This window comes from Sander vitreus, chromosome 10 (genome assembly GCF_031162955.1).
Source record: "Sander vitreus isolate 19-12246 chromosome 10, sanVit1, whole genome shotgun sequence".
NCBI classification, from domain to species: domain Eukaryota; kingdom Metazoa; phylum Chordata; class Actinopteri; order Perciformes; family Percidae; genus Sander; species Sander vitreus.
In genome coordinates, this window is record NC_135864.1 from 9,692,880 (window position 1) to 9,981,237 (window position 288,358).

Consider the following 288,358-nt stretch of genomic DNA (forward strand, 5'->3'; position numbering starts at 1 on the left):
AAGTGTGTACTCAAACCCTCTTGTTCTTTGAAATTCGACATTGAGACAACCCTAAGCCCTTACGAATTTCGCGAGAACGCGGACCAAAGTCCGTGAGTCTGTGAGTCCGGACTTTGGGATTGGGCAACTTTGTCTAGACATCAAGAAAGAATAACTTTACCCTAAATTAATGTTAACTAGATACAGTAAGGATGAATACATAATGAAAGATCTTTTTGAAGGTTATATGCAGACACTGCAATTGTATAACATTTGTATTGTTTTGAACTGTCCATGCTCAGAATGACACGTATGAAGGTGCAGAGCTTATCCGTAAAATCTTCGGGAATTGTGTGTAGGTGCACATGTTGTATATGCACAGTACTGTAGATATGAAGTTGAGAAATACTTTTGATTAACAGACAGTATGATCCACTTTTGTTGCAGTGCTGTTAATGATTTAATCAGTTACCATCGTAACGAAAATCACTTTGTGACCCAGATTAAGCTGAATTTAGCTGGGTTCCAATGACACCAGAGTGGTGGGTGTCATATGAAGCATAGAGGACAAGAAATGATGGAGAGCCAGGGTTCATAATTTCAGGCTTTGACAAGTGTGAAGCTCATCCCTGTGTGTGTGTGTGTGTGTGTGTGTGTGTGTGTAGTGATGCAATGTGAGTGTATAACCAAGTTCACTTCCACACATATTTACCCTCTCACACTTGCAAAGAAAGACTCTCTGTATAACACACACACACACACACACACACACAGAGTGGGCTGCCATCTGTTCTCACCAGTCAAGCTGTCTTGGCGGCCCCTCAGGCCTGGGACACAATCAATGACTCTCCCTCTTTTTTCCCCTCACACACTCACAGAAGCACTCACCAGCCATGTGCAGGCCAACAGACTGAGAGGTCATAATCACTGGCACTAAACTAAGTCACTATTCTGCTGCTCTCCAGAAAAAAGGGAAACCTGATTATTGAGCATCTTTCTACAATGTGTTCATGATCTGTGCTTCTAAAAAGATGGATATTGTGTGTCAAATAATATAAGCAGGTTAAAAAAAAAATCAATGTATGGATTTAGCCTCCTGTCATAAAATGACAATAATAGTTTTGCCCCCTAGTGTGACGTGTCCTTCGCATACCTGCAAACCAGTCGCTTTATGGCAAAACTCGCCGTTTTGAATGGGAAAATATCATCCACGTGAATTGTGTAGATTTAGGTGCCACGGAAATGCCTGCCCTTCTCTCTGATGCTCCGAAACATGCGTTGGAGGCAACAGAAACATCGCCGCATGTCACGCTAGTTAACACTACACTTGTCAGCAGGTAACGTTAGCCTACCGTTAGCTAGCAACTGGAGTAAACACGGTTAAAATGCTGACAGCTAAACGGTGTAAAAGTTTGTCTGTATTTCACTGTAGAGGAACGTATGACAGTGTGCAGCTTCCCATAAAATGTGTCACCTTTTTCAGTCCTTGTGAGTTTGCAGGTATGCCTTCAAGAAAGTTATATCCCTTTTTGTTTTTGTCACGATCTGTCAAGTGTGTGGCGATGCTTGGACCCAAATGCAGTTTAGAAGTAATTTATTAAAACAAAAAAACAGTCTTACACAAAATGTCCTCCGGAAGGTAGCCAGGCAGGAAACAAACGAAACACAGAATCCAACATACAGAAACAGCACGCAACAAAATACAATGATCCGACAAGAGACGAGGACAGAACAGGAACTAAATACACCAGGTAACGAGGACTAACACTGGACAGGTGAAACAAATCAGGGTCGGGCAGAACAATCAAAAAGGCGGGAAACAAACAAAGACAGGAAGAAAGCTAGACAAAACAGACTACAAAATAAAACAGGAAACAGAACATAACAGAAAAACAAGACTACCACAATAAGACAGACAAATACCAAAACCCTAACAGTTTTGTTGCAGATAAACATGTTTAATCTGATTTTCCCACAGGCGTTTCACTTCTATTTAAAAACTTTTACTATGTTTGCTCTGGAACTTATGCAGCAACATTAGATCTTCCTCATGAGATTTACAAGGCAGAATTTTTGGTGTCCACATTTATTTGTTATTTATTGTTCATTTATGATTAACATTAGATTTATTAAACTGATGAAACCATATGAGACACTTAGCTGTTCTCAGGGACAAACTGTTTTCAGTGTGTGTGTTTTTTTGTTTGTTTTTTTAAGATTTAAACAGTAACTGTTTGAAGAACTAGGTTACTCCATTCAAAGTCTTCTGTTTGTCCTTCACAATGACCATAACCCTTGGCATCACCCAACTCTGTTTACAGGAGAAACGTGACCTTTATTAACTTATTTTCGGAATGATTGCACGAAAAGTGATAGACCACACATGCACACTGCCAACTCTTGTCATCTTTAACAATGGTGTCTTGTAATAGCCATTATCAATTACATCAAATTTTGATAATAGAGATGAGTAATTATTAAAGACAGCTAATAATTAGCAGAGATTTAACAAAAAGTTATGGTGTTGAGGTAATATATCACAAAGTAAATTCTCAGTGCTCCATTTTGTTTTTTGTTACATGAACATAATGAGCGTGCCTGCATGCATGCATGCATGCGTGAAATCAAAAAGTAACCCTGAGTGGTTTTGATGTTATTGTCACATAGAAAAGAGTCCCACGCTCTGTATGACACTCTGCGTGAACCCAGGGACACACACACACACACACACTCACTCATACACACACTCATGCCCTCTTTCAGGCACAGTAATGTGCACACACAAGCTCAAACAGACACTTAGTGCCAGCAGCACATTGAGCTTCAATGGCTAACAGAGTGTTTTGAAGTGTGTTTTTTTGTATTCATGGTAACTCCTGTTGACAATAACAAAAGGCTACAGAACTCTGACACATGTGATTGATTAGCTGGGCAGATTCCCACAGGTCAAAACCACTGCTGTAAAAAGGGATTTAGTGTCTTTTAAATGTGTTGATTTCATCTTTAGAATAATATTTGCTCGACCGCATAAATGTGTTTTGTATTAACAGCATTGTTAACTCTCCAAACAAGATTAGGAATTTTAATTTTAATTAAAGACTACGTCAAAAAGGAAGTCTGTTTTATTGTTTTTTTATTTTGTGTACATTTCCCAATTGGTCCCCTTTGAAAGTTTCAAAGGGATATTGCTATTGCTAGCCTGCAGTTACACCATATACATTTTATTTAGGGCTGTCAGTGTTAACACGTTAATCGCGATGCGATTAAGGGCCGACGCGATGCGATTCATTTTTTTTTAATCGCATGCCAGCATTTACTTTACACTTCACTCGGCTTTGCGTCATGCCTAACAGGCTACTATTTTGACCCTTTGCAGCACCGTTACTTATTATCAAGCTGCCACTTCCTCGTAACACATCCTGTTGCTGCAGGCTGCAGGCATGATGGAGAAAGACAGCAGCAATGAAATCCTGAATGGCGCTTTTTATTTTCCAAAACTCCCGGACGAGTCGTAGACAAGTCGAAAGCCATATGCACGTTGTGTAAAGCCGAATTAAAATATCACCGAAGCACGTCAAGCTTGAGCTACCACCTACGGAGCTAAGCATATAGTTCAGTTAACGTGATGCTACCCGCTAGCATGCTTCTTGCCGACCTGTGGATGAAACCAAATCCCCAAAAATTACTACAGCTCTTGCGAAACGGGTGGCAACTATCTGCAGACCTGTCAGCATCGTAGAGGACTCGGGTCTTAAAGACGTTATACGGTTGACCTGTCTCGTTGCCGTCGAGGGGGACAGTAGTTTTCACGGATACACAGCCTGTATGACACAGGAAAGCAGCCTAACTGGAACTGCTGCAAAGTGCTGTAAACGCTGTCTCGTTAACCGGTGATCACTGGACATCAGTGAGTAATCAGCGTTATTTAGGAGTTACTAAACACTATATTGAGTCTAGTAAGGATAGGGATTTTTAGTTTTTTAGTTAGGTACTTGGAGGAATTGTGCAATAATGACAGATTCACACATTTTTCTTTTGTTTACACTAAATAAACTAAATAAATAATTACAAATCTTAAAACCAAGTTCATAAAGTAACTTTCTTTGCATTCATTTGATTCCCAATCAAGATACACTGGTAAAATTGCTTTCGATTGTTAATATGTACTTAAAAACTGTTCTAAAATGCAAAATAATAGAATTTTAATCATGTGATAAAATATGCGATTAATCGCGATTAACTATAGAACTTCAGCAATTAATCGCGATTAAAAAAAATTAATCATTTGACAGCCCTAATTTTATTGTGTTAGTGGTTCATTAACAATACACACTATAGCTTAAATAAGCTGAGGCAACTGAATTAGAGTTTATTTATTTTTTTATGTTTAATGCCTGTTAGTGTGACATTTTTGATACTGCTGTTAGTAATTACTACCTGACATGTGGCATCAGACAAAATAATGTGCCAATGAGCTGCTGAAAACACCTAGACGGCTAATAAAGCTAGCTAATAAAATAAAAAGTATAGCTAGTTAGCTGAGGTACTAGCTGAATCTAGCAAGTGAGCTGTCTCGTGAGCAAATTAGCTTGCCAGCTCCTTCTTTATCTAGTGAGCGCACTACCTTACTTGCTAACTAGTTAGCTCGCTAGGTAAATTGTATTTTGTGTAATTGCCTTTGGACAGGTTTCAATTTGTCTCAACCTTCCACAACTGGCATATCTACTGCAGACCTGTGAATTTGTGTCAGAAAACACTGGTATAGGTGCCATCATTCATTCAGTGTGCCATGGCACAATACCTTGCTTCTATTATTATTACAATAATAATAATCATGAAATGCACAACCAAGCTTTTTTGCAACAACTACAATGGACTTTTTGTATATCCATATTGAGGTTCGATTCCTAACAAGAAAGAGGGAGAAACACAAAGACAGAAAGAAGAACAGACTGAAAGGGACGGGATTAACCTTGTACCAAAGGGGGGGGGGGGGACCTGAAGAAGGGATATTATGGAGGTCGAATACTCAATAAAGTCTAATTTAATCGCTGGTTTAATGTGTCTCATGATATGTTCAGAGGTGAATTAAGTAGATAGTATAGGCTATATTTAAAGCTTTTATCTGTGATTGCTATAGTGTCCCATCAATGTAACAGTCATAGGATGACAGATTTTTCATGGTGGATCGTGTTGGTTAGCCTGAACTGTACTCGAGCACCAGCATCCAGTGTTGCTCCACACCAATCATTAAATGGAGCTTTAATGACTAAAATAACCAAATACTGAACATAAGAAGAAGACTGAACTTGGTACCAGGGTCTTGTTGTTGATGATCATGTTATCCCAGTGGGCAAACACATTAGCAGCAACATTAACACTCAAACACTCATCATAACCCGATGTAGCAAACCACGTCACGTCTCACATTTCATGAAATTTTCTCAGACCTCTGTGGTCTTGGTAAGACTGGCAACAGGCTAGGTGGAATTTAGAAGAAAATGCAGTATTTCCTATAAATGAGGCCATAGCGGCTCTCTGGGTTGTACTAACTTCTCACTCACCACCTCTGTGGCAGAGACGTGCAACGTGGGAAGCTGTGTGAGTCTCATACAGCTTTCCAAATAAACATGGTTTTTACATAAATCTTCTTTGTTTATTTTCCAGCCCTTCTCTGTAGCCTCTCATTCACAGAGGGAGTCGTGGATATGTTGGTAAAGAGAAGTCAGAATTGTCATTAAAGGCATAAAAAGCTGTGAAAGAAAGCAGACTCATTATAGACACACCGAAGATTTGTTTGTTCAAATCCATACCCCAGTTTCAAGGGCATGAACACAAAATGAAATGTCAGCAGTTGGTAACTTCTGGCCTGGGTATGTATCACGTGTTGAAATAAAACCCTGCATGTGTCTGAAGGTTCCAGTTATGACTGTGACATATCTTCCATGTAGTGTTTAAGACTATTTTTTCCTTCGTGGATCCCTTAATTCATTCTCCCCCCACTCCCTCCATCACCATTGTAATGCACATAACGATTCCTATCATCTTAATCCTCTCTGCCCTTTATGTCATTCTCTTTCTCCCTCTGTCTCTCTTGTGCATGTTATGGCTTTCCCTCCCCACCTCTCATCTTTCCCATTGTCCCTTTTCCCCACCTCCATCACATATCTTATCCTCTTTCTCTATTTCTGTACCACCATCTTCTTGCTCGTTCTCTTTTCAGTTTCTTTCCATCTTCTCTTTCTATCTCTCTGTCTCTCTTTCAACAGTGCTTTTTGTGTTTTCTATAATCCTCTTTCTGGGATGGTTTTAATCTCCACTTTTAAGAGCCAAGTGGCTGTAGGCCTTTTGATGGCCCTCGGATAACTCTTTCTTCATGTGTATGAAAGACGGTCGGCTTGTGTAAGTGTGTCTGAGTGTAAAATTCTGCCGAAAGAGATGTTATATTACTCCTTTAGCACCATGTCACAGTTGGCTTGAAATAATAAATCTAAAATACAGCCTGTCAATTGACTTGTCAGTGTCAAGGTCAGGGCCACATCTCTCGCCCTCATCCTTTTTATTTTTTTTATTATTTTTTGCTCTTTCCATGTGCTGCACACCTCCACGTCATCCTTTAGTTTCGTTTTTCTTTTCTTTTACTGGACCGTGGACTTTTCTTTTATCCCATTCTCTCTCCTTAAGGTCAACGCCAAAAAATACAGTATATATACGGATGACATCCAGAGTTTTATAGTGATAATTAACTGCAGACAGACATATAGATAGGCTCTAAATCTAAATGAGATGATAAAAAAGTGAATCCTGACCTCAAAAACAGTTGAAGTAAACAGAATTACTCAACACACTAACATGATGGTGTATTTAAGCAAGAAATAAAGTTGGAGTGTTGCTTGCTAGTTCAAGTAAAGTTGTGATCCTGTTAACCTGTGTGGTGCTGTAGTGGGTGTTTTTGTTCATTTAATCTGTAGCTCCTGTCTCCCAATGAATCTAGTCCCTTAAAGGTGCTGTAGGTAGGATTGTGTGAGCAGTGATTGACACGCAGTTAGACACCCCCGGCCATGATTGGAGCATCTGAACAGGGAGCGGTGGATTTTTGCAAATCGCACTAAATCCCAAAAAGAGTTAAAGTATAAGTCCTCTGGGAGGCCCGAGTTGGACTCGGTTAACTTGTTCTTATACTGCACTGTAAATGTTATTCTCGTCTTTTATTTGTTTAAAAAAAAATGTAATCGTTTCTAACTGCTCTTTAATGTTTTCTGTAAAGCACTTTGAATTGCCATGTTGCTGAAATGTGCTATACAAATAAAGCTGCCTTGCCTTGCCTTACAGGCTGTAGGTGGTGCCAGAGGAGCCAGATTTTTTTAAAATGACCTGCTTCATATAGTTCTACTGGAACATAGGGTCAGTTTCAGCAAATATGACAGAAAGTTAGTTTTATAAGTCTTACCTACTGCATCTTTAAATAAGAATGGATTTCAGCCAGAAAGTATAAAGAATAAATACATGCTCTCTTGAATGTTTCTCTGTAGTGTCAAAGAAATGTATAGAGGTGGCCAGCCCTTAAGCCTTTATGTTATACAGACACAGACACACTTGTTGGCAGTATCAAGAATTGTGACAGTATCAAAATGGTCAGACAGCTGTATTAAGGCAGTTACACACCAACCAGACGGCCGACCGTTGGCAGAAAAGGCAGAAAAGGCAGTTGGACTGATCAGTCTCCCCAAGTTGGTCAAAAAAGTGCCTCGGAACACACCAAAGCGACGAGACGTAATACGTCTCCATAACAGCTGTATTGTCGCCCAAAAAATGAAAACCGGCAGCTGATTGGAAAAACGCGTCACATGGATCTGGCTGCTGCTTCCGGTGCTTAAATACGATTGTATTGCTTCCGCTAAAGAAAATAGTCCGTTACGTTTCTACGGTTGGAATCCTGTGTCCATAGCAACGTAAACTCTGTAGCTGTTTAATGCAACCCTTCGTCTATTACTCAACACCACAGTATCTCCCCCTCCTGCAGCGAATACATTTCTGGCAAAAGTCACCGGTCCGGGCATGCATTTTATCCCCCCCTAGCCGTATATTTTATGAGTCGGGCTCTATAGCATGCTGCCGTGCTATCGCTATAGGTGGACAAATTACCCAGCTGCTGTTTTAATCACTGCAGGAATTGACACGACATTAGCTGAAGCGTTGTAGTGAGCTAGCGGACTATTGGCTGCTCAAATTCACATTAAACTGAACATTTCCGTTGACGGTGAAGTGAGACACAGTGAATGGGACTTCTTTGGGAATATTTATGTTGATGTTTATGTCCTCATTCATCTTGTTTCCTTTTTGCACAGCCGCTGCAGTTGACACACTTATAACGTTAAACATGTTGCAATGTAAGCTAACTAATTAGCATTGTTGTCCCTACGGCTGAAGTTACTGCATAGCGATCATAGACCGTATATAAAGATGTAGCGATGGCGCTCACCAGATCTGCTGTCATTGCTTGAATTGGAGGACAGAAGCTGATCCACGTTTCCCCACTTTTTGCCACAGCTGATAAATTATCCGGACTTCCTTCAGCGGATTGATATAGCTGTCCTCGAGAGTGAACAGAACTGCGTCCATGGCAAAGCTCTGCTATGCATGGCAATGGTGTGTTATCCTTAGAAATAACAGACCGCAGAATGCCTTAGAATTCAACCAAGCCATGTAATAAATTGTGTTAGTTGTCAGTTGAAGACAGACACTGTCAACATACAGTTTGGGCCGTTATGACTACTGTCCATTACATGCTAATTGATCAACTGTATCATAATAAGCCATCTACAGTTTATTTTTCATAAAAGTAGAAGGTGTTATTTGACAAGGCTGACCCCTAACTCTGTCCTCCTTTTCTGGACCTCATTACTCTCTGTCTACACACACACACACACACACACACACACACACCAGAGTCCAGGCTGGGTTTCTGGACTTCATTAGTTTTCCAATTATCTGCTGTCATCTGTCAACCTTGGTTACTTGGGGCAACCATGACACCACAGCTAATTCTCTGCACTGATTTGTCTCACTGGGAACAGATGGACTTCCTGTTTTCTTTTCAGGGGATAGTCAAAATGATTCCTTACTGTAAACGTTCATGAACGTTTTCTTTTTCTCCTAAAGTTAGAAAACATGACATTAAAAGAAATATAAGACCAACAACATTTTAAGATGTAATGAATAATATATTAACCTTAAATAATAATGTCTACCGTAGCAGGGTGGTTTATGACTTAATGGTTTAAACTTACAAACGTAATTGAGCACTCCATCATTGTAGTATGAATAAGTGGTTGAGGGTTTTACTCATCTTATGACTGCTGATATTCCTACCACAGTTGTTACTGAAGTCTTTTTATAAAAGCATTTTGCCCCCCAGTTCTTTACTGACCAATGATCATGTGTAGTTAAAACTTAAAATGCAAAGTGCTAAAATACACACAATGTGGCATCCAGTACATAACAAGTTAAGATGTTATTCCACTGTAAGTTCAGGAGGGGAAACCTGAGATAATCAAGATGTTGATGTTAGCCTCAGCCAGGACTTCTAGGACTTTCAATCAACATAGTTGAATGCAGTTTAGGAGGTGGTTTATAAGAAAAATAACAACATAGTTGTAAAGGGTGTGTGTATGTTTGCATTTTGATGTTCTTATTCACACACCTAAGTGATTATGTGAATGTGAAAAGTCTTGTGGTTTAATGATAACTTGATGGGGAAAACTGTTTATTGCCATCAGGTTTAAAACTGGATTTTGAGGCGTGGCAAACAGTCACAGACAAGCTCATCCAAACCCACATATACACATGTCAGCCATGAAACTGCTATAAACACATAAATAATCTATACAAACAAGTCATTTATCAGCTGTATATTTTATAAGTCACTGTGTTGCAATATCAGTGTTATAATTTGTTGTATACTGGTTTTGTCTGTTTTGTAAAGAACATAACTTCATGTAATCATTTAGTTTTTTGCTCAGATTAAGTTCTTAGTTAATATTGGTTGCATTTGACTGTTGAGCTCTCATTGCGGTAAACCATAAAGTTTGTTATAATGTCCCTCCCACCACCTGCTTAATGTATATTTAATGAATCACAATTCACAGAATGTAAACTATGATAATACAGAAGTCCCTTTGTATTGAGTCTGAATAATCTGTTTCACACACATGCACAGTCACAAAGTCATACACAAACAAGTGTGAATCCACTTCTTCCGAAGTCTGTGCAATATTTCTTATCCATTGTTAGATATGACATGTACCATATTGGTCCGAATATAAGACAACCCTGATTATAAGACGACTACATCATACAGTTCATTAGCTGTGACAGGGGGCATGGCCAAATGCATAGGGGTTGGGGCAAACCTTTACCAATTAAAAAGGAAGTCTCTGCTGAGTTCATTGATACCTCACATAAGACTACCTTAAACAGGTCACCAGTTATGAAAGGGGGCTTGGCTTAAGCATAGGGGGCGGGCCAAACCATCACAAATGAAGAAGGAACTCTCTGCTGAGTTCAACAATACCTCACACAAGGGTCTACCTTAAATGGTTGAAATGTTATGAAAGTGGGCGTGGCTTAAGCATAGGGGGCGGGCCAAACCATCACCAATGAAAAAGGAACTCTCTGCTGAGTTCAATGACACCTTACACAAGACTCTACCTTAAACCTTTAAATGTTATGAAAGGGGGCGTGGCCTGAGTAAGTGGGCGTGGTTAAAGTATAGGGGGCGGCTCAGTATTACATGTAGACCACACATTCTAAGTTTCATGTAAATTGGATGATGTTTGTCATATAAGGCTGATTTCCTGTTGCCAGCAGGGGGTGCTATGACCAAAAGTCAATATTGGCCTGTATATGTCCTCAGGCCTGGACTCTTGTTGATTGTGGGAAATGTCAAGCAGATATGACAATGTACACTGTAGTTACAGCCACTTTCTTGTTCATCGCTAAACACTCAAAATGGCCGCCACGCCACGCCCACACCGTTTGATGAAAAGTTTTTCTTTTAATAACTTTTCATCTTTGAGGTGTTGACATGGTACAGTCCAAATTTGAAGTCCATCGGATGAAATCTCTAGGAGGAGTTTGTTAAAGTATAGAACCGTGACTTCTAGAACTACTTCCTGTTGCCACTAGGGGGCGCTATGACTTTGAGTCAATTTTGTCCAGTAAATGTCCTCAGAGTTAGAGTCTTATGAATCATGAAAGGTTTCGAGGCAATTGGACAATGTACACTCAAGTTACACCCAGTTCCTGTTTCGATGGCGAAACGCACAAAATGGCCACCCCGCCACGGCCACGCCCTATGACGACATTTTTTTCTTTTAACAAATTTTCATCTTTAATGTCTTAAGATGGCACAGACCAAATTTGAAGTTGATCGGATAAAATCTCTAGGAGGAGTTCATTAAAGTACGACGTGGAAATGGCACTAATTTCGAACTTTCAATTCAAATTGGTGGACTTCCTGTTGGGTTTAGGGTTTGGCTCCAATGACATTTTCTGTGCGTCTTGACATGATAGATATGTGTACCAAGTTTTGTGAGTCTACGTTAAACGTACTGCAGGGGCTCATTTTTTAAAATCTTGTAGGGGGCGCTAGCGAGCCATTTTTGCGCGCCTATTCCCAAAACCCTTAAAATACGTAGATAGACTTGATGTCTACTTTGGTGAGTTTTTGAATATGTTAAGCCCCTCAAAAAGGCAATTCATTTGCCGGGAAAATAATAATTCCTTCAGTTCCAATAGGGTCTTCGCCGCTGTTGGCACTCGGCCCTAATAAAACAAGATAGGCTGTTGTTTTTAACATCCTTTAAATAAAATAATATTTTCAATATCTTTTTAGATGAAAGTGTCACATTTAAAATAACATTAAACATTTCCAAGGCCTTCAGCTAAATGACTTCTCTGGTAATGGGCATCCCATCATTCCGTTTTTCAGTCACGTAATCACACACTCTCAATCTCTTGGAAGCGGCCGCTTTGAGGACCACGGTAAGATTTTCTCTGGCTGTTTGCATTTTTAGACGGTGTATCATCTCCATGACAATGCATCGTTTTACTTCCGTTCTAACTTCCAACTTCCAGGCTTTTTGTAGCTGGATATATCATTTTTTGCATCTAAATATGAATGTGGATAACGTTAGTAATAGTGAAATGCTTGCTAAAGTTGCACTTCTAGTGATGAAAACACATTTTATTTCTCTGATTCACGGCTTTGTTCTAACGCCGCTGGGCTCTCTTTCTCTTCAGTGTCTGGCTTGACCATATAACATTAACGTGCTTTCGGGCAGTCGTTGAGGCTCTGTCTTAAACTCTGCCATTTCGACCAGCTTTTTGTAACATTAAATTAAAATGGACTATGGATCATTTCATTTCTATAGTTTATAGCTGACTTTACCAGCTGACTTCTATATTGGCTGCTGAAACATGTGACGTCCCTTATGTTCTAAAACTAGCCTCTTTGACTTGAACAGCTGAGTGGCAGCGCAACCATCAGCTGGCTTGAGTCCAGCTGAGACTTTGTTTGAGAGGATCGCTGTGTCTCTCCATGTGAGCACCTTTAACATAAAAAAGCCTAGACCACAAATATAAGACAAACCCACTTTTTCAGACGTGTTTCCAGGAAAAAAAAACGTCTTAATTCGGACCAATACGGGTATTTCTGTATTGATTTACACTCTGTTTTTTGTGATGTGTTGTATTTGTGGAGTTTGTATTTAGAGTAGGCTACAAGCCAAGTTTTGGTCATTTGACCTTTGACATAAAGGGAATTCCAGAGCTTATGACTTAAAATAGGGCGCAATGGTGCTTTGTCATGCACGCATGGGTAGTGCACTTCCCACTTGCATTAGAACCAAGTGTGCACAGCCTTTTTTTTCTCCATATTTTAATAGTTTTAAAATGTCTCATTTGCATTATATCAGTTACACAATAATTGGAGGGAATGTGGAGAGACAATCTGAATAGCAATAGCAGAAGTTAACAGCATAAAGTGAAATTACTCTCTCTCTCTCTCTGTCTCTCTCTGTCTCTCTCCCCCCACCCTAGGGCACTGCCATCTGGCCCTGCCACCACTCTGCCAGTCACACACATATAGATAGCGTATACATGCCCATTCCTGGATCTATGTGTCCGTATTGTATTTTCATATGATTCCATCATCTCGACTCTAAAATCGCAAAGGTGCCTTAAAATGCATGTTGCCTCAGGTTAGAATCATTACCAAGAAGCAGTGTATGTCTCCTTTTTTTACATAACCAAATAGTAACAAATGTTCTTTGGCTTAGTTTTTTTTCGCTGTTCCCTCGTTGTTTTGCTTGTCTTCTTCTTGTCCATCCTCTCGTTTTGCCGTTAGCTCTGTCGTTAATCACAGAAGCATGTAAGTGTATCACATTACTGTTTCTCTATCAGCACAAAACAGACCTAATTACGGTGCTGCAGCCCAAATGAGCCATTGTGTGTATCCGTGTGTTCCCATGTGCATGGATCTGAATCATGTAACCAGAGTACATTATTTTTAATGTGTGTCAGTGGCTCCCAAAGCACAGAACCACTGTGTGTGTGTGTGTGTGTGTGTGTGTGTGTGTGTGTGTGTGTGTGTGTGTGTGTGTGTGTGTGTGTGTGTGTGTGTGTGTGTGTGTGTGTTGGCTGTAATCCTAGTGGAAAGGTTGGATAAAAGTTATGACCTTCTCGCCAGACTAGGATTAAGGCTGAATCCCATTTCTCTGTTGTATAAAAAATGTCTACTAAAAAACTAAAAAAAGACACACAAGACCACAAACAAACAAAAAAACTACAGCTATTCTGAAATTCCAGACCACAGTCTGATGCCTGTTGGCCAGTAACCTTTCCCTCCAACCCCATTTCTTTCATTAGTGTCCTGTATCATAACCAACAACAAGGTACAGTGCCAATACAATAATGAATGGCTACAACTTGAACGCAGAAACTTCTGCTCGTTTTCAGCCCGAAAGTGGATCAGTTGCCGGGTTTCCTCAGGCGTCCCTGTGTAATACAGGACAGTAAATGTAAAGCACGTATCGATGTCTCTAAAGCAAGTAGTGTTATGCACTGATATCAAACGAAATTCACTGCTAATGGAGTTTAGTTAAAACTGTAGACATGCATGGAGTCAATTCAAGGCAGAGAAATGCGGGACTGTTGTGCAAATCAGCAATGTAATGTTAGCGTTAGCATTAGCGTAGCAAACTAGCGATTTTTAAAAAGGTTTTAATTAAGAACATGGTTGCAAATATATGTGTACAGGACTGTGTAGAGCACAAAACAAGACTGTCGTAATTTTTACATCAACTCTTTAAGCCGAAAATACTTACATTTATGGGACTCTGGTTGATCTGGTCGCCGTTGTTTCCAGTTGCGCAGTGTATTCTGGGTACCCCTCGGTTTCAAGTAAGCTCGGGACTTTGCTTTGTTTTAAGGGGTTTCTGGTCCTTCCCCTTAGCCCTACCACTCGAGCAACGAATGAGAATTTGGACAGCCCTTACTCTCACGTGAACGCGCAAAACTAAGGGGAAGGGGGAAGGGGTAAGACAGAGAAATGAGATTCAGCCTAAATGAAGCTCAGCGTAAATTCTTTCAGGAAGACTTCTAAACTTCATCCACCTTTCTCTCTTCCTTAAAACTGATCAGCTGTTTCGAGGCCTTCACTTTTCAGTTAAACAAACCAAAATTGGCCATGAATTCCACAAGCCAATCACATAATGGCATCCCTGCTTTAATTCTGTTCTTCTCTCTGCTGCTGTCAGTTGTCATTTCAGGCAAAAGCGTGAAACCCTCCTCCTCCTCTTCCACCTCCAGTCATCGTCACCCACGGCACCCTGGGTCCTCCTTCGGTAGACCGCTCCCGTCGACTCCTTCGGTCCGGTCTTCCGGCTCCTTCACCACCACCACCAGTGTCTAGACTCCATCAGGGGGATATGCCTTACTCATGGCTTCTCTACCCCTTATACAATTATTTGTATAACGATGGAGTCTAATCTCCAAAGCCTCGTACATTTCATATTATGCATATGTGCAAATTAACCTTTGCATATTTGCAAAGAACTCTCCCCTGATTGAAATAGCTTTGAATGTATTTCTCAAGTCTAAGAACAAAACACAATGTTGGTATTGTTGTGCTTCATCACAGGTGATGTCGTCTCACCAGCATCAATTATAGCCTTATTTATGAACTTGCAAGCTTCATAGAGAACTGAAGTGAAACTGGAACTCCTGGTCCTGTTCCAGAAGTAAGAAAACCTACAAACGTATGTGGACACCCAAAATATTATACCCCCCTCTCTCCATCTTCATCTCTTTCTCTAAACTGACGTTACAGCCAACTGTCAATCAGTGGAATAGTGTGAAACCATTGACCGGACTGTGTTCGTATGCATATGACAATTTAAGCGGGGATGGACCCACTGATAAAAAAACTTCTCCATAGTGTAATAAGGGTATCAAACCCTCCACAGGGTATCTTTAACACAACACCATGCCAAAAAAGAAGATAGGGAAGTCGAGAACTCTACATTTTTGAATGCCAAGAAATTAATTGTTTAACTGTGTTAAAATCACAAAAGGTTGTGGCCAAATTATGACACAAACCCTCAAGTTTATGTGCACTGCACTTTTAGACAGTATTACTACATGTTTATCTTTTGTCTCGTGTTTGTATTTATATCATCAAGAGTGTCACCAAATCCAGCAGGATTTGTAGATGCAAATGAGGAAGCTGGGAAAACTAAGACATGTAAAGTGTTACTGAGCTCCTGTTTTGGCCTCTGTCTGTCTACTGCAGGTTGTGTGCATTCACTTTGGGAAAAGGTCAGGCTTACATTTCTTGCCCAGCGGAGGAAAAAGAAAGAGGAGAAGGTTTTTATAACTACAGGACTACCTTTGAAGTTGGCTGATGGATTACAGAGCTGCTGTCAAGGCTCAACTGAAAGCTTTCCATTCATTTCACACTCCTAAGCAGACGAATCTACCCTCAGCCTCATTTGCAATATTTTTTCTAGATTAGTTTGCATGTGTAGTCTATTTACATGTTCCCTGTAGACGTTCTGTCTGTTGGACACTTTGATCACACAGTGTGGCTCCAAGAGAAAAAGGAAAATAAAAAGGATGAAATTCAAAACGAGTATTCCTGTAATTTTCAACAAATCACATAGTTTGAACAAGCCACTGCCTTCATTAAAGAGTGATGAATTTCAAATCTTCTGTCTGACTCCAAACCTCTCCTCCCTCTTCCTCATGCTTATCAGAGCTGCTTTCATGTATTTCATAACAGTTTGGGGTTATTTTCCAGAAGCTGGGACAGCTTGAAGGCTGTTAACTCTTATTTACCAGGAGAAATAGCTCATGACTGATTACTAGTATGATGATTGAGTAGGCTTTAAGCAAACGTCCTCCTAGATTGAAAAATATTTATGTATAATCTAACAGGAATGTGATTCTCTTATCTGGAAAAAAGATAAGTTAAGTTTGAACTGCAAGCTTCCTTTCATCATACAGTGCATTACTAGCTGTCACTATTTGACACATTTTTCAATGCTACTCAGTACGTATTCATAGAAAAATCTTATAAGATCTCGTAATGACACCCGAGCCAGTCCTGATCGCTGACGAAAACCATGAGAAATGGTTGAAAGGTCAAAAAAAAAGGAGATAATTTTGTCACACATGCCAATCTCAAGGAACTATAGGGCTTGAAACATATATTTAAAATGATACAAGCACAATATAAAACATCCAGTTTGTGCAAAACACTCTCTTTAGAGGTAGAAGGATTACTATTTAATCACTACTTAAGCTCAGGTCCATGATGGCAGACTTTAAACTGAAGAAACTACACCAACAGTTATTTGGCAACAAAGATTTGAATAAAAAGAAGCAGGGCATACAGTATTTGTTCACCCCTGCCCTCACTGGAATTTGTATTCTCACTTGTTTATGTGTGTTTGCAGTATGTGTGTAACCTGTGTTTATGGCTAACCTGTTTTCTAAAATAAATCTAACTTGATTCGTGATGGTTTGCTTGCACAATATGTTGCATAACTACAGTTTCTCCATCTCTCCTCTGTCTTTGTTTTCACTCTCACTCATTTTCCCGTCTGTATCTGTTTCTGGCTATTCATTTTGTTAGTGTCTCAGTCACTTTATCGATTTTACTCAGTCCAGTAAGTGTAGCTAAAGCAGTATACATCAGTTTAATCAGCCACAATGTTTTTGCATATAAACCACACTGAAATGATAAATTGCTTATTTGTCAACTAAAATATGTCCTATATAGTATGTCATCATCATTTTACAGTGTCTATCTGCCTGTTATAGACGCATTCTGTACAGTACCTACAAATATACAATCTTGTAAATGATAAAAAATGCAGAACATGTCTTTTTGAAAGAGGGCAAGCTTGTGTTTTCCAAACAGCAGGCATATCTTTTTTTCCCTCTTACCATCAGGCAGTTAAAGTTTCAGCTGGTAGAAAATCACATTCTCAAACTTCTGTTTTTAAATCAAAACAAAACACCGAGCACAGGACATTCCAAACGATCATCAGCACCCATCAAGACACCACATGTTTCCCACAGTTTACTACCAGACGATATGGAGTTTTTTAACTGGAACAAGCTGTCCGGGCATCTTTGTCAGGCTTCTAAAACTCAACTTTATATTAATTATATAGAGTTAATTCATTTAAAATGTGCGCTACTTTGGCTCAGCTACAACTCTGTGTCTGTCCCTCTGCTTTCACCCACCACTGAGTCTGACTTAATGTCCCACCCTCAACACTATCTGACTAGCTTTTATTGTTTATTATGTTGAAAGTTTCTAATTTATTAAAAAATTGAGGTTTTTTAACATTACTGTGAGTTCCCCTAGCCTGCCTATGGTCTCCCAGTGGCTAGAAATGGTGATAGGTGTAAACCAAGCCCTGGGTATCCTGCTCTGCCTTTGAGAAAATGAAAGCTCAGATGGGCAGATCTGGAATCTCCTCCTTCTGACGTCATAAGGAGGAAGGTTACCTCCCCTTTCTCTGCTTTGCCCAGAATTTGGCCCGCCCATGAGAAAGAGAGAGACATCATGGCTTGAAAACAAGCGAAGCATGGCAGTTGGTCAAGGCCACACCGCCACCCTCCACCTTGCCCATCCCCCTCTCTCCTCCTCAATAGCATTAACATACAGACACAGAAATGGCACATCCTAAGGAAAGCTCATTGTGGGACTGGCTCTAGTGGCTGTAATTCTGCACCAAGGCTGAATTTCGGGAAAGAGACTTCAGATACAGTATTAGGGGACCACTGAGGCCTATATAAAAGAGACTTCAGATACAGTATTAGGGGACCACTAAGGCCTATATAAAAGCATCCAAAAAGCAGCATGTCATAGGACCTTTAAAGCATTTGAACAAAGTGTTGTGTCGGAGTTTGTAACATTTCAAAATCTTAAAGCTATAGTGCATAGTTTCTGTCACCCCCATCAGGAATTCTAAGTAATGACAACAAATCTGTTAGTGCATCTACATGATACAAGCCTTCCGTGATCGCACTTCACCCGCACCCCTCCTCCACACAGTTGCTAGTAACCAAGGAGGACACGGAGGATTAAAAAAACATTATGGACTCGCGAAAGTCGCCGGACGACACCAATTTTTAAACACAGCCATACTGAGAAATACAGAGAGAGTTGTATAGAGCTGATAGTCTTAATTAGCTTTGTAACAACTCATGTGGCAATGGCTTGAATGTAATGGACATTCAATATTATAAAGGTTTAAAGCTTTAATTTGGATTTAAAGATTTTCATTTTCACCGTAAATGCATATTGGTTCCAAATCTCGGTTATCGGTTTCATTAAGTACTAATATTCAGTATCAGCCTTGAAAAACCAGTATCAGTCGATCCTTACTTTTAACTTTATTTCGTACATTAATAACTATACATCACAGTACTTGACTAGCTGAGCGAGAGGGCAGACTCCTTACTTGAAAGGGAAATGCTCAATAGGAGCCGCTAAGAAGATAATCTGAACCTTGGCCTGATGTGGCCCTAATATAGATCTAACAATAGCTACACAGAGCCCGTAAGAAAATAATGTCCAGATGCTTTGAAGCAGAACAGTCTGAAGTTAGTATGTTCAGAGACTTTCTGTTGTTACTTGGTAAACCAGAATGTGTCTTTGATTCAGATATTACCTTCATCTAATCTAAAAGGGCATGAAGGCAATGCATCAATGCTTTCATTATTCACCCAAACTCAACATGACGGGCTAAGATAGTAATGTAATTGATTCTCTGTTTTCTCTTTGAATTAGTTCACTCTCTCAACATATTGGTGTATCCAAATACTCCCCACAGCAAAGGTAGATTTGTCCACATGGCAGACATCAAACATACAGCCTCAAAGGCTTTCATCTTTGGGTGAAGAAAACTCTTGCTTCTGTGTTTTTGGATGCTACCACATAGAGTTACCAAAGTCAGAAAGTGTTCGTACATCCATCGATCCCTCTACTTCTGCTTTTAATTTGTATATTGTGAGCACAACACCTGATAATATTCTGACTTCATTAATCCAACTGTGACTGGAGAAGTCAACAGGTCCCTCTCTCCCCATTTTTCTATGGTTAATGCCAGAAGATTAATCTCAAAACATCTGAATATTTTACACCTGGAACATATCAAAGTAAATAATTGTAATGTCATGAACAAATAATTCACATTAAAAAAGAACAAAAGTACCATTGTCGCCACAATTGACTTTTTTGATTGTTCTAGGATTAGTGCCGGGTATTGAACTTCAATATTATAATATTAAAGTTATCATATTTTTGGTACAAAATTCAATTTATCCGTAGCAGAGTATCAAAACTTTCATTTATCACAAGTTGGAATTGATTACCTCTTGTCCATGTGGGGAAATGTAATTGATAAATGATCATTCCTGCTTCAAATCATTATTTAGCAATTCTAGACAGAATTGTATTTAGGCATAGTTCTTGTATGTCTAATTTGTAAATTAATAAAGGATTTATTCCTCAAAGTATTGAAAAAAAGAATACTTATGGAATCAGTACTGCCATTCGGTTACTGTATTTGAAATTATTTTTTTAATTATTAGAAAAGTTTTAATGATATCCATCCCTATGTTTAATGCACTAATAGACAAACACCTGGTACCACTACCTGCAGGCAAGACAAACCACACAAACAAATAAAGACAGGAAATGGCACAAAATAAGAACAAAATAAAGACACCATATCCCAGATGATGAAATGCATGCCACAGTATCATGAGCCAGCTTTTGGTGAGCACTTTGGCGATCCTTATCCACATGCATTCATGTCAAGATGTCTTTACATTACATTTTAATGCAGGAAAGGAGAGATATTAGTACAAAGAGACAAAACTGGGGGGAAAAGAGTAACAGAAAAGCGAAGAATGTCTTAACAGGATAAGAGAGGACAGAAAAATGATAGCAGTATAAAGCAGTATAGGGATATTGTGGTGATGGAGGGGGGATGCGGGGTACAGGAGAGCACAGGCTGAGCAGTGTGCACGTGAGACTGCGTGGGGTGCGCTTAGAGATGATGAACATGCTTGCAGGCAATAATCTATAAGCTGTGTGTGCACGCATGGAAGTGGACTGCATGAGCACGTGAGCCTGATGATCATGCATGCAAAGGCGAGTTCTCCAGAAGCTGATAAATGTGGATGCACGTGAGGTGGACTTTGTGTGTGTGTGTGTGTGTGTGTGTGTGTGTGTGTGTGTGTGTGTGTGTGTGTGTGTGTGTGTGTGTGTGTGTGTGTGTGTGTGTGTAAAGAAAAAAGTAGAAGAGAGGAAAAGATGGAAAAAGGGAGGAAATGAGAGTCCTGCTCTACTTCCTGCTGGAAGGAAATGGGAAAGAGTAAGGCTGTGCCATAAAAAGCTATAAAGATTGATTTGTAATGCACTGTATGCATATGCATATATGTGCCGGAAATACTCCTTCACTTTTTCTACTTTATTGTGTTATAGATTTGATTAAAATGTACTTTGTTGGCCATCAATCTACACACAACAAGCCCTAAGGACAAAGCGAAAACATGTTTTTAGAAATGTTTGCTAATTTATTAAAGGCCTTGCAGAACCACGGTACACACTCGGGTTTAATTCCAGACACTATTTCTTGTTTCCTGAGAAATATAATGACAGGAACAAAGGAATATTTACGTTCTAGGCGTAAACCAAGTAGTCTGATACGTACAAAATTACGTAAGTCTTCTAGAGTTGGATAAATTCAACATAACAAAGTTTGTGCCTCAGAAAACCAAAAACAGTTTTCAGAGGATTCAGGATGGCATCTTTCATGTTGGCCAGTTACTTAGCTGTTTTTATCTATCTCTTAGTTTTTCTAATGTTACCTGAAAAAATGTTGATAAAAACCGGTACAACTTAGCAACAACAAAAAATTTGGCAACAATCCCTAGGGGAAGATATTTAGTGCTGTAACATTCATACCAAGTGATAGTAAATGAAAAGGTGGGTAAAGTATAAGCTCCAGACAGTAATCTGTGTATGCTTCAGAGACATGTCCTCTTGCATAAGACTACTTGGTCCTTTCAGGAAAACCCCCTTTGAAAAATATTACAGTGGATAATATCTCCTGAAGCAAATATTTGTTGTTTGGAATTTTTTACAAATAACCCCAAGCATACAAGCACATGCATGCATGTTAAGTTGCTGGAGCAACTCTGCAGTTCAGTCATCCTCCATGGACTGACTACAATGTAAACTTTCCACCACAGATGGACACACACACATAGGTATAGAAAGCAAAGCTAATAAATTGAAAACGTACTTTACCTCAGTACAGGCCGTTATGTAAAGATGAAATGCCTTGTGGTCAAACCTTCAGCAGCTTCTCTACATGACTGCAAGCTGAAGAATATAAAGGTCGGGCAACTTTTAGATGTGAAATCATTCTGGTTGCACTATACCAACAGTTTATTAAACATTAGTCTCATACTGTAATGCTTAAAAGTAATTCTTTTTTATGTAAAAATAGTTTTTTTTCTATTTTGTCAAACACTTAGTCCATTGTCCCCTGGTCTTACCTGTGATACTGTAATACTGCCCTTTACTTTACTAAAGTTGTTTTAGAGAGGTGCTCAACTGTATGATCATTTTTGGGAGGATATAGTTTGAGTTGCTGTTTAACGTATTCTCATGAAGGGGTCAGTATGTTATCGTACAAAAATGAATGGCTGGCTACCAGCTCCATGACGCCGAGCGGCAGTTGCTAGTTGTTTAAAGGTCCAATGTGTGGGAATTTCTTCCATCTAGCATTGAGATCATATATCGTAATTAACTCTCTTGCGCCACGCAGTTCAAAGTACGTATTACAGCTACGGTAGCCTTCACACTTTTTTCTGATCTCTTGCTCTTTTCAATATCCTTTTTCTTTTTCTGGGCAAAGAAGAAGACTCCTGTTCCTGAAATTTGGATTTTGAATACATGTGGTCCTCCATGTTTCCTTCTTCAAACTTGCCGGGGCCGGGAAGCTACGATACCCACTAGCAGCACCTGTGAGTTTATCATGTGACAGCAAAAACGCAAAAGGCGGAGCAGTATGTCCTATACGCCCATTACCGGCTAACGTATTTCAAGATGGTGCATGAATATGGAGCGTCTACCCCAGTTCATGCGAAGGCAAATGTAAAATTTCAAGCCAATAGGAATACTTGGAATTGATGGTGGTGGTAAATATTCATGAAAAAGGAACGGGAACGTTTGTGAACGGGCGACACAGATTTTGATAATGAACAACTAAAAACATTACACACTGGACCTTTAAAGCCTCTACAGAGCTTCGTGACGCTGGCTACAGACCTCTGTCACAGCGCGGTCATATCAGCGGCAGTTAGTAGATGTGTTTAGCTGCTACAGAGCCCTGCGACGCCAGCTATGATGCTCCGCATGGTGCACAGTCGTATCAGCGGTAGTTGGTGGTTCAATTAACCCAAGAATAGGTGATTTTGACCTGGGCACAGAGCACAGAGCACAGTGAGCTGCCGGTGAGCATTATGCGGCAACAGAAGTTAAGTTTAGGAAAAAGGTTGTGGTTTCGATTGAAACACTCTTAAGGAACATGCATTTCCTGGGTGCAAATCTTTTGTTTTCCCCCGGAAAGCCAACGCTGCTCCCTGGCTTGAAAGCCCTGTACTCCCTCCCTACGCAGCCAGCCGTGTTTTTATACAGCAGCAGTCAATGTGGTGCATACAGCAACAAAAGAAACGAAGGGAATGCCTACTTACAGTGCTTAACTTTTCATATCTTTTTGAGCGTATGGTTCATGAGAACAGGCTGTGCTGTTGTACCAATATATGAATGCACAAGCATTCACAAACATACCTGCAATTATTAAAATTGCGACATCCTTCAGACATTTTTATCAACCTTAATAGCATGTTGCATTCAGAATACTGTATTCTCCACTCCATGCCATGACACATCCTGTTAATTCTTCATATGAGTTTTCACTCTCAAATGTTATTACATTTCCAGTAATCTCTACCTACAAAAGACAAACAAACCCATGTCACATCTATAATGTCACATTTCCTCACACACACTCTGACTGCTGGCTGGATATTTTCCATTGCAAAACAAACATTTTAGTTGCTGTTTGCACGGTCAACGTCATGCAAACAGTGAGTGTGTCTGGTTCTCTCTGAGGATCTTCCTGCACTCTGAGTTTCCATCTTCACTATTGACATTATCATTATAAATGTATATATTTTTTCAGAATATAAGAATTCTATGTTATTTGAATATGAAGACAAAACACTGAATCGTGCTTTAAGTTACCGTTTTTTCATCATGTATTTTGAAGCAGTATTTGTTTGCGTGGTGGCTTCTCTTAGTGTGGCTGCTCCGCACACGTCGTTGATTTTATTCTGCTAAATAAGTATTCATTGTCATTTTTCATCTGGTCACAGATGGCCATAATGAGTTTCAGTAAAGTATGAAATCCTTCAAATTTGAATCTAAACTATTGCTCTGATGTAACATATTTATGAAAACAAATGGATTTTGAACATGCAATGGATTGAATACAATACACTAAAGGTTTCAGACCTCAGCCATATTTTTCCCAACATTCTTTCATTGTAGTACATTTCTGTGACACTGATCATTTTTAGAGCTAGTAAGATGCACGTACTACAGTGAGGCAATTGTCAAGATATAGGGAACTATCAATCTGGTTTGGGCACTTTCAGAAGAAACATTCTTCAAGTTAAAAACACAACAAAGGTTGAGGATAGTAGTTGGCATATTGTTGGCAATTGTGAAACTGTTAAAACAGTGTTGGACAAGTTCAAGGTATAATTATAATTAATTATAATTAATTTGTCTCCAGGGGGGAAAAAAATGTTGGACTCTGCACTGCAGTACCACAATAAATGAATAAATAAACAGCACAGAGTAAAAACACAGGCAATCACAACACGAATGATATAAAACCACCAATCATAAAAAAGATCCAACGTAAGACTAGCAGCATAAAAACATAAAACCAGCAGCTTAATAAACCAAGAGTAGTAAACACAAAACATGCAGCATGAGTCACATCAGTCTTACTTCACACCCACACACAAGAAATGCAATGATAATGATGATAAATGAGAAAAATATCCATAAACAATAGATAAGATAAGATAAACTTTATTGATCCCCAGTGGGGAAATTCAGGTATTGCACAAGAAAGAAATGAGTACAGAGACGTAGATACAAGTACAAAATAAAATAAGGATTAATATATATATATACACAGTATATATATTAAGGTATATACAAATAGTAAAAGAAATTAAAAGCACTATACAAGAGCAATTAAAGGCAAGTTATGAGGTAAGTGACAAGTCATTTTAACTTTGGATGGTATGGTTGAAATATCTTCAGAAAACAACTCCTCCCACAACTTTTTAAAAGAATAGTCATCCGTGTCTGACCTTTTCTGTGACTTTCCCGAAACAGACGATCCAACATTCACACCTACTTCATTTGCCAGCTGTGTGGAGGTGAGAAAGTAAGCTGTGTTTCGAAACTTCTCTCTCAGCCCTCTTTTTCTTTTTTGAACAACCGGTTGCAACACTATTAGTCTTCCAGGAGAGAGTGTCTAAAAAATATGCACTGACATCTCCGTATTTAAATGATATCTAAATCCACACATCACACTTAATGAGCACAAAACAGCTTAATAAAAGGTATACACACAGATAAATGGTTCTTTTGAGAATATAAATTAAAATATTTCTAAATCATTTGAAAAACCAAACATTTCATATTCAAATATGTAAAGTACCAAAAATACTTCAGATATGAGCTCAGGCTGTTAGAGACACAGTATAGAGTATGTGATGTGATTCTCTGTTAGGAAACGCAGCCTCAGATCTCATCATTAAGAGGATTACTTGGGAGTAGAAGAGTGATATCTGGGAGTCACTGTTGAGGAATGTACAGTATGCTAATTAATCCCTCTGTCTTTTATCTCCTCAGGGAACAAGAGGACTTCCAGGACGGGAAATTCCTCCAATATCTTTTTTCTAAATGTTGAAATGAAACCTCATTATTCCTCTGCAAATCCTCTGTGCATAGCTGCAGACAGATTACTGTGGCTCCACTGAACTGAGCACAAGCGGCTATATTTGAAACCATATATTAGCATAGACTATTAGAGTTTTAGGGCTGCAAATTTGATTATTTTTATTATCACTTAATCTGTTATTTTTTCAATTACTCAATTAATTGCTTGGTCTGTACATTTCAAAAAAATTAAACTGTAAAAAAATGTGCCCAATCATATGTCATAAAAATTTCTTATTTTGTCTCGAACCAACACTCCAAAACCTAAATATGTTCAGTTTACTATCACAAAAGACAAATAAATACAGTAAATTGCCATAATTTTGAAACTAAAATAAGTGAATATTATTTAATTGAAAAATAATAACTATAATAATAGTTGCCAATTATTTTCCTGGCAATTAACTAATTTTAAAGAATAACAAGGTGGGTATCCATTAATATGCCATTAATGTATTTGTAATTTAGTAACATTGTTTTTTATTAATATCCAAGCCATTATTACTATATTAGTACTTTCCTTTTAAATTAGTAAAATAAAATACAAAAAACATGTACCGTTTTTAGTCATTTGGTTATTTAACTGAGAAAATAATATTTTCTGAAGAATAACTGCAATTACATATTCAACTGCATGTAACAGCATTATTGATTTTGTATGATAATTAATGGGGCTGCAGCCGACAATAAATCTCTTAAATCATACATGTTGAACTTGACAACTGTAAAAATGTAGACTGATTTAATGTCTTCTCGCTAAAATACCACAAACAATTTACCGATCAAAACAAATCATCACAATCTCAATTCATACAAGAAATAAAATTGGAAGTGAGGACGTGAAATGAACAGCAAAGTAGTCCCCTCCTCATCAAAGAGTCCATTCATGCTGCAGCTCCCTGAGGCAGCTCAGAAAAGCACATCAGGTCCCGTCTGGCTCCAGCAGCCGCCCGGGGTGCCCCGTCCACGGGACAGCAGCCCAGGATGGATTGAGTTGTCTCTTTGCTACCTGGCGACTCCCTTCACCGTTTCTTGTCTCCCCAGAGGCAATTGTGGTGTCAGTGAGATTAGGTAGTGATGCATCTAGTGTGCCTTCTGTTTGGATTCATGGTGCTGTTGCTGAACTCATTATGTGGCCGGCCCAAACACTCAAAAATCCGATCGCACAGAGTGTCACTGCTGGCCTCTGCGGTGTGCTAGTCAAAAAGAGGACTATGTCATGTGTGGAGGTATGTGATGCATCAGATTATCAAATATATTCTCCTCTTATACTCTTGGGTGCAACAGAGTGCATGATGTCCAGAGAAACATGGAAGTATAGTTAGCTGTTTACAGCAGCATCCCTCCCATTCTGATTTCCAAGAATTTTACTGCGCTCTTCTGGCCTCTGCGGGCTGAATCTGGACCATATCTGGTATTTTACATCCCACCCTGCAATACAACTCTTCAATACGAGAATTCTCTGCAGGGTTTGTCTGGTTTAGTCCAAACCACATGCTCATGCTTCCTTCAGTTCCCTGACTGTCAACATGCAAATATGTTGCGAAGATGATGACGAAGATAAGATGGTAAATGGGCGCACTGCCGTGAAACCCACTCAGACTCGGCAGGCAGCTAAAAGTGTGTCATGAAAAACTATGCATGCCCAGTAGGTGTGGACCGATTCTTAAGTACGTCAATCGTTTTACAAAGTTGACGCAGGGGGGAAGAAAGGGATGCTTGTTCAACGTCAGATTGTATTCCGTCAAGCCAGAAGCCACATGAAAGCATCAGAGTGACTCAGAGCTAATAGAGATTCACATTCAGTCATCATAGCAGTCCTGAAGAAGAAACAACAGAGCACTGACTCAACACAGAAGCTGAATCTTTTGTACCTCCTTTTCATTCTTCCGACCTTTTTGTGTTCTTCTTTTCCCTCTAATGAATCATGAACAAGCATGATTATGAACGTCAGCGGTGGCAGAAAGTATGGCATTGTTGTTGACGCTCTTGTGCATCTAATACTGCATTTCATTGGTTTTGATCCCTCCAGTGCTGCCTACTTTCCTCTGTATTCTTTGTGAATCACACATACATGATACCGTGAACCTACAGCGTTCAGCAAAGGAGTAACAGTATTACCAGTATTATTTTATATTAAAATGAATGGGACATGGGCGAGGGAAAGTGTGGAGTTTATTAAACCCAGTAGGAATTATTAAGATTTAATTTTAAATCATTTTTTGCATTTGTTATGAAAAATCTGAAACACGTTATACTGTAAAAGTGGAATTTCTTCCAGGAAACATAGTACCAAGCTAGCAAGAGATAAGCGGGGTAGATAGCATTTCACCATTAGCCGCGTTGAGCAGACCACTCTGTCTTTAGCGGCCCCTGGTCGGTGAAGATTTGAAGATGACATGAAGATTTAGCTTAATTGAGATTAATGAAAGTGAAATTGATTTAATGGAGCAGAGGCTTGTGGCTTTTTTTCCCCCCAAAGTCTCAGGATATTCTTGTTTACAATGAGCATTACAGCCTCACGAAGCCACCAGTGTGGACTCATACTTAGTATTTCCCAAAGTCAGTCAAACAGAGCAGATAGTAAACCTACCTGACACCAGGTTATTAGAACAAGGCCAAATGCTCAGTTTACAGAGTGTGTCTTTCCACACATCCATCTGCGTATGCGTGTCTGTGTGTTACTGCCATCAGCACTTTTAGGCCAGTGGACATCTGCTTGGCCCGTGTTTGCAATCCCAAGTAGCCTGAGCCTAACAGCTACATAATGAGGGTACAAAGCAGCTGGTCTGTGTTGATGTGTGAGTGCGTCCTTGCCTTAAGATGTGGACACAAAGCAGTCATTAGGTGTATTTGTGTGTGTCTTTGTGTGTGTTTAGTAGATAGTCAGGACACAAAGCAGCCTTTATAGACGAAATTGTCCCATTCCCCACTGAGAGGGCTGTCTCAGGACAAGTGTGTATGTGTGTGTGTGTGTGTGTGTGTGTGTGTGTGTGTGTGTGTGTGTGTGTGTGTGTGTGTGTGTGTGTGTGTGTGTAATGTCTGCGCAAACTAGCCATTTGGATGCAGTGTGCAGATGTGTGTTTTAGCTGTTCAAGTGTGTATTCATGCTTACATTTGTGTTGTTGTTTATGTGCATGCTTGGTTGCGTCTGTTGATGTAAGTGTATATATCTGTATGTATTGTGCGTGCGTGCGTGCGTGTGTGTGTGTGTGTGTGTGTGTGTGTTGGTCTTGTGTCTCATTCACAAATAGTTTCCATCGTCGGTTTATAGCAGTTGCTTGGATCGGTCGAGTTTGTGTGCCAGTGAATATGCAAACACACACTCACTCGCTCTTTCGCTCTCGCTCACTCTCTCTCGCTCTTTCTCTTTATTTTTCTCTTACCCATTCACTTACACACACACACACACACACACTCACAGCTCAGGCTGAAGGTGACTGTGTTTTTATGCCAAAGTACAAATCTTAGCACAGCAAGTGGTATTTGATTTGTTGCTAAAGCAGAGTTATGAATAATTGTGTGTACGTGTGCATGTAGTTATGTCTGTATCTTTGTACAACTGTGTGTGTGTGTGTGTGTGTGTGTGTGTGTGTGTGTGTGTGTGTGTGTGTGTGTGTGTGTGTGTGTGTGTGTGTGTGTGTGTGTCTTTGATATTCAAATTCAGCTCCTTGCTCTGGGTCAGTGGGAGGTGAGTCCTTGTGAGTTGTGTCTCTTTCGTAACATCCTTCAGCTCCTGCAGTTCAGTCCCGATGCACCGACTTTCTTTCACAGTGGTTAATTAGCACATTTAATTAATGCGATATCTTATAGTTGAGGGTCATTGATGTTTTACAAATTGTCACCCAACAGTACCCAGACTGTTCAAATGTAGTTATTTGAGTTTGTGTGAATGAAAAGACGTGAATAATCTGTTTCTTATCTGTCAGTGCAGGTTTTAGCTGCAGTAGCATTGTTTTCATTGTGACGCTCCCTCTCTTTTCACATCTGCAGGTCGTTGTCTCATTGAGTTCAGAGTTGACGTTGTAAGCAGCTGGATGACGGAGTTAATCACTTGTTGCCATGAGAGTTGAGAAGCTGTCTTTGGTCTATCACAATAACACAAGTCTCAGATGTCAGTGTGTGTATTTGCATCCTTCCATGAGCGAGTCTGCTTACCTGTGTATTCATGCTTTGTCTTGTGTTTACAAACATGTGCGTTGCTGAGTGACATCAATCTGAAAGGTGACTCATATACCTTAAGGTCACTGTGGTCAGAGTTAACCGGGACAAACTAAATAATTAACCTGCCTCATCAATACCTTATGAACACAATGTAAAGCTGCCTCATGTCACTTGTCCACAGAGCTCAAACATCTAGAGGAGACAAATCAACAGAGGAAAATCTGAAAAATAGTTATTTTCTCTCTTAAATTCAAGAAATCAAATTTCCATTTCATATTGATCTGTTTCCCATGATGCTACTTAAATTAGATACATGTTCTGCTCCAAGCAAGATTTCTACTTAACACCCCTTTCCCTAACACCACTATGGTCATGTGTAATTCAAATAGTGGTCTTATGTGTCAGGACATCAAATCTTTACTTGTGACGTAAATGACTCCATTTGACTCTATGCCAACCCCTCGATGTATATCCTCAAGCTCCAGAACGAGCCGCCTTTCTGTGCGTGAGATCTCTGGGCTATCCCTTTACATGATATGTGAATTATTCAGAAGTCTGGCCACGTTACCATGGGTGTGCACCTTGTCTCATGCCAGCATTAGCTTGGTGACCTATATCATGTTCTCAGCTTTTATGTTAACGATGAAAATTAATATGTCGCTGTTGTTCACCTACCACCCGCATAATCACTGAAGATGTTGGTTGAGATGAGCTATTTTGTCTCTTCTCCTAATGTTGCAACATGTACATACCTCCTACATGTTTGTGTACCTAAGGCCTCTTGATTCCCTGTCATGATAATGGTTTTCAGTGGAATAACTGGGAACAATAGACTGACAGCCAGTCAGCTGAAAGCATCTCTTTGTTTTTTGAAAGTCAGAAAAGTAACAAATGGTTGGAGATTTCCAAGGTGACGCCTGACCATGAATGACAGTATGAAGGCAATGGACCATGCAAAACATAATCTGCCAGTGGGGGGATTTCGATTTTCTAGATTACCATTCTTCCAATTGACCCACTTGGCGGATTTATAACTGTGGACCCAAAGAAGTGCAGTGTTGAGTGCAAGCTCTTGAGATCTACGAGACATATTTATTAGTAGTTTGTTATGTACATTACACACTTTGTAGTGTATTGAGAGGGAATAAATGCTTTTGTTCCCAGAAATAGCCTGGTCCTAAATAGATATCTGTCAGCAAACAACGTGTATACTCTTTCATTGCAAGGGGACACAACTACGTCATGGTAGGTGTATTGCTCAGGATCCAAGGAGGCGCAGTGTCGAGTTTGAAGTTGTTTGGATGAGCGGTTCTTGAGAAAGCTGGAAGCTGCAATACTGGAGGTTTTGAACGTGTACTGCACTGGTCTTTTAAAAGACATGATGATTGAAATTCTCAGACATTTTCACAATTCAATTTTCGATAGTCCTATTTTAAAAGTTATACATCAGAGTTTTAAAAATACAATCATGATCACGTCAAACTCCATGTTGAAGAATTTCTCATACAACGTTAGAACAATGTTATTGCACAAAATATTTGTTTACCTCTATAAAGAAGAGAATAAAAGTCTTCATGTTTGGAAATGCAGTGTATCGTATGTACATTTAAAATAATACAGAATATTCAAGTATTAAAAGATAATCAGCCAAGGTTTTATTCTTATATAACTATGAATGATATGGGACCTTTTTATTAACCATTGTGAAGAACGCTGACACAGCTGCTGTTTTGACATTTCACTGTGTGACACCTCCTGGTTTTTACTCACTGACTCACAGAGAAAACAAAATGATTTTGTTTGATTTTATATGATTGAAAATTACCTCAGCAGAATTACTTTCTAACGAGCAATAATGACAGTGTTTGGGTGAATTGTGGACTTGGCACAGTTGAGAACAGTTGAGCCAAAGACAGACACATGTGATTGTCTTGGAAAGGAAAACATATGACAATTATTGATTGGAAACTTGAGACACTAATTGTGGACTGTGTTGTTGAGGACAAATGAAAATTCTCTAGTCACAGTCTAGTTGGAATATTTTAAAAGTAAGGAGAGAAGATATTCTCAAAAAGATGAGAAAGATGCAATGCTTATTGTCAACTCTATGTAGGGCGAAGGTTTATATCCATGTATTTATGCATGTTGGAGAGGAACAGTAATTATTTTGAAACAGATTAATTCAGAGACAAGACCAAATAGACTTCATTTTAAGCAAATGGAATAATGAACATCTTAGTGCTAAGGGTACACAAGGACATTTTGTTGTGTTTGGCGTTTTTGATATTCTGTTGCTTGAACAATAAAGGAGGCATGTTCTGTTTAATAGTGTTTTCATACCTATTGGCACCAGTAGAGGTTATTAAAAGCCATTGATCACTTAATGCCCCTTTTTAAAATGTTCTCATCTGGCAACCTGACATGGAGAAGTGAACAGGGAAGATGTAAAAACAGAATAGGTGATTAAAAAAAAAAAGTCATGTTCCTGTTAGTTAGAAGACATGTTTTAAAAAAACCTTTCTGTCATCATTCGAGAGAACTGAAGGATGACCAAAAAACGAAATCTGTCAATACCTGTCACGCATCAATATTTTTGGAAAATTAGCCTACCAACACGTCTAAAGCTCACTAATTATACACATCTCATCTGTTTTAAACTGTAAAAAACAACTATTTCTTGACAGGGTGCAGTGACTTCTAGGATAGCTGTTTTCCTGTTTCCAGTCTTTGTGTTATGCTAAATGAAAGTTAACTGGCTGCTGTCTGGAGCTTCATATTTACTCTACAGACATGAGAGTTATCATAGTCTATATCCTTGACGTTCCACTTCCGGGATTGCCTTGGACTTCCTTTGTGTTGGCATTTTAAACTCCGGTGGATTTATGAGGACTATGGTTAACGGCTCCTCAGCTATCTGCAGGGTAAATCCAGACAGCTAGCTAGACTATCTGTCCAATCTGAGTTTTCTGAACATACATGTTTCACCCAAACAAGTTCCTTCCCGAGGCTATTTTGCAGCGGCACCGCAGCTTTTCACGGTACTTAGCGCCTCCCAAGACGAGAGTAATTGGTTTAAAGAAATGCCAATAAACCAGAGCACGTTTTTCTCCCATCCCGGAATGCTGTGTGGACTAGCCAGACCCTCCTATGTAGCACTGTGGAGGAAGGTCTTCTTTTGTTTCTTTACACATCTTTACAAGCTCTGAAAAGTTCTTTATACAAAACACATTTGTTTGCATGAAATGTCTTGTCCATGTGTTTTGGAGAGCAACATGGTTCAAGTTAGGACAGCACAGGTTTCTGAGTCTAACACTGGGCTTTTTATTGCACAGGGATAACATCTATCCTGCATCTGTTCACTGAAATCTTCCATCTGCCATGGCAACAACAGAGAGGATCAGGATAGAGAGGGAGAGACGGGGAGAAGGAACACAAAGGTAGACAAAAGATTAAAAAAGTTAAAAAATAAAGTGTATGTGGATGCTGGAAAGACAAATTGATACACACCACATTTCAAAATGAAAGTGTTTTTATAGTGTTTCTATGAATCTGCATGCACAGATCGGAGAATTACTATTACTAATATGTATGCCTTTAACTGTGGGATTACTTTGATGCTTAAAATTGGCCATATTTCAAAATTTGTATAACAAATTGTAAAAGAAAATCCCAAAAAGGCCCTTTACAGTACTTTCATCAGCCATAGTGAAGTGTCAAAAGAATATGTTGTTAAGTGTTATTATGTATGATGAATGAGATTAAATGGAATAAACTATATATTCCATGTATCTTTTAATGTGCACTTTTAATTAATAGACTGGATTGCATATTCAGACACGGTGAGGTCTGCAGAATCATGAGGTATCATAGAGTTTCTGAAGAAAAAAATATGATTCATTATGCAAAGATTGTAGGCTTAGTTTAATCTTATCAGCTGAGCCACCACCACCACCACCACCACCACCTATCCAGAACCCAAACATCCTTGTTTCCTGAAGCAAACAGTGTGGCGTCATTGTCGCATCACAGGTACTAGGTCAAGAAACATAATACTGTAAAGTTTGTATTCTCTATTCATCAGAGGCAGAAAGGCTTTTCTTTTTTATGTTTTACAACTCCTTAAGTAACAAAAACAGGTTGTTTTAGCTGCAGCTGTGCTTGCAGCTGAGTGTAATTCAAACTTCTGGGTGAATCACAGCTCTGCTCTCATGGGCTGTACTTTCTCACAAACAGATTATATTTCCACCTTTGGCTGTGTTCCGATCACATTCCTATATTATATTAGCGCATGCTGTGTGTGTGTGTGTGTGTGTGTGTGTGTGTGTGTGTGTGTGTGTGTGTGTGTGTGTGTGTGTGTGTGTGTGTGTGTGTGTGTGTGTGTGTGTGTGTACACTTTGTATGAACTTGTTTTACCTTTTCCAGATAAGACTTTCTGATTCATATGATATTGTACTACCAGGGCTGGGTGCACTAAACTTGGCTAAGACTTAAAGGGGAACATACATTTATCTATACTGTACATACCAATATAAACTTAGCACAAAAAGTGAGGAAATTTGTGTTTGGTAGATTATTTCTCTGTGTGTGGAAAGCCTGTTTAGTTCCCTTTCAAATGGTGCTCCATTTGTAAGGAACATGCATTAGTGGGATGAGCAGCAGTGCTGAGTATGTGGGTTGCGCCTATGAAAGATTTGCCAAATCTTCTCTGCCAATGCCAAACAGCTTATTCTGCCATTGACTCGTTTGATGTTTGGTGGATTGGATGATTGAAGTTTGAAGAAACAAGACATATTGGCAATTTAACAATGTATTCATTTCACAAACAGGAGCCTCAGTAGCGTGTGGAAGAACCATACACAGCCACAACAGCCTGGCACCTCCTCCTCATGCTGGTCACCAGCCTGGTCACACACTGCTGTGGGATGGGATCCCATTCTTCAACCAGCATTTGTCGCAAGTCAGCCAACGTGGTTGTGTTGGTCACTCTGGCACGAACGGCAGCTGATCCCACAAGTGTTCAATGGTGTTGAGGTCAGGACTGCTGGGAGGCCATTCCATCCTCTCCACTCCCACATTCTGGAGGTAGTCTCTGACAAACCCCGCCCTGTGGGGGCGAGCGTTGTCATCTTGGAGGATAGAGTTTGGTCCCAGACTGTGGAGATATGGGATTGCCACTGGTTGCAGAATCTCATCTCTATACCTTTCTGCATTGAGATTGCCTCCAGTGATGACAAGCCACATTTTTCCAGTGAGGGAGATGCTGCCCCACACCATCACACTGCCTCCACCAAAAGGTGTTACTCTATCGGTGCAGCAATCAGCATAGCGTTCTCCGCATCTTCTCCACACTTTGACCCTTACGATCCAACTGCCGTAGGCAGAATCTGGACTCATCACTGAACATAACGTTCCTCCACATGTTCAGGTTGTAGTGCACGTGTTGCCGACACCAGCGTAAACGGGCCTGACGGTGAAGGGCAATGGCAGAGAAGATTTGGCAAATTTTTTCATGGGCGCAACCCACATACTCAGCGCTGCTGCTCATCCCACAAATGCATGTTCCTTACAAATGGGGCACCATTTGAAAGAGAAGCTAAACAGGCTTTCCAACGGTATAAGATTTATTGCCAAAAAGCATTGTTACCACAGAGAAATAATCTACTAAACACAATTTTCCTTACTTTTTGTGCTAAATTTATATTTATACATTTATCCATACTGTACATACTAATATATATATATATATATATATATATATATATATATATATATATATATATATATGTATATATATATATAGATCAGTTTTTTAGTCATGGGGAGTACTGCTCCACCTGTGAAAACAGCTGCAAATAATGTGGCTCTAGAGGAGCTTTGTTAAATCTGAGAAAATAAACCCTAATGACGGCATTATCTTAGTTTGGACTTGGAGCCAAATCTGCCTTTATAAAATTAAGACACAGTGTTTGAAAGATGTGGGTATTTACCAGACAGGAAGGGTCTAACAAGAGGCACTATCAAATTGCATTATGGGAAATGTAGGATCCAGAATCTTTGGAGATTGACCTATACTAGGCACTAAAAGTCAGTATATCCCAGCCTCTGTTGCATCAGTGTTAAGAACTCTGTTTAATTCAGCAGAACCCATGAGCCTTGTAGAATAACAGCAACTTTGAGTCGTGAGTGACAAAAAGCATAAAAAACATAAGTTCATTGCATGTCACATTGTGCTAGAGCGGTCTAATAAAGTAAGTATTAGTGGCAATCTGTGTCAGACTGTAAGGTATACTTTTTGAGGCATGTCAGACGGTCTAATGAACTCATGGTGAATGGTCACTATGGTGTAATTAGAAATAAAACATACAAGCAGATGTGTCATCCATCTGTAGAAAAACAATGGACAAGCTTTGGCCATAGCATTGACACTTTAATACATCGGCCAGTGGCCAGCAAAAAGAAGGCAATGCAAAATGCAGATTCTAAAAAGTGATTTTGAGGTAACTATGTTTTTAGCTTTCCACTAGGTCACCAGTGTGTTCTGCATCATTTCATGTTGTATTTTGACCACATTTCTCTCATGATTATCAACTTTTGTCTGGGATGCCCCAAAGCTGCAGTTGCTAAAACTCTTCCCCCTCTCAGTGCTCACTCCACAACATTGTTACTAAACCACAAATAGAGCTTTGGGCAGTTGTGATGGTTACAAAGGAAAACCAGTTCTAAGTTCTGAAATAGCCTGGGGGCAGGGTGGATTACTTTTTTTAACTTTTTTTTTTTTTGCAACTGTCTAACTCACATTTGGCTATAGTCTAATTCTATTGACCAGTCTAACATACTGTACTTGGAATCAGGTCACACTTAGAAGTAGATTCAGCTCAGTTCAGCCCACAATGCAATAGCTCTGTTAAATTAACGAAATGTCACTCTTCATCTACAGCTCATGTAAGGATTGATGATGTTTCTGTTTTGATTGCATCAAGGTTAAAAGACTTGTTTCTTTTCTTTATTTGTGTTTTTTTGTTGCAAGTCCCTCTGGAAGTTTTACGAGTCCTGTCAGAAACCTTGAACACATCAAGGCTGAAGAAATTCCAGATCAGCTGCATGCCAAAAGGCAATTTTACATTGTGTGTGTGTGTGTGTGTGTGTGTGTGTGTGTGTGTGTGTGTGTGTGTGTGTGTGTGTGTGTGTGTGTGTGTGTGTGTGTGTGTGTGTGGGAGAGTTGCACACAAATACTCTCTCAATGTGACCGCCTGACAGACTTTACGTTTTTGTTCTGTACCAGAGCCAGAAAAGTATAGCCAAATGCACAGAAAGTAGTCACATGAATGGCAGCAATTGTTGATAAGATTGACGTAGCTGTACATGCCCATGATAAACAGAAATTCTGAAATCAGCATATGTCTTTAAACATAGTGATAAATGTCAGCTAAACTGCTCCAAGTAACCTGCGCCACAACTTCTGTGTTAACTGAAAATGACTTCAGTAGGAGGGATATGTAAGTTGTTATTAGAAATCGACTAACATGAACATGTCAGGCCCAATGAGTAAAGTGAAACAAAATTGCAATTCAAGTTACTGATAAAGGATCTACACATGGCAAAATGAAGATTTGTATTTGTGTTATGGGTTGTAATAAACACTGCAGTCTCTTGGTGATTGGGAGCACTTTATATGTTGTTTTGCAATTCGCTATACAAATTTAGATCAAAGATCATTTTTAAAAAAGGATCTTTGCACACCATGTTATCATCAATGCTAAGCAGCTGTTTATAAACATGTTATTTAGTCCTGTTCCCACTGCCCTATTGTTGCCTGTGCTCCCATCAGCTGTATCCATCGTAACCTAGATGTGAGTGGACTGAGCAGTCAGTTTTTAGAATATGGCCATAATAGGTTTTAAAAAAAATAAAATAAAATAAAAAAAAAAAAGACAAAAGCCAGGATCCATGTCATGAAATACCTCAAAATACGACAACTCCTGGGAATGAACATATACTGCTTTCATGGTGAATATGATGATGGTATGGTTGTTTTTCCTGTTGACCTAACATCCCTATCATCAGGGACCTTTATACACATTAACACAGAAATGGGAGTATGGTGTCTTTGACATCTAAAGGGTTGCATAACAGGATTTGCCATCATCTATATAGGCAGTTCATTCTTTAAGGAATAGTTTAACATTTTTGGAAATACTCATATTTGCTTTCCTTGCTTAGACGATGTTCTTTGAATTGAACAAACAACATATAACATGTTTATTAGTGAGCTTTAGAGGTGCTGGTAGGAAGATGTTGGTACATTTGAACAGAGCCAGGCAAGCTGTTAGGTAACTGGCTACTAGTTGTACCCTCATATTTAATTGACAGACATGAGAGTAGTATTTATCTTCTCACCTAACTCTCTGCAAGAAAGTGAATACGCGTATTTCCCAAAATCTCAAACTATTCCTTTAATTGATTGATGATTTATTCTTATTCAGTCAAGTCTTTATTTTAGAGGTCTCCGTGTTTTTCTTTAAATCCATTCATTTTTTTCAATCCACTCTGTTATGCTAGGTTTCTGTTGTTTCTCCGTGGTGAGCTCTCATGTACCTCCAGCCCCGTGGACATTATGTGCACTCACATACTTTTCTACGGAGATATATGTCAAAACACATCGACAGTGAGAGTCTCTGCTAAGCACTAATGGCTTGTCTGTTTATGTGGTGACTGAAGTGGATATAGCGGATTTCCAGTAGGAATCTGTATATACACACACATACAGTACGTGCTCTCTGCCTTTCTATAATACTATTTACTGTCTGGAGACCTAGTTAAAGTTGTGAATTTATGAATGTATTTCTTTTGTAAAAGACATGCAAATCCAAACAAGCTACTACTGATGCTATGCTTGTCTTCTCTGTTCTTTTCATGTCCCAGCACAAGTGTAGCCTGTGTATAATGTTCATTCAGACTCAGGACTATATAAGGAAGGATAGTCTCTTTCAGTTTAAGCATTATTTCAACAAAATAATTTTATTTTAAGGTTTCTATGGAGGTCGTTAAATACATAATCCAGGTTTTTTATGGAAGGCCTCACAAAGTGCTGATGACTTCCACATTACTTTGAATAGAAATGTAATATTACATGAAAGTCTAGTATTTTAGACGTCTATAGGTACAAAGTACATTAGTTATGTAATAGTGTAAGGGTGTGTTCAAACTGTATGCAAAGTAAATTATAGAGACTGCACAATTGCATATGTCAGTGCAAACACGCAAGTTGACACAAACATATGTGAATTCACATTAGACAGGGCAATTTAGCTGAAGATGCCATAGCGCCATTTGAAAATGGTTCAACATTTCAGGAACAGGAGGAATTTAATAAAAAAGAGCTGGAGTCAGACACACTCCGTGCACACGTTTGGTGTGTATGTCAGCTTGTTACAGCTAACATCTGAAGTCCAATGGTCAAATTTGCAGGAGTAAAGTGAGGGCAACATTTTCTTCAGTCTGAACTTGCCTTAATAGTGTAGTAGTTATTGTCATTTCTTGCCTATATAAAAGCACTCAAATTAACTTAAAATTCATATTGTACAGATCTCAAATCTCAATATGCAAAATTATGATGACTTAAAAGGTAATCAGAAATGGCCACAAGAGGAAGAAAAATTGCACCCTGGAAGAAAAAAGGCAAAGATCCAACCTCCAGTCAAAACCATCCAGCCACCACTTATCCTGATGGCTGTAAAGTTCAGAACAGCATGATGTGAACATAACATTTTAAACAGCAATTACATCCCTGCCCAGGGCAGTTAGCCTCACCCTCCACCCCACCTCAGTCACCTGAGAGGAATTATCCTCTCATACCTGTGTGCCTCTCTGCCTGTACGGACCTGTCTGTCTGTCCATTTTCCTGTGTGTCAGCTGGCTGCTCAGCAACTCACACAGACCTACACACACATTTTGACATCCACAGAAACAATTAGGGTAAACTGTCCATACAGGAATATTCTGTTTTTACTGGTTTATTCATTCCTTCCTTCTGACAAAACATAGCTGCTGCATTGCATCCCATTATTACCAGCAGTTACGTCATAGCATCTGCACAGCTGTCTGTATTATGCAGTGTCCCTACATGTCTGCATTGCCTAAACACAGAGAGAGTATAATTATGTCCTGCAATTACCTTAAGTACCTGCCTATACCTCTCTGTCTACAGATCTGTCTCCCAGCTGACCTGTCTGCATGTAAATCTTAAAGTAAAAGAAGGTACCTGAAGGAAACCCAACACACCCATACAAATAAGTAAAATGCAAATAGATATTTGTATAGTGAAATTCTGAAAATCTTTTAAATACAATCTTTCATTACAAACTTATATTGTATAATTTTAAATGTTTCCCTGGTTTTTGTTAAGGCTTCATTTGACTATTTAAAGTCAGTTAATCAAGGGTTTCATTTATTGTACTAATGTAGCTGGTTGAAGCTGTGGTACTTGAAGCAATTGATAAAGCCCCATGATTTATGTTAATACTGTGCTACCAAAGTTTGCTACTATCACTTCTCAACACCCACTCCCCTAATCTAAACCCCCAAACTACCTTCAGAAGTGAGGATTATCTAAAATGAGTCAGTCACACAGTGGACAGACAGTAATAACATGTCGACCCCCTGAGGTCCAGGCCTCAGTGTCCTCAGAGAGAGGAAATCCATATTTAATGAGAAGAGAGAAGAATTCATATTTAGAGATTTAGAAGTCTTGGTTCAGTTTAGCCTATTTTATCATGATCCTGTATTGTTTAATTCTTATGAAAGTGTTGTTAATTCATATGTAATGTGCAACTGTTGCTGGGTTGGGCAATTTTGGAATTAACTACTTAAGCAAACTGTACATACAGTATGTTTTAAATGGATTATTCATTTCATTCTATTATTTTCATATTTAAAAAATGAAGAAGAAATCATGTCTTTTTTTAATTTGAACTATTCCAGAATGCAGATCATTGCCTACAGTATGTATACGTCAACGTTAATATCACATTTCAAAGCAGACGTACGTTTTCCATCATTCAAACCGACCACAGATTTGTTTCAATTGAGATTCGATTCAACATTTAACATCAAGAAGTATCACAGTGTTCAAAAGAAAGATATATGTCTCATTTCAGAACACTGTGCCCCAACAGGATTTTAATAAATCAGTAGAAATCTGTTGGATTGCTTTGTGGCACAAAAGAGGAAGCAAGAGGAAGGCCAAGATTTTAACGTTTCTGTCAGTAACCGAGACATCACCTCCAACATGTTAGTAAATCTTCGACTAAAGTCATAACATCTTTGACATAATGTACAAGCTGCTGATATGTCCTCAGTGATTATTCAAACATATCATATCACACCTATAATGTGGGGGCCATAGTGAGCTGTTTTGAAGCAGTTGTATGCAGAGACAATTTATGCACTGATGGTTATAATCAACCCAAAAGATTTTTGTGTGTTTTATTTACAGACTGCAGCTTGTATTTATTCATATATCCAGACACTCTGTCTGGCTGCCAATACACATCTCTCACAAATATACTCACTGTCGATGCGACTTAGAGTGTGTGAAACTTCTAAGGAAGCAAGCAGAGAAGTGAAACATCCCAGTCAGTCTGATACAAATGGCCAACAAATGGCAACAGAAACCAAGCCTTAACATTGACAATTACATGATCTATCTTGGATGTCTTGTAAGAAAAAAAATATCGTAACAATACCCACTTTTATCTAAATTTTTTGTTAATATTTTTAAAGTTTAATATCAAATTCAAATGGACACATGTGGAACATAATGGATTGCTGTAGACAGGGGTACTTGAGTTCATCTGATGGACCTGTGAGGGAAAATTTGACAGAAAAAACGTTTGAGAACAGCTGCTTTAGGGATTTCCAGATGTCATTACCATTATTATCTCAATGTCCTGAATGACGTTCTGGTTAGTAATCATATAATAAATGTTTCCAAACCTTTCCCTGAACCAGCACCATTTTTGACTGATTAAAAATGACAAATGTTGTCATTTTCATCATCATTTCAAGACAGATTCCTTTTGGCTGAAATCCTCTGTATCGGTGTCTTTCTTTCCTTTGGTAGATTATGTGAGGCTGAAGCGATCTAATGGATGAAGACAACAGACGTCTGACTGATTAACAGTCACTTCAGCTGAAGACTGGAACAGACAGCTCACTGATGTGAGATGTCTTATCCTGCAGATCAAAATGACTCGAGATGGATTCGCACAGCATCAGTGTCCTGCAGGGGTCATGACCGTCTTAATCCGTCACAGTTTGCTGTAAATGGTAGCTGGCGTCATGTCCTACTGTCGTTTACTGTATAATCAGAGGACCAAGGGAAGGATTGGCAAATATTTGACCACTACAGGATTCTCCGTGTCCAGGCAGAAAACATTTGTGGCTTCTTTGGGTTAAATCTCAGATTTCTTGATGCTAAATTCAAGATAGATTCACAGTTGATTTGCTCACTGCTCAGGCTGCACATGTACGGTGGCCGACAGGGGCAAACGCCCTGCGACTTAAGAAAACACACCCAAATAGACCAAACACAAGCAAATTAAGAAAACAACTTCATTAATTTGACAACACATGTGCAGCATTCAGCAAACGGGCTGCAAATAAAAAACGATGCAAAAAGAAAAGCTTCACAGCTTGATCTTCGACCCCACGGGGAGAGAGCGCTCTGCCTTTCTATTAGAGTCGGGTATGGCTGCAGCCTGGAGAACTCCATAGACTGTATATGAAATTCATATTATTATTATTAATAACATAATATAATAATAATATACAGTCTATGCTCCCGTCTCATGCCCTCCCGGCTGGTGCCGTCCCCAAGCTTTGGCTTTTCAAAATAAAAGCTTGCGTCTGGTCCGCTATGTGTTTGTACTTTGGTGTGTTGGATGTTTGTGAACTAAACAGTACGGCAATCATGCTAATGAATACAATAACTTTTTCAGCAGATGTCTCAGTTACAACACGTTGGAGTTAGCAAAGCAGTTTTGTGTTTATATGTGCGAACGGGATTTATTCAGTTTGATAAATCCCACAGTAAATTGGCTGGTTTACTAAACAGGGAGGGACTATAAATCCAGTCTGCTTTTTGTATTTCAAGAGCAAATTGCTCCACAATATGAATACAGATTGATTACTTATTTTGTTGGTAACCGTTGTTGTATAATCACAATATTACACTTGAGGAGGCCTATACTTCAGTAATGCGCCTTTCAGACCTCGAAATTAAACCCTCTCATGTAATATGGCTTAAACAAACGTCAACGTTAAACGCTGATGCAGTTTTAAATGTTTTATTACCACGAGTTTGCAGACGTCTCTGCTGATTGAGTATCACCTGTGACCTGAGCCGAGACACACCCACCAAACGAGAGAAAACATATCTCAAACACAGACTTAATATTTACAGTCTATGCAGTCTCTCTCTCTCTCTCTCTCTCTCTCACACTCTCTCTCTCCCTCTTTCCCCGTGGGGTCGAAAATCAAGCTGTTCCACTAGCTGCTCCTTCTACAGGTCTGGAGAACTTCCGTTGTGTAATCTGGATGCTGCGTTTTTTTGTTGTTTTGTTTTGTTGTTGTTTTTTTTGCCCCTGTCGGCCACCGTACACATGTAAACTGCAAATTAGGCAGCAGTTTACAGATGTTCATGCTCGTACTCACAAACAATGATCTGCAAGCATGCACAAACTGTATACACACACACATACAACCATACACACAAAGGTCCACAGTGCAGACAGACATTTCATGGCCGCTGGTTTGAGTGATGACAGCAGCTGATTGCATCAGTGTTCAGGGCACGGAGGTTAACACAAACGCGCACATAGAGAGAGAGGGCAGAGTGAACACCCACAAACACACACAAATCCCTCATGATGCAGGATGGTGATGAATCCTGTTTAATCCTGTGGTCAGAGCGTCCCAGGTGGGTGGGGTTAGACCTTCTTAGGGCTGTCTCTTATAGGCCAATGGCTCTAACAAAGTTCTAACAAATGGCAACCAAGGATGTGTTTATTTTCTCGAGAGAAAAAGAATTCCATTGTAGTATAATCTACTTTTTTCTCTTTCAGTAAATTCCCATAGTATATTTGCTTGTCTTGAAACTATACACAATAGGCTACTCTTCATGTGCCCTAATAGCCCTAGAAAATAATCAGAGAAAATTACATTCTGCTTCGCATTGTGGTGTTCGTTGTATCTGTTTTGTTATTTGAATTTTTCAGGACACTGCAGAGTGTATCATCGCACAGTTTAGCACTTTGCTAACTTAGAAATGGATTAAATGATTAAATTGTGTGGCTCTCCTAGACTTTTCCAAGTGTTGTCAGACCGAATAGATCAAATTCTGATCATTTCGCGGGGGTTGTGTCGCTTCAAAATATGTAGCTAAACCACTGATTTACAGACGTCTCTTTCACCATGTAAGTCTATAGGACAAAGTATTTTTTGGCAAGGGGGCTGAACACATTTCCTGCCACTGTTTGACCACTATGTTCAATTTGCTTAAAGGGGAACTATGCAGTTTTTTTAGCTTAATTTACCTTAACTGAACAGCTTCGGAGTCATTGGAATGGTTATATGACTTTGTTCGAGTTGAATGGTGATTGTCTCTATTCCCCCTAGCGTCTGTGAGCTGAAAAACCACCCTTGCAACTTTCGGCCGGCGAGTCGCCGGCCTCAGCGTCAGGAAGTATCGCATGATATCAGGTCTCGCGATGTAATGAATTGCTTCATGGCACTGCCAAAGCCCGTCTACGGAAAGCCGTTCCACTATTCAGCCCCATTGTACCGAATTTGGTTGCAGTTCCACCAGAGTTCCACTGGGGGTGATCGCGGTCCAGTGTTAAATGAATGGGACTCTATGGAGCTAGACGGCTAAATTTGTCTCTTTCGCCTGATTGTCGTTGAGAAATCTCAGATTTGATTGTAGTTTTTGCAAGTTCAACATGGATTATAGGTCAAAAGTTGAATGAACGAGTACTTGTGTCCTTTCGATTTCTTACAGGTTGAGTCGATGTTACCCATAACACGCTAGCATTCTGCTAATGAATGCTGATTGGTCAGTGAAGGACTGATTACGATCGGAGATCCCGCTTGACGGCATCCAAAGCAGAACCAGAATGTCAGAGTGAATATTTCGGCGTGGTCTTTAAAACATTAGCAAACCTCTTTCTAGCACATGTATTAACAGGGAGAGCCTAACCTGTCAGCTGTGTTGTCGATGCTTCGAGAGAACAAAGGAAGCGACTCAGAGTTTGCCGTAAAGCAGTATATCTGGCCGTATATGTGTATGACGTCATTTACATTTTAAAAGGCTTTTTAGAACAAAAAAGCACCCAGCAGTGTGTATTTTCTTAGCCTCCCCTATCGAATGCAACATTCAAATTACTAGACAAAAAATGATATCCTGAGAAAAGTGGATTTTGAGGGGTATAGCTCCATGGAGTCCCATTCATTCTGCACTGGCCTGTGAGCGCCCCCTATATGGAACTCTGGTGGAACTGCAACCAGTTCAGAAGCCTGAAGTAACGAGAGAGTGGAACTTCTTCCCTTATTAGAAATTCTTTGGCACTGCACACATACGCCCATTCAGGAACCAGCTAACAAGGTAGCGATGGAGTTTTTCACACTATCGTCATGGCTGAGCTGGCAAAAAAAGAAGCAGAAAGCTTTGTTGGAGGAACAGAGAAAGAGGAAACGGCAGACTGACCGAGCGAGGAGTCAGACACAAGTAAACATCTGAGCTGCCAAATATCTATTCCAAAGCTGTAGGGGGAGCTCTATAGAGAAACCTGCGAGCAGAAAGCGAGAAAACAGCGAAGAAATGGCGCATAGCGCCCCATTAAAAGCACTGCGCCAAGCCAAGAGTAGCGCATCCCCCTAGTTGTCTCCACCATACCCATAGGAAAATACTGGCACGGCCAGCACAAAGAGCTATTACCGCAGATCGTGTTTAGGTGGCTTTAGCCTATAGCCTGTGTTTTACGTGTTCTCTGATGAGCCAATCGGAAATTAGGCTATTTTTCTACGTGGCCATGGGCCATGGCAACCCCGCAAAGTGAGCAGTGAACTCAGATATAAAACAGTCGTTTTATAGCCTATTGGTGAACTACTCGATGACATATTGTAGACTCATTATTACTCTGTGAAGCATTTACGTCTCAATTAAATGTTGACCCACATAATTGTAGGTAGGCTACACACAAACGACATCACAGAATCGTATTGTTTATTAAATCCTGTTGTAAACGCTCAACATTTAAACACTGCGCAACCGTTGCCAATCCTCTCATGATGACGTGATTCTACTCCCCGCTAAAGGACAGAAGCTGAACGGCTACACGGCTACAAGCTACATTGGGATGTCAACATAAACTGGCCAACACCGTCTACCAAATCAGACGTCACTCCACCCTCGTTTTGAAGGACAAAATGTGTATTTCTATTTTTTTTCCTTCCTTCCCTCCCTCCCTTTCCATGTTCTCCACTTCTCCCTAGCAGGCCACAAGTGTTTGATTCGCTGTCTGGCCGTGCATATTAATGAGAAGAGGACAGCGGGCTGCTTTTTAAAAGAGCTGCTGGCTGCCTCTCCACAGCAAGCGAGAGAGAGAGAGAGACCTAAACGACTGATTGGAGGTTCATCCAAGCGCTCAGGACGCACAGAGTTGCACAATCAGCGCTAGACTCAAAGAGACTCCAAAAACAGAAAACCCTCAGCGGCTCCTTCAGTTTTGCCATCCAAACAGTCACTGCAAGTGGATTTTATTTGCACCTCGAAAGATTTTTTTTTCCCAGTGTGTTTTCGAGAGCTTGGATTTTTAGGAGCTGGTTTTAGAGAACTTTTTTATTTGTTAAAACATGCATCGGTGCACAGCGGTGCTACTTTTGTTAGTGGTGGCCGTATACGTCTTGAGCACAGAAGGTAAACTTAAATAATTTCTGTTTGTTCATTTTTAGTTTGTAATTTTTGAAAATGTTGCATTGAAGTGATGGTAATGTAACCGAATAACAAATATACAGTATGTTTTTGACGCCTTATTTGCTTTGTTATGTGTGCATGAAGGGAATTAAGTGTAAAATCAGTCTTTCCATCCAGAGTTTGAAACGTGAGTAGGCTAGAGTTGATGCCAAAGATCCCCACATCTCCAGCACAGGTTGTGAAAAGAACAGCTTAGTTAAAGTGTCTCAAGAACAGCTTAGTTAAAGTGTCTCAGTGGTGTTCTTTGCCTGCATACGTATGCTCAAAAAATGACTCTGTTGGCATTACAAATATGAAACCCGCTGCGTGCATTTTACTGTTAATCTGATCCCAAAACATTTAATTTATCACTTTTTTCATAACCTTATTTTATTCATAAATATTAAGAACCAACTAAAACTCGAGTGTGATGATGAATACAACTGTGGTGTAAAAATCTGATCTCATCATGAGCCCTTAAGTTAGCATTCACAAACATTTTTACACCCTGAACACCACTCTTGGACTCTGTTTGTCTGGCAGTGCAAGTGAAGTGAGTGAGTGAGTGAAGCTCACAATATGTAGCTGAAATAATTTAAGTCCGATACTCATTGGGCAATGAGGAGGAGGGATTGGGGAATGAAGCAATGAAATGCCTTTGTTGTGAATAACAGATTGAAGTAGGAACACATTCTACAGCACAAATCTAAAAGTTTAATTGTACCCAGTGGAAGACTTGTTTCTGCAAATGACAACTTTTTAGGAAAAACTTTGTCTGTATTTGCCAGGGGCATTCTTAGTCTTTATTAGCGCTTTGAAAATCACATATTGCTTACATGCACTTACATAGCATCATAGTTTGGGACAAAAAGAGGGGAACCCATCAACTTACATTCAGCTATCAACGTTGCTTACATTTTTAGATACAATGTTTTATTATTGCCATCACCTAGATGGCAGGATATACATGAGTAAACAGGTACATGTCTTTAGACAGGAGACCCCATCTCTTCCCATACACTTAAGTGTTGAATCCATTTACCCCCATCAAAACCCCCATCCCACCATATACATGAATACATTAACCTCAGAGCTTTTGTTGTCCGGTGTGTCTGTGCTGAATGCTGGTACCACTATAGGGCTCGAGATAGATTTAGTGGCCGGCAGAGAGGACGGATAGCAGATGATGGATGAAGGAAACCTTGGACTATCCAGGTCATCACCTCCCACTGCAAATATACAACCCAGCAAAACTCAATTTCCTCTGCCTTTTTTCTGCAGCGTAAAGTCACAGCTACTAGAAAACTGGACCTCAAGAAGATGTTGGACTGAAACCAATAATAAATGTATAAAGTGTGACTGCATGTTGCCTGAAGTGTAGGCATCCATCCTTAATGGGGTTAGGTTAGCCTGATAGAAAAGCAGCAAAAAAATAAATAAATTCTGTTAAAGCCACAGGCTCTTTCCTTTCAGTGTGGATTCATAAAATCTTCTGAGCTGCATTGGTTGAAATAGTAAATCAGTTACTTTTGCTGACATGCAAACATTAGTTTCTGAAGTGTCACACAACCTAGGTTGAGGAGAAATTAAGCCCCGCCACCCCCCCTCACACACACACACACACACCATTTTTTATTTTTTTGTTTTGAGTTATAATTTATTTATTCTTATTTTCAACATATACTGTATTCTACAAGTACATTAATTAAGGAGTTGACTGAAAGAAACAGTGTTTGTAAAGCATTTGATGTTTCACCAGACTAAAATATTGGCTCTGATAATCCGCCCGCATCAGTGTGTGATTTAAAGATTGAGGAGCCACTTTGCTGTCAAATGTCACAAATAATTAACTTCTCTTTCACTTCAGTGTTCAGTGACTGAGACTAAGACTTTAATAATCTGTCACACAACACGATCAGTTTCCATTATTTTGAAATCCCCAGCATTACAAGTTCATTATGTTACTTTTGATGATGTTTGCATGTGTTTGGTTTCTCGACAGCCTACAAGTGCAGGTGCACCAGAAAAGGGCCAAAGATACGATACAAGGATGTGCAGAAGCTGGAGATCAAACCCAAACACCCGTTCTGCCAGGAGAAGATGATATTGTGAGTGAGACTTTCATTGTCTTTCTGTTTCTTTTCATTCTTTTTTCCCCGCTGCTAGGTATCTTCATTGTATGTCCAGTTCTGCCCTTTCATTACTGGCTTTCTACCTCTTTTTCCTTTCCTTCTTTTTTCGCCTATTTCCTCTTTATCCTTCTCATCCTTTGTATGCTTATTTTCCTTGATCCCTTCACCTTTTCCTACCCATCTTTTCCTCTCTTTTCATATACCCATTTGTCTTTTTTTCCTCTCCTTCCCTTTCTCCTCCCTGTATTGGAATGCACTGCAATATCACAGTATTTGTACCTGCTTCACATACTGATAAACGACCGTGACGTTTCCCTGACCATAAACATATTTGGCCGCCGTACAGGTATAATCAAAACATCCTGCCGTCTGTGCTTTAAGCACTTAGGAGGATTTACAGTGTGATGATTAACTGATGATTTAATGGCACCATGTAGGCAGGAATGAGACATTATTTATTAGAATGGAAAGGTGGAGAGAAAAGAAACGCCACTTTCCAGAACTTTCAAACACTTTCTACATGACAATAATAAAGGGTTCAGTTAGATGTTCTACACGTGTGCATGTGCAACATCTTAGGCTACATTTACACTGCTACGTTTTGGTTTTTAAGCGGAGTTTTGAGCCAAAAGCGATCTCTGTGCACACAAGAGTTTTTAGCTCCAGTAGAAGAACTAATTTTAACTAACACGCCCAAAACCGATTGTCTCATGAACATTTTCGTATACTGGGCATGCGTGCGGGGTGAACAGTTAGCAGCATGTAGAATCCGCCCATTGCTGGTAGTTGCCATGGTACCGTTAAGTAGCTTAGTCTCACGTCTCAACGTTGGCGTCAGTGTCGTGTTGCCAAAGGTCTTCGTTTGCAGCCGTTGAGACTGCAACATAACCCCGGAGATTCCAAACCAAAACGTAGCAGTATAAATGTGGCCTTATGTTGTGTGCAATGTATGCATCATATGCACATTCATCTTTATTACATAACATCATACACAAAATAACAAAGATATTTGTATATAAACAATGTACGTTTACCTATCATCCCAACAGTATTATATTTCTATTATAACATCCCAAACTGGAGTGTCAGTTACAGTTGTAGCTTGCTTTGTGAATTACAGTCTGTTTGATCTGTCCACCTACTCTCTCCCTCTCTGCTATGTGACCTTTGACCCATAAAATCACAGCTTGAGCAAACAGACAGCTATTATGTTCAATTTGAGCCATCGTGGAATGCAGCATGATAACTAGGCCTCTTCCTCTAAAAGGGTCCAAACACACTCAAAGTATCCTGTGGCGCCCAGATAGCCAAACGACTTTGAATAAATAAACTTTAACATTATATATACAGTATGTCGTTTTTTTATGATCTTGGGTTAACTCCTGGAGACGAAGTCTCAGCAGCTAGAAATGTGAGCCATGATTTGCGTGTGGAATTCATTTGAAGTTTCATGTCAAAGCTACATGAAGGGACAGCAGATGGGGATGGGGATGTTATGTCAGCCTCCCTGGAGTCCGTTTTGTGTTCAAGGCACAATCTCTGCTGCCACCTGCTGGCACATAACATTATCACACAGACAACATAGTGTGGATAACAGCTGTGAGAAAATGATAATGTGGATGTGACATATGGCATTTTAGGGACAGAAATGCAAGTCAGTGCCATGTAAATCATTACATTTTAGGGTTAAGCCTTGGTTTACGATTAAGGTTGAGGTTAGGCGTATAGAGGTTGTAATACCTTTTAGACAAGTCTCCAATGAATGAATGAATGCATGAATGTAGTCCCCTTAAGAGGTGTGTGTGTGTGTGTGTGTGTGTGTGTGTGTGTGTGTGTGTGTGTGTGTTCGTGTGTGTGTGTTCGTGTGTGTGTGTGTTCGTGTTCATGTGTGTGTGTTCGTGTTCGTGTGTGTGTTCGTGTTCCTCTTCGCCACCTCCAAACCCGGCTGGCTCTGAAGGCCAATCAAAACAGACGTAAATTGTGGCCGGATATAAAAGCCATGCCAAAGCAAAGGACTGTGTGTGTGTCTGTGAGTGTGTGTGTGTGTGTGTGTGCCTGTGTTGGGAAGTAGACTAATCAGATTGCATGGATTGAGCCTATACATTTTAGTATTGTCAATTGATAGAAAATGAATCTGAAGCAATTATATTAACAGATTTATCATTATGAACTATTTTTGGATTGGGGATTGTAGGTGAATAAAGCAAGCAATATGAAGATGCCGCTCTGGGAAGTTTTAATGTGCAGTTTTCACCATTTATTTGTTTTACATTTTATTGTGAAATGATTATCACAAAAATAATAGACAAATGAATTTATAATGAATACAAATCGTTGGCTGGAGCCCAAGTATTGTTTTCAAAGTTGTTAAACTATTATTAAGGTAAACAACCTTTAAAGTGACATAAGTTGATATAAAGGTTGAATCTTGTACAGAAGTCAGAACATTTAACCATGTTTCCAGCTAATTACAATAGCTCACGTTACTGTATTGTGTGAACAGTTAACTTTAGTTAATATTTGATGTGGCATTTTCTTTTGTGGGGTGCAAATGTTCCACCAAAACAAGTTCCTTCCTGAGACCATTTTGCAGAGGCACAGTCGCTGCATCCAGAACTTAGTGCTGCCTAAAACGATTGTGATTGGTTTAAATAAATGCAAACAACCCAGAGCCTTTTTTCTCCTATCCTAGAATGTATCTGTGGTGTAGCCAGAGCTTACTCCACAGCACTGTGGAGATTGGTCTGGCAATGTGAGACTAAATCATGAGTAATAAGTTTAATTATCAAGCGTGTTTGTGTGAGTGCAAAACAACACTCTTGAGAAGTGCTAGAATTGGTCTAGTTCAGCTCTGAGGTCTGTTTCTGTGTAAGTGTGTGTTACCCAGCCACACAGCCATTATTTAAGGCTGCTCTATTAGCATGGAATGGGGGCCACCAGCCACTGGTGCCCAGTGAAAAACGAGCCTCAGCGGGCTCCGGAAAGCCACAGAAAGAGAGAGCATAGGAGAGAAATGAGCGAGAGACTCCCCCTCTGGGCTTTGTTGTAGCCGTTTGGCTTACGGCGCTCAATTTGGCATTCTGAGCGACCACTCCTAAACCCCACATATAAGCTCGGAGCCACAAAATGTCCCTGTTTTCTCCTTTTTCTTTTCTTCCTCTCCATTTTCTCTTCCTTCTTTTAGTCATTCAGTCTTTGATCTACGTTAGCAATTTTATATCTTTTTTCACCCGCTTTTTAATTCCTATTACTCGTTATTTTTCTTATTGGTGCCCTTTATCAGGTTTTTTTTCTGTTTTTCTTGCTGCCTCTTGTCTTCTCCCTGTGTTGTTATGCCTCTCTCAGTTGTATTCAGATCCTTAACTTAAGTAAAAGTAGTAATGCCACACTATAAAAATACTGTATTACAAATAAAAGCCATGAATTCCAAATTTTACCTGAGTATTTTAGCAGTTTTTATATTCTCTTTAATGGATGTTTTTAATTGTTTTTAACTGCTCTTCAATTTTTTATGTAAAGCACTTTGCATTGCCTTGTTGCTGAAATGTGCTATACAAATGAAGCTGCCTTGCCTTTTCCCTTTTGCTCTTTGAGCTCTCTCGCATCCTTTCCTTCCCCCCCCTGTGCTTATGAAACATTTTGCTTACCATGTTAGAGCCAGTAGCTGCACTTCAGCTGCCCAGGTGAATGATAATGAGGAGGAACTAAAGCTCATATTAACACAGTAATTAGGTTCAATCCCACCTCTGCTGAGCAGCCATGGATAAACTTTCAGGGTGTGTGTTTATAACTACAGCATTGCTGATAAGAGTCCATTGGCATGCACCTTCATGTTCTCTCTGTCAACCACACACTCAGAGCTCAGTTCTTCCATAACAAGGCATGTACAGCAGCCCCTCAATAGCCACACAAAATGACAACTGAATGAGCAGGAAAATAGATGGTAAACTCGTCAACCTAAATCCTTATACCTAATGAATGCAGTGTTTTTATTGAGAGTCAAGTCTTTTCTCTTCCAGTAAACTTATTTAGCATTCATGGTTTGGCGAACCTTTGAGTGTGTCCCTGGATGGAGAGGCCCCATGGCATGCTGGGTGTTTTTCCCACATTTCCCTTGTTTGGCCTGAATATGCCACATGCAGGCAGACTGTCTCTACCGTTGCCTTAAGCAGAGAGTTACAGACAGACCAATTGATTCAATGAGCTTAGATGTCACATTTTTTAGTGGCAGCTCCATAATATTACTACATTGCCAAGTAACTGGCCACCCTGTGCAAGCTGATCTTTTGAATTGTGAGGGCATTTAACTGTGGAAATGTTATTGAGGGCAGTTTAGAATTGCAGCTCAAATTTGGGGCAAAAACATGTCAAAGGTGCTACAACTTGATTGTCTCTATTCAAGTTACTCAGACGGGCTTTCAGAGAGTTTTAAATACCCCTAGCATTTTTACTTTATTCAGTTCTTTTAAAGTTCATACAAAAACCTTTCACTTTAAGTTGGCTCCTGTAGTTGTTCTCAACCTTCTCTTAAAACTATTGAAGATAACATGGTTGTCTATTTCTCCAAACATATTGTGCAGCCTAATTAAACCATTTAAACCACAAATGACTGCACTCTAAATGTCAAATGTGTATTATATTAATCTGTACATTTTCTTCTCTAAATACGTCTACAGTAGCAAGCAGATTCTGATGTCACTGTATTATGAGTGAATATGTGACATTTTGGCCTGCTATTGTGTTATTTAGAGAACATTGGTGTTATTAACGTGTTGCTGTGAAACTTGTTTAAAAGATGGCTAACATGAAGCAACAGGACCTATCTTGATATACTGTACAAACTTCAATTTAAGTGCCATGGAAGTGCATAATATTATGAATGGGTTTTTTTATTCTTATATTTTGATTTGACTTTCTAACATCTCCGGGGTTTGTTTGTTTGTGTTGTTTTTGTTTTGTCTCCTCTTCTTTGCTCGCCCTCTCAGTGTGACGATGGAGAACGTGGCTCGGTTCAAAGGGCAGGAGTATTGTCTCCATCCTAAACTTCAGAGCACCAAGAATCTGGTCAAATGGTTCCGTATCTGGAAGGACAAGCACAGGTAATAATCTTCTAATTCCTCAGAAGGCTATGCCCAAGATGACAAGAGGAAAATAATAAGAACATTTTCATAGGCTTTAGACAAAAGAGTGAATGAGTGGTATTGTCTGAATATTCTCATAAATGTTGTTGTGGCTGTTCTAGTTAGCTCTAGTCAGCATGCAGTCTGCAAAATAACCTAATCATGCTACAGATGAAAACATTATTATTTAAAGCAGCTATAATCAATACTTACAATGGATCAAATAACTGTGTCTGAAATGTAAAAGGTGTCACTCTTTTAGTTTAGTTTAGTGACAAAAGCACAAAAAGCTTTCACCCGACTGTGCAGTTCCCCTCAGCCCTTCAGAGCTTTTCTAGTGTCTTTTTTTTAGCGACTGGCTGGTGAACATAGTGGATCATTTATCAGCTAAATCGTTAAATAATTCTCTCACAGGTCAGTAGAGACCAAAAACACAGCTGAAGGGGGAGTGGATTTTAAAGGCAACTTTTTGCTAACACATTCATCGTATCAACTTAAAACCATACCAATGTTGTTTTCACAGCTTGTTTCTGCTGCCCGTATACAGCCTGAGTTTATGTAATAGACACATTTAGTAAGACACACTAAAAGGCTCCTAATTGATGTTAGCAACCTATATGTATTCTTTCCTATTACATTTTCATATCCCTTACTGCTCCTCTAAGCACAACCGTAATGCACACACCACACAACCTGCCTCTGTTATCGCTGACTCTGAGTAGTAGACCATGTCCAAGCACAGTGGCCTCTCTGTGAAGCTTTATTGATTTGTTTTGTTCCAATTTCTACTCTCACCTTCCATCGGTCAGAGTCAGCCACAGACAAAAAGCTCTGTGAAGATGGCAGAGATTCAGTATTTTGCTGAGTACAAGAGAACATTTCCACAGGGACTCTGTGGGTCAAATCTATGTCCTTCCACTTACATTATATCCACAAGGCCAACAAATGAAATACAAGAAACTGCGACTAAAGAAAAACACCTGGTGGAGGAGGCTAATGATGCTTGCAGAAGGCAGCTAAATGTGTCAATCTTGAATAAATGTTTGAAATCACAGAAAAAATTAACCCGATTTTTTTTATTTTTTTTTATTTCTTTTTCAGGGTGTATGAAGCCTAAAACTTCAGCTACCCAGCACACGTGGATCAAGTGAGACAAAAAAAAAGCAACAATACCACCGGGACTGTTTTTGCGAAGTACAAGATATAATCTACAATCAAACTGTAGTTCTTCCCTCTTCTGCCTGAGATCTGTCGAGCACATTACGAGATATTTTTAGTTCATATATATATAAGCTGGTGGGCTCGTTTTAGTCGGCCATCACTGTAGTTACAGTCAGTCATCACCTCAGTCTTTACAACTGTAGTTATACTTGTCAGATAGTGGACGAGACACCACCATCTGTGTTCAAACAGTTGTAGGTTTGTTCAGTTGTTATTTAAAGGGACTTCTCTTTTGCTGTTAGGCTTCTTTCAAAGTGAAGAATGTGTATTTTTGAAGAAATTGGCAAACCTTCCTTTGAAAAATACAGGGTGGTTGTTTCAGTTGTTAAGATTGTCACTACTCTGTATTCAGTATGACAGGTACAACATTTGTACAAAGTCAACATTTAGAATCTGATTACATGTGTTTAAAAGGTTGTAGTCAAAATGTAGTGATACAATTTCTCAATGAAGCTGATACTGTACTTGTAGAGGAGAGGCAGTCAGTGTGCGATTACATATAATACAGAAGTTGCTATTGTTCAGATAGAGGAGATCTACCACTGTGTGTATGTTTACCATGTTCATGCTAGTCATATGTATCAAACAAGCACATTACTCTGCAGCACCTATTTTGTAAAATATGATCGAATTAATTGGCAGGGTGTAGTTTCAGCAGTTATTAAAGAATACAAATAGTTAATGTTGTGCCATTCCTATGTACAGTACAGTCTGTGGACTGGAGTTAATTAAAAAACAAGATTATAAAATACACTAAGAAAGCAAGACTGTCTGCAGTTTACATCAACATAGCTCTATCTGTTATATATTTTCACTGGTTGAAAGATTTGTTAGTCTAACCTCTTGGAATAATTGTGTAATTAGGCAATATCTCATACAGACTGCCTACATAAGCACTGAATTGTGCTTCTTGTGATAGCATCCTTAAAGAATAAGGCTAGTGATGTTCTCGATTTTTGTTAATGTTTATATACATCCCATGAAAATATTGAAAATCAACAATGTGTTACTTCCCGAATTCCCAAAGCTGTCTGTGGCACCCAGCCCTAAACTCCCTAAAACATATGGGTACTGTAGTTCTTAGCAAGCCCCACTCAAACAGGAGTTAGGGGTGCATTGAATTTGTTGGGGACTATTTTCTGCTGCGGATTAACACACTAGGTGCTCAACTGAGTATTTACTGTGGCACAACACTGAATCCAAATAAATGACAGTGACTATTTTTATGGTAATAAAGAACCATATCACCCAGTACAACAGTGAGGATCATTGATGTGTTTTTAATATTTTGTTGACAACAATAGTACAGAGGGGAGAAAAAAAATAAAAAAAATAAAAATAAAAAAAAATATATATATATATATATTGGATACACAATAGGTAAGTAGGATTGATTCATTGTTGTTGTTGTTTTTTCATGGGATTTGTTAACAATAACAAAAATACTCAAAATAATCAAAAATATTAACTGTGTCATTGTTTTATGGAAATAAGCTTTGGACCAGTGCATGAGATTTCACATTTTTAAACTTGAAAGGGGACAAATTGCCTGAAAACTTTAGCAGTCTAAATCACACTTAATGTCCACAAACAAAACAACATTCAAATAGCATATATTTAAATATATGTAGGCATTTCATTTTTGCTAATGATAATTGTACTGTCTCCTACAATCCTACGTGGGTGATGATACTCTGCTCTTTTATGATCTTATCTCTCCTCAAGTAGATCTCCTGAACAATGCTGTCAAATGTGTTATTATTCTGTATGCTGTGGATACACTTGGTAATAACGACTGTTGGGTGTTGTTTTGTTGCTACCAAACAGAAATCTCACACACATATGTCTGCATTTACACAAAAACACATTTCCTTTATCTTTTGAAGAATGTGCATTACTCTTGTTTTATATCTTATATAAAAAAATATATATAAATAAGCATTTTGTAAATGGACCAGTATAGCCTATATGTTTGTGAGAGCGAATTTACCTTAAGATGTTATAGTGTTGTGTATATTGTATAACTGCATTACAGTTGTTTTTGCTATTTAAATCTTTGGTTTGGTAACAGATATTGGGAGGGTGAGTGTTTGGACCGGCCCACCAAACACAGTTAAACATTCCATTGAGTGTAAAACAATAAACACAGCAATAAAGTATCTATAGAGCAGGTTGTGTTTGCATTTGATTCACTGGATTAACTTTTCTAATGGAAAATGTGTAAAGAGGAAGGAAACTAGAGCGCTTTCAAATTAAAGCGCGAGATGTGAGATAAGCAGCCCACCAGGTGGCGGTATATACCATATGATGTTTATCAGGTGAAGCACTGCAGACGGTAATATAATGGATGTTAACGATACAGGAATAGTTTACCTGTAAATATTTTAGAGGATGGGGTTTGGACACATACATTATTGTGCATACTTGCATGTACAGAAAGACATTAATTACAACAATATCTTTATTTAAAAGATACATTTATCAAATGTTGAGTCATAGATTGGTACACACGACAATGGTTTGACAAAAATATTAAAAGTATATAAATTGGTACATGAAAAATAAAAGTGTATGCCAATATTATAAATAACTTGAATGTATCTGATTATGTCTACACAAAACCAGTGCCAGTTGGGATGACAGGGGCCTCTGATGTGGGTGTACTACATGGAGACTTGATAACGCTCATCAGGTATAACAATATACCAATGTAATAAAGGTATAAGCAGAGCAAATGACCCCTGATCCTTTATATACATAATGTATCTAGAACGGCAGTAGCCTAACATTCAAAGCTAAAAGCATTTACTGTTAAGAACTGTCACTTTCAGGATATTATTGATACATTTACCTTACTACCTCAATGAGCAAACTCTATCTTGCTGATAAATACGTGAGATGCAGATGAAAGCTTCTAAAGAAGCAGGTTAGGGGACATTATGATTACAGATTGCATAAAGTGGAAACACTCAAGTAAAGAACAGTAATATAGTCTACTTAGTAACGTTTACCAGTGCTGTTGGGAAGCTTTTGAATTTCACCAAGGGATTAACAAAGTCTTATATCATAATCAATTTGTTTTATTATATTTTGTATCTGAATCTGCAAAGTAACTTAAGGTATCAAATAAATATTAATGGAGTAAAAAGTACAACATTTGCCTCTGTAGTGTAGTGGAAGTAAAAAAAAAAATGGAAATACTCAGGCCCAGAGCCATGTCTTTCTCTGTCACTCTGCGTATGCCCATACTATACTACTTCTATGTTCTCTACATAACCTGTGGCATAGACACTGTGTTGGTTAAACTTTCAATAATAGAGACAAAAAATGAAGCACAGATAAATGAAAGACACAGCTTTGTTTGTATGTTTTAAGTCAGCTGTCTCTGCCTGTCTGCGTCTGCAAGGAGGGGTCAGTATTTTTGGCAACTGTTTCTCGCTGGCGAATTTGCCTTTTCCCATGATGGCGAAGGCATGTCCTTCGTTGGCTGGATTGGTTAGGTTTTAGACATGAGAAGTGGAATTGGTTAGGGTTTGTGTAAGAATACCAGAGTAGGCTAAGCCAATCAGAGGCAGAGTAGGGTGGGACATGCCTTCGCCGTCCGATGAAACCATGGGTGTATTATGTATAGGGTCCGGTCCGGGAACACCCAGGAGTCATTGAGGGAGTTTCGGGGTGTCCCCAGCTCCCTGGAATGTCACTGTAACTCTATCATAAGTAACACAATGACAGAATGTATAATTATTTTGGTGATGTGTTTCATACACTTTATGTAATACAATATCTATAAGCAAAAATCCTACCAGATGGGGGCCCCTGGGAATATATATATATATATATATATATATATATATATATATATATATATATATATATATATATATATATATATATTTTAATGGGGATCAGTGGTCTAATTTGTGTCAGTTTAGGGTTCCTTGACATTAAAAAGTTAAGGAACCACTGATGTAGGATACGCAAATTCGCCTCTCACTGTGTTCACAGTGAGAGAGGCGGGGTCAGTGTTTGGCAGGTTCGTCCCTTGAGGGTGTGTGTGTGTGTGTGTGTGTGCGAGAGAGAGACTCGCTAAGCAACGACCTGCAAGCGGGCATCGGAGCCAGTCTAAGCAAAAAACAGGAACCACATTATTTTCGAGTATCTTTGCAATGTCTCCAACGATAATTCTACAGCGTCTGCTTTGATTTCATCGAAGTTGCTGTCTCTCCAGACGTCGGCTACAAAAACGAAACAAGAAATTAATGTATCCTGCTCCGCGTTCCTGTTTGTTTTGACCTGGTAAGGTACCCCTGAGCGACTGATTAGCTCGCCTTGCTAACAGCGCTTCTTCTGGTTCACTCAGCATCTTAGTAGCTACATGCTAACCAGCTAAAGCTAACTGTGTCGGACGCTTTCTGTCATCTGTTAATTAAGTATTGCTTGCATGTGGTTTCTAAATGTATCTGCCGCAGTTGTATCTTTATTTGGAGGCTAACATGTAAGTGCATAGTGGGTGTTAAACCGTGTGTTGCTTTATATGTGTTTTTTGGGAGCTAACTGCTAGCGACGGAGGCAGTTCCATCACATCTGTGGTTCCTTCGCAGGCACAGCGAGCTAACTCGGAGACAGAAAACGAAAATCTGACATACATAATTCAATATTTTAGAGGGTTTGGATGCCACTAGCAAAACTGAATAACTCCTCTTGTTTTCAGTTTTGCAGACACGTTGTAACGTTTTACAGTAGATTTGTGTATTTGCCTCTGCATCAAGAATGTGAGATGCAACGGGCAATTCAGTCACCCTGGTTTTGACGGTTTTTGTACACAACCGTGTACAGAAACGTTACATCCTGTTGTTTCGGGTGTCTAGAGTTCTTGTTTTTTTTAACTGTAGCCGGTAGTTTCGTTTTCTGTTCAGACTGTTTCTGGAAAGCTTCACAATTTACACAGATGCTCCAGCAACTCGGTTATATTAAGCTGTCTCTGTGCAGGAATGTTCTAGTGTTTTCTGGCACAGTGTTGGCTATTAATCTATTTTGTCTGTGCTGTTTCCTGGTGAATATGTTTGTATGTGTAATAATTAATTCAGAAACGTTGTTTTAAGGAATCGACGGGCTGACTTTCATTTCTCTGAAATCATTTGTACATTGCATAATCGTATCCGGCCATTACCCTGAATAAGAACGGATTTTCCGTATAGTGTGCTATACTAGGCATACGTTTGTAGTACAAACGGGTGTAGGTTAGGGTACTGGGTGCATACTTGCATTATTGTGCATACATGCCAACAATTTAATTCACACACACATATATATATATATCACTGATTTCATTTTGCAAAATTGTAGAGCTGAAGCATTAATCAATTAGTCGATCATGGAAAAATGTATCTGCAGCTTTTTGGATGGTCATTAATTGTTTAAATTACAGTCCCCCAGGTTCCAGCTTTTTATTTGTGAGGCGTTTCTGCTTTTCTTTGTCATATTTGATAGTCCTTTGATCATTTTTGGACTGTTATTGGACAAAACAAGCTATAAGGAGACATCATATATAGAGTCAGACAAAACGATTATTCCTTTAATGTTGACAAAATTCGATTATCAAAATAATTGTTACTTTCAGTCCTACAATATGCCAATATCAACAAACCTAATGATGATGACTGCAGTTTTGTATAATAATAACTTCATTTATAGTGCATATATCAAATCAGAAATAAAAACCGATTGAAACGTAAAGTGGATTTTACAAATAATATTAAAAGTTGTATAAAGGGGTAGAAAAAGATATATAGTAACATATAATACTAACATAAAGGAAGTTATTTATGTACTATTAACTGTCCTGGCAGTATGTTAGTGCTACAGCAGCCTCTGATGCTTCTGCACTACATGCTTATTAGATAATGCGTCTTTGTGACATTTAGCTTTAACAATATACTAATGTACTGTATGCATACACAGAGGTGGAGGCATGTATTTAAATAATGTAAAGAAGTAATACTGCAGTTACCAGGAAATTTCACTTAAGATTCACTCATTGTGAAGAATTGTCTCTTTTTGTCTCTTTTGTTTTTAGGTTCCTGACTTTAGTATCTCAGCAACAACCCAAACAACTTGACTTTAACCTGCAGCTTATTTGTGGAACATGCATGGTCTATGGTCTTATCTGAAGGGCTTATGCTAAACCTGTACTATAGCTCAGTAAAGTTGAACCTGTTGGCAAAACACAACTAGGTTATTGTGTAAGATACAGCAGATATGTCTATAGACAGAGTGGAGTAAAGGTCAACTCTGCAGTGATGCTGATGTTGGAAAAATGTTAGTAAAACTGTTGTTGAGTCAGCTGCTGTAATACATGTTGGAATGATGATGTATTACACTCAGTTAAACATATGCAGTCTAAAAACATCAGTCCAGCAATAAATCCTTCACAAAGGTTATAGTCTTTTTATTTTATTGTAACTGTTTTAGAGAGGTGTTGATTCAACTTTATGGTCATTTTGGAGGTTATAGTTTGTGATGCTGGTGAGTTGTGTAATTCTGAGATGTATTTTTAATATTTGGTCCTCTATATTAATTAGATATTAGAAACACTTATTTCTGTACCATTTAGCAGCACCACAAACATAACATTCATAAACGATTCACCACAGGGCTGTGGTATGTTTCAGCTACAGGGTTGCAAGCAACTAACTATTTGTTTTATAATGGATTAATCTGACAGTTAATTGGGGGCGTTCAGATAGCTGAACGTCTAAGTCGCACAAACTATAACGTCCCCGATCCTTAAAAAAATAAAATAATAATTTCCTAAATATTTTCAAGACCAAATTGACATATTCAAGTTGTTTGTTTTGTCTGACCAAGAAATTAAACCTCAAAGGTATTCGGTTTACTGTCACATAACAAAGAAAAGCAGCAAATCCTCCCTTTTGAGAAGTCGTAAACCGGCAAATATTTGGCATTTTTGCTTGAAGAATTACTGAAAAGATTAACTGATTATTAAAATAGATCGACTTGTTGACCGTCTAATCATTTAAGCTTTAGCTAGGTGGTTGATTAACCTCGCAACTCAGTCAGTATATTATTATTTTTTTGACTAACTTGACTTCCCAGACTAATTCATATTTCAACCCCCTAGATACAGATTCACTGCCCAGTCTGGGTCCCGAAACCTAATTTGAAAACATTGTTATAGAGCTAAAATATTATGTTGAAGCCACACATTTGAAAACGATCGGATTGTAAATGTGGAGTTAACTCAGTGAAGATACTAATAAAATGCAACCTCAGTGAGACACTTGAGGCATTGCCATGATTAGCATTCATTCTCATTAGTTGTACCTTAGCCAAACCTGTAGCCTTTTATGTGAAGGATCTCACGTATGCATGTAGCAGTGGTGTCAAAACTCTCCAACCTCCTGCTGTGCGAGATAAGACTGCGTATGTAAGACAACCCATAGTTTTTATATGGAAGGAAATCACGCGCACACACAGCAGTCACAGCAGTGTCATAACCACGCAGCCGCCTGCAGTGTGGGATTGTTGTTGCCAGGTCAGTGAGTGGTTGTTTTAGACTCTGTGGACGGAAGCCAAGCTAAACCAAATGTGGTCCAAATCTCTCTAAAGCTGGACCCACATTGCCAGAAATTCACCAGATTTGAGCCGTCTGCAATGTTTCATAACCTCACTTTTTATTGGTTAAAATATAATTAGCGTTTATGATTAAGCATTTAATTATTGCTATTTTGCAGCATAACATACAGTGGACCAAATAATAAGATGACAGTAATTTTAAGGAGTAATCAAAGCAGTGCAATTGTATAGAATTGCAACGATGCAGGCTACAAAGGAAAAGAGACATCTTATTATCTAAAAAGAAGCCTTGGAGCATTATCTTCTGGTGTACATTAAGCCAAAATAAGCTGAAAGTGGTGTCACCGGCACTGACCTGGCCCAAAGATTGTGTAAATGGAGATAGTCCATCAGGCAGCTGAAATAACAAAGGCTTCTACAGGAGAAAAAAAATCTTGTATTCATGTGTCTTTATCTTTCCCCATGAATATCAGGCCCACAAGAGCATTTTACTTTCAGATCCTGGACTATGCTAGCCTGACAAGCCAGACCCACTATCAAAATCTGGCTCTGGGAACTCACCAATGGCAGGGCTCAATCCGAGGGGTGGGATAAACGGTTGTCTTTCAAATTCCCTCTGGATTCATAGCCAACCAGAGCAACGCTAGTTGATAGATTAAACTTTTGCCGTATCCGGTCGGCAAAACTCTGAACACATCTTCGTTTTTTAAGTATGACTTCAGTGCTTAACTCCAAGTCTTCCAGAGTTGCGGCCAAAGCCAATTCGAAAGACCGCTGTTCGCCAGCAGCAGCAGCCATCTTCTTTGTTTTCAAGTAGCAGGGAATTCACAGAACCATCACAACTCTGCCGTCCTTATGTTAAGCCCGCCTACCGACTCTATACACGATGTGTATGCCCTGACCAGAATTTGGTTTTTCCAGGTTCGCAAGCCAACTAAGAGTTGCTAGACTGACCCTGGCTGCAAATTACATTTGCTGCCGCTAGGGTGCGTCTAGATTTCTAGGCTAGGACTATGCATGTTCATTTGAACATATTAAGAAATAGGAAGACTAAAAGATCTTTGATCGATGTAATATTCCCTATGCCATAGAAATGTAGAAAATAATAAATGTGACTTGCTGACACTAATAAAAAATGTTTTTCCTCATAAATCACATATTTGCCTTGCATTTGATTGTAAGCACAAAACATTGCAAAAGAGAATTTGATAAGTGGATACACTAGGCTAAGACCTTTTATCTGAAACCTGTAGAACATTTTAACCACAGTGTCGAGACTGGAATTGTCACAAACACGATGCATTTCAGAAAATAGAAATCTTACCTTGGTTTGATACAAAAAATTGTTTGGCAGCCGGTAAAGATTTTTCTTTTGGGCATTATTGGATTTACAGGCTTTGGCATCAATTTAAGAAATTTCCTTGATTTGTCAATTCATTGGATTACCCAAAACAAACTTGCCATCTGTTTATTTTATCCATAAATTGTTTTTCATTAAACATATTTTCCTCTTTGACAGAAGGATGTCACTAGGTAATGGAAGGGGATTTGGTGAGACAAGCTATCAATTTAGCTGAATCAGACAGAAAAGCATAATCTTTATTACGTTTATAAATTGCTGTATCATTTTTTGTGCTACACCGCACCAAACAAAGGCTTGAGAAGCAGAAGGCCTTATCTTGAGGCAGATTGAGAAATCCTGTGCTGAGCGGCTGGCTGGGTTGAAGTAATCTGGGAACATGTTCTCAGTAGGTTTAATGGCAGTGCTCTTAAATGAAATTGCTAAAATGATTAATATTACCAAATTGTCATTTGTGTCCATTAATTAAGAAATATTCCCACTGAGAGATGGCCAAAGCCACGTGTAAAGATTTTTTAGTTTAATCGGCAACAACTAAAAATCTCTCATCGATTCAGCTCTCATCAGCTTCAGTTTTATTTTATAGATATTTATAAAATAATAGAAGACACATTTGGGTCAGTCAGTCTACCAGCCAAACCGACATCACTGTCTAGATACTGAGTGATCCATGCTCACCTTGTTAAGTAGACTGATACTGTTTAAATACATGAGCTAATTGATTAATTCAACCTTGACCTCAGAGTTGAGCTTTCCTGGCTTGGACTTGGCAGTGTAGTGCTGCTTGGCTTAGGTTGAAGAATAAAGTAATAAGGTCTGTTTCCTGGCAGCAGACCCAGTGACCAAAACTAGCTAACACTGCTCTAGAGTCATGTTAGACCTGGGGCTGCTCCCTAAAAGCCGACGATTTAAGTCAACAGTTGAGAAGACACCCATAGTCGACTGACTTTAATTTTGTCGGTCAAATCACTGCACTTTTAGCTGTGTCACTGTACACAGAGCAGTCTAAGAGTAACAGCATGGCAGGATGTTAACTTTACAAACCAAGTCACGTCTCAAAATAACCCAACCTTAAAACTAGCTAAAAGAATAGTAATAGAACCAGAAGCACATGACAAATTAATTTATCGAAGACACCTCTAGCCCACGCTTTTATTTCCGGAGTCATTGGTTGGTTAGAAGAGCAGACTCTGAAAATCTCTATTGGTGAACAACACTGGTGAGACAGAGAGTTGTTGCTTACCTAATAAAGTATTGCCTTTCTTGGAGCTATGCTCAATTGGTCATCTCTAGCTTTTGGATAGAACTGAATTTTGATACTAGGGCACTTCATACCGGCGCATTTGAATGATCTAGAGTAAGAGTACATGTTACAGCTTAAATATAATAGTTTTATCTGCAGCAAGCTTTAAATTCTTGTTTCAAAATAGTGATTAATGATACTGATGATGTTTAAATGGCCTTTTAGCAGAAAATTAGGAATAAAAACAATTTGCTTATTGGCTGAGCAAGACTGCCCAGTTGTACATTTTCTTTGAGGTTTTTGCCATTTAAGGTGGACTTTGCTCATGTAGTTTGTTCCTTTAGTGTGAGAGAGTGAAGGAAATCTAAGTAGTACATCATAAACAAAAAATCTACTCTACTGTATGTTCCTCACACGACGCTGACTCAGATATTTTCTAGAGCTTTTACAGTTTAAGTTGCATGTGGAAAATAATGCATTTGACCCCTTGGCGATTGAGCAGTAAATCAGCGTATTGATCTCATTTGTCTGCCCTTGTCTGAAATGATAATAATATAATAATAATAATAATAATAATAATAAGTTTATTTGATATAGCACCTTTTACAGACAAAGTCACAAGTGAGTCACATGATAAACACTTGTAAAAAAAATACAGTAAGATCCAACAGAAAATAAGCAAGGAAAAAATAATTGAAAGACCAATGAAAATCATTTAAAAGATTAAAACCTAGAACCCAAAGTTACAAACATGTCTCAAAAGTGAATTTGAACAAGTGAGTCTTCAGCTGCTTTTTAAAAGCTTCAACAAAGACTGCAGAACGTAAGACAGTAGGAAGGACATTCCACAGGTTTGGAGCCACCGCTTCAAAGTCACGGTCACCTTTAGTTTTTAAGCGAGTGCGTGGGACCACCAGTAATCCCTGGTTAGAAGACCTGAGGAACCTGTTAGTAGTGTACGGATGGAGCAGGTCCGAGATATAAACGGGTGCCTGACCATGCAAAGCTTTATAAGTCAGAACTAGAACTTTAAATTGGATCCTGAACTTGATCGGAAGCCAATGTAATGAGTATAAAATTGGAGTGATGTGCAACATCCTGCTGGACCTGGTCAACAGCCTTGCAGCAGAGTTCTGGACCAGTTGTAGACGGTCCTGGGACGACTTGCTGAGACAGGTGAAAATGGAGTTGCAGTAATCAAGCCGGGATGATATAAAACCATGAATAATCACCTCAAGCTCAGAATGTGAAACAAGAGCTCTAAATTTGGCAGTGTTTCTTAATTGAAAGAAACGATCAAAATATATGTTATGATCAAATATAACACCAAGATTTCTCAGTTTGGACTGTACCGCTGAAGAAAGCGACCCAAAAAGCTGAATAACCTTGGAAGCTGTAGTGTCCAGAGCAGCAGTAAGGACTTCGGTCTTATCTTCATTAAGCTGTAGGGAGTTGTTTGCCAGCCAGTCCTTGATAGAAGTCAAACATTTAAGCAATTCTAACACTTTGTCAGTCTCTTCCGGGTTAAAAGAGACATACAGCTGGATGTTATCTGCATAGAAGTGATAATGGATAGCTCCAAATTGGCTAATTATATGTCCCAGGGGTAGCATATATACAATGCAAATAAAATCGTACCTAACACAGAACCCTGAGGCACCCCACAGGAAAGGGCAGCAGTTTCTGAACAATAGGGACCAAGTGACAGAAAAAATTCTATCTGAAAGATAGGAGGTGAACCAATCCAGGGTGCTCCCTGAGATACCAACCCAGTGCTTAAGTCTTTCAAGCAAGATGTTGTGATCCACTGTATCAAAAGCTTCCCTAAGTTCCAGCAGCACTAAAACCGAGCAGTCACCCATGTCGGAGGAAATTAATAAGTCGTTCGACACTCTAAGAAGAGCGGTTTCTGATGAGTTTTTCTGACTGAAGCCAGATTGAAATTTGTCTAAAATGTTGTGTGTATTCAAGACAGCAGTAAGCTGTTTCGCAACAACTTTTTCTAAAATTTTGGAAATAAAAGGCATCTTGGAAGTGGGCCATAATTTGCGGGAATTTATGTATCCAGGTTGGTTTTCTTCAGTAGTGGCTGAACAACTGCATATTTAAAATACGACAGGACACAACCAGATTGCAGAGAGCTGTTGAGTATAGAAAGACCCCAAGTACTCCCAGACCCAAGAACATTTTTAAACAAGGAAGTTGGTATAATATCTACTGGGCTCGAGGAAGATTTCATACTGCTAACCAGATCAGTGAGTTCTTGTAGCGAGATCGGAGCAAAACAGTACAGTACAAGATTGGTGGCCAGATTGAGTGAACCGAATATGGAGTAGTAGAGGGGATAATGCCATTTCTGACAACACTAATTTTATTTACAAAGAAATAGAGAAAGTCACTGCAGTCCTTATTTGAAAACACTGGCACTTCAGCAGGAGCAGGATTGATAATATTGTTGATGGTTTCAAAAAGGACTTTAGGGTTACGTTTACTGGAAGAATTAAGGTTAGCAAAGTAAGACGTCCTCGCCTCCTTAACCATGTTGTTGATTTCAGTCAATAGGTCTTTGTGATACAGCCGGTGAACATGAAGCTTGGAGGATTTTCACTGTTGTTCCGCCCTCTGACATGTATGCCGGAAGCGAATGAAGTCATTTAGCCATGGGTATGAGTTGTCGGAGGAAACATGTCGCATTTTACTTGCAACCACTTTATCCAAAACTAATGAGCAATATGTGTTGAAGAAGTGGACCAGGCAATTAATATCAGCATGAGAAGACAGCATTGCGCTTTGGTCAAAAGCTGCGGAAAACTTCTCAGCTGAGAAGCGATTTAAAATGCGAGAACAGCTTACATGTTTACTGGGCAGTAACTCTAAATTAAAAGACAGGTTGAACAAAACACAGTCATGGTCAGTAATCTGCAGTTCCTCAGAGCAAACAGAGTCAAGATTAAGACCAAGTGTAAAAACAAGGTCCAAAGTATGACCCCTGACGTGTGTGGAACCAGACACATGTTGGATAAAATTAAAAGACTCAGTGACATTAACAAAATCAGCAGCAAAAGTGCAAGACATGTCATCGACGTGAATATTAAAATCTCTAATCATAACCACTTTATCCAACCTAATAGACGATCAAAAATCACTGAATTCAAACAAAAAAGAACTGTTTGAACCAGGGGGTCGGTAAATTAAAATTAAAACGGATTAGAACTACCAACAAATGGACCCAGTACCGCCTTGTTTCGTTGTCCTAAAAAACACTCATCAATAGCCTAAAGGCCAACGATCTTAGTCATAAAAATAAGGTACAATTCTATTAAATGAGCATTAAAAAACTTGTTTAACATAAAACAGTAACCTGTCACTTCATATGCTGTGTGAGACAATCCTTCAATCTGCACTGTCAGTCTGCATGGTCACTGTTTGCATGCTCTTCTGTCTGCTCATTTGTCCGCTACTCTCACAGCTGGTGTTTTGATCTATTGTTTACACACAGGCACAGATGGAAATGACAAGACTAGTACTATCCTGTGTAAGCTATTTGTTCTGTGTTAATTGAGTCTCATTCAATATAATAGCACAAAAACAGTTTATTCAACGATATTTAACAGGCTCGGGATTTCCTCATTTATACGCTGTACTGTCGTTCTTCATCGCACCGTCACTGCTTTCATAAAGCTGTCAGCCATGTACAGAATATAAAGACAATCGATAGAGAGGGATCTTTTATTTAATGCAGCAAAGGCAGAAACATACTGGCTGGTATTTTCGTAAGCAGCGGTCTGGAAATTTCCATCAGTGTGAGACAGAGCAAGAGAGAGGTGATGTAGATCAATACTAAATCAATAAGGCTCAATGTCATTGTTTCAGAAGAGGCGGTGCCCAGTGACTCTGGCAAGCTCTGCTAAGGCTGTAAGTTGTACTCCCACTGTTGCCTGCACAGAGCTGCACTTGTTTCCACTGTAGGCGTTCAAGCATTTTGCAGTGTCACAACCCCTTAGGCCTCAAACTTTTTTCAATAATGTACCCCCCTTTGAAATGTTTTTTAGCCAAGTACCCCCTGACGAGTGCAAAGCATTTTGGGTAGAAAAAAAAGGCTGTATAAAGAGGTACATTATAGCTCTGCACCATTAGTGTTTGATTTATTCAACAAGCTTGTAACTGAAACACACTTAAATGTTATTTCATATGTTTAGAATCCATAACAAAATTAATTTTATGAATTATGCATGACCGATATATTTGAAATTAACATTTCAAAAAGGAATCTCACGTACCCCCTGCAGTACTCCAAAGTACCCCTAGGGGTACACGGACCCCCATTTGAGAAACACTGCCTTAGGCCATCAAATAATGGATCTTATTTTACTGTTTCCCTTTTTAGAGCACTTGTATGGCATTTCAGGCCAGTGGAGAGTGACATGAAACTATGATAACCCGGAGTGTAGTGAACCAGGCTTGAGACTAGTAGATCACCAGTTCAGAGAATATCCCTCCTCCTTCAGCAAATGCTATCAAGCAGGTCACTTAACCCTGGCAGCAGAAGCGCACAGTGGCAATTAACCGCTAGCTACAGAAGGCTGTGGTTGCACTGTAACTATTTTTTATGAATACAGTATAGGTTAAAAAATAGAGCTGACTGGCTGTCCAAAAGCCAAACATATTCAAGTTATGGACATAGAAAACAAAGAAAAGCAGGAAATGAATCTCTACCTTTTGAAAACCAGGATATGGCATGAAAAATAACAAATAATTATTGATTCAATCGAAATCATTATTAAAACGGTTGTCTATTCTTTTTCTGTAAATCAACTAATTATTTCAGCTCTATATCAAATATGGTAGGCTGGATTGCACATGGAACAAGCTTTAGCTCTATTTATCCTCTCGGGCAGGCATATTCATCAGATCCTCAGGCTTCAAAGGAAATCCACTTGAAGAAAATTCAAAAGAAGCACTAGGCCTATGTGAGTGCAGTCAATTTACCATTACACAGTATGATATATAAAAATAAGTCTGTAAATATCTCATTATTTTTGTTTGACATTCCCTACACCTTAAAAATAAAAGAAATGGGAAGATTCTGCTGGTTTGGTCAGAGTTAGAGATAACAAGGCCTGAAAAAGCCTATGTCCCCTGAAGATGGTGCTTATTAATTTATCACTGACAGGGCTTGCCTGGGAGGAGCAGCTAAACTAGTCTAGGTCAGTGAGCTGCTGCTCTTGATTCAAGGGCAAACACTGGCTTTACTGCCTCTGTTGTATTTCTCCTGCTCTGCCTCTCTTTACCTCACACTTTTTTTTCCTGTCACTTCCTTTCTCCCCGCTGCTTTCTATCCTCTAATCTTCCTCTGCCATTCTCTTTCTGATACTATTTTATTCTGCATAACGCTGCCTCTCCTCTTTTTATTTTTCCTTTCATCCTTCTACATCCACACCCCCCAGCCTGACTTGACCTGCTGCTATCTGCCTGTAAGACACAGAACTATGATTTCAAAACTGTAAGCAAATGCTGACCCACTATATCCTACGAAACCTGGAGGGTATCAAAAGTAAAACTTTAATTTGTGCGCTCAAATTAATAATTTATTGATCACTAATTAGTAGCTTGTTATCTTGTGGAAACAGTACAGATAGACAAGTAAATAGACACCCTGGCATGGAGAGAAGCATTGTACTGTAAGTAAACTGAAATCGCAAACAAAAAAAAGGTGGCTAGTGTGCACATCCAACCCTGGTTGTGTACAGGTACAGGACAAAACGCAGCAAAAAGGACATTTGTGTTTCACATACAAGGTGTTTTTTATGTTCACATGGATTTTTGCAAGGTCAATTTTTTCAACATTGCATCAGTAAATACTTCTGGGAGCCTGGCAATTTCTGTGTGCACAACCTCTCATGCGTCTTAAGTAAACTGAAGCATGGGTAAATAGGTAGACAGACAGGCAAGTGTTGACAGCCAGACAAAGAGGCAGATAGGCTTAGATTAAGAGATAGCACATGTTAAATTATGTACTCAGCTTTGCAATTCATTAGACGGGTCTGGTTAAGTAGAGTTCAGAATATTCAAATTACCCTTGTCTTGCACCTGCTTACTGCATTGCCATGATTCTGAGTTGGATTATTCATAGTACCTGAAAATCCAGTAGGCCTCAACAAATATAACATAGCACATTTGGCCTGAAACTTGGCCTTGGTTTCCAACTAAACAACCTTATTTTCTTTCTTTTTTATATTGTTGCATATTACATAATAATACAATAATAATACTGGTCTCTTGACTTGTACCATGTTTTCTCCAGAGTGAGCATTAGTTGGTACAAAAGAATACGAGTCAGGATCCCAAAGCTTTTGGGTAAAAGTGCTTTTTGGAGAAACTGCATGTGTGGGGAATCACCCAGCAAGAGCTTCAATGCATGAATAAGACTGACGTCTGAATGCTGACCTGCACATTTTTGCAGATCAATCTACATTATGGATGCTTATAAAAAAAGATGTAAGAGCCATTAGACACTGTTAGACACTCTGTTAGAAAAACAGATAAAAATGAGTACAGTACATTAGGAAATAGTTAATGCTACATATAATGAGGTAAACATATTATTGGCCATTATCTTAAAAGAGCAACTTAAACTTACTATCCTAACATTATTGGCTATACATTGTGTATTACTCTTACTGCCACAAGACAAACTATGTATTTATACGCTTTAAACCACAGTCTTTCATATGCAATGTTTTATTCTTTGAACGCCAATATATGAGTGTTTTGTATATACAGTAGACCGATCTAGCAGTGTGAACTCTTTGTGTGCTGCTTGCAACCCTTCAGATCAACATAAAACAAACTTGATATTAAGCAGGTTATTGATGGACTTCCTATTACTCATCTTCTTGCAGTTAACCAGCCAAACATCCTGGGTGGCTAACTGACCTAATGTTAGCTGAAAATTAACATCATTCCCATAAGGTTTCAAGTTCTAAGGTTTCAAGATAAATGCTCAAAGAATGGCATCGAAGGTGTTTCATATATCCTTAACGGCCTGAATATAAGACAACCTTTCTTTTCCAACACTTGTTTTTGGAAAAAGTATTTTTGAAGACACAACACACTAGTCTTGTTGGGAGTAGATTTATCATCATTTTTTTCTCATAAAATTGGAAAATGAAATTCTTCCATTTGAGCAGAATGTGAATCCCACATTTGTGCAGCTTGTCTCTCAGTCACATACTCCGTCAGGCTCTTGCAAGCGGTCAAAATGTTATTGTGTCCAGCAGTTAGCATTTTTTTTTAGACTTTTCCTTTTAAGCTCCTCATTATCCGCGATAGTGGTAATACTTGGCTGCTACCCAGATGAGTTGATTCAGTCCACGGTTCGTTTCTGAACTCGACATTGGGAGAGGTTTTCGCTTGTCATGAATGCATTTCCTTCGTGGCAGCAAAACACGAAACTCTTTGTTTAGGGATGCTTTACTCAAAAGGACGCACTATGTATGGATTTGAAGACACTCGCTACCATAGCAACAATAAGGCTACAAACAACCCATACCAACCCAAATAATATCTGATGTTGTGAATATGTAATTGTCTAGTCCTTGAATATAATACTACACCATAATTCATATTCGGGTCAATATATTTATCAGGTCCTTGTTTTTCTTGGCATGTTTGTATTTGGGACACAGTGTGACATATTTTCATTCTGTTTGTGACATAGCTGATAAGAATCTCAGTCACATGCTTAGTGATTGGTTGAAGAGACTTGTATCTGTTTGTCTCCTTGCAGATACAGTCCACACTAAGACCTCTATACGCGGTTTGTTTTTAAGGTGTGTACTTGTTTGGATGGGACTGGTTAAACCGGTGGGTACAAGGAAGTTATCCGTTGGGCCAAGGTCATAGGATGTATCTCTTGAGTAGTAAGTCTGTTGAGTTTGCTTACTTCAAATTTTAAAACAAGCAGAAAAACACCTCCAACTGATTCCTTCCCTCTGGCCTGAATCACTGTATTTGTCTACTGCGTTGGGTTATTGGGTCCATTCTTCACACATACAGTGGGGCAAAAAAGTATTTAGTCAGCCACCAATTGTGCAAGTTCTCCCACTTAAAAAGATGAGAGAGGCCTGTAATTTTCATCATAGGTACACTTCAACTATGAGAGACAACATGAGAAAAAAAAATCCAGAAAATCACATTGTAAGATTTTTAATGAATTTATTTGCAAATTATGCTGGAAAATAAGTATTTGGTCAATAACAAAAGTTCATCTCAATACTTTGTTATATACTCTTTGTTGGCAATGACAGAGGTCAAACGTTTTCTGTAAGACTTTCTGTAAGGTTTTCACACACTGTTGCTGGTATTTTGGCCCATTCCTCCATGCAGATCTCCTCTAGAGCAGTGATGTTTTGGGGCTGTCGCTGGGCAACACGGACTTTCAACTCCCTCCAAAGATTTTCTATGGGTTGAGATCTGGAGACTGGCTAGGCCACTCCAGGACCTTGAAATGCTTCTTACGAAGCCACTCCTTCGTTGCTCGGGCGGTGTGTTTGGGATCATTGTCATGCTGAAAGACCCAGCCACGTTTCATCCTCAATGCCCTTGCTGATGGAAGCAGGTTTTCACTCAAAATCTCACGATACATGGCCCCATTCATTCTTTCCTTTACACAGATCAGTCGTCCTGGTCCCTTTGCAGAAAAACAGCCCCGAAGCATGATGTTTCCACCCCCATGCTTCCCAGTAGGTATGGTGTTCTTTGGATGCAACTCCGCATTCTTTCCCCTCCAAACACGACGAGTTGAGTTTTTACCAAAAAGTTCTATTTTGGTTTCATCTGACCATATGACATTCTCCCAATCCTCTTCTGGATCATCCAAATGCTCTCTAGCAAACTCCAGACGGGCCTGGACATGTACTGGCTTAAGCAGGGGGACACGTCTGGCACTGCAGGATTTGAGTCCCTGGCGGCGTAGTGTGTTACTGATAGCTGGTAGCCTTTGTTACTTTGGTCCCAGCTCTCTGCAGGTCATTCACTAGGTCCCCCCGTGTGGTTCTGGGATTTTTGCTCACCGTTCTTGTGATCATTTTGACCCCACGGGATGAGATCTTGCGTGGAGCCCCGGATCGAGGGAGATTATTAGTATGTCTTCCATTTTCTTATAATTTCTCCCACAGTTGATTTCTTCACACCAAGCTGCTTACCTATTGCAGATTCAGTCTTCCCAGCCTGGTGTAGGTCTACAATTTTGTTTCTGGTGTCCTTTGACAGCTCTTTGGTCTTGGCCATAGTGGAGTTTGGAGTGTGACTGTTTGAGGTTGTGGACAGGTGTCTTTTATACTGATAACAAGTTCAAACAGGTGCCATTAATACAGTTAACGAGTGGAGGACAGAGGAGCCTCTTAAAGAAGAAGTTACAGGTCTGTGAGAGCCAGAAATGTTGCTTGTTTGTAGGTGACCAAATACTTATTTTCCCGAGGAATTTGCAAATAAATTCATTAAAAATCCTACAATGTGATTTTCTGGATTTATTTTTCTCATTTTGTCTCTCATAGTTGAAGTGTACCTATGATGAAACTTACAGGCCTCTCTCATCTTTTTAAGTGGGAGAACTTGCACACTTGGTGGCTGACTAAATACTTTTTTGCCCCACTGTATGTGTGAAGAATGGACCCAATAACCCAACGCAGTAGACAAATACAGTGATTCAGGCCAGAGGGAAGGGATCAGTTGGAGGTGTTTTTCTGCTTGTTTTAAGATTTGAAGTAAACAAACTCAACAGACTTACTACTCAAGAGATCTGTTTGTGAATTAAAAAATGTTTACTCTTTGGTTTTTAATTTTTGCAACTTATATTGTATAGACTTTGATACACTCTTTTTAGCTATGTTTTACCCCTGAGGGATGTAGGCTGACGCAGAAATCTGATGGATCTTAACTTCTGAAGAGGATTCCTGCTGTCCGACCTTTCTCTCTGTCATGTTCCACTTCCCTGATTTTGGTTGACCATGACATTTTGGCTGGTGCTGATAAACTATGCAGAGTTTGACTGCTTTGATCTTTTTTTATTATTTTGGGGGGTTTTCACAACATGATGCAAGATGAAATTTGCTTTCATTTATTTAGAACCTTTTGTAAATATTTAATAATTTTGTTTTGGTCATTCACTGTGTTTTGATGGTACTGAGGCTATTTGGCAGATCACAGATGAATCATAACAGGGGTTTTGTTCTCGTATGTGATGCATGTAAAACTGCCTTTATAGAATATGACTGTACTCTTGTATTTGTTGAGGCATAGAGTTTTGCTTACTTCTGCAATGGCTATTTCAATAATTATTATTACACTTATCAGAAAATGGATCTTTCAGTTGAAATTGTATTATTTAGGATATGGGGGGATGTTTTTGTCCATATTCTTGCACCAGTTTTCAGTGAAGAGTCTGGTCATCTTGTCTTCCCTAAATATTCCTGCTGCGTTCCCATGTGTTCTGTTGCTGTGTGTTTAATATTCGGTTTAACTCACTCAAAAATATCTGAACCAGCTGTCAGTAAATGTCTCCCTAAAGCCTACTTCACAGTGTCAAACAGTATTGCAGGTATTGAACCTGTCACCTTTCTTTTAAAAGACATTTGCTTTAACTGCTGCCACTCTGCAGAGCGCTGTTCAAGCTTCATCTCTGGATGTGTGCAGGTGGCGCTTTTAGGGCGTTTTCACACCTGTAGTTCGTTTGCTTTGGTCCGAATCAGTTGGTGAGTTGGTAAACTTGGAGCGATTTGCCCTCGGTCGGTTTGGTTTGGTTTCACACCTGGAAAAGGCCAAGCGTACCAAAATGCGTCATTACAAATCAGGCAAGAACGTCCTGCCCTCTTATTGGTCGGATATGTCTGGGGGCGGGAGCAAGAAAGTACATACAGGAAGAAGGTCCTGTGTTTTGGTCTAGTGGTCAAACAAGCTCATTTCATTAAAACTATCAGACATTGTTTGGCTAAAGACATTACTACATCTGCTCTGGTCACGAGACTTCGCTCTGCTCTGCCGGCGTCTGTCTCCAATTTTAGCGGCAGCTGGTTTGACCACAGAGATACGAGGGGCGGACGGCAAGCTTGACTGCAGTCTATTTCTGTGATAGAAACACTGCAAGCTGCTACAGTTTGCTGCTCTGCTGCATCGCAGATTGCTAAACACACCTGACTACAGGAGACATTAGCTCAGACTTGCGGAGTACATATAGTTGGTGCGATTCGAGTACGGATCACGTTCTCACCACAAACGAACCGCTCCAGAGTTCGATTGAAAGCGTACCTAGAACACCTCTTCAGGCAGGTCTTGGTACGCTTGTTTGGTCCGCTTTTGGTGCGCACCAGAGTTCGATTGCCACGTTCTCACCTGCCCAAACGAACCGCATCAGCAGGGCAAACGAACTCTAGGTCAATTCAACCAAACTAAAGGCTGTCGGTGTGAAAACGCCCTCAGAAGCCAACTGAAATCTGATATACAGTAGGCTTTTTAAATGTACTGCTGCCACCACTATGGTAGAGTACTGTGAATCAAGATCAAGATCAAGAACGAAGGTACAGATTTCCATATAGGTCTCGTGCATACCATACATTGTGTTCTCTTTTCTCCAGGTTTTTAAGTTTATCTTCGTCCGTTCGGTCTCTTAAAAGTTCAAAGACATTTTTTACTCATAGTATAAAAATATTAACTTAATCTTAACTTTTATTGTGGTTGGCTACCACAGAATGTAAAAAGTTTTAATTAGTAGATTCATGAGTTTGAACATTTAAGTTAACAGATGCCAAAACAATGTATAGCGGTTTATAATACGATGAGGAAGGATTTCTCTGGAAAGTTAATTTAGTTTTGACGATTGCAATGTAAACAGTAGAATTATCCGTTTCACATTACAAAGTAATCCACCAGAAATGAATGAGGTTTGCTGACCCTTTTTCACACGGCTGTCTTAACATGGCTTGGTTATTGTGTCTCCCCTTTTATACTTTTCTCTGTGTTCTCATATTCTCTCCGTTGGCCTTTTTTTCCCCTTCTGGTCCTAGTTTTTTTCTTTCTCACTTACTTTTTCTTTCTCTTGTTTCTCTGTTTCTCTGTTTCCCTTCTAACAATGTGCCTCATTGTTAAGGAGGAGGTTGTCAAGCATGATATCTGAGATTAAGACACACATACAGACAGAAAGAAACACAGAGCCATTCTAGACTGTTCCATTACTGACCAAATCCTCACTACAGAGGCCTTTTTAGGGTCAGTTTTCATGGCAGACAAGCCACTGGTATGGGAACATTGAGTTACCTAATCTCTGAGTGTCATTGTCCTCATCTGTCTGTTACAGCTCAATGTTGAGCCTGGCAGTAACAGGACCACCCTCGCTTAAAAGTTGTATGCACTATGGTATCGTGCTATTTAGCTCCTCAAAATTGTGGTCGTCAAAAATAATCATTTTACAACAATCAACATTTTGCAGTAGTTACGATTTTTCATATCCATTCAGTTAGCTGAGAACAACACTCTGGTTTGTGATACCTCCTTTGGTTTCAATACCTCAATTTTGGCCCTGACCCAATACAAGAATTTCAGCTCCAATAGTGGGATTTTCTCTAACTTTTAAAGAGGCTTAGCACCTAGCAGTTCAGTTGGTTTTGGAAAGAATAGAGGCTGAAGAATGCCTTTAGAGGACTCAGCAATCTTTATGAGCAAACAAAAGACTCCTGACACCCCCATTTAATAAACATAAGTAATAAGAAAACCTGTCCAGCTCTCCAGCCAACAACAAATAAATAGTTTTAATGTTAAATACGCTGTCAAGAGTTCAGTAATACGGGAAAATCGATTTTGTACAGAAATAAACAAACCGATATCAAAAGATGTTTGGGTTTTACTATTTATTAATAATAATAATAATAATAACCACTTTTTTGACAGAAAATACTATCCCAAAAAGACACATCAATCAAAACTTCCTAGGTATTGACTAAAAGGATTTACCGTATTAATGGCTTTAGAAAAACATTTATTTGGAAAAGGTAAAAGAAAGTTGCCTGTGTCACTGAGAAGTGCAGTTTAAAATTCTGCAATTGTTTAGTTCATGAGTTCATACATGCTTTTATCCCTGGTAGATTAAAGTCAATTAACAAAATGTCAGCAAATAACAGCAATATCTGTTCAATCTACTGTGAAACTATACTAAACTATATTGTGGGTACCCAGGTAGTGCCAGTGGACTGACTAGTGGAGGTAGCAATGACTGTCATACACTGTTTGTTAGCCCTGATTAATGTGACCAAAAGGAAGCTCCCTTAGCTATGTACGCTATGACTCGGCTATGACAGCTTCCTCCATATTGGCAGACCGCTCTATCCTGCCTACTCCTGGCATATTGTCTGTGTACCAGTGAGTCATACAATTTATAGGTCAACCTCTTAAAGTACTGTGTAGCTTGCAGGTGGAAGCAAAGTGAAGCTTAGTCTAATAGTTTTGGATCGACTGAAAAATGTGGAGGGGGCTAGACCAGGGCCATTTAAGGCAGAAACTCAGTGCTGCCTGTGCTATAGAAAGATTAAAAGATTTGATTTTTGTTAATGTTTGTTTATTTGTTCTATGTAGCTCAATAGCTTCTGCATTGCACCAATACTGCTCAGGTTTCAGTCCTATATAGAGCTATTCATTATAGAATTGTATTGATTTATTAGTAACCTTGTACATCTGGTTGGAATTATGTGTAATGCATTAAATAAAGAGCCACTATGTGATCTTGTTTCTATGTGAAAAATCACCTGTTTTTAAAGAGCCTTTGGCACATCTGCCATTGAGCTGAATACCAAAGAAACATGGCAATGCTGTAATTCTGAATCATCGCTTTCCCACTAAACACAGTAACATTTCTGTACTTAAAAGGTCACGACACAGATTTAGGTTTTACAATAACCTAAAATGTTAAAAGCCAAAGTTAATTTTAGTATCAGAATTAAAGTCATTTCTGACCGTGGAATTTTTTTTCCCTGCCATTTTCTTACCAAATAAAAATGTTGGACTGAATGAATGGCAAATTATTTATAATTTTGCTCCTTGATTATTCCCTTGTACCTAAAATAGTTAAAACAGCTTTTTCCTAGTATCTGATAAGTTTGAAACATTGCTCAGACTGCAGTTTCGAGTTTTACAGCTTTCATACCATGGCACAGGATTTTATTTCCACGTTGTAGTTGCCAAAGTTCATAAAAATGGTTGTTGATGGACGCCTGGGTAGCTCACCTGGTAGAGCGTGCGCCCATATACAGAGACTTGGTCCTTGACGCAGCGACCGCAGGTTCGGTTCCGACCTGCATGTCATTCCCCCTCTCTCTCCCCTTTTATGTCTAAAAGCTGTCCTGTCAGAAATAAAGGCCTAAAAAATGGCAAAAAAATAGAGAGAAAAAAATGTTTGTTGGCTAGAATTGTTACGTGATTATAATTACTGATTGGCTGATTTATTGGATGTTTTTTGAGGAGCTCTGGGCACGGTTAGGATTTTCTGATCTAACTCTTAGTTCATAGATAGCTGCTTTTAACAGGTTAGAGCAAACCCTACATATCAAGGCTCAACCCTATGCATGTGTTCAAATGAAAGATCATGGTTTATTTCCAGCAGGTGTATTTTTCCTTCTTCCTCACTCCCTCTCATTCTCTCTTGTGTCTTTCTGACTCCATAACACTCTCAAAAAACAGAACTGTGTTTTTTAATATTTTACCACACGGCCATAGTCCTATATATATATATATATATATATATATATATATATATATATATATATATATATATATATATATATATATATATATATATATATATAAAGCTAAGTCGACAGGCACAGTTTTTCTCTTCATGCACACTTCGACACACCAACACACATTCACCATTTCGGGGGGGGGATTGTCGCCTGACTCTGTCTTTCACTGGTTGAAGCCTGAAAATATTGTAAACAAAGTAATAACATAACTAATTACACTGGTCGGACTGTTCAGCTCTGTTTCAGACTGATACCTCCGGTTCAGGCTGGTCCTCATCCTCAACACGTGCCTTTTCCAGTCGCGGAAAATACTTTTCAATACTCATCTGGATTGCAACAGCAAACATTCAGTGTAAGAGTAAAAAATGACATAACGAGAAAATGAAAGCTCAGATGGGCCGATCTGGAATCTTGCTCCTTATGAGGTCATAAGGAGCAAGGCTACCTCCCCTTTCTCTGCTTTGCCCCCCCAGAGAATTTGGCCCACCCATGAGAACGAGAGAGACATCATGGCTTGCAAACCAGCGAAGCATGGCAGTTCGTCAAGGCCACACCCCCACCCTCCACCTTGCACCCCCCCTCTCCTCCTCAATAGCATTTAAAGCTACAGACACAGAAATGGCACATCCTAAGGAAAGCTCATTGTGGGACTGGCTCTAGTGGCTGTAATTCTGCACCAAGGCTGAATTTCATGAAAGAGACTTCAGATACAGTATTAGGGGACCACTGAGGCCTATATAAAAGCATCCAAAAAGCAGCATGTCATGGGACCTTTAAACACACTGGCTACTCTGTAGTCCAAGATGAAGGAACGTTTGTGTGACTGCTGCACAGAAGAAGTACTAGTATATGGCATGGAAGTCATTATCTGTGGTACCCACATTATGTTGCAGTGAATGTCTGTTGAATGTCTGTGTTGGCACGGCCCATGCATCTTTTATTGATTTGTGTGTATAGCAAGATTTTTAAAGTTAAGTTTAAAAAAGGCATACATTGTCTTTTATGTCACCTTACTGATTATGGCAACCTAACCCATCGAATTGTAAGAATTTCATAAGAACCAGAATGATTAAGCAGAAAGTAATACAATCTAAGTGATAAGTTATATATGAAATGGTTGTTGCTGCTACAAACATATGCATCTCTTCTTATGCAACATACTATCTTCCCTAGCAAACACTTGACAGCAGGTGTTGAGAACAGAAAATGTAAAAGCTATTGATACGGCGCAGCTTGTAACATTGCATTACATTACAATAGAGAGTACTGTAGCTATTCAGATGTTTGTAAACATACCAGGGATTGTTACTTAACAGATTCGATCTTTTTCTCTCTCCCCGCCTCTGTCTTCACCCTTTCTTTTTTGTTCTTTTCTTATGTTCCTCCCTCCTCTTCCTTTTCTCTCTCTGTCTCTCCTTAGTGTAGCTAGAAGAGAATCCTGCAACAGGGATTAGCGGTCCGTCAATGAGGAACTACCGGCTCATCTTCTGCCACAACCTGAAGCAGCCATAGATGGTTTGGTGGTTCACTGGCTAGGGGAGGAGAGGACACACACTTTCACTGCTACACGGTGAGTAAACACACACACATGCAGGCACATCCATTGCCGGAGGAAGGAATGGACCCACTTCACTTTGATTCGATTGATTGTGACATCCGATATATCCAAGGCTTATTAACTAAACTTGGCAACAAAATACTAACTGATTCAGCACATTAGTTCTTGTAGTTCTTGTAAGGGAAAACATTGCAAGAACAGTCACTTTCGTCATAATGCGGAACATCAGCACATCTCCACTCTGAATATCACGTAAGAATAAATCATATCATGCACACTGACTTAGACAATTTACTTACTAAAGCTTAATGTGAAAACAAAAACGTCCTCGAATTCCTTACTAGGTCTTCCGTCGTGTCATCTTTTATAACAAGCTGACCTTAAATACAACAAACTGATTTTAAACTGGTTGAGTAGTGAGAGGAGCAACAAACAGCTGACCACGTTGAATCTGTTGTTATTGTCATTAGTGATAACACTTTTATATCTTTAAAAGACCAATATTAATTGACATATACTGTAAGCTTAATTGAAACAAAACCAGTTTTCTGATAAACATTTGGTGATTTTCCTCCTCCCCCGATGAGTACACTGAACACCATCTGCCATTGTTTGCACTCACCAAACAACCATCATCAAAGTCAAACTTTGATCAGACATGATTGTTGCACATTCATGCTTGCCTTGCATTGATTTCCACCTCTTTGTCCTCAGGTAGGGCTGCAACAACGGATCGATAAAATTAGATTATTAAAAAAAGTTGTCAACGAATTTCATTATCGATTCGTTGTGTCGTGCAACTATTACGCCACTCAGTCGCAGAGATAAAAAAAAAAATATTTGCGGAGCAGCGGAGCGCGAGAGAAAAGAAAAAAGAGCAGAGCGGGGGTAGAGGAAATACGGAGAGAGACCGGAGAGACCCGTAACGTTGTTCTGAAACACATGGCGGAGGCAGAGAAATCAGTACGACCTAAGTCATCCAAGGTGTGGGAGCATTTCACACTAAATAAATCGAAAACGTGTTAATGGCAAGATAAGCAAAAGCGACATGGCATGGCACAGGCGCACCACGGTGATGATTCAGCACCTAAAACGTAAACATGTTGGAGTCCTTAATGAGGAGGAAGGGAGTTCAACAGCAGGGTAAAGTCACTACAGAATCCTACTTTTGTGTTCCGCTTTTGAAGTGAGGAACGTAACGTCCCTCCAGTAGCTCTTCTGGTGCTGGTGTGGTATTTACTGCGTTATCCAGCTTGACAAGCATGACAAGCTAGCGTTAGCTCGTTAATAACAGTAGTAAAGCAGGCAAGACTAAAGACATGTTTTTATTCACTTGCCTTTTCTGGCCCATTCATTTTTCAATCTATTGTCATGTATATATTCTGTGCTTTGTCCCATATCAGTTATTGTTGACAAATATATTTGTGTGTGTTGTACTTTTTAATTTCATTTTAAAGTTATTTTATAGCACTTGGTCATCTTAAGCTGTGTTTAAATGTGGTGTACAAATGAACTTAACTTGCACTTACTACAATGATGGTAATAATTTAATGAATAAGCTTCAAGTGTGTGTGTGTGTGTGTGTGTGTGTGTGTGTGTGTGTTGTCTGTATCTGCTCTTTGGGTTACTTACCTTTACACAACTATTAACTAAAACAACAAGTATGTATTGAGTTGATGTAAATTAATGTTTTTTGTTTTTTTTATCCGATTAATCGAAAAAAAAATAATCGACAGATTAATCGATTATTAAAATAATCGTTAGTTGCAGCCCTAGACTCAGGCTTTCGCAGCATCACATTTGCATGGGAATGTTAGAGGACATGACAGATACTGAATCATGTTAATGTAATGTAAAACATCCCCTGTGGGAGTAAGTAAGAAGTTGATACAATACTACTTGATACAGGGGGAAATCCTGGGGTGCTAATTTAGTCATCCTTTCATTTAGCACAGGACAGACAGGACACCTGCTTCATAATCCCTGTCTGACAGCAACACCACCACTCAGATACTTTACCTAAATCTGTCTCCCTCTCTTCTTGCTATGGCTCCCCAAATGTAGGGCTACATGGAACCTACATTTTGTTTAGATCATTTTGTCCACCCACCGTGGTAGTGAATACGAACATGTCATAAGGGCTCGTTATAAAAAGTCTTTTGACCCACTTGGTCTAAATTTACTGTTTGGTCATATACAGTATATATTCAGTGGTCATTGGACTCTCCACCTCCACCTGTTATTCCTCCCCCTTTAAGGATCAAATCTGAACACTTTTAGATGCAATCCTCCCCCCCACCCCTCTTCTTTCTTGGTTAAATGTAAGGAGGGGAGGTTTGTAAACATGACTGAAGATGATTTACCAAGGCTCTTATTTTGTAAATCATTCTGTCTCACTTTTTTTTTTTTTGTCTGATCTCCCTCCTTCTGGGTTTCTTTTTTTCCTAAAGACGTGAGGGCCTTGGCGGGGTTGTGGTGAGGAGGAGAAGGCAATGAGGAAGAGCGTGTCTCCGTTGCCAGGCAACGAGGGCGGTAGCTCAGCCAGCACCACACGTGTTTTTGGCGTTCCTTTGGAGGAGGTGACGCGCACACACACAATCAGTGGCCATGAGGTTCCTGCACTGGTGAAACACATTGTCGACTACATCGAGGAGCATGGTGAGTGATATACACACACACACACACACACACACACACACACACACACACACACACATAAACGCAGTGATGCTTAAACCCCAAAATCAAGCCACTTCTTTTGCTACCATTCATTCAAATTCAGCAGTACTTTTACAGTTACAGTTACTTTTGGGCTACATATCTTTTGTTTTAAATCATTTCATATTCAATATGTGATTGTTTCAATCAAATCAATATTTACAAACCTAAAATATCAACGAATGCTGATGACGCCAATGAAGCAATTTCAGTACATTATAATGCCTGATGACCCAAAAAAATCTGTCATCAAATATATTCGCTTGACTCATACACACCCACATGTTTGTGGTGATGCATTTGTTTGCAGAAATCGACTAAATGTCTTCGAGTGTTGTAATCTTCTTCCGCTTTATTTCTTAAATATAACCAAAGATTCAACAGTAAAGGAATTGTTGATTTAATGGAAAATGTTAACTGTAAAGTCTACAAAATGCTCAAAATGAAAGCAAAAAGCATCGAACATATACAATAATGTACCAAATACTGAATGAATCACAATCTTTAACATTCTTATGACGTTCTTGTATATCACTGTTAACATGCACCTACGTCCCCCTCCAGGTATTAAGAGCTTACATTCTTTTGTATTTGCCCTCGGTTTAACTTACTGTATTATAGTAACACTGGATTATGTTTCATTCATCTCAGCTTTTGTTAAAAGCGAAAATATGTAACTTTTGAATGAAAAAAAAAAGACAATTTCTCTCATTCAAACAAAACGTAATTTATTCTTTAAAACCTTATATTCAGTAAAGTAACACCTTCATGGAATTTTTCCTTTTTTAATGGAAATGCAGAACCATAGAGACATTTCACATGATTTAAGATTGAAATGGGAAAGCAGGAATAAGACTACCAATACCAGTTTCAGCCCAGTTGAATTCCACTATTTGTTATCACTTCTAAGTACATACTTCTGAGCGCTCAGTTACATCTGATTGCTTTCTGTAATGTTTCAGTATCCCAAGCACGCCCTGCTGCTGTAGACTGCTTTGCATCTCGATAAACCCAAAATATGTCGTTAGTGGAGATCCAGTTTATGTGATAAGATGAACTCTGAATGCACTGGCAGACAGATCCACAGACCGCTTCCTTCTTCATTACATAACCGCTCTGTCAAATACAGCTGAACTTGTGAAAACAGAAGAGCTTAACAGTGAAGAGGGGAACCTACCAACGTCCTGGCCCTAGGCTTTTCTTTTTTTCTGATATTTCTCTATAAGCCTTGTGGGGCAGGAACTTCAGTCTTATGTCAATGACTTTATAAGAGCAGGTTGGCAGTTTATACAGTCCCTCCAGAAAAACGTGATTATGTGATCGCATAATTCAATGCATAATCAGCCAAAGTCCGCATATTTATGCGGGGGCCGCATTTTTTCAAATACGCCGGACTTTCGCCGCATAATTTGCCGATTTCCGCGCAAAATATTTTATAATTTTGTTGCAAAAAAGTCACATATATCTTAGCAGAAAGTTGAAAAATGTTGCGTTTACTTCACACAAGAGCAGCCATTTTCCCCTGTTGCCATGGGAACGTTATGAAGTGACGTAATTACGCGACGGGAACATCATCGAAAAGCTGCAAACCCCGCGATGAAGCCACGATGAAACCTTAGTTTTTGCAAGTTCCCGCAATTTCATCGCATAAAATTGCATAAATATCTCACATTTTTTAAGAAAACGTGCCGCATAATCAAGGATTTTTGCCCGCAACAATCACAAAAAAACTCCGCATTTTTCTGGAAGGACTGTATATACATCTTGCTCTGAAGGATGAGAGGGATCAAAAAAAAAAAAAAAGATGGAATAAAATTAAAATGTTTAAACTAACCAGCCACAGACAGAATGTATCTGCATTTGGTTGGTAATGGTACTGGCTACAGTACATAACAATCTCAGTTCCAGTTTTGTGTTACAGAACACGTATAGCCCTCAGCCAGACACCTAACCAGTCAATCCTCTTTGTGTTGGTGTTTGGTGTTTTAAGCCCACAATGTCGTCGGCACAAGGATTAGGCAATGGTTAGGTGCCTTGAAGTCAACGGTCGTAGCACTGCCTTGAAGTCGACGTTGGGGGCTTTGTGTTACACCATTGAGCCTTTGTGTTAAGGATGCATTGTTGGTGTGAACCCTGAAGAAATAGATAAATTAAGACATTTATATTTGTTAAACTTGTTTCCCTATGTCTCATCATCTGTGGTCTGTGCAAATTTGCATAAGCATGTAAAGATTCATTTGTAGAATTTATTTAGTTTGTGTCTTACAGTAGAAGCAATTTGATGGCTGTAAAAAGCTCCCCCATAAAATGAAGGAACTGTTGAAAAGTCATTAAATCGTTAAAATAATAAATAAATATTAAAATAAATATTAAATAAAGGAATCAATTAATGTTCAGATTTAAAGATTAAGAGAAAGGACAGCAGTACTCTGGACGTACTGGATTTATCTACATACTATAGAAAGTAATACAAGTGTGTTGGATAGGTTTTTTTAATTAGGCCTGGGGGTTTGTGAAACCTAATCAGCACATCAAGAAAGAATGTCGAACACGTATGACAAGTTAAACAATGGAAAAAGCTTCCTTTTCTTATTCCTTTCTTAGTCTTCTGTTGTGGAGTGTGGAGATAGTCACAAAGATATTTTCTTGCAAAACCTGTCAAGTCAGTGAATATTTTTTTTGAACTATTGGAATGAAGCTTCACCTCAATTCCCCTCAATTGACCAGTGAAGCCGGTTGGTGGTTTGTGTGACCCAGGGGCCGCTCGACCACATGAGGTTATGTAATAAGTCTTTTAATCCTCTCGGGCCTCTGCTGGCGCATTAATTAGAGTGGTGCTGCCTGTCCAGAAGTTATTCAGCCAGCGAAAAAGGCCTTAATCTCTCTTATTTGATTTGTGTGTGATGTCTGAGGTTTTAGTAGGAGCATGGTGTTGCAAATATGTAGTAAAAAGGCAATCTGATGTAAAACAGAGATAAGAAATGGAAAGCACTTCAAGGTGTGTGTCGACCGAAGCTGTGGCATCTGTGACAGATTTAATCGCTCATACAATACAAAAAACAGGGGCCGACTGCTTTGGTACACCTTGAACATCTTTAGAAATAGTGTTAAATAGGGCTTATCTATTTTTTTTATTTAATCATTGATCAACAATATGGTGAGGACAACAGCTACTGTATGTGCATGAAATTGTGATGTGAAAAGGTGTTTTATTTGTTTTATTTTGGTGCTCTGATTGTGGGCCCGTTCTGAGCTGGTTTTAAAATCTGATCTGGGTGATCGGATCCCAAGCGGACAGCTCTAAGTACAGGTGATTTTGTTCATTTTAATTATGTAAAGGAGAGAAAACTTAATATTAAAAGAAATGTTGTAAAACTGGCTCAAGCCCTGACAGGACTGACAGATGCTAGGGGTGGAACGGTACACAGAAGTCACGGTTCGGTTCATACCTCTGTTCAGACATCACGGTTTGGTACGAGTTCGGTACAATGGAGAGAAAAGCAAAACAAAACTGCAGAAGGCATTTTTATTAACACATTGTCCAGTGTTTCCCACAGATTGGGGAGGGGGGGGGGGTCCTCAGAGTAAAAAATGACATAACATTATTTATTATGCGCATATTTGATTCACAGCTGCTATATAGTGTTTTGACCTTGACAACCCAACTGCATTTTACCACAAACTTGCGACTAGTTAACTTTCTAAAGCAGGCGCAATCGCTTGTTTGCTAAGACTCGGGTCGGTGATTGTGAATGTGTGACTGTGTAAAGGTGTTCACGAGATAGATACCAACCTTTAGTGAACTTGTGAATTTCGCCAGCCGTCTTCTCTCCTTTTATGGAGACAGACGCTGTGTGCACGGTGGGCTCAATGGTGTTTTAAGCCTCCAATGTCACCTTACAGGCAGCTAACCCTCACCTTAACACTAACATAACTTCTTTGACATAACCATTGCCGCGCTGCCTGGAAGGCGACATTGGGGGCTAAAAACACCAAACACCGCACGGTGGGAGGAGCTGTGTGTGTGTGTATGTGAGCGAGACACAAGTGACACAGAGACGGAGGAGAGCAGGGAAAGTAAATGCAGAACGTCTTTTAAATAGCGTTTTAAAAAAAATTAATTATAACGACATGCAATGTGCGGCGGCCGGTGTTGATAGTGAGGCGCACCGCCACACATTAGTTTATGTGTGGGAAACACTGATGTCTCAGGCTGTACCACCTAGTGTCATACAGTCTCTCCCCTGAGCTAGCTGCAACAGCCTGAAGTGTGTAAAGTAAGATGTAAACAATAAATACCCCAAATTTTCTCCAGACTCCATCTGTAACTTGTAAACAAAATAAGACAATCAGCTATAAAACAGAAAATACAGCTTCTCTGTTCTCTGCAAAGACGAACTAAATTACCTGATTAATGCAACTTTCTCACGACGTCTCCCAGCCATTTTTCACAGCAGAAAGCTGCTCCCTGCCTGGCTAAAGCTAATATAGTTAGCCTAAAAGAAACAAGGCATCTGTCCCAACTAACGTTACAGGTTGGAGCCGCGACGCTGGAAAAGTACCACTAATCTACAACAGCAGTCTTATCCACCACTCTCTTGCCTGTACTACTGTAACTGACTGGTCCTCTAACTCTTGTGGGTCGCCACCACTCGCCATACTCGTCCTTAGTGCTGCTATCTCTGACTCATTAAAACTGCATACGTAGGCAGAGATCGGCTACATAGGCAGCGCGCCAATCAGCTTCAGAGCTAAAGCGGGGCTACAGATTGGGTGTCCCTAAAGAACCCGCGTATCTAACCGTAGTTCCACATTACCTTAGTTCCACATTACATTACATTAATTAATTTGCACGCAAGTTTTATTTATTTTTATACTGTGTATTCTCCGTGTAAATTCATGGCCCGTACCATTTCGGTTCAATACGAATACATGTCCCGTTCCACCCCTAGCGGATGCTATCGGTTTATCCTTTTAATCACAAACACTCAACACTGACAGGAATGATAACAGTCAGTGTGGTCATGCCTGTTTTTTCACATGATAAGGGAGGAGTTCACATACCCAAATGCATTTGTAAACACACACAGACGCACAGCTCCCTGTACGTATATTCTTATGTTGACCATATGTAAGCTGGGTATTCTATTCAAATCCACATTTCTAGACCAAATAAGTTAACGGTTTATCCTGCAGCCCCCAGTACTCCATAATATCAACCACATCAGTCATTATTTGAAAGGTATTTATTTGAAAGTCCAGATGAACTACACCAATGAAAAAGCCACTCCAATTTGTAAATATTGGAAGACTGTTGTTGTTAGAGCCCTGACACACCAAGCCGACGGCCAGAAACTAGTGGCGACGAATGGTCAGCAGCAGAGAAATTATGACACATTATGAGCACTCCAGATGTAATAAGAGTTCTAAAAATCACACTTGTTCATAGCTTTCTTTTTTGGCTTTACTGGAGGTTAGGTGGTTTAAAAGCAAGGATGTTGGCTGGATAACCAAACCAAGCTCAGAAAATATAAAAATATAGAAATTGAATAATGATATACAGTATGTATTTAAGGTAAGTAACTATTGCTGTATGTGTCACCAGGTCATCTGGACCTGGAGGGGCTCTTCCTTGTTAATGGCAATGCAGAGCGTGTGGATTGGCTGCGCCAGCGTTACGACAGTGGTGAGGAGGTGGAGCTAGAGAAAGAGGCGGACCTGGCGTCAGTGGTCAGTTTGCTCCGACTTTTCCTGCAGGAGCTTCCTGAGCCGGTTATCCCAACAGCGATACAGGGGCACATTCTACAGCTACATCAAGGTGTGTGACAGGGACTGCTTCTCCCACTTCTCATGCAATTTCTCCAGTCACTCACTCACCCCACCCTCTTTCTCTTTGTTATCCACTTTGAAACCAACATCTGATATTTTCTTATTTTGCTCTATTTTGAAGTCAGTGCATGATGTTAGTTTTGCTTGTAGCAACATTTTTTGCCACCCATTTGTACTTCTATCTACTCCCCCTGAATCCTGGTGTGAAGTGTGACGGTCTTACAAATGTACTGCTTAGTGCCTAAGATTACCTAATATTAAGGCACCAAAAGAGAGGCGACCATAAATATGAAACGCAAACTATTGTCTCTTATTTCTGGATTTTTATCTAAGTTGATTTTGCGAAACCAGTTATGACTGTGGTCTTGCAGACTTTAGTTATCTGAGCTGTGAGTACACAGTGCGATGGTATGATGGTTAAATGAAGAAGAAACTGGCAACAGTAGATGCTTTCATAACACTAGGCGGTTAGAAGTATTGCAAGTACCTACAGTAAATGGTGTATTACGTCTGTCTTAAAACAGTACTGACATAATGCACATGTATTGAAAACAATGTAATGACCAATAATGCTTTCAATGTATGTATATGGGCATGTGAGTATTGCATAGAGATAAAGATAAAAAAAAATGTGAACCTCCATTTAAATGGCAATGGTTGTTTGTTTATATTGTCCTCTTGTTATTCAGAACAATAGCACTACTATACTACTACATTTTCCTCTCTAATGCCATCTCCTGTTTCACCTCATTTCATCTCTCCCAAAGGATTGTACATTAATCTTATCGGTGTCTGCATATTTTCTTGAGTGAAGAATTTCTAAGGTCAACTGTGAAGGAACACAAAGGACTTAAAAACCCATAATTCAGTCCACAGTATTTCCAAATACAGTAATGAAAAGGAGCGTTGTAGCAACATTGAGTGCAGCATGAAGAAAGCGTACAAGTTCTAATAGTAATGATGACTATAAAGAGCCTTTTCCAGTAAAAGTAATTACATTATGTACGATATGTACAATGTTCAAACTCACATGTAATCATAACCGGTGTCCTACTCTTAAACATCCCCAGATTACAGCAATGAAGAGGATTTGTGCAGAAACTTGAAGTACCTGCTGCAGCAGCTTCCCCAGCTGAACTACGGCCTGCTGCGTTTCCTGTGTCGCTTCCTGGCCAGCGTGGCTTCACTTCAGCAGGAGAGTTGGAACATTGGGACACTGGCCGCTGTCTTCGGACCAGACATCTTCCAGTAAGATGCCTGCATAGGACATGTTTAATAATTGTGGTTAATAATCGCGATCATTGTACCTTTGCAAAACAATCTGAGCTGTCAGATACTGAGCTAAGGGCAACCAAGTGCATGTTTTTCTGCCTGACAAGTATTTATTTAAAAGTTCCAGACAGGTTATACAGGTTTTTTGATTGTTTGCATTTCTATTCCTGCGCATAGAGCAGTAGAAGGTGTGGATCTGCCAGTATATTATGTATTTAAATGTCTTGTGTCAAAACTGTAAAGTTATTTGGTTGCAAATCTTTACTGGGAGTCCAAATTGACCCATATCATCAAATAAGCATTCAAACACAGGCACTTATTCATGCATTTATTCAGCTGTTGTAATCATTTTACACCCCATGCGAAGCAGTGTACAACCAACACAACACACTCGTCTTTTGTTTGCAGTCTGTCAACAGAAGGAGAGGACCTTCGAGACCAGGAGTCTGTCAGCAGAGTTCTGGCAGAGCTGTTGGACAACCAGGATGGCCTGTTTGACTCCGAGGACGACGACGTCTCCACCACCAACGACTACAGCTCCATCAATGAACAGGTACTGCCCATCACCTTTGTTTCTAACTTCTTCATGTTCTGTGTCCATCACTCCATCTCTTTTGTACGATGATTATTGATATCACTTCAATATTTTATATTGTATAAAATATGATTACAAATCAACAAAATGAGTTGGCTGTATGTTGATATGCTCAAACATCTTGGATTGAGGTTTTTAGTTTATAAATCATTACTTGTAATTGTTGGCGTCACCAGTAAAGAATGCAAGAAACGCTCAAAATGTTAAAGAGATTACAAGCATTGCTTCACAGTTCTACTACAAGTGGCTTTGTGGATTTCATTGATACTACTTTGTAAATCTTACACAACCTCTGGCCTTCGGCTCCACTGAACAGGGATTAAATTACTACATTCTATCAAGAAATAAAAAACTCTTCCAGTGAAGAAAACCACAGGGAATCCATTCAGGCTGATAATTATTAATTGGCCGCAGTGGGTCAGGCAGCAACTTGTGTTGTATGGGAATGTAAGTACTCACTTCCTCAAACTATTATTGTACAATACATAGAATTACTGAACAGAAAGTTCTCCATTAACAAAATATCTTCAGAAGAATCTAGCCGCACCCAAACACACACACATACTGTACACAGAGCATTGAATAAATTCTGAGGTGTGCTAAGGGGTCAGTGTCGAGATCAGAGTATGAATGCTAAGAGCATATACCAAAAAAAAAAAATGTCTCTCTGCTTTTTGGCTGTGTTGAACTATGAATACCATTTGTTGTCTTACATTGGACACACAAAACGTGACTAGCAGACTAAACAAGGCATTTCCCCTGTTGCCCAGCAACAAAGCATTACTACTGTGCCCACAGAAAAGGGAATGGCATAGTTAACATTTAATTTTACAGTGGCCTGATTACAGTGTGTTATTGTATGATAACATATACACAAACACAATAATTAACCTTGATCGCTATCTCATGTTGCCTTTCTGCTGTAATTCCTGTCACATTTAAGAGAACATTCTCCAACACAGCAGGGACATTATAAATAGCATGTTTAAATGTTGAAGTTAAAGGCCACAAACGGTCATCATGAAAGTCCGGCTAGGAGAGAAACAGCAACTACAGTATCTACACCTGTTCAGTTACTTTTAACGGCCTTCTTTAGATTTTTGGTTCCTTTCTTCTTTCTCCACTGATTCACTCCTTTCTGTATTTCTTCTTTGTTGTAGTGTCTCTATTTTAGTGTGTTCTTAAGTAACGTCATAACGAAACGTAGCTCCAATTTTGCTTGCCATGTAATCTTAAAGTCATTATCTCTCATGTCATTGCCATATTTAAGAAAAAACATCAACACTCTACCAAAAAGGTATGGGTTGTAAAAGAAAGATAATTAGATTAAGATTAGTCTTATTATTTCATTTTTATTTTACAGTTTCTTAAACTTTTTTTATTTTTTTTATTGCGTGACGGGTCAGATGAATGAGAATAAAGAATATAACATTACCAAAAGACATAATAAGAGAGAGCAGAAGAAGAAGGAGCAGCAGGGACAGTGTGATAAATCTGTAAAGACAAATCATCGGTGCACTGATCCCTGTGTCTTATGTAAGAGAAAGGAGGGGGGGGGGGAGTGGGTGGTTCAGAGAGGTAGAGGGAGAAAAAGCAGCCAGGAAAATGGGGGTGAAAAGGTGAGAGTGCAGAGAGAGAAGAGGAAGAATGAAGGGAGAGATGGCGAGGGAGGAGAAGGATAAGAAAAGAAGCTGGTGATGATGTAACCAGGCAACTCACACCTACAGCCCCTGCACTACACTGGGGATGGCTCTCTGTGCGAACAAACCCTCATGACACACACACACACACACACACACACACACACACACCTGCTTTCACACAGGAGACACATGCTTCTGGTAACAGAGGTTAGTTAGAACAATTGAAATAAACTGCGGAAATAAGGGAGAAGGCACATTTTAAGACATGGAAAAAAAAATAGAAGGGTAGAAGCACATGAAAGATTAAACTCAATGAGGTACACTGAGATGTGCTAAACTGGATTTTGGCTTATTTATTGGCAAATCAGTTACTGTAAATTATTGTTTAGGTGAGAGCAAGGCTGTGCTGAGGTGTGTTGTTGCTATGATGATACCAGTGTTTGTTTGTTTGTTTTGATTCAGTGTTTAAAGCCCTTTCTGCTAGGGTATCTGGCTCAAAGTAGTGAAAAATAACAAGAATCGAAACTTATTCACATTGTTTAAGAATATAAAATGTCCTCATATCCGTGCGTTCAGTACTGAGATAGTCCTTGGGATTTTTGTCGTAGCTTGGACAATGGCTGCACTCTTTGAGAGTCAGTTTTGATTCCTCAGCACATTAGTTCTTGCACACTAGGCAGAAAATATACTAGTTATAAACCACAACCACATTGCATTCGGTAGCATTAGAAAGCACATACAGTCATAATCGAAAAAGCAACACTTCTCTAGCCTGCTAGATTAGTCTAGTCTTATTTTTCCAAGTCTCTTTTGTGTCACCTTAGCAGATATATGAATGATGATGTGTCCTATTACTTAGCTTCTGCCAACGTAGTCAAGTGCTCCTGGAGCTGAGCCATGTTTGAGATGCCACAGTGAATGTATAGCTGGACTATGGATATTAATTAGAACTGGGTCAATGGGGTAATGTTACAAACACTAGAGGTTGTCATAATGTTCAGCAGCAGGGGACAGCCACTATGGTTGGAACATACACACTGATTTAATTCTGTGACACAATGATAAGCTGTTAAGCAATAACTTACTTAATTTGGAACATGGAGTTATTCAAGGAGGTGGTGATGGCCTAGTTGGACAGTAAAGGAGATTAGACATGTAGTATGAACACACACACACCTACACCACCTACACACACTCACCTTTTTTTCTTTTACACATCAAGTGTTTAGAAATACTGTATGCAGCTGCAGCCGCACTGTTGATTTATTTACTTTGACTGCATTTTAGGAGTGGTTGGACAGAATATGAATGCCTGTAAATCAGTTTCTAACACATTGGGAGGTAAGGATGAGAGAAAGATCACACAGCCCATTAACTGCAGGAATGTTAGGCCAGAGGGCTTATCTCCAGTGGTACCGCTGGAAGTAAACAGTACAGTGACACAAGAATGAGCCAGAACACACAGAGAGGAGATTACATAGGACAGTTTGGACCTTTGTTCTAACAGCTTTTTTTTCCTCCAATTTCTCTCGCTTGAATGCTAAAATGTTTATTTTAAAATACTCCTAATTTGGAGGCCTCACTGTTTGATATGAGACAAGTGAATATGAGCATGGCATGGGTGCACGGCTGCTTGACTGAATGTCTGACAACCAAAACTACAGCAGGACAGCTTCTTCACATCATCCAGCATATGTCCCAGGTCCAGTCTTTCAGTGAACAAATCAATATATTAATCACAGTGACTCAATTTTAAAAATTGGCAGTGACTGCATTGCTTCTTCTGTATTTCTGTATATCTTGTGCACAGAACTGGGCCACGTAACAAAGGCCAAGGCTGAGACGTTGTGTTTTTAATGTAAACAACAAAGGAAATAAAAAATTAAACCCTACACTTATACATACACAATTAATGAATAGTCCTGCAGCACTTAGATCCTTCCCATGTACAGTTTGTTTTAAAAGGGGGAAAAAAAAACTAGCAGCAATAGCGTTAAAAAATGAAAAATATGAAAATTATATTTTTTACATAAAATCTAAAAGACCATGCAACTTATGTTTTCCAAATGAGAAAAAGCGGTTTGTCTTATTGATATTTGTATTAATGTCAAACATGGTAAAACCTGTGAAACACCAGTAGCATCCACATTTTGTATAAATGCATTGGCTGAATTGATGTTTAATAATCTAACATCAGAATGAAGAGGGCATACAAAAGAGCCTTGAAAACAGTTTGAGACTTGTAATGTCAGTCGTCATTGTTCTGTGTTCTTGGCCCATTAACAGTTCAACTAATGATGTCAGTGGGGCTTGTTGTTCTCTCCGTTTTCTATCTCGAAACTCTGGACCGGAACGCTAAACCAGGGCCAAGGCCAAGACCTTTTGTTCCAGGGCGCTCTCCGTGCCGTCCTTTCACCCACTCGGACACACAAACAAACACAGTCCATACAAAGTTGTACTTTTGTATCAAAAGCCTACATAATACGCATACTTATTCTTTTTTTTAAACTCTGATTTGGGATTTAACATGATTACACGTTTTCCACAGTCTTAAATTAAGTGATAATATTTTCAACTCTACTGTATGAATGACCATTCCAAGTCACCCTGATGGTGGATTTAACTACTCTTCTGCTCTAATATTGTTACATCACCTTAAAGCCTTTCTGATAACTAACTCAGCAGGGCCTCAATCATATTCACACTATTTTAATGACTGACTGCCTATAGCTCAGGGGACAGTTATAAATTAAAGTGTCATTGTTCATTATGTCAACTCCTGCATTTGAAAGTATGCCCAAGTATGACTTCTATATTTAAGGTGATCTCTAGACTCATTTTTTCTATCTCACAGATCAGCGTCCGTGATAAAATATTCTCTTTGTAGATGGTATATAATCCAACTTTATATTCATGGCATTGCCCATTCATATTACTGGAGAATAACTTGAATAGCTGAATGAATTTTACATGATGATGTAGTATTTTAAGGTCCTTAGGTCCCACAATCCAAAACATTTTATTCTGCCCATGAAATCATGCAGAAAGAACACTGATCTGGATGTTGATAAAAGGAAGCTGTTTGTCTGTCTTTATATTATTTTTAGTTTGATATATATCAAATATATATCAGATGGCGGCCTATAGCTCACCTGGTAGAGCGTGTACCCCCTATAGACTCAGTCCTTGCCAGTGGCCCGGGTTCGAATCCAACCTGAGGCCCTTTGCTGCATGTCATCCCCCTCTCTTTCCTGTCTTTCTTTAGCTGTTCTAAATAAAGGAAAGCCCTAAAAACATTTTTCTTAAAGAATTACACCAGGTATGTTGCGGTTATGATACTCTTCTAAAACTCACACTAAGAGGAGTCTTGTGAGTCATCTTCCATAATCTGTACATGTGACACTTCAAGAATTTCCTGATAGCCAATCGGATCTCTTGTAACAGAGGGGTTGTCATAGCAACGACACAGTGACAGCAGCAGATGGGGTTGCTGTTGAGCTGGAGTGAAGAAGAGAGGCAGATGAAAGAGAATAGAGACAAGGACAGTCATACGGAGGAGAAGTCCTGTGGTGACGGATCTAGTTCATGACCTTTTAACCCAGGTTGCCTCCAGGGTCAATAGGGGGGGGTCCTATTGATTTTTAAACACTTGTTGCAAAAAAACAGCAAATAAAAAGGCTTTTGTGACTGAGGTTTAGCTTGAATCATTAGTGTGTTATATCAGTTAATGATATTGCAGAATAAAAATGGAGAGGAGCTATTTATCATTGGTAAACTACTGCCCAAGGATTTCTTTTGTGTCTCGTTCACATGCTGTCAACTGTCGGTATTATGATGAGTTATTTCTGTCTGCATATTTACTTCCCTTCCCTTCTCGCTCCAGCATCTACCTCCCTCCTTTCCTTCCCCCTCCTCCCTCTCTGGTTTACAGTCAGATTAATTACATTCTGCGCTCTTATCACTCCCTCCTTCTCTTCCCTCTGGCTCTCTCTATCTTTCTCTGGTAATAATTTCACTTGATATATGGAGGTTTTAACTTCAGTTGTAGTAACTGTTTCCGTTTCAGTATTTTTAAGTATTTTAAAATAAGCAAAAGCAGCATTTGAAGCAGCAACTTTCTTCCTTTTTCCATCGTCTTTTCTCCACGCAACACAGTTTGTGTTCCATAGATGCAAAAATCAATAGACACATGTAAACAACACACATTTAAATCGGGCTAAATATATGTCATAAAAACTAATGTAAATGTAAAGTTTTCAAGCAGTGTAATAGGTTTAACAGTGTATCATGGTGGGCCTACTTTGCCTTATTACATTATTTGTAGGCAAGGCAAGGCAGCTTTATTTGTATAGCACATTTCAGCAACAGGGCAATTCAAAGTGCTTTACAGAAAACATTAAAGAGCAGTTAGAAAACGATTAAAAAAACAACTTAAAACATTAAAGTTGTTTAAATATAATATTAAATATTAAAATTGTAATGTGACATTGGTAAATTCCTAAGTCAACATGAAAGTGAGCTATCACTAAGCCCTACTTTAAACCCTCCATCTTCTCTTTCTTGTCCACTCTCTCCGTGTCCTTCCAAGAAAATGTTTTTCTTTATTTATTTTAATTTTTTTTCTCTCTGCTTACCGCTGTGTCCGTGGTTTCTATGCGTTACTCATTAGCTTCATCTATATTTAGAAGTCTTAAAGAACAAAGTGTAATTAGTTGTTCTTGTCATGCACTAGGGATTGACTGATTATCAGCTGCAACTTGCTGATGCGCATTCAACCCACGTTGGACCCGTTCATATGAGACAGCCGTTTGTCACTGTTATAAGAGAATTCAGTCTGCAGTGTAGTTCATACACTTCACTGATAAACCAGATAATTGTACAGTAACATTGGGCTTCATGATCAAAGAAAGTTTTTGCATCACGTCTACACTTCTGTCCATACTCGCAGCCCCGCCCCTCCTCTCTTTCTTGATGGATGCACTAAAGAGAAGGTCTAAAAGTTAGAAAAGATTTAAATTTTTACTGAAAATGTATATCGCTTATAGGTTGACACTGATGTTACAAATCTACTGCATAGGAAAACGTTGGTACCAAAATGATTAAAGAAATCTTCACTATGACCTTTTGTCTTTGTGAACATAATTTTACTCTTTTTAATTCATAAAGTCCTGGAACAGATACTATTATCCTCTAAACTAGCCTTCCTAATGAGGCTTTTAACAGTCCCTCCAGAAAAACGTGATTATGCGATCGCATAATTCAATGCATAATCAGCCAAAGTCCGCATATTTATGCGGGGGCCGCATTTTTTCAAATACGCCGCACTTTCACCGCATGAATTGCCGATTTCCGCGCATAAAATTGCATAAATATCCCGCATATTCCATCGCATTTTTTAAGAAAACGTGCTGCATAATCAAGGATTTTTGCCCGCAACAATCACAAACACATTTTTCTGGAAGGACTGTTTTAATGTCAGTTTGACTGTAGGGCACATACATTTTTAATATTTGCTCCTAATCCAGTGCTAATCAAACATTCTCTAACCTTGAGTTTTCAAAGGAAAAAGAAAATGCCCATATTTTAATTATTTTAACCGGCATAGTTTATATTTACTTTTGGCTTGTGAGAACTGCAGAGAATACAACAGCAGTTATTATCTGAGCCTTTTTACCCCACTTAAAATCATATATAATTGTGGGAATCTTGTAGTTCAGATCAACTCCCAAAAAATAACAATTTCAGATAATATAGACAAAAACAATAGGGTCCACGCAGCTTCGCTGCTCGGCCCCTAATTAGTAACTGTGGTCATCTCTGGCCGTAGTTCCGCTCACAGTTGAGTAGGCGGTCCTTTATGTGACACAGGACACATTCCTGTTTTCACTGCTATAGGAACGTGGACATATAGACCTAGACCACCTCCGAATGCGGTTTTAGTGATCAGATCTCAATGCGTCCGGTGAGTGTTTTCACCTGTACTTAGAGCTGTCCACTTGATGGGATTTTACTACCAGGTGGAAACGGAGTATCTGGCCGTTAACCTTTTCTCCTATGACTAACATTGTCTCCACATGCTATTTCATCTCAATAAATGAATTATTTTTAGTGGTAACCTTTTGTGTCATCTTTATTTCTGTCTTCAGATCACAGAGCTGTTAGACGATGAGAAATGCGAGGCCGAATGTGAAGAGCTGCCTCAGGACGGAGAGGAGGGTCCTGCCTCCTCTGACTCACCACAACACACACACACTGATGAAAGCCCCACAGCCAGGTGAGATGCATGACTACTTTATCTTATATTATTAGATAAGCCGGATAATTTGATTTTTTGGGGGGCTGGGTGATCACTAAGTGAGGAAGACATGCAACCGAGGTCCCAAACTGGACTTTAAAACCAGGACATTGCAGTTACACGGTATTTAGTTGATTATCTGCTGCTTTTCTCACTCTGATTTACACCGATTTTGTTTGGTGTGTCATGGACGAGTTACGATAACGTCCCATCACTGTCTTGTGGCATTCACATAATATCTCTAAACTTCAAGAGTTTTCCTACGTTTAGAGGTTCTTTACTTAATGTTGAATTTTGATTATTTTAAAACACTTTTTCAGTAGCTTAGCTCAGCGCTGTAGTTACAGAGTATCTTCCTCTATAGTGTATCCTACTAAAGTCAATAAAACAAAATTATTAAAAGATTAATGGTTATTTTCAGACATTCATCACTGGCTAGTGGAAGACAAATGTAAGTGACTTACAATTGGTATTTCTTGGCACAGATGAGCTCAGGCTAGTAGGTAGGGTTACCCTGCTTTCTTAGTACTTGGACAGGGTTATTAGAAAGACTATAAATAAGCTCTAAATAACCTTGTTGACTGGTGTCACCTCAACTGATGAAATATATAGCTTCTATATGTATTTATTAGTGTATACTCACTACATGTTCTGTGACTTTTGTCAAGTATAAATACAGTAACTTCCAGAAGATGCTTCAAGTAGTGACAGGCAATCTGACAACATATGAGTAGTCTACGATGTTTTCTATGTGTATTAGTTGATGTGTGTTAAGATAATGTTAAAATGAATGTAATCTCTAAACAGCATTCCAGATTCAAATTATGATACACTTGTACACTTCACAATTGTTAAAAAAAAAAAAGGGTTCCACACTTGAGTCATCTGTTCTGTCTTTAACATCATAGTCGGGGACCAATGTACTGAGAATACAATCATCCAAAATGTTTGTTAATTCGTTTTCATGGTCCCGGTCACAGCTATTTCCATTTGATCGCACTAAAAGATGCAGAGCTTGTGTTCTGACCTGTTGATGTTTTGTAGCTAGTGACCAACCAGAAGGCAAAGGTCTGACACACACATGCAGATGCTCACGTACGCAGGATAATAAGGCCAGACTGAAAAACCAAAGTTCAATCCCCCTGCAGGAACATGAAGATCTTCCTCAGGTTCTTTTGATCTGCTGGTCTCCTTTTAAGTTGTTTACTGAGCACTAGACCCTGACTACTGTATATAGACACCTACACATTTACACTTAAAAGGAACAGTGAGGGTGTATCAGTTAGACGTGCACAAAGGAGTTGGAAACTGAGATGATACTGATGAGAAACACTTGAAGAGTTGCTCACATTTTATCGGAGTGTAGAGAAACTCAAAAAGGTTTTAACCCTGGTACGGGAAGCATAGTTTAAGTCATACTGCTAATGTGTGTTTTAATCTTGTTTGAATCAAACTATCACTTTATTTAGCTTCAGTTAAGAACACATAACATCACAGTATTTTGACTAAGCCAGGGGCGTGCTGTGCAGATGAACTCATGTCAGGACAGAACACAAGGAAGTGAGTAAGTAAAGATTTATTTATAGAGCGTGTTTCAAAACAGAAGTTGCAAAGTGCTTCACAATTAAAGCTATAGCGTGGAATATCAAAGAGGCAGGACAAGAACAAACACAAGACAACATTAACAAAAGATAAAAAACCGAGAGAATATTAGTGAGTTTTGAGAAGTAAAAAAAAAAAGAAAGTCAAATAAATTTAATGATCTGATAGTGAGAGGTAAAAAGGTTTTACTTTGAGATGAAAACAGCCAGATTCCTCGCTCGAAGTGTGTACACTTCAAGTTATTCAAAATGAATTAAGACAGAGTTACCATAATAATTATAATGCAAATGGACTTGTTAGCTCCCAAATTACAGATTCATTATGTGAAAACAAATAACCTCAACTCTTCGAGCAGCTTTACGGTCGAACACTTATGACAAATATGACAAAAAAACAAAATTCTTTTTTTATTATTTAAATTTGCATGGATATCCGTGTCCAGATTCCACAGTGGTTTATGTGTCCAATTACAAATGAAGCTGAATGAAGATAAAGACAAAGCTGTGTGTGTGTGTGTGTGTGTTAGAGTGCTGATCGGGCCGCATTTTTCTGTGCGAGCCCGGCCCGCGTCCAACAGAGCAGTAACCCAACCTGACCAGAGCCCGACAGGCATTAAGATATTTATGTCCAAGCCCGACACAGTTAAAATCACATTTTTTTCTCATACTAATGACACATGTACGTTTGTTTGTGTGGAAAGCCCGCAACTGTAGGAAGGCTTTCGGAAATGTCAACAGATGAACGCATCAGTGCACACGGAGCAACAAGCGCACGTTAATGAGCTGTTTAACACACACACACACACACACACACACACACACACATACACACTGAGCTCTCTTAAAGGAGCCGCAGCACCATTTTACAACAAATGCCTTATCGCGCTGATGTGACCGAGCCTGAATCGAACATCATTTCTAAATATCTGTATCTGCGTGCGTGTGTGTGTGTGTTAGGGTCATGCTGCTAGTCATGCCTCACTGGCCTTTAAGATGATTACAGGCAGTAATCCATAATCCACATACACACACATACAGTTTCTTACACCATATACAAGCCTAAATCATGCCCACATGACTGAGGGGGTGTTAGGTGCAGCAAATTATTTAAATAAAACGATGCTGGCCTGACTTTTTTTTATCTTGAGTCCCATGTGATTGTTTAATTTAGGATTACTTCTCTTTTAGCTGTGGTTAGCCTGCAGCCATCATCCCTGTGACTTTGTCTAACCTGTGTCTGGTCTGGGGGATTATTGCTGTATTTGTAGACCCCGGAGTCGACAGCCAAGATCACAAAGCCATTTATATAATGTATGCCGAGAGCTTAAAGAATACATTTCTTTTAACTGCTAAAAATATTGAGCACTCTTGATTTTTAAGCATTTAGTTTCATTGCTCATCTGACCTAAAATGAAAGAATATGTATACTTGCTGCATTTTATGTGGAAAACCCATTTGTTTTACTTCTGGCTCCACATGTAACAAACCTCAGACGTGCACCTAAAGCTCAGTCATTCCAGCACAACTGGAAGATAATAGAGAGATAATCAGTTATAAAACAAAACAAAAAACCTTTTGTTTTACTGATTGATTACTATTCTGATCCTATATCAACTAACCTGACAGATTGTTTGGGTTATAACATTTCAGAAAATGGTGAAAAAGGCCCATCAGGATTTCCTGAGGCCAAGTTGAAATATTCAAACAGCTTCTTTGTCTGACCAACAATCCAACAGATAATCAGTTTACTATCATAAAAAACTAAGAAAACCTGCAAAAGTTACATTCAAGATTTGGGAACCTGTGAATTTTGGGCATTTTATTTTTAAAAATGACTTTAATGAACTAATTTATTGTTGCAGATACATTTTTTTTAATTATTATTATTGTTACAGCTCTACAGTATTTATGTAAAAAAAAAAAAAAATAGTTGAAGATAATTTGCTTTGTTTGTGTGAGGAAAATGTCACATTTTCCAAACCCACAGTTTCAAGAATTTCAAGAGACTAGAATAGTGCGCGTTAAAAATGTGCCTGTTTGGAACGGGCCGATTGCTTGGCCACTTGATATGCCACTTGATATGCAACTCCACTTTATAGCCTGCTACTGACTTACTGATTTACCTGACAGAGAACGTTGAAGATTCAGAATGTAATCACAAAATATCACAATGAAAATGTGGAGTAACCAGACATTAGCGTCATGGACTCATGGCAGTGCGCTACCCACCTGGCCCGGTATGAGAGCTGATCAGCTCCTATGCGTTCATCAACCACCAGAACCGGACTGTTTGTGTGTGTGTGTGTGTGCGTGTGTGTGCGTGTGCCCAGAGAGAGAGACGGTGTTGTCTCATGTCGTATGATTGTTAACCAGCAGAAGTGTTAATTTCCATACAGGTTTAGTGGCTTGAAGGTTAACGGTGAAGTAGGGGATTTGATTCATGGGGGTATTTTGGCGACGGTAATGTTATTAGCGTTGTAAGTTAGCGGTAGACTTAATTTACCCGACCCAGGGTGAGTCTGATGAAAACTGATGTGTCTGCCCGGTTTTGCTCTGAGATTTTCTCGCATTGCACAGCGCTGTGAACGAACAATCTCAGAGATTACGTTATATTCTGCCTGTGTTTAGAAGTGGGGAATGTAGGCTACAGCTCACAGCAACTTAATACTATATAGCGTTGGCAAATGGCTTTTTGTTGAGTTTCCTCCTAGCGAAATAATAGACAACATTGGCGTGGGGCCTTTTTTTCACCAAGCTTATTCCACACAAAAGTCGCAATTTTTTTTTCTCCAGCTATCTGCTCGTGCTCCAGGAAAGTGAAGAAAAGTTAGTTTGGTATATCCAGCAATCATGTAGTTAAATTTGCCACCAACCACGCCCCCAAACATGGACACACGCATACATACGTACAGATACGTCTCGCTTTATTAAATAGGTTTAAAGTACTGTCTTGAAAAATTTGATGATTAAGTGTACAAGTGCATTTTTTACTCAAAACTCCATGACTGTTTTGAGAATAGCTCAGTGTTTCATGTGTACGTCAGAGATTCTCTGACACATAACTGGTTGTGTCAGCTCTGAAACAGAGGGAAAGTTCCCATCTAGTGACTCAACATTAACTGTAGCTGAGTTGTTTGCCTAGCACTTGACAGACAAGTCTGTCCTCTGTGGCGGTTGCAGTGCTAGCTTAATAGACTCTGACAGCCAACACACACACAGACACACTTTATATGCTGACAGCCTCTGCTCATTTCAAATCTATATATAATCCCTGGTATTTGTCTTCTGATCTCTCCGCTTCCCCTGTTTCTACGTCTGTCCTCCTCCACTCTGCTTATATCCTCTCTCTCTGTGGAAAGTATTTTTCTTGAGGCCACTGAAATATCCTGGCAGGCTGAGAAAGAGGACTCTTGGGATGCACTCCTGGCCCCGGTGAGAAAGAGCAGAAGCAAGAGGGATGGATTAATGAAGGGAACAGAAAATCATAGGGCAGAGAAGGGCCGCGAGGGAGCAAGGAGAGGGTGGGAAAATTGGAAAGTGTCCCTACTTGTGAACGACTTATTGGTTTTAAGACCTCCGGAAAGGAAAGGTCAACCCAGAAGATTGCATTTAAACACATTATAAAACACTTGACTTCAATTTTGTCCTCGAGTAAGAGCCTTCCAGCATTCATTCTTGCTAGTCATTTCTCACAATTACAAGCATCACACCATCCTGGCATGAGTGACGTATGTGCCATCTCGTGTTGCAGATATCCAGTATTGCACTTCCTTCTCGATGAATCCCATTATGAGATTTTTCTTCCTGTTATTTTTATGTGGCTTTGGAAATTATTTATATCCCACTGTGACACTACACAGTGCTGGAGAGCTCTGCTGTTTCTATTTGTAGCAAATATATGTGCACTATTCTCCTCTAGGTCAAGTACATTTGCTTTTTTCATGGGGAGCACCTTATGATTCATGCACATGTAGACAGACACCCACTTATCTTCATAAAGGCTACACGACAAAAACAATAATTTACGTTTATTACATGTCACACAGTAAGAGATCTGCGTCAGACTGTACAATATTAATTTGAGGCATGTTAGATTGTGTGATGAATGCATAGTGAATAATAGCGGTACAATGTAAACAGAAAAGTTAAGGTGGTGGGGTTTGCTGGGGGGAGGGAGGAGGGGACGGGGTGTTGCCATCTGATGTACGCTATAACAGTGTTACTCGCATGGCTCCCATTATCCTCCGTGACACGCTCTCTTCCACGTTGCCTGACAACTCTTCTCCAAAACAAACCCATAGCTTCACTCACTCAAAGCAGATAGTATGCGTGAAATTAAAACAGGACACGTAATTTCACTGTGTGCAGTGTTTAACTACGCTAACTAACCGTAATAGCATGTAATGATGAAAAAAAAACAGACAACGGCTGTGTCTCAAAGACCGGGCAACAGCCGGGACGTTGAGAATCCACGCGCGAGAGGTGATGGATAGTTCCAGTCACTTCGTCATGTATTCACTTTGTTGAAACGAGAAGAAAGCCTCACTGATCTGAAGATCAGGACAGAGATACATATATAAATGCTCTCTGCCTGCCATATGCCAACGGTAAGTCCACTCACCCCGTCTCTGCCCGGGCGTGCCCCAGCTGCCTGCACATTCATTGACAAACTCCCACAAACGACGACGCACGCAACGGTGAAATGGCGATTTATCCCTTTTGAATGTGAATAAACAACATACTGTATTGCTCATCAAAACCACTGAAAACTGTAAAAAAAATCGAACCCAAAGTCCAATTATTGTGGACGCTAGCTGACATTAAACGTTTCTGCTTCACATTTTCAGTAGGGCAGCGGAGCGGCTGTGGGTTGACTCTCCACGGTTCTCATGGGCTTTATAAGTCCTAACGTGAAAAAGCTTAACGTGGTTTAATGTACCTAAACAACGATCAGTGATCACCAAATTTCTCTCTCATATTGCTCCTCATAACTACTGAAAACTGTCAAGAAATCTAACCCAAAGTCCAATTATTATGGACGTTATCTGACATTAAGCGTTTCTGCTTCATTAGATGTAGTTAAGGCGGCAGGCGTGTGTTGCTTAGGCGGCCGCCTTAACTGCAAAGTGCTGCGGGAAACCCTGTCATCAGCCCATGTCATCCATCTGCGACAGTCTTATGTTTTGAAAATGCAGCAAAGCAATAAACAAGCTTTGATAGTATTACTGACACTTGTAGCTCACTTCCGTTGCCAAATTTAAACACTTTTCCATAATGTAGGTAGTTCTGTGAACCCAGAAAGTGATTCATTAAGATTTCGGATTAAGATTTGAAATATTTTCTGAAACTCGAGCAAGTCAGCACAAACCCCACAGCACTGGCTGAAAGGATACTGGGCTTTTGGTTGGTTCTTGTGTTATAAATTGTTACCTTTTGATAGCTCATCTCATTTTGTTGTGACACTGAATGCAGGGATAGTTTAACTTCTACTTCATAGTACATACTGTATGTCAGCATTGTTACGGTTGGATATATTAAGAAGTCCTCCCTCTCTTTCCTTCTGTTTGTCTCACGTCATTCCCTCCATTTCCTGCCTTCCTCACCCTTCACTTCCAGATTGTGTCGAGGCCTGGACTCTTGCATTGGGCACAATGTGTAACACGATATACTAACTGACCTAGATAGCGCCACTCACCACGTGTACTATCAGTTCTCACCGACAGTTCTTGTACAGCTGTCCTATCTGGCTTTCTAAGGAGCACTAGCGTCCCTAAACCATCACAGAAAAAGATTTTATTTTGATTGTCAGCCCACACGCTGCTGCTGAATCCTCCTTGTGTCAACACGTTGCCACTGTAGTTTCTTTGTGTTAGTCACAGAAGATAAAGTTAAAGTTTGAGATTAGGGTTTGGCCATACTAATAAAAGTACCAGGAAGGACAAATCAAAGCCAAATCTAGTTGATGATTACCAACTAAAGTTGCATATCATTTATTCTTTTTTTCCTTGAGGAATTTCTGGAATGTCGCGTTTAGAAAGGTCTCACCCACATTCAAAATAATTTTAAATAAAACTTAAAGGACGTCAGGGAATGTTTTTTAAAAATCAGTAACTCACTCAAACACACATACCACATTTTACTTAATTTCACTTATTTGTTGTATTGCATTGTAATTTCTAATGTACTATGGTTATACAAACCCTAATTCCAATGTTCCAATTCCAAGTTGGGACATTGTGTAAAACATAAATAAAAACAGAATACAATGATTTGCAAATCCTTTTCAACTTATTTTCAATTGAATACACTACAAAGACAAGATATTTAATGTTCAAACTGATAAACTTTATTGTTTTTCAGCAAATATTCACTTATTTTTAATTTGATGCCTGCAACACGTTCCAAAAAAAGCTGGGACAGGGGCATGTTTACCACTGTGTTACATCACTTTTCCTTTTAACAACACTCAATAAGTGTTTATGAACTGAGAACACTAATTGTTGAAGCTTTGTAGGTGTACTTCTTTCCCATTCTTGCTTGATGTACGACTTCAGTTGCACAATAGTCTGGGGTCTCCATTGTTGTATTTTGCGCTTCATAATGCACCCAACATTTTCAACGGGAGACAGGTCTGGACTCCAGGCAGGCCAGTCTAATACCCGCACTCTTTTACTACGAAGCCACACTGTTGTAACACGTGCTGCTTAGCATTGTCTTGCTGAAATAAGCAGGGACCTCCCTGAAAAAGACGTTGCTTGGATGGAAGCATATGTTGCTCCAAAACCTGTATGTACCTTTCAGCATTAATGGTGCCTTCACAGATGTGCAAGTTACCCATGCCATGGGCACTAACACACCCCCATACTATCACAGAGGCTGGCTTTTTGTTGGACTCGTCAGACCACAGCACACTTTTCCACTTTGCATCAGTCCATCTCAGATGAGCTCGGGCCCAGAGAAGTCGGCAGGTTTCTGGGTATTGTTGATATATGGCTTTCGCTTTGCATGGTAGAGTTTTAACTTGAACTTGCAGTGCCACCTGAGGGATCAAAATTCCTTACAATTGTACATTGAGAAACATTCTCAAACTATTGGACTATTTGCTTACACAGTTGTTCACAATGTGGTGAATCTCACCCCATCCTTGCCTTTTGGGGATGCTCCTTTTATACCCAATCATTACACTCACCTGTTTCCAATTAGCCGGTTCACCTGTGGGATATTCCAAACAGGTGTTTTTTTTTGTTGTTTTTTTTTGCATTCCTCAACTTTCCCAGTCTTTTGTTGCCCCTGTCCCAGCTTTTTTGGAATGTGTTGCAGGCATCAAATTCAAAATGAGTGAATATTTGCACAAAAAAAACGCAAAGTTTATCAGTTTGAACATTAAATATCTTGTCTTTGTAGTGTATTCAATTGAATATAGTAGAGGTCGACCGATTAATCGGCCGGACGATTTTTGGCATTTTTTTACATAATCGGCATTGGCCAATATCCCAGTATATCAAGCCGATTAATAGGCAGGCGCATCTGCGGGCAGCCTAGTGTTAAAAACATGAATAGGAAAATGAAAAACATTTTTTACAGCTCACCCAGACTAGCTGCCTCCAGCCCCTCCCCTCGTGAAGTCTTGCGCCGTGTGTCTGGCACAGTCACTTCAGGCTCAGACGCTACCGTTAGTAGTAGCATATTGCTGGTGTTCTTGCCTTGGGATTAACTGTACTGGAGCTAACCACTAACGGAGCTAACCGCTAACGGAGCTAATCGTTGCTAACAGAGCCTTCAGTTCTCCGTGCCTGTATCCATTAACTGCATCTGTGGACTTGAGCACAAATAAAACCCTTAATGTTATTAAATTGGCTGGACGAGTTTTAAATTACAACCAAGAGTTGTTTGAATGACAGAAATCTGCTCAGATAAGATCCTAATGAGTGCAACAGGACATGTAACAATAGGGTCCCCAAAACACAGATAAAACACTTCAACAAATGAACAATGATCTAACAAACAAGGTGAACAAGAACTGACTTTAGATAGCCCTAGTCTTATGTGATTCAACAGGAATTAGGAGGAAATAGTGTTGAGATTAATAATAACATGTCACTTTCTGTGAAGCTTGCAGATTTGTATTCTCAGAAGTTTAATAAAAGCTGCTAAGTGCACTAAACTTTATTTTTTCATTGAAAAGTTTATTTGACAAAGTTTATTTTCTTCTTACCTGTTTCATTTATTTAATATATTTTTCATACATTATTTATACAATATACAGTATGTTTTTACATTATACATTTTTAATTGAAGTATACAAGTGTAGATTGGTGAAGTGTTCAATACATATTTTTGTTGAGAAATTCTGTGTGTATTAGTATTACATTTTATCTTTCAAATAGAGGTTTAAAAACAAGCACATATCGGCCAAATATCGGCCAAAATAAATCGGCAGCATTTATCGGCCATCGGCTGATCCTGATTTCTAAAGATCGGCATCGGCCAGAGAAAACCCATATTGGTCAACCTCTAGAATATAGGTTGAAAAGGATTTGCAAATCATTGTATTCTGTTTTTATTTACGTTTTACACAACATTCCAACTTTATTGGAATTGAGGTTTGTACAAAATACTCGTTTCCGATTGGTTGGCAGGTGTCAAAAATGGTCTAACCGAATGCCTCATAGATTCAGTCGGTGGTTGAAACACTGTTAAAAATTAGTGCATTGAATTGCAGTTATCCATAGCAAATAGGGCTGCAACTAACAGTTTGTTTCTGTTTGTTCTGTTGATTATTGTTTAATAAAGAAATAGTCAAGAAATGCCCACCACAAGTCCAAGATAAAATCTGTAAAATGGATCAGTAGTTCATAGCCCAAACATATTTAATTTAAAATTATATGAAATGGGTAAAAGCAGCACATCCTCACATTATAGCCACTGGGACTTGCAAAATGTTCTGTTTGATAAATAAACAAAAAATCACTTTTAAAAATTGTTGGGCGATACTTTTTTTAATCAAATTAATTAATCAACTAATCATTTCAGCTAAATTAGCTGCAGTTCTTCACAGTAAAGCTTACACTTATGGGTAAAACAGACCTAACATTTATTTAACCTGCCTACAAATAAACAGTACAGTATATCAGGATGCCTTATTACGTATTATTGCCAAACTAACTTACTGTTTGATCTTTCAAAGACAAAACAATCAGTAGCACATTGTATCTGGCTCCCACTGTGACACCAAGCTTTCAAAAATGGAAAATACTGTAGTTATAGGTTGCACAAAATGGTGTTATTTTTTAAGTGTAGTCATTTTTCTTGGTATGTTTTGCTTAAACAAGAGCCACATTGTCTTGAATTGAAGTACCACTAAATCGTGCTGGGAGTAAGAGCCATTGTGTGGTTATTTTCCTTTTGTACAGTATTGGCTTATTCTTGTGTATAATATTGACTTTTACTCAACACTTGTGTGTTATTCAAATATTCTTTCAACATGATGTATTATTCCTGACTTCAGGTTTAGGCATTTGGACTGGTTGTTTAGTGGGCACCATGCCACTGAGGGTCCTGCGCAAAGACTCTTTAACTGCACTTAACAAATCTTGTCTAGTGTCCTACAGTGAGATGCCAAATATCTCTGAAAGCCATGACTTGCATCTTAAAATGGAATTCTGCTATAATATCTTCTGATAAAACAAGATGTCCGTGAAGGTTCTCAGTCATCCAGGTTATTATGTTCTGAGCAGCACCTCTGAAACAGCTTGTAACAGAGTTAAAAGGTTAATTTGATTTAGATTGGAACAACTCATCAAGTATTCTCAGGTTATTCTGTTTGGGTTCTTTGTCTTTATCACTTCTCTTTGTGATATCGCTTTGTTAAACTATTTTATCAAAGCCCTTTTTGATCGCCTTCCCTTTCTAGTTCTTGGTAAAACCTTGTATCATCTCCAGCATGATATCGTTTTTTTTACTTTGATTTGAAGAAAGTTGACCTGATGTCTAATCCTGTTGGAAACACACTTGCTGACTCACAGAGAAACCTTATGAGGACAAAAGGAACTATACTAGTTTCCTTGGGAGTGACACAGATATAACTGTGAAACGCATATTTGAAATACATTAATTAATTTGAATACCCCTCTCACTATTTTCTGTATTGCTTTTTCTCTGTTGCTGTTTTACTTTCTCCTTCTTTCCTACTCTTTTGTTTGTGTTCATATCTTCCACTCCTGTGTTCTTTCATACTCTGCTCAGGTCTTTAGGTATCACTGTCACTCGTCTCAATAATTTGTTAAATGTAGTGATGCCTTTATTTGTCTGAGAAAAGGCTCATAGGGGGTGATATAAAAGACACAGATGTGTGTTTCTGTGATTATGTGCATCTTGCACGTGTGTGCGCGTGTGTGTGAGCGTGTGTGCGCATACCATTAAACAGACCACTAGTCCGGCTTGAGTCCATAGTCACCACTGAGTGGACCAGAAAAATCAATCCTCCCTCCCCCTTTCTGCCTCGTGATTGGCTCGCAGAAGTCCTTCTCTTTTTACGATTGGCTCCCAACTTCAGCCCCTCCCATCTCATTGGTGCTCCTGGAGGTTGTTGCCTGGTTACATCAGAAGCTCATATATTTGAGCAGGGCTGTGGATGATTACTGCAGCACTTTTACAGACAGTGCAGACTGAGACAACCTCACACACACTCATTTAAGAACGCACACAACGGTTCAGAGGACGGGACAGAATGCACCCAGGCGATACTCTGCTGCTAGACCTGCTGGTACTGTCGCTGACACCTCAAAGTGCTCTACTGGGATAACCACCTACTGGATACAAGGCTGACCTACAGACTGACCCGATTTTGACAGAGAAGAAATCTGAAGGAGAGACCAAGCTTCCCAGCTGGTTACTGCTCCTACAGGAGATGTGTCAAGTGGTTAACAGGCAAAAACAAGAAGGAGACAGAAATCGTGCTGAGTTTGGTTCAAAGTCAAGCCGACTTCTCTGCAGGGTTTGAAAAATAAAAAACAGACTGGACTTTTATAACCTAAGCTGACTGCACTGGGCAGAAACGGTCTACCAGACATATGAGGCAGCCCTGAAACACCTACAGGCTGATTAAAAAAACTGAGACAAAACAAAAAGGACAGAACACAGTGAGAGAAAACACAGCTGGGAAAATGAGAATGGCCTGTGACATTCTGCTGCAGAGGTAAACATCAGGGTTATGTAACTTCTCTAGTCTGACTTGAATAAATGATTGGATGAATGGACGAACTGGAGGGTAAAAGAGGAAAAAGGGCAGGAAATTGGATGAATTAAGTGGATTAATTAACAAAAGAATTAGAAGTGGAAAGTTAGAAGAATGAATCGGCTTGTGAATGAATTACTGGAAACCTTCATGTTAAGTGATATAATACCTTTTTATTATGAATGGAGGGAAATGAGATTAGATTGTGTTTTCTTGCTCATTGTTTTGTTACCAAGCAGAGATGAAAGAGAATAGAGAGACAAGAGGAAGTCTGTGTCTTTTCTTGCACAGGAATAGAAACTGAGCAGATGAAGAGAAAGGGATCATGGCATTACTTAATAGCTGATATTGTGTTATTCAATCGAAGTATAAAAAAAGGAGGAGCGTCTGGCGGGGGATGTGTCAGCCTTTTGCTATGTGGAGGGGCAGAAATGGCACTTGTCCCCTTTTAATAAGTATTCCCTCAATCAAACATACCGTTTTTATTATATCTAAGGCATGAAAGTAGGTGCACTCATGATTGGAGTAAGTCACAGTTGTTGGCAGTTTCTTAAGAAGCTCTTAGCAATTAATTTGAAAAACATAAAATATTTCTTACTCCACTATTGCTGAAACGATTGGTCAATGAATTGACAGAAAATGAGTTGCAACATTTAATTTTAAGAAACAATTATTCATTAAAGTCATTTATCAAGGAAATATGGCAATTTTTTCAAATGTACACTACAGGTCAAAAGTTTGGGGTCACTTAGAAATTTCCATTCCACTCCATTATAGACAGAATACCAGCTGAGATCAGTTGCATTGTTTTTTTAACTAGGGCAGCAGTTTTCAGATTACATTATGTGCTTACATAATTGCAAAAGGGTTCTCCAATGTTTTCTCAGTTAGCCTTTTAAAATGATATCAGATTAGTAAACAGAATGTGCCTTTGGAACATTGGATGAATGGTTGCTGATAATGGGCAATGTATATATTGCATTAAAGATCAGCCACTTCTTTCTACAACAGTGGAGAAACCTTTTGCAATTATGTAAACACATAATGCAATATGAAATCTGCTGACCTTATTAAAAAAAACAATGCAACTGATCTCAGCTGGTATTCTGTCTATAATGGAGTGCAATGGAAATGTCTAAGTGACCCCACACTTTTGACCGGTAGTGTAAGTATTTATTTACGGCTGCAAATAATGATTATTTATGACGATTACTCTGCTGCAAGTCCAAGGTCAAGTCTCAGTGTGTCTGATGTTCAATTTACTTTGCTATAAAGCAGAGACAAACAGAAAATCCTCACACTGGAGAAGCTGGAACCAGAAGATATTTGGTGTTTTTGCTTGAAAAATGACTGAAATATTTAATAGGTGAAGAGTAAAGTTCTGGGATCTCATTTATAAACGTGGCGTACACACAAAACAGGGCTGAAAATGTGATTTATAAAAAACAAACGGACAGAACAGACGGCAGAATGTGCGGTCCTCCACGCATACGCACATTTTGGAGACAATGGGAATTGGCGACGCAGATTGTGAGGTGGTGAACTGAAGTCAGACTGCAGAAAGTAAATGTGGGAGATTACTCGTAATATTTTCAAGTATTGATACCTCACGCACGTTCTTTCACTTCATATCATCCACGTTATTATGAAGATTAAATCTAGCAGTGTTATTTGCACTGAGTGATACTTGTTACATAAATACCTTGTAAAATCCAACTCAAATCTTAAATAACAATTTGTTAGGATAACATCAAGTACTCTAGCATTAGATAACGGCAGAACACAGGTAAATAATTAAATATCTGTTTTTAATACTGTGCATATATCATCAAATGTCAAAGTCTGGAAATACAGCCGTTAAGCTCTCGCGTAATTGTTATGTCCTTGTTATCGGTCCAAACTTTAATACTGTATGAAGAAAAGTGTGTTTGCCTATTAGACTTTCGTCTTTAAATTGTATCTCGGGGGTGGGGGATACCACTAGTTGATTTTGTGATTTTGGCAAGGTGTTAACAATCACAAATTATTGTAAACATATAAATACTGCGGTGACAACCGTGCGTAATGCTTCACGATGGCACTGCTGGCACTGCAGGAGGACTACGGTAATGGAAGAATCAGGAGAGAAAGAGGCTTCAGGGACCATGACGATGACTGGCTAATATTCCGATTTAAATTCCCTAAAGCTGTGCTCTTGGATCTATGTACTGAATTTGGTCCAGTAGAGAAGGCAACGCGCCGGAACCGTGCCATCCCGGTCCAAATACAGGTCCTCGCCACTCTAAATAGTCAATGCAAAGCACCTCATGAATGCCTGATCAGCATTCATGAGGTGCTTTGCATTGACTATTTATGGTTAAAAATGGGCGTGTACAGGGCGGGATAAGAGGCTGATTCACGTAAGCACACTTGTGGGTAATCTGTGATTTATAAAAGGAGCATTGCTTAAAGATGTGCGTACGCATAATTTTATAAACCTGATTTTTTTTTTTTTTTGGCATACGCCATTTTTGGCTTGTGGCCGTACGTACACTTTTAGTAAGGATCCTACACACAGTTTTATAAATGAGACCCCTGGTGATTCAGCTATTTCTGTGTTTTATCTCCTTGTTTTTGTAATTCACATACAAATTGAATATCTTTTTGGACTCTTGGTTGGACACCACCTTTTTGTCTCAGAAATTGTGCAACTTTTCACGATTTTTTTAACATTTAATTTTTGGCCATTTATTGTCCCAAGTAAAAAGCAGCTGATGGAAACAAACAAATGATCAGAAAACCAAACGCATATCTTGAGTCTTTGACTTCATCAGTGTTTGAGTTGTTTGAATGGCCCTGACATGAAGCCCTTTAAATGTTTACTGTTCAGAGGCAGCAAGAAGAGCTGTTGTGAGATATATGATGATGATTAGGATTCTGTGTGTATGTTTAAAGTATATTACTAGCCAAAGTAAAATATGTCGTCTTGTGCATGCTGAGAGATATATATATAAATTATATGTGTGTGTGTGTGTGTGTGTGTGTGTGTGTGGTAGGAATTTGCGTGGGTGTGGGTGGATGCGTAGACTGCAGCAATTTGTAGTCCCTCTCAGCCAGAACCAGACAAAGTCAGGTTTGCTGACAACAGCACCTCTAAAATCACAACTAACCTCGAACTCACCTTACACACTATCCATCACACACAAACACAGTTACTTCCACATAGAAACACTTAAGCAGTAAAAGATACTTGCAGGCTTTTTCTTTCTCTCTATTACACACACACACACACACACACACACACTATCGTTTTCTTTATATCGAGCCACCAGAATAATTGTTATAAATAATGTACCACAATGTGACACCCTTCATCAGCCATTTTCCTTGTTACCATCTCCACTGACGACACAAAGTTCCTGTTGCAATTTTATTTTGTTAATTCATTTAAATTCTCAGATGTCTCAGTCTTATTCAGTTGAGACGAGTCAGCTGATACCACAGCACAGCCTTATACAGCCTATACAGTATATGTGATATGTAGTATATAGTACATACGTTTAGGTCAGTTGCGTAATTTTTTACAACAAAAATTACCTTGGCCAAATGCTGAGAGGCAGCAGAGACTGGACTGAACCATGCATTTTTTTCCAACTGTTTACAAAATAAGAACTTTACCTTGGAACAGAGTATTAAAAAATAAGCAGGAAGGAATTTCTACATTTTGCTGCAGTAGATCAACAGCAGGGTCAGGGCTAACTATGACTCTGCTAATATTTGAAGGTCACAAACTTTCTGGAGATATAAAATGCTAGATTATGATATGAGGTCTAATATTCTTTACTTCTAAAAGTGAGAGAAGATTGTCCATCCATCCATCTTCGTCTATCCATCTTTGCCCGCTTATCTGGTATCGCGTCGCGGGGGGAGCAGCTCCAGCAGGGGACCCCAAACTTCCCTTTCCCGAGCCACATTAACCAGCTCCGACTGGGGGATCCCGAGGCGTTCCCAGGCCAGGTTGGAGATATAATCCCTCCACCTAGTCCTGGATCTTCCCTGAGGCCTCCTCCCAGCTGGACGTGCCTGGAACACCTCCCTAGCGAGGCGCCCAGGGGACATCCTTACCAGATGCCCGAACCACCTCAACTGGCTCCTTTCGACGCGAAGGAGCAACGGCTCTACTCCGAGCTCCTCACGGATGACTGTGCTTCTCATCCTATCTCTAAGGGAGACGCCAGCCACCCTCCTGAGGAAACCCATTTCGGCCGCTTGTACCCTGGATCTTGTTCTTTCGGTCATGACCCAGCCTTCATGACCATAGTGAGGGTAGGAACGAAAACTGACCGGTAGATCGAGAGCTTTGCCTTCTGGCTCAGCTCTCTTTTCGTCACAACGGTGCGATAAATTGAATGTAATACCGCACCCACTGCGCCAATTCTCCGACCAGTCTCCCACTCCATTGTCCCCTCACTCGAGAACAAGACCCCAAGGTATTTAAACTCCTTCACTTGGGGTAAGGACTCATTCCCTACCTGGAGAAGGCACTCCGTCGGTTTCCTGCTGAGAACCATGGCCTCAGATCCAGTGAGTGCTGAAGGTCACAGGCCGATGATGCCATCAGGACCACATCATCTGCAAAAAGCAGCAATGAGATCCCCAGCCCACCGAACTGCAACCCCTCCCCACCCCGACTACGCCTCGATATCCTGTCCATAAATACAACAAACAGGATTGGTGACAAAGCGCAGCCCTGGCGGAGGCCAACCCTCACCTGAAACGAGTCCGACTTACTGCCGAGAACCCGGACACAGCTCTCGCTTTGGTCGTACAGAGATTACTCCCGCAGCACCTCCCACAGTATCTCCCGGGGGACCAGGTCATACGCCTTTTCCAGATCCACAAAACACATGTAGAGAGTGAAGATCTGATCCGTTGTTCCATGACCAGGACGGAATCCGCATTGTACCTCTTCACCCCAAGGTTCGACTATTGGCCAAACCCTCTTTTCCAGCACTTTGGAATAGACTTTACCAGGGAGGCTGAGAAGTGTGATACCCCTATAATTGGCACACACCCTCTGGTGTGTGCCAATTATGTTGAAGAGGCGTGTCAACCAAGACAACCCCTCCACACCCAGAGCTTTAAGCATTTCTGGACGGATCTCATCAATCCCTGGGGCTTTGCCACTGTGGAGTTGTTTAACTACCTCAGTGACTTCCACCAGGGAAATTGACGACAATCCCCCATCATCCTCCAGCTCTGCCTCTACCATAGAGGGTGTATTGGCTGGATTTAGGAGTTCCTCAAAGTGCTCCTTCCACCGCCCTATTACCTCCTCAGTTGAGGTCAACAGTGTCCCATCCTTAATGTACACAGCTTGGATGGTTCTCCGCTTCCCCCTCCTGAGGTGGTGAACGGTTTTCCAGAAGCGCCTTGGTGCCGACCTAAAGTCCTTCTCCATGTCTTCTCCAAACTTCTCCCACACCCGCAGTCCCGGAAAGACTCCTTCTTCAGTCGGACAGCTTCCCTGACCACCGGTGTCCACCACGGTGTTCGTGGGTTACCACCCCTTGAGGCACCTAAGACCCTCCTCGCCGCAGCTTTAGCAATGGAAACTTTGAACATTGTCCACTCAGGTTCAATGCCCCCAGCCTCCACAGTGATGCACGAAAAGCTCCGCCGGAGGTGTGAGTTGAAAGTCTGCCGGACAGGGGCCTCTTCCAGACGTTCCCAATTTACCCGCACTACCCGTTTGGGCTTACCAGGTCTGTCCAGAGTCTTCCCCCACCCCCTGACCCAACTCACCACCAGATGGTGATCGGTTGACAGCTCCACCCCTCTCTTCACCCGAGTGTCCAAAACATACGGCTTCAGATCAGATGAAACAATTATAAAATCGATCATTGACCTTCGGCCTAGGGTGCTCTGGTACCAGGTACTTATGAGCATCCCTATGTTCGAACATGGTGTTTGTTATAGACAATCCATGACTAGCACAGAAGTCCAACAACAGACAACCACTCTGGTTTAGATCAGGGAGGCCGTTCCTCCCAATCACACCTCTCCATGTATCTCCATCATTGCCCACGTGCGCGTTGAAGTCCCCCAGCAGAACTATGGAGTCCCCCACTGGAGCCCCATACAGGACTCCATTCAAGGTCTCCGAGAAGGCCAAATACTCGGAACTCTTGTTTGGTGCATATTACAGTGCAAACAACAGTCAGAGTTTTCCCCTCCACAACCTGCAGGCGTAGGTGGCGACTCTCTCGTCCACCGGGGTAAACTCCAACGTAGCGGTGCTCAGCCGGGGGCTTGTGAGTATCCCCACACCCGCCCGGTGCCTCACACCCTGGGCAACTCCGGAGAACAAAAGAGTCCAACCCCTATCCAGGAGTATGGTTCCAGAACCGAGACTGTGCATAGAGGTAAGCCCCACCAGATCCAACTGGTAGCGCTCCACCTCCCGCACAAGTACCAGCTCCTTCATCCACAGAGAGGTGACGTTCCACGTCCCCAGAGCCAGCCTCTGCCGCCCGGGTCTGGTCTGTCGAGGCCCCTGACCTTCACCGCCACCCGTGTGGCAGCGCACCCGACCCCAGCGGTTCCTCCCACAGGTGGTGGGCCCATGGGATGGAGAGAGGGATGCCACGTAGCTTTTTCGGGCTGTGCCTGGCCGGGCTCCGTGGCAAACCCGGCCACCAGGCGCTCGCTGACGGGCCCTCCATCTGGGCCCTCCATCTGGGCCCTCCATCTGGGCCTGGCTCCAGACGGGGGCTTCCTCTGGGCAGGATCACTATCTATCTCTTCCTTGTTTACTCATGGGGTTTTTGAACCATTCTTTGTCTGGCCCCTCACCTGAGACCACTTTGCTATGGGAGACCCTACCAGGAGCACAAAGCTTCAGACAACACAGCCCTCAGGTTCATAGGGACACACAAACCTCTCCACCACGATAAGGTGATGGTTCCCGGAGAGGAGAGAAGATTGTGCAGTAAAAAAATGCTCTATTCAGCTATGCACAAATCTCTAATGGTTTCATAACCAGTAAAACATTCAGGGGCAGTAATATGTCACCAGTAAATTGGCAGTAAATGTGCAGATTATGGAGTCCACATAGAGCTATTCTCCCATGTTAAAATAGATAACAAATGATGATTTAGATACTGCAATCCTTCAGGAATGGATCTGTGCTTATATGTCCACCTTTTAAAGGCATTTTATGGTGTTCTTGTATAAAATCGTTGTGTCAATTAATGTAGTTATAAAGCTGTTTTCTCAACAGGATCATAGAAATCATGACATCAAAGACAACTTTAAAATGAACTATAATGTTAACGTGAGAGTGGGGGATTACTGGGTACTGAAATCTCTGGGTACTGCAACGTGAAAAACACAGGTTAGATGGATAAATAGATGCTGTATTATAATATTATGTTAATATTTACTTTATACTTTCTATTAAAATAAAAACACATGTGCATTACTTTCCCTCAGGTGATGCTCACCTTCCTTCTAATGTAGTAATCTGCCACCAGAGAGATGTTTCCTTGCTGTGATCATGCTGAGGACTCTGGTTAGCAGACAGCAGATTAGCCTAATGGGATCTCAGTGAATCTGGCAAGAATTTGTTTTCCTTCGTCACTCACCTCAGATGCCTTTAGGATGTGTTTGATGAAGCAGTTAGGGAAATCATATAATAGTAAACTAATAATGCGTATGTGTTTTAATCTCATTTTAAATTAAATCAAACCAATGAAGATGTGCAGCTCCTAGATATGAGCAGATGAAAAATAGCCTCAGTCGTCACCGCTAAATCAATTTTGTAAACAAGCGGAGCATTTGTTTGTTTCTGAGACGTTATCAAAGACAACGTCACTGTCTACGTAGGTCACTCTAAAAGGTTTTACAGTGTCACTGCACTTTAGCTAGCTGTCACTGCAGCTAGCTAAAAGTGTGTCTCCTTAAGATGTTATCAAGGTCTCATCTCTGTATATCGCTATATTGTTTGTCTGAGCAATGACCAGTGGATAGTTTCTCACTTGAATGTTTTATTAATATATTTTTTAGAAAAACTAATGTTAGTAGAAGTTAATATTCTTATTTTAATAATTTAGAAACAGAATATAAAGGTGCATATTTTACTAAAGTTGTGTTAGAAGATAATTGATGGTGTTTGATATAGTATAATGGACAACAGCACAAAAAGAGACTGATGTGTTGTCCTTTGCAATCTGTCATGTACCTGTACCAAAAGGGCTTTGCAACATACACTGTGCCCTTCTGTCCCTGTGGTGTAGAGCATGTCTGTTAGTATGATAGCTAGTAAAGCAAACTTTCCACCTTAAGACATAATCAAAACCACTTTCTACTACACCAGGGAACTATAATACTCCAATGTCCAATCTGCCCTTCATGGTGTCTCCGGTAGGGAAGAAATGCCCAAAAGGGTCCTATAAAGGGTGTCATGTATGGTCCTTTAGGGCTCAACTGACGATAGAAATAGTATCTCTGCTGCTGCTTAGGGAGTTTGAGGAGGCCAGAAATACCCCAAAGGACACAACAACGATTTTACTTTTAAGAGTTTAGGGGGAAAATAGTAGATATATAGTAGATATTATCTTTGCTACTTAAGGCACATGGAGATTATGTTACGTCTTCAAGGACCCTATCAAGGATCTATTGTTAGTGATGCAGCCACCCCTTAGGGCACGACTCAGCAGGAGAGCCTGAGCCGTCAGATGTTATCAGCGCTTCTAAGGGACAGTTGCTGCTGTAAAGAGCCTGCAGTGTGTATTCCTGTTTAAAGGGCATTTCTCTATGCTGACTAACAGAAGATCTGATGTAATCTCAGTCCAGATAATTATGGACTCAAATGTATTTGTCAGATGTTGGAGAGAGATGGCCAAAATAGATGTTGGCCTTACACAAAGTCAGAAGCTTTTCACATTTCATTACTTCCCTCACACCCACAGTTTTTTGGGCTGCTTTGGCAGGCTTACTGATCTCCACACTTCTCTTTCACACATTCACACTCAAGGTTACAGTGTTAGAAAGGGGAATGTAAAGTTGCTTTTCCATTACATGGTACCTGCTCGACTCGACTCGACTCTACTCGCCTTTTTTGGTTTTCCATTACGAAAAAAAGTACCTGGTACCTGCTAACAGGTACTTTTTTAGTACCACCTCAGTCGAGGTTCCAAGCGAGCTGAGGTGAGCCGAATAGGTGACGTGAAAGCGACAGACGGGTGTCCTGAACAAACCCGCTATTTTTAAATAGTTTAGCCAGCTGTGTTTTTTTTTTTTGCTGCCTCCAGCTTCATTTGAAACTAAAGGTGTCTTATGGCTGTGGCCACAACAACACACCTTCGACATTCTGTGTGTCGCGTTAGGTCACGGCAGTTTTCTGCGGCGCCTCTTGTTTTACAGTTCTGCGGAGGCTCCAGGCAGAGCTTTCGCCATAGCCTACGTACACACACACATGGCCGGCTCAACGCACGCACCAGCGCACAAGTATAAACATCAGGCCACTTACATAGTATACGGCGAAAGCTCTGCGTGGAGCCTCCACAGAACTGTAAAACAAGCTCAAGTGGCCTGATGTTTATACTTGTGCGCTGGTGTTTGCGTCGAGCCGGCATATAACGACCAGCCACAAGCTACTAAAATCTGCAATGGAAAACGGACGCACAGTGTGTCAAGTCGAGTCGAGGCGAGTAGAGTAGAGTCGAGGCGAGTCGAGCAGGTACCATGTAATGGAAAAACGCCATAAGATGCTGGTTAAATTCAAAGCCAGTAAGAATCGAGGGAGCAGAAGGAGATTAAAGGGGAAAGAAACACTGTGGAGAAATGAGAACTTCGGAGAAAGATAAGCGAAGGGTAGAGATGATATAAAAAATATTTTTGTATAAAGCATGATGGGATGGAATGAGAGAAATAAGGTAAAGAGGTAAGCGGGAATAATCATTACAGTGGTATGTAAATAGAAAGAGAAATAATGAGAGGAGGGCAGAAAAGATAGTTGGATGGCAAGAATAGAAACAAGAAGGAAGGGTGAGAATAAAAGATAAGAGACGAGAGAAAGAAGATTAAAGATGGAGGGCATTATCATTTCCTACAGTATGTGCCATTAATAATTCAGTCTGTATCGATCAACCTCATGACTTCTAACGAGAGAGAGAGAGACAGAGAGAGAGAGTCAATATACATCCACATCAAAAGGTTGTGGAACTTCAGCTGTTTTTCTAATGAAATCAGTTTGACCGCCTAAGTCACACACACAGTATATATGAAATGTACCCAAGCACTTGGCATAATGTGAACAACCTTGTGTTGTGTGTGTGTGTGTGTAGGAGTGTTATATAAATCTGGCGTGCCAGTGTATTTGTGAGGCCAGCAGCAGGCTGCTGAATCAACAGACACATCTGAGCCACCTCCCTGTTTCATGCCCCACGCACGCGCACACACACACACACACACACACACACTTCCTTGCTTATGGAGGAACATCGAAGAACAAATATGACTTGACACACACACACACACACACGCGCACACACGCGCACGTACGCATCCTTCTATCTGATCAGCAGGCTCTGTAGCCTAAATAACAATCTGCCCACCCAGAGTGGCGCCAGAGACTGAATTGTCATTTGGCACAAGGGATCTTAGACAACTGCAGTGAGAACATACACTCATCATGCTGACTTGCACACTTTCTTCTTTATTTCATTTGTTTTTCATCTCTACTGCTTTAAACACTCAGCAATTTGTCTCTGGCTCTAAAACACACACACACACACACACACACACACACACACACACACACAGTATGCACATATGTGTTCATGGTTATTGTCGTTCTTCTTCCCTGTTTTGACTCTTACTGCCCGACACCCTCCAAGGTCATTTCATGTCGGTATGGGAAAGGAGTCGAAGAGTACGTGATGTTCTAACCATGCTGTCCTTTTCCTCGCGCTCTCTCTCTCTCTCTCTCTCTCCAGCTCCCACCTCTCCCCTATATCCATTATGCCTGCTGACTCTGCTGAGTAAGTACTCAAACACACACACACTCACCAGCAATCTAGCCACTCGCGATAACATACATAGACACTTCTTTGTGTACACACACTGTAACAACCTACACCAGTGTACACCTAAAATTCCAGCTACACTAAGAAACTTCAAGTCATTTAATGTTCAACTAATTGGGAAAAAAAGCAAGCAAGTAGTTATTATAATTTAAGAGAAGTTAATAGAAAAACTGTAAACATAGGCTAAGACAACCAGTTTAGTTGAAGTTTGAAGAGCAAGAAAAGATCCAACTGCTCAAGAGGCAGATAAAATAACAAGATTTAAAAAAGAAGAAGTGCGGGCAGCACTTAGAAAAGTTGGGAGAAAGGTAAGAGGTTAAGAGGAAGTGATAAGGAGGGAAGAGGAAAGTCGGTCTTGTGTTATGATTATGAAGCTAAACTAAAGCATTTTGCATGGCTCTGTGCTTTTAGAGCCTCAAGGACATGAACTCCCCAATCACATGACAGTCAGGCTTCTGGATGTTCACAGCATGACATGGAAACAGAGTAAGATTATTGTCTATGGTGCTATACATTAATATTAATATACTGACCTGAAGGCTTGATGGCACAAACACAAAATGTCTCAGGGTTTAGGAATAACAGATGACAACGTGAGTAGTCTAATTCATCAATTACAAAAGAGAACAAAATGGCTGCATTTGTTGACATCAAAATATCATTACTTGATGTGCTGATTATTTTCTTACTTATTCGAATAGTGTGTTAGAAAATAGTGAAAAATTCTTCACTATTTCCAAAAATCCCAAGGTGACATGTTTGTTTTGTCCGACCAACACGCTAAAACCCAAAAACATTCAATTTACTATCTCACAGGCCAAAGAAAAGAGGAAAATTCTCACAATTCATAAGCTGAAACTGTTGTAGAATGTTTTGCATTCGACATAGACTAATTGATTATTCAACAAATGTTTTCAGCTCTAATATAATGGCACAACATTTAACTTCAGGTTGGCTTACTTTATATTTTTCAATATGCCAAGAACTGGGTGTTTGGCTTACCTTTGTATTTAAAAAAATTTCCTCTAGATAAACATAAACCGGTGCAAGATTACATTTAAGAAAACAAGGAAACGATAATAAGATAAATAAGCAGTTATTTATAAACAAATGGATGGACAGAATGATAGGTACCACGGAAATTTAAAAAACAAACTATTGTATTAATTTTTTAAATGTTAAATGGTGGATGAGGTCCTCAATTGGTTTGCTCTGGGCTTGTTGACCATGACATTTCAGAAATTAGGCTATAATGAAGAATAATAATACTAGCATACTAATCTTCCTAGCTTGTAAAGGAAAACATGCCACTTGAATTTCATTCTCCAGTAGTTTGACTATCTTCTGGGTGTCATGCGAGTACATTAACTGCTAGCACATTTCCAAACATCCATTAGATAGCGACAAGGGCCTTGGTTGCATAGACCGTCTTGTTTCTCTGAGAGTGTTTAATGTCTTCACTTTCCTCTGGCTACCAGGATGGGTTCAAAAGGGCTCTCCTCTGTAGGGAGGCATGAAAGGTTTTAGACAAAATTCAGACGACAGCAGCAAAAACACACGGTGCTTTTCGTGTGTGTGTGTGTGTGTGTGTGTGTGTGTGTGTGTGTGTGTGTGTGTGCGTGCGCGTGTCTGTGAGAGAGAGAGAAAGGCTGCAAGCATCTTTTACTGATTGAGTGTTTTATGTGAAAGTAACTGTGTTTGTGTGTGATGGATAGTTATTATTAGTGAGCTTCCTACACTTAGAGGTTGAGTTGCTGCTGCAGGCGAAGGTGGGCTTGTGGTCCAGAGAAATGTGTGCACTGTTTGTGTGTGTGTGTGTGTGTGTGTGTGTGTGTGTGTGTGTGTGTGTGTGTGTGTGTGTGTGTGTGTGTGTGTGTGTGTGTGTCCGATATATCCTCAACTCACACACACATGTATTTGACCTCAGCTTAACAATCCTTTGAGTTTTACCTTAAATGGCCATGGATCTAAAGCCCAAACACAGTTTTGTCCTAGCTCCAAGTTCTTGTATATAGTCTCTTGTTTTATACGCCAAACACACCCAGTTTGATTTGGCAAATTTATTATACAGAGTAGAGATGTTTAATAATATAAATGTAAAAAATAGTTTGAGGAACATACAGTAGAAAGTATGATCCATCAGGAGCAGCAGGTGGTGTGGAGGAGTGTGAAGAGAGCGGGGTGTTTTTCCCAGTTTATGTATTTTTCTACCAGGTCTTCAACCTCTACTGCTGTCTCAGCTGGAGGAGAAAACAAAGCTAACAGCCCGCAAGAAGTCAGAGTAAATTAAGGAGGGATACTTTATGATCACACACACACATGCGTGGCAAGCAAGTTAAATAAAATCTCAGTAGAGCCTGTAGATCAACCATCACATGTCAATGTGGAAGAGTTCAGAGTGTGACTGCTGTTGTTACCTTTTATAGGCCGTAATGTCTCCACTCTTCTCCCTCGCTTCTAGTTTAAACATTATTAATCATTTTTAGAACTGGATCAAGTTTTTTGACTCAATAAGGACTTATTAAATAGCCCAGAATGGAAAATAAACCATTTCAGTGATTATTAGGCTCACAGAATGTTTGATTCATTATTCACCTTCAGTATATGTTTTTACATATTGTTCTTACTTTATATACCTCGCTGCCAGAAACATTTCTGTTCTTGGCATGGAGATAAACACATCAGTTTGTCATTTAAAGCTCCAGTTGTTGATTGATTAGTAGAGGTCTTTCTATTCATTAAAATAGGCTGATGAGAGGTAGGATTATGTGATGAGGCTTACATGTGGTTCCAGAGATGAAGGTTTTAACCTGTGCATCATGACTGGGTTACTGCTAAACATTATTCCCCTAATGGGTGAACAATCAACTAAACTTGCTGGATTCACTATAACTAAATAAATATAAAAAGAAAAGAGCACATACATTAATCTCATGTAGAGACGATTCAATTGACAATCATTGTAGAACAGAGAATAGTAGCTTTATTTTACAGTTTACATAAGTTATTGAACTGTTAAAACATTTAGGTGATTAGTTTTTATTCTGATCAGTCAGAGGAAATCGGATTGTTTGAAGGATTATTAAATATAATATAGTATATTTTTTGTTATGAATTATTGTTGGTAAATGTTATAATGCAGGTAGTCTCGCATTGCCAGACCTTCCTCCACAAGCGCTGCAGAGGAGGGTCTGGCTAGTCCACACAGCATTCCGGGATGGGAGAGAAACATGCTCTGGTTTATTGGCATGTCTTTAAACCAATCACAATCGTCATGGGCGGCGCTAAGCTCCGGACAGAGGCACGGCAAAATAGCCTCGGGAAGAAACTTGTTTTGGTGGAACATGTGTACGTTTAAAAGTTGTTTTAGTCGTGCAACAGAAAACTCAGATTGGACAGATAGTCTAGCTAGCTGTCTGGATTTACCCTGCAGAGATCTGAGGAGCAGTTAAACATAGTCCTCATGAATCGACCGGAGTTAAAAATTCCAACACAAAGAAAGCGGAAGGTAACGGATATCCAAAAAGAAGCACATACGGCGGAATTTCCGGCGGCAATGGAGCAATCCCGAAAGTGGAAGGTCGTGGATATAGACTACAATGCAGGTTACAGTTCAAAAGATGCAAAGTACTTGCAGAAAATACAAATTTTATAACATGCATTATTACAGAAGACCGGTGTTACTCGTCATCTGTGTATAATTTATTAATGATCAGTCGTTTTCCAGTACTGCATTCCTATTTAGCAGAAGTGAATAGCTTTTCTTAACTGAATTATACTATATTTAATCTGTTATTTATATATCCGATGCACCACAGGTTGCTAACAAGCTGCTGTATTAGTGCTTTCATCATGGTGATAGCTGTTAGTGAATTGAACTTTGCATAATTAAAGTTTGAAAATTACACTGACGTGAATCAACCACCCTGATACATGCAGGCACTCATATTGAGTCCAAAACAAAAGTTGATTTGGGATTTGATTTTAATATATGAATATGAATGTACCCGGATATTTTTTTTTGGCTGCGCTGTGTTGGTATTTTTTCTGCCATACAGTCCCACCACTCCTGAGAAAACAGATTGTCACAGGATCTTATCCAAAGTAGTTAAGTAAACCCAGTAAGCATTTGCCTTTGGTCCTGTGTAGACACAATCACTGGTAAACTGAGTTGTTATGGTTTACCCTTATTAAGGTTGAACTAAACTCATTCCAGTGGAGGAAACATGGGCTGCGTCATTACTCAGTATTCGCAGTTGATTAGTAACTGCCTTGCCAAAGTTTAAAAGTTTGACTGCCTCAAAGAAAACTGAAATAAAACTTAACACTCTCAGGGTTTGATGTCCACTGGGGTCACCCTGATAAGCTAAATACAGAATTTAAGGTGTCACAAAAATCTGATAAAAACATGAGAAATTATGTGAGGAAAATGCCCTTTTCAGTCAAATGTATGCGTCATCACACAGTAAAAAAAAAAAAAGTGAATACACATAAATCTTGATAAGTAACGCCCCTGTGTTTTTGTGTTTTCCCAGGATAATCCAGCGAACCATCAGGGCTGCAGTGGAGCAGCACTTCTTTGATCTGAAAACCTCCATCGGCCAAGACCTCAGCAACTATGACAGCCAGGGGTGAGAGTGCATACACACACATTAACAATCACACACATACAGTACATAGACAATCATGAAAACCAATTACACTTCAAGTATAAGAACATATTCACATTGATGTTCTGTACAGCTATGCCAAAACTGTGCAGACTGTGCAACTGTTTTTTATTTTTTATTTTCTATATGCCACCTTTTGTTGAATTATTTTAGGGAACCCAACACGTCAAGCCCCTTTTTCTGTCTTTTTTTTAAACTTATTTTGTCGTAGATGTAACACTGTTTTTTTTAGTTTTTTTTTTTACATGTGCTAAATAAATCAAATCAGAAAAATCGAATCCAAACAACCTGTTGCGTTCTGCTTCTTTCCCTCCATGCACCTGTTGGTAGAAACATGCGTTACACAGATTCCTCAAGGGTTGGAAGTGGTATCGGATGACTTTAAAGAACCATATTTGCCGTAGTGAACATTATGTACAAACGCACAAAGCCAGACAGATGGTTCAGGTTACCAGTAAATATGTTGACAGCTATGATGTTAATTAGCAAACTCTACATTGATGGGAGCAGCTGTTCAGTGGTCAGTCACCTCTGAGACAAAACAACATGTCCGGTAGTTTTACACTGTATACTGAAATAGGCGGCTTAATGTTCCCATGCACTTCCACCATAAAGGCACAGTGTCTGTGTTATTTTAAGTTACTATTTTATTAATATTTGTATTTGTTGTTTTCAAGGGTGAGTCCCAATGAGCCTGCAGACCAGGGTTGCCATGGAGACGAGGAGCAACAAACTGACCCTGAGGACAGTCCCTGCGACACAGAAGGGGAGACCCCACTCACGCAGACCGAGAAGCAAATACAACACAGCCAGAAAGACACACAGGTCTGTGGGAAACACACACACAACCAAATGCATACCACACATATACTGTACATCTGCACATACACAATACAATGTTTTAGGTCGCATATCCAATACACATCCGACAAGCAGCACAGAATCATCCATGTCTCACACACACACACACACACACACACACACACACACACACACACACACACACACACACACACACACACACACACACACACACACACAAAGTGGAGATTTCCCTCAAAAATGTTCACAGACAATGCACAGATTCTGACCAGTTGCTGTGTGGGCTGGCAGCATATTTCCCATAGCTAACCTCCTTCCTGTCTCAGTCTGTCCGTTCATTCCAAGGCTGAATGTTTTTGTTTTTTTTTAACCTCAAGGCTGAATGTTTGATATCATCAGCACAGTCCATCTTTGTTCTGATATGGTTGCTACAAAAACTGGAATTCTGCTGGGGTAGCCAGCAGAGACGAAAACAAACATGTTTTACAAATGTACACATAGATTAATGAATATGCTGAGACATAGAGGCAGTGTTTTGTTCTTACTAACTTATAGTCACGAGGGAATGACTCAAGGCTGAAATATACTTGAAAAGAAGTGCTGCTCAGTAACCAGAGAGTTTCTGTGTCCACCTTTTACACCCTCTGTATGCCAGGGGTTCATAGTAGGTTTAAGAATGGATGTAGCTTCAAGTGCACCCAAACTCTTGATTCCACATTGTTCACATTTTGGTGAGAAAAAAATAAGACCGAAATTAGGATCACATTTTCAAATCACAGTTGTACAACTTGAATTGATTACATACAGTGAATGTGTCTTAATTTCAGTGAGAGTCGCATAGCGTTTTAGTGAGCCTTGTCACCGTGGAAATCAAATCCCCTCAATGCTACTACCTCCCCTTAAACTGCCCTTTGGCGTCAGAGCTCTTGTCCCAAGAACCATTTTAGTGTCCAGACGGCAGAGATGACATCATGGCAGTGAGATGTGTCCTGGGACTATTGAGAAATCTGTCACCTCTTGTCAAAGAATGACAACAACACTTGTGTGCCAAACTGCAAAACACACACACACACACACACACACACACACCATTTACTCTCTTTACGTAACAGTTCTAATACCAGTGTGATATGTGCTTCATGTACAACAGGTATACACATTGAGTCATCATCCTGCTCCTCACTACAACTCTGAGTTGTTCCACAGATTTATGTGATAGCCACCACAACTTTTCTTTTCTGACAAACACAACACAGTCCAGTGTGGATATTTAGAGCCTTAAATCAATGATGCTGTAGTTTAAGTGATGACGATTACAGTGAAACTTAAAAGTTCTGGGATGTGAGTTATAAAGGTTAGAAGTTGTGATGGTAAAAGCCCCTTCCCCTTCACTTTGGGATTTTTTTTTTTTGGTTAGCACAAAAACAGCGTGTTTACGAATGCTCAAAGGAAGTGAAACATGATGATGTGTGTAGTTTCTAAGAGGAAGGATTCACCTGTTTATGCCCAATTTCTTTTTGTTTCTATTCATACCCAATAATGTCTCTTGCTCTGCTCAACTAGTTTTGTTTAAGTTTCTGATTTCCATTCATAAAAACAATCAAATTAATCTGCTGTTGCTTTCTCCCAGGATTCATTGGACACTGGCGCTACCCTGGAGGAGAGCTTGGGAATGGACCTGGATGCAGAGGCTGTCAGAGATGCTGAGAACAACATCAACACTGCCAGGTGAGCTGGGTGGATTGTCAGTTTGCCTTTATTAAGTTCAGTTTCACCTTACATCAAGAATACAGTACAAGCACAGTTATCAGAGTGAGAATGAATTATCAAGACCAGAATTTCAAGACATCAATGAACATTTTAGGCATAATTTGGACAAGGTAGATATATGTGTGTATATATGTGTCTATTGCCTCGTTAATCTTAATAATGTAGAGAGACTTGCTTCTTCCCCAGAGAGAAATTAATTTTCTTTAACACGTGCAGGAATGTTGTCTTGCACTGATCACTTGACACCTCACGTTTACAAATCACTTCGACATGCTGTCTCAGCCGGAGCTCATTTTTACGCTAAAACCGACCTTTATTATCCCTGTCTCTCTCTCACTCATAACACATATTAACTAACACTGCATGCTCATGTAGTTTTACACATCATATTGTATCATGCCTTCAGCTTGTGATTGTTAAAGCAACATCAAATATTCTTTTGTACCTTAAATAAATAAAGGTGTAAATAATGTTTCCAATGCCTTTTTAGTGGTTCATCAACTCGTAACAGGGTGAACAACACTTCTGCATTCACTTTGCGGCCCTCTATCGGCTATAACCGCACTATCCAAGTTTGCCAGATCGGGTAGCGGATCTGTAGTTCGAATGACAGCGGTAATGGACAATTCCGCTTCCAACCTGCAGGGGGACCAAGGAGGAAAAGTGCTTTGGTGTTGCGTTAACAAGCACAGTTAATGTACTGTGGTTGATGTGTCACGTAGTATTCAATTGTAAAAATGGTTCAGGTCGGCAATGATTAAATGCTGTTTCACATTTATTCAGGAAAAATGCGTAAAGTTAATCAGCAGGATAAAACGATCAATAGACACGGCATTGATTTTATTTGTAACAACAGTGTCTCAGGAAGACTCCAAATAAGGGTGAAGGATTATGACTAAAATACTTTGGGATTTCCAAATGATCATCACTAAATTGTTCTGGCGAGAGTGCGTCCAAAAATGGTTTGGATTTTGCTCAAAGCCAAAGATTTCTCAGGTCCGTGAGGTGACTTAGTTTGCTTTTAACAGTGTTTGCACATAAAGACTGGTCAGGCAATAGATTTAGTTACATAGCTATAACCAAAAACTTCTGTTCTAGATTTCTGAGCAAAAATATATAAAAGTTATGTCCCCTAAAAATTACAATTTGGGGAAATATTTGTTGAGTATTTTGTTAACTTTACTTTTAGTCATAGTTATCGTTTCAAATTTGTCTCCTGTTTCTTATCTTTGTTTTCAGTCTGGACGATCAACCCTGTGACATCATGGAGCAGACTCAGACTGACACCATAAGCTGTGTAAGTAGCAATAAAATGGAATATATGAGAATAATGGTTTCTGTGTTGATTTTATTTCGAAGGAGCCTTTTTAATTAAATTGAATTACAAGCACAGAGGAGTCATTTTTGGATCTATTAAAAAACATTTGCCAAATTATTACTTCAAGTTTATGTTACAGTATCTGTCTCACTGCTGTACTTCTTTTGTTTGCTTTTAATTAATTTCTCTTTCTTTTATCTTTTGTACCTTTATCTTCAATTATTTTTTATTTTTTTTCCTTCATTCTTTTCCTGATTTGCTTTTTTTAATCTCTCTTTCTCCAGGATTCAAGTTCATGCCGCTGTGATCAGAACGCCAACACCAACAAGACCAACATGAACCACCTGTCGCCATGCCAACCAAACTCTGGCCACAACCCCCACCTCCAACTCTTCCCTGACAACCAATGGGAAGGTAGGAGATATAATGTCAATATAATGTAATTGTAATAGAGAAGGAAACGGCACAGTAAAACAGACCCTTTCAATGGTTTTCTATATTGATGTTCTTTATTTATACATCTACGAAACACTCCATCCAAGCGAAATGTCAGTTATATACATTAATGTTGTTGTCTTTAAAAGCGCTCAAATTTAAAAGTCATTTAATTTTATGATGCCCTTTCTTTTTGAGATTAAATATATATTTGTTTTTAAAAATCATATCTGTTTCCCAAAGAATCTCTTTTGGGAGTTGTCATCCATACTTCTTTTAAATATCTAGTATGACTCAGTGAAAAACTCCATTGACTGAATGAATGTTGAAGAGTGAAGTTGTTATGAATGATTGACCTCACTGCTCCTCGTCTCCACTGTCTCTCTTCCTGTCCCTCCTCCTCCTCCTCCTCCTTCTTTGTCTTCTCTCCGTCCTCCTTCTTGTCCTCCTTCAATCCAAACAGCGTCACCCCCCTCACATCTCCACCTCCCTCCCATAGATTTCTCATGCATGCATCTGCAAAAAGAAGGCCAAGGTAAGTTGTTTCATATCTACCCGCCCATCCACCAGCCTACCTGTCCAGTCTTTCATCCTTTCCTGTTGTCGCTTTGGACACAGTACAGAAAACTTTATTAATATATTCTCACATCTTAAAATGATCTTTTGTAATACTGATTATAAATAAATCCCTGCATGTGAAACACTCTTCTAACACAGCTGGGGAACTCTTTTTCTTGCTCTCATCTTTGCTCTTCCCTCTTGCAACAGGATTATTGGATGGATGGATGGATGGATCAGGACACTTATTCCTGACTCTACCTGGTATTAAAATCCGATCGAAATGTTCCGATCACAAGTGGACAGCTTTAATTACGTGTGTTCCCACCTGGCAGTAGAATGTGCCCTCCAAATGCGTCTTGAGTGACCACTTGTGATCAGATCTAACTTCTTCGCTCTATATACGCAAATAAAACGTGACGTGCGACTTAAGTATAGGAATGTCTGAAGTATTATCTTACATATTTGTGAATTCAGCTACGCTTTATGAAACTAAAAATACTGGCTGCTGCCTTTTCCATGCAACTGTGGGGCACAGAGCTCCGACAGCCGGGGATATACAAACACACCCACACATCACCGACATTATGACAATAACATCCAAAACACACAATTCACTCTGTGGTTTCTGTGACATGAATACTTTAAATGAGTATGTAGTTCCATTCACAGTTTAGTAGGTGGTCCTTAATGTGGCCCAGGACACATACGCATACTCACTGCTATAAAAATGTGGCCATATGTGACCCAGACCATCTCCGAATGTGGTCTGAGTGATCGGATCTCAATGCGTCCTGGGTGCATTCGCACCTGTACTTAGAGCTGTCCACTTGTGATCACATCACTCAAATTTTAATACCAGGTGAAAATGGGGTTTCTGCTCCTCTGTTTCCCACCACTGTCTCGTTATCGTCACAACCCTTCCTTCACCCTCTCCTTTCCCCTGTTTTCCCCTTGACTCAGCTCATTACCATAGCGCTGACAGTCAAGACAGTGTTAATCAGGCAAAGAGTGACTCAGCAGGGTACCAAAGAATATAAATGAATTTTTTGTTAAATGTATCTACTAAACAGCTCCTCCCAGGTGTTTTGTGTGTGCGTATATATATATATATATATATATATATATATATTAGGGCTGTCAGCGCTAACGCGTTAATCGCGATGCGGTTAAGGGCCGATGCGATTAATTTTTTTTAATCGCATGCCAGTATTTATTAATTTATTTTACACTTCACTCGGCTTTGCGTCGTGCCTAACAGGCTACTATTTTGAAGCAGCTTTGCAGCACCGTTACTTATCATCAAGCTGCCACTTCCTCGTAACACATCCTGCTGCTGCAAGCTGCAGGCATGATGGAGAAAGACAGCAGCAATGAAATCGTGAATGACGCTTTTTATTTTCCAAAACTCCCAGACGGCTCGTAGACAAGTCAAAAGCCATATGCATGTTGTGTAAAGCCGAATTAAAATATCACCGAAGCACATCAAGCTTGAGCTACCACCTACGGAGCTAAGCATTGTAGTACAGTTAACGTGATGCTACCCGCTAGCATGCTACCCACTCAGGCAAAGCACTATTTTGGAGAGTGCTACTTGCCGACCTGTGGATGAAACCAAATCCCCAAAAATTACTACAGCTCTTGCGAAACGGGTGGCAACTAACTGCAGACCTGTCAACATCGTAGAGGACTCGGGTCTTAAAGACGTACTACGGTTGGCATGTTCTGACCCGTCTTGTTGCCGTCGAGGGGGACAGCAGCCCCACACACAGCCTATATGACACGGAGAAAGCAGCCACACTGGAACTGCTGCAAGGTGCTGCAAATGCTGTCTCATTAACCGGTGATCACTGGACATCAGTGAGTAATCAACATTATTTAGGAGTTACTAAACACTATATTGAGTCTAGTAAGGATAGGGATTTTTAGTTTTTTAGTTAGGTACTTGGAGGAATTGTGCAATAATGACAGATTCACAAATTTTTCTTTTGTTTACAGTAAATAAATAATTACAAATCTTAAAATCAAGTTCATAAAGTAACTTTCTTTGCATTCATTTGATTCCCAATCAAGATACACTGGTAAAATTGCTTTCGATTGTTAATATGTACTTAAAAACTGTTCTGAAATGCAAAATAATAGAATTTTAATCATGTCATAAAATAAGTAATTAATCGCGATTAACTATAGAAATTCAGCGATTAAAAAAAATTAATCGTTCGACAGCCCTTATATATATATATATATATATATATATATATATATATATGATTGATACCTCTTAATTATTAAATTTGTCTTTTCTGTCCCTCCTTTACTGACTTCTGTTAACTTGCTCTGACTCTCTCCTCTCTTTGTTTCTGTCCTTTCTCCAGACCCCGTCCCCGCTTTCAAATCTTGGCAGGACGACAGCGAGAGTGGAGAGGCGCAGCTCTCCCCGCTGGCTAGTCGCATGCTTCCTCTCCCCCTGCTCCCCCTGGAGGAGGACGGTGAGGAGGACGAGGAGGAGGGAGGGCAGGAAGCCTCCCCCTCCTCTTCCCGCTCACACCCTCACCTCCTGGCACGACGCTTTCTTGATTTCGGAGCGCACGGTGCCCAGCGATTCCTCCAGCAGGACCCGGACGCCATCTCACCAACCAAAGCCCAGAGGTACTATCATATTGTGTTTGTGGGTTTAAACTGTATGTATTTTTGGCAGTTTATTCATCTTCATGTATCCTCTGTCACTCCAGGCCGCGGCGAGCATCAGTTGGCTCCAAAGAGGCGATGAGAGGAGGAGATTCAATGACCCACCAACTCACCAAGAAGCTTCAGCACCTGAAAAAGAAAATCAAGCAGTTTGAAGAGCAATTTGAGAAGGAGAGAAACTATAAGGTACAAATTACTTTGAACAAGTGCTAATCAGAAGAAAAAATAAATATTTATATTTATATATATATATATAAAAATCAATTATATATACAGTGTGTGTGTGTGTATATATATATATATATATATATATATATTTGATTTAGAGATTAACATAAATAATGAACAATGGAAAACCCTATCCAACCAAAAATCCTGCACACTGTCAATCACTCTGATTAAGACATTTCAGTCCCTACACCTCCATCCTCCTGCTCCTCCTCCCTCCTTAAACTCGCTCTGAGGCCTCTCGGTCTTCTCTCCCTATCCCTCTCCTCCTCACTTCATATATGAACTTAATCTGATGAAGGTCAGAGGACCTAAACGTTAAAAATAAAGTGCAAGATTATTTTTAAGACTGTAAGTCTCTGTATGTAAAAACATCAGCCAAGTGCTTAAATTAGTGTTGTAAATTCCACAGTGTTGTCATGACCTTTTCAGTGAAGCTTTGCTCTGTCCTCTCTCTCCTCCTCATCTCTCTGCAGCCCTCTCATGGAGACAGGGCAGCTAATCCTAAAGTCCTCAAATGGATGACCGACCTCACAAAGATCCGCAGGCAGATCAAAGGTAGAACCACTTGCTCTTTTTCCTGTGTGTGTGTGTGTGTGTGCGTGTGTGCATGTGCGCGTGCGTGCGTGCGTGCGTGCGTGCGTGCGTGCGTGTGTGTGTGTGTGTGTCGGGGTTAGAGTATGTGTGCCATCCTGGTCCATGCTGCACAGCTTGACCCTCCCCACTTCTTACCTTTGACCTTTGTAACATCGCATGTATGCTGGTCTAACACACACACACACACACACACACACACACACACACAGACATGCACATGCCGGGGGTTGACGTGACTCACACATGCGTGGCTCCCACCCTTCAGTGTGCTGGTGCGTCCTTGTGAAACCACATTCATTACCTCTGCAGTGAATTCAGTAAGGTGAAACGGTGGATAAGACTTTAACTTATACATAAATAGAATGCATCATTTTGCAAATATCAAAGAATTTGAAAGTTTTTGTCCTTTGATAAACTAGTGTTCCTTGAAACACAGGTATTAGAAAAATGCAAAATGTGACATATCTGATGTATAGAAATAGTTTTCTTCATGTTGACGTGTCTCTTGTGCAGCGTTTCACCAAACTGAACAAACCCCATGACACTCGTCCACCCTCTCAATGTGAGGTGACGGCTCTCCTTGTCGGAGAACACAGTGGCCGAACCATTTCTCTCTCTGTTTCAAATCAAAATTGAAAACAACAATAACGCGAGCACCCGCTCTCCACTTTCCTCCCTCCTCCTATCGCCCAACCTACCGATTGATTGATTGATTGACTGATCGGCCAACCAGGACGCCAGCACCACCTTTTACCCAGAAGCACGCTGAGGCACCAGGCTTTGCTCCATTCATACAGACGCCACCATGCGCCCTCCTTCCCTTCCTCCTTCTCCTCCTCCTCTATCTGCTCACCTCCCCATCACACACTCACCCCCCTGCTCCACCCCTACTCAGGCCTGAGCTCTAGACCGTATCACCTCAGTAAGTACCAACCCCTCAGTAAGTAGACATTACATACATTACTGACAGTCACAATGAGGCGGCATTGTGAGACCATATTGGTTCTTTGTTTTGATGTATTTCCTGTTGAAACCGCATGTTGAGACAAGACATTTTAACTAAAGGTATCTATCAAAGGTGTGAAGTAAAGTGAGGAGGAGAAGGGCAGGTTTTTTTTTATTACAATTTTATTTTATAAATGGGGTTTTATTGATAAACAAATGTATGTTTAGGCGTTGACTATTTGCTGGGTTAAACAAATGTCTGTTTTTATTTTATTGTGACTAAAACTGTACTCTAAAACGTTATACTGCAGGCATTATTCCATTGTAATCGCATAAGGGGAAAGTGCTGTGGGCACAAAAAATATAAATGTTCTGTTATTAATCCTTAAATAATACCAGAACATTTTATGTAGTGTTTATAATGTTTTTACAATGAACGAACACCGCAATTTAAGGACTATCGTGTTTTTTGCAAACCATAGTTTTGTATGCTTTTGCAGAGGGCGAGTTGATTTACTCGAATATGATCATTTCAGAGTAACGTGATGCTTTGTCCTGAGATAATATCCAGCAGGCAGCTGTACGTCTCGGTCTGTAACCATCAGACTGGGGCCTTTAAATGTAATTTGTAATGTTTTTAGAGTCGAACGCTGTAAGAGAAATGTTCAGGTTTGCTCGGTGTGTTCGGGTTTTGACTGGGTGGCTGTTCTTGTTTGGGGTGTGTGTGTGTGTGTCTTGTCTAAGCATGTTTGTCTTTCCTCATATTGTGACTGGCTGACTATTACCACCGCAGCTGTCTGTCAGACTCCTGCATGTCTGATCTTCCAGTGAAAGATGTTTAATGTGCTGTCTGAAGGCTTAAGATTTTCTCTTTCTGTAACCACTTTTCCTGTCCTGGTTCCTTCTTCTGTACTTTACCCTCTCTGTCTCCTCTCCTTTTGTTTCCTTCCTTCATCTCTTTTACTCATCACTGTATTCCTCCTTCCCCAGATGCCAAACACCGTGCAGAGAGTGAGCTTGGCCCCCAGACTCGTCCTCGGAGCAACACCTTACCCAAGAGCTTCGGCTCCACACTGGACCAAGGCGCTTGCGATGCAGCAGGAGAGGTGAAGGGTCAACGTCCCACCATCGAGGAAACACTGGAGATTATCCAGTGCAGGGTCAAAGGGAAGAGGCAGGAGGACGGCTGGCCCGATGACATCAAGGTTAGCAGATCAGGGACTGCATCAATTACTCTTGTTGATTAGCCACTGGATTCATTGAAACAATAATGTAATGTATTTTTGCCCTGCAATGGTGAACAGGACAAGCATTTTAGAGAATAGAAAGATAGATGGAGGGATTTTTTGGGGAGAAACAAGTGACCGATTTTGCCTGGCATTTAGTAATCATTCCTTGCTTCAAAGACCAGACAAAACATGTATTATGTATCCTTTTGGGGGTAATTGGGGTTATGGGAACAAACTGCAACTTAATAAAAAACATTTATAATAATTACTAGAAATTTGAATAATGCAAATACACATCATATAGGCATACTTAGGAGCCCATTTCCAAGAAATGTATGAATGAAAATCAGAGGAAAAGTATATATGAAGTGAGCCAATATGCAGTAGAAATTACTGAGACAACAAATGTATTTGTTAGATTATCATATACAGGATCAAACTTGGACTTTTGGCATAAAACAATAAAAATGTACACATTACAATAAGAATGACTGACTGTTTTTAGCAGTTTACTTGGTTGTATTGCATAAGATATCATATTGTCATCCCACTGATGCACACACAGGGACCTTGGCAGGTCACAGCAGTACATTAGTACATGCCATTTGCACAGGGTGTCACGATCAAAAGTGGTTATATCACTTTTACATGATCAACTGTGTCTGTCTCTGTAGAAGATGACCAAGGAGCAGTTGTCCTGTGAGAAGACGGTCCTTCAGAAGAACCTGCTGCACTATGAGGGCCTGCATGGTCGACCAGTAAGTTACCAGAATATCCTAAATCCTAAAAGCTGTGTTAAAAGACCTGCTTACCCTTGTTTTAACCTGTTTCTCCTTTTCTCTCAGGTGACCAGAGAGGAGCGTCTGGTGGTGAAGCCTCTCTACGACCGCTACAGATTGGTCAAACAGATGCTCACCAGAGTCAGCATCACACCTGTCACAGTACGTACACATAATTACAACATTACATCTATCCCAGTATGTTAGCAACGTGCTCATTAAAGTACGTAAATGTGTTATTATAAAAGTCCGTACAAAAAACATCACAATAATTATTATATCTTGTTCTTTTATTATTAGGTACATCTAGCTAAAAGTACTCCAGTCTAATACAACAATATTTTAGCAAGGTGCACTTGTACATTTGCAAATGCAACAGTCAAACAATATAAGTATACATAAAATACTAACTAAAATTGCACAAAAAAAAAGTCCTCCTTTAACAAAAACAAAAGTTGAATAATACACTATTAGAGACAATATATCATTAGACATTTTTAAAAACCAATTGTTTTCAACAACAAAAAATGCACATCACGTCAGTCTGACATTAATTTAATTTGTAAAAAAGTACATAACATGGATTTTCTGCTTTTGGCCAATTTAAGAAATCGTTGCAAAATAATCACGATACATGCGTGACATTTCTTTTTTCCAGCCCTAATATTAAACTTGCACACACACACACACACACACACACACACACTCACTTCTCCTGCATTAACTCCTCTCTCTCCTCCCCAGGTGTCCCCCTCCAGTAAGAGGCGAACTCAGACCCTCCAGCCAATCATTGAGGGGGAAACCGCTCATTTCTGGGAGGAGATCAAAGAGGAGGAGGAGGACGAGCGGAAAGAAAGAGAAGGAGGAGAAGAAGACGAGAAGGAGGAGGAGAGGGAGGAGGAGGAAGAAGAGGAGGATGAGGAGGAGGGAGAGAGCAGCGGTGGGGAGATGCAGAGCTCTGATGTCATCATGGCCGTCGACTTTGTGACGTCTTCTGACGGATCAATGAGCAGCCAGAAGCAACCCGACCGGCAGAGCGATTGTCCAATGAGAGCCAAAATGGAGGAGGGTTCGGGGAAGCTGGCGCTGGACCTGCGGCTGTCCAGCTCCAACGCCTCGTCCATGTAATAACACACACACACTTTATGTACATCCTCTTATCCTTCCTGTAAAGGAAACACCTGTGTTACAATAATATAAAAACATTACACCAAATAAAATATAAGGCTCTGTGTTTGAAATGATGGATTATCCAGTTTGGGCAGTGTTAAATTGTACGTTTTTTTTTTTTTTTTTACTATATTAATGAATTATCAACCCTTAATTATTCAAATCTCTGATCTTACTTTGCCGACACAAGCAGGAATAATGTGAGACAGAAAGAAAAGAGTCTGTAATCTGGCTGTAAACGTGTCACAGATCTCATAGCCCTCTCTCTCTCTCTCTCACACACACACACACACACACACACACACACACACACACACACACACACACATCTCAGGTTTGCACACCCAGGTCTCTTACCATGATTTCAACAGCTGATCCCTAATGCCACTACAGCTCACTTCCTGCTCACAGCAACCTCACCTCCTTACTTCCTTTTCTCTCTGGACCCAATTCTTAATTTATGGGTCAAGATTCAAACGATGGTTGTTTTGTCATTTTTGAGAACGAATGTGATTTAAAAGAATCTTAGGTCTGCTATCCCCAAGACTTGATTCTTACATTCTCGCTGGGATTTAACTTAACTGTAAAACTCGGCAACTCATGGCAGCATGTGTAACTACGTTCCCATGTATCTCATCATCCTCCAGGCCAGAGCTGCTGGAACAGCTGTGGAAGGCCAGAGCAGAGAAGAAGAAGCTGAGGAAGACCATCCGAGAGTTTGAGGAAGATTTTTATCAGCATAATGGAAGGTAGGGGGAAGACACAGTCGCTCACACGCAAACACAAACAAAATCCAGACTGTCAGCCTAATGAATTCAATGTTATTCATCTCCTGAAAATATATATAATCTGGATATGTTAATGTTGTAACCGACTGAAATCCTCCGTGAAATCCAGTAATGTTTTTTATAGCAGGGTCCCCGCGGGTCCTTAAAAAGTCTTGAAACGTCTTAAATAAAATTTTCGATTTTTAAGGTCTGAAAAAGTCTTGAAATCTGGAATTTACGATAAGCAGGTCTTAAATTTCATGTGGGACCGAGTCCGACTCGTCATCTGTTCTTTTTGTTTTCAACCGCAATTTGACCAGCGCACCATCTGGGGGCAGCACTTTGATCTATGTGGGTACTAGAGGTCGAATGTAGCTACACTTAAGGCCAAAATACTGTGGGTATTTAAACCGTAAGCCGCCACCGCTCGTACACCTTAAATGAGGACATCCACCTAGAGGGGCCAGAATTTAGAAATTACCTGAAGTACCTTAAAGGCTGATAGTTTATACATACACAGTCAACCATGTCAGGGTTGTAAGGCGAATCAGCACTTTGTATAAAAGTTGTCGTGCCCTGTGACCTGTTTTGAGCGTGGCTCTGGTGAGCTGTGCTTCGCCACACCATTCTGTGTCGTGTCGTGCTGAACATTTTCCTTTTTTATTTTTATTTTTTTTCTTCGTGGTAAAGTCTTAAATTTTCCTTTCAGAGGACTTAAAAAAGGTCTTAAAAGTCATTAAAAAATGTGCAGTTATCCTGTATAGGCAATGTTATCCAGTCTGATGTACAAGTTGCACGAAACAGATTTTAATCCACGCTGGGTCAAAATAACGACTGGAAATCAAAATTGTATTGAAAAATTGGAGATAATCACTATGACAGGTTATGATTAGGTTATAGGTTATATTATGGTGACTTAAATCCCTGCTGTAACATGGCAAGAAAGCTGTCAGACTACTTAGTCAAATAATTCTATCTTGCGGACAGTTACAGTTCTGGTATCAGAAATGTCGACTGCTGTAGTCAAAAGCATCACAGAGAATGGCATAGAACTAGGCGAGACAAAGCCGAAATCATTCTGACAGGCTTGTCCTTCAGTCGGTTCTTTCGCTATGAGACACTATGTAGGATGAATGGCAATACCCAATGCCCATTTTCCTGTCGTGCTTTGGCCATTTATTATTCAGCTATTGTGTAGTCTGACCCCAGCCGTAATACTGTCTGAAGAGAACTGATAAATGTTCAGTAAAACGGCCTCGGAAGTAAGCACGTGTCATTTAGAGGACTTATTCTGCTCTGTCTCCCTCCTCTGCCGTAGAAATGTTCAGAAGGAGGACCGGGTTCCGATGCTGGAGGAGTACCGGGAGTACAAGAGGATCAAGGCCAAACTACGCCTGCTGGAAGTTCTTATCAGCAAACAGGATTCCTCCAAATCCATCTAGACCTGCCCTCCTCAGACACCAGCTGTCACTGCACACAACAGCTCTCACCGGTGCTGCGAGGACATCCTGCCCAGGATGTCCCATCAGTCTGTCAGACGTCATGACACCTGGGGAAGGTTTAACAAACACCTCACATTACTGCCCAGGAAGTGGAGACTCATACTTCATGACCTCCACTTGGTGTGCTGCATTTATGTCATGGAGAAAACAGCATTAGAGTGACTTGCTGGTTCAGAGTTACAGTACCATATGTCATAATTTATTTACAGGCCTTCACCAGTGCAGGGACATTTCCAGTTTGAGGGACTTAACCTTCATTTTAACTGAAGAAACCAAAGTAAAGTTATGGTTCTTGGGTCTGAGTTTCTGGTAGTACTTTCCAATGCCGTAGAAACTATTCAACTAGCACCGGCTGGTCAAACACGATCCTCGTGGCTGCAGCTGTGTGGGGATTTCTCTGTGACCAGTACAAAAATGTAATTAGTAAGCAATAAATTAAAAGAACATGATGACTGTGTTGTCTCGTGGCGTTTAAACACTACATCTCAACTGGTTTTTAATACTTAATCGCTCTTATTTGCCAAATCTTTGTGGCGAAAAAGTAAATAACTTTTAGCTGCTTTTTTTTAGTTGCTGAAAAAAAGCCCCATTAGTGACCGATATGCATTGAAGCATTGAAAAAAAATCTTTGAGCAAATTTTAAGCATTTTTGATCACAAAATCAGTTAAATCATTACATTTGTTTGATAAATATATGATTATCAATATGTGACTACAGATATTTATTTGTTTGGTTTTCAAAATTCAGTAATGTGAACACATTGGGTTCTTTTGTCAAAACTCTGAGTTTAATTGTCCACTTTATAGATGACATAAAAGGTGCATTTTTACAGCGATTTTTTTATTTTTTTTTCCCATGACATGAATGCAGCACCACTACCGGTTAAAGTTAAAATCACTCCCGTCAGCCACGACTGCTGCCTCGTCTGACTGCATTTGATCTAAAACACGGCTGAAACATGGAAAAAAAGGAATCATTGTCTTTCTCACCAACTTGACTCAAGACGTTGCACTCGTCTATTGTGTTTGATTTCCTCTTCTTCTAAAAGAGAAAAAGACATTCTGACTTTTTAATTTCAGGAAACTTTCTTTTCTCGATCTTTTTGTTCTTTGTGTTTTTTTTTCCTTCATGCTGAGGAATCTTATCGGACAGCTCGAGGACTGGGATTTTAGACGCTCTTCACTCAAGACACTTGTTCTTTCTTTGGGACGTCCCACTGTGTGAAAAATCCCTCTTTTGCCTCTCTTCATGGAGTCACAGTTTCTTAAAGCAGTCTCCTTGGCGCGAGGCAATCGGTTATTTTATTCTGTCACTAATACTCTGTTTAACGTCCTGGAGGCTTCACACCTTCTGACTGATTTTAAAATTCATTCACAAGTTTAAAAACATGTTTGTGAGTGTATTCTTGTTATAAAAAAAAAAAGTGTATACATACATGTTGGTGAGACACTGCTGTTGACGTTTTTTTCTTGAATGAAAAAGAATATGTGTTGTATTCTGAGGAAAAAAAAAAGGTATTAACTCCCAGTATGACCTTGGAGCTGTGTGTGAAAGACTGATATTCCTTTTCATTTATTTCTATTCTTTAGCATTTTCTTTTTTTTTTTCTATTTTGGCAATATTTGTCAGTAAGATGTACACAAGGTTGGCAACTCTGAACTACGTTTCCCTCTTGGACGAAAAGACGTTGCTTTTAAGTCGTCCCAAAGCGCAAGCGAGTTTTGAAGTCATATGTTTGGGATTTTAATATTTCTGACGGCACTTAAAGGCAGCATTAGACTGAAGATGCTCATAGCAAACAGTCCAATGCAGATTAGGAGATTTTAGGATGTAGATGGATATGGTTGTTGAAAATTCTTCACTGGTTGTGTGACTTTTTTTCTTTGTTTTTCCACTTGTCTCTTCACTTGTTCCGTTTGCTGCATGGAGGTGTGGCAGGTCCTAAGGGGTTAATGGGTGATACGTGCTGAAGAGAGGAGCCAGTATCTGGTCCACGTTGCTGCAGTTTCTTTGAAACCAAAACCATAATGGCTACAGGAAGTGGCAGTATGACCAAGTTTGGTATCAGCGCAGTTAGATGGAGAGTTTTCCTGAATAGCAGCATTCAGCAGTTGCTGTGCAGCTGATGTGACTGTTACTGAGTAACTGATTTATCTCTGGTGGTCCTCTGGTTGAAGTTTTCTCGTAGCTGTATTGTATCGATGAGGTGCCAAAACTGCCAGTTCTGATTTGAATCACAGAGAAGCAACTCAACCAACGTCTTGTGGTTAACTGATCTTTTTCCCCAACCGGTGGGTCAGTGCTAAGGCTCTGATTAGCACTCTAGCATGATGTCCACAATGCTGAGGGAGGGAAGAAGCTTCATTCCTTGGCTATGTTTCTCTTTGGTTGAAATCTGCAGTCCCATTGAAGTTTAATTTCCTGCTGGCAGGTCAAATGAGGGCAGGAGAGGAGAAAAAAGGAGGTTGAGGTTTAATGCATGCCAACGAGCTTGTCCTCGTTTTTCTTCGTAGAGGCCATGTTGTCATGTATCAGACAGAAGTCAAGATGTCACAGTGTGATTTGAAAAGCGGAACGAAGAAACTGTCGCCGAACTTAAGCTCTAGCTGGTGAGTGAGTAAATGATCAGAACCTCCTCGGCTCGTTACTGAGTGAGATGTTTAAGGCCGATAAGACAAAGTAGTGCTTTTCTTTGCTGAATCATTTACCTGCCAGAATCAAAGTTGACTGCAGTCTTTTGTCTGTCAGTGGACGGCAGATCGTGTCGGTTTGAATGAGTCAAGAGTTTTGTGTTTGTGAGTGCTAAGTGGGGGGATGCGCTGTATTTATCAGGACGGTAAAGTTTGTAGGGTTGATGTAAAAAGATGTTATTTGCACAGCATTCACAGAATGCAGCCCTGTGTTTTTTTCATTTGTTAAATCTAAAAATGACGCACTACTTCTATACAAATATAAATATGTACTGTACATAAAAAAATAAAAAATAAAAGAAATTACCGAAGGAATGAATGTCAGAAATGTTTAAATTATTTAAAACATTATGTTTGGCCCCCTTTGGTTCATTATATTTGTGACGCCCTGAGAATGTGTTTTTTTATTATTATAAATATTGCTCTTACTATCATAACCATTATTTTGTGTGATAATGACAATAATAATCCTTTTGTATTTACTCACAAACTGTAAAACCAGCTGTAGAAGTCAGAAGTCTGGCACTGTGTGTGGCTAATCAAACCTGAACCTGCTCGGTTTCCTGATTTATTTTTGTCGCTCTGTGTAATATAAGCTAATATAGAAGCACTACTGTAGTGAGCTTGCATGGCAAAAGAGAACATAATAGTATGAATAACATGATGCATTGTTTATATTATTTGTGCCATGAAGAAGCAGCAATAATAAAAGTTTGCGTGGAGGTTTTACAGTTTCGGGTCATGGGTTATTTTGTGTGGGATCGACTTTGTGTGAATATTTGTGGTACAATATTATTTAATGTTTTTAGTCTAATTGTTTTCACCCCGACGCACATATTGTCACACACACTCTGCTTAAACTGTATTTTTACCACTGTTGTCAGCATAATGTTTATCTTGGCGCTGCTGAAAAACCAAAATAAGAATAAAATTTGAAGGTGAACAGGGATTGAAAAGCCAGTGACAGATGTGTCGTATCTGAAAACATGAAGAAATGATCAGTTTTTATGGTCAAAACAGCAACAGACAAGATATATTTTAACAAGTCTGCAAAGTGATTTGAGTCAAGCGAGTCTTTAAATCTTTAAAATTTAAAGGAGAAATAGTCAGGTTGCTTACAGATGTGATCAGGAAAGTTAGAAATCAGATACTTCATGACATTTCTTTGACCAGAGAGGTTTCTTGCTTCTTTCAGGTCATCTACATGTGATAGATGTGTTTTATCACATCAATATATTGTATGTGCGTATGTATCTATAAATGTTTTCTTACTTTGTGAATGCTTTTATTCAGTTTTTTCTTCATTAACAAAAACGATGAGAAAATACAATTGGTAAACATTTACACATGAAAAATAAAATTTACAAGCTTGCCACATCAGTTCTCTACCTTCTTGAGTCAAATAAAGTTAAACTGTTAAGAGAGACTGTATTCTCTGCCGACCTCCCCTGTGTATTTAAAAGTTAGATATGTAAAAATTAACCAAATTAAATCTGACAACTCAAACAACTGAGCACTCATTTTTTTAAAGATATATTATGGCCATATTTGTTTTAAAAAAATTGGAGAAGAATATTTGCATGATATACATTGATATACATGATATCCAGTCTGGATCAAGGACAGTGGATGTCCCTCACCTTCCGCTCTCTGTGTGTTGCTGTTCTCAAACTCTGTTTCCTTCGGAAAACAACAACATACTACAGCAAGTTACACGCTGAAAAGTTTCGAAGAAAATGTGGATAAAGATTTACAAAGAATATGTTTAAAGCATTTACTAACTGGGACATTTTTGGACCAATTGGTGGGGATTGAGAGCAAATTACGTTTAACCATGTATCCAGCTAATTTAAATAGATCACGTTACTGTATTGTGTGAACAGTTAACTTCAGTTAATATTGTATGTGGTGTTTTCTTTTGCGGGTTGCAAACGTTTCACCAAAACAAGTTCCGTCCTGAGACCATTTTGCAGAGCCACCGTCTCCACCCTGGCGATCAGCACCGGCCAAGATGATTGTGATTGGTTTAGAGAAATGCAAACAACCCAGTGTTTTTGAATGTATGTGTGTGCTGTGGAGATCGGTCTGGCAATGCAAGACTAAGTACAATATGACTTTCTATGACATACTATGACGTTTTATGACATACTATACTATGACGCTTTATGACATACTATACTATGACTTTTCTATGACATTTTGACATACTATAGTATTACTTTTTTGACTTTATGACACACTATACTATGACTTTTTTATAATATAATATACTATTACTTTTTATATTTTATGGCATACTATAGTATGACTTTTTTGACTTTATGACATACTATACTATGACTTTTTTATGATATATTACTTTTTATGATATTTTATGGCATACTAAAGTATGACATTTTGTACTTTTTATGACATACTCTATTATGACTTTCTATGACATACTATACTATGACTATTTATGACATACTATACTATGACTTTTTCTGATATTTTATGGCATACTATAGTATGACTTTTGACTTTTTATGACATAATATATGACATACTATTCTATGACTTTTTATGACGTAGCATACTATAACTTTTTGTGACATTTCATGACATACCAGTCTATAACTTTTATGACATACTATACTGACATTTTTATGACATATACTATGACTATGACACAAATCACACAATCTCCCAAACACACAGCAATTAACTCACAATATCACTGGTTTAGTTCACAACATCCACAGTTTATGATAAAAAATATAACATCTGTGCTTAGTAAGAACATTATTCATCTCAAAAAGCCTCCATAAGATACATCAAATGACAAAAATCTCACTTCAAGGCCAATTTAGTTGCTGTTCTGGATCTTTCAATAGAGTCCTCGCCAGTTTAGACTTAAACTTTTTTTCAAGTCAACATGAATGAGAAGCCCTAAAAGCTGCTAGAATTGTGGAAAGTTTAAACATTAGCAGCTCTGTGGTAATTCAGTAAACTCAATCCGCCGAGGGCAAACATTATCGTTTACAGTCTAAAAAAAATAGCATTTTTCCTACAGTCCAGGTAGCCACCGGTTTCCATTTTATCAACTTAAATGCTATGAGTAGTTTTTATTAGCAGTAATGCCGTGAAGAAAGCATAGATTGCTTAGAAAAACATTTTCCCTCTGGTGGGTTCAGACTGAACATCCAAAGCTGTGCTTGAAATCACCCCTTTACCTGCATTTTTTTTTAAGTGTCAAATTCTCTATATAGTACCGTCAAAAATTCCCACAATGAAACAAAAAAGTAGTGTTCATTGTATTATAAAAAAAAATCTTTTCACCTTTGATGCGACACATCATCATCAATGATAATGATTTTTAAGTGTCCGAAATCTCAATGTATTATTAGTTACTAGAGTAACTATTGAGTGTCTCTAATGTAGGAACGCACCAAACAATCCATGGACTTCCCCTGCATTACTGCAAAATGATTACTCTCAAACATTTGGATTGGTGCTCTGGTAATTTGGAGAACACGGTTAAGAACTTTTTAGTAACAAATGTTTCGCCGTAAATTGGTCTTCATGACGCATTTCAAAATGTTGCTGTTGCACTTACTATAACTGTGAGCTCCAAGTCCATGCATGGAGATTCCCTAAAAAAAAAAATAAAAAATAAAAAAGGTACTGTATCTTAAGCAAGATTGAAGTCATTTTATACTTAAACTAACTTTCTGGAAACACATTCATCAATGTAAATGTACGAGGTGGAACTAATGTAGTACACGACTTGTAAATTGACTAAACATACAAAAAAACAACAGTATGGTCTTTCAAGTATTTTATACACTTTTTTGTCAGAAGGCTTTGAAATGACGTTAGTAATTTCTGGAATATTGCAGGCAGAAGTGAAAGGTTTGGGTGAGAACTCCTTTCATAAAAGCAGCTTCAATAAATCTCTTTTCTCCAAAAGCTATGGCACCAGTCAGTCAGCTAAATAACATAATTTAAAATACACCCATCATCGTCTGAATGAATGTGAGAGAAGAACAAGTGTAACACGTGGCTGAGAAAATGAAATGAGATCCTCACTTTGATGTGAGTAAATGCTATGTAATCGAATGTCCCAAAAACAATAAATAGATAATCTTACACCCTTATCTTTTACATTAGAAATTTTACAGTGCATTTTGACACACTCCCTTAGACAACGAACAATAACAATTCATCATTTTAGTTTGTTACTTACGATAAAAACACTATGATGTGACTCCAGCATTTTCTGATCAGCATAACTGGCACATTTCTTTTCTTTTTTTACAATTTCTGATACAATTATTGGCCTTGAAGTGGTGAATTTAAATGCTTCCATGACTACGATCAGTAATGGAGACAGACAGCTAAGCAACCGTCTGTCTGACAGCAGGTCAGTCAGAAAGTCGGGCAGACGTCCGGCAGGCCGATCGTTGAGTCAGACAGCCAGCCTGCAGGTCTGTATCAGTCAGTGCAAGCAATCAGTGCATCAGTAGTGTGTCGACAACAGACTCAAGTTCTACTGTGTCGAATGAGATCAACTGGCCGGGATCTAAAGCCACAGCAAGTGGTTTTTAACCTCTTAAAAAACAATCTCAAAAATATTAAATACAATAACTGATTTGCATATAAGATGTTTTCTACATTCTTTATCTTGTAGCTCTTTAGGTCCAGGCTTCGGGGTTGAGAACAAATACGCTCTGGCAGCTGTGGCCTTTTGCTGACCACACAACAGCTGGACCTGCTGACGGTCGGCGCAGGAATCAAACAATTTCTTTTCCAAAATCAAGTTGCCATTAGCGGATTTATATTCTAGGAATTGTGGCAAGTCTCATAATTTAAAAAAAAAGGTCTTCCATGGCAGCCCAGGTTTTCAGGATTTTGAAAAATGCTCCTGCAACAGCTAGTCAGTGTCAGTCACAGGTCAGTGTTGCCAAGTCCTGATAATTGCAGTAACATTGTTAACGCTGTAGGTGGTCAGTCTGCCTGCAAACAGCGTTTTTTTGTTTCACAGTCCATCACATGAACGCCACCGTGACACCACTGAGCATCTAAAGCACTTCACTCCGTTTGGCCCATCAAAGTGATTTGAACATCAGCGTCTCATGTCAGCTGATACAACCACTTCTTTCGTGGGCTTGGCAATTGAAAACTCACCAAGACAAAGTTCTTATAATCCCATAACCTGTGGATAATGTTTCTTATCCAGTGTCCTAACAGTGTCCTTTAAAATTCAGGCTCTCACTTATAGAAATGGACATAGCAACAAAATCAGGTTGTGGTTTAGTGCCAAAAAATAACTCCTTAAGATGGATAGTTGATAAAGTAAGCCGAGGATTGAGGGCGTCCTATCCATTTTGACAGTGTTTATCTCAGGCGTTACTTCTCCGGCTGCCTGTTGAGCTTCAGACGTCAGTGCGAGTCTCTGTGAAACTGGCTGCCGATGCAGAGCTGATGCTGTGGGAGGCCCCTGGTCATAATGGCTTGTCAATCACTGCCACTCCTATAGGAGGGAGAAAATGAAAACAGTGAGTGAGAGAAACTACTACAGGAACAGTGAAACTGAAGACTCTGTCATATTTGTTTCCTGTGTTTAGCATGAGCACACTTACCTGCATAGCTGCGTCCATTGCTCATGTTTGTGGGAATAAGGCTCCACTTGTCTGTGGCAGGGTTGTAAAACTCTACAGAGGACAGGTTACAGGAGCCGTCGTCTCCTCCAATCACGTACAGCAGCCCGTTAATGGCACAAATACCTTGAGGAGAGAGTTGTACATATTAAACAACGTTTTTACGAATCCCATTTAATATTTTATCTATTTTGAATCATTAGGGTTATGGCTGTCCTGATAGTTATAATTCAGGTTTTTTTTTTAAATCTTTTATCATTTACAGTAAATCGAGCCCATGTTAAGCAGGGTCATGTCTTGCCTAAATTTTGGTTTTCAGACAGCATTCTGCAAACATCCCATAGGTGCTGTACATGTTTTTACCAACTTGAGATTTTTACACATTATTCAGCTGAAGGTTTTTATTTACAAAACAGGAAAAACAACTGTAGCTTCATGATTTCGTTCAGGTTTTGAAGGGTTTTGTTCTGAGACACCACACTTGTACCCTAAACGTAAACTTATAAACGATTCTGCTTAAATCAATGAGCCTAGTGGACGGCGGCGGACTAGATATATACAGGGGATCATATAAGTGTTGGAAAGTTCATGAAACCACATTTTTTTCAATCCTGCTTGTTTGCATTACATTACATGTCATTTAGCGTACGCTTTTATCCAAACCGACTTGCAATTTCTAGCACTGACAGGACTACCTATGTGCAAAAACTGTCCGTCTGTGGTCGTTATCTGACCTGCGTTTCGTCGGCACATGTTCATGTCACAGACCAGTCTCCAGGTGTTGGTCTGTGGGTCGTACACCTCAACGCTTTTTCTCACCAGAGGACCGTCATGTCCTCCTGCTGCATACAGCTGACCTTTCAACACACCTACCCCTGGACAAAAAATAAAGAAACAATTTAGATTTTTGATTATTATTTTTCTACAAACAAGAGAGTGGGACTTCTCTTCATGTTTTTAAGGTGAGCACTGGGTAATAACTTGTAATAGTTGTGTTCTTTCTAGGATTATTACTTGTACAATCGCAGACCACTGGGTGGTGCTGTTGCTACATAGGACATACTTTGTGCCTGGTAAAGATGTCCATAAATAACAATTTTGCAATAATAAATAAATGCAACAATAATAGTATTAAGATAAAATTACTAATATTTAAAAAAAATAAAAAAAAACTTCATCTAGGGGGAAAGCTGTATTATTTTGCTGCTCCTTGTGTGGATTCTATATGAAGTGTAAAATATAGCGTATGTGAGTGTGTACCTGCTCCACTGCGCCGTGTGCTCATGTCAGCTACGTAGCACCACTGATCAGCGACAGGGTTGTATTCTTCCACTGTACTGAGACACTGACGGGATGCTCCATCATAACCTCCTACTGCATACAACTTTCCTGCAGACGCAGAGACACACACAATCTGAATTTTAGCTTTTCTTTGAAATGACGCATGATGTGTCACTCACACACACACACACACACACACACACACACACACACACACACACACACACACACACACACACACACACACACACACACACACACACACACACACACACACACACACACACACACACACACACACACACACACACACACACACACACACACACACCCCTTACCATCAACCACCCCTACACCCACACTGCTGCGTCTGGTGTTCATGGAGGCAACATACATCCACTCGTTGGTTTTATAATTGTAGGCTTCAACTGTTGACAAACCTGAAGGAGAGAAAAGAACAAAAAGGCAAACAGATTAGGGAACGACATTAATAGGTCAGAATAAGACTATAAGGGTGTTTCATCAGTCTGTAGGTGTAAACATTTTTCATCCAGCTGGTAGACGTGTTAAGAGAAGGGAAGAAAATGGCTGCCATGTCTCTCGTGTTTACTGTTAACACTGTAGGAGGCAGTTGTGCTACTGCAAGCAATTATAATCTGCTCAACCAGATAATGATGCTAAGTCAGATGGGAAAATTATTTTGAAAAAACTGGATAGGGTAACTAAATCAGCACTTTGACATCTGACAAGCAAGTCTTACCTTTTCATCTTCACCTGTTCCAACCTCACCCATTGTTATTGTTTTCTCACACATTTCTTGTTGTATATTTTCAGTCAAAGTTCCTTCTGCAATTAGACCACACCATACAATCTCATAAACATAAAAATATTTTCCCCAGCTTGTTTGCAGCTGTGTGAGGACTGAGGTGTTTCAGTGTGTGTTAGAGGACTTCATAATCAATCATTTGTAATAGTAATGTGGGGAGTGAAAAATTAAAGTGAAATTTATTAGTTGCTCTATGTACTATTAATAGATTGAGATGCTGATATACACCAGTATCTCATAAGACTACTGTATTTTCAGCCTAAATAATGAATCCAATGCAATCAAGGCCCCAACATTAGCAAGTACTGTATGACTACATATTGTAGAATGTAAAACTACTAAGTTTTCATGGTTTCAGTCTCACACAAAATAACAGAAATATAAAGTTATTATTGTTAACCAACAGAATGACTGGACAAGTGATAATTATCAAGAAACTGACCTTTTCACGTTTTTTTTTTTATGTGAACGAATAGGTGAAATGACTGGTGTTAAAAAATTTGAAGCATTTTCTCAGACTTCTTGTACCTTTTCAGGACTTGAAGATTTACAAATGCTTTTTCCAGACCTGCATAGGAGGAACCATCTTTATTTACAGTGGACAAGAAATAAAAGTATAAACCTGCTACTAATAATAATATATAATACAATAATATATATACACAATAACCACCCTGACTCTCTCCACACTCCACCCCTGGCCCTTCATGCCACTGTACTCTCTCTGCTGTAATGCTCTTTTTATTTCTATCTTTATTTTTAATTTAATACATACTGTGTACATATACTTATATTGTTTATACCTATACTTATATTGTTTAATATTCCATTTAGAGAATGTGTGACGTGCACCAACAACACCAAAACACATTCCTTGTATGTGTTAAAAAACGTACTTGGCAATAAAACCCTTTCTGATTCTGATAACTACTTTAGTTGCAACTGTACAGCCCTTTAGTGTGTGTGTGTGTGTGTGTGTGTGTGTGTGTGTGTGTGTGTGTGTGTACCTATACTGCCGTTAAAGCCCCCAACGGCGTACAGTAAATCGCCCAGCACAGCAGCTCCCAGTGTACTGCGTCGCTCCTGCATGCTCGCCACAGCACTCCACTGGTCTCTCACTCCGTCGTACACGTCCACCGTTCGCTCCCGCAGAGAACTGTTGAACCCTCCGACTGCATACACACGGCCTGCCATAGACACCACACCTGGACACACAGACACAACGAAATGGGAAAATGTTATAAGGTGAAAACTTGACCTGCATGAACTTGGTTAAGGATGTCATTATTTTTTTTACTGAAGCTGCTGACTGTTGATACTTAAAGGACCGTACTAGTGGTTGTGTATGTTTAAGCCCACTAGCATATTGTTTATATTTCTTTACATTACACTACATAGCTCAAGTTTTCTAAATAGTTATCTACCTTTCAGACACTCAACAGTTTCAACTTATTTCAGTATAAGAATCAACTTGCAGAGACTTGAATCTTGTGTGACACAAGGACAATCGGGCATCAAGATTTTATTGATACATAAATGAAATCTGATCGGAATGTTGCCTTAACATTAGTATTAGAACATAGTTTGGATTTTTTTGAAGTGGGCTTGTACGAGGTACTTCTCCATAGTCAGTGTATTACCTACAGTAGATGGTGGTCGACACGCTCCCAGTTTGAATAAGCACGCAGGAGCACCAGCACGGAAGCTAAGCAATGTACTGCTGTGGAAGGGGGCAGCAGCAAAACGGATTTTAATCAGCTAAAAAAAAGGCCCGCCTAAAAAAATCATCAGTTTAAGTGTACGCTAGATTTAGAATATTTACCTTGCAGTCAGACTGTCCTTTTCTACGGGGAGCTGAAGCTGTTGTCTATGCTCTCTTCAAAGCCACCACACTCCTTAGGCAAAAACAGTAATTTTACATCGCAGAACATGTAGTTGCTGGTCTGCTGCCTCAATCGGTTGGTTGGTTTGTGTTATTGTGTGACTTTGGTGTTTTAAAGGGTTAGTCAGATTCAGATTCACAACCCCACTTAAAAAAAAATCTGAACTACCATTTTAAGACATTTGACACCTTGCTGACAAATTAATGTAATAAATTGTTGAATTCTATTGATATTAATGTTTTATATTTACTTACAATCACTGCTTGAAAACTGCCTTATATTTTCAATTGATTACGTGATAATAAATAGTACCTTTGTGAAACTCATTCTAAGGTCCAGTTTTAAGAGAGGCTTTGTCCGCTGGCAATTAATCAAAAATGTTTGAAGTTGGATTTGTGGTGTTGTTGTATTATACTGTAAAGTGTTCCTGTTATTGTGTCCACCCCCTGCACCCAACTACATATAAAAACACAGGGACTGCCTGTGTCGGAGAAACTGTTGACACATTTAGAATGTATATCCAACCAGGGGTTATGACAGGTTGAAAGTAGTACAATTGTCAAACTAAACTACAGAGTCAGAGTCACATAGAGTCCTACAAAACACAAACTGACCTGCCCGGCAGCGTCTTGAAGGCAGGTCGGCTACTTGATACCATCGATCTTCCTGGAAGTCGTAACACTCCACGCTGCGGATCGCCTTAGGAGCCTGACCGCCCACCACAATCATCACCTGTACAAGCACACAGTCAGTGTCAGCCATTTGACATACAGTAAGTGTCTTTATAAAAGAAAATACATATCTGATGCAGCTGCTTTCTACAAGTTAGATACACATGGATCTTGTATTAGGGATTCTGTCTTGTTGAGTGGCATGTGACCGTTTGTGTACCTTTGGGATGCTGATAGGAGTTCGTGGTCGGGTCCTGTCTGTCTTGATGAGGTGCCGCTGGTCAGCTGGCAGCAGGTGATACTTCATTGCTTCTATGAGAAAATCTTTACAGGTGTTGTTGTTCTTTATCAAAGCCTCTTCCTCGACAATCTGAAACAGGGACCACATTTCAGGCAAATTTCCTTCACAACATTCAGGGACCAACCTTTATCAACGACTAGTAACATATTTAATGTAGCGAAGGGCAAGAAAGAAAAATGGTGAAGAATGTAGAGAAAGAGCAGAGAATTTATTTTACCTGTACCAGGTAATCCCTGGACAGTAGTGGAAGTCTGACATGCTCCATTAGTTTGGGCATGTACTCCAGACGAGCTGGCTTATCGTGCTTGATCCAGGATATCATCGCCTCAAACACCTACGAGAGAGATGGAGAGCAGAGTCAGACAGCAGTGAGGGACAGAACATGACAGGATAAGGCAGCAATAGAGACAGAAATGCAGACATGGAGGGAATTGTTAAAACGGATTAGGATTTCTTGCTCAAGCATACTTTGAACTTTTGCACATCCCCCTGAAAAATTTGCACACTTCTAAAACTGTTGAGCTCTTTCACTTTAACTACATATTTACATATTTTTTTTCATATTTTTTTTTCATATTTTTGTATTGTACATTTTTCTATTCTGTATCTATGTTTTTTAATTTTTGCAGTACGTGCTTTTATTTTCTCTCACTAAGCACCAATAACCAAAGCAAATTCCTTGTATGTGAACGAATTGGCAATAAACCAGATTCTGATTAAAAAAATACCATGACTTGTCAAGGTCAGTTCTCTGTTAGTTTATTTTAAAAAAAACAACAACATTTGTGTGTGTGTGTTTGTGTAAATGTTAATTTATTGGGGATGCAAGGCCAAAACTGGTTGCGATACTGGAAAGGTTTGGAGAGAGAGGGTTTTCAGACACTGTTCAATGATCTCCCACGCCGACAATTTTGACGATTTAACCAATTGTGCGAAATGCATTATTCTAGCTGTAGATACCAAGTTCTTTCATAGCGAATTACCATTATCGATTGCTTGAACTTGCTCCCAGCAGGACGTCAGCATAACAGAGGTGGCAGACCTTTGATCCTCACGTTTTTCTATAAAAAATCTACTGCTTCAAATTCACTGATTTACACACATTCACACATGATCGTCTCCTGTTGGCCTGTGGAGCAGATCCACTAAAGGCAAACGAGGGAATGAGTGCCGCTCCTTTTATGTACAAAGGGACGACAACGATGGTAGTTGAGGGAAGGAGGCCCGTTACTTGACTACTCCCAACACTTTCTTCTCCTTCATGGTTCAAACTAGCCGACTTCTAAACTCACGGTACCATCATACAGTATAAACTACTTCCACTTCAGTTTTACACAGGCCCCAAAAATAGACAAACATGTATAATGTAATATAATGGAGCAAATAATCAAATGTAAGAACGTGTGGGATGGAGACTGTATTATTTGTGTGTGTTGCACAAAACACAGATACCACTTCGTTTTTGACTATACCACAGCCTTATGCTGAGTAAACATACCATGCATACTGTAAATAGGGGCATCAGAGTGGAAAAAAAACATTAATTTAAGCCTCCAAGTTGTAATTTCGGGTCGTAGATATCAGGACATTGTGTCAACTACATTATGTGTCTACAAAGCAGTGGCAAAATGGCTGCAATGCCACTATCACTTACATCTTATTAAAATGCAATATCATCATTAATACAATCACTTCAGCTAATTAAATAAGGAGCTATACACTGTTTGTTTGTGTGTAGTTTCAGTTAAAGAACCACCACATGTATCTAATGCATTAAACATGTGGTGTTAATTGTTAATGTATCTGGTGTGACTACAAGATTAGCAGTGAGGGTAACTATATTTGAATAATGTCTCCCAAGATGAAATAACAGGAAGTTTTCCAAGTTCTTAACGTCTTCACAGCCTCAAAATGTGCCACAGAAATAAGTCAATGGACACAAAAACTTTCAACAAAAGTTGATCTTTTCCTTCCATTAATGCAAAAAGATGGAATAAATTGTAGCAAATCATTCAATTGTAACTGACTGTGGAAGCCAGTGTAACACTGAACAGTATGACAGTGTGGCTCCCTCTTAAGCTGCTTACACACCAACCAGACGGCCAGCCGTCGGCAGAAAAGGCAGTTGGACTGATCAGTCCCCCCAAGTTGGTCAAAAAAATGCCTCAGAACACACCGAAGAGACGAGACGTAATAAGTCTCCATAACAGCAGGCGGCGCTAATCTGTATTGTCGCCCAAAAATGAAAACCGGCAGCTGATTGGACAAACGCGTCACGTGGGTCTTGTTTCTCCGAAAATTCAAAGACAGACTGTTATGGCGGCTTGGTCAGAATACGATCTCATATTTTACTAAAATAGTACACCAAAACGTGTTTCTGAAAACATTTTAAGCGAGAAATAGGCCATGCAGTTGCTGAATCTGTCTTCATTTCAGATCGACAAAGGTCAGTTTAAAAGATTTTCTTTAGTCTAGTCACGCTCATTCCGCTCCCCTTTTCCGGGTTAGCACTCTACCAATCAGATGGGTCATTTGAGTCTGACTGCCAGCAGTGCCCGCCCCGCCGATTATACATGTCAAATCGGCCAAAATGAAGGACAACGGCCCCTTGGACAGACGACGGCACGGAACACACCGAACAGACCTCGCCAGACTGTCCACCGGCCGATTATCTGCTTTGTGTGTCCGGGCCTTTAGTCTCTTTCACTTTAGTCTTGCATAGCTAGACCTATCTCAGTGTCAGTGCTGGAGTATGGTCTGGCTACACTGCTTATCATTCTGGGATAGGGGGGGAAACCACTCTAATTTTTTTTTTTTTTTTTTTTAAACCAATCACAATCGCCTTAGGCAGCGCTAAGCTCGGATGCAGCCACAGTGCCCTTGCAAAACAGATAGAGACAGCGGAACGGGAGGAGAATGCCATATCTTTCACAGCTCCCACTATACCTAGAATTTCTCAAACTTGTCCCTTTCCTGGTGGACGTTATTTTGCTTTCCTCATAAATGTAATTCTCACATATCTTTTTACCCACAAGGAAAAGGGACAAACTGCTTTTACTAAAAGGGCTGAAGTGTGTGTGTACACCGTGCCGTCTGACCTTTTCCTCTGTGGAAACAGTGAGTTTGTCGCTGGAAATGAGGCTGCACACCTGCTGCAGAGAAAGGCCCAGGAACTCCTCTCCCTGCACCACCTCAATGAAATGCTGCTCTGAGAGACACAAACATGCAGGGTTACACTCACACACAACACAAATTAAATATTGGTCAAAGCTCAAATTTTAACATGTTTTTGCTAAAAGCTTTCAACATCTAACACCCTCATTTAGAACATGACATGTAGCATCTTTCCAAAGCCTTCAGCATTCTTTTGGGCCGTTGAAACTGTTACATAAAAAGTACCACCTAACACACAACACAGTGGCAAAGATGTGTGGCGTTAAGATAGAGAAGCTTACCGGCGTATGCGTGGGACTGGTCGAGAAGCTGTGAGCATGTGTGCACGTCAGCGAAGGCTCTGATACCCAAACAGTTGGTGGGGTGAAGCTGAGACTGCAGGAACTCACAACAAACCTGACGAACATCCATCAGCTGGAGGAGGCTGGCTGCTGGCAGCAGAACCTGCAATGAGGATACACAATATAAAGTCAATTTAAAACTGGTTTTAATTGGTGGAAAAACTTTATTGGAAGGCACTGACTTGGGCATCCACATTCTGGGTCATCTTACGGATTTAAGCATGCCACTAAATGTGTTTTAAATAACATGGAAGAGCCCAATTATTTACCATCCACAGCCAACATTTAGGGACATTTGGTAGCTGTAAGTAAGTTAGGTAATGGATATCTGTTCTTAGTGCAAACAACTTATTACTTCAACAATGATGCTGGTCAGTCAGTTGCTTTATTCATTAATTAACCAGCTACTCAACCAACCTGCCAAGTAGATACTAGTCAGTCCAGCAAGCTGGCCATTAACCTCTGTACATATCACCCTGGTAATTTGTCTTTTGCAAAATTTGTCAAAAATGTATTAAAGCAATTATAGATTGTCTGCGCAAGGAAAGAAGTGAGTTTGCAACCAAAACAAAGCCCTAGATTTGGCTTTGATCTCTGCAAGATGTATTGGCTGAACAACCACTTTTCAAGCAGCTTTGTTCATTTACAAGACCTAAAACACTATCATCATGCAACTGGTCAACAGTGTAATGAAGGGTTAAGAGTCACAATGAGGACACCGATATGCGTTTGCTGCAGTACAACACACCAAATTCAATGTGATGAGATTAAATATTGTGTGAGATATGCTCAGCCATAAAACAATACACGGCGTCTGTGTTGATGAAGGCGAGACAATGAAATACAATCAAGGGAGGCCAGTTTGAGTAACAGATCAAATGAATTTAAGGGCCTATCAGCCACGAAAACACTAGACAGCAGACGGGTTTTACAACTCTGGGAAGTTAACACAGAGATCATTTCAGCTTTTGTTGCTGTGATTGTGAGGTAAACAACAGAAACACAGTACAGCGTTCATGTTACAAAATAACAGACCAGGAATGGGTGCATGGCATGCACATATATTAATAGGCCAATGCAGCGACTCACCAGACAATGTCAGAACGCAACCTACAAGTCTGTTATGCTGTCAGTTAACAAGATTGGCAGGCAGTGTGCTGGTAAAAGCACTATGCTACCAGACAACACTTTGCTACATCCCAACATAAATACTTAAATGAGACAGTTTGTCTGCCTCTACACCTCTCTGTCTACACACTCATTTCATCCTCTGAGTGTGTAGTGTTACTGTCTCCTCTGTTGTCTGTGCATAGCTGACATAAAGCCTTATGTCTTCTAAAAGAGAGCATCATGACCACTGGAACTCTGCTTACAGCAACACACACACACACACACACACATATACACACACAGTGAGTATTGTACAGTGAAAAACATACAATCACACAAACTGAATATTAACCAATAGTCAAAACACACACGTCACACATTCAAGAGTGAGCCAATCAGGCAGGCACGCTGCTAACAGTGGGAGGATTTCCTGCCTCTCTCCATGCACACTTCCTGTGCTAATAATCAGAGGAAGTTTCCCGCCTGCAGCTTGATCCTGCTGCATTTATTCAACCCAGTCCCAGAGCCATGCAGCTACCAAGAGTGAATGCCACTGAGACAAACAAGGCCTTAATCCAGTGCTTTCACAGCAAAGCACAGTTTACAACCATTACCAGCTCTTACATCTCTTGTAATAAACACCTGCCCCCACAGGCAGGTTGGCCAATCTGAAATTTAATGGGAAAACCAAAACAGTTAAATCGATCAGGCATTAGGGGAACAATTTCCACTTTATTGCCTGAAATAATAATACATTTATTCAATTTACTGAAGCAGAAGTCTGTTTTGAAAGGTGCTCTACAAATAATGAAAAAAGTTCCCACCAATTCTGTTGCTGCTGCTGATATATGACATCAACGTTTTAAAGCAAAACCAGAATTGGAAACAAGTTAAAAGCCACCATAACTGAAGAAAAAAGAAAAAACAGGAAACGCTGTTTTCACTGCGCTTCATAAACACTCTAACACACTCTCTCACCTGGACGTTCTCCTCTGTGACCTCTATCTCAGCTGTGTAGATGTAGTCGACCAGCTTTCTCAGGGTCTGTCCATCCACCTCTCTGATCTCCACCTGATGGGCCTTGCTCTCACTCATATCACCTACAAAATACACACACTTAAGCACATGCCAGTACAAACACATCAGATAAGATGCCAAGCAAACAACAGTGTGTGTGTGTGTACCTGTGAACATGGCATAGAAGTAGGGGCTACAGGACGCCAGGACCACCCTGTGAGCCGGCACTTCAACGCTCCCCGCCACCAGCTGGATGTCACACAGCATCGTTTTACTGAAGTGCATGTAGGAAACAGAGTGAGAGAGAAAAAGTATTTGTGAGAACTGCTGAAAATATGCATACAGGAGCCAGGAAAAGAAAGCATCTTTAAAGCTAAGTATGGACAGCACGGCTAGGCAAGGCAAGACTGGCAGAGTACAAATCGTAACCTGTCTCGTCTGACCACAAATGAAAAGAGCTTTAATCTTACTTGTGTTTTTTCCTCGACAATGTTATTGAATGTAGGACTGGGTGATTGCAGTCTTGTATTTGCCTATTTTATTGTGAAATCAATCAATCAATCATCAACCTATGAGCTTCAGTACATTGCATGTGTTGTTTTTCAGCGTTTTAAGTGAAAACAATGACTGTAGCAATTGCCTTAAAACAGCAAGGATGCAAGGCTAGAATAAGCTTAATTGGAAAAATGTCTGCAGCTGCATTGCATCCTAGTCTGTTCAGGCTCTTGTTAGCATACAAACTGGGATATCTTCCAACCTACGTATCTACACTACTTAAGCATTTACTTTTTGATTCTGAAGGTCAGACACGAAAACCTAACAGCAAACCCATCTTTGAGATGTAAAGTTTTCTATTAAACTGAAGCCAAAAAGAAATCTAAAGCAAGCACAAATATATAACTAGAAAAAATTAAAAGGTAGAGATGGCCAGTAATTGCAGAAGTACTTACATTTTCAGACAAGCAGGGTTCAAAATTGACTTTTTCATCCACCAGCCAAATGGCTAGTGCATGTTTACATTTTACCAGCCACTCAATAGATTACCATTGTTTTTTTTTGGCTGGTGAGTGAAGCAATTCTACCAGCAACTTGCATATTTTACCAGCATTTGGTTGGTGGATGGTGCTAATTTTGAACCTGCAGACAAGCCAAGTGAACAAAGGATGACTCTTGTGTAAATACACATTTTCTCTGAATCACAAAGCTCTTACAAAGCCTCTCCACTCACACCAAAAAAATGGAATGCCACAGTAAAATGGCCATAAGTAGACTATACTGGCTTCATTCTTTCCGTAGGGACCAACAACACTGTCAGCAACACACCTCCTCAGGTCGTTCATCAGCTGGAAAGCCTTCCTCATGTGCGTCTGGTTGAAGGTGTGCATCCCTCCATTCACCGTGTCCTCCTCTGAATCTGTGTTGCAGTTTGGACGTGGCGAGGCCGGTGTGGCCACCAGACTGGTAAGACATGAGAGGCAGTGTCTGGATCAGTAGAGATAGAAGCCAACCCAACAGTTAGACGGGCTACTTTCTGGTTCATCTCTAGGGTTATAAGTAGACAATGGGACAGGGACACGATACTGGACAGTGGTACAATTAATCAAATTGAGTTATTTAAACATACTTGACAACAGTTTTGCCACTGTTGTCAATATTGTGCTACACCACAGAGGCAAAGGCTGTTTAGTGAATGGGCAATGTGTCTCTGCCTTGGTTATTCTCCAGTTAAATGATATGAGGGTCTCTTAGCATTTCTAACTGTCTGGCAAATGCTTGTATGATGCCACAGACCCATCCTCCTTTAATAATCCATGGTAATCTGCTTCGGTTGTCATTGAACTCAGATGCTGTTGCACAACAGTGAGTCCACAGTCAGGATGTTATACATCCTTTGAATTTGTTTCAATCTAGTGTAGAGTATACTCACGTAAAATATTTCACAGGGATGTCTCATCTGCCTCACCTGACTTTAAACACAGGTAGAGGCGTATGGCTTTTGTCTAGGATTGCAGCTGACAATTAATTTCATTATCAATGATTAACTTGACAAATTGTTAAATCCGTGAAATGTCAGAAAATATCAAAAAATGCTCATCACAATATCCCAAAGCCCAAGATGATTTTTTCAGATGCCTTGTTTTGTCTAGCCAATAGCATAAACCCAGCATAAAATACTTTTTTTAAAAACCAACTGATTATCAAAATTGTTGCAGATTAATACGCTATCTATCAACTAATCATTTCAACTTAAACTGCAGATCTCTTGGAATACTAGAGCACTTTCTCAAAAATCTACTTAAAAGAGGACAAGGTAGGCTGAGTGTGAATGGGACAGTACATGAAACTATGGAAATGCTGGATTCAATTTAGCCATTTTCCATGATGCATAAAGGGTTGGGCGATGTGACGATATATATAACCACAAACAGAAATGTATGTATTTACCAAGATATTTATCCCTTTGATACCTCTGGTTGTATCATGCCATTTCAATCAATGAGCAGGACTGATTAAAGCCCCTTAAGATAAATGTGTATTTTGTGATATTGGGCTATATAAATAAAACTGGCTTGAAATGTATGGCAATATTGGATTTTAAGATTGTTGCAACAGTGAAAGCCTTAATCTGCCAAGTGAGTTCACAGGATTAGACAAAAAAATAGTTTTATCTTGTCTTTCCAGATTTCGTACTATATCACATATTGTTATTAGAGATGCACCAATCAAAAAGGCTGGATCGATGTTGGTATCGGCGCTGATACTGACCTTATTAAGCAAATTGAAATGAAATAGTGTCATTGTAAAATAAAGTGTTTCCTCAATTAGTTACATGTATTCAGTCACAGCAGGCCACGGACTCTGTTTTTAATGCCTATATGTCACCTTACATAAAAATGATTCTGCACTGGAGAGAAAAAGATGGCTCAGTGTATCACTAGCATGAAATAAAATTGCATCTACCTATACAAGACATATAATAAGATTGTAGCCATTTTGCCCACCTCTACATCTATTATTTGTAAAGATAATGCATTAAACTGATGGATGTCACTTTCCTGATGTCCTAACTGTACTAAATAACCATTCAAGCATGCCTATTTGACTGAGGATCCCTGTTGCATTCAATGTAGGCTAATTGTATGACACTATGCCTTGACACACAACCTTCAATCATATTCTTAAGTCAAGGGGACTTAAAGGACACCCTGAAACTCCATGAAAAGACACAAACCAAGTCACTATGTGATACAATGTGGTTATACTGATGTGTTTTGGACAACTATGATGTACATGTCACAGAGGCTACACAGAAAATGTTAATGACTCGGATACATTTATTGTTGGTTTTAGTCTTTTCATTGGATTTGTTGACAACAATAAAAATTGAGAATATTGCCAGCCTTTAGCCCTCCTCAGACAGGTTAGGTACACAAAAAACAAGGAAAAATCTAAACTATTATGTTACCCAATGTTAAATAAAGCAGAAGAGAATCTGCTGTTTTATCAAGCCATGTGGAATCCTAACCACCCGGAGAAAACCTTTGACAACATGTGAATTCAGTTTTTAATTCAACTTTAAACCAAACGGTGAAACTGCACTTGCACCTGCAGGGAGAAAACAAAAAAGAGAGACATCGCACCGAACTAATCTAACGGGACATTTGCTTGGTTACATGTTTTACATTGTTAGTGAGAAACTTGACGTATGTATTGAAGTATGTACAGTACTGCGTGTTATCTTGACTCTCTCTCTCAATGACCGACCCGTCTTTTGTCCAGACACCACAACTCAATTAACAGTGTAAAGATATTATGATGCAGCAATAACAAGTCACACGATTGTTATGTTAATTCACAACAGCACGTAAACTAATCAGTGTGCAATCGTGACTCGACGGTTAACAGAAAGCTTGTCTCTTTTTATCCAAATAATTTTTTTAAAGAAAAAAAGAAAAAGATGTTTGTTTTGAGTTTGTTGAGCGTCAAGTTGGCAGGCTGGCTAGCTCTTAGCATTGCTAATCATTTAACTTCATTGCTAACGTATGCTTATGGTAGCTTCTGTTAACTGACATAAATCGTTGCTGAATTCAAGCCAGTCTACACATTCAGTTCACTGTCTATAAGATACGACTCGATGACAGTTTAAATGTCTACATGTTAACTTGTTTGGTTAGCAACTTAACTGCACCAGCTGTGTAACGTTAGCCAACGATGCCAGCTAACTTACCGAAGCTAACTAGTCAACAAGGCTAGCTTGAGTTCGTGTGCTAGGAGAAAGCTCTTGAACTATCTGTGATGGGTTTATGGCCGGTGGATCAAGTGGGGTTAAAATGTTATCCGACAGATGTAGAAGCAGCGTGAATCACAGCTTTACAAAATAATCCCTATCGCTGAACCAACTCACCCTAACGACACACCGTCCATCCTCACGGAGTCAGATACAAGAGCAGGCAGCGCTGTGCAGCTGCGCAAAGATTGTGTATTACGGAGATGAATCACTCCGTACTTAAAAAAATGGACATATATATATATATATATATATATATATATATATATATATATATACACACATATATATATATATATACACACATATCTATGCATACACATGCAGTTTAGTATGAAAGCCGATTTCCGCCATAAAGAGAAACTTAATGAGAACATTTCTCAAAATAATGAGTTAGTATCTCCAAATAATGATTTAGTGGCCTATGTTTTGAGAACTATTTTGAGATATTAACTCATTCTTTTAAGATACTTTAAGTTTCTAATTTTAATGACTTAGCTTGGCTTCCATAGTTAGAATTTTGGTATGACACATTCTGTGCAAAAAGAAAGAATTTCATATTTAATTTTTGATAATTATCTTTATTGGATGTTCCAAGTTATACAGGCTACAACAATATACACTGGAGGTTGTGTGAGTAAGGATGCCGTCCAAGTTGGTAAGCATCCTGAACGTCTTCCATCCCCTCCACGACCACGACATGCTGGTTAAGAAAGGGGAGCATCTTCAGCCAAAGACTCATACCCCAAGATGTTCCACCGATGGGCACAGGAGGTCGTTGCTGCCGGTGGCGTCAAACCTTTTAATTCATCCCAACTCTGTTGCAGGACGGACATCCGTGGACTGGGAGGATGCTGAGGTCCCTGTACTCACTCACTTACTGTAACTGGACTCACATTTTCATTCTTTACAATCTCTTTAACTTTGGCAAAGTGCAATTAATATCTTTTTTGTACATATCATTTATAATAACCTCCCTTTTGCACACCCAATGCATATCCAATCTGCCCACTTTATGCACGTTTAAAAGGCATACAACCGAGCAGCAACCGTAGTCTGGTCTCAGTTACATCAACAGGATTTGATGCTGCAATGAAAGAAATTAACGATGCACATGAATAATGTATAGCACTTAAGAATTGTGCTATAGAAAGGTGCTTTGCCTTGGGAGTGTGATGACATGCTGCAGCATAAGTGTTTAGTCTGATTAATAAATGAAGCCATAACATCCATAATTTATCAGCATTAATACATACTTGAGTTTCTCTTTTACAGAAAGACTTGCTCCAGAGGAGCCTTCTTTCTGTACTGAGAAACCGGGTCAGAGTGAAAGCTCACACTTTTCTGCTGCAGTGCACCTACTGTCTTGCGGGTATATATATATATATGTATATATATGTACACAAAAATCTATTAAATGAAATTTGGAAAATTACATATTTAGTAAGTTTAAAAAGGTGTTATGAATCAAGTGTAGTGACGTTCTTAAAATGTATTACTGACTGCATGCGTGTGGGTTTATGAAAGTAAACTAAACTTTTTTTCTGAAAACACCGAGTACATATCAGACTGCATCCATGTGGATTGGCTTATTCGCTCATTGTATTGAAGGTTGCATGTCAATTATTCTCCAAAAACCTGGTATCAGGAGCAACCATAGACAGTATATAAGAAGGGAGCAACTCAGCTAAATGCACACAATCAGATTCTCCTATTCCAAGTAAATAAAATGGCCGATGAAAACGCATGCATTTGCAGGCAACACTCCCTCCTGGTGGTAGCTTTGTGAAATCAATTCATAAGGTTACAAAAGGCAGATTATCCAAGTATTGGTGATAAAATGCATCAAACTCCAACTACCACAGAGATTTTAATGCACCTGCTGAAATGCAACCCACACGATTTGAATTAAGACTACGAGATATGATAGATTTTCAAAACATTAAAAACTTTAATAAAAGCAGAATCAAACAGGGGTGAAATGAACACATGGATTTGAAAACAGTTTTAATCTAAACAAAAACCTGAAAATGGGACGGGTGGAAAAAAAAATAATAATTTACAGATAACAGTCCGTGACATTTCTCCAAAAAATACTTTGTCACGAAAGTGTTTTAAATCAAGAAACTCAAGCAATCGAGTCCCATGCTGCCCGACACTGCCACCAACATTACTTAAAACCCTGAGTTCATGATGCAAAAATAACACACATCTGGCTAGTTTGCAAGACAAACAAACTCAATTCTGAGTTGGGAAGCAGTGACTGACATTGATTAACGTTACGGCTTTACAAATGGTTCAAAGCAAGTCTTTTCCCAACATAACAAAAGTACAATTCAATAATTCACAATTCTTAGTAGTAAAGTCCATATGTGTGGAATAAGATGACAGATGGGGACCGGATGGTGGAGCCAGGGTCCAGAGGACAGCCTCATTCATTCCGTGTGGGTGATGGGCAATGCTCCCTTATCTGAACTCAACAAAGACCCCCCCCTCACCCGGGCATGTGTGTGCGGGTGTGTGTGTGTTTGTGTGTGTGTAAATTCAAGTTCGCTGTAATCAGAATTTCCCCCATGGACATCACAAAACTTGAGGGAGCCCTTAATACCCACCACTGAATCCACCACCACCACCCCGGCCGTAGCCACCGCCGCCTCTGTTGTAAGGAGGCGCGCTCCTGTGAGCGTTGTAGGTGCCCTTCACTGCACCATAACTAGAGTGCTGCTGTCCGTAGCCATCCCCAAAGTCACCATTACTGTATCCACCCCCCATCTGGTTGTCATATCCTCCCTCGTCGTATCCCCCATATGCCCCGTATCCTCCGTATCCTCCACCGCCGCCACCGTTGTAACCCCCGCCATAGCCGCCACCGTAATTGCTGCCGTAGCCGCCTCCGTAGCCACCACCTCCTCTTCCGCCGCCATAGCTTTGCATCCCCCTTCCTCGACCTCTTCCGCGGCCACCGGTGGACATCTCCTGCTTGGTCAGAGCTTTCTTCACCTCCACCTTGTTCCCGTTGATGACGTGGTACTTTGTCAGCACTGCTTTGGTGGCGGAGTCAGTGTCCTCGAAGAAGACAAAGCCGAAGCCCCTCTTCCTACCGGTCTGCTTGTCAGAGATGATCTCGGCCTTCTCCACCACGCCGAACTGGGAGAAGTACTCGGTCAGGTTGTCTGCCTCGATGTGGTCTTTCACACCGCCGACAAAAATTTTCTTAACGTTGGCGAGGATGTCAGGGTTATTAGCATCCTCTCGTGCTATGGCCCTTTTCAATTCCACGTCGTGGCCTTCGACGACATGTGGCTTAGCCGCCATTGCAGCGTCGGCCTCCTCCGGTGTCGAGTAGGTGATAAAGCCGAAACAGCGGGACCGGCCGAGCTGCTGGTTCATGACCACAACGCAGTCATTGAGCGTGCCAAACTGTTCAAAATACTTGCGGACGCCATCTTCTGTGGTCTCCACGTTGAGGCCTCCGACAAAAAGCTTGCAAAGTTTGGTGGCCATGATTAAATTTCTTCTGAGGATGGTAAGCGGAGACCGTCCCTCTTCGTCTTCTTCAATGAGCAACGTCAGGGCGGGCCTTTGGCTCACTTGCCATCGTAAGACGTTACCGTCGCTGATTGGTCACCTTGAAAAAAATCACCAGTCTCATTGGCTCACAAGCGTTTCACGTTGTTGCTGCCTTCGAATGCTGTCGGGAATCTTAGATTCAATTGCTGAGGAGTAAGGAAAGTGTGAATTTCAACCTTTTGTGGTCGTTCGTTTTGTTTTAGTACAATACAAAGCACATAAATAAAGCTATGTCCCGATTTATTAACCTATTCTTATATCATTGGTACTGTATAACCACCGAACACAGCATATATGATGCCTACTTAAATATAACAGCCATCACTCTTTCATCATGGTTAATAAAGCACTGATGCTCTTAGATAGTACTTTTGAAAATGAAAATAATTTTAGAATTGAAAGTAGGGATTATATATTAATTATTTAAAATGCGATTTGAAGGGCATGCACATTTTCTAATACATATGGTCTGGTGTGTTGCCTAGAAAATGGCATAATCTATTTAACATAATGGCTATTTATTTATTGCTTCAGGACAGAGAGACAGTGGTTGACTAGTGTGACAAGTGGTCACATTGGCCTTGAACCCATAGCAAAAATATACAAGGAAGAACAAACACTGAGCCAACAAAAAATTGTGCAGACAGTTCTGGTTTCTTTGAAGAACAGTGCTGACACACTTTGGTGATTTTTGCTATTTTTACAAAATGTAAATGATTTACTGTATACTACTGTATATGTCTAACATGTTACTCTGTGGCTGTGCACATTTTTCAAATATGGTCTTCCTTGTGAGTTGAATGATCAGTGCTTAACATCTCAGATTTGTGCTTTTAAGTTGTGAAATAGTTTAAACTACAGTTAAATTAGCTCTGAGATAGCTTTGATAAGTCAAGTCAATCTTATTTATATATTACAAATTTCCTTCAAGGGGCTTTACAATTTGTACAGCATACAACATCCTCTGTTATTGATTAAGAAAAATCAAAATTCCCTTTAGGAGGAAACCTCAGAAAAAGCAACAGAGGAGGGATCCCTCTTCCAGGACAGGGAGAACTGGTCACACTGGTCTTGAACCCATTGCAAAAATATAAACAAACGATAAATAGTGCTGACCCACTTAGGTGATTTTTGCCTCAAAGGGCTGTGAACAGTTTAGGTTAGCTGAAGTCAGTCTTTTCACAGTAAGTAAGCCTCTTTCCCCAAAGCTGCTGGAAAAAGACTATTCAATGTGCTTCTCCAACATAGTTCAAAAGAATCCACAGCACATCAATGCATGTTGCGACATGCCCAGGTTTTGAGCCAGTACTAGCTGTTATAGCTGTTTTCTGCAGATTAACTAGATTTGTCACCAGGAAAGCTGCAGTGTTGGGTTTGGGAAGCATGTTTTTTTTGTTGTCATTTGTTTTAAATGTACCACTAGCACCACACTCAGCTCCTTATATTTGATGTGTTTGACTCCCAACTCAAATTCTACAATCTTAAAGGGTACCCTGTGGAGTTTCAGACTTCTAGCAGGCCATGGAGCTAGGGCTGCATGATGTGAGGAAAATATCTAATTGCGATTATTTTTGACTGATATTGCGATTGCGATATGATGCATGATATTGGAGGAAATTATCATTTTGGTGATTTTTGCGAGGATCTGTACCAAAAGATTGTTTCTTTAGTCTGTCGGATACAATTTCTAGGCCGGGACATCTCTGCAGCACCTCAATACTTAATTAAGAATGGTTTGACACATATTTTGCCTTTAACAACTATTGCTCCCCCGTGCGATTTGGATATTGCACTAGTCCATATTGCGATTTCGATGAAATTGCGATTAATTGTGCAGCCCTATATGGAGCATCATTTTTTAACGTGTGTCCCAGTTTTGTCTTTTGCACATGCATGTGATACCCACTCCTGCTAATGATTTTACACTGTACCACTGACCTACAGGTGAGCCAGTGAACAATCCAGGATTTAAAATACTAAAATATCAGCTCTGAAATGCACTTAAACACATATGTTAGACCTCCAGGATACACACAATGATTTTTGGTGACTAACACTGAATGTAAACATAACTTTTGTTTGTTTACATGTGAACTCCACGGGGCTCCTTTAAAATTGTCAAAATACTTGTGCATATATACAGAGGTGATACCCATCACAAAATTACGTTTACAAATCCTTTGGTTTCACTTGAAACAAAAACTTTGCACTACCACAGGCCAGCCAAGTTGCTTATACCTGCACCAAAAAAATGACACGTCTCCAAATGCACTCAGATTAGATTTGACATGAACCTGGTTGAGTGAAACATGATATCCACAACTTTAGAGCTTTGGCCTCATCTCTGCAAACCTCATCTGTCCAGTCAGTGTGACCACCAATTCAAAACCTTATTTCAACTCCTTCGTGGCAGGTATCACTAGGGGAGACATGCAACCAAACTATACTCAATGTAAATAAGTAAGATAACAAGTCTCAGTGTATAAAAATATATAATTTATTGTAGATTCATAAAAAGCACAGCCAACATAACAGAGGCTTCCTTTTCCTATGGGATGATCAGAAATCGTCAAGCACCATTATCCTATAAAAAGGATAGAGAACAAAAGTAAAATTTTCACTCCACTCCCAACAGCATCACTTAAACAGTATTTGTGTCACACACGACATAGCAAGTTAGGAGTCACTAGTGCTGCTGAAACGTCACAGTACATCAGACAGGATTTAAAAATGCCCTTCCTCCAATTTTATAAAACTAAAGGGTACTTGTTATGCGTTGGCTTGTTTTTTCATATCCTTCCAGCAAAGACAAAGTGTACATTTAAATTTTCTCCAATAGCAGTGGTTGTTACAATCAAGGCACCAATGCTAAATCCAGGAAGCAAGTCAAGGTTATTCTGTCAGATGTATTGTTTGTTCATCATGCAGTTTAATGTTAAACTTTATGGTTACTGGAGCTCATTAAAATAAATGACCGTTAAATTTGTCTCTGTGAGAGCACTTCCCAGTAGTGATTTTTGCTCCATCCTTTACATTTAAAATAAAAACAGCTTACCAACAATACATGGTCAGCAGACTTAAAGACGTAACAGTAGACCAGATTGCTTCAAGCATGCAAGTCTGAAATTAAAACTGGGGAAAAAAAACAATGCTGCACCTCTTCTTCTGAAATTTTCATAATGTATACATATTCTGTAATACAATTCTTAGGCCAATGTTGGTATTTACACCCCCAGAGCCCGTTACATGCAATTACATTTTGGTGCATTAAAAGGACTAGTGCAAAAAACATTAAATATTGCCCAATATTCTGACCACTATGATCAACTTTTTTCACCTAGCAACTTACATAGATTCAGCAACACCCACTGTTGTCTTCAGGTGCAGAAGTGCATTGTAATAAAGTAAACTCAGCCAAAGTTTGCAGCCTTTAGTCCATTACTAGTTTACAGGCACTGCATCAAGCTGCAGAGGTGAACTGCAATCCGCATTGATCCTGTCAGCCAACAGACCTTCAGAAAATTTAGTATGTCTAATATAAATTTTTTTTCCCCCCCCCACATCCCAGTACATAGCGCACGCCATCAATGCTGTTCAGTAACATTGAAACGTGAAGGTCTTGTGAGGTTTACATGCAGTATCTTGCCCATCAAGGACTCTTACTTCCTGATTTAAGTTACTGTAAGACACGTGGGGTTGTGTAAGCATGTGACTTTCCATTGTTCCTGGTCTTGAAACGTCTGCAGACAAATGTTCATCAACACATGTTAAACCTCAAAGCTCTGTTATAGAGTTTCTTTGGGGCCACATGCAAAATGGTTAAGCAGTTCACATTTCATTAACACATACCACAGAAAAGGGAAGAAAAAAAAAAGTTCAGGTATTCCTAATTTGGAAACACAGCAATAGTGCCAAGCTCTCACACACAACCTGTTATTTAGGCGTTTAAATAAAACCTGTAGACTTAAAAAAAACCCAAGACAAACATTGTAATCAAACATTTTATTTTGAATCCCACAGTGCCCAGAGTGCAAATTCTCCCAGGTCATCAGCATCAGAGTAAGTGGTCTTAAAATAAATCTGAGGTCAAAAGGGGATTAAAAGATTAATGGAACACTTAAATAAAAAAAAATATTCACATAAAATTATGTTTTTATGACTCCGTTTAATACCGAATACTTGCCTGTAAAAGTCCTTTTAATCAAGGACACAATCACTCCAACATAGCACTTTGCAGATCCATTATTAATAGTCAGTGCTGGTCATTGGGAAGAGAACATTTACAATTGCACTGGGACACTGTGTTATCAAAATTCCCCTAAACTTTATAACCCACCAAATCTTCAATAAAACATTTTAGAATAAAACCCATGTTAGACTCTTCAAAATGCATTTAGACCACACTGGGGAATCCTTGTGAAAACTGACTTCACCTGAGGGGGAGAAGGCACAACCACTCTCCGGTTCCCCAGTCGTGGAGAAACACACCCCATCGATTTCAGGGTGATGTCCTCATGCCCAGGTTACCGTAGCAACCTGGAGGAGATGGGAGAGAAACAGAGTGAGAAACTGGACAGAGCAAGGTTTTCTGGAAGAGACACCAATTTACTCGTTCCATTATTTCATTTAATGGTGGAACAAAATTTGGGTCCCCTTCCACCCACTTTAAGTTCATTAAAGACCAAATTAAGTAACCCCTCCCCATTTTGTTTTTATTTAATATTAGCTATATAAGACGCATTGAGCTATGATTAAAGTGTCAGTTATGTTGTTTAAAATTAACTAAAAGGCACACTTGTGCACCATCTCAAAGATATTCCATACATGGTTGACCAACACAGAGTGAAGACAGGTTGATTTACATACCTAGTTTGCTGGATGTGGATATCCTAAAGAGATATTTCAGACTCCTATCACAATCGACCCCAGGTAATCAACAGGGTCCTGATGTATCCTATAAACAAACTGCTACGGCTATTATGGCTGGGATAGCATACTGGAATACGAGTAAGAACACCTAATAGGAAGTAGGAATAATCAGATAAATATCAGAGCCCTCATGCCCACAAATTGATGTATTCAAATATGTCAAAAAGTAAAAAAAATATTTAAAAAAGTCATTACTATTATAAAAACCACATAATTTTAAAACAAGGTCAAACCCTACAAAGCCTACATGCATTGGCTGTGGGTAACCATTGTGTAACCATTTCACCCACCTGAGTGTAAGGGAATAAACTGGGATAGATGCCATGTAACTAAAGCAAGATGATGTCACTTATAAAACCTGTGGATAAACTTGAGGAAGCCTGGTTAAATAAGTAAAATAAACTAAGCTAAGTGGTATAACGTTTTATTTAAAATGAACATACATAAAGCATACCAAAGTGTTTAACAGTAGGTTTTGTTCTCCAGACATGAAAGTATACAATATACATTAGATATTGCTACAGGGAATGAAAAATGAACAATATTTAGACTGAAACTATTACTATGCGTAAGGAGAGTTTGGGTACAGTATGGGGGAGGAAACAAGGAAACTGGATCCTGCAGTATCACGTTCCCGCCTTTGCTGAATGACTCAAGTAGATAATCATACAAGTTGATGTTATATGACAAGCTATGAAACCACAAAACATCTCCATACATTGAAATCACACGAAGATTACTCCAGGAAACAAAATCTAATTGCTTAAAATGCAAATATTAGGATAATCAGCAAAACAATCCTACATCGAAATTTGCAAAACAACGAGTGAACGCAAATAAAAAATATTCAACTCTAAACCACAACTACACGCGTTGGCGTGGGTACATAATAAAAAAAGGGATCACTGTATGTTTTATTCTTCATTTTTAACGTGTCCTAGTTGAACGGCAACAGCTGCTCGTTATTATCAGGTTTGTTGGGAAGTGACCTTCCTACCTGTTTGGGGTTTGAGGTCTGAAGGTTAGGGGGTCTCTGTGTCCGTATCTCTGCCATTGTTGGATTTCACGGCAGACGCCCCGTTACTGAATTTGATTTTGGCGTCCAAATCCTGGCTGGAGGTAATTTATGGCAGGGGTGGGGGGTGGTTAATTCGTGCAGACTCATTTAGTAGCCGCCGCCGTAGCCCCCCCTGGGGTAGCCCCCACCGCCGCCTCCTCTGGTGTAGGGAGCAGCGCTCCTTTGGCCGCCGAAGGGTGGTACTTTCATGGGGCCGTAACCAGAAGAATGCTGGCCATACCCGCTGCCAAACTCGTTGTAGCCGTTTCCACCGCCGTAGCCACTTGTCTGCTCTCCATAACCACCCCCATAAGGTCCGCCGTATCCTCCGTAGCCGCCACCGCCGCCGCCACCACCGTTGTAGCCTCCGCCATTTCCATAGTTGTAGTTTCCGCCGTACTCCCTGCTGCCGTAGCCATTTTGATTTCCCCTCATGCCTCCTCTACCTCTGCCTCTCGGCGCCATGCCGGTTCTGTTGGCCGCCTGCATCTCCTGCTTGGTCAGGGCTTTCTTCACCTCAACTTTGTGTCCATTGACGGTATGAAACTTCACCACAACTGCTTTGTCGGCTGCGTCGTGATCTGTGAAGTAAACAAAGCCGAAGCCCCTCTTCTTTCCGGTCTCCTTCTCCGAGATGACTTCGGCCTTCTCGATTTGGCCGTACTGAGAGAAGTAATCGCTCAGATGTTCCTCTTCGATATCGTCTTTCAGACCACCAACGAAGATTTTCTTCACCTTTGCTAGGGCCTCTGGCTTGTTGGCGTCTTCTCTCGCCACGGCCCGCTTCACCTCGACCGAGTTGCCGTCGACGGTGTGAGGCCTAGCCGCCATTGCTGCATCGGCCTCCTCTGGTGAGGAGTAGGTTACAAAGCCGAAACAGCGGGATCGCTGTAGCTGCTTGTTCACGACGACAACGCAGTCGGTAAGGGATCCGTACTGCTCAAAATGCTTGCGCAGGCCATCGTCGTCGGTGTCCACGTTTAGACCCCCGACAAAAAGTTTGCAAAGCTGATCAGACATTTTTGAATAACGAAAGGCTATTTTTCACTCAATGTGCGTTAATCTCAAAATGGTGGTGGGGGATGAACGCAGCAGTATTTATACCCGACGCGTTTTTTTGTTTTTTTTTCCAGGATGATGAAGTAATGTCCCGCCCTACACTGCCGTAGATTGCCTCTGATTGGTTTACCCGTACCCGGCCCCAACCAATCCCAGTCCACGTGCATAAACCTAACCAATCCAACCAACAAAGTCAACGAGAACCAGTCAATCAGAGGGACAGTAGGGCGGGTCATGCCTTCGCCATCTTAGAAAAAAAATTTGCGTTGTGACGACAGATTAGCTAAAAAAATCGTTAACACCTCTTCCGGTCCGCTAGTCTTTGTGTTGTGGGACAAAAGACATCCGCTATTATGTTTAAAACGTATAAAACGACCTTATGAAAAGTGAGTTTAGATATAAAATATAAGTTTGAAATACTAAAGACAATACATTAAAAAAAAAATACGTTGTATGGGTCGCGGTTTCGTTGCAGGACGGTTTTAGTGTCATTCAATAATGCATCGATCAAATGCAGTCGTTCTGATATTCATAAATAATGATAAATGAAAGCTACATTTTGGAATGGCAAGATCAGCGACTTTCTTTCTGTGTACTGCTTTCTTCTGATTTGGTCCAGAAATAACGCTAACAAATCGTAATTAACAAAACAAATGACTATGGGGTCATGAGTAACGTTTATTTGATAACGTTCATTTCTCATTCATAAAAAATAAGCAATAGTTGAATAGTCTTTTAATTCAATAGTCAATTGTCATTTTTTTTGTTGATAACCAACCAAAGGTTTAAGTAACAAACTGGTTCCAGCTTCCCAAATTTGAGGATTTGTAGCTGTGCTTATTAACACTGTAATTTGAACTTTTGGACTGTTGGGTCAAACTAAACTACTGTATTTTAAAATGTTGCATCAGGCTCTGGAAACTTGTATTGGGCATACAGATAAGTGATCAACACTACAGTGTATTACCATCTGTAAGCAAGCTTTTTACTACTAGATGAAAAAATGCCCACACAGAACGCTGACCTCTTCAGACCATGGAGATGTAGTTTCAGGTGAAAGACACAACACTTGGTTGCATTTCCATGTCAACAGAATTGCATTGAATCGTTAATCTCACCACACCTACCGGGGTTTATGGTAATGCTGATGTTAGAGCCCACAGAGCAAAGTAGACATTACAAATAAAGAAACACTGAAATCAAAGTTCACTAAGATCTTTATGAGGCATATTGCTCATGAAACAATCCCTTTATCTATTTCTACCAACACAAATACACAGGACAGTCTGTGTCTTTACAGATACAGTTCCAATCATTTATGGACACAAATGAGGCAACTTTTGGTTCGTCAAATAAACAACAAATGGAAGAAACGATTGACTACAAGACTGATCCAGTTTAACATAAAACTGCACTTTTAGATTGCTTAGAGTGGGTGTTTAGGGTTGTGCATTAGTTTTAACTGAAGTCCAGATTTGTGTACATCTTGTTCTGATCACATTCCCAGTCCATCCATCCTTTACAGTAGATTTTTAAAGTCATAGAGGATGAGTCATTTGACCAGATGACCAAAAGTTTTGAGTTTGCAAGAAAAGGCAGGATTGTTCAACCAACAGCCTATTCAAGGTTTCGATCCTGCCTCTGAACACATTTTTCAAATAAAAGGCAGGTATGTGCATGAAACTACATGTAATGTAGAAGCAGTTGCTGTACCTTTATGCTACGTAAACCCTGTAGAGTGTTGGTGCCGCAAGCAGCTTCAACATACACAGAGCACAAGACTGAAAAAAGTCAGCAGTCTCTCTCTTTATTATCTTGTTCATTTTTGGAAAAATAGTTAGAAATGTAAACTATTTGGGCAATGTTAAAATAACTAACTAGTGTTAACTTTAAACAGAACAAATATCCTAAGTTCACTAAAAAGTACTCTATTAGCTAAAGAAAAAAAGGTTAGTGTTCTAAAAATGGCAAACCTCACACACAAAAAGGAAGACAATTTGTTTAATAAAAAAAGCACATCAGAGATGGTTGTCTTGTTTAAATATTGCGTAAATTTCATTATGGTAGAAAATACACCATAATTAATATTACCACGTTCGTGAAATAGATTCCTCAGAAATGAGAAGTTTTACTGAACAACCAGTTAACTTGAGTATGTATACTGTGGGCTATATCAGGTTTACAACACCCAAGAAGAGACTTGTTCAGTTCACACAGCAATCATCGTCAAAGGTTAATCTTCGCTGTCGTTACTTGTCCCCAAAACCTCTGAATGTATACATGAGGATGACCAATTCCTATCTAATATTTACACTTGAAAAGGAGCCTACTGCGGCCCAATTCAAGCTCCGGTTTCACAACCAAGGGGGAAAATGAAATGCAAAAAGGTAGGCAGTTTAAAAGGAGGCATTTAACATATATCTCCCCCCCAAACAACCCACCAAAAAACATTGCTAGACGACAAAGGATGTCAACAGCATGCATCACCGAATGAGATGCTACCACATAGGAGGCCAGCCATGTTTGTTTTGAAAAAGTCCTGCCACATGTTATTTTAGTAACAAAGGAACACCACTAGTGAAAAGTCAAAGTAACCTCAACATGTTTTTATTTGTTGTAATAAAATCAAATATCTACCTAGCAGTTTTTTACCCCCTCAGTCCTTTTCTTTAGTCTCTAAACTAAAGTGAGGGCCTTTAAAAAAATGACAATATTGAGAGTCCATGTGCTTGAATGGATCAGATCAATCAACTTCTTGTTCTCTAGCCACATCAAAAAAACAGTCTGAAAGGAGAGGATCCCCGTTTCTGTGTGATAGAATGGGAGAGGGGAAGGAAACTGGCAAACTTCAGTTGATCATGTATTGGGAGGGGGGATTGTAGGAAATGTCTGGTGTGTCTGTGGGGTGGGGTGGGGAGGGGGGCACTGGATCACAGCTCCACAGGTGGCTCCGAGTAGGCCGGGTCACAGGTAATGAACGACGGGCCATATTTGATCATGTTGATACTCAGACGGGTTATCTGAGTGATCACATGATGTAGACCTTCTCAGCCTGAGAGAAGTTGAAGACTTCTTTGGTTCTGGGACACACCACTTTGTCATCTTGGCGGATGGACAGAAGGGACTGGAAGAGATAATAAGCACAGGATAATAAATTAGACAGAAAAACAAACATTTTTGTGATTTTTCTTGCTTCCATACTAGAGGATGGATACCGACCCCGACGGTACCCGACGGACCGGGCTCGGACAGATATTTAGAATTGATGTCTGGGTTCGGGTCGGGCTCGGTCACATCAGCGCGATAAGGCATTAAACATTTTAAATTTAAAACAGCTTATTATGTAGGTAGCCAATGGGCCTGTTTCACTTGATGCAAAGCTTCGTTTTTGTGATTAAAATACATTTAAACATCCGTCTTCCTGTTTGCGGAAATTTGTTTATGTAGCTGTGACAACGAAACACGTGCATATTAGGCTACGGCTGATTTTAAAGCATTTTAACAGGCAGAAATAGCTTTAGTTCATAATCTCTGTACTTTTGGATGTAGTTCATCTTGCAGTGTACTCACATTGTAGCCGTAGACATATCCATTAGGCAGCATCATTGGAGGGTTGTTTTCATTCATGACCTCCCCAGAGATCTTACAGACTAGTCTGGAGTTGGCGCAGTGGGCCATGGGTAGCGGTTGGGCCAACTTGTTAAGGGATTTACTGCACACTGGGCAGTCTGGGTTCTTAGAGGTACCATCCTCCTTGTAGCACTGACTGGAACGGGCACAGAGGTTAAGGAAAATGGAAACATCAGTGGAAAGAATAATCCACACAAATGGTTTCTAGGCTTAATAACATGCCACTGAGATACAGGAACACTCCATTGATTTCAGTTTTTTGTTTTAATCTTATGTCAGTATTCAGCATTTAGTTTCATTCACAATAAAAATAAATCAACAAAAACGTAGAAAGATTGGCTGCGGAGATGAAATCAAAAGGGCACAAGCAATTTGTTATTGGAAATAAAACAGGTAGGATACGGTGTCTTGATGGCAGACAGACCGGCCTGTAGGGTGATAGTGAAGACAGAGTTGTTTCCCAGCTGGTGCAGTCTGTAGTTGTCATATCGGAACTGCTGGATCAGCATCTTCCAGCGGGCTGGATCCAAAAGATCCTGATGGAACAGAAATAACAAGAAACAGGAGAGAGTGTTTTACATTAACAGCTCAATCAAGACAAACATCAGACCCAGTACTTTCTACTCTTCTCCAACATGTTATTTTATTTCCTAACCAATGTTTATTCCTGATGAACACGATGTAAACTGCAACACACACCAGACAATAGCCCTGTAATCAGTGGTCTGTAGCCAGGATGTTCCAATCCCAGGAGCTAATAGTGATACACATGCTGTTGTGTGTTGCCCTGTGAGAGGTTGTTTCTCTGCTTTCCAAAGTGTTTTCACTACAAAGGCATCCTACAAGTGTAATGTAAGTGCATTTTCTAAACCAAGTTACAGATGCAATTTAATCCTTTTAATGGGCTGTCAGCTATGGTGGCAACATTATTATTGAGCCTGGTTTTGTTCATATCTGACTACGTTTTCATGCGTGTGCAATTTGTAAAGAGACATGAGGGCATTTGTTTCCAAAGACTAAAAAAATTACTCAAGAAAAATAACTGATGATAATTTAGCTATACATGTGAAGCTCAACAAACATGTTGGCAATTGACAGAGATCATCTTCCTGCTTCTGTCACACTGGCACAAGAAGCTGGCAAAAATGCTGTCACACTAGTTTGGTTCATCTCTTTTGCTTGCAGAAAACACTAAATGCCATGGTACAATTCTGTTTCTCAGAGGATTTCTAATGGCATTTTTACACTGCTAGTAAAAGCTTTAATCGGCTCGGCCGCGGTGCCCCGTCCTCCTTTTTCCATTGCAGATTTAGTAGGGCTTGGCTGGTCGTCATAGTGGCGCCGCAGTAAACTGTCGTGACATAATGCGACACACGCACAGAAAGTCGAAGGTGTGTTGTTGTTGCCACAGCCAGAAGACGCATTTTGTTTCAAATGAAGCTGGAGGCAGCAAAAAAAAAAAAAAAAAACAGCTGGCTGAACTATTTAAAAATGGCGGGTTTGTTCAGGACACCCCCCTCTGTCGCTTTCACGTCACCTTTTGGTATCGGCTCAGCTCGCTTGGAACCTCGACGGAGGTGATACTAAAAAAAGTACCTGTTAGCAGGTACCAGGGACTTTTTTTTTCGTAATGGAAAACCAAAAAAGGCGAGTAGAGTCGAGAAGGTACCATGTAATGGAAAAAACGCCATAAGTGGAAGTTTGAAAATAACAACACTGCTACTAAAAGCAGCTACTCAAGGACAAGTAGCTAAAGAGGGAACTGAGTTAGTTTGTTTTAGAAGGCAACAGAGGCCCTCTAGTGACTGGTCTGTGGCATTACCACTTTCTCTGCCTGATCTCCATAAAGTGCCACACTTGAAAATCATTCGTGCTGTACTCTTATTAATAATTAAAAGTTTGATGTCAGTGAACAAGTATCTGTTATGTTCATGATTTATTAAGATGAGCACAGAATGTAAACATGATAAGGTGTGTAGCCACTAAAAACGACATAAGTGGGATGATTTTAGCTCTATCATCTATGGCAGCCATTGTCAACTGGTGGCCCGCCAAAGCTTTGAGTCTGGCTCGCAGAATAATCATGAATTCAGAAAATGTCAAGAGGAAAAAATGCGTTCTGGTATTTAGCATTTCAGGCATTTACAGCAGGTAACATTACACAGGTAGAGCACAAACCCAGCCCCCTGTATTTGCATCTCATTCACATGCCGGGATTCTGTAAAGTGATGCCCTCGCTCCACACACACACACACACACACACACACACACACCTTAGCCGAGAGGTGTGTGCGTTACAACACGCACTACCTGACTGGGAACGATACAGACAGGATTACCAACGGCCGCTGGCGCAGATGAACTAAGGCTAAGCTTATTACTGGAAGTAGGCTAAAATAAAACCTTCGTGAGTAAAAAGGCAATACTTATCAATGCACTCACCCGTCTACAGGCATAAACATGTAGGTTTTTTAAGTTATAGAGGATGAGTCATTTTTTTCAGATGACCAAAAGTTTTGAGTTTGCAAGAAAAGGCAGGATTGTTCAACCAACAGCCTATTCAAGGTTTCGATCCTGCCTCTGAACACATTTTTCAAATAAAAGGCAGGTATGTGCATGAAACTACATGTAATGTAGAAGCAGTTGCTGTACCTTTATGCTACGTAAACCCTGTAGAGTGTTGGTGCCGCAAGCAGCTTCAACATACACAGAGCACAAGACTGACAAAAGTCAGCAGTCTCTCTCTTTATTATCTTGTTCATTGTTGGAAAAATAGTTAGAAATGTAAACTATTTGGGCAATGTTAAAATAACTAACTAGTGTTAACTTTAAACAGAACAAATATCCTAAGTTCACTAAAAAGTACTCTATTAGCTAAAGAAAAAAAGGTTAGTGTTCTAAAAATGGCAAACCTCACACACAAAAAGGAAGACAATTTGTTTAATAAAAAAAGCACATCAGAGATGGTTGTCTTGTTTAAATATTGCGTAAATTTCATTATGGTAGAAAATACACCATAATTAATATTACCACGTTCATGAAATAGATTCCTCAGAAATGAGAAGTTTTACTGAACAACCAGTTAACTTGAGTATGTATACTGTGGGCTATATCAGGTTTACAACACCCAAGAAGAGACTTGTTCAGTTCACACAGCAATCATCGTCAAAGGTTAATCTTCGCTGTCGTTACTTGTCCCCAAAACCTCTGAATGTATACATGAGGATGACCAATTCCTATCTAATATTTACACTTGAAAAGGAGCCTACTGCGGCCCAATTCAAGCTCCGGTTTCACAACCAAGGGGGAGAATGAAATGCAAAAGGTAGGCAGTTTAAAAGGAGGCATTTAACATATCTCTCCCCCAAACAACCCACCAAAAAACATTGCTAGATGACAAAGGATGCCAACAGCATGCATCACCGAATGAGATGCTACCACATAGGAGGCCAGCCATGTTTGTTTTGAAAAAGTCCTGCCACATGTTATTTTAGTAACAAAGGAACACCACTAGTGAAAAGTCAAAGTAACCTCAACATGTTTTTATTTGTTGTAATAAAATCAAATATCTACCTAGCAGTTTTTTTTACCCCCTCAGTCCTTTTCTTTAGTCTCTAAACTAAAGTGAGGGCCTTTTAAAAAATGGCAATGTTGAGAGTCCATGTGCTTGAATGGATCAGATCAATCAACTTCTTGTTCTCTAGCCACATCAAAAAAACTGTCTGAAAGGAGAGGATCCCCGTTTCTGTGTGATAGAATGGGAGAGGGGAAGGAAACTGGCGAACTTCAGTTGATCATGTATTGGGAGGGGGGATTGTAGGAAATGTCGGGTGTGTTTGTGTGTGTGTGTGTGGTGGGGGGGGGGGCACTGGATCACAGCTCCACAAGTGGCTCTGAGTAGGCCGGGTCACAGGTAATGAACGACGGGCCATATTTGATCATGTTGATACTCAGACGGGTTATCTGAGTGATCACATGATGTAGACCTGAGCACAGAATGATAAGGTGTGTATCCACTAAAAACGACATAAGTGGGATGATTTTAGCTCTATCATCTATGGCAGCCATTGTCAACTGGCGGCCCGCGGCCACATCCGGCCCGCCAAAGCCTTTAGTCTGGCCTGCAGAATAATCATGAATTCAGAAAATGTCAAGAGGAAAAATTGCGTTCTGGTATTTAGCATTTCAGGCATTTACAGCAGGTAACATTACACAGGTAGAGCACAAACCCAGCCCCCTGTATTTGCATCTCTATTCACATGCCGGGATTCTGTAAAGCGATGCCCTTGCTCCACACACACACACACACACAGCTTAGCCGAGAGGTGTGTGCGTTACAACACGCACTGCCTGACTGGGAACGATACAGAGAGGATTACCAACGGCCGCTGGCGCAGATGAACTAAGGCTAAGCTTATTACTGGAAGTAGGCTAAAATAAAACCTTCATGAGTAAAAAGTCAATACATATCAATGCACTCACCCGTCTACAGGCATAAACATGGAGGAAGCGATATTTCAATCTGCTCTGTCTGGACGTCCACTCTTGTCCACCGCGCTGTTTTACGCGAACATAGCTCTACTCTGCAAATAGCGAACTTTTACAAACAAGCTAAAACAAAAGCTGTCGATTTGTAGACTAACTGTGTGTCTTAGTTTGCCACAAATCTTGAAATTTAAACTTAACTGCTGGCTGAACAAACCATCCTCTCCGCTGGAGCGGTAAAAAAACAGATGCATGTGGCTACTTAATATGCACGTGAATGATGCAATCGTTGTGTTCGCGTTCTTCATTGTTGATGATGATGCTGGTTGTATTATTTTGCATCAGCATTGTTTCGTTGCAAATGAGGCATACATGATGAATGCATAGCCTGCTTATCAGTCCATTCATCATTAAAGCTTGGGTTTTCCACATCAACTTTTCTCCTCAGCCTCTTTGACAGTGACATGTTTACCTGACAACAGGCCTTTCTTTCTGCAGGCATTTTCCAGCAATCAGGACACTGCATACTACAACGACGTTTACATAATCAGACTTTAACCATCACTCCTCAGTGAACTGCCTCGTAGTCTTAGATCATTTTGTAGTTAAAGAGCCAGTTATCATTATGGAGTTTCCATGTTTTTTAGCAGTTTGCTCACACTAATACATAAGTATCAATATCGAAGTTAATTAGTTAGTGAAAATATCGAACAAGAATAGGCGTATTAGGTATAAATACATTTTGTTTTCTTTACTTGAAAGTCCGGCCCCTGGAGTGTCTGCTTAGAAAAATTCCGGCCCTTGGAAAAATGTAGTTGATGACCCTGATTTATGGCATTGGCATTCCTATGTGTGAAGTTTTGCGTGAATTACTTTTAAAATGGTAGAAGCTCAGATGAGTAAACCATAATATTGCACATACTGTGCCTGACCACACAACATTTCATACATGTACATATTTCTACTAGTAAAGACTAGGTTTTACCTTGTACGGGGAGATATGTGTATCTGATGGGAAGGCCAGCATGCCCATCACCTGCCGAACCTCGTCCAACTGTCCACCCTCCGCTTGGCTAAAATGCTTCCTTGCATGTCTGATATACACAGAGAGACACAAAACAAGATCAGTGGGTGATATAATAATGGTTAAAATAAGGAAATAGTTGAAGTTGGTGAAAGTCTTCAAGGTATAACAGTTAAGTGTTACCTGACTGCATCCATGCGTTTGTTTTGTCTAATGAGCTCAATGAACTCCTGGATTCTCAGACTGAACTCAAGACAACTCTGCCAAAGAAACAGACAAATGATTCCAGTAAGTTTAAACCACTGAAGTGCTGCCAATTTCTCATGAACATTGAGAGCAGAGAGAAAACTGATCCCTTTCATACAAGAAGCACAGGTACATTCTCAAGATGCCTTTCAAAATGGGTTTTTGGAACAGAAAAAAAACAAACACATATCCTCCCACTTTGGCTGGGAGCGGTTATAAATAACAGTTGGAACTAAAATGTATCTGCATTTGGCATTGAGCTGGAGCGAAACCAGACCAAATTTCCCAAATGCTCAACAGAAAATCAAAGACAGTTTTCGTAGCGTCAGCATCTCAAACTTTGACTAACCATATAAATATTCTGCCCTTTATGAAGTGCAAGGTTGACTCTCAAAGTACCAGCTAACTGGGAAACTTTTTATGGCTTGGCCGAGGTCTGCGCTCTACTGAGTACTTTCTGGTTTAATAGGACAATCTTAGGATTAACACTTTAACTTGCTGCCACAGCCAGAAAGGTAAAACGCCAGGAAGACTACTTGCATCTTAACAGGTCTGTTTCTGAACAGCTTTACATTGCTGATTCTTGTTTAGAAAGTGCAGAAATTTGCGACATACAAAACCAATTAGCATTTGTCCATATAATTCTGCTTGCTTGATATGCTTGACTTACACCTATGCAGTTATTTTGTTAGTTTTTGTTAGGCTTTTAAGTAGGGCTGTCAATCGATTAAAAAAATGTAATCTAATTAATTACATACTCTGATTAATTAATCGCATACATAATTAACGGTGCCTGAACCAATACTTTTTAAGAAAGTAAAAAAAGAAAAAAAAAAAAAAAAGGGTACTAAACAACAGTTGGTGACATTAAAGAACGGCTTGTTTATTGCTAAGGCCATATGGTCAAAATGAAATGATTTAATAATAAATGTATAACAATATTAATATAAATAACTTATTTCACTAGTAAATTGCTGTTGAGCGACAAAAACAACAACCAGATAGGAAAAGGACATTTACAATAACTTAAAATGCACCACGAGGCTGTAGTTTACCACTTTCATTGAACGCACCGTCTGTGTTGTTTCTCTGACGGCAGCTGCAGATTGTTACATACCGGTGTTGAATCCTCTACAGTAAAACACAGTCAAACTTTACACCGTTTAGCGTTAGCTGTCAGCATTTTAACCGTGTTTAATCCAGCTACTAGCTAGCGGTAGGCTAATGTTAGCTGCTGTTGAGTATTGTGTTAACTAGCGTCACATGCAGCGGGGTTTGTGCTTCCTGTAACGTCTGTTTCAGAGCATCAGAGAGAAGCGCAGACATATCAGTGGCACCAGATTTTCGTCTGTATGCAAACGTCAATATGGAATGGATTAATCTGCATTAATTTTTGACAGCCCTACTTTTAAGTATTCGTCAGGCCTTAACTTGGATTTGTGAAGTAAAATCTGACTCTTGGAAATGAGCTACCTTCATCTTGCGGAGGCGGGACTTATTGTCATGGCACCAGGCTAGGCAAGTGGCCGTCTCCTGCCTCTCCAGAGACTCCTCCACCTCCTTAGCTGTGAGGAACATCTCAATGTTGACCAGATCCTAAAAACACAGGAGAGTGGCTGCATTCAACAAAAGATTTGATTCAGAAACAACTGGTAAAACAACTGATGGATTAACTAATCAAAAAGCCCAGTTTCAGGTATCAGGATGACACAATAATAAATGTCTATTAAGTTCAACTGACAGTCTAACATGGTCAGTGAGTTTTATCGCATGTTCTCAAATGCAAATTACTATAGGAAGTCAAAGAGCTCCTGAGTCTCCAGACAGTTACCTCTATACCGCTCTGTCTGGCCAGTTTAACAGCTGTGTTGTAGTAGCCGCAGCGCAGCAAATGCTCCACCATCATTCGATCCATGCGTTTCTTCTTCCACAGGTTGACTGAGGCCGGCTGGTCGCTGCTGTGCTCCTTCAAGTGCTCGATGCGACGCTTACACAGTTTGGCACTCTCGTCTTCTGCTTGGATGGACTCTGCAGCCTACACACACACACACACACACACACACACACACACACACACACACACACACACACGAACAAGAATAATCAAGATATTTACAAAAAGCTCAATATGCATCATGTAAAACAGAAATACAAGTTCATATCAATGGGGTCTCACTATCCATTATTTCCTTAAAGGAAAGAGCTCCCGTTTTCTTATTTATGTGATTTCTTTCTGCAGGAAATTAACCAAACAGAATCAAATTATATTTATAATATGTAATAAAGATGTTTGAACAGGAAGAAACACAGAACTTCTTATAAACCTTTTGCACTGCTGATAACTGTAAACCGATATTATAATCGGAGCCTGGCTGCAGGGTTTCCCGCAGCACTTTGCAGTTAAGGCGGCCGCCTTAACACACGCATGCCGCCTTAACTAAGTCTTCAAAAAATAAATCTGCCGTGTTACTCCTGTTTGAGTGGCTGTAATGTACTGTCGCATCAACACGGCGAGTTGTAAAGATACCACCAATCACAACGGAAAGAGCATTTGCTGCGGGTGAGTGCAACTGTCGTTTATTCACATTTAAAAGGGATAAATTGACATTTCACCGTCGCGTTTGTCGACAAATGTGCGGGCAGCTGGGGCATGCCCAGGCAGAGACGGGGTGAGTGGACTTACCAGAGCGTTGGCATATGGCAGGCAGAGAGCATTTATATATGCATCTCTGTCCTGTTCTTCACATCAGTGAGGCTTTCTTCTCGTTTCAACGAAGTGAATACATGACGAAGTGACTGGAAATATCCATCACCTCTCGCGCGTGGATTCTCAACGTCCCGGCTGTTGCCCGGTCTTTGAGACACAGCCGTTGTCTGTTTGTTTTGAAATGACGTGTCCTGTTTTTATTTCACGCATACTATCTGCTTGAGTGAGTGAAGCTATGGGCTGAGCTCTGTTATCTCACAGCTGTTTGTTTTGGAGAGCGTGTCACGGAGGAAATGGGAGCAATGCGAGTAAAACTGTTATAGCACCTAATAGTTTAATGAAAAAACTATTTTGCAACGGTTATTTTAAAAAGCTGGTTATTTATTAATTATATATTATTATTTAAATTTAATATTAAGTGTAGTGTGTAGTACTGTATTACCCCCCTGTATCAACAGCTGCAGTAACATAAAGTTATAAGCACTTCTGTCTTATTTGTGTCACTAAATCAGTCGTTCACACAGGCATGTTCAACTTCTATCTGTGGACATGTTACGCTGTTTGCATGCACAAAAAAACAGCGTAATGCGTTGTTATCAACTGGTATTGCTAACAATAACTAACCGGGCTAGAGCTAATGAAAACAATGAAAATCTGACTTTTAAATAGAACGCATTCAACCCGGGTATGACGTCATTCCCAGCTCCGGCTTCCGAGTTCCAAGGTAAATAGAACGCGGCAAAACTCTTAGGTGACGGAGGTAAGTTGGGTGTCATTAACATAAAAGGCAAGGGACACTGTTTATTTTCATTGCTGCATGTCACGTTCATATTAGAAAACTGTTTTCTGAAGTGACAGAAGTAAGTAAATGGTGACTATATCGTACAGTACATGATTGCATTCCTATGTGCACTGGTCCATGCATACTAACATTATAGTTTAGATTTCAAAATAAAATAGCATTGCTTTGTCTTCTCTCGGTATTTCCCTTTATTTAGGACTCAAACTTAACTCTTACTTTCAGATTACATTCTTGACTTTTGGACTACTTTTCTTTACACCAGTCAGACCAGACTTGGCCCAACATATGTTTGAGGGAAATGACTCCCACGCCCTAGCACACCAGTGTAGTGTCTAGTGTGACCTAGCCTTCAACACAATTAATTCAGGGCTTGTATGCCACAAAGTACATGCTGGACAACATGTTGGTAAAAAGAAAACCTACAAAGTGTGTTTTGATCACTTGTTGTCTGTAGTTTTAGAAAGGCTTGATAGAAGAACCAGCCAGGCAGCATTTCTGAGCGGTGGATCACAAATGCATTCAACCAAGGCAACGGTTATACCATTATAAAGAAACCACAGCCACAATAAAGTGCTTTTGCCAACGGGGGTGAGTAATGTGGCTTTCAACAGTTGGCTCTAGCTGAAGGGAGATAAGCTACTGCTGGTGGTGTAAGTACCAGGGTCAATACCAGTGCTTGTACTTTTTAAGGAAAGAGTAGGACAAATTTGAAATTTAAATGGATAATAGATTTTTTTTTTTTTCTGTTGTATCTCCATCCACCCTGGACCAGATTTTGAAAATGACCTCCAAAGTGGTTACAATTGAAAAACCTGGCCTTAAGGTGTAGTATCAACAGAGTAAACACTCGGACATGATTGTTGTGATAAACCCTCCACAAACATAGCTGCACTTTCCATCTATGTTAATGTAATCACTAAAAAAATGGAGACAACACCTCTATTTATAAATTAGTTAGAAATTAAAAACACAAAACAAGCAATAACACCAAGAGAGTCAGAGGCAAAAGAACTGTGATAAAGCACAGAGGGTAATTGTCTGCATTAGTCAAAAGTGTTTTTCATCCAAAAAAAAAATTCTACCATAATTAAACTAAAAGGGAAGGTGAGGAGAGATTCAACTGTTTTGGGTTTTCTTTGCATTTCAGTGTACACTGTACAGAATGGTATAAAAACACTGCTGATGACTAAACTTTCAACATCAACATTTTAAATGATTCTGCTTTGGTTGCCGATGGCCCTCCTGACAGTGTGTGTATGTGCACATCTAAATCCCTCACCTTCCTCTTCAGGGCGCTGAGTTTCTCCACCACACCATCCAGCAGTGACACCACCGAGTCGACCACTGGGAAGCTGCTCAGCGTCTTTTCCAGCTCTGCAACAACCATTGTCACGTGACTTGTCTCCCGGTCGATGTTCTTCTGAGCCGCCCTAAAACGCTTGTTCAGAGTCTCATACGGCACCTGCAACGACAATGCCATTGGCTATTTACCTCTGTGTATCAGGCATTCAGGTTTTGCAGTGTCAAAGAGCAAGCATGTCACTCACTACAATTTTACAAAACGTCATTAGTAAACAAATGCATATAAAAAGGACCTCTAGCTGATCATGGTTTGTATTTTGTGAAAGGTAGAAAGTTGTTGTTAGATAATAAGCTATAATGGATCCTCTACAAAACTAAAACTGTATTCTGCCAGACATTTCTGACGGCAGGCATTCTGCCGTGTTTGGGTGACTAAAGAAGCTGGAGCAGACCCAATCAATCACATAAAAACTAGGAATGAACAGTCTACCCAAATAAATAGACTTTTCTTCATTAAATGATAAAAAAAAAATACAAATACATAAATAAATACATAAAATAATAACTTATTCCCCTGCTGTTAATGTTTCCTTCAAAGATGTCACCTGCAGTTAGATTGACATTTACACTATCAGCAGTTTGCTCCATGATGTGTCTTCTAGCAGCATAATTCCCTTAACAGAGACAAATTAGTGCAGAAAGCAGATAACTGGTCCCCACTTTTTCAGACTGCAACAATCCTGTCTTTCTGGCTACTGCCATCTACAGAATATGCTATCATTGCTACATTTAATTTCACACGGTATTACGTTAGTAAGGACGTCTCATATTTGTACTGTACCAACTTGAATCAACATGATCTACCTAAACAAATTCCTGTTTAAAAAGTGTTTTTCTAAAAAGCTAAAGGCCATGATCTATTATAGCATTGTTTCCACCAAGCAGTCTGGTTCAGTTGAGTCTGTTACACATTAGAAGGTTTATTTTTGCATTTCCATTGTCAAAAGTTGTGGTTACCCCACTGTTGAGGTACCAAGCACACTGATCTGATACTAAAGATGAAGCTAGAAACACTGCAGTCTGCAACTGATGCAGACGTTCCTTTGTCGGTGAAGAGGAAATACAGCGAGAGATGGATGGAGCAGTGAAAAGTAAAAAGGTTTTTTAGCTTGTTTCTCAGCGCATGGCTGTCCACAGCTTTTACCATTCAGTGTACAAGAGTATTGTCTGCGATGTAAATGCAGAACAGATCTAGTGTTTTGGTACATGTCCATACATGTTATGTACGGTTCTAAAAGGTACTATAACGAAAGTGTTGAATGGAAACCCGGCAATTATCAAACTAGTAATTTCATTTCCCCCTTGTACTACAATACAAGATGTCTTCGCAGATGTCCGTTTCGCCAGATTCAGTTGACCGTTGTGGTTCCTTCTCTGAGACATTCCATTAAAAACAGGGGGAGCGCTTTGATCCATTACAAGGATTTTTTCCCCTTCTTTTAAGTTTGAGCCAAGTTAATTTCACAGGTCACTAACATTTGAGAGGAAAATTATTAAGTGTGGCTCAAACAGGACATGATAAAGAATGTTGCTGCTCTGCTGGAATTATATATTAGTATCCATTAAGGCTGTTGGAACGAATTCCGAAATAGTAAAAAAATCAATACTATGCGAATGTGATTTCTTTTTTATAAATAGGTTGGCTAACGTTAGCTAATCTCCCTCTTCTCATGTCACCTCTGATGAATAATAAGTTACGGGAGGTATTGTGAGCTAACGTTACGTACCGAGTAACGTTAGTACAGGGGGGAGTAACAGGCTGCGGCTGGAAATCGGAAGATGGACAGGAAATAGTTGACATGACTTTAAAAATCGACATCCATTGAGCCAAAATGCTTGTTTTAGCTCGTTCTGGTTTCCTAACTGCGTCGTGAGTTATAGTAGCTTAGCTGGGAGTTTCAGTAAAGTTAATGTTAGCTGCCCTACAGCTGTCAGAGTTAGCTTCGACTTCATATATTACCTTCTAACAGCTGTATTCTCAGCAACGTCACAATCTGTAAGAAACAGGTTGCTTTTAAATCACTAAAATATTAGTGGCAGCACTGTTTGGCTTAGTTATTAATGCCGTTAGCATCGTGGCTAACACTATGTTACTTAGTTTATGACAAATCGTTTCGGCTGTGCTTTCTAACATGATGTCATTGTGCTAACCGAGCACCGTTAGCCTCTACAACAGAGCCGCTTCAATACACTTGTTAGATAATGTTTCATGACAGAGTTCTCTGTTGATTTGTGTTTGTCGCAGTGTGCGTGGTGGAACATAATGTAAACAGAGAGCGGCGTGCCAGAAATGCAATGCGCCATGATGTAGGTCCCCGTCAAGGCCAGGCTAATGTTGGAAGTCCTTCTAGTGGACAGAATGTGTAACAATAACCACATGCTTATAGTGGCATTGACAATTCATAAGCCTGAGTAGTGTAGTAAATATTTATAACAGGCTGCATATGAGCATTAAATATTTGATTTGAATATTAAAAAAAAAATAACAAATGGAATTCAAATGGTATTATAGAGGAAGACTGACAGCTCTAATATCCATCAACTCTAATTTTGCTAAATTAAAGCTCAGAATGAGACCCTATGATTCAGATATTTAATTGACAGAACAGTTTTATATGCACTAGTAAATATTCATTAGTGTCCTGTCGACAGAAACAAGGGGCTTATTCTGTTCAGGTATGTGTATGGCCACTATGAGAGGGAAAGATAGAAAAAGCATTGGCTTTATGTCAGCGGTTTTTCCTGAGGGCTACATAGAGATCAGGGTTTGCCACTGACACATTAAACTGGTCAGTGTTTGACCAGCAAATAAAGAATTGTAGTGACACACTTGGCCACATATTAACAAATTACTTGGGGGGTTTATGAAATGAAGGCTTCAGCAGCCAGATACAGTAGATGGTGATGATTATGCTCAAGATGTAGAGAATCAATTCATAAAATAGGCATAGAATTCCCAGTGTATGCAAACAAGCAAGGTTGAGCAGCATAAAGTAGTAGAACTAAAGACCATAGAGATTATGTCAACTGCTTTTGTTATACTCTATCGAAATGGCTATGTATTTAATATTTATGGCTGTATAAGGCAAGAAACGTAGCATATCAATGTGCAGAATGTGATGGGCATTTAAATGTGGACATTTTATCTAGGCTACAAACTGTTTCTCAAAAACAATTCCAAAAAATGTACTACATCACAATATAGTCTAGCTTTAGATTTTTTGCAGCTGTAGAGAGAAAACCCTCCTACAAAGAAGTGAACATAATTCGTTTCTCTGATGAGTGTCCTGCACATTTGAGAAAAACAAATATTTCCTTTTTGATTATGACTGCCTACTAGATTGTATATAGGCTATATGGTATTACTGTTTTCCATACAACCTTAAAATTTACTTGACAGTTGACATGTTAATCAGTGTGACACGTTTCAGACAGCTATTATAACGGCTTGGCTGATACGGTGTGAGTGGTTGCCTGTCATGATTGCGAGAGACAAGCCCACTCCAGGCAGTGCACTTCACCTATTATTGATAATCAGAATAACTATAACCATTAAATGGCTTAGGTAATTTTAGCATGTCAATGCAATTATGATTTTGTCTTACCTTGAATACAGACACATAATCTTAAATATGCAGCATTACAATGTCATTTCACTGTAATGGGCCTGTATTTTCAGCATTCAACAAACCCCTGGTCACAAATCCTAACCATTTAAGCACGTAAATGAGTAAATATATATATATTAGGATTAGCTTGTGGTAAAGCTTACACTGATCTGACTGAAAATATCCAAATGCATCCACAAGGACATAATATCCAACACTAGAATAATTTGTTGGTAATGCAGATTAGCAGATTCCTCAGTGTCTGTGTCAGACAACATTGTGATATTTTAATTCAATATAGCTCCAAATGTAACCAAAACTGCTCTCTCACAGCTGTAGACTCCCATTTGATACCAATTATAACCGTCACTCCTGTCTTAAAATGGTGCCCATCATCCTTACTGCAGCATCCAAGCAAAAACAGACATATCCCTAAACCACAGCCATGCTTTTCTGAACACATAGACGGCTTAACATCGCTAACAACACGTTATATGCATCATGACAACACCATGATATTAGTTTCCACACTAAATCTATACGTTGCTACTCACAAACGTGCTTTCATACAACGATGCTCTCTTGAACACAGGAGCAGCCCGGGCTTATTTCAGTTCGTCTTTTAGCAGTGGTGGCGTCGCAGTAACGTTATGTGGAATGGAGGTTCAATGCGTGTGTGCGGCAGCAGACTGTGATTTCTCTCGCTGGCCATTTTGAAGTGCAGAGAAGCAGCAGCAGCAATCTGATGACACTGCGCTAAAACTCGCAGGGCTGATTCTCTGCCTGACAGCGTAGCGTTACGGGCTCTCCCCCGGTGATTTCAACCGATCTTCCAGCCAGCTAAAATGTACATGCTCGACGTTACGTTATCTGGTAGGCTATTCATCTTTTGCGACGACAAAAGGTGGCTTCTGCTGGTGTTACCACAGCAAACTGGCTAGCAGGCCAACATGACTGCCTACAAGCCATTTCTTTGACGCCATGCCTGGTTGTTGAATGGGTGGGCAATCACGCTGTGTCAGGTTCTGTCAGTGGTGATGGTTATTTTAACGTTTATATCACCCTTTAACTGAATTATACTGCTAAACCGTTAAGTACACTTGACGCCAATAATAATTAATTAAGGCAACAGACAGCCAGCTAACTAGCCACCAGCTACTGTTAGCTAGTTATCGAACTATTTGATCTTTGATATCGCATTTCAAAGACAGGTAGCTAGTTAGTAGACGCTGCTACCTGGCTAAGCTAGTCCAGCTAACGTTAGCCTCCCTGTCAACTTCGCTGCTCTCGCCATCAAATTAACTAATAATCCCCATTTTCCAAATAGCGTCAAACACATAGTGCATTTTGGACACACTAGAATCGTTAGGCTATTAATATATGGACGTTTTAGCTCTTGTTTACCTTCAGGGTGGGATATTCTTGAACTTTGAGAGCCATGGACAGTTGAGGTGCTGTCTCTTGCACCGCCATCTTGGTTTTGGGGTTTTCTTGTGGTTGTTTGTGTTTTTTTTCTTCTATCAACTCAGAATGGCCTTGGTGCTCACTACCGCCATCTGCTGAGGTGGTGTCAGCACTGACTCTGCGTACGGGTGTGTGTTGCATTGTTGAAGCATTTTAAGATTCTTTTCTTATTTGAAGTGGCTTCAAATAGAAAGTATTCCTTGATTCAATGGGATTTATGCTGCATTCACGTGGTGTCGAAATAACGAGTTAACAATGGGGAAAATGTACGTGAATGGATGTAAGGAATTTCCCCTTCCTCAAGAAGAACTCGGAAAGTTGGCGAAATTTTTGGTACACGACTATTATGGAGTAACATGGCAGGTTGATGGTAAGAACATGTTCATTAATTCACGTATTGCATATCGGTATATTGCATTTTTATAGCACCTTAGTAGGAATTATAAATATGGATTGAAATGAGTGTGCAGGTAAAATTGCTAAATGTGTCTCAGTTTATGATACAGTGTGGACAATGGATACTTGAAGTTGTCAGCAAATGTTTTTAATTCAGTTCCTAGGAATTGACAACTTGGAAAACTGCTCATAAAATGTGCTCATGAAGAGCATGTGATGTGAATGAGAGCTCAAGAACACCAACTAATGCATCGTGTTGTGATATTTTGCAACGTCACGACTGTATGCTGTGCTGCATTCACGTGCTCCTCGTATGGTTCCATTTCCCGAGTTGAGAAGTCGTTCTTCCGTATTTATTTCCAGTTTGAAGCTTTATATTAGTGATTTTGTCCCAGACTTGTTGCTGCACTAGTAACGTTACATTCTCTAAAACCACTATTGCTTTACCTGACTTGTTATCAGCGTTAATGCTAATAAATAACTTTTCATACTAATCTAGGTCACTCTACGTGGACATCAACTAAGATTTCAACCTAATAGGCTTACCATATTACAAATTACATGTGAGCAGAAAATTGATACCGTAATATTAATAAACTATGCGGTCCAGAGTGAGAGCACATGTAAAATGTCTCTGTAATTAAATCAAATACTGCAGTAAATAATGAACAAACTAATCAGTCCGCATTATATTCATGTGTTCTTGTATTCCTTAGGGCTGCTGTGTTTGAGCATACACCTCAAGCAGAGGTGAGTTTAAGCCTTATCAATCATTCAGTGTATATAGAACTTTACTTTAAGACCAGATTACCAAATTACCAAATACACAGACACAATGGATGACAGGGCAGGTGGCTAATCCTGAAACAATTAATTTTTTAGTTGAGCGAACAGAAAATGAATCATCAACAAATTTGATAACTAATAATCACAATAATACAAAATAAACATAAAATAGACCTTAGCAATTGAAGATGTCACCTTGGCCTCTAAGACATTGTGATCAGTGATTTTTCAGAATTTTTATAAACATTTTTGAGATAGCGGTGAATTTATTAATTAAATATGAATTGATAATTGATAACTGACATTAGTGGGGATGAGGAGATCAGACATTAGTTTTAAGGAATCCTGAATTATTTGTCCATTTGAAGACCAAACTGTAGTTCAAGGTAGTCACCTGAAATAAAGTGTAAAACCTATGATAGGTAACTCTTCTAGTCAATCTCTATAGTAGTTATACTTTTCAATACATCGGAATAAGGACATATATTGTAGTATTTCTAGTGTAGGATATTTTAAAATACAGGTTTAAGTCCATAAGAACAACCAGTGAATTCACCCTACACCCGTTCCATATGGTCACATGTATTTTCCTGTGTGAGTGAGAACCAACCCCCCAAGCTGTGGTGAACATATTGCCATTGGCCGCTGTCCAGTGCCGGGCTTTGCTGATTGGCTGCTACAAGCTTTAATTGCTTACAATTGGCCCATTATCTGCTGCATGCCCCACCCCCACCCAGCTTAGGAACAAAGTCGAACAGTCACAGTGGACACACAGAAAGGAAGGTGATGCAATGTTTGTGATGTATTTTTGGCCCCCTATCGAGTGCTTTCTGTGTGTAGTATGTGTGAATGTGTGTCAGTGTCTATGTGTGTAAAAACGTGTGTGATAGCAGTAGCTGTGCTTACAGCATGGTTTTGAAAGATACAGTATAAGTCTATGCCAAGCCAAATAACGGTGGAAATAACTTGATGCATGTGTACACTTACAGCATGAAGGCTTGCTTGGGTGTGACTGTATGCATATGAGTGTTTATTTTTGTTTGTGTGTGTACAGTTTGTGTGACATGAGGGTTATTTTTTTATTGCTGAATAAATTGGCGAAGACGTGTATTTCTGCATCTTTTATGATGGATTTTACAGAGTGGTTGTTGAATGTTAGTGCAATATATTAAATCTAGGAATAAGCTATTAGTCTTTCATTTTTAAGGACTGACAACAAAAAATGGTCATTTATAAATATAAATATACTTTAAATTACATCTTTATTAAAACTGACTTTATATACTGTATTCTCTGAACCCAAGGTGGGCTGTGCACTCCTTTTATAGTCATCTTCCTCATACATTATCAATTAAAGATGTGAGGAATTTAGAGCCAAATTTTATTTGGTATTTTAGAGTAAATTACTTTGTTCATATTGATGAGCTTTATTTCAAACATCACAGGTGTACGATACAGGGATTCCTCTTTAAACAAGGTTATGTAACTTTTAAAGAATAAATACATAGTATAATACAGCTTAAACAATTGATTATAGGCAACTTTTTAAATATATATATATTTTTCTTTTTATTATGACAGTGGAGAGATGGCAGAAAATGATTGGAGAGAGAGGGGGAATGACTGGACAGATAAATCAATCACCTGAAGACATCCCCTTGAGATTTATAAACTTGTAATGGGCATTCTTCATCATTTTCTGACATTTAATATTTTTAATTTGTTTTTGAAAATAATCAGATTTGATTTGAAAAATACTTGTTAGTTGCAGCCCTAAAGTATTCCATGGTAAATAATGTTATTATGTTGAAATAAAAATATAAAACACTTTATATAAATGAGAGACAGGGACTATGGTTGATATATGTTGAATTGTTAAAAAGATTTTTTTTTTCTTTCTCTGTTGTGGGAAGTGACAGTTTTATAACTATTCAACAGATACATTTTTATGAGGTGTCAAACCTGTCAGTAAATTCTCTACATCGCACTTTCTGTAAGATTAATAATTCCTCTACTTTACTTGTCACTCTTTCCCTTTTCTTATCCTCCTCATCTTCCTCTCCCTTGCCATCTTCCTTATTGGCTTTCCTTCTCCTATCCGCCTCCCCGCTTCCTCCTTACCCTCAATTTTCTGACAATCAGTTCCTCCATTCATCTCTTTTGTTTCTGTCCTGCTGCTCCTACCTATTTCACCTCCTTTCACTCTTTTATTCTATGCATTAGTTAGATTTTTCATGCCTGTTGTACCCGTCTCCTCCTATAGTAGATTAGATTGCTAGTTTCTCAGATATCTGCTCTCTCCTATGTAGTGGCATCCACATTGTTCTGCAGCTCACTGTCAGTATCTATAAATCCAGTTGTGTGTGTGTGTGTGTGTGTGTGTGTGTGTGTGTGTGTGTGTGTGTGTGTGTGTGTGTGTGTGTGCGTGCGTGCGTATGTGCCTGCATTTACACGTGTACAGCTAGTACAATGGCCACTCTGTGTTTCTTAAAAGCTACATTTAGAGTTATAGCGTAAGTTTGCAACTGTAGCTGTGTGTGTGTGTGTGTGTGTGTGTGTGTGTGTGTGTGTGTTTGGTTGCAGCTGCATTTGAACCTGCGCCACAGTATGTAATATATTTTGCATGCAACTGCTTATGTGAATGCACATTTATTTCTCTGTGTCTTGTGTCTTTGTAATTATGTGTGTTAGTGTGTTAGCGATAGCTCTGGGTCGAGCTGGCTGTCAGTCTTGATAAGGCCAGCGGTGGGGAGGCGTTAGTCGGGGCTGCTGCTCGCCTGGCCTCCGCTTGGTGGATCTGCTGAGAGGGAGCTGAACCATTAGACACGCTGCAGTGACTACAGAGAAAGGGTGGGAGGTGGCGGTGTGTGCAGATGTATCATGATCAAGGCGGGAATGGAAAAAGACAGTGAAAGAGATGCGGGAATGAGGAGTGGCGGGTGATGGGGAGCGAAGGAGATTGAGAAGGAGATTGAAGATAGAGAGCAAGATGGGCAAAGATGGAAGAGCAGGAGGTAAAGAGATGTAGAGGAGAGAGGGAGGGGAAAGGAGAGAGGGAGAGGAGCGATAGGTAAGGAAGATGGAGAAGAGAAATTTCAAAAAGGGGAAGAGGAACACATAACAGATGTGGGTGTAACTGCTAATGTCCAACCTCACACAATATATGTGTGAATGTCTGATCAATTTGCACACATGAAAGACTGAGGTGAAATCTCTAAATTTGCCCGCTTTTTCCTCCCATCACTTCTTCTCTCTTCTATTCCTCCTTCTCCCTCATGAGCAGCATTACATATCCTGCCGATCATTACTTGTTCCTTTTTTCTCCCATCTACCTCTCTATCCTCTTTCTCTCTGTAGCTAGAGGAGTCCATATATTTTCTCCCTGCACTGTCTTCCCCTCTCTCCATCCTTATTTAGAAGCACCGAATATGTTTCATGTTTCCTCTATCTCCCGGGGAACATTTGTCTCTTGCACGTAAGATGTGGTTGGAGTGAATTTGCCCCGTCAACACGATAAATGTGTCTGTAGCTTCTCACATTGTTGACCCCAGGTTGTCAGTTTGAATTTGGTATAAGAACTGAACCTGCACACTTAACCTATTCCTTGTTATACATGCAACTGGTATTATCTAATGACTTCACTGAGTGGCATGATGACAAGTATAGAGAAGATAGTTGTCTTTTAAAGGTCCCATGACATGGTGCTCTTTGGATGCTTTTATATAGGCCTTAGTGGTCCCCTAATACTGTATCTGAAGTCTCTTTTATATAGGCCTTAGTGGTCCCCTAATACTGTATCTGAAGTCTCTTTCCTGAAAGTCAGCCTTGGTGCAGAATTACAGCCACTAGAGCCAGTCCCACAATGAGCTTTCCTTCTCTGGGCGGGAAAAGCAGAGAAAGGGGAGGTAACCTTTCCCCTTATGACCTCATAAGGAGCAAGATTCCAGATCGGCCCATCTGAGCTTTCATTTTCTCAAAGGCAGAGCAGGATACCCAGGGCTCGGTTTACACCTATCACCATTTCTAGCCACTGGGGGACCATAGGCAGGCTGGGGGAACGCATATTAATGTTAAAAAACCTCATAAAGTGAAATTTTCATGCCATGGGACCTGTAAGAAATGTATTAGTTTAGCTATTACATTTGCATAATGTGTTATGTGTACAGTAATACATCATGCTTATTAATGCGAGACATTAGGAAGCTTAAGCGCTTCTTGCTTTACAGAAAGTGGCTGATACTTTCTGCAATATGGAGCAAAATGTGATGCATTTACCCCCTTACAAAGCTCCCAAATCCCATAGCAAACTATTAAAGTAGCTGTTGTGATTTAAACATTATTTACATTACACTTAGTACATGGGCTTTTTCTTGCCTCAAATATAATCAGAAACAGATTTTGTCAGACTGTAGTGTTGAGGTGAAAAAAAGAGGAACAAGCCACAATGTTTTTCAAGTCTGAAACCCAGGGACAGCTTCAGGTCTGTTTAAAGTGGCAGCCAATAGCCGCTTTCCGACCGGAGGGATTTTTGCAGGTACTTTTTTCTCGTGCTCCCTTTTCAGCATAGGAACCTAGGTCAACGAGAGTCAGGTTTCCAGTACAGACAGACCAACAACGGGACAATTTTAACAATTTTCGCCATCTTATTCATCACTAAATTCACTTCTGACAACATTTTAGGCGAGAAATTAACTGTTTAGAATTCGTATATAGGCAGTCTTGCGAAAATTGATACCGAATTGACAATTTTCTTCAAAGTTTTTGGAGTTGCGAAGCTCCATGAAGTGAGGCGACAGCCAGCGGGCGCCTGCCCTGGCCGCTAGCTCGTCGCTGGGCCAGTCATGCTCAGAGACCCCGCTGTGAGCTGGAGGTCTCTCAGACCGGTCTCGTAAATAAGCGGCTTTTATTTCGCTGTTCACGGTTTGTTTGTTTAAATATCACAACACATGTCCATCATAAGATTAACGGGAACCTGTTGTTAACTGTCTTTTCAGAGTTAAACTCCACAAGCGTGCCCTGCGGGCTTGACAAAACTCGCTGGCCGGCCGTCACTCACACACACAGTCACACACACACACACACACATACACACACGGTCACAGCACAGCATGCAGAGGCGGGGGAGAGAGAGATACCCGTTTCTCTTCGGGAGACTTGTTTAAATTATGACAAATATGCTATATACATTAGATTTAGTATTTAGTTCATACTTTTTTTGGTGTATTTGTTTTCTGATTTTAACGCTATAGACCACTGCTGTGCTTACATCACTCCCTTACCCCTCCTACCAGTCCCTATGGCCACTTGGCCAGTGCGAATGCAAATGGAAAAAAAACGATTTTGGGGGAGAGTAGTTAGTAGATCTGTTTAGAAGTGGACTTTTCCTATAACTAAGTTCCTGTAACTACTTGGTCGGAAAACGGCTAATGTTGGCTGCATGTCAAAAAGTGACTTCAAGTCTACGTTTGCATTACAAAACATAAGCAGGGTGTAAACTCCACTGCTTCCACAGAAACAGATTTGGAACTTCCCATTAGCCACTGTTTAGAGTTGCTGTGTGAATTGGGCATTAAAAGGTGGAGTCTCCGATTCGAATCCAATACACTTTTTGTCAAATTCAGCGAATATCTCCTCATGGTCCCCTAGCTGTGTTCTGTGTGTGCACTGAAAAATAATCTGGTGTTCTTACATAGCCCTGGCTCGGTAAATGGGAAACAAACAAAGTGACTCGGACCGAGCTTGTACATCTTAAGATAGTGTCATGGGTCGGGCCAGCAGTAATTTCCAAACACAACTGAATTTGGTATATTATTACACACAAAATGGTGGAATTGTGAAGAAAAAGCACAGCCTTTAGTGTTATTAATATTATCATAGAAGTAGAAGTGAATTTAACATTCACTGTCTCCCAATATGGTGTCACCTGCAGCTGGTCAAAAATATTATTGTTTTGTTTTTTTGGACACCATGTTTGGCGTAAACTCCACAGTTATATTAGTTTCAGTGTTTACTTCTCTATATGAGGAATGATTGAGTCATGTCCTCTCTCACCGTGTCTGCCCAATCTGGTGTGGACATCATTAAATTATTGGGCATAATTCCCATCAGATGTCTCTGCTCTCTGACTCGGTGCCATTGTGACTGAGGTACGAGATGGTGACGAACCGAACAGCTGGAGATTCCAGTTGGATTATTTTATCAAAGAAAAAAGCCGGGGCTTCAAGCTATCTACTCTTTAAAAGGAGCCAGGATTTCCACGATCGGCCCGGCTCCAGTGTCTAAATAAAGCAAAAAAACAAGGAGCAGCATGTTGCTCATTTTCTTTTGAAGATGAAAACAGTTCGCCCATTGGCTGTCTGTGACATTTGCCAATAGTGAGGATGTGATGTAACCATCATTGCTGTTAAACTAGGTTAGGCCCTGGCAGTTAGGGGGGGCCGTCTGAGGCTGCTTATATCACTGTGGTTATCAAGTGGTCAAGTGTAGATGATAGGGGTGGTACGGTTCACAAAATCCAAGGTTCGGTTCGTATCACGGTTTTAGGTTCTGTACGGTTCTTGTTATACACAAGAACACTCCAGAAATATATTTCAGCATATGATATAAACAACATGAAATCAAGGAGAGGGTTAACTTTCCCAACGTTGTCAGAAAACACAGGTCTCCACCTCCAAAATCGGTACTCGCTCCGAAGCTAATCACCGTCACTCTCTCACTCGCTCTACCACCCACTCCCCACGCACACACACATGCTAGCCCCGCTATTCTCTTAAAAGAGATCGACGCACATACCAACACACAAGTATAAACATCAGGCCACTTACGTAGGCTTCGGCGAAAGCTCTGCGTGGAGCCTCCACAGAACTATATATCAAGCTTGAGTGTGAAAAAAATAGTATGTAATCATGAAAATGTATTAGACTATTGTCTTACTCAAAGTTTAAGTACCTGCTGAGAATGTTTTTTTCATCTGACACTTTCTTTTACAAGATAAACTTATCAAGAAATCCACGTGTTGTTTGTCACACAAAATTATAATCAGTATAGACAGTTTTGTCCAATGTTGTAGCAAGTAATACAAGTTTTGCATGGTTTTCATTATGATATCACAAAGTACTAAAAATTGCAGAGTTGCATTTAATTGAATCAAACTAGAATATGATCAAAAGTAGATTGTACATTTTACAGCGTAGAATATAATTTAAAAAAAGTAATAAACCTGTATTCATGCGTGGCATTGGTACAAGTACAAGTATTTGCATGAAAATAGGGTGCAAATGCAGCACATTTACCCCTAGAGAAATTATGGATTCATGAAAATCTTCCAATACAATGTTTTATTTAGTATTGTGAATTTAGTAAGTGTGAATGGTTTATTGGTCATTAGTAATTGAAAAAAACTTGTTTTCAATTTTCAAGTTTAAATGTCCTGAAAGACAGCCAGCACACTTGGATCTCAGATCTGAATATGTATAATTGCAGAAGTAAACTCATACAGTAAAATTAGAAACCAGCAGTTAAGTGGCTTTATAATTGTTTTCCTCTTGTCAAATAGAACAAGTTTCCCCCTCTTGCTACAGACTTGTAATTGCATAACTCCTTTTTTTTTGTTTTTTTTATCCCTGTCGTCTTTCAGGAAACAAAAGATGAATTTTGGCCAGCGTAAGCTCCTCCCCATTTCTGCTTATTCAAACACCACCCCCCCCCCCATCTCTTTTACACTCTCTTGTCCTCCCATAAATGCAGCAGTGCTTGCATTCAGTGTGCGTGCACGTTTCTTTTTAGTGACATAGACGGATAGACGGAAAGACAGAGCTTTTTGCTGTAGTAGAAAGTGAGAAAGAGAGGGGAGGGAGGTAGCTAGAGACGCTAGGGAGAGAAGGAGGGAGGGGTAAGACAGATAGAGAGAGCGGGCGAGCAAAGGGGACAGAAGGGAGGGAAAAGAGAGAGAGAGAGAGACAGAGAGAGAGAGAGAGAGAGAGAAGAGGGGGAGCACATGTGTATGCTTGTCACTAAGGGGCTGGGAGAAGGACTAAGGGAAGCGAGGTAGCTGGCCACAGCCGCCATATGCTGACTGGATTCCTGTTCATGTCTGCTGTGTGAAGACTGTAGGTTTCTGTTGTGTGCTGGCAAGCTGGGGAACACACCATGGGAAGCTCACATCTCCTCAACAAAGGCATGCCTCTAGGTAAACAACTAGCACTCTGCTTTTATGTGGGAACTATGTGTGTGTGTGTCTGTGCCAATATTTATGAACTCAGTGTACATTATTCTGCCTTCCTCTTCCCCTCCCCCTTCTCTCTCTTCCTCTCCCTTTTTCCGTTTCCTCCTCCTCCCTCTCTTCTTAATTCTCGCTCACTCTATTCTCTTTTTTATCGCTCAGCCTCTCTCTGAATGGTTAGCCTTTTCTCTAGCTCCCTGTGTGTGTGTGTGTGTGTGTGTGTGTGTGTGTGTGTGTGTGTGTGTGTGTGTGTGTGTGTGTGTGTGTGTGTGTGTGTGTGTGTGTGAGAAGAGGCAAATCTCTGCTATTGAAGGCTGCTTGAACACCTCCATTTGTGGCGACAGAAATAGATCTGTCTCTCCTTCGAGGGCTAGCAAGGACATGACACATTTCCCTTTCATTGTGCTTCTTCTACGGAGAGTAATTGCCTTGACACACACACACACACACACACACACACACACACACACACACACACACACACACACACACACATTCAAGTATACACATGCATGCACACAGCCGGATTCACACGCAGGTGACATATTCTACTTATGATAGGAGCTGGAAGAAAAATGGGATCAAGGTAGGGCTGCTGAGGAATAAGAAGGGGGGGTTTGGGTGTGGAGCAGGAATAGGAGAGTGTGAGGATAAATGATCATCAACCCTAAAGCTGAATCACTGTATCTGTGGTCACCTAAATCTGGGTTTGTGAAGTCTTTTCTCCCAAAAGAAACTGTAGGGATTGTAATCTGTGATGTCATCAACAGGCTGCGGGCTGTGTCTCTTGATGACATCAAAGAATATGTTGCAGCTCTGATCTTGTTTTTTTCTTGTACATACTTGCTTCGGGAGCTATCCCCACATCCGCCCACACTATGCCTTAACAGCTAGAAGAATCCAAGGTCACAGGAATAACGACTAAGAATTAAGGTCCAGGGAGGATTTCCCTTTTTAAGATGCTCATGCACAAATCACTGCCAGTCAATAATTGTGCAACTCATCTGGTCATAGGATCTGTGTTGATTTAAAATCAGTTTGTTGTCCCTGGTGATTGATGGGTGCGTTGATTCATGTCTAATCTGATTAGAAAGGCTTCGATGACTGACACAAACACTCGCCAGTCACTCATCCCATAATCGCTTATATAAATCGTATTTGCTAAACAAAATACTAAAATGTAATCCAAGTGCTCAGTTGGAGACTTGTTTGCATAATTTGACTTGTGTATGAATTTAATATTGGATGATTTTACAAACTGATTAACAGGTAACAAGTAATGTGATTGTGCTTAATAGCTCCTGGCAGTTTCCACCAGAAGGTTCCATATAGACACTTTATTATATCAGAGGAGGAACTGAAGCAAACTGCTCATGTTGTGACATGACCAATTTAGAACCCTGCCCCCACACACACACACACACACACACACACACACACACACACACACACACACTTGAAAGTACTATTAATTTACGTCATGAAACACACCTGCACAATGGTGCAGTGGATTATTCGTTGTCTTGTCTTTAAGATAAAAAACTTTTCATAAGCCTTACATATCCAAAACACTACAGATCTGTTGTGAGAATGTTAAATAGAGGTTTTCTTTTTTATAAGAAATTTGTGCCTACTATTGTACACACTTGCACACTGGTAAATACAGAATCTTTATATAACATTGCTCACATTTTAATTTGAACTACACCTCCATTACAAATGAGCATTTTGAATTGAGCATTTAAAATAAGCTGAGACTCATAAGTCTGACTATGTTAAAATAAAAAATAAAAAAAGACACCTAAGCATGTATAATTGACAGCACTGAGAAATCTATTAAGCATTAAGTGTTCGGCAAAGAGAGTGTGCGCACTGACAACCATTGAAAGGCTTAGTCTATTATATCTAATGCACACAAGAAAAAGCTTGAGCTTCGATGGAAGCAGCAGTAAAGTATCTACCAGCCGCTACTGAGAGGCTGGGTATTTTAAGGCATGACATATGCAATGATAGTTAGCCAATATTATTAGTTACACTTAGACACTATTCAAAAAGGAAAATGTATTAAGGAGCATGACAGTTATTTGTAGTTGTTATTAATTTGTATGTCAGCATAATCAGTGGAGTCTGTTTAGAGACAACTTGCTCAACTGTTATCCATGTAGCAGGCACTTAGAGACAGCAGCCTGCAAGCTGGCACATTTTCGCTATTGATGTCATCAGACATTTGTCCATTTGTCTGCACTAAAATGTTTTAACTGTAATATTTTATTCATTCTATCATTTTAAACAGTGACAGTCTCATTGTTTAAAATCAGCACCATGTTTTTTCATCAAAGATCAGAAAAAAATATAAATGTGGTAGACTAAATGTGTACAGTATGTACATCTGCTACTGCTGACTGACTGTGGAGCTGCTGTGATCACATATAGATAAGTAAGTAGAGTATAAAATAAATCTCATCTAGGCATCCCAATCCTCTCAACTATAAGTTATTCATATTCACAGTAATAAACAGCCATACTGACTAATAAATGGAGTATGTATGTAAAATATAATAATAATATAATAATAATAATATAATATATGTATGTAAAGTATGTAAAATTAAAAACATTTCATTTTGATGGGGAACTGACTTAAAGACTCCCTGTGGGTCCTTGGACGCCAATTTGGGACCCCTTAATTTCTAATACAATAGATGCCTCATAGCCTTAATAATCCATTAATGGGGCACATTTGTTCCAGAGTAACTGACCCCAATCCAATTGAGCCTTCAAAATGATTGTGACTTTCTTCAGCATATTAACAGTTAATCCACTATAACAGGCAGATGGCTATTCAATAATCCAGTTAAAGCCTGTAGGCCTATTTAAATGTAGTAGTTCATGTAGGGCAAGTATTGTTTAAGACTGTGCTTCTCAACCTTTTTGGTTCATCACATCTCACAAATTAGCAGTGCCTACTGGTGACACCCATCACACTTGATATGCAGAGTGGTGAAGTGCTATTTTCCTCTTTTCAGGTTGCTAAATTTGCATCACCATCAGAAGCTTAGAGGTTGAAAAAATATATATCACTACAAAATTGAATGTAATTAGTTAGTATTTTTAATGGAAATTATGTGTTTTCTCACCACATGAAAAGGCTGCATATCCAGCCTGCAATATGTCTGTGACTCTCATTGATCTACACCTAGGCCTATGTAGTTACATAGGTATAAATCTGAACAGTGTGTTTTCAAAGCATAGCTGGTCTCTGTTCACCTTCTTTCTAACAAAGAACAGTAGAACTGCTTTAAAACTGAGAGATCAGTAAATATTCAAAGAGATGAATTAACAATACACCTGGAACTAAAATCAGCATATTCAAACTTTGACTCTGAGTTGGTTGCCACAACTAAGCTGCTGCCAAAAATGGTTGCTGGTAGGGGTGGAATGGTAGCCTACATGTATTCGTATTGAACCGAAACGGTACGGGCGTCTCGGTTCAGTTCATGAATTTACACGGAGAATACACAGTATAAAAATAAATAAAACTTGCTGCAAATTAATTAATGTAATGCGGAACTACTGCTGGACACGCGGTTCTTTAGGGACACCTGATCTGTAGCCCTGCCCTTAGCTCTGAAGCTCCCGAGCTCCGCCTACATGTCGAGTCAGTCAGTCCAGTGAGTCCACACGAAGCAAACTAGTCCCTTCCATATACAACCAAACATGGACGTCGCTGTATCCCTTCTCGCCTCGACCACAAATGGCCTCCAGGCCCGTTTGCTTCACTGTTTGCTAGCGTGTTGTTTCACCGTTAGCGTGTGAAGCTAACACCAAAACTCGTCAACTGCTCTGTGTAACCGAAGCTGCTCTTTTAACATCCCTGCTCTGTGCATTCACATATGAGAGCAGTGCTTGTTTCCCATATCACACTAGTAACCGATTGTCTTATTTTGTTTACAAGTTACAGATGGAGTCTGGAGATGATGCAGGGTACTTATTGTTTACTGTTTACATCTTACTTTATACACGTCAAGCTGTTACAGCTAGCTCAGTGGACAGCCTGAGAAATGCACAATAAAAGAAATTGCCTTCTGCATTTTTGTTTTGTTTTTCCCTGCGTTGTACTGAACCGTGATGTCTGAACCGAGATATGAACCGAACTGTGACTTCTGTGTACCGTTCCACCCCTAGTTGCTGGTATACCCTGAGTTGTTTATCTCCTTGTCTGTTTTGCTGCTTGTGTCTATAGTGCTGAGAACAAAAAGCTGACAAACCTTGAACTGGTTTGCTGATACAATACCTGCAGATTAAGACCTTGTATGTGTGTGTCTGTGTAAACCAGTTTGTGTGTGTGTGTGTGTGTGTGTGTGTGTGTGTGCTGAAGTGTGGGTGGAGAGAGACAAAAAGAAAGAACAAAAGACAGCAGAAACATCATGCTACCTGAACACTTTGAACCCGGACATTCAGGCGTTTTCAAGAATATAAATACAGCGATGATATAAAAACGTGGCTTTTCTTATCGCTAGAGAGATGGACGGGACAGGCGAAAAGAAGGGAAATGGCAAGGGAGATAAAGAAAGCCTTGGGTAAACAAGACTAAAATGAGAGATGGAGATCTGAAAATGAATCGACAAAAGAGAAGAAGGGATGGCGAGATCAACGCTGAGGGGGTGACAGACGAGGATACAGGGGCTTTTTCACCACGCCATGTTGCGGCATGGCAGAAGAGCCAGTGACATTATAAATCAGCCGTGCTATGGCTCAGTGGTGGGTTGTTACAGTTGCAGACGGCTGACTGATCACAGGTGCCGACAGCAAACACTCTCCTGTTTTCTGCACAGCAAAAAATATAAACACTGTATCTGAAATGTGAATGTGTCATGTTGCAGAGGTTCACTTTCAGTTAACTGAAAAAGGGGCCGAAAAGAGATTTGATTCAGGAAGCTTTGACCATAATATTTCAAAGGTCTGTGTGTCATAAACTAGGGGATCTTGGAAATTTTTGCGTGTTCTTTGAGAAAACTATACTTTGACTAATTAATTAATTAAGTTATTGTTTTAATTTAATTTAATTTGTTTAATTGTATTAATTAACCTTGTTTTGGCAGATCACTCTCTATTAAGGCCGGCAGATTTCCCAGTGACCTGCACATTTAAAACAAAAATCGCAGATCTTTGACATTGTCTCTGTTGAATGACAGTCTGAAAACATTGTCTCGTTCCTCTGGGACAAAAGAGCCAGCTGTTCTCGTGAGCTGGTCAATGACCGCTGGATACAGGCAGGTTGCCGGGCTTTCCCACTGGCTCGCGTGAGTCAGTTCCAGCAGTCAATGGCAGATGCTTTTTCCATCTCTAAATGTCAGTCAAACGACTTTACCATAATTTTGGTCTGATTACAAATTTCCTGAGGGACGTAGCTTGCATATTGTGGGTGTCAATTAGAGTCCCAGGTCCTTAAGCACATATTGCAAAAGCAGAGTTGTTACCATGCAGATGAGAATTTATTTGCATGAACAATTTTCACCAAATTATTTTTCTTCCCATTTTTATGTTGCCGTGGCTGCAAATCACTACTACTACAGTGCCTCAAAATGTTGACCAAATACAGGGTTTTAGATTTTAGGAACTCAGAAGAGTAAAGTCTAAGCAATTATTTCTCAGAAGAATTTAATGAGTGTTTAATGTGGCAAGAAAGCCAGAAAATACATTACATAAAAGAAACCGGGAGATAATGGCCATTTGAGTTTGTTTGATTTAGGAATAGAGAGTGTGCATTATTACTAACAGTGTTGTGCTGATGTTGTGTATGTGTGTGTGTCGGGGAGACAGAGATAGAATGGATGGGTGTTTTATCATATAGTACTACTCAGCAGTCAGTAGTGCTGGTCCTCCCAAGGTCATGCTTGGTGCTGGAATGAAAGCTATTTCCTCCCCCACTCTGACCGAGTGTGAGTCGGAGAAATGTCTGGAATCTCTGTTACTTTCCAAAAACGCCACTCTGCTTCACAACTGATTAGACCGACCAGATTTCCTTATTTTGTGCAAGTGACCATCATGCCATCTTGATTACACATGACATCACTAATTCTTTATTCCCATTAGGTTCTGCTTAAATGAAAGCTTTAAAAAAAAGTCTGTAGGCCAAAATACAGTAGAGTGCAGTGCCTACAGGCGAGTGTGCTACTTATGATTACATCTGAGTTACAATGGCGGTTGTGTTGAAGGCCTGAGAGTACTTTTTGCTGTTGTTGAATTCCAATTTCACAGCAATTCACCATTGATTTTGTATTGATGGGTAAGTGCAATGGCCTCCAGGCAAATCCTATTATGGAAAGCTAATGTTTTGCCAGCTCACATGAGGCATTGTGAGCAGGATTTGAGTTTCACCTTATTGGTCTTACTGTGCTGTGGGGACTGCTTCACCAGATCAGGTTTCATGCTGTAATCCGACAATGAGGATAAAAAGACAATACAGAAATTGAGCGAAGGATTGTGCCAAGCTGTGGGCTGTCTTTGCTTCTCTGCAGCATCTGAGTGCTGCAAAATAATAGCGTTTATCATTCTTTAGTTTTGTTTTAACAGTGGAAGCACATAGGAAGTGCTTTTATATTCATACACTAAGGCTCAAGTTGTCAGTACTACAAAATGCTGTAAGCAAAACCAGGATTTTAGACATTTAGCTCACACTGTTACCCTTAACAAAGATACAATACAGGTGCTTATAATAAGTATATAGATCAGTTTCTAAGTTGCTAATGAGGGTCAAACCTGTACATTTCTGCAACTGAAACAACATGCAACCACCCCATCCACCTACAACTACTAATTTAGGTGCAAATATCAGTGTTAAATTCACAATTCTAAATGTATGTATCAATACTCCATAGTTACACTAACACTCCCACGCTCTGCTCTACTGCTGCCTGATACATGCAGGAATATACGTATATAGTATATGTGCATGCAGGTTTAAAAATAGCTTATAATTGTAAATTAGCAGTGAGGTATTTTAAAAGCATTCTTACCAAAAAAAAGTACATCAAATCTAAATACTGACGTTTCAAATATAAAATATTCCAATATTTATTTATTGTATGAGGAATACCTCTTGAGATGTGTCATCTCATTTTCGAGAGGGTCCTCGGTAGGACTGGACAGTACAGAAGACAAGACATTGCAGTACAACATATACATTCACTCACAGGGCCGTCGTCCTTCATTTTGGCCGATTTGACATGTATAATCGGCGGGCGGGCACGGCCGGCAGTCAGACTCACATGACCCATCTGATTGGTAGAGTGCTAACCTGGAAACGGGGAGCGGAATGAGCGTGACTAGAGTCTCTCAAAATCTGATGAAAATCTTTTAAACTTTGTCCATCTGAAATGAAGACAGATTCAGCAACTGCATGGCCTATTTCTCACTTAAAATGTTTTCAGAAACACTTTCGGTGAACTATTTTAGTACAATATGAGATTGTATTCTGACCAAGCCGCCATGACAGTCTGTCTTTTGAATTTCCGGAGAAACAAGACCCACGTGACGCGTTCGTCCAATCAGCTGCCGGTTTTCATTTTTGGGCGACAACGCAGATTAGCGCCGCCTGCTGTTATGGAGACGTATTACGTCTCGTCGCTTTGGTGTGTTCCAAGGCACTTTTTTGACCAACTCGGGGAGACTGATCAGTCCAACTGCCTTTTCTGCCGGAGTTTGGCCGTCGGCTCTGTGTGTCTGGGCCTTTAGTGACCCAGGCAAGCTATTCCAATCAAAGGGGGCTTTAAATTTAAATGAACGCCTGCCACTATAATATATATAATATATAACATAAACCCTTTTACCACATTCTGAATACATTTCTATTATAGCCAAACCCCTGAACACTGCAGCACACTGGAGCATGAACCATACATGCATGTATAAGCACTGTATACATTATTTCCCTATGCATGCACACTGACTAAAAAATCACCAAAAAACAGAGAAAACCACTGAGAGTCTGTTTAAAAAACAAAAAAAACAAACAAAAAAAAACTCCCCATTTTTAGAGTTTACTTTCGACGAAGAAAAAGGAAGATCATCCATCTACATCTGTCCTGGGAAGTTTATTGCATGCTGTTTTTTTCAGTACCTCCCTGCTTGTTATTCATGTTATTCATGCAGAAGTTATACTTTATATACAGTCAGGTCCATAAATATTGGGACATCGACACAATTCTAATCTTTTTGGCTCTATACACCACCACAATGGAGTTGAAATGAAACAAACAAGATGTGCTTTAACTGCAGACTTTCAGCTTTAATTTGAGGGTATTTACATCCAAATCAGGTGAACGGTGTAGGAATTACAACAGTTTGTATATGTGGCTCCCACTTTTTAAGGGACCAAAAGTAATGGGACAGATTAACAATCATAAATCAAACTTTCACTTTTTAATACTTGGTTGCAAATCCTTTGCATTCAATTACAGCCTGAAGTCTGGAACGCATAGACATCACCAGACGCTGGGTTTCATCCCTGGTGATGCTCTGCCAGGCCTCTACTGCAACTGTCTTCAGTTCCTGCTTGTTCTTGGGGCATTTTCCCTTCAGTTTTGTCTTCAGCAAGTGAAATGCATGCTCAATCGGATTCAGGTCAGGTGATTGACTTGGCCATTGCATAACATTCCACTTCTTTCCCTTTAAAAAACTCTTTGGTTGCTTTCGCAGTATGCTTCGGGTCATTGTCCATCTGCACTGTGAAGCGCCGTCCAATGAGTTCTGAAGCATTTGGCTGAATATGAGCAGATAATATTGCCCGAAACACTTCAGAATTCATCCTGCTGCTTTTGTCAGCAGTCACATCATCAATAAATACAAGAGAACCAGTTCCATTGGCAGCCATACATGCCCACGCCATGACACTACCACCACCATACTTCACTGATGAGGTGGTATGCTTTGGATCATGAGCAGTTCCTTTCCTTCTCCATACTCTTCTCTTCCCATCACTCTGGTACAAGTTGATCTTTGTCTCATCTGTCCATAGGATGTTGTTCCAGAAATGTGAAGGCTTTTTTAGATGTTGTTTGGCAAACTCTAATCCGGCTTCCTGTTTTTTGAGGCTCACCAATGGTTTACATCTTGTAGTGAACCCTCTGTATTCACTCTGGTGAAGTCTTCTCTTGATTGTTGACTTTGACACACATACACCTACCTCCTGGAGAGTGTTCTTGATCTGGCCAACTGTTGTGAAGGGTGTTTTCTTCACCAGGAAAGTATTCTTCGGGTCATCCACCACAGTTGTTTCCCGTGGTCTTCCGGGTCTTTTGGTGTTGCTGAGCTCACCGGTGCGTTCTTTCTTTTAAGAATGTTCCAAACAGTTGATTTGGCCACACCTAATGTTTTTGCTATCTCTCTGATGGGTTTGTTTAGATTTTTCAGCCTAATGATGGCTTGCTTCACTGATAGTGACAGCTCTTTGGATCTCATATTGAGAGTTGACAGCAACAGATTCCAAATGTAAATAGCACACTTGAAATGAACTCTGGACCTTTTATCTGCTCCTTGTAAATGGGATAATGAGGGAATAACACACACCTGGCCATGGAACAGCTGAGCAACCAATTGTCCCATTACTTTTGGTCCCTTAAAAAGTGGGAGGCACATATACAAACTGTTGTAATTCCTACACCGTTCACCTGATTTGGATGTAAATACCCTCAAATTAAAGCTGAAAGTCTGCAGTTAAAGCACATCTTGTTCGTTTCATTTCAACTCCATTGTGGTGGTGTATAGAGCCAAAAAGATTAGAATTGTGTCGATGTCCCAATATTTATGGACCTGACTGTATCTATATTCAGTCTGGGGAGGTGCCCAGTACAGCACAGTCCCCACCTTCTGGTCACTGAGCTGCACCACCGGAGCAGATATAAGGAAAATTGCCTAAAAATAACAGCGACTAGTAACTGGCTAAATGTAGATGATGTGACATCATGTCCATGCAACAACAATTATTTTATCAGCTGTAAAACATGTTGCTATTTAAAACACTGATGCCAGGCCTCCATAATCAGAAAGTAGTGGTGTCTCGCTGAACTATTTTGCACCAATGCTTAACAGTCATACAAGAAGAAATCAATCGATTGCAGAAGAGACAGATTCATTACATTACATGTCATTTAGCTGGCGCTTTTATCCAAAGCAACTTCCAATTAAGTGCTTTCAACCCTGAAGGTGCAAACTACAGACAACAAGTAGTACGTGCAAGTACATTAGCTTTAAATAAGCTAAACTACAAAGAGCCATATGAAAGTGCAACTTCAAGAAATATACATATATATATATATATTTTTTTTTTTCTTCTTTTTTTAATTTCTTCATGTTCAGATTTTTTCTTTATGTTCAGATTCAAATGTCTCTTTCTCATTCAACCACAAGTCCTGTTGTATTTGCAAAAAGCATTTAATAAACCAGAAAATCCCTGTACATTTTTATCATTGTGAATGCATCACGTTAACGCCTCTTTTCTGAAGATTGTGAAAGGGTATTCAGGGAAGCGTGAACTCAGTAAATTAAGTAGAAATATACAATAGATGAAGTACAAGAAAACCGGTAAAGTACAAAGCTTCATGACAAAAACACAACTGGGAAGCACTGTAAATCAGAAATAAATATGCTATATGATATATGCTGGTAGAAAGGGTATGATTCCGGAAGGGATTCTTCTTTAAATTTATATGGCTCAGGGGTTACTTAATGATAGCTGTTGAGGGAAGAGTGTTTCTCAGTTACCCTGCCCAGGTTTTCCAATCTAATTTGAGGGTTTGGAGCTGCCAAGCTTCTGTCTACAAGTCTGATTTTCAGGGATCCTTGGCATTCAAAACAATGTAGAGACCGTAGAATGCTGATTTTGAAATGACTGGTTTAATGATTTGGCTACTTTCTCATGACGTTAGTCCATGCAACTGGAAAACCGTCTCAAACTGAGGGAATGCCAATTGTGTATTCATCTCACAATTTCTTTTTTTTACAGGGGAATATTTTTGATTGAAATGACAGATGGGGTTACTGATGATTACTCAGATGTCAGCCTGCTCGTCTCAGATGGAGAAAAAAGTCAGGGATGAGTGATGGGTACAGTCAGCATCAGCAATAACAGGCATAACTCTGCACTTATTTCATCTACAGTGTTTTAGAGTGCTGTCAAAACTTTGCACATCAAGGAGACCCAGTTACATACACTGTCTTATATTTCCTTTTAAATCTACATCTGTCTGTCTTTCAGATGTCTTTGGTCTCAGTCTATGTCCGTCAGTGATCTGGAATGATTAACCCTTCAGTTACCTGAAAGGAGAGATAAACCAAGAGATCCAAGCAGATTGCAGTGGGAGGAAATAGGAGGAAAACTAATACATGCAACTCCCATGGACCACTGCTCTTGTTAAACCTCAGCAACAGCCCATTAGTGGGGCCGTCAGGCATATCTGCCTTGTTAAATGCCACTTATACTCCTTTGAGGCCTGGCAGCACTCTCAGGGTAATGGTTTAATCTGAAGAGATGATTTAATAAAACGTGAAAGCGGTTCACTCTTTTATCGACAGATTTCAGTCAGATCTAAAATACTGGCTGTCTCTCATGATACATACTGTATCTTACCATCTCCTGAACTGCTGTACCTCCTAACCCATATCTACCGACTTATAAGATATCCTTAACATTTGAGGGCATGTTTTCTTTTTTTATAGTACTCTGTACTATTTTCTACCAGCCTACCTGGTGTACCCACCTCATCCATGTTCCTAATTACTGCCTGTTTCAAAGAGTCAGCAAACTTCATCAAAAAGTTGGTAATAAGTCAACTGGAGCAATAAAACCTTTTAAAAGTAATAAGGAGAAAAACAGCTGTGAAAAACCACCAGTTGTTCTTGGAGATTTTTTTAATCCTCCATGCTTACTGTTACACAGTTAGCAACTGTATCAGCCTGGAGCAAAAACATTATGGGATGCAGATGAAGCAGGACATCATCTGTACCCAGGAGAAACAGCATATCATCTTCAGTTTTAGATTTCATAACTGACAAGAAATGCTGGAAGATATGAGCCTGCAAATTAATGTATGCCTGTAATAATAAATTACCTCCCCCCCACCCCAATACAAGACTTCTAATTACTCTGTGGGAGATTGCTGTTGTGCAGGTGTAAAAATGTGCTGATAAAATGTAATTCTACAATGCCTCCAACATGGCATCATGACTTTGCGTAAACATACATGCCACTTTCCTAAAGCCAAATGGCATGTTATCTGTACGCATTTTGAGCTATCCGCGTGTATGTCTATGCGGTATACAGTGGATGTAAACATACACACCACGTGGCGTGTTATCGCGAGAATGTGCCGTGCTATTGCGAGAACGTCACACGTGTAAAAAAAAAAAAAAAAAAGGTTGGGTTTAGGGAAAGAACATTGGGAAATGCTTTAGTAACACTAAAAAACAACAAAAACACGATGGTGAACAACGTCACACGCGTAGGGAAACAATAAACGGTTTGGTTTAGGAAAAGAACATTGGGGAAGGCTTTATTAAAAAAAAAAAAACGGTTGATAAACACCACATGTGGAACGCGATCCTGGCTCTCCTGGGTGAAAGTCCTGTGTTTTATTCATTACCCATCCGTCACTCCAACCAACCTCCGTCCTTTCATACTACTCGCTACGGCGATAATTCACATGTAACGTAGGTCAATGTAGGTCAATGGAGGCCAAACGGCGTTGATAAACACGCTAATAAACGATTATGCGTCTTGATAACATGCCAAAATGGCATATGAATTGGCGTGTCATACATACGCCACTTGGTGAGATCAGTCTGCTGCCTCTGACAATGAAGACTTGTATTTTTATTTTCCATCTTCTTCATTGCCACTTTTGTTTTGCCCATCTGACACTTTTTCTTTTTTGTGTAGGCATCAGGCCACCCATTATGAATGGGCCCATGCATCCGCGCCCGCTGGTGGCGCTGCTGGACGGGCGAGACTGCACTGTGGAGATGCCCATCCTGAAAGACGTAGCAACCGTGGCCTTTTGTGACGCTCAGTCTACACAGGAGATCCACGAGAAGGTAACACACTTAACTAGATCATGTACACACATGTTTGCACTGTAAGTAAGATCCTTGCCCCGAGAATATTATCTTGATGTGTTCTAATAAATGCAACAATCATATAAGGGGTAAGGGATTCAGCAAGCAGTTCCATAAAGCTTTTACCTTTGCTGTAATTGACAGATGATAGTATAGATAGATGTTTTTTTTATTTAACATCTGGTGCTGCTAAAAATTCTCTGGAAAAGGAAGTGAGTATGTTTCACATTTTAGAGAGCAACATACATTTGCATGAAATGAACAATTGTAGAAGTGGGTTTTTAACATGAGCAGCAGTGCTCATCACAGCTGAATCAATGTGATATCATGACTTAGTAAAAGAAAAAACCATAACATCCAAGGCTGACAAAAAATACTGCAACCACTCGGGCTTCATTTTGAAGCCAACTCAGAAAGATGCACTTGCTCTAATGGCAAAAGGCTAAAGTTTGAGAACAATAGAAATAATTATATATTTCAATCGTGTAGTTTTCTATTAGAACTGCATCAAATAAATATTAATATATACGTGTAACAAATCAACCTTTTTTTCACGGTTGTGTTTGCTCTACCAATATCAGCTTAATCTAAGCTCCATGTTGGTGCACAAATTTAGATTTGGAACCAAGCCGAGAATTCATGATTTTACTAAGTATATTTAACCATCAACCAACCAAAACAATCTGTTTGCACAATTAAGGGCTGCAAATCCATCCGTGTGCTCCAGTCACTTCTTTTCCCTCATATATTTATGAACCATCTATACTGTATATAAGAAGTTGCCTTATTAAAACAATATTGGCTGTGCATTAAGGATGTGCAAAACTTTAGTACTAGTTGCAGAAATGCAAATCACATTTTAAAAAAAATCTAAAGAAAAAAACACCACAACTAAGAAAAATAAGGAAAGAAAATTAAAGAAGAGAGCAAACTTAAAATGTGGGTCAGGCTCAGATCTTGCCACAGCCACTATGGATTGTAAGTAGCTTTCTATGTCTGGCAGGGTTACATCTCGTTCTGGGTGTCTGCCAGGCACACTCTCTCTGTGAGCGCGCTCAGTAGGCCACAGCGTGGAAGAAACAGATGGCTCACCCTCGCTCACTATCTTTCTCTCTGGCTCTCTAGTAAACAGCCACCTCATTGTGTAATTAAAAGGGCTTCTTTATTGTAATTGAACCCCATGTCATTTTCATCCTCTCTTACACACACGAGGAGGAGGGCTGGCAACGTTAGAAAAGGACTGTAAGATTAACTGAGAACCAATTAAAAGATGACTTAACTGGTTTCAACACACGTCACATATTCCCATTCTCTGAGATGGTCAATTTTTGATTTGCTTGTGAGTCATTATATTTCATATTTCAATTAAAACAACAAACTGTCATCCTGATTAGGAGCCAGTGAGTATCCCATGTGAGTAAGATTCCTGTTGATATGAGGCAGTTTTGTTAGATGCAGAGACACCTTCTCTCGATTCCTGTGGTTACGAAAATTTAGTTTCCATGGTAATATTCAGGAAAAGCGGTCATTCCATGCTGGCAGGGATATTAAAAGAACAGGATGTGAGAATGATATAAACAGCATTTCCTGGAGAAAAAAAAACCTCATTTGAAGAATACTGAGTTTATGGAAACGCTGTGACTGTGAACTGGTTGCTCACTCAAAGTAATTTCCAGGAAGCTGCACTTGACTTCTGCTCACACCTACACAAACAAATGCTTATGACTCGACCTTTACATTTTGTCCATATGTACTGTTGTGCACTCAAAGCACAATCATGTTATTCTGCAAACACACAGGTTAAGTAAGGCTGCCCAAACTTTGATGTTTCACATACACGCACAAGCACATATTGCTATATATCTATGATTTAAATAACTAAAATTGTCTGTGCAGGTGCTGAATGAAGCTGTAGGAGCTCTGATGTACCACACCATTACTCTGATGAGAGAAGACCTAGAAAAGTTTAAAGCTCTGCGCATCATTGTCCGCATCGGTAGTGGCTATGACAACATTGACATCAAATCTGCCGGGGAACTGGGTGAGAACACACACGCATGCATGCACACACACACACACACACACACACACACACACACACACACACACACAGGAAGTGAGAGTCTGTACTGGCCATGTGCTGCACCGTTCTGCTTAACTTTTACAATGTCAATATGTGTTAAGTACATAAACATCATCCTTTAACACCACCATTCATCCATGTATCTCTGTCGATCATTTGCTTCCAGTGCCCTATGCTACTACTTAGCCTACACAGTGTTATAGTATACCAGTATTAATAAAATGTAGATATTGTAGTCATGTTTAAGTTTGGAACTATTTTAGAGGAGGGCAACCATATATATATATATATATATATATATATATATATATATATATATATATATATATATATATATATATATATATATATATTTAGCTCAAACCAGAATGCTTGTTTACTAACATAGTTCATGTAAATGGCATGTTTGTCACATGACTTTTAACTACTCGCCATTTAACCCCAGAGCTACTGATAGCACCTTTCACAGCAGGCTGCCGGCTTCTTATTTGAGCCAGAGTCAAGCTTAGAGTGCATGGTGGGCTAGATGACTAGCACACTTAAATGGAAAAGAGCCATTGTTGATGTTACTAGTTACACATTTTCCTTCAATTGTGATTGCATTTATATACATACATAACAAGCTATAAGAAATAGACAGTAAATAAACAACAAATAAACAATAAACAGTTTTGTTTTCTACTATATTTACTCATTACTCAAGTAAAAGTCCTGCATTCAAAATCTTACTCGTAGTAAATAAAGTAAATCATTTATTAGTTGATTTATATTTTGTATTAATAATCTGCAAAGTAACTAGTAACTTAAGATGTCATATAAATGTAGTAGAGTAGAAGTATGGAGTAGCATAAAATGGAAATACTCAGGTATAGTACAACTACCTCAAAATTCCACGTAAGCACAGTACTTGAGTAAATGTACTTAGTTACATTCCACCAATGCTCAACAGCTAATTCAACCAATCTCCCAAAACGTTTTTTCTGTTAGGTATTTCCATGTTTGCAACAAGTCAGTAATATTTGTATTTAAAAACGTAGTCAGTAAAGCCTTTCTCATGTCTAAACTCATGTCTGTCCTGCAACAGCCAGAACATCCCCTATCATCCTCCACCAAGAGGCTCTGCAATTTGAAAGTTGCAAGTAGTGTTTGTAGAAAAAGTTGCTGAAACAACATCTTAAGTCTGCACTTCTCCAATAAAATAGCTTTTCCCAAACTTCATGAAATGGCCCAAAAAAGCTATTACTAATCCTTATCTGCTTTCCGGTTCAACAGGCATAGCTGTGTGCAATATGCCAGCAGCCTCGGTGGAGGAGACGGCGGACTCCACACTGTGTCACATCCTCACCTTGTACCGACGCATCACCTGGCTGCACCAGGTTTGTGTCCTTGTGTGGCTGATGAATGGGCTGAAATTAATTTGGATTTAAATGAACTAACTCTAAATGTCTTAGCTAGAGGTGTACATTCAGTTATCACAATTTTAGCTTCGACAATTACTAATAATTATCTAATGACAAATCAGCAAAATTGAAACGTTTCATTTTCTTTAGAATGTTGCTGTATTTGAAAGACGTTGATGTAAGAAGAGGTACAGTAAAATGATTTGTTCCTCAAATCAGTTATAAGTAATACTTATTTAGACTTACACTTTATAACCATGATCACAATATCCAAAGGGATTTAGATTGTGGTCATTAAGTGCAGACTGGATTAGACTGTGTCTAAATTGTCATGTTGTTGCTGTCTGTGTGATATTTGCATGTAACAATGATTTGTTATTCATGCCAGGCTCTCCGGGAGGGCACGCGGGTTCAAAGCGTGGAGCAGATCCGAGAGGTGGCGTCAGGAGCCGCGAGGATCAGAGGAGAGACACTGGGACTTATAGGGCTCGGTAAGTCATGACACACATATGACTTAATGCCCAAAATACATTTCTGATCTGCTGCTACATTATAAATCACCCAGACCTCTCAGGTTGTCTGGGACAAGTCTGCTTTCTGTCCCCAGAGTCAGAACTAAACAGGGGGAAGCAGCGTTTAGTTTTTATGCTCCACATATCTGGAACAAATTCCCAGAAAACTGCAGGTCTGCTGCAACTCTCACTTCTTTTAACTCTCTGAGGACGAAAGACGAACTGGCGCATCCAAACAATGCTTGACAAAACTCCTACTCAAAAAGCGATATTACAAAAATTTCATTTCAGACATTTACTATTTTTTTAATTTATTTTTTATTTTTTTAAAAGACTCTTTTTTTGGGGATTTTCCCTTTATTATAGAGTGACAGTGTATAGACCGGAAAGGGGGAGAGAGATGGGGGATGACACGCAGTAAAGGGCAGCAGGTCGGATTCAAACCCGCGCCGCTGCAAAGGACTCAGCCAACATGGGGCGAACGCTCTTACTGGGTGAGCTAGAGGCCGCCCCAGAAAGTTACTATTTTAATCATATATAACCTAAGACTTTGGTAAACTCATTTAAAGCACCGAAACAATTCGTACAACACATCCTAAGTTAAAGGTGCAGTAGGTAAGACTTAAAAAACTAACTTTCTGTCATATTTGCTGAAACTGACCCTATGTTCCAGTAGAACTACATGAAGCAGGTAATAAAAAAAAAAAAAATCTGGCTCCTCTGGCACCAACAGCCTGTAGTGTGATTTGCAAAAATCCACAGCTCCCTGTTCAGATGCACCAATCAGGGCCGGGGGGGTGTCTAACTGCGTGTCAATCAATGCTCATGCACACGCATTCATTCTCCCTTGTGGGGAGAGGAGCTTAGGAGACCGTTTTGGGCTTTAGCGGAAAGGGGGGAGGGACTGAGAAGTTGTTGATGTTCAAATGTTTTGGCTAAGTCCTGGATCTTCCCAGTCCTACCTACGGAAGGAGGTTTGTTTTCAAAAGAGATTTGAGGAATTTCAAAAAGCGAACATCAACGTTTTAACTTTAACGCCAAATTACCTCTTTACACATTGCTCTAGAAAAAAACTGGGCGTCACTATACGGAAAGCCGAGTTTGTTCTGCACATTTTGATATGAAACACATGGGGATCCGTTATATGCAAATACCCTAAAAAGGTAAATATAAGATGTGTGAAAATGCCCTTAGACCTCAGAGGGTTAAATCAAGGCTGAAGACCTTTCTTTTTGATACTGCCTGTCTTTGAATAATTGTTCATTTCCTATACTGCACTGTAACTTTTACTCTTGTATTTTATCGGGGTTTTATATTTTTTATTATTTTTAACTGCTCTTTAATGTTTTCTGTAAAGCACTTTGAATTGCCCTGTTGCTGAAATGTGCTATACAAATAAAGCTGCCTTGCCTTGCCTCTGCAGTGACACCTGCTTAGCATAATGTTGTAAAAACAAGACAAAGAGCCTACAGCCAGGCTAGCAGCTCTGTAATGCTGTATGTAGACACAACAGTGCTTTGAGCTAAATGGTAATGTGAACAGCCTAATGCACTCACAATAGGAACATGCTGATGCTTAGCCGGTATAATGTTTACCATGTTTAGTTTAGCCTATTAGCATGCTCATATTTGCTAATTAGCACCAGTGGTGGACAGTAACTGGAAAGCACATTTACTACCCGTAGTTTACTTGGGTATTTTCATTTTATGATACTTATACTTCTACTTCACTACATTTCAGAGGAAAATATTGTACTTTTTACTACATTACATCATGGACAGGTGTAGTTTGTAGTTATTTTTCAGATTAAGATTTTTACATTAAAAACATATGAGAAGCTTATAAAATACAATGCATTATTAAAGTGACCAAACTCTGACTCCTAGGTTGGGAACCACTGGACTAAACTAGCTAACTATATTAGAAGCAGTTAAAACTAGCTCCACCTCGAGCAGCTACAGGAGTAAAATGCTGCTTACACATCGATGCATCGGTATTAACTATCTAATAGTCAGTCAGTCAGTCAGTCACAGGGGACATTTTACTGAAGAATGAGTACTTTAGATACTTTAAGTACATCTTACAGCCAATACGTCTGTGCGTTTACTTAAGTAGGATTTTAAATGCGTGACCTTTACTTGTACAGAGAATTTTTACATTGTTGTATTGATATTTTCCCTTTAGGAAACGATCCAAATACTTCTTCCATCACATATTAGCACTAAGTAGAACGTATGGCTGAGGCTGATGGAAATGTCTTTGGTTTGACAGCTATATTGTCAAAAAACAAATTGTAGAAATAGAAACTTACACTAACTTCAAGCTATTAAATTCATCCTGAGAGGCATGGATGTATGTAGTTATAGACATTAAAAAAAATCTCAGGGGATCATCAAAGTCATTAGGATCCATCCTCTTGGGGAACATGAATGTCTGTACAAACTCTAATGACAATCAATTTAATAGTTGATCAGATATTTCAGGCTGGACTTAAGTGGTGGACTGACCGAACGATACACCATCCATAGAGCTGTGCTGGTCGCACGTCTAAAAAGGTTTTTTATTTTGTTCATTTTGTCTGATAGAGGTTGGTCAGACTGAAGTTTTTAATTAAAGGATTTGTCTCTCTTTTCCATTTTCATTTTTGTCCTTAGCTCAGCTAAATTAGCTTCCTAAGGAGTTAATGCCAATAAAATATAAGCGGATTAACTAGAAGCCGAATGCAAATCTCTTCCCTGTACAGTCTGGAAGCTTTTTCAATAATAATGAGCAAACGTATTGTAGCCAGAGAATTATGTCATTTTGTACAAGGCAAGCCTAAAAAAAAAATAGGAATATCAGCTGTAAAAAAGTTGTGGTTTTTGTTCTATTTGAATGTGTATGTATGTGTATGCAATTTGTCTAAAGGCTCCTGTGTGTGTATTAATGTCTGTGCGCCTTCATGACTGTGTATTCATGCATTTTTAGGTCGAGTAGGCCAGGCTGTAGCCCTGCGAGCCAAGGCCTTCGGCTTCAATGTGATCTTCTATGACCCTTATTTGGCTGACGGTGTAGAAAGATCCCTGGGACTACAAAGGGTCACCACACTACAGGTGCGCACGCACATATACACACACACACACACACACACACACACACACACACACACACACACACACACACACACACACACACACCTGAGTATGAGTAGGGCCATTTTGTTTTTGAGAAATCAGCAACCTTCAAATAGTTTCCAGCACTTGTGTGTTATATTTGTATGAACACAGAATAAAATATCTTTTTGAACAAATTTTGAACATTAAACACTTCATTTCCTGCATTCTGTTGAATTTTTATGCACCTATTTCTACCTTTTTCTGAATCAATTTATGCTGGAAATATCTTTATGTGAAGGGAAACATAGATTACAATCCAAATATAAAAAATAATGGAATATATTGCAGTAAGGCTCTCAGGCATTTTGTATTGCTGTCAACTATTTATTCTCCTTTGGATCGACTGTCCTAATTATATCTCAGTCAGCACACATGTAGCCTAGGCATAATTTACTCCTCCCTCCTCTTTTGTGTCTTTTGTTGGGGAAGTAACCTCCTTAAATGTGCATATGACAATTATTCACCTCAATGATACATTAATTCATTTTAATGAATTAATAAACCCCTGGACTGTAATATTTCAGATGTGTTTGAGCATGATTTCTGCTCATGTTCAAAACTTTGTGCACATTCAAAATATAACTCATCCCATCTGTATTCAGAGTCATGGAGGAGTACTTAAACTTATGTTGTCCTTTTCTTTCACCTTATACTCAAAACTTATTCACTCCCTTATGGAGTGGGTTCCCCTTTACACCTTGTAGCATGTAACAACCAGAAACACCAGCACATTAGATTCATCCCCAAAACATGTAGGCTAAGCACTGTAATGCAAGGTTAATAGAGCTGAGTCCTTTTAGTTGCAATTTCTAAGTTGAACCACTTCTCACACCACTTTAACTTGAATGTAGCCTAATGGTAGAGCGCTTCTTGGCTTCACCTTGAAAAGTTGCGCTTTCAACACAGTCTAATCACCGTTTCTTGCAGTCGCTATGGCGACAACACGTCATGGGCTTTGCTTATCTGATCTCCTGGATCTTCGATGAGTCGGTACCGCGGCGGCGGTCTAGTCTCTCCTACCCGTGTTGAGCGGGCGAGTTCTCACTGTAGGTTCATGGTGATTTTGGTAGTCTTGACTCAAAGCGAGACATGCGATCAGGCACACGGAGGCAGAGACCGACGGACGGACAGAGAGAGAGAGACACACAGACACACACACAGACACACACACACACACACACACACACAACCACACACAGCCACATATAGGCTACAATTACCATAGTTTTCCCCACTCATCCTGATGCGTTTTCGTAATATCGCTGGTGGACGTCGGACTAGTGGGCTGTAGGACCAAGGGGAATTTTTCGGAACAATGGAGCGTCAGAGAAATGACATGGCACCGTAACACCAGTATGACAGGGAGATTTGACAGGATTTTAGCAGCACAGCACTAGCATGGAATTTAAACCAATTTAGACTAAATAATAGGGCTGAAACGATTCCTCGAATAACTCGAATAATTCGATTACAAAAAATCCTCGAAGCAAAATTCTTTGCCTCGAAGCTTCGTTAAATCAATGTAATTAAGGTTGTACGGCTCACTGTGTTTCCGCACGGAGGATTATTACTAGCGCGCAACAGGTTGACGCTTCTGTGGACACAAGATTGACGGCCCAGATTACAAATGAAGGAAGACGAAAATAGCGAGGGTCTAAGAGAAGAGACAGGCGAGAGAAAACGACAGAAAGTTTGGGATCATTTTAAGCTGCAAACATGTTACTACATCATCTTTGTAGAAAACATCCAGTCTACTCATCCATTCCACGGATCGAACCCGACACAACGTCTGCTGCTCTCGTCCACCGCGCTGTTTTACACAACTAGCCTACAGCATGCTACTCTGCAAATAGCGATGTTTTACCAACAAGCTAAAACGAAAGCTGTCGGTTTGTAGTCTGACTGTTTATTAGTTTGCTACTAATCTTTGGAAATTTAGCTGCTGCTGGAGACAAACCGGCTCCTCCCCCCCAGCATGGCCACTTAATATGCACTTGAATGACGTCATCATGCCGGTGATGTCTGCATTCTTTATTCTTTCTCCTCGCTGTGTATTAGCCTTCTGAAAATGTGTCCCCCAGAACAGTGTAGTTGAATAGCCCTGCTGTAAGGTTTGTACCGTCACATTTACAGTCTGGTTAGTGAACAGCTCTTTTGCATATCCAGTGCAAAGAGCCAGTGGCAAGAAGGGGAAGGGGGTGAAAAATATTAACATTTGGGCCACCAAAAATGTACTTTTTTTAAGGGTCTTTTTTTGGCAATAAAAAATGTCGCTTTTTCTAAAAAAGGAAACAGGTTTCCCTTTTTTTAGTAAACAGCAATAATAAATATTTACTATTGCTGTTTACTAAGTATTTCTTACTAAGTATTTCTTATCCGATTACTCGATTAATTGATGGAATAATCGGTAGAAAATCGTTTACTAAAATAATCGATAGCTGCAGCCCTACTAAATATTCTTTTTACTGGGGAAAAAAAATCTATTGGCACTTTTTCTCTTTGTAGACAAAAGCACTGCTTTCTCCACCTCCACCATTAAAAAAGTGCATTTACTGTTATGCTGCTGTGCCTTCTGTATGTAGCCAAGGAATGACGCCCTCTTGTGCACATTTACAGTAATTGTGACAATGTCAGTAATAAAAAAACAATAATATATGATAACACTTGTATTCGTTATAAAGATATATAGTAAGATCGGTTATTGACTTACAAAAATGCAAAACAGAATTGGTTTACGGAAGATCTGAAACATGATTTGTTTCTCTCTCTAAAGCTCCTGTAGTAGTGAGCAACCATATGAAGTGTAAATAGAAGATTGGGGTTGATCTTTTCCTGTATTTCTCTTTAGGACCTGCTCTTCCACTCTGACTGTGTCTCTCTGCACTGCAGCCTCAACGAACACAACCACCACCTGATTAATGACTTCACCATCAAACAGGTGGAGCAACAGCAACGTGCACACACACACACACACTTATGACTGAGCACATACACACACTTGAATGATTTATTTATCCCTACATCATCTACTACATCCCATAGCCATACATATTAAAGAGAAGTGGGTACCCTGGGAAGCTCACTACCTACATACAGATGAATGAGGTTCTCTACTGCATGCACTTCATATGATGACTGATACACTCACAAATATCCAGGGCTCAGCCTAAAGCCAATTTTCATCCCAAGACACAGGCTATACATTTAATTATTTCTGACCTTGCTGGAGGGCGGCAAGTGAAAAGAAAATGTAGCACATGTTTATTATTATGGTTAGGTTTCACTAGGAATCTTTGCACTGAGAGTAGAGAAAAGTAAAGAACAGCAGCTTTCTAAGCTTTTGTGTGGGTGTAAATTTATTTTTGCCATACATTTTAAAGACAATTAGCTAATGGGGAGAACAATTAATATTCTATTAATTATCGTGTATTTCAAACTGACTGAATGTGTGTTAAAGATGCGCCAGGGTGCGTTCCTGGTGAACACGGCCAGGGGGGGTCTGGTGGATGAGAAGGCCTTGGCTCAGGCCCTGAAGGAGGGGAGGATACGTGGAGCTGCTCTGGATGTTCATGAGACAGAGCCTTTTAGGTAATCACCCACTGATTTTTGTTTTTTTCACAAAAAGAGTAATTTTGTTATCTGTTATATCTATCTATCTATCTATCTATCTATCTATCTGTATCTGTATATCAGCAGAGGCAGAGCATACTGTATTGTGGAATATTTCTCCACTACTATTTACTACTATTACTCCAACACTGTGTTATATAATATACAGTGTACAATGCACTGTGTACATGTGTTAGTTTCAGTCAGGGTCCGCTGAAGGACGCTCCCAATCTGATCTGCACCCCACACGCTGCCTGGTACAGCGAACAGGCATCGCTGGAGATGAGAGAGGAGGCAGCTAGGGAGATCCGAAGGGCTATCACAGGTAGGGCGCACGCACGCACGCACGCACGCACGCACGCACACACACACACACACACACGGAAAGCCCTGCTGAAAAATGAGAACACAAGTCTAAAAAGAGATGTTCCCCAGTGTGAATTGTAGAACACTAGACTCTAGATTTCTGTTTTAACACTTCATATTTCTCCTTTTCTTTTTCTCCGTTTCTCTATTTGTCAGGTCGTGTCCCAGACAGTCTAAAGAACTGTGTGAATAAGGAGTTCCTCTCCCAGAACAACCACTGGGCAGGAGTTGACCCAGCTACCATCCACCCCGAGCTCAACGGGGCTTATAGGTAATAATCATCCGGATAAAGAAACCTGTAGTGGTCAGTGCAGTTTGATTTTTTTCCCCCAAACCCTGGTAAAGTGTCTAAATGTCTTGAAAATACATTATGTGACGGTTAGAAATGTAGAATGTCAGCAGATTGTTTTCTAAATGTAATTACTGACATATAGTGCATGTTACTGTTGTGTTACTGCTATAATACCCACACAGCATAAGAGAGTGCTAGTGTTTGGCCACATTTCAGCCAGGTTATAATGCATTCATCAGATTAGCTGTTACAACAACACATTGTTGTCAGTCAGTAGGGATGTCCTCAGCTGATCTGTAGAGCCAAACGGAGGGCTGATCAAGGTATTAGTCAGTACAGCTGAAACAATTAGTCAATTTAATGGTTGATCTGCAGCTATTGTGATTATTAGTTGTCATTTTATTCGCCGTTTATATCTTCTCCACTGTTAGGATTTTCCTTTATATCTTATGATAGTATATGGAAAATCTGAAAGCGTCACCTTGGGCTCTGAAACTTTGTGATGGTCATTTTTCACCATTTACTGAGATTTAATAATTGATCAATTGAGAAAATAATCTGCAGATTAATTAAGAATGAAAATGATCATTATTTGTAGTCCTAACTTCAGTATTTTGTTGATGCTGGGGATGAAATGACATTGCACAAATCCAATCCCATCTTTCCTGCTAAAATAGACTGCTTCTCTTTCCACCAATGTTACACAAAATACAAGCACAACTCTATATTGGCTTAGGGACTATAACCTTTCAATAGAAACCCTTTGATGCAAAACAGAGGGCTTAAAGTCTTAAAGACGTCAACATTTATTAAGTAGTAACACTATAAAAAAAGACTTGTATGGAGCTTGATCCATACTTAGCAATATAAGTCTTAATTTATTATCCTCTGCTGCTTTGATTTTAATCATTTTTAAAAATGTGTCTGTTCTGAGTCCCAAAACTTTATGTGGTGCAATACTAAAGTGGGCTACAATGCTAAAGTCAATGTATTCTGTTATTGTAGCTTTTTAGCTATAGATGTTAAAAATCAATTGTCTAATTTTAATGGAGGCCTACTGCAATGTGTTTACGCAGGTCAAAACAAGGTCACATATTTGTAATTTTAGTTTCAGTTGTACTTTGATGACTCAGTTTTGCGTCTCTCTGTCTCCCTCTCCCTCTTCAGGTATCCCCCAGGAGCGGTGAGCTTGCCAGCTGGTGGCCTCCCGCCACCCGTTGAAGGCATTGTGCCCAGTGCCGTGCCCATTACACACACCCTTCCGCCCGGTGTTACACACCCTCCTCATGTTCCGTCCCCCGGACAAAATACAGTCAAGCCACCAGAGGGCGACAGAGAGCAGCATCCAAATGACCAACTGTAGCCACACACACACACACACACACACACACACACACACACACACACACACACACACACACACACACACACACACACACACACACACACACACGGCAACCGGGATCCTAGTGATAAGTTCCCCAGTGACAAGTTGTTATCAGACAGTTTCACAGAGTTTCAGACGGACAGGTTGAGGTCCCAATAACAATCGATTCACAACCCCTGGCAAATTGGTTCCCAGCAGCCAGTTCACACTCCAAAGAAGAAGAAGTTGATGATGATGATGATGATGATGATGATGATGATGATGATGATGATGATGATAAATAAGATGATGAAGAGAAGTGGATAGCCGTCAGATGCTCTAATCAAAGAGCAAGACAGTTGTCCTCTGCTCCAACCAGAAGTCCTAAGAAAGACTGTAAAGATCCACAGGTTGATCTTCACATACCAATTACAGTATGGTCAAGTTTCTGCCAGAAGTAAAAAAAAAATAAATAAAACTCTATCTGTTGATTTGGGAAGAAAAAAATACAGAATCCAATTCTGCTGTCTTAGACTGTAGTGCGTCCAAAGTTAGAGGGGCGGGTTTCATGTCTTTCTCTCTTTTTCTGTGTCCTTTCCTTAGTTTGATGTACAAGCAAAAGTAGTAGGTTATGAAATGAATGTAACCTGTCTGTGTACAGTTTTTAGACTTACGCCAAGAAGACACTGATATTTGTATTCCAGTCTTAACAAAAAAAGGGTCTCTATGTAGCCAAACTGGTTGAGAATACAATATCTGTTTTTGTTTTATGTGTCCCCAAATTAAGAACCCCCCCCACAAAAAAGGCAGCTTTTTGCACACCATCTCAGGAAATTAAGTTTCCGCAGTTGGTATATATTTTCTTTTTTTAATTACTTTTTATGCCACTTAGTGCTTTTGTTTTTCTACCTGCTAGCCTTTTCGTGTCCTGCTACATTAGATGAAAATAACTTTAACAAGAGTTAAAGTTTATCTAATGTTTGCTTTTCTTTGTTATGTTTAAGGGGCATTTGATTTTGCTCTTGGGACTTAATGTAAATGTTTGACCCAAATTGAGGGGGTTGCGGGAGGAAAGGCTGTAGGGAGGTGGTGTAATGGTATGCTTGGCTGGGACGACTTCATCCCTAGTCACCATTTGAATTTAAAAACTAGAGTGGTTGGGAGCAGGTTGTGGACAAGGCAATGCACTGAGAGTTTGTAGCAGCTTACAGTTTTAGAAACAGTCTCATAAAAAGTTATTATCTTTGTCGTCTTCATGTTTAATGATCCAGTACTTCCACTCTTAACACACATTCATTTTCCAAGTCATGGAGCACGAACAGTTCAGCACACCAAGGTTTACAGATGATGCACAACATTGTGTGTTGCTTTATGCTATGATATGGATCTGTCAAATCAGCCAACAGACTTGTGAAACTGCATCAACAAACTCTATATATCAATTATTCAACTGCTCTGCTTTCTGCAAACAACATTTTTTGGTTCCTATGTGAAGTTAAACTCATATCACATCCAGTCAAGGACAGTTAATGGTTACTGAGTGATGAGGAACAGTTGTGTTCTTGAAGGTAGGGGTCAAACCAAATGTTCATATTTTTAATCCACTCCCAAATCGACCTGTTAAGACTTTTTAAAATACTCGTATGGCTCGTCAGTTTGATAAACTTTCAACAAACTAAAGGCGTTTCATGATAGCATGTCAAAACGTACTGATTAGTATCCCTTTAACATTTCATGATGAGTCCTTCCTGAGTATACTGTTTAACCACCCTCAGTGGCCTCTGTGTCTATGTGTACATACTGTATGGTGTTCTGCCTGCCTGTGTCAATGTGACTTGGTTGTATCTGTGTCTAAAAAAGCAGCACTGGGAGAAGGGGTGGTGACTAGTACGCTCCACAAGGCATCATTACAAAGACTGCCATCTAAACACAACACAACTGAACATTATGTAAAAAAACAACAACTAAGAACTAGCTTAGAAGAACTAGACTTTAATTCGAAGCTAGCAAACTCAACCAGTTATCTATGCTTTTACTGGTTACATTCCCACCAGGTAAACAAGATGCTGATGTTACGTCAACAGTAAAATATCGGGAATATTTATTCCAGTTCACATGTTGTTGATGTTAGCAGGCCAGCTAAGTGACTGTGCTTTTAGGATCCCCTTCTACCAGCAGCTGAGTAGTAAAAACAGTTTACTGTTGCCTACCTGGTCTACTTCATGGGAAGGTAGTAAAAGTAGCAATCAGGGATGGAAATTTCACGACCCATTGGCGAGTATTTCTGAGTTCTTAATGGCCAGAATAGAAGGGTTGTCTAGTACAGAAGGTACTGAGGTGACATTTAAATATCAGATTTCAGCCCCAAAATGCTTGCAATAGTTTGAATCTTACTCTTAATCTTTTCACACCAGATGCCTGTCGTTATGTGGGGGAGAAACTCTTTGTGTATACTCCCTGATATAAACTATAAGCATTCCTCATTCAAACCGATGGATGCCATAAGTGAAAAACAAAAGATTAGCGTTTTAGGTGCTTTTCAAGGTGCTCCTTGAAATTCCATCCCTGGTAGTAACACACAGTCCACTGTTGCCTACCTTGGTCCCCTTTATGGTAGTAAGTAGTAGGCGTAGCAATATACAGTATAGATATTCTATATTCTACAGTAAATATCATTATTTTTGGTCAAAACTGACAACCTGACAAAGATATGTTTGTGACTGTATGCATTTGTATGAATTATTTTAAAAGGAAATAAACTGTGGAAAGGTGAAGTTTGTGTCTTATTCATCTCTCTAGTTTCTAACAACACGGCTTAACCTAAAGCTTCCTGTTAGCATAGCCACCATATGTTGATCATATAAGAAGAAAATTAATCACCAAATGTTGCACTTAAGTCCTTTCAAAGTTACTTTTGCAGCTGCTGCAAGTAAACATGAGAGTTTGAAAGCTGTGTGCAAATTATTTAAAGCATACACTGTGTATACTATTTTGGTAGTTAGTATACCAGAAACTGGAAAGGATACAAGACATGAGGACAATCCGACTGTGACTGCCAATTAAAAATTTGGAAAATTGACAAAGAGGTTTCTCAAAAGATTTTATTCTTTGTGTTTTGAATTTTGCACCACTGAACACAATTTGTTAAAATAGTTTTTAGTGAATAGTTGAGTTAAAGCAATTAATTGATTATGCCGTTGACATGTAATGAAGCAACTAATAAGATAATTTATTTATCCTTTTTAAGTCCTTTTTCAAGCAAAAACGCAGAAAAACATATTTCTAGCTTCTCAAATGTGAGAATTTTCCGCTTTCCTTTGTCCTATACTGTGGTAAATTGAATATCTTTGGGCTTTGGACTGTTGGTTGGACAAAACAAAACATATGAGGGTGTCACTTTTGGCAGTTTTCACTATTTTCTGATATTTTTTAAACCAACTGATTATTCAACTAATCTAGAAAATAAATCGGCAGGCTAATCAATAATGAAAATAATGGTTAGTCCTGTGGACTGCATTGCGAGACAACAGTGTAAATCAATTTAGTATGCATATTGACATTGATGGGCTTAATTTTATCACCTTTGTCAACGCAGTACGAACTGAAAACAGAGTGCTTAACAAGTGCTCAAAACAGTTGGCACATTTCTAACTACTATTTTACTCAAATGTGGCTGGTTAGACAAACTTAAACAATCTAGGACAATAAGTTTCTCTTTTATACGAGTAAAAGCAATACACTGTGGTCTTTTTACTCAATTAGTTTGAAGTTTGCATCCATCAACAGTGAATATAAAGTTACTAGTTGATTCCAACAGATGTCACTAGTACAGCTGAAACAGTCATACTAAGGAGAAAGACATGCAAACCAGCTGTAACAACTGAATCTGCGATGGCTCTGCTGTTGCATCTGTTTTACAGTTTAATTTATATTATGCAATATATCTATATTAATTTTTGGGTGTTCCTCGAGACATATATACAGTGCACCTGCGGTTGTCAACACTTGTTGTCATAAGTTTGAATGTTAGCTGTTATATAGCCTATAAAATAATATAATTGTATGCTGTCACGTTTCTCCCTATCAAGTACGCTATATAGCATCAGCAGCGCAAACTGTAAATCATGATTGGACGACTCAAAAAGCTCCCCTGTATGTGATTGTAATGATTGGACATTTATGGAGTCAAACTCCTTGCTATGGCAACACATAACATCAAAGACCTCTGATAAAACCTCATTAGTCGGACCAGATCACCACAATGGCTGCGTCTTTGCCACGAGTAATCACTTTTGGATTTAAAAATTTCCCGCAAAGAAAAAGCAAACTGCTGAATGCAAGACCTGCTCATCAAACATTTCGGACAGCCAACTACAACCTCAAACTTTGTTTGTCATGTGAAGACTCATTCTGATCAGTAAGTGCCTACCACGAGGTCTGATGTTATCTAACATTAGCCTGATACAATCTGTTCACTCACAACTACCGTTAGCTAACTAATGTTAGCCTGATATGCAAATATCAGAACTGAAGTGACTGGTTCATGTTGCCTTAACTAAGTACTCGACTTGACTTGACATAACCTGTGACTTGACTTGACTTGCCCCCCAAAAAATAACTCGAGACTTGCTTAAGACTTGGACCAAATGACTTGAGACTTACTTGGGACTTGAGCAAACATGACTTGGTCACAACACTGATGAATTCATTGTTCACTATTCATTATTAACTAACAAAATGTGGAATTGAATTATTAGCAGAAACACTGCTTTTATTTGTGCTATGAATTATCCAGAAGACCAACGTCTCCAGCACTGTCCTGATTTTGTCAAATGATTTAAAGATCTCAGCATGAATCAATTGTAGGACTGAACAAACGAGAACTCAGGTTTTCATCCAATCTATGTAGGTAGGTTTTTCTGTAGAAATAAGATACAGTATAAATATTCAAGAATCTATTTAACAGTTAAAAGTTCAGATGTCTTTGTCTATTGAAGAAACAGAAATGGTTGTTAGCTGGATGCTGCCAATCCTGTGAGACCTCAACTTTAACAGACTGTAGCTGACTTCTGACACGCGACATGGAAAGACCTCTGCTTCATCTCTTTGTCTTTTTCTTTATCTATCTCTCTATTGCTCCCTACATACCCCCAAATCTCTCCATCCACACTCTCTTTTCTCTTTGTCACTTCCTCTCTCCCTCTCTGGTTCATCCATTCAAAGTTACAGTCACTGGAACAGGCTCTCCAGCAGCTGGAAACTCAAGATGGTTTAATCTAAACCTCAGGAAGCATGATGGGAACCAGATGCAGTAAAAGACGAAAGAAAGAAAACTGGCAGAGGGCACAATGTATTCAGCCAGCATGGGGACCTCCAAAGGGCACTGTGCAAAAGGGAAGAGAAATGTTAACAAGGCTGCTGGGACTTTACGGGGGGAAATAAGCATCGGCATGGCGTTTTCACACTTATAGTTTGTTTGCTTTGGGTCTGAATCAGTTGAGTTTGTAAACTTGGAGCGATTTGCCCTCTGTCGGTTTGGTTTGGTTTCACACCTGGAAAAATCCAAGCGTACCAAAATGCCTCATTACAAACCACGCAATAACGTTCACTCCGCTTATTGGTCAGATCTGGTGTCTGGGGCGAAAGCAATAAAGTAAATACTGGAAGAAGGTCATGTGTTCTTGACTAGTGCATATTTCTTGCATCTCATTGGTCAAACCAGCTCATTTCATTTAAATAATCAGACATTGTTTTGCGAGCGTCTGCTCTGGTCCCAGAGACTTCACTCTGCTCTGACGGTGTCCGTCTCCAACTTTAGCGACGGCTGGTTTGACCACGGAAATGCGAGTGACCGTGGCCTATTTCTGTGAGAGAAACATTGCGAGAAAGCACCCTTGATCACAGGAGCCATAGGTCAGACTCGAGTACACAGTTGGTGTGGTTCGAGGTCAGATCACGTTCTCACCACACACAAACTGCTCCAGAGTTTGATTGAAAGCATACCAAGACCGCCTCATCAAGGAGGTCTGCGTACACTTGTTTGGTCCCCTTTTGGTGCGTACCCAGCGCGATTGCCGCCCTGCCCAAGCGAACTGTGCCAAGGGGGAAAACTAACTCAAATGAACAAAATGAGGCAGATCGTATATCAACAATTGAGATGAGATTTTAACTAACTTACTATCAGAACTAAGATGTTATAAAAAAAACAACAATATCTAGAATCTGCACCCTACTGTTCATTTAGAGATGTTTCTGGTGGAGTGGTAAGTCCGCACACTGAGCCATGTTAATAAGCCAGAGAGATGAGTGAATTTTAAATCCTTAACATTAATTACAAACCAGCTCGCCATCTCTTTTCCATGACACCTGATGGGCTATGCTTATTTCGGACAGTCACCCAGCCTCCCTGGCTTCCCGGCTTCTGCCAGGGGATGGCTAACAGGAGCTACATTAGGTCCGCAATGACTACTGGGGGCTAAGTTACAGCAGTTAACATTAACGATAGAGTTTTCCTGGTGTGTAGCCTCGCCTCCAACAGGCCAAAAAAACAACATGTACAATTATCACTGTAGGATGCAGAGGAATAGCTAAACATTTCATTCAACGTTCAAAGAGGGTTACAGTGTTCGTCAGCAGGTAAAAGCCAACCCCACATTCACTCGTTTTGAAACAAGCTTTATCCGCTTAGCATTTCACTTCGCTGTATTTGTGTTTTTTCGGCGCTGTGTCTGCCATTTTCGTAGCTTCTTCTTGGATGAGTGCTTACGATCTGGCACCTGGTAGCTACGTTTTAATAGAATTCGACTCCCAGAAATGTCTGAAACACAGACAAAATAAGACAAAGCAGGCAGAGGGCAGGGTCTATGCAGATACAGACACCGCCACACACTTCTAGTGATATTGGAGAGGGATTATATTTGTCCATACATTGTTTTTCAGGGAGATCCTACTCATTGTGCCTTTAAGAGATGTTCAACACAGAGTAAAATTTGGGGAAAGGACAGGTAAATAACTAACGCTCGCCGCACCTTCAGGAAATATCATCAAGCTGCCCTTGGGCAAGGCATTTTACATGAATCAATGTTATAGCACAATCCTGTTTCACAGGGTTCAAGAGGGACATTGCTTTTTTGTATACCTTTTTCCTTGTTAAAGCTTTGGCAGTTGGACAAGACAGTATGAGGCATGAAAAGAACAACACCCTGCAAGATTTAATGAAACAGCTCTTGCAAATGGACGTACAAAAGTACAAGAGAGGCCTTTCCAGTTAACTGAGGAATTGATGGATGGTGGAAAAAAATGGCTGATGGTAAAATCTGTGCTTTTTGTCACTTCAAATTTCCACTAAAAACATTAAAATACACTGGCTTTGTTCCTACAGATTGTTCCAGTTTGTTTCATTGCTCTTGAAATACAAGATGCTTGCAAGCACGAATAGGCCTATTTGTATGTGAAGTTTGGTTGACACAAATATGTAAAAAGCTGTTATTGTTGAGCTTGTTACTATCAAAAAAGTCAAAAGCATGATGGTTTAATAACCATTTTTCCGTTATTTTTTTCTCTTGTATCAGTGTATTGGTTGTTTGTGTATATTGGACAATTACATATTTGTACGACCTACTTTTTCCTTTCGTTTTTTTTAATAAATGTATTTGACTGGAAGGTTAGGACAAACAGTTATGTGCCATTGATACAAGTGACAACAATGGAGATCCCTTGATTGCTTTTTAAAAGGAACAACAAAGGAAAATGGCAGTTTACCAATTCACCTGTAAACCTACTGAATGCAGCTGCAAATTTAATACAAAGTCATACAATGAAAAAGCAGCTTTAGCTTTGAGACCACACACTTGGATCCCTAGTGACATGTTAACTCTTTGTCAAATTTGTGCACTCTCTGTTTGAAGTGACAAAAGAAAGTGTGTGTTTCCTTGAGGTGGGTCCAGGCTGTAACAGATAAACTGGTCGATGATGGACGAGGAGGAAATGGGTGGATTTTCACACTTCCTCTTTGCATCTCCCCTTTCCTCTCTGCTCTTCTCACCTTTCCTCTTACATCTCCTCTCACCTCTCTGTGGTTTCTTCTCCTGACATTTTCTCTCTTCGCTTTATATTCTGCTCTGCTAATTCTGCTCAACTGGGTACAGTCCAGATAAAGCATAACAGAGAAATATTATCTCCAAAAATGTTGGGGAAAACAGTGGCCACCCTAATATTCAGAAGGTGAGGCACCCTGCTGAGATGAGTGGACCACCAAATGCTGGATTTCCACTGACATTTGTTGTTCAGTGGCAGGTTTCAGTTTCCATGGGTCCACATACTGTTTCATAGGGCTCTTCCACCCTGCCAAAAAAAATGTCTGGTGGTTAATAAACACCAGACACATGCTTGTAAATGCTGCCTGAAAGGTGCCAACTCCATTGGCCGCTTTGTCAGGTCATCATTATTTTGTAAGTGACAAGCAAAAATGGTGCACTTCCAATTTGCCTGCTATATTGTCTCAATTTATCCATTTTTGATGATAACTGGCCATCACTGTCACACATGTAGAAAATGTGTTGTGACATTTACAGCCAAGCTACATCATTAAAATGGATTGTTAAATGTCAACAACGGATGGGAGTTAGCTTGAAGGTACACACTTTTAGTTTGAGCACTGGCCGGTTTTTGCAGCAACTGTTACCAAGAGGATGATACAGGGATACAGCAGAAAGCTCCTGCAAGAGATTTAAACTCTTTGACTACAGCTATCGGCCATTGCGTCAAACATGCAGGGTTTTGTTGATTTGATGCCTCAATGCCTCATTCAATAATGTGTATATATATATATATATATATAAGAAGAAGAAGACTGGCTCTAACTCCTGAACTGGGTCTGTTGAAGTAGATTATATTGTTATCTCTGGCCCAATGGGTTTTGTTAGACCCATACAATGTTGAAAGAGGCAGTGAAATGGTTTATATAAAAAATAAATAGACCGCTGGATAGAGCCCGCGCTGCTGGGGAAACCGCAAGGAATCGAATGAGCGGACAAAGATTATGAGAAAGACAGCTAAAGATACAAACAGATAGGAGGGAGAGGAAGAAAAGAATGACAATGAGAAAAAGATGGAGAATGATTAAGATGGAGAGGTAAAGGCCTCTCTACTAAAATAAAGCAGAAACTTTATTTATTTGTCACATACAATCATAGAGTACAATGTAGTGAAATTCAATCTCTGCATTTAACCCATCCTAAGCATTTGTTTCTTTCTATTGCTTTTTTCAATCATTCCTTTTACATTCTTCAGCAGGAGTCCTGGTCTCATTATCACCTGGTCATTTTCCCCAACGTGTTGTTTTGTTTGTTTGTGTGTTTCGCAAACAAGTCTGTGAAGGTGGTGACCCAATTTCTGCATCCAAGTTTCTGGGGTTTTCTCTTGTTTTGTTTTCTGCCCACATGTGTGTGAGGTGGGAGAGGCTGACACTTGACAGATGCCATGTGGTTCACATAAACACACACATGGAGTAAAGCAGATGTAGGACTACATAAACTTAGTAAGGTAGTAGTAAGGAAATTTGTGTTTGGTAGATTATTTCTCTGTGGTAACAATGCTTTTTGGCAATAAATCTTATACCGTTGGAAAGCCTGTTTAGTTCCCTTTGAAATGGTGCCCCATTTGTAAGGAACATGCATTTGTGGGATGAGCAGCAGCTCTGAGTATGTGGGTTGCGCCCATGAGAAATTTGCCAAATCTTCAGCAGGCTGTATTCTACAGATTTGCAGTCAAGGTTTGCAGGACGATACGGCCGACAGCTCTCTGCCCAGACCAGGGCTCTAGAGTGCGACCATTTTGGTCGCACATGCGACCAAAGTTTGTAAGGGTGCGACTAAGATTTTTCCTAGGTCGCACCGGTGTACCTATAGTCCTCGCATCCGCTGCCTCTCCACGAACGAAGCGATGTCGTTTATATTGATATGGTTTAATGCTGCGTTACGTGACCCATTCCTTCTGTAAAGCCGTGCCTGTGTTTGGATCTCTCCTCTTACTCTCCGTGCAGCCCCGCCCCCATTCACTCACACACGGCTCCCCTGCAACATGCAGACAGACACAGCGCCGCCGGTCCAAACTGCTGACATTTGTCTACAGTTTTAATTGTTATTAACACAGCTATATATTGTTAAGTATGAGAGGGAAACCTGTATTGGTACCAGTGTTTCCGCTGGTAACTCTCTGTTATTGCGACCGCCACTGCGAAAAATACATCAGAAGTTATTAAATGCAACTAACTTCAGTTGGTTGAGTAATAACGTGAGATGGAGCCTGCTGGACCTGGGCGAGAGATGTGACCCATGGCCAGAATATCATAGTTCGTAAAAATGCAGCGCAGTGACGATACAGACATTTCAAAGCCTACACAAGACGTGTGTAACGCCGCTGACCCGCCAAAGAGCATTCAACCCGTGCTGGACCCATTCATAATGAGTCAGCCGTCACTCTGTGAGTAGCATACGCTTCAGTCCATCGCACTCCCCTCTCCCTCTGTTTTATTTTTTTTTTTTTTAAAGATTTCGGCCTTTACTTTGATAGCAAAGCTGAAGACATGAAAGGGGAGAGAGAGGGGGGAATAACCTGCAGCAGAGGGCTGCAGAGTCGAACCTCTACATATACCAACTGAGCTATCCAGGTGTCCTCTCTCTCTTTTAATCAGTCTGTTATTGTTGTTGAAAACAAGTGAAGGAGCTTTCTCAGATATATATACATATACATATATATATATATATATATGTATATATATACACTGGTAAAGGAAACCCTGTCTTTGCATTTTATTTTAATCACAGTCTGTTTTAATAAAAGAGCTTGTGAAAAGTGACTGAACATTTAGCCCACTTTGTAAAAAAATACAAAGCTATACATCGTGTATCCCCATTCAGCGTTAACAGTGATGCGAGGAAAAATTTGGGTGCACCTAAATTTTGTGTTGGTGCACCTAAATAAAAAAGTTAGGCGCACCAGTGCAACCAAGGCAAAAAAGTTAGTCTGGAGCCCTACAGACAATCCAGAACAGACTGCACGCAGCCAATCTCCGGTCTCATCGGGCTGCCAGGAGTCCTGCCATAACTGCCCTTCAGTTCTCGCCCCCACAGGGCGGGGTTTGTCAGAGACTACCTCCAGAATGTGGGAGTGGAGAGGATGGAATGGCCTGCCAGCAGTCCTGACCTCAACCCCATTGAACACTTGTGGGATCAGCTTGGGCGTGCTGTTCAGTGCCAGAGTGACCAACACAACCACGTTGGCTGACTTAGCGACAAATGCTGGTTGAAGAATGGGATCCCATCCCACAGCAGTGTGTGACCAGGCTGGTGACCAGCATGAGGAGGAGGTGCCAGGCTGTTGTGGCTGTGTATGGTTCTTCCACACGCTACTGAGGTTCCTGTTTGTGAAATGAATAAATTGTTAAATTGCCAATATGTCTTGTTTCTTCAAACTTCAATCATCCAATCCACCAAACGAGTCAATGGCAGAATAAGCCGTTTGACAATGGCAGAGAAGATTTGGCAAATTTTTCATAGGCGCAACCCACATACTCAGCGCTGCTGCTCATCCCACAAATGCATCTTCCTTACAAATGGGGCACCATTTGAAAGGGAACTAAACAGGCTTTCCAATGGTATAAGATTTATTGCCAAAAAGCATTGTTACCACAGAGAAATAATCTCTAAGTTTACATGTACACACAGACAATATTGATAGCTGGTAACAAAATACTAGAAACACTACTTCCCTTACTATTAGCTTTTCTACGTACTGCAATGTCCTTTGTCTTGTGTTGGTTCTGGAATTTTGCCCATTCAGAATGACAGACACACTAATAAATCTTAATTTGGAGGTGGTGATGGCGCGGTGTATATGACACATGCCTTTGGTGTGGGAGATCTGGGTTTAATTCCCACTGCGATACATCAACCAATGTGTCCCTGAGCAAGACACTTAAACCCTAGTTGCTCCAGAGGTGTGCGACCTCTGATATATAGCAATTATAATTCGCTTTGGATAAAAGCGTCAGCTAAATGACATGTAATGTAATTTCACATTCCCTCTATATTTATGACCTAAAATTTATATGACCTAAAATTTATAACACGCTTTATTTTTGAAAAATTCTGTGGAACAACACGTCATTGTATATAATTCTTCATAATGTCAATAGTATTCTGTGCTAAAACAAACACGAGCCAAGAAAAGGTGGGTGAAGAAATGGAAACAGGGTCAATCTAATTTTACTTTTTCAAATCATTATGTAGCTGCCAACTGTAGAACTATCTTAACAACTATTAAGAACTATCTTAAGACACTGCCCCGGTATGCCTCCCACTTCAATTTACAAATAAAAAAGCTGCATACAGTAATTTGTACTGCAGCAAATGTGGTAGGCAAGATCCCCAGGTTGGATCCTCCACTGCCTGCCATCATAGAGAGGGGCATGACACAATAATTGTTCAAAAAGGTAGAACAGCGCACACGTTTTGGTCAGTCTCTCCTCAAGTCCTCAGTCACTCCCCTGTTAACTTTCTTAGCACATCCGGCTAATCGCTGCATCACTAATCACTTGTAGGATTATCGTTTTTGAAAAGTTACCATAATGGTCCGATGAGGCCCCCCAAATCCTATGTCAGAACGGTGTGGGGGAGCAATCCCGCAATCCAACAAGCACTTTGTTTGAAACTGACTTTCTATAGACCGCACCAATTTTCACCAGGATTGTCCAGGAATTTATCTATAAACAAAAATTGATGCCATCAGAATATCTTAACTGTGTAACTGAATGGTTGCATAACATTCTAGTTGAACTAATACAGGGGCAATATGCTGAAAATGATAAAAGTCTAGGTGGGGTTTATCTTTTGCTAAGAAACACAAAAAGAATAGAGAAAAAAAGTATTATAAACTATTAGAGTAAGATTTATGCAACTGGGCAAAAACTTCTCCAACTGGAGGGGTTTTCTGCCCTGTGTTCCTCTCACGTCTATTATTATGACAGTTTTGTCAACGTTTTGTCTAAAAACCAATGTAATTCTGTTTGTAGATCAAACAGAAATATAACCTAAAGCTCTGAAACTCTGGAGCAGAGTTCTTGTGAGATACGTTAACTGGAGTTGGACCTTTAGCCTATCCACTCATAATAGCAAACATCCTGCCAGTGACTGGGATGTAATAAAACTCAACATGACATTTAACATACTTGTAACTTAACCCGTGCCTCAAAACAATAGGCTGTTTTCATAGATGTTCTTTGTCTTCTCAAAGTAAAACGACACCAGCTTTGTTCTACTTAATCCAAACCGGGATATTTCCAAAAAAACATTTAACCATCTGCAAAAGCGTCCAGTATTGTGTTTGAACAAATCGAGCGTAGTTCTTCTTCTAGAAATAAGTGGAGAATAAATTCAGATCACATGGCAGCGCTTCATCCTGTCATAGATTAATAACAGCCTGTTTTCCGAACGCTGATCCAGGAAGCTTTTAGAGAGACACTAGAGAACTATACTGCAATACCTCTACAGCTAAATTATCCATGTAGGTGCTTTAAGGCATGCAGGGTGAATACCATTTAAAATCATATTGTTGCATTTTTGACGATATGTATACTTATGTAACTTTGTAAATATGTAACTTTCTGCCGCTAGGGGTCTCTCAACCAAAACAATGGATTGTAAACACAGACATTTGATGATGTGGAATTATGGGAGTTTTTATTGCTAAACACTATCGTCGATTAGAATGCATCTGTTCACGGACGAATTTACCCATTCAAGTTTATTCACGTTACGTTTAGTAACGTTTATTCATGTCATGCTAATAAAATAGCTGCAGTTTCCCCAACATAATTACGTTTTTCTTGATTCAATCTGTATTGGTAGCTAGCTGACCAGTTAGCTAGTGAGCCAGGGCTAACGTTAGTAGGTTAGTAGCTAAAATTACACTTGACAAAATGACACTTTTCTTAGGGATGACCTCCTGGTTTTCACTGTGGTGGAGCTGTTCAAAAAACAGCTTGAGCTCATCAGTGGATGCTTTCATGTGATGGTGCTTGTCTTGTTTTTTTTATCTTTCTCCTTATTTTGAAAGATGTTTGATAGTTCATCATATTTCACAAGTTTTTGCCTTGGCTCTTCCCATGCACATGCTTTGTCTGTGCATGCCTGTCCCTCTCTGTGCTCAACAGCAGCTAGGAGTGAGAACGGCGTGGGAGCACACTTCTCCCAGCCCTGCCATACAAGTGCAGTGTGCCATGACGACAGTCCCTGCCTCCTGCACCACTACCCATGGCCATGTTGGCTTAGTGTTAAGAGCCTGTGAATGATGGACCTGTTAAGTGAAGAACAAACTATTAAATAGTGAATATCTTTTCAAAGGCTAATTCTCCTACTATTGCTGTAATGGATAGCATAATAGAAAGCTGAAGTGCTCACTAGCAGCACTGACATCAACAATGACCAGAGTAACCCACCACAAACTGTTAACATAAAGTCACAATCGCCTCGTTTCCCTTCCCTTCATGTTCTTTCAATGAGTACACATCTGACATTAAAGAACATTATCCAGATTAATGACAGCTAGCCATGAACCGTGGCTAACAGCTAGCAAGCTACCAGCTGTGAACCGTGGCTAACAGCTGGAAAGCTACCAGCTGTTAGCCACTTAGCTAGCTAACAACTCGATACCTAGTAAGATTTTTATAATACTTACATTTCCCACGATTAAATATAAATCCTTGGTGGCCAGATGCCGCACTTTCACGTCTTTCCCCCATCCAGCCACGGCATATTGATAAGCATCGGTACTCTTGAAAGCCTTCAAGCTATCCCCACTGTATGGGGAGGGGTTATGCACAAGATAAATATATACATCGTGGAAGGCCAATTGGGGCAAGTCTGAGGCAGATAATAATGGACAAAAGAAAACTGGGGGTAACAAATAAGGATGAGAGCCTAAAATCAAAATTTTCTCCAGATATCTCTGTCTCTCTCTCTCATTCAAATGGGCAGTGTGTGCGGCCATACTTGGCGAGATCGGTCGTAAACGGTCGTAAATATGGCGGCGTTCTATTTGGTAGTGACGTAGGTGGCATCTATGAATCGATACAGCTAACGTTAACGTTACTAGTGAACTTATTCGTGGGTTAGCGCAGTGCTGCTTTTATCCATGGTCAAAACAATCATACTACTAATAACTTTATGAGCGTATTGAACAATGTTGTAACCCTATAATGTTATCCACCAAGCATTAGCTAGCATTAACATTAGCTTGTCAACCAGCACATGCATTGTAGTAACATTAAGCTGGATTAATATTGATATGTATCAATAAATAAGGTTTCTGCTGTATTACTGTGTTGCAAAGTGGCATGTAATTAATCACAAAATGATGCCTTTTGGCAGAAAAAGCCGTGTTACCCGTAATTTTTTCTGTGACATTGTATGATTTACAATTACTCTCGAACGTAGCATCTGGGTTCCCGTGTTTTGACGGAAGTTACGAGTAGCTAGATGGTGAAAGGTTATATGACGCCACGCACGGTGGAAACATTTGGGATAGTGTAACTACACAACTCAAAAAAATATATAACATAGGTATGGTCGTTTTTAGACATTTTATAGCAGAAAAGTTACATATTGTACCTTTAAGGAGCTGCTGTGTCATTCTAAGTGTGAGCTATGTCAACACCAAGTGCTACATTTGAACTCTTTTTGTAAAGCTGTAACTTTACAACCTCTTGCAGTTGCACCATCTGTCCACTAACTTAACTGAGTCAAGTGTAATCAAAACATTGTCACAGAAGATGACATTTCACCTAGTGTGTGACACTACCAACTTGTAGATAGAGAACAGTATGTGTATTAGCGGTAGGCGATATGGCCCTAAATAATATCACGATATTTCATGGTATATCTGCGATAATGATATTCTTGATGATTTGACAACAACATTTTATAATTAAATTCAAGAAAAATCAATTGCAACAAATAAAGTGTTAAAGTTGTATATGTAAGCATGAAAGTTAACAGCTGGGGTTCAAATATTCAACTGATGTTCTAACCCATCAATAATAATTTATTTAAAAAACAGTTGTTCAGGCACAGGTTTGACACATTCTGGCCCAAACACATGCTGTGTTTTGTTTGTGTGCAGGTGTTTGCAAGGCCTCTTCCCTCATTGCATACCTAAAACTGATTATTAGAAACAAATATGAAACAATTAGGCTATTATTATTATTAAAGACAATATCTGATTACTGTAACACATGGACAGGGAGTTTCATTAAACTTGACCATCAATGAACTGTAACATCCCTACATGTTCCAACTAAACCTTTCTTTCCTTTGTTAAGACATTTCTGGTTCCTTAGTAAATCCAATGCTCGATACACACAAATTGTGAGTGCCAACTCAATGAAAGCCATAGCGCAGATTTGCGTTTATAATGCAATTCTTTTAGTAAATCTGGCCCCGTCTTCTTTTCTGTTGAAAACAATGAATGAATATAAGATCGGAGAACAAGGGTTTGGTTCACTGGTTTGGTTTCGTCAACTGAAACTCAACTTTAGAGACATCATTGTGAGTTCTTGACTTTGAGCAGTGTCCTAAATTTAAAGATTAAAATCACATCCATGACTACAACTATTTCCATCCCACTAATGCCAAGTTACAGCAACGCATGTCAAGTCAAGTTATGTCTAAGGACTTTTTTCATCAGCCTCTGTAGTCTGCTTTTATTCCTACTGGTTGGCGTCTGATTCTGTTGAATGTCAATTACACAGGCTTCAAATTATTGTGACAGGGAAGGTCCAGACAACGGTGCTATAACAGCAATGCCATATGTGTTATTTCAATTCTAATGGAAAACTAGATCTAGAATATCCATATCAAACCACTTGTCATTTAGATGTTTCAAATGTTGAAAACAAACAGCTTCAGGTTTTATCATCAAGTGGATTAAAGTTTAATTCTTACATGTAGTAGAAGCTCGAACTCAAAATCTTTCAGAGAGAAGGAAGGGGTTAAATATATTGATGCAATCTGCAAGAAAAGACAGCAGACTTTGCAAGGAATTAAACCAACAACCTCTGAGTTATGATCCGGTTTCCAGCTACTAGGCCGCTCCGCAGGCCAGATGTACACATCTTATTGTATTAAAGTTTTGATGTTATATAAAAGGAATCTTTCTCCATGTTTCTATCTAGGTTACTGTTCTGGTTTTAATGACTGCCACATGTAAAAGGTTTCCGTTTAGTTTTTTTTAACAGGGAAATGCTGAAATATCCACAGACGCAATGATGCAGCAAATATCTTGAATAAGTTGTGTTTGAGGGTGAATTTGTTTGTTTATAAGTGTGGAGATGTATATATAATGTTAGGACTGATGTTTTTCTTTTAGACTTAGAGGTTATGTTAGTCTAGTGTGGCATTGCTGGTGAAGATCAGGTTCATGAATATCTAATATAATATGAATCACTGGAATAAAAGGATGTATACGTTATCATGCATGTGACATGACACTTAGTTTTAGTGTTTTTTCTGTCCCCATAAATGTAAAAGTAAAAACATCCCAGCTAATGTTAAACAGTGAGGAGCATCATCATCATTGTCCTTGTCAAGTGTTGTGTATTTTGGGCTACTATCAGCTCCGTAGTTGAGATACACCTGACGGATTGTGGGTAACTTTAGCTTCCGTTGTTGATGTTAGCCATGCTGCTGTAAAGACACGCTGTCGGGCTATAAACGGTTAATATTCCGTCATAGTCAGCCAGTTATCACTGTTATATCTAGTAACATGAAACAGTGAAGAATATAACAAGGGGGGACACTCCAGGGGGGAAGATTCAAATGAGGGTTTGCAAATGCCGCTATACGCACACACACACACACACACACACACACACACACACACACAACTGCATCCTTCAGCAACATTTGTATATAAACAAACATATAGTTAGAGCTGTGAGATAACAGCTGCAATTTAAACAGCATTGTCTTGTGTGGTGCTGCAGCAACTTTTATTTCTGCCTTCGTTAACCTCCCAGCATGTGTCAGGCGGACAAAGAGACAGAGGCAGGCAGGTAGAGAAACAGAGGCTTCCTCTCATCCCCCCCCCCCCCCCCCCCCACCCCCGCCCCCTCAGCTGTCAGATTTCTGGTTCTCACATCTGTCATTATTTCATTATAAGAGAAACTTGAGAGACACACCGGCTGGTAAGGCAATTTACACAGAATATTGTGCAGTAACTGCTCACACCTATAAAAACAAAAGTGTGGACCTTATTACTCTGTCAAGACGTCACAGGAAACCAGGGGTAGAATGAAACGGATTATGGTGTTACAGAAATCTCATTAAAAAGTAGTAATTCTTATCTCACTTTAATTTTTTACATATACAAGAGGAAAATAACTGATTCTAGGTATAGTTGTTAAGTCTTACATTAGGTATTCCATTTTCCCTTGAACTTTCCTAAAATGTTAACATGAAACAAGGGTAATGCTTTTTTTGGCATAAAGACTTCTCAGTAATACATAAAAAGGTTACAAAAGAAATTGCCCAGAACCAACTTTGGCAACACTAGAATAAGAAAGTAAATGACCTCAGTTGTTGCGGGCATTTCTGGAGTTATGAGGGGAAACTTTTTTCTAAAGGTCATGTGTTCAAATCTGTGATTGAACCTTTGACACCTAACCATGTTGACCTATGAATGAAAAGGTCGATGGAAAAAGCACCTTTTTTCAAACCAAAAGTTTAAAACTATCTACAGGAGCAATACTTGCATACACACACACTGCAACTACAGTATATGACTACAAAAAATACAAACAATGAAATATTTTAATGTGCATTTTAAGATCATTCACAGGCATATTTTGGGCCTAGACTGCGCCAATATTAAGCCATGAAGATTTATTCTTTGCTCCGCCCAGGCATCACCCTGTTGCCCAAATTTTGAATTTCAAAATAACCAAAACCAAAGAGCAACAAGCTTGAAAAATGGTGGTCAAAGCTTCAAGTGATGTCAAAGACACTATAAGCAGAGTCTATGATTCAGCCACAGCAATGCCATCAGTGGCGGTTCTATACCACTTCAAATGGAGGGGCCAGGCTGGGGCCACATGGGATTTTAGGGGTACAAAATATATTAAGCACAAGTGTTACATACCACCAACCCTCCATAGGTTTGGTTGTACAAAAGTATAATGATACACATATAACAATAAACACAAGAATACTCATTCAGTGTTAACCTACATTTTATCTATCACTGCACATGAATAATATCCCCTATTTGGGGATAAAGGTGGGCTTAAAAATGTAGCCAGAGGGGGGGTTCGAGGCTTAATATTATGGGCGGCACTGGCCACCCCTTGCCCCCCCCCCCCCAAGAACCACCACTCCATGCTGTTAGTTTAATGCTAAATGTTACACACAATTATAGTGACATGTATAGTCTTTCTCTTGTACCTCCTGAGGTATTACTGAATGTCTCAAGAAATGTCACCAACACAAAACCCCTTATTGCAACTGGCAGTTTTGGGGACTGTGATATTGAATTGCACCTGCTTTGACACAATCCATGTATGCGTATGAATTGTCTCACGGCTCAAAAATCCCTCTTCAACCTCTCCAGGGAGGGAAGAAGGCCATTTATTGGGTGAGCGGAATGAGGGATCAGAAGATTCACCTGGATTCACCTAGTCAGCCAGGCTCATCGAAACAGCAGGTGCTCCTGATAGTTTTTTTCGGCATTTGGTGTATGGCTGTGTTCTTAAGAATCGCAGGATTTCTGAGCAGCGGAGCAGCATTACCTAACAGTTCCTCAGAGAGGGATGGCAAATCCCTGAACAGAGAGGGACACAAGAAACACAAGATGATCTTCCTAGCTGACCTACTATAAGCCGATAAGGTGTGGGAGTGTGTGAGAGAGCCTCTTTTGGTGTGTGCATGTATGTATTGTGTGTATTAAAGTCCCTTGTCCTTCAATAATGCCATAAAGAAATGTCTGTATTTTTATGAGACTTGATGATTGTGTGCGAACGTGCCTGCACTTTTTGTGCAGTGCTATTCTTCCGTCACATAATAACAAAAACAGAAAGTCTATAAATTCTTCTTTGTGCAGACATCTGGTCAAATACCAAACCACATCTTCACTGAAGGTTTCTGTATGTGTTCTTGCATTTTTATTCATTCTGTTCTTTATTCGTAAGTGCAGTCGTGTCACTGTGAGAGGATTGCCTATTGTGTGTGTGTGTGTGTGTGTGTGTGTGTGTGTGTGTGTGTGTGTGTGTGTGCGCCCCAATTGCTTCAACAGCCTGTAAATCAGGCTTTGATTTGCAGAACTAACTGGCCAGAGTTTCATACGCCACCAGGCGATTTACGACAAAGCATCATTGTCCAACGCCTCAGTCCTGTGGAAATTTAGCTTTTTTTACTTTTGACTTTTGCTTTATTTTCATCTTTATTTTAAAACTGACATCATCCTCAAGCATGCTGAGGGAGTGATATAACCTTTATATCTGTGGAAACCATTCAAAGCGTATTGTAGAATAAAAAATAAATAAATCTGTTGGCGTCACCTGGACAATGAAAAAGGTTTTCTCTTTCTCCTGAGCTGCAAAAACTATCCATCTCGAGAGGTCATTCAGTGTAATGTTGAGTCTTCAAATCGTATTTCTCCAAGGGAGGCACAATCTGCCAGAGGGGTGAGGTAATATTAACTAAAGCAAACTGGCAATTTTCAAGTGATTTTATCTTGATACCTCTGGAGTGATATTATCAAGATGCATTGGGAACCAGTGAAGTTATCTCACACGTTTTCATCTTTAGTCAAGGAAGACTTTAGTTTAAGATAGATGTTTTTTGCGGGGTGAAAAGTATACGTCTTCAGAGATTTTGAGGTTTTCTTTTGACTGCAGTGATAATTTAATATCCTCCCCTGTCCCTTCATTTCCAAACTATTAGTAACTCATCTGTATCGAAGCCTGGAAGCTGGACCGACTTCTGTCCAACTAATTTCTCTTCCAACAATCACAACGTACAGCCGTCCTCATACTGGCCTGTTTTTCGGCTGCAGGTTTTGTCGCTATCAAGTACTTATATAATGTGGGAAAAGATTAAGGGACAAATGTTCCCTTGAACAATGTCTTGTTCTTCAAAATGATTTTCATTTCATCTTCATCTAAGAAGGATTGTTCAATAAGAGTCTGAAAACAAGCTGTTTAGTGTTACCAGTTCCTACATTCTGATACTGCAGCTCCACAGTACTCAATATTTTAACTTCCTTTTAGTGAGCTGCACTGTTTTGCATGCATGACTGTTACAGGTGTTATATTTTAAATTTGTCGCCTTCATTGGTAATGTAGATTTGACCAATTTAGCACTTAACTTTTAGTTTTAACTGGTTGTCAAAGCAAAGATTTTATATGTAAGCGGGATACATAAAAAGAAATGAGTTGGCTGCCACTTACAAGTTCCTTATCATACATCCAGAAAGGCATGGTATCCTTGGGGTTTCAACGCGGTTTCTGAATAAATAGACCTGCCACCACACAAGTGACCCATGCAAATTCAGTGAAAGATTACAAAACATGAATATAAGCATGATTATTGGGCGTCCGGATAGCTCAGTTGGTATATATAGAGGTTTACTCCTCGATGCAGCGGGTCTGGGTTCGACTTCGACCTACGGCCAGTAGGCTCTATATATATATATATATATATATATATATATATATACTATATATATACCTCATATATATATATATATATATATATATATATATATATATATATAAGCAAGATTATATTTAATACATTTTAGGAAAAATCTGGACACTCACAGGATTTTAGTCTATTTCATGGAAATTTTAAGCTCTGGTAATTCCATTTTCAACTCCTGCCTTCCTTTTTTCTTTAGTACACAGAAACAATTTTATCCAGGCTGGCAGAGTTACTGTAACGGACATATTGTTGATATAAGGCAGAGGGTAAAGTTGCACAGGGGTGGGGGTGCATCTTCATAATACATGTGTGTGGCATAACATCTTTTATATTCTTCTTGGATGATCCGTTTTGTTACTATGTAAATAACTGTTGCATAACAGAGTCCCTTGTAAATACGCTGACCCCCAGGCTTATTTTAGTCAACAGAATACTTGATTGATCGGTTTCCCTATTAATGTTCACTCCCAATCGTCAAGCCTCTTGCTAGTGTTCCATCATCAAATACAGGGTAACACCTGGAAATGCCTATACACATAACCCCTGATGGTTTTACAATTCAGGTACATGAGAACATGACAGAATAACAACCTCCAATCCACCGATAGCATAAGTGGAAAAATAGAGTGATCCACCATCACTCTCTCTGTGTCTGTGTCCTATACAGAGATCTTTCCGTCTTGTCAGACATGATGCTAAACTTCCATATAAGAGATTTACTATATAATTAGTTGGTAATTTTAAATTATGGAATGGAAATCTCTGTGTAGAGTTTGAGTGTGCAACTGTTTAGCACGCTAGCTTTACTGTTTAGCACCACAAACCTCTGCGTTATAATTTTGTTCTGACCTTGATGTTAATAATTAGCCTTAATTCTTAAACCAGCATTGAATCAAATTGTAGAGTCAACCTCCAGCCAAGGCTTCTGTGTACAGTACATACAAATCGTTTTACCACATCATGTTCAGGAGAAGCAGTGCCAACAGTTTACTCCTACTGTAGTCCTTTGATTACATAATCAGAATTGAGAGGGGAAAAAAAACACAGAAATTACCCAGAAAATGTTGTTAAACTATTAAAATTGCGTGTGTAACTTGTTCTGAGTTTTGGATTTGTTCTGGTCTGTGCACTGCCAACTGTAGGCCTGTTTAAACCTAAACCTTTGGGGGTGCGCAGGGTGCCTGTCATGGGCAGCTCCCTCACTCTGACATCTCTCCATTAGTGCATGTATAGGTCGTGGCATGTGTTTGTATTTCAGGCCTGTGTGTAATAACTAACAACAAAGTGAAAAAAATTTAATTTCCCCTTGCAGGATCAATAAAGTATGTCTTATTCTTTAACTCTTTATTGTGGTTATATAAGTGTTATAACCCTTATTTATGGGTGTTTGGGGTTTGTTTTGACGCTGAAGCACAGATGTACTGGTGTACATCCAGTGGTGAAATTTATGGGCCTTGTCCGTCACTGTCTGACAGTGTTTTGGTTCAGGAGGAGTGTCTGTCTGTCTGGACACAGTTGTTTTCAACTGACAGAAGAGGTGAGATGTTGACTAGGACTCAATGTGTTTCTGATTATGTTGCAACCTGTCTGGCAGACTCCACTCATACCCAACTGGTTGCATGTTTGATTCCCCAAAAACACAAGTCTGCATTTAAAACGCCGTGCATGCAGTGGTAGGTGCTCAAGATTACAGCGAGAGGTCAGCGCATACACTTTAAATTGATTGCTGACAGCTTAAAATGTTGGCAACAAAACAAAGTGGTCTTGCTGTTTTGTTTACTTCAAAATGCATCTAATGTTAGTTTCAATGTATACTATGGTATTTGAAAATAGTGCCATTTTCATTGTAGTCAAGAGGGAAACAATGGGAATATTGTTTGCTGAAAGAAAAAAATAGCAAATAAAAAGATGAAGATGTGTGTAAGATTCCCATAAGTGTTAGGGAAAGCTGGAGAAAACGTGCACCCAAAATGCAGAGAAACTGAAGAACTTTAGATGATTTAATAAAAATAAAAGTATACAAAACCAAAGGAGTCCTGGAAAACTAGCAGGCAAAAACGGAATCCAAAAACAAAGTACAAGTAAAACACGAACAGGGAAGGCAAACAAACTGGAGACAAAACACACGGGAATGCAAAACTGGCTACAAGACACACACAATGATCTGACACAGGACAAGGGGAACACAAAAACTAAATACACAGGGTAACGAGGTAACACAAGGGCTGGGAAACAGGTGAAACACATTAGGGTTGGGCAGAACAATCAAAAAAGGCGGGAAAACACAAGACATAAAGTAAAACCAGACTAGACAAGACAGAAAACCAAACTATCAAAATAAAACAGGAAACTGAGCAAAATACAGAACAGAAACAGACTACCAAAATAAGATAAAACACACCAACCCATAACAATAAGTGACTAAATGCCAATACTTCTGATTTCTGTTGAGTCTAACAGCCATCACCACTGCAGCCCAGGACAGGTTTTCAGTTTTAAAAAAAAAAGTAAATTGTATATGGAACATTTCTTTAAAAAAAAGCCTCAATGAAGTGCAGCCACCATTTTGTGGCAGGAGGCAAAATAACAGAACTTAATAAATTCAGCATTTAAAGGTTAGATTCTCACTCCATTCATTCACTTTATTACTTCATTAGCCAGTTATATCAAAGTAAAATCTGGGGAAGTTCTACATTTTCTGTCACAATCACCTGGGAGCTTTCCAGTGTAAACACAGTCTGACTATGGCCCTGTTCCATCAGACCATTTGGGAATAAAATGTCTCGGTTGCTTAGGGACTGGAAACTTCTGTTGATTTTTCTTCTTAACTCTGTCCAGGATGTGAATTGGTGACTTTCCAGCCACAAGCCTGATGCTTTAATTTCCAGACTTCTGGGTTTAAAGCACTTTATAGAATCAGTGATAGGCTTAGTCAAACCCCTAACTGACTCTGTAGTGTCACATCTGTGGTTTCATATCGCAATTAGAGGTTTTGTATGATCAACTTGACTCTGCTCTGTTGGCCATAGTCAATAGTCATGCTGGAAAGCTCCCAGGGTGTACAATTGTATGTAACAGTATGAAACAGGTGGTTTCTGAAAAAGATGCAGACATGTTTCTGGGAAACAATTTTCCGGGAAAATAGCGGTTAAAATAAGTACTATTTTGGAGTAATAACAAATGGTGTCTTGCTTCAGTAATTCAAAATATTTTTGATTGGAACAGCCATTGTGCAATGTTTTTCAGTCAAAATATCTGTGTGGCAGAGAATCAGAAATCCAGTCCTGGTACTCATGCTTTTGAGAAATGTTGATATGCGTATCACACTTGTATACTTTGACAGCGTCAATAACATCCAATCCAAAATGTTTTGATTTACTCCTAACAGCTCAGCAGCATCACACTTTGCTAACTGTCCCCTCTTTCAAGTTTAGCAAGGGCTAATTTAAAACAACAGCATTCTTTGACGACAGCTTTCCACAACCACCATCAGTTTTAAATTGTATGAACAACTGGCTAACAAGATGAAAAAGCCAGACTTCATTTAATTGGGACTTTACATTGCATGCTTTCTTTTAAAACTGAAAATTACAATGTGTCAATACCGCAGCCTTGGGCCGTAATGCTTAACTGTTGCTCCCACTTCCTCCCTCATTTGGATCTCCCTGTCGCTCCATCCAGACATGTCAACAGAACACACATGGAGAAAACTGAAACCGCTTTATCACTGTTTTCTTCTCCCGTGGAATTACATTGTGGCACTTTTGCAACCTCACAAAACTGGACCACACCGTGTTGGTGCCGGAGTACTGTGCATATTTCAAGTCAAAACTTTGAAGACCTGCAATGAAGCATAAGACTACTGTGCTGGAAAACTGATCTTTCATTTAATGTTTTTTTCCCTTTTTTTGTTTGTGAAAGGGGCCTTGTAAATCATGTCCTTTATACCTCCGGCCGGGGGTTCACCGCCTCACCGCAGGGTGGGAGGAGAGCATGATGGGAAAAACATGATGGGATCTCACTTTAGCGGGTCAGAGAGAAGAGAAAGGGCAAAAGAGAATGAGAGGCTGTGAAAGAGGTAGGAGGAGCAGTCTACCCTGGATAAGAGAGAAAGACAGAGACAGCATGGGGTAAAATATTGAAATATCGCCAGACAGAGAAAAAGAAATATAGACAGAAGAATATGAAGACATAAAACCGAACTAACAGCAATAAAAATCCGATTCCCTATTTCAAAACATTTTAGGTAATCAACAAGGTTGAGAAAAAACAGAAATATAAATATAAATCCAGGATAGTAATGACAGGCCTCTTCACTTATTAGCAGAGATGGCCCGATACCATTTTTTGCTTCCCGATACCGATTCTGATACCTGAACTTGCCGATCTGATACCAGTGTGTCATATTTTATTATGTTTTAACAACTGGACACTACTATCCCTGTATGGATGTGATATTATTTCTATCTTTGTTGTCGGCCTGGCTCAGGTTAAACTCATACATAACATAAACAAACTACTTTAACGTAGATTTTCTTTAGGGCTTTATTTCGTGGTATCGGATCGGTGCATAAACTCCAGTACTTCCCGATACCGATACCAGCGTTTTAAGCAGTATCGGAACATCTCTGCTTATTAGCATAGAGAAAGAAAAGAGAAAGGCTGTAGTGATTTGCAGCAGATATTTTGTAGTATTGTTAGAAGACATCCAATGCACTTTCTTTAGCAAGCCTTTGTAATGAAAAACATACTGTACTGCACTGTGACAATAATATGGTTTTGTCAAAATGGGCCCACATTAGCAATAGTTCCTGACCCAGATGAAGCTCTCTAAGAAGGCAAAGAACAACCTCAAAAGGTTATACAACATAGTGGAAAATGGGCTAACTATTAGCATTTCTGCTCCAGTTGCCTATTTTCTCAAAGTGAAATCTGACAAAGGTTATGGCCACTCACAACTAAATGGCAGTGATGGCTCAGTCACCACCATTAGATCTTGCACCTCTCTCCTCCACATGACCCCTCACTGCCATTTGGAGTTGCCCATGTGCAAATCTGCTTTGTGCAGCTTTTAAAAGCCTTTCTAGTAAAACTGAACAATGCAATCCAGGTGCCAATTGCTCAGCAAATCCCAATGAAAGACACAAGAACGACTGAGGGGGAGCGAGAACAGCAGCCTCAGCAAATGTGATATCCTAAAGTTGAATTTATATGCGTTGTGTATTAATACTCTGCAGTCACCTAATACCCTGGACCAGAGCTGTTCATCTATAATTCTCAGATATAAACTGCTTTGGTCTTGACATTTAATATTGGCTTGTCTGACAGTGGTGGGTTTTGATTTATGATGGCACAAACATTCAACAAAGTCAGTTACAATACCAGCAGTCTGCTTCTGTGGAGTAAAACAGTGGGACTCAGATAGTGTATCATTACAGGGTTGAGGCAGGTCAGACAGTTTGTGATTGAATTCCTGTACAACCAACATTAAAAGAAGCCAATATTACAGTCCTTCACATGGGTGAAGTCAAGTTAGTAGTATATTTACAGTGGAAGTACAAAATATTCATTCAACCTTGAACAAAGAAGCACAACATCCACCACAGAAACGTTATACTAGCATAAACATGAGTAAAGCTCCAGCCAAAAACCAGAGTGAGCCATGTGCTGCATAGATATAAAATATCACCATCGGCCTGGTTTTTGCTCTAAACCTGCAGCTTCCATTAGAAGGGACACACACAAATACACACACAATTTATCCAGAAATGTGCAAATGAATGTACATGCACGCAGATTGCTCCCACACAGTGGTGAAAATTATTCCCGGAAATCAGGGGTGATTATTGCTCTAACAAGGCCCCGGGGATAGGGGAGGTTGCTAAGACCGGGGTAGTGTGTGTGTGTGTGTGTGTGTGTGTGTGTGTGTGTGTGTGTGTGTGTGTGTGTTTGTGTATGAAAGTAAGAAAGACGGGAGAGTAACTGATTCATAATGAATGACATGTGACTGATGTGTTCTCTGTTTTATTTACTGTGTTTGAGAAATGTATGCATACATGCATGCGTGTGTGTGCGCAGTGTTTCCTCTGTGTTGATTTGGAAGTGGTGGCCCGCCACGGCAACATTTCTGCCGCCACGGTATCAGAAATAGGGCAGACGCACAATGTAGTCGCGGTTGCCTTTTAAATTATCCTGCCTGTTGGAAAGCGTGTCCACGCCCCCCGCAGGTGGACGGCAATACTGCAGTCTGATGTCGGTTTAGTGAGCGGCACTGCGCTTTGATGTCTTTTTAGAGAGGCAGCGGACTTTTTATTTATTCCTTTTCTTCATTCTGTCTGGTTTGTGCGTTCGTGAGGAAAACGCGAGTATTGTACATGTGGAGTTTGTTGTGTGACACCATGCAGGACAAATAAATCTGTATAGTTGAACTATTTAGATCGAAGTTATGGCAGGAGTTGTCATGAAAGCCTTATTTTGCTTTCTCCACGGCACACTCGTTAGTGTCTACTTAGCTAATCATCGTCGTTAATATGTGACAACACCGGTTTATATCGCATTCTGTGTGTGCTCTGAGTGTTAATATGTTAAAGTTACCTTTTATAATATAGTGTAGGAGGTTATTGTGAAGTGAATCTCAGTTTCTGTGCTCTGTAGGCATTTAACCACCTCGTGATTTATTCAACGCTCCATGTCTGTAGCCTTCTTGTAACATTAAACAGCTACAGCTAATATCATTGTGCACTGTAAGTTTATAGCTGCTGCTTTTAGTTCACTTAGTAACTATATTAACCACTGTTGATTCCTATAACATTCGTAATTATTAGTATAGCTCCTTTATCATTGGCATCATTATACTGCAGCTTAAATTGATATTCTTATTGTATTTATCTTTGTTTCTTGTAGACTACAAACACCAACACAAACAGCAGCTCTGTTAACCAGACATACTCTCCTCAAGTCAATATCTGCTGCCTCAACCAGTTAAATTGTGGGAGGTCAAATCCCTCCGTTTCACTGCCGACATAATGCACCGCCCCCTGCCCCAAATGTTCGGACAGACCTGCCCCCACTGCTACAAAAAATCCTAAAGAAAACACTGGTGTGTGTGTGTGTATGTGTGTGTTTGAAAGCACATGACTCAACCTCTCTTTGTGTCCATATTTGTGTCTGTTTATCAGTATTTCCAGATCCAATGTGGTCAGCGCTAAACCTCTCTTAAATGAAACCAGAGCCAAAACAATGAACTCACATTCTATCACCATAGCAACACCGACCATTACCCCAACAACAACAACAACACACTCTGCTGTTTTGTTTACAGGCTTTCCGGTCCATTGGGTTGACATATGGTGGCCCCTTGGTGGCCTTCAGCAGCTTGATATTCACCCGGTCACTGAAATCAATGCGTTCAGCTTTTCTTCCAGTTTCTTTTAGAAAGTTCACTGATGTTATTTAGCTTGTAAACCAGTTTTGGGATATAAAAAGGATTGGATCTGTTTCTCAACCTTTATTTATATGAAACACCGGAGAAGTTAGTGGGTGCAGCCAATGGCAAGTATTGTACTGGCTGATTCAAGTTTTGAATTTGAATGTAAGAAACACCACGCGCAGCACTCTACAAAACCAACACAGACTTTCGTCCTGCAACAGGTCATGTCCAATTCAGACACTTTGATCAGTTCATATTGGCTCTGAACCTTCCAGTGCCTTAACAGTGTTAACTGTTAAATGCAGGTCACTCAGGACACTAACTTTACAATTGTTCACTTGATTAGACAATAACACTGATTCGATCTTTGTTTGAACTTAATAACTGATGAAGGCACAATATATGATCCAAATGTAAACTAAATCTCAACTCATTACCAAAATTGAAAACACGACTGGAAGCTGCTCCCCAAACTCACAGAGCTTTTAATAAACTGACTAAATATAGACAGATTTGTTTGCATCAGAAATGTTTCGAAAGAAAGAAGTAAGCAGAATGTAATAACACAGGTCCCACATTTCTGTTGGAAATGACGTGTATTAACAACTGGGAGCAGCAAACGCGCCTTTAGTATCTGCTAACAGTATTATACTAAGGGCACTACACTACTATGCAACAGAATAATTTCTTCTTATTCCTTTCTGCCTGTTCAAAAATTCAAATTAGAAAGTTAGACTTATCAGTAACCTTGTGACAAATAGTATCAAGAATGGGGTTCGATTGGGGTCTTATCTTTATTTTACTGTAAATTCAAATATATCAAATTTATTTGGTCAAAAAAAATTACAGCTTGGGACTATAACATTATGGCATCATTGCTTAAAGGGGTAGTTCAGAATTTTTTAAGTGGAGTTGTATGAGGTACTTATCCATACCTATAGTAGATGGCGGTCGGCACGCCCCCAGTTTGGAGAAGCAGGCAGAAGTACAGACACGGAAGCTAAGCAATGTACTGCTGTAAATAGGGGCAGCTGCAAAACTTATTTTAACCACCTAAAAAAATGGCCCACCCCAAAAAAAAACATTAGTTTAAGTGTACACTATATGTAGAATATTTTTCACCACTTTACCTTGCCGTCAAACAGCCCTGTTTAAGTTTACAAGTGGGGAACTGAAGCCATTAATACACGGACTATGGATAAGTACCTAATGCAACCCTACTTCAACAAATCCATACTATCCCTTTAGTTTTTGTTTGTGTCTTACTGTGTGTACATGACAGCTAACTGTCTCATGTTTAAATAATATACTGTATATATAGATATTTAGTAAATGCTATATTTATCTTTTTAAATTAAATGTGATTTGACCGTGTATGTTTCAGAAATTGGTTACAGGTGTGCTAGTTAAGTCAGTTTAGTCCCTTGGTAACCAAATTACAACAAAGTGATGATAGTGTATAATTTCCAAAAGGTCTCAGATGAACACACCCATTATACTGAACTTCAGACTCTGGTTCCCATCCTTTAAAGATTTATTCTATCCACACGCCATCGTTATTACCACTGAAATATATGGGCTGCTGACACTACTCCCAGTTTCCCACCACAATATGTACATCCTCAACTCCCACTGCAGTTGCAGCAGGCACGTGCCAGACTCGCCTCTTTGGCCCGAGGCTCTCGTGGTGCTTCTTGACTTATATTCTCGTAGACTCTCCTCTCCCCAAGTTATTACAGCTTCCTTTCAAACAACATACAAATGTTCGTTTTCCTACACAAACACACCATCATCTTGTACCGGTTCGATTTTGTTTTTAAAATCAAGAACTTAGTCTTTAAGTGCTGAAAATATAAAGCAAAATAGGCCATCCTTTACATATAAAGTTCTGCATGGCTGCAGCAACAGAAGAGGCAATAATGCAATAACACAAGTTGAGACCATGGACAGTATAAGTATCTGTCTCTGCATCAACAACAGTTCCCAAAACACTAAAACTGTACTGTACAGTAAGTGTGACTTCAACATTCACTCACATTCAGGCAGCAAGATATCAAATATTTTTATATTTTAGACGGAAGAAAGCCATAGAAATGACACGGGATAAAATAAATATACACTTGCAACAAACAGACAGATGAAGTCTGTGTGATACGGCCGAAAGCTTGATCTTGCCATTAGCTGTTTTCAAGGTCAAGAATGAACTGTGAAGAGCAACTTTTAAGCCAACATGGCAGAAAGTCCTAAAAGTGCTCAGAATAACGGAGTTGATGAACAAGTTCAAACATTCATCACAACTGAGAAAACTTGTGTGAGTGTAACTGGACCTTGGAGTGTTTTGTCTACTGGCAGGTCTACCCATCTACATGTCATCAAGATACATACTACTACTACTACTACTACTCATAATAACATGATGATGTTGATTCCTGTGGGGCAATTCGAGGGTTGGCAATGCATGGTCTGTTGCAACAGAGCAACAGACCAGGACATGGTTGGGATTCAGGGGTTTGATCCAGGACACTGTAACAGTGTGGATATCTGCAGACACAGGAATATAAAGGATGGTTTTTCTAGGGAATATGGCACCCTGCTGCCTTCTGCAGTGATCATGCAATGTGCTAAGGCGTATACTATGTACATGATGTATGTACCTGTGAATCCACCTCATGAATTAAGCCAGCAGTACTCTGTCCCAGGGACCAAAATCACCCACTTCAGCAATATTGCTCATGCTGCTTCCTTCTTTCTTATGTTTTTTCTCTATTACCCTCGATGAAACTGAATACAGAACAGCACTGCTCACTGTGCAAGAGTTATGAAGGCGTGATGAGTTAACCTTCCCCTTTTCAAATGCCACTGACGGAGCAGACTGGATTCTGAAGTATAAACAATAAATCCTGAAAATTGAGAGAGGTTGATTAAGGGCAACTGGTCTGGTCTGTGTGTGTGTGTGTGTGTGTGTGTGTGTGTGTGTGTGTGTGTGTGTGTTTGGGGGGTGTTAGTTTGTGTTTGTAAGAAAAGTGACCATATGGAAATTATTAGATGTGGGCTGATTCAGCATGCTGGCACATATTTGTGTTTGCGCGTGAGTGTGTGGAAAGCTGTCTGCCACCTCCAGTTTCAGTAAGTCAAGCACCACACCCTCAACCTAAACACACAAAATGCTGAAGTATCACAATTTAAAGTAAATGGAATACATCACTGATTTGGTCCTGTAAAAATCCAAGTTAATTAGTAATATACAAACCTAAAATGACCTCAAAAACATTTTGGTTTCTGTTAAACCCTGACCCTATGCCATCAAACACATTGTCTCTTTATATCTTAAAGCTTATTATTACTTGATATTTTGTTAAATGATGCCTCAACTCGACTTTATGAGTCCCTGAAAAACACATCAAAGGAGTTATGCAAATTGACTGTGACACAGGCAATATAACTTCCTACATGAGTTAAAAAGCAGTACTGGAATTGGATCTAGCAGCTCAGCTGCAATTCAAAAACCTGACCAAGAGATAGAAATACATTATTAGCCTCATAAGTCATATTTGTAAAAATAAAGGCCTACAGTATCGCACTGTGAAATTACACTCTACCCACTAAGCTGCACAGGACCCCTGGCAGTGCATCTGGAACTGCTGAATACATTAACCAGTTAATAGGCTATACCTAAAGAGTAGGAGGGAGAGCCAAAGTCAAAGGGCAAGAGGGAGGCAAAGAGGTCACTGACAAGCAGTTTGAAAGCATTGAAAGAAAAGTGAAGACAGTTGAAGAGGGGAGTGGAGCAAGAGGAGGAAGGAGGGGGAGGAAAAGGGAGAAAGGAGGGGGAAGAAAAGGAAGAAAGGAGGGAAAGAGGGAGAGGAGAGAGAGGGGTGAACCTCTTGGAAGACATAAATAGGCGAAAGAGGACTTAGAGGCTCGCAGTCACTCCCCTCGACAGCCACATCCACCGCTCTCTTCTCCCCTTCTCCTCACCTCCAGCCCTCCTCTCCACTCATCTGCTGCAACCCTCCATTCATCTGGAACCCTGAACAAAATCAGTGAGTAGTTTCTGCAACACATCTTCATCCTGTCACCACATTACAGCACAGAGAACCTTACATTAATGGAAATGTCAGCTGTATTATAGAGGGCTACCAAGTATGCAGGTATAATTACTGGCAATTATTTCTGTAACAGCAATTGTACGCAATCATATTTAAGTGAAAACAAATTCAGATAGCGTGATCAAATATGTGACAAAGAAGTGTGGATGTAACAGATTTTATACGGATGCAGTGTGTTATATTTAGGAGAAAATAGGGAAATTAGGGTTGCAGTGAAATGCAAACATCTGCTGTTAAACACATCCTGCTCTACTTTTGTGACAATATGTAAATTGCAATAGCACCCATTTTTATTTAATCAAAAGTGTAAATGAGTAGATTAAGAGCAAATCTTTGTAAGAATAGCCTACACATTTATTAACAGAATTTCATATATTAAGTAGTCTACTTGATTAAGCAAACTGCATATCACTCTATTTGCATGCTGTCCATGTACATACTTCTTAGAGGCAAATATGTGCTGCTGTGATGTGCTTAATTAAAAATGAATGCCCCAATTGGGAACATTTAGCTCTTCATTAGTCAGGGACTGTCCACACATATATATGAAAGACTTTTTAATCATACTGTTAAAAGAGAAAAACTTGAAAGAGAAGACCCAAACTAGTCAAAAGGCATTGAAAGAGTTCAGGGAGGTTGGCTATGGATGATATAATGAGGTATCCAAAGTTAGGAAAGTCAGCTGACATAGCTTTATTCTATGAGGCAGGAATTTAGAGCAAACTAGACTGTAAATACTGCAACAACAAACACTACTAAATGAATGCAAGATCGCCTTTCGCCAATCATATACTGCGTAACTGAGTTTACAAGTCTTAACATTGGAAAAACAGTGGAGAATTTGAGAAAACTTTCCCTCTGACTCACATGCCCCACTTGTTAAACTCGACTGATGCTGCAGCCAGAAGTTTTGCCCTTACACCAGTTCTCCTTGTCAGTCTTGTCATGACCAGATCTGACTGCAAAAAAGGACAACCTCAAGTATAGAAGGCAAAATGAAAAGGATAAATGATAACTAACTGCAAACCTTTTAAATGCACAGGGACATCCTCTTTTCAGAATAAAAATAGTTGAATCCTTAGAATGAAGACATTTATGGTAACAGCTGGTAAAAGTGCTCCAAATCAGACATCTTGGCGTGTAGCAGCAGCAGCAGAAAGCATGAAAAGGTGTGTAGTATGTGGTGATTACACGCGATACATCACTGAAACATCACTGACTTTTCTCCTTTCTTATCCTCCCTTTCCTCCTTCAGGTCCTTCATCCTCCCCCAAATCATGAACACCACAAGAAACATCCTCTCCAGCTCTGAGGCACTCTACCACCTGATTGTCATGATGCTGACACTGGGCCAAGGCGTTCATTCACTGCCTGTTCCTACTGACGTCCCCATGTGCACGGCCTCAGAAACTGCCCAGTACAGGCTAACGTTTTCCGGCAAGTGGACCCAGGCAGCTTTCCCTAAACAGTATCCTGTCTACCGTCCCCCTGCACAGTGGTCAAACCTCATTGGTAAGTGCACAGCAAACTTGGTCAGTATATAATACAAAATATGTAGTTATGTAACTTGATTAATATCAACAAACAAGAAATACAACCTTATTGGCTAATGCAGTTAATATAGATATCTCTGATAACTGACTAATACCTGTTGCAACTGGCTTCCTTTTCCTCTCTCTCTGCTCTTAGGGGTGACCCACAGCTCTGACTACCACATGTGGCAGCGTAATGAGTTTGCCAGCAACGGAGTGAGGGAGTTTGCGGAGAAAGGCGAGGCCTGGACGCTTATGAAGGAAGTCGAAGCGGCCGGCGAACGCATCCAGAGTGTTTATGGGATCCTCTCCGCTCCCGCTGTTATGGGGGGCACAGGCCAGATGAACACTGAGTTTGAGGTTTTCGCCAGGCACTCCTATGTAAGTCTCTCAACGCCTGGTTTCCTTCATTCACGGTCAGGGCATTGAGTATATCAGAGGCCTTTTTCTGATGTTAGCCTAGGTCAGAGGCCTAAAGGATTTCTTAAAAATGTTGCCAATCATAGCTTTTATTGGACCACGGATATTTTGTTGTTTAACTTCCAAGTAAGTGTTTTACATAACTGGGTTAAACTAGATCAGGGGTGTTGTTACCCCAGTTGAGGCTGTTGCATGTCACAGGACTACGATTATGAGAAACACAGCCAAAACTATAAAAAGGAGGCCAGGGTTGTTAAAAAAAATTTAATTACCTAACATTTGTTAATGCCCCAAGTGTATTTTAAGCCAAGTAATATGTTGTCACACTACTGCTAATTGATTATAAAAAACATTAGATTATAAGAAAGAGCTGCATTGTGCCTTTTTAACTAGGCTGATGCAGCAAAACAGTTAATAATACTATTAAACCAGCTCCAGACTGTTATTTTCCATATGCTACACCCTAAAGAGCTTAAGTTATGTCTCTACAAAATTGTGTAAAACTCTGCAGGAGTCTCAGGGTAGGTCATAAAGTTGGGGACAGGTTGGACCAAACACAATGTTAGGCTTGGACATGAAACGAGACAGAGTGAGGAGGAGGCGAAAGTGTGTCTTGGAGGTGAGAGAAATGGAAAAAGGCCAGATGGAGCCAGAAGATGCTCACCAACACAAAACAAACTATACTGATGCTGGTACTTCAATAACACCACATGTAGGGAGGTGAGTGAGTTAATTGGACTAGGAATAGGGGTGAATAAACGTTTGACAATGGAAAGAATTTGGAGGTGTGGAGTTAGAAGTAAGTGAACGTACAGACCTCTGTAGCCCACTCCTCATCTCTACTTGAGAGTGGCTTAAGGTTACAATACCCACTACTAGCATAACACATCTAAACTGAACTGTCCGTGGGTATATGTGGGTATATAAGTGGCACATTTTAACAAGAAAGACGAATGCACGAAATAAAAAAAAGACGATATCTCTGGTTCTGCTGGATCGATTTAGACGCTTTTAAAAAAAAAACTGATTCCAACAATGTTATGGGAAAGCAAAACTAAATTGGTGGAGTACTTTAGTACTTTACAGGAAAGTTGTGATGAGTTTTTGTAGCCAAAATCAGGTTAATAAAGTCAAACTTTTACTGTAACTTCAAAAGGAATTCATTTTTTTCTAGCAGTTCCTTAGCTGTTAAGTTAAATGAATGGATAAATCAAGTGTATAAATTAATGAATATGAATGTGCAATTAAGTATTATGTCTATTATAGCTTTCATTTCCATTTGTAAGTTACTGAATATAAATTAGACAATGATTTAAACTCATTGTCCAAATGACACAAGGTTAAAAAGGTATCCACTGACAAACACTGAGACCAATTCATATATGGTGACATAAAATAACCCTTTTCTTCCCGTCTATGTCTTTCTCCTTCTATCCCTCTTAATCTCCATCTCTCACTTCGAACCACCTCCTCATTTCCCCGTCTCTTTTTTTCTCTCTCTCCATGTTCCATCTTCTCCCCACGGTCTACTTCCTCCTCTTTATCTGCAGCTGTCGTTTATGGTGCATCTCGTTCCAAGCCCGGACTGGTTTGTGGGTGTGGAGAACTTTGACCTGTGTGACGGCGACCACTGGAAAGAGAATGTGTCGCTGGAGCTTTTCCCATTTGATGCAGGAACTGACAGTGGGTTCACCTTCTCTTCTCCCAACTTCGAGACCATCCCACAGGACAAAATCACACAGGTGGGTTAGCCTGAGCCAGGGGCAACATCCATCAATCTAAAGCCAAAAATCACTAATCGTGTAAACAGGGACATGAGCTCATCATTGTTGATAAAACCAGTGTTGGCAAGGAGGTCCACATTGTTTTATACCACTTGTGTGTAAAGACGAAGCTAAATCAAATCAATTTGACAACAGAAGATAAAACAAATGCCTTGAAGGCTTTGTTCATCCTAGATATGAAATGTTCAGGACACTGTATCTATAGTGGAAAGGACAAATCATTATCATCATTTGAAAATCATTGGCATGAGCACTTTAGTGCCCTAATTACTCAAAACACAAAGATCTTATTTGCCAAAAATGTATCTCTTTAACATATTAAAGGATGTCACATGTACTGTATAACAGTTGATGCCTCCTTTTACCTCCAATGACTCACCATATATAAACTGTTATTCCTTGTCCATTTCCCCTACATAGATCACGTCTTCCTTCCCTAGCCACCCTGCTAACTCCTTTTACTACCCCCGCCTGAAACACCTGCCGCCCATCGCCAAGGTAATGCTGACCAAGATAAAGAAGACCAATCAGATCATCAGCCTGCCTGTGGAGCCCACCCAGTCCAACCAACTGCCAACAGGAAATGAGATTGAGGACAAGCTCATAAGTAAGTAAATACTCTGAATTTTGCACTGGGTAAACTGTGGAATGTTGATGACAATAAGGCACTTGCATAATAACAGTCATAAATGACTGAATGTGCTGTAATTATGATGACAATACATACATAGAGGACAGATGTGGTAATTAAGTCAGCCCTGTGTTAAAACAGTGCAAGGGGCTGTGTTGGTGGGGGTAACAATTGATGACAATACTGCACAACAGGTTATAATACTAACATACAGAATTCTTTTACGGGAACTCTGTAAAGTTATCAGGACGGCAACAATTTTATCTTTCATCATGATAATCTTTGACGACTACAAAGCAATGTAATGTTATACAATGCTATAAAAGTTCCTGCCACCGGTTTCCCACTATTTCACCAATCAACTTTGGGTGACACTATTGTTCAGAGAGCCATAACACTGTTTGTTTACTAGAAAACTCAACAAGGTTACTTTGGTACCAGGCCGAAATGTCCAATAGTAAAACTCAAATATGAATATTTTGCAGGTATAAGATAAACATTTTTAAATCAAATACAAGCACTTATATATAGCCGACACAGTATGCTGAAATACGGATTAGTAAGATCAACATGTAAACAGCATTTGCATCCACCCTTCCTACCCTAAGCTGCCTCTCTCCACTCCACTTGCAGTGATCTAATAATTTGCACATTTAAAAGAAAATAAATGCTCAAAGTCGCACAAAAGAACTGATGTAGGATTTCACACAATGCTAGGAGCTGGGGTCTAAGTCTTTTCCTGACTTAAAGGAAAGCATTTGGGAACCATTACAGGCCACACACAAACTCAATTACTTCCAACCAGAAACCAGAGAAGCCAAGTGAGGGTAGGGCATCAGAAAATGCCAGGGGCACATCTGGCATCCAGTGGAAAACTCTAAAGATGAGAGACTGAGAAAGTGAGAGAGCATTTTAAGAAAACTAGGTAATAATTCTGTACAGCAACGTTTGAGTCGTGACCCAAAATAGGATGCAGACACGTATGTTTTAACAAGATCTGGATCCATAAGGTGAAGCTGGGTTTATTTAATGTTGGTTCCCAGACAGTTAAAATGTAAGACTCTCCGTTGTACAGATTAGTGGTAACAGTAAAAAAGACCAACTGCAAGTAAGAATAGAAAGAGGGCTTGGAGAAATGAAGACAGTGTGTTGAACTAGAAGTAAAGCCAACAATGCAGTATTCAAAAAACCTGACTGTGTGACTGATGTTCTCCAAGGAGGGGAAAAAATAACCTTTTATAAATAAATACATCACCACAGAAAGTCTAAATAGATGACTTGACCAGGAAAGTTTTTTTGGGACGGGAAAAATGAAATAGATAGCGTGTCAACCTGGCAGTAGAGCTGACAGCACAGTAATCAGATTCAGTGTTCAGGTAGACTGGAAAGGTTTGACGAAGCATCACAGTCTACAAGTCCATTCCCCTGACTACCCCACAACAAACAACAGAGAGGGGCCAGGAATCTGTTGGGGTTTCCTGCCTTGATTCCAATGCTCCATCCTACCCCTCCGTCTGTTTTATCCTTCCTTCCCTCCATTAATCCCTCCGTCTCTTTTATGCCTTGTCCCGAGGGCTTGAGCAACATTTTTCATTATAGATTAGAAAACGCCTTCGGTTTGATCTGTGAATCACAAAAACATAAATCACCTTTGCTTCATCTTACAGTGTTGTATCACCTTATCCTATCCACCTCTGTCCTTAATAGAAGGGAGATTTGACTTGCTTGGTCCATCCCTCCAGCCGGCAGTCCATCCATGTAGCTTCCGTATCGCCTCCCATCCTTCTGCTTTTCTACTCTACTCTACCGACAACTAAGTCTGTGATACATATCAGCTCTACGGAAGCTCACAACAAGGTTGGCTGAAGAAGCCTAGCAAGTTCACCATGTTGGACAAAGGGAGAATCAGAGCAAAACAAGAAAGACATGATGTAACATTACACTTCAATGATGAGCCTCCTTTCACTGTATTACAGCCGAGGTGCCTTTTAGCAAGGCTCCAAATCCCTATCTGCTGAAGTTGGCTTATTAAGTGATAGCACTGTTTACTGTGAGACAGGGCTGCACTGACAAAGAGCTAACACAGTCAGCAAACTCACTCATAACATGAAGGTTAAAACAAATTCAGAGTCACACTTATACGTAACTCCAGCAGCACAACCACTACCAAGAATCAAACACTACCAAGAATCAAACAAGAAGCTGTGTTCATAAAGAGCTGCATACATTTTCCCTATCATGACTAATCCCCCCACCCCCCCTTCCATTCAAACCTATTAAAAGAAACTCTAATAATATACTATTTAATACTCACAAATATCAAAAATGTACCACTTCCAAACAATAAATACAGTAGATTGCAAAAGGAGGAAAGACACAAGCTAACTCTGCAATATTACAAACCAACCTAAATGTTAATGTGTTATAATTCATTCCTCTTAATGCAGATACCCCTCTGGACTGCGAGGTGTCCGTGTGGTCTCCTTGGGGCTTGTGCAAAAGCAAGTGTGGAGACTCAGGTGTGCAGCACCGCACACGCTACATCATTATGCACCCAGCCAACAATGGATTAGCCTGCCCCCTGCTGGAGGAAGAGAGGAAGTGCTTCCCGGACAACTGTTTATGACTAGGCCAGGAAAGGAGGAAGAAGAAAGAGAGGAAGGAGAGGAGAGAGAAGAAAGAGAGGAAAGCTAGGAAAGGGAGGAAAGGACGAAGACGGAGAAACAACAGTAAAAGGTCTGCGGCTTATTCACATGAGGCATAAATATGATGAAGCGGACTCCCTTATTTCCTCCCGGCTATACCCTCTGTCTGTGGAAATGACTAATGTACTGATTGTCTGACTGTTAAATTGCAGAAGGTCTTATCCTCAAGACACATCGATAGATCTGACAGCACTAGAGAGGTGTAGTTTGGCGAAATAGCTATTAGACACCACTTCAGTTTTGGCAGATTATCTAAATTGTCTGGGGACAGAACAATGCTGTTTTAAACATAGACATCAACTAAAAACACATTTACACATTATAATTGGGTTTTAATTGGACATTTCTGAAGATCACAGACACTTGTTTGCCCACAGTGGATTATAACTCCCAGCAGCTTCCATCAAGCAGATTTGGAAATAAATCAAGTAAATGATACTTAAGATCTAAAATCCCTATATCCAAGAAATACTTAGCAGAAAATCATAATAATAGCATTAGCAGAAGTATAGTAGTACAAGCAGAAAAGTGAGTCAGACGTAGTAATTAGTGTACGGTCCTCCCCGCATTCAAAACATAATATTCACAGAGACATTGATCGTTTTCAGAAAAAAAAGAATATATTTATTAACAGGATTTTTGCCTGTGGTGTACAGTATATCAAATCTGAAAGTAATAAGTTGTATGCCTTTATGTTATTGAAATATTAGTTCAAACGTTTTTTGTAAAAAAAAAAAAAAAGAAAGAAAAATGCTAAAAATGTACGAAAAAATGTATGTTTCCTGTATGGCCAATAAAGGTATTGTGACCTCATTGAGAACAGTTTCTTTTAGCAAGAGATTGCACTTACTTTATGTATATTTGGAGTCTCATTGCCAAACTTTACATAATCAGAATAACAACTGTGAGTTTTCCATTTTATAGATTAAAATGCTTCTTTAGTGCCTGACCTTTAAATCGGAACCCCAGATTCGGGCTGACTTACATATGGGTTCCGAAAGTCAAATGACTAATGGCGCTTACCCACCGTTAGTACCAGCTCTGCTCGGCTGGGCTCGACTCGACACGGCAGCGGTGCCCCGTCCTCCTTTTTCCATTGCAGACTTAGTACCGCCTCATGCATGAGGCGAGCGTGGCTGGTCGTCACAGTACAGATTAGGGCTGCACGATTATGGCCAAAATGATAATCACGATTATTTTTGATCAATATATTGATCACGATTAATTATCACGATTATTTGTTGATTTTAACCAAAACAAATTTTATTGTCACATAGGCTAATTATAACTGCTTTCACATCCATATTGTGCTACATTCCTCCTTGAAGGAGGATAAGGATGTTGAAGGATACTATGAAGGAGTATGCCATTTCAGCTGTTGTGCGACCGCTTTCCAAACATGCGCGTTTGCCGTGAAAAGATACAGGCAACACAATTTTCTGTTCATGTTAACGGCGCATGTTAAAATCCTACCGGACGAAGACATTTCATTTCCACAACTTTCTTAAAAGTGCATTCATAAACGATTCTTTGCAACAGCAAATCATTTCCAACTTCATGCAGGTCTAATTGAGGCTACTTTTAAAATCACTGAACATAGTCGCAAGTCAACAAAACATGCTTAACGTGTAATCGGCAAGTTAGATGGCACCATTTGGCCTAATCATCAAAGGCCGAGGTTTTGTTTCCAGATCTGTGTGGTGACTTATGATGTGTGGGGTCTGGGGCAGCTGATGGGACGAACGCGTCACGTGGGTCTGGCTACTCCCGAATTTCAAAACGACCATCATGGCGGCTTGTTTCTGAAAACATTTTAAGCGAGAAATAGGCCATACAGTTGCTGAATCTGTCTTCATTTCAGATCGACAAAGGTTAGTTTGAAAGATTTTTCTTCCCGGGATGCTTTGCGCGCGCGTTAAAGTCGCTTGACATCACCCATAGGAATAAAGTGGAGCGCGGCGCGACAGAAGCGACGCCGCAGGAAACTGCCGCGACCTAACGCGACACAGACACAGAATGTTGAATGTGTGTTGTTTTTGATTCTCGGCATGTGGCTGTTGCTACAGCCAGAAGACAAATTTTGTTTTAAAAACTGGCTTTAAATACACGCTATATGACATTGTATTGTTATATGTGACAGTGTTTGGCTAGTCGATGAAAAATACCTATTGGCTCCCAGCTTAACCAGTCACAAAATGACCAGAATGTCTCGTCACACAAAGCAGCACCTGTGAGTTTCTCACACTCAAACTGCCTCCCTTATAGCCTTCCACTTTAAATACACGCTATATGACATGAGTGTTTGGCTAGTCGATGAAAAATACCTCATACATGAGCTAGCGTTTGCAGATCTACAAAAAAACGTAAACTGGAACTACAGGCCAACATTCGGACGTCACGTGTTGTAACTGAATAGCTCATTGTTAACTGAAAATGGGTTTGCGAGGCATTGGCTTTCTTCTGCAGTGTTACCTGATGTTGGCAGCATCCATGTATTTTGATCTCGGAGAGCAGGAGGAAAAATGCATCATCGAGGAGATTCCTGAAGACATGCTGGTCACCGGTGAGTCCTGGAGAGGGAATATTCCTGTTTACAATCTGTAGAATTAGATTTGGAAAACTGCACTGGAAAGTGCCACGTGATGGTTTAATCACACAGTGATGTTATAGGCAAATCCATGATAGTGTCTCTTAATACAGCGAGTGCAAAGGCCATTTATGACTTCCAAACTGCCGATTAAGTACAGTCTTTGTGAAAACTGATTTGTTCCTTGGTTTAACAACAAATAGCCATGAAAATATATATATATATAAATAAATGTGTACTTGGTTGACATTGGTTGACATGTGTTTTAACAGTAACTTGTCAATGAATGTATATTACATACTATATTTTGTATACCTTAAATATAATGAATTTTAATGTAAATCCCAAGTAATCGGCAAGTAAGATGGCACCATTTGGCCTAATCATAACTGGCCTGGCAACCCGAAGGCTGAGGTTTTGTTTACAGATTTGTGTAGTGACTTATGATGTGTGGGGTCTGGGGCTCCTCCCCCAGAAATTTTGAGCATTAAACACTTCATTTCCTGCATTCTGGTGAATTTTTATGCCCTTATTTCTACCCTTTTCTGAATTAATATGATGGAAATATCTTTATGTAAAGGGAAACAGATTACAATCCAAATATAAAAACATAATGGAATATATTGCAGTATATGGACGAACGTGTCACGTGGGTCTGGCTACTCCCGAATTTCAAAACGACCATCATGGCAGCTTGTTGAGAATACGATTTCGTATTTTACGAAAATAGTTCACCGAAACGTGTTTCTTAAAACATTTTAAGCGAGAAATAGGCCATGCAGTTGCTGAATCTGTCTTCATTTCAGATCGACAAAGGTTAGTTTGAAAGATTTTTGTCTACTTCTATTGGATAGTCGCGTTCAACAGATTCATTTGCATAAAGATGGTCATCGGCCAGCTTTTTGGACGCGCAGCATTTTATCAAATGCAGCGCCGCCTTCCCGGGATGCTTTGCGGGCGCGTTAAAGTTGCTTGACATCACCCATAGGAATAAAGTGGAGCGCGGCGCGACAGAAGCGACACCGCAGGAAACTGCCGCGACCTAACGCGACACAGACACAGAATGTTGAATGTGTGTTGTTTTTGATTCTCGGCATGTGGCTGTTGCTACAGCCAGAAGACAAATTTTGTTTTAGAAACTGGCGGGTTTGTTCAGGACACCTCCATCTGTCACTGGCAATGATGACACAGTGATTACAGCGATTCTCTCCGACCAATGAGTAGTCTGCAGGTTTTCACTTCACCTTTTGGTATCGCCTCAGCTCGCTTGGAACCTTGACGGAGGTGATACTAAAAAAAGTACCTGTTGGCAGGTACCAGGGACTTTTTTACATAATGGAAAACCAAAAAAGGCGAGTAGAGTCGAGCTGAGTCAAGCAGGTACCATGTAGTGGAAAGACACCATAACACTGGGGCTGCAGGATTAAACTGAGTGAAGATAGAAAAGCTTTTAACTGGATGACCTGGGTTCAAGCCCCGGTGTTGGCTAGGATTCGCCCTGATGAAGTATTGGTCATAAAATTGATGAATGTACTGACCAACTATTTAAAACAGTTCACCAAATGTTGATTTATCTCACGAGGACTGAAATCTTACAGAGCACACTTCATGCTGTGATCAGTGTGCGGTCAGTGCAGCATGTCCCACTATGAAGCAGGAATCCCATTTGATAAGCAGAACAGACACCAGTTACACGTAAAGTGACCTATTTTTCCAGAAAAGGTTTCTTGGCAGGATGACGACAACACAATTTGAAACAGATACATTTTTTAGTGAATGATATTGGCGTAAATATAAAACCAGTAAAATCAGTTATGACACCCAACCCCCCATACCCCAACCCACCCCCTTACCCACCACGCAACATGGAAAGTTTACTGCCGTTGACAGATTGAACAGCAATAACAACTAAACATCTGGTGCAAGAGGGAGCTCTCCTTCCGTTTTGAATGACGAAAGAGAGGAAAATTACTGAGACAGAGAATCAGGAGAAACAGGAGCAGATTCATTTTCTGGCTTTCCCTAACAGTAGTTCCATCAGCTAAGTCTGAGAGAAGTAAGTGTAAAGTATACAACAAGTACACACTACTATATGATGAGAATATATTGTGGCGTGTATAGAATACAAGGGATTTTATTGCCATAACCAATCAGGTTTCCAGGATTTTTTTTTGGTATGCTCAGGATACAGTGAAAAAGTGGAAATATATGTCCCCCCGCATAATGTTTATAATATACAACAAACAACAAGATAAATAATCTTGGCATAGGAAAAACTTTGAAATTTGTTTCAAAATAAGGAATTGCTGTAAGAACGAACTAAAGTCGTGGTTCACAGTAAATTGCAGATATTAATGATAGTATTCATTACAAGATCTGTTTTGGAATACATTGCAGCGAGACATGCTATAAATCCATTGCAGTTTAAAACTGAATTTATTATTTCGAGGGGCAGGTATATTAAACGTATTGATTTAGTATTCACACTATCTGTAAAACCACTGAAGTGTGGGAGGAGAAGGAAAAACGGATTCTTTGCTTACTTTGAGGAATAAGAACTTCTGCAGATGCTAAATATGAGAAGGATTTATTCAGTGTGTGTGGGGTGTGGAGGTTTACTTTATAAGTGACCTCATCTAGGATTAGCATATGGCAACTATTGTATGTAATGGTTTGGATTAAAATTTCCACTCAATTTCCGAAGACATTTGAACCTTCTTTCATACTGTAGTAAAAGACACAGACTAGTAATCCTTACTAGGTTAAAAGGTGAACACCATATTTTACTAATACAACTGAAGTCAGTAGGTCAGATGAGAAGTGCATGTCTAATTTGTCAAGATAAACTAATAATCACTATACCACAGCAGTGTGCTCATACATATTCTCAGCCTAGAGGGACAACCAAAATGGATTCACACATTCTTGGATATGTTACTTCCTGCATCTTGTTGATAGCTAGTGATATAGCCCTCAAGGCACAGTTCAACATTATCACTTTGGATTTAGTGTAGTAAATGCAGAGCAGGCACTTGGCCCTGCGATGGAAATAAGTCTACTGCAGTGTTAAACAAGTCTACTGCAGTGTTAAACAAGTCTACTGCGTTGTTAAACAAGTGTACTGAGGTGTTAAACAAGTCTACTGCAATACATATTTGCTGTTTAACAGCAATGAAATATATAAATATTGCATGTGCCAGAGTGCTACTCCTACTTCCATGTTGGTGTATTATGAGCTCACTGTTGGATTATCTGTATCTGCAGCAAGTAGTCAGTCCCAGTCAATCACTATTCTTAGCAGCTTTGCTATTGGCTCCCAGCTTAACCAGTCACAAAATGACCAGAATGTCTCGTCACACAAAGCAGCACCTGTGAGTTTCTCACACTCAAACTGCCTCCCTTATAGCCTTCCACTTTAAATACACGCTATGTGACATGAGTGTTTGGCTAGTCAATGAAAAATACCTCAATCCTGAGCTAGCGTTCGCAGATCTACAAAAAAAAAGTAAACTGGAACTACAGGCCAACATTCGGACGTCACGTGTTGTAACTGAATAGCTCATTGTTAACTGAAAATGGGTTTGCGAGGCATTGGCTTTCTTCTGCAGTGTTACCTGATGTTGGCAGCATCCATGTATTTTGATCTCGGAGAGCAGGAGGAAAAATGCATCATCGAGGAGATTCCTGAAGACATGCTGGTCACCGGTGAGTCCTGGAGAGGGAATATTCCTGTTTACAATCTGTAGAATTAGATTTGGAAAACTGCACTGGAAAGTGCCACGTGATGGTTTAATCACACAGTGATGTTATAGGCAAATCCATGATAGTGTCTCTTAATACAGCGAGTGCAAAGGCCATTTATGACTTCCAAACTGCCGATTAAGTACAGTCTTTGTGAAAACTGATTTGTTCCTTGGTTTAACAACAAATAGCCATGAAAATATAAATATATATAAATGTGTACTTGGTTGACATTTGTTTTAACAGTAACTTGTCAATGAATGTATATTACATACTATATTTTGTATACCTTAAATATAATGAATTTTAATGTAAATCCCAATTTAAAATATAATTAATAAAATTATAAATATAATTTCTATTCCCTCTTTATGCTCAATCTAATCCTTATTTCAAATGTTACAAGCTGTATAATGCCTTGACTACTACTACTGTGTGGGATTGATATACAAACTGTATCTTACCTTCAGGTTATTTCTTGTTGGAGCCGTGGGATTTGAAGGCGTATTCCCACTACCCTCAACTCGGCGTCACTGTGACAGTCAGAGACCCAAACCATGAGGTACTGCACTCACAGGAGAGGTTTATCACCAAGCCAGCATAATACGAACATGTGTGTGTGATGGTACACTAAAACATGTGCTGGCTGGTTTCGCCATTCAAACCAAACCCAAACAAGGATGTCATTTAACACAGTATTACTTAAGATTAGCACTGCAGCATAAGCGGTTATGTCAGCTACTGTACAATAACATTAGTCTCACACCTCCAGTTTGCCAGTACTAGAAGAAGTTTTTAATCATTTACTTAACGGGGCTGTACTCGACATTCAGAACATTAATATAGCAGCAAACAAATACGTGCTATGTGAAGATATAGTGAGTAATGGCATCCTGAGCACAGAATGAAGTCACACTCTCTAAGTGTGTTGTAATCTGAGTTTCTGTGTTCTTTGTTTTGACAACCGGTCTGGCTGTACGTGCATGTGGCCATAAAAAACAGTATGTATTGGGGAACGGCCTGTGGGGAAGCCTTGTGGAGGCAATCCCATGCACGCTGTTTTTTTCAGTATTTCGAGTAAAGCCCCTTTAAGTAAAAGTAGTGATATCACACTGTAGAAACACTCAATTACAAGTAAAATATTGCACTGCATTCAAAATGTTGGTAAAAAGTAAAAATGCATAGCAGGGCATTGCCATGGATGCAGTTCTGATCACTCTGGAGGACAGCCATCAATCCTCTGAAAGAAGTTCGGGTAATTTATTAGCTGTGGCAAAAAGTGGAGCAAGATCCTGTCCTCCAGGCAGCAGATCTGGTGCTAGATTTTAAATACAGTCTATGATCGCTACGCGATATTTGGACAATAACGTTAATTAGTTACATTGCAACATCGTGTTTACAGGTGTGTCAACTGGATCGGCTGGGCAATAAGGAAACGAGATGAATGAGGACAGAAACGTCAACATAAACATTCCCGAAGAAAGTCCCATTCACCTCACTTCACCATCAACGGAAATGTTCAGTTTAATTTGAATTATAACGACCACGAGAGCAGCCTTAATAGCCCGCTGGCTCACTTAATAACGCCTTAGGTTGTGTCAACCCGCAGTGATTGAAACAGCACCTGGTTGAAGGAATTTGTCCGCCTAGCTAGCGACACCTGGGCAGCACCCCACCACATCCCGCTTTATATTAACTTTTTTATTTTTACTTGGGAAGTAGCTGTGTAATAAGCGGGATAATGTAGAGCGAGGCGGTCATTATAGTGAATACAACCCCGACAGGGTGATGCAGGCGGAGGGGTCTTGCATCAGCCTGAAGGGCTGATTTATTTGGTAAGTAGCCGTGATCCCTCCGCGTCCTGCATCACCCTGTCGGGGTTGTATTTGCTGTAATGACCGCCTCGCTCTACATTATCACTTACATATTACTGGACTATTATTATTGATGCATTAACATATAAACAGTACTTTAATGTTGTAGCTGGTTGAGGTGGAGCTAATTTTAAATGCTTTATATACTTTTGGGTAGTTAAATCTAGAACACAGCATCATATTATCATAGAGCCTATATTTGTTTGTAAAACCTTGATCTGAAAATAAATAATAATAATTTCCCTCTGAAATGTAATGGAGTAGAAGTATAAAGTAGCACAAAATGAAAATACTCACGCAAAGTACAAGAACCTCACAATTGTACTTAAGTAACCTGAGTGAATGTACTTGGTTACTTGTTTCCACAACTGCTTTTTGCACACTCATATGGTCCCAATATGAAGAAAAAAATCCTTCAGTTTCATTTTAAATTCAACTTTTTGGAAATATTTGCAATGCTAACGGACATGAATGGACATCAATGAGAGAATCTACCATCTATACCTGATTGACATACTAACCCATCACTTCCTCTTCCTCAGCATTCAACCGACAAAAAAGAACGAAAAGAAACGAAGCCTCGTTTCAATTTTGTTGACCCATAGATGAGGAGATGTTGGCCTAACAGTGTCTTTCCTGCTCTCTAGGTTCTGATGTCCAAACGCTACGGTAAATTTAGTAAATTCACCTTCACAGCTCACGCCTCTGGTCAGCACTACCTTTGCTTCCAAACCAACTCCACAAGGTTCGCTGTCTTTGCTGGAGAGAAGCTGGTGAGACCTATGGACACAAACAGAAAATTAATTTTAAAAAGAGGGGGAAATGCAGCAAAACACATACAGTATTACAATATTATATTGAACGCTGTCACGTCTGTGAATTGTGTGCAGACTTATCACACACTTATAAAAAATTAAAAAAAAATAACATTTCCTCATTCGTGCTGCACAGAAGCTACATTTGGACGTTCAGATGGGAGAGCACTCCATTAACCCCAAAACCGACAAGACCAAAGACAACATGGAGACTCTGGAGAACAGCCTCAGCCACCTCATTCATCAGATGATGTACATCATCAGGCAGCAGGAGTACCAGAGGGTAAATAAGTATTTTACTGTCCTGTCCTCAGTGGAAAGGGTAGAAGCAGTGTGGAATTTGCTAAATCGACAGTATGAGGGATGAGGATTATCATTCAGCATGCATTTAAATAAATAAATACTGCATACTCTACTAATGTTACTAATTGTAAGTTATTTTTCTGAAAAGCAACAATATTTCATGTGTCTCTCCTCCATGTTTTACATTCCCTCCTTTCATTCAGGAGAAAGAGGAAGTGTTTCGTCAGATCGGGGAGGACACCAACAGTAAAGTGCTATGGTGGGCTGTTGTGCAGACCTTCATTCTGCTGTCAGTTGGTTTCTGGCAGATGAAACGACTCAAAGACTTCTTCATCGCCAAGAAGCTGGTCTGATGATGAACTCTGACCTGTCAACTTTAAGCCTGATGACCTTATAGCATGTCCTGCTCATACCTGTCCAAATATATACTTTTAAAAACAATTTATGACTAGAATAATGATGGATTATGGAGGATGTGAGACAGTTAAATAAAAATCCACCAACACTGCTTTTAAAATGTTGTTAGTGTACAATATGGATAATCTTGCCAAAACTACAATATTTCTAGAGGTTTTTCCTTTCTTTTTAAAATTCTTTTCCTTTTTCTCTTTCTATTCTTCAACTCTGTTGCCCTTAAAACATAAGGCTATTGCATAATGTTGGACTGTAATCTTGAATTGGGCTCATATTCCCACAACTGTTTATGCTTCTGTTAAAATAAATTGATATGCGTATAACTGTTTGGCCCCCATTATAAGCAAATCTACACAATGTTTATCAGGACTGAACACACAACACATGACACTAAAGGAAAGTAACAAAAGTAATATAAAAAGGAGCATTGTTTAGTCAATATTTCCCTGACATGACTTACCTCATGTTCAAATATTTTACTTTACATACTGAAAAAGTTGTATTAGACGTTTTAACGCATCATCTAGCTAACGATAGTTAGCAGTCTTGTATATTGATACATGTAGCTAGCTAATTAGCTAACGTTAGTTCATAGGTAACGTCAAAGAATTTCTAATAAGGGAAGAAGTTCCACTCTCTCGTTACTTCCGGCTTCTGAACTGGTTTTTAAAGTGGCTTTTTTGTTCTAAAAAGCCTTTTAAAATGTCAATGACGTCATACACATATACGGCCAGATATACTGCTTTACGGCAAACTCTGAGTCGCTTCCTTTGTTCTCTCGAAGCATCGACAACACAGCTGACAGGTTAGGCTCTCCCTGTTAATACACGTGCTAGAAAGAGGTTTGCTAATGTTTTAAAGACCACGCCGAAATATTCACTCTGACATTCTGGTTCTGCTTTGGATGCCGTCAAGCGGGATCTCCGATCGTAATCAGTCCTTCACTGACCAATCAGCATTCATTAGCAGAATGCTAGCGTGTTATGGGTAACAACGACTCAACCTGTAAGAAATCGAAAGGACACAAGTACTCGTTCATTCAACTTTTGACCTATAATCCATGTTGAACTTGCAAAACCTACAATCTAATCTGAGATTTCTCAACGACAATCAGGCGAAAGAGACACATTTAGCCGTCTACCTCCATAGAGTCCCATTCATTTAACACTGGACCGCGATCACCCCCAGTGGAACTCTGGTGGAACTGCAACCAAATTCGGTACAATGGGGCTGAATAATGGAACGGCTTTCCGTAGACGGGCTTTGGTAACGTTAACATTAGCGATAACAGAGTAAAAACACTGACGTCGTTAGGTGCTGGTAACGTTAAATATAAGGGGGAAATGTATTATGACGTTAGCTAGGCTGGCAGTTACTTCTGATATTTTTTTCAACAGACAATGCCTGTAGTTTGGTAACGTTACAGTAAGTCGTTTTTAATTAATTCAAATAAATTAAAAGAGCAGCTGTACCATATTTGTTGCGCTGCGCTTGCCGCTGAGTTCAGCGCCCTAAGTTCAATCAGACCTAAGGTTAAGCTCCAATACATCCGTTATTTAAGCTAGCTAGCTAGCCATACGTTAGCATTTAGCTTCACTTGCCTCGGGATATCCTAGGTAACGTAAAACATCTACATATAACATTAACGTTAACTGTAAGAAGGGGTTAGCGGTGTTATACATGTAAACAGAAATGGGTCTAAAGCACTCAATGAAGGTGTAGCTAGTTAATACCACTTAACCAAATTCGTTAACGCTTAACAGTTAGTTAGCTAGCTAGTCAACAAACTAGCTAACCCCTAGCAACAAGGAGTTAGCAAAGTCAGTTAGCTTAATCTAAACCGAACCTTATCTTCTTGCAGGTCTTCAAATGGCTTACTGGATCTGTTGCAACTCCTGCTTCCTCTCCCCCAGTGCTGAAAGAAAACTAGCTGTCACAACCTGTGGCCATATCATCTGTAGTATCTGTTATCAGAAAGGTAGACAGGTTTATGATACTAATCACTGTTGTGTAAAGTTATGTTTGGACAGCTAGCTAGTGTTTAACAGTTCAGCGCCATATCTTTACTTCAGTTGTACCAGACAGGTGAAAGTGATTAAACAGGGACATCTGTTGGACTTCAAGGGGTATTGCAGCGCTGATGACTCAGTTGTACATCAGGGTGTAGCTACTCAAGCCAGGAGCTTAAAACTAAACTTTTCCATGCCTAAGACACAAACGAGTCTCCCAGTAAACAAACTTTCCCTTAGGAAGGCAATTTTGACAGTATTTATTCGTTACACTTTGATGTTATATTGTCCATTTTTATGTAACAGCAGAGGGAGTGAAATCTCTCATCAAGTCATGCTCTGTTAGTGTCTTCTTCTCCTCATATACTCCAGAGTAAAATTACACCATTAAACATTGGATATTGGATACATGCAGGAGAGTACTCTCCTGGAAGTCCCTTGGTCCCACTTTGGGAGCCTCTAATCATATTCACAAGGTCTAATCTCAGTCAGACACTCAAGAGCTTGATTTTAATTTGCTCTCTCTTTTGGGGGTTACACTTACTGTAATTAATTTTGGCTCTCAGGCGCCAGCAATTTGAAACCCTAATTTTGTTCAGTTCCTGTATTGGATTTAGAGTCTACACGTCCTCTATTCAGTATGAGCCTCGAACGATAATGCATTTTTTCCATATATAATTGAAACTTTTCTTTTAGGCAAACCAGGTCAGTGTTTAATATGCAACACCAAATGCCAAGTATCACCTCTCACTGACAAAGTAAGCATCATTCTTCTCATTTAATGGCATCCTCGGGTGGCTGTGGGGCTGTCTGCATGGGATAACATCACAACAGACTAATATCATTGCACAGTCCTACTGTCATTACAGACATGTGAAATGTCTTTGTTTCAGAGCAGCTCAGAGGTGAAGGCCCTGTTCTCCGACATCAATGTTGTGGCAACCAAACACTTCACGGAAATCAGCAAAGTTTGGTCATTTTCTATCCCACAAAATATTAAACAGTCTTGTTAACTGTTCACATCAGTTCAGGATTAGGGTCTGTCTCAGACAGTTCATGATGGTTTGAGTTATACAGTATATACAATACGTGTTTTTATATAGACTTTACATTAGACTTATACTTTCTTCCCTTTTGTCAGGTTCTAATGTTCCAGGCAAGACATCAAAAGAGACTGTTGACCTACTACCAGCAAAGGGTGTGTGTGTGTGTGTGTGTGTGTGTGTGTGTGTGTGTGTGTGTGGGGAAAACCTGGGTGGCATACATTTCTTTTGACCCCCCCCCCAACCCAAATTTAATTTGTTTCCTGTTCTATTTGTCTACTAAAATAGATATTAACACTACTACTGTACTAGTTCATTACCAACCATTTTATCAATTACAGAATGAGAAACTGGAAGATGTGTTAGTCAAGATGAAGCAAGAAATGCAGCAGATGGCAAAGTAAGTTAAACCATAAGTTTATAATAAGTTATTGCATTTTCATACATATTTTGTAAACTGCAGTTTATGAAAAGTTTCTTTATATTTATAAGCCTTTCTTTATATTTTAATGTTTTCCTTTTAAAGGAAGCTGAATGAACAGAGTGCCTACATCACTAAGCTGGAAAATTCTTTTCAGCATCAGAGGTACAGCACAGAGAGTAGATAATTATATATATACATATATATATATATATATATATATATATATATATATATATATATATATATATATATATATACTTAAGAATAATCATATTACATACATGCTGAAGTTCTGATAATGGGATATTAAAAGATGAGTAACCCATTCCAAAAAAAAACATCTGTAGTATCGCTCATGTGTTACAATTTAATCATTCTCCAAGATTTGATACCTTTTTAAGAAATATAACTATATTCAAAATGTTTCTTGGGCAATCACTTTGTTAATACTTGTAACTTTGATTTGTAGCTGGCAAGTTTTCCTACTTTAACAGCCACTATGCTGTGTCATTAGCTGTCTTTAACTGTTCCACAAACTGGTCTATTCTAAAAAAAAAAATCTTCCATTTTCCAAAGCGTCTGGCTGATGTTTCATTTTAATTTCCCATTCTGTAGACAATCTTTTCAGCATCCTTCATGTGCACAGGATTATCAAATGTCATACTGCATGCATCAGTGATCATAATGCTCCTGAAATAAAAGACTAAAATTAGACCAAATCTAAAGTAAAACTTGTAATGATTTGGAATTAAATGGCCTCTTTGAGTTTGGCAGCAGCCTAGCATATAAAGTTATTTACAACCAGCTGGCTGTTATTCCTCACCTCTCACTAGGTGTCACTCCTGCCACATCTACTCCTGGAAAGTTACAACCACGACCAACACTGAATTAGTTTAAAGGGACAGGTTTATTCTTTTTCTTTTATAGACAATAGACATATATTTTTTTATGTTTAAGTTCTGGATTAAACATTAATATGTGTCTAAATAATTTCAGCAAATGTTACAGCCTACAGTGTTCGATAATATTTAGATTATCCACATAGAGCTCTACATCATTCACTTATAATTCATGAGTACTGCAAGTCCTTTTTTAAATGTTCTGTAATAAACAAACTAAAGGTAGAAATACTGTAAAAAAAAACTCTGACGTAACTTCTTATTAAAGATTGTTTGTCTGGCTTAATGGGGAGAAGAGTTCTCACCCATTCTCTTATTCTAGGACTCAAATCGACAATTGATTGCTTTATTAACGTTGTTTATTACTGTTCTCGCTCAGTGCCAAAGTTTCATCAGGGCCTCAGATGAGCCACAGTTCCCATACTCCACATGGACATAAATCAGGTAAACAACAGCATCATAATTGTAGGTCATGTGCTCTACAGGGCTGTAGGCAAGACCACTTAAGTCCGAGATCAAGACAAGTCCCAAGTCTGACCAGATCAAATGGGCTTGAGTTGGAGTCAGGACCATGTTCTGATAGCAGTTCCCATTAAGTATTATTCATGGTTGTTTCACTGTTGTTCATTGTAAGAGTCAAATGTGATATAACTTCAATCACTTTATACATTATTTTTGGTTGTGAATTTGCCCAAATGTTGCATTGTTTACTAAAATTGGGATTATGACTTCAACCAAAGAAAAAAATTGGGGGACTAGAAACAAAAAAGTTTGAGACCAGACTCACAAACAAATACTAGTAATAAAAAAAAAAAGAAAGATGACATCCCCCAAATTGTATAAATTAGAATTCAACATTAAGAATTTTTATTGTTTTTAAGGCGGCCCAATCAAGACTATTACTTCTTGCATTACGCCTGTTTTACAAAACTCTATACTACATGTAGTAAGAAGTTGCACAGCCAAGCAGGATTGGCTAGTGGCTGAAAAAAACCCCCATCCTGGTGGTCATACCACTAAACCAGGTTTTTACCTACATTCCCTGCATGATCACTAATGTCTCATTATCATTAAGAGTATGGTGGCTGTTAATGTTGTGTTTCTTGGTGTCAGTCCTACAGATCCAGTATACCTCCCCCATGTCCCTCTCACGACACTCCTCAACGACTAATATGTGAGTATCGTCCTTCCTTCCCTAACTGTTCACTGTATTTCTGAACATCTCAGTCTGTGTTTCTTTTTACTCTGCATTTAATTACCTCTCACTATAAGAGCGAAAGAGAGAGAATGTTGGAGGTATTTCACAGTACAAACAAGCTATTCAGCCCCTATGTCTTATGTTAGCTTTAGCTGCTGTATAGCTTTGCCCTGCCCTGTGGTTATCTACACACACACACACACACACACACACACACACACACACACACACACACACCTGAATAAGCTAAGCTTTGCTTGGGTTTAGTCAAGATTCCCTATTGGGTTTCCCAGACACCATTGACACAGGATTGATTGTCTGCTTGAGTTTAATAGTACTAATGTTGTTTCATCCACTGAGACTTTAGATTCTTCCACTGAGCACATAGATGACGGACAGCAGATATTAACCCCATTTGCAGTACTACCGCCACGCCTGCAGGGTCAATTCAGTTTTGATTTTGAAAGGAGTTGTTATAGAAATAATATGTACGAGTGCTTTTCAAAATATTTAGATTTAAGTCACTAAATAAAATCGGACCCACAAAATCAAAGAGTTTCATTAGGAGCCTTGATATTTTGCAGTTGTTCTCAAGTTTTGGAAAAATGCATGATGATTTCAATAAATAAGCAAACAAA

At 39.7% G+C, this 288,358-nt stretch overlaps 10 protein-coding genes across 19 annotated transcripts in view; 6 read left to right on the top strand and 4 right to left on the bottom strand.

The window, feature by feature from the left end:
• Positions 1-46,457: 46,457 nt before the first annotated feature.
• cxcl14 (chemokine (C-X-C motif) ligand 14) lies at positions 46,458-57,478 on the top strand. Its single transcript, XM_078260155.1, has 4 exons — positions 46,458-46,799; positions 48,838-48,943; positions 53,953-54,066; positions 55,189-57,478. Exons 1-4 carry the CDS (start codon positions 46,736-46,738, stop codon positions 55,202-55,204), a joined length of 300 nt encoding a protein of 99 aa, XP_078116281.1. The 5' UTR covers positions 46,458-46,735; the 3' UTR covers positions 55,205-57,478.
• Positions 57,479-59,365: 1,887 nt separating this feature from the next.
• On the top strand, positions 59,366-145,033 carry fam13b (family with sequence similarity 13 member B). Of its 6 annotated transcripts, none has more exons than XM_078260156.1 (24): positions 59,366-59,604; positions 81,714-81,863; positions 84,302-84,509; positions 90,175-90,387; positions 91,469-91,646; positions 92,079-92,223; positions 100,055-100,182; positions 124,020-124,064; positions 128,645-128,740; positions 129,457-129,604; positions 131,232-131,329; positions 132,611-132,668; positions 132,974-133,103; positions 133,588-133,659; positions 136,058-136,331; positions 136,415-136,556; positions 137,075-137,156; positions 137,929-138,117; positions 139,131-139,345; positions 140,044-140,127; positions 140,215-140,310; positions 140,893-141,272; positions 141,966-142,067; positions 143,404-145,033. In XM_078260156.1, the coding sequence occupies exons 3-24, from the start codon at positions 84,344-84,346 to the stop codon at positions 143,525-143,527; spliced, it is 3,165 nt and encodes a 1,054-aa protein (XP_078116282.1). In that variant the 5' UTR covers positions 59,366-59,604; positions 81,714-81,863; positions 84,302-84,343; the 3' UTR covers positions 143,528-145,033. The 6 variants fall into 6 exon arrangements, with proteins under 6 accessions (XP_078116282.1, XP_078116284.1, XP_078116283.1 ...); XM_078260158.1 differs by having other exon boundaries at positions 133,624-133,659; XM_078260157.1 differs by having other exon boundaries at positions 81,719-81,863.
• Positions 145,034-148,998: 3,965 nt separating this feature from the next.
• On the bottom strand, positions 148,999-167,002 carry klhl3 (kelch-like family member 3). 3 transcript variants are annotated; one of them, XM_078260165.1, is made up of 15 exons: positions 166,927-167,002; positions 163,845-164,003; positions 162,689-162,795; positions 162,483-162,604; positions 160,335-160,497; positions 159,978-160,087; positions 157,097-157,213; positions 156,799-156,948; positions 156,522-156,639; positions 155,032-155,229; positions 153,537-153,638; positions 153,178-153,306; positions 152,652-152,792; positions 151,900-152,043; positions 148,999-151,790 (listed from the first exon to the last, which is right to left on the bottom strand). In XM_078260165.1, the coding sequence occupies exons 1-15, from the start codon at positions 166,944-166,946 to the stop codon at positions 151,762-151,764; spliced, it is 1,809 nt and encodes a 602-aa protein (XP_078116291.1). In that variant the 5' UTR covers positions 166,947-167,002; the 3' UTR covers positions 148,999-151,761. The 3 variants fall into 3 exon arrangements, with proteins under 3 accessions (XP_078116291.1, XP_078116289.1, XP_078116290.1); XM_078260163.1 differs by having other exon boundaries at positions 162,483-162,795; XM_078260164.1 differs by having other exon boundaries at positions 162,483-162,795; positions 163,845-163,979; positions 166,927-166,995.
• A 1,734-nt stretch (positions 167,003-168,736) lies between these two features.
• On the bottom strand, positions 168,737-170,384 carry LOC144524129 (heterogeneous nuclear ribonucleoprotein A0-like). The gene has a single exon (XM_078260167.1). It carries the CDS (start codon positions 170,311-170,313, stop codon positions 169,411-169,413), a length of 903 nt encoding a protein of 300 aa, XP_078116293.1. The 5' UTR covers positions 170,314-170,384; the 3' UTR covers positions 168,737-169,410.
• A 5,332-nt stretch (positions 170,385-175,716) lies between these two features.
• LOC144524128 (heterogeneous nuclear ribonucleoprotein A0-like) lies at positions 175,717-177,455 on the bottom strand. Its single transcript, XM_078260166.1, has one exon. It carries the CDS (start codon positions 177,383-177,385, stop codon positions 176,474-176,476), a length of 912 nt encoding a protein of 303 aa, XP_078116292.1. The 5' UTR covers positions 177,386-177,455; the 3' UTR covers positions 175,717-176,473.
• A 1,954-nt stretch (positions 177,456-179,409) lies between these two features.
• Positions 179,410-196,800, bottom strand: maea (macrophage erythroblast attacher, E3 ubiquitin ligase). Its single transcript, XM_078260172.1, has 9 exons — positions 196,693-196,800; positions 191,598-191,780; positions 188,641-188,844; positions 188,283-188,405; positions 186,747-186,823; positions 186,525-186,633; positions 181,457-181,590; positions 180,995-181,190; positions 179,410-180,548 (listed from the first exon to the last, which is right to left on the bottom strand). The coding sequence occupies exons 1-9, from the start codon at positions 196,759-196,761 to the stop codon at positions 180,453-180,455; spliced, it is 1,191 nt and encodes a 396-aa protein (XP_078116298.1). The 5' UTR covers positions 196,762-196,800; the 3' UTR covers positions 179,410-180,452.
• A 64-nt stretch (positions 196,801-196,864) lies between these two features.
• ctbp1 (C-terminal binding protein 1) lies at positions 196,865-234,825 on the top strand. 3 transcript variants are annotated; one of them, XM_078260168.1, is made up of 11 exons: positions 196,865-197,122; positions 219,093-219,247; positions 221,165-221,309; positions 222,624-222,727; positions 223,140-223,242; positions 226,231-226,355; positions 229,267-229,356; positions 229,876-230,006; positions 230,225-230,352; positions 230,550-230,664; positions 231,853-234,825. In XM_078260168.1, the coding sequence occupies exons 1-11, from the start codon at positions 197,008-197,010 to the stop codon at positions 232,046-232,048; spliced, it is 1,407 nt and encodes a 468-aa protein (XP_078116294.1). In that variant the 5' UTR covers positions 196,865-197,007; the 3' UTR covers positions 232,049-234,825. The 3 variants fall into 3 exon arrangements, with proteins under 3 accessions (XP_078116294.1, XP_078116297.1, XP_078116296.1); XM_078260171.1 differs by having other exon boundaries at positions 230,550-230,697; positions 231,853-231,943; XM_078260170.1 differs by lacking the exon at positions 196,865-197,122 and adding an exon at positions 205,685-206,122.
• Positions 234,826-265,098: 30,273 nt separating this feature from the next.
• On the top strand, positions 265,099-273,226 carry spon2b (spondin 2b, extracellular matrix protein). Its single transcript, XM_078260173.1, has 6 exons — positions 265,099-265,275; positions 266,597-266,853; positions 267,031-267,254; positions 268,844-269,035; positions 269,498-269,684; positions 272,156-273,226. Exons 2-6 carry the CDS (start codon positions 266,619-266,621, stop codon positions 272,332-272,334), a joined length of 1,017 nt encoding a protein of 338 aa, XP_078116299.1. The 5' UTR covers positions 265,099-265,275; positions 266,597-266,618; the 3' UTR covers positions 272,335-273,226.
• Positions 273,227-278,504: 5,278 nt separating this feature from the next.
• Positions 278,505-282,086, top strand: LOC144524826 (transmembrane emp24 domain-containing protein 11). The gene is made up of 5 exons (XM_078261333.1): positions 278,505-278,705; positions 279,212-279,303; positions 281,263-281,388; positions 281,567-281,713; positions 281,937-282,086. The coding sequence occupies exons 1-5, from the start codon at positions 278,576-278,578 to the stop codon at positions 282,084-282,086; spliced, it is 645 nt and encodes a 214-aa protein (XP_078117459.1). The 5' UTR covers positions 278,505-278,575.
• A 1,930-nt stretch (positions 282,087-284,016) lies between these two features.
• Positions 284,017-288,358, top strand: part of rnf212 (ring finger protein 212) — a 6,625-nt gene continuing 2,283 nt past the window's right edge. The window contains exons 1-8 of the mRNA XM_078260154.1: positions 284,017-284,125; positions 284,853-284,914; positions 285,050-285,124; positions 285,298-285,354; positions 285,541-285,599; positions 285,726-285,785; positions 286,902-286,966; positions 287,636-287,696. Coding sequence (XP_078116280.1) covers positions 284,017-284,125; positions 284,853-284,914; positions 285,050-285,124; positions 285,298-285,354; positions 285,541-285,599; positions 285,726-285,785; positions 286,902-286,966; positions 287,636-287,696 — 548 coding nt within the window. The remainder of the gene's footprint in view (positions 284,126-284,852; positions 284,915-285,049; positions 285,125-285,297; positions 285,355-285,540; positions 285,600-285,725; positions 285,786-286,901; positions 286,967-287,635; positions 287,697-288,358) is intronic.

Excerpts from the sequence above, each read along its gene's own strand:
- cxcl14 (XM_078260155.1), top strand. The coding sequence starts at position 46,736 with ATGCATCGGTGCACAGCGGTGCTACTTTTGTTAGTGGTGGCCGTATAC. Across the intron at positions 46,800-48,837 it reads ATACGTCTTGAGCACAGAAG|CCTACAAGTGCAGGTGCACC; the intron begins GTAAACTTAAAT and ends GTTTCTCGACAG. Across the intron at positions 48,944-53,952 it reads TGCCAGGAGAAGATGATATT|TGTGACGATGGAGAACGTGG; the intron begins GTGAGTGAGACT and ends TCGCCCTCTCAG.
- fam13b (XM_078260156.1), top strand. The coding sequence starts at position 84,344 with ATGAGGAAGAGCGTGTCTCCGTTGCCAGGCAACGAGGGCGGTAGCTCA. Across the intron at positions 136,557-137,074 it reads AGAAGGAGAGAAACTATAAG|CCCTCTCATGGAGACAGGGC; the intron begins GTACAAATTACT and ends ATCTCTCTGCAG. Across the intron at positions 140,128-140,214 it reads AGGGCCTGCATGGTCGACCA|GTGACCAGAGAGGAGCGTCT; the intron begins GTAAGTTACCAG and ends CTTTTCTCTCAG.
- klhl3 (XM_078260163.1), bottom strand. The coding sequence starts at position 166,946 with ATGGACGGTGTGTCGTTAGG. Across the intron at positions 156,949-157,096 it reads CCAGGGATTACCTGGTACAG|ATTGTCGAGGAAGAGGCTTT; the intron begins GTAAAATAAATT and ends TCCCTGTTTCAG. Across the intron at positions 156,640-156,798 it reads CTCCTATCAGCATCCCAAAG|GTGATGATTGTGGTGGGCGG; the intron begins GTACACAAACGG and ends GTGCTTGTACAG.
- LOC144524129 (XM_078260167.1), bottom strand. The coding sequence starts at position 170,313 with ATGGCCACCAAACTTTGCAAGCTTTTTGTCGGAGGCCTCAACGTGGAG.
- LOC144524128 (XM_078260166.1), bottom strand. The coding sequence starts at position 177,385 with ATGTCTGATCAGCTTTGCAAACTTTTTGTCGGGGGTCTAAACGTGGAC.
- maea (XM_078260172.1), bottom strand. The coding sequence starts at position 196,761 with ATGGCGGTGCAAGAGACAGCACCTCAACTGTCCATGGCTCTCAAAGTT. Across the intron at positions 188,406-188,640 it reads CCAGACAGAGCGGTATAGAG|GATCTGGTCAACATTGAGAT; the intron begins GTAACTGTCTGG and ends CTGTGTTTTTAG. Across the intron at positions 181,191-181,456 it reads CTGTCTGCCATCAAGACACC|TCAGTGCTACAAGGAGGATG; the intron begins GTATCCTACCTG and ends TGCCCGTTCCAG.
- ctbp1 (XM_078260168.1), top strand. The coding sequence starts at position 197,008 with ATGGGGAAAATGTACGTGAATGGATGTAAGGAATTTCCCCTTCCTCAA. Across the intron at positions 222,728-223,139 it reads GCATCACCTGGCTGCACCAG|GCTCTCCGGGAGGGCACGCG; the intron begins GTTTGTGTCCTT and ends TATTCATGCCAG. Across the intron at positions 229,357-229,875 it reads ATGACTTCACCATCAAACAG|ATGCGCCAGGGTGCGTTCCT; the intron begins GTGGAGCAACAG and ends TGTGTGTTAAAG.
- spon2b (XM_078260173.1), top strand. The coding sequence starts at position 266,619 with ATGAACACCACAAGAAACATCCTCTCCAGCTCTGAGGCACTCTACCAC. Across the intron at positions 266,854-267,030 it reads ACAGTGGTCAAACCTCATTG|GGGTGACCCACAGCTCTGAC; the intron begins GTAAGTGCACAG and ends CTCTGCTCTTAG. Across the intron at positions 267,255-268,843 it reads TTTTCGCCAGGCACTCCTAT|CTGTCGTTTATGGTGCATCT; the intron begins GTAAGTCTCTCA and ends CTTTATCTGCAG.
- LOC144524826 (XM_078261333.1), top strand. The coding sequence starts at position 278,576 with ATGGGTTTGCGAGGCATTGGCTTTCTTCTGCAGTGTTACCTGATGTTG. Across the intron at positions 278,706-279,211 it reads TGAAGACATGCTGGTCACCG|GTTATTTCTTGTTGGAGCCG; the intron begins GTGAGTCCTGGA and ends TCTTACCTTCAG. Across the intron at positions 279,304-281,262 it reads TCAGAGACCCAAACCATGAG|GTTCTGATGTCCAAACGCTA; the intron begins GTACTGCACTCA and ends CCTGCTCTCTAG.